The sequence below is a fragment of the Phacochoerus africanus genome, chromosome 9, assembly GCF_016906955.1.
Source record: "Phacochoerus africanus isolate WHEZ1 chromosome 9, ROS_Pafr_v1, whole genome shotgun sequence".
Lineage (NCBI taxonomy): Eukaryota > Metazoa > Chordata > Mammalia > Artiodactyla > Suidae > Phacochoerus > Phacochoerus africanus.
In genome coordinates, this window is record NC_062552.1 from 125,752,477 (window position 1) to 125,975,305 (window position 222,829).

General features: G+C 48.4%; 1 protein-coding gene, 2 long non-coding RNA genes and 1 pseudogene across 4 annotated transcripts; 3 read left to right on the forward strand and 1 right to left on the reverse strand.

The window, feature by feature from the left end:
• The first annotated feature begins 19,583 nt into the window (after positions 1-19,583).
• On the forward strand, positions 19,584-21,629 carry LOC125135714 (uncharacterized). Its single transcript, XR_007137038.1, has 2 exons — positions 19,584-21,013; positions 21,277-21,629. It is a non-coding gene; the product is annotated as an uncharacterized LOC125135714 (long non-coding RNA).
• Positions 21,630-26,058: 4,429 nt separating this feature from the next.
• LOC125136431 (uncharacterized) lies at positions 26,059-31,760 on the forward strand. Its single transcript, XR_007137187.1, has 2 exons — positions 26,059-26,413; positions 31,626-31,760. It is a non-coding gene; the product is annotated as an uncharacterized LOC125136431 (long non-coding RNA).
• Positions 31,761-33,434: 1,674 nt separating this feature from the next.
• Positions 33,435-33,768, reverse strand: LOC125136907 (eukaryotic translation initiation factor 1-like; annotated as a pseudogene).
• A 26,530-nt stretch (positions 33,769-60,298) lies between these two features.
• On the forward strand, positions 60,299-207,819 carry RCOR1 (REST corepressor 1). Of its 2 annotated transcripts, XR_007137233.1 has the most exons (13): positions 60,299-60,854; positions 60,938-60,997; positions 153,141-153,224; positions 178,122-178,174; positions 179,711-179,872; positions 180,504-180,622; positions 183,268-183,346; positions 188,527-188,721; positions 194,020-194,097; positions 194,290-194,347; positions 194,944-195,173; positions 197,768-202,332; positions 202,416-207,819. XR_007137233.1 is itself a non-coding variant. In XM_047797706.1 (12 exons), exons 1-12 carry the CDS (start codon positions 60,551-60,553, stop codon positions 197,807-197,809), a joined length of 1,464 nt encoding a protein of 487 aa, XP_047653662.1. In that variant the 5' UTR covers positions 60,299-60,550; the 3' UTR covers positions 197,810-207,819. The 2 variants fall into 2 exon arrangements, 1 of the variants encoding a protein (XP_047653662.1); XM_047797706.1 differs by having other exon boundaries at positions 197,768-207,819.
• The last annotated feature ends 15,010 nt before the right edge of the window (positions 207,820-222,829 follow it).

Sequence of the window (222,829 nt, forward strand, 5' to 3'; positions counted from 1 at the left end):
GTTCCCAGGCTAGGGGTCTACTGGAACTGTAGCCAACGGCCTACACCACAGCCACAGCAATGCCGGATCCGAGCCGCAAGTGTAACCTTCACCATGGTTCATGGCAACACCGGATCCTTTACCCACTCCGGCCAAGGAGCAAACCCACGTTTTCATGGAAGCTAGATGGTTCACTAACCACTGAGCCACGATGGGAACTCCTGGATTTTTATTTATTTAACAAAAATTAAATAATATAGTTGGGAGTTCCCGCCATATGCCGTATACCTGTGGCCCTGAAAAGCCAAAAAAAAAAAAAATTAAATAATACAGTTTCTCATTAAATAATCCAGTTTTTGGATTAGGCCAGTTGGAGACAGAGGTTTCTCACTTGAAAAGGTCCTGACTCAGAATATTTGCCCAGCACAGTCTCTGTCCTCCAGTCTCATTATAACAGTGTCCCCTTCACCCCGCACAGGTCCTGGTCTAGGAGGTGAATCCACAGCTGCCGCAAGACCATCGTGCGTCCCTGGTATCACGCGGCCACAGGCACGAAATGGCCTGAGCTTGTCAAGTGGAGATAAGAGCTGTGCTGAGAAGTCACTGAGTTCTTGGGGGACACAGCTGTGTCCTCAACAGAGCTGCCCCCAGGAATCTAGCTCCTGGGATTAATTTTCAGCATTGCCACCTAAAAATGTTAAAAGAGAAGTTCCCGTCGTGACGCAGTGGTTAACGAATCTGACTAGGAACCATGAGGTTGCGGGTTCGGTCCCTGCCCTTGCTCAGTGGGTTAACAATCCGGCGTTGCCGTGAGCTGTGGTGTAGGTTGCAGATGCGGCTCGGATCCTGCGTTCCTGTGGCTCTGGCGTAGGCTGGTGGCTACAGCTCCGATTTGACCCCTAGCCTGGGAACCTCCATATGCCGCGGGAGCGGCCCAAGAAATAGCAAAAAGACAACAAACAAACAAACAAACAAATGTTAAAAGAAAGGGAGTTCCCGCTGTGGCACAGTGGTTAAGAAGCCGACTGCAGCAGCTCAGGAGCCTACTGTGGAGTGAGTTTGAAGCCCGGCCCAGCACACTGGGTTAAAGGATCCGGCTCAGGTCACAGCAATGGCTCGGATTCAACCCCTGGCCCAAGAACTTTCCATATACCACAGGTGTGGCCATAAAAAAAAATGTTGGAGTTCCCGTCGTGGCGCAGTGGTTAACGAATCCGACTAGGAACCATGAGGTTGCGGGTTCGGTCCCTGCCCTTGCTCAGTGGGTTAACGATCCGGCGTTGCCGTGAGCTGTGGTGTAGGTTGCAGACGCGGCTCGGATCCCGAATTGCTGTGGCTCTGGCGTAGGCTGGTGGTTACAGCTCCGATTCGACCCCTAGCCTGGGAACCTCCATATGCCGTGGGAACGGCCCAAGAAATAGAAAAAGACAAAAAAAAAAGTTAAAAGGAAAAGCATACATATTGTTTAAAAAACACTTGTCTGTGGACTGCAGGGTCCCCTGAGGAGCGGGCAGGGAGGAGAGGGGAGGGGGAGGGGGAGGGAGATGCTCTTAGTTTTGCTCTCTGTACCTTCTATGTGGTTTGAGTCTTTCACAAGGGGCACATATGCGATATTATTCATATAATTAAGGGATTTTTTTTTTGTCTTTTTAGGGCTGCACCCACGGCATATGGAGGTTCCCAGGCTAGGGGTCAAATCGGAGCTACAGATGCCGGCCTACACCACAGCCACCGCAATGCAGGATCCTTAACCCACCGAGCGAGGCCAGGGGTCGAACCCACAACCTCATGGTTCCTAGTAGGATTCGTTTCCGCTGAGCCACCACGGGAATTCCCATCCAGGTAACTGTTTAAAAAGGCCCGTGAACCGGGCAAAATGCTGCCTCACGGCCATCAGCTCAGGGACTCGCCTGCTGACACAGGCCAGGCTGTCAGCTCAGTTCTAGGCAGGGAACTGGAGCCCGGAGAGGGCCGGGGCTTTGGCCACAGGGTCGGAACGTGTAAGGCGCATTCCATCCCAGGAAGGGAAGGCTTTGGTTTCACGAGTTCCTAACCCCTTTGGGCTGTCAGAAGCCCCTGTGACAGCTGATGAAAGCTCTGCCAGAAGTCCCTCCCACTCGCAAGATGAGGGGGGCCTCAGATGCAGGTGGGGATGGTGGGCTGGGGCTCCCGCATCCCTCCCCAGGGGACTCAGATGGTCAGCCTGAGTGTTAATTAATTCAACCAACAAGTCCCCCGAGCTGTTCTGAGAGGTGAGGGGGCAGGAGAGGCTTCCTGGAGGAGGAGGCTCCCTGAGAGGAGGAGGAGAGCCTGTACCCTTCACACCACAGGCAAGCCCCAGGGGGCTCTGTGTCCAAACACCCTGGCCCCTCCCTCCCCCCTCTTCCCTCCCCCCTCCCAGACCCAGGCTGCCCTGGACTCTCTAGGCTCCAGCTTCAGCCACAGCCTCTTGCAGCCTGAGGCAATCTTGCTGAAACCAAGTCAGCTCAGCCCCTCTTCTGCTCAGAGCCCCCCTGATCAAAGATGCTCCCCATCTGAGTTGAAAACCCCTGCTTTGCCCCAAGGCCGGACCCCTTCCATTCCCCTGAGAACCTCAGCCTTCAGGCCTGCAGACCTCGGGGCCTCAGGGCCCTAGCTCATGCTGTTCCCCCCTCTGCCTGGATGACTGCCAATCCCCAGAAGTCCCCAAGGACTCACTTCAGGTGTCACCTGGCTTAAGGAGCTCCCTCAGCCTCTCTAGGCCCCCACTGCAGTGTCCTGCACTCCTGGGGGTTTCTCCTCTGCTGGCCTCAGGGTGGGGCCTGCCTGTTCCTGTGGGGCACAGTAGGTACCCCATAAATGCTGATGAGTAACTGGAGGGGTTGATGAGGCTGGGTGGGTGGAGTCAAGGCAGGCCTGGAAGTGGGAGAGCAGGCTGGGTGGGAGCCTGGCCAGCCAGTCACCCTGTGGGGAATGTGAGCTAGACCTGACACCTACTGTGTCCCGGAGGGCGGGAGCAGGAAGTTCTTTACTCATGTCTGTGACACCAGGGACTCCTGAGCACAAGGGGACTGAGCCAGGGCACAGCCCAGGTCCCCTCCCGGGCAGTACAGCAGCCCTCAGGCCTGGCCCCTCCTGCTCTGCAGGAGCTTGAAGGGGCCCTTGCCCTGTCTCCAACCCTCCAGTACATAGGGGCTGGATCCCTGCCTGGCTGTGTGCCCTTGAGCACATCTCTGCCCTCTCAGGCCTGGTAAACACCCCGCGGGGCTCTGGCTAGGTCACCTCTAGTGCCCAGGAGTCAGCTGCCCTGGGGAGTGGCAGCACCCAGGACCAGAAGGAGCAGAGCCCAGATGGGCCAGCCCAGGGCAGCCCCCCACTTTGTCTGCACCTCCAGCTTTATTGTCCACGGTCCCCTTGGGCAAATAGCTGCGGTGTGCAGGTCAGAGGGAAACTAAGGCCTAGCCCTGCTCACACATCTTAGATGAGTCCTAATGGTAACAGAGGCCCCTGCCTGACAGCGGCAGGCAGGAAACTCCTTCTTCCCAAGACCCCCGAGACGTCGGGGGTCCCCGCGTCCTCACCATCACTTTCTCTCAGGTCACAGGAGGGGAAACTCAGGTCCAGCGAGGAGGAGCGACTCTGCATCGGGGTGGAGCAGGTGCCTGTGAGTGTGTTGGCGGGGCGGGGAACGACAAGGTTTATGGGACGCCTTGGGTTCAGGGCTTGGGGAGGAAGGCCTTCTTATCGGATCTCGCCGTGTGGCCCCAGCGAAGAGGGGACGAGGCACTGGCCAAAGCCACTGTGGGCCAGCCTCGGTTTCCCCATCCGCTCAGGAAGCAGGGAGGCGGTGGAGTCCCGCCCCAACGGACCCTCAGGGCCCCGCGCGAGCCGACACCGCCCCCTGGCGGCGTCGCGCCTCATCGCAGCCCGCAGCCCGTCACAGGATGCAGCGAGGGAGCCAGGCCGAGACACCCCAGGTCGCCAGGAGACAGCCTTGCCCCGGCGGTGGGTTGACGGGCTTCGGGCTCTACTCGCCATAGAGCCGCCGCAGGCCCCTTCCCACTCTGGGCCTCGGTCTCCGCCCTGAAGCAGCCACAGTCGTGCCCACCCGACGTCCGGCCACTCGGCCGCCCCCTGGGGCTCCCGGAACCCGGCTTTCCCTCCCCACGCCCCAGGATTAGCGGCCCTCCTCCTCCCCCATGGGCGGGGCCGCTTCCCCTATAGGCCAATCAGAAGCCCGGGGCGTGGCAGGGAGGGGCAGGTGGCCCCACCCGGAGGGCGGGGGAAGCTCCCCGAGGGCCCCGCCCCAGGCTCCCCTCCCCTCCCGGGGGCGGTCCCTCCTGCGAGTCCTCCGACCCCTGCAGGGCGCAGGGTGGCGAGCGCCGCTCTCCCGGGCGGAAAGGGCCGAACGGCGCTTCATTTTCCCGTCCTCGAAGTGGGGACAGTCGCTGCCGCCCTGCTCCCGGTTGGAAGACAGCCGCTTCCAACCCCGCCTCTGCCCTCCAGCCCCTGCAGCGGCCTGCGGGTCACAGTGGCCGCCCCCCACCCGACCTGCCAGCCCTTTGCACAGCCGTACCCCTCCCCGAGGGAACAGAACTTCCCGCTGCCTGGAATGCAGTCCACCCAGCCGAGCCTGCTCCTGCAAGCGGCCTCACGGGGAGGGTTCGGCCACATACCCAGGCCCATTTTACAGAATGCTGACACTGAGACCAGAGCGTTCAGAGGAACCCGCCTCAAGGTGCTCAGCTGGAGATGGCCTGGTGGGTACCTACCTGTCCACTGAGACCCACCCCACAGTGTCATTGAGTCCCAAGCCTGTCCTCTGTTCCCACTCCAGGGAGCCTCGGGGAGCCCACTGAGGCCCACTGCCACCTGGATTGGGAGGATCAGGGATCCTCAGGAAGCAGCCCCTCACTCTGCCCTCCCCCACCTTGTCCAGTAGGGAACTGTGGCCCTGGAGAGGCTGGGAGGGCTAAGCTTTCCTGTTGAGCACTGTGGAGGGAGCACAGACTTGGACCAGTGAGGAAACAGGTCAATAAGGCCTGGGAGGGACTTCTTGCCACAAGGAGGAGAAGGATTGGACAAACTGCCCATCTCCAAGGGTAGTGAACAGGAAAGGGGGATGGAGGGTTGGATGGGCTGCAGTTATAATGCCCATAAACCTTGAGACACAAATGAGACTGCCACAGGTGTATGTTACCTGCTGCTATGTAACCAACAATCCCCAAACCATGGCTGGAAACAGCGATTTCTTATTTCTCAGCATTCTCTAGTTGACTGGGCAGTTCTGCTTCATCTTTCGTCTGCTGAGATCACTTATACAGCTGCAACTGGCTGGGGGCTCAGTGAGGGTGAAAGAGTCAAGGCTTCACCCACGTGACTGCAGTTGATGGGAACTATCAGCCTGGCAACTCAGCTGGCTGCCAGCACAGGCTGTCATCTCAGGTACAGTGGCCCTCCAGAGCCACAGGTTCTACATCCCTGGATTTAATCGACCAAGGATGGAAAATATTTGGGGGGAAAAATTCCAGAAAGCTCCAAAATGCAAGATCTGATTTTGCCTGGTGCCAGCAACTATTTACATAGCATTTGCATTGTATTAGGTATTGTAAGTAATCTGGAGATGATTTAACGTTATATGCAAATGCACATTCTACCTCGCTGTACATAAGGGACTTGAGCATTCTTGGCTGTTGGCATTTGTGGGGGTTCTGGACAGCTCCCTGTGAGGACCGCGGGACGACTGCACTTTGGCCCTACCTCGCCTCCACACAGGGCTAACGTGGGCTGCTTCACCCAGCGTGGCACCTGGGTCCCCCTGAGAACTAGCTCAGTATGCAAGCGCCCATCTAACCTCTCCTTCCATCATGTCTGCTACTATTTCGTTGGCCAGAACGAGTGACATGAGGATGCCCAGAGGCAGCGTGAAATGAGACCTCCCCAGGGCAGGGATACCAGGGAGCACATTGTGTGCCACCACAGAGGGACAGGAATGAAGATAGACGGGGGAGGGGGGGGCTGGAGAGCTTTGGGGGCTGGACTATCCAAGGAATGCTGCTAAAGGAGGAAGGCCTTGGCTAAGGAGGGCTCCACCCTGGGTCCTCCCCCATCCCGGGGCCCACGGAGGTGGGAGGGTAACCGTCTACGAAGTAAAGATATAAACTGGTTACGTGTCTGGAGACAAGTGCTCTGTGGACAGTGAAAACTGGGTGGCGTGAGAGTGTGATGGGACGTGGCAGGTGAGACAGCTGCTTCAGACGAGGCGGACAGGGAAGGCTTCTCAGAGGAGGCGGCCTTTAGGCGGAGTTCAGACTGACAAAAGGAGCCGGGCTTGGGGAGTGCAGGAAGCAGTGAATGGCAGGTACAGGAACAGCTAAAGCAAAGGCTCTGAAATGGGAATGAGCTGCACGCCTATGACGATTAGAGAGAAGACGGGCTGGCGGGAGGGGGCAGGGTGGGTATGGTTGGATTGTGTTGGGTCTTGGAGGCCTGGACAGCAAGGTTGGACTTTTCTCCAAGTACAATGTGGCGCCTCCCAAGAAACAACAGGACCCAACCCGATGTGTATCTGTTGAGCACCTTTTGTATGCCAGGCACTTTTCCAGGCACTTGGGACTCACTGATAAACAAAACAAGGGAACATCCCCACCCTTGTGGGGTGTGATCTGATTTGGGGATTTTTTTTTTAAATCCCTGCTGAAGGGGAACAGAAGTGGGGTGCCCGAGTGCAAGGAGAAAAAACTGAGGTGCAACTGTCAGGCCTAGGAAGTGGGCAGTGACAGATAAGGTAAATTCAGGATGAGCGTGGAGGAGCTCCCGTCGTGGCACATGGAAACGAACCTGACTAGTATCCATGTGGATGCAGGTCCGATCCCTGGACTCGCTCAGTGGGTTAAGGAGCCGGTGTCACCGTGAGCTGTGGTGTACCTCGCAGACACGGCTCGGATTCTGCATTGCTGTGGCTGTGGTATAGGCCAGCAGCTACAGCTCTGATTGGACCCCTAGCCTGGGAACCTCCATATGCTGTAGGTGCAGCTCTAAAAATACAAAAAAAAAAAAAAAAAGAGCTTGGGAGATCATCTTCATGATGAGTTAGACAAAGAGGTCTCAGATTTTTTTCCTATAAAACAAAAAAATTGATAAATTGGACCTCATCAAAACTTAAAACATTTGCACTTCAAAAGATACGATTGATAGGGAGTTCCCGTTGTGGCAGCAGAATCCAACTAGTATCCATGAGGATTCGGGTTCGATCCCTGGCCTCGCTCAGTGGGTTAAGGATTCGGCATTGCAGATGAGCAGTGGTGTCGGTCACAGACTCCGCTCAGATCTGGTGTTCCTGGGGCTGTGGTGTAGGCCAGCAGCTGTAGCTCCAATTTGACTGGGAACTTCCATATGCCATAGGTATGGCCCTAAAAAGCAAAAAAAAAAAAAAAAAAGAAAGAAAGAAAGAAAGAAAAAGATACCATTGATAAAATGACAAGATAAGCCTGAGCTAGAATATTTTCAAATCACATATCCAGACTATATCAAGAATTATTTGAACTAATAATTAAGAGCCACAACCCAGTTTTAAAAGGAGCAAAAGATTTGAACAGACACTTCACCAAAGAAGACATACAGATGGCCAATGAATGTATGAAAATATATTCATCATCATTAGTCATCATTAGCAAAATGCAAGGTAAAGCACAAGGAAATACCACTGTACACCTATTAGAGTGTCTAAAATTAAAAAGACCAGAGTTCCTGCTGTGGCACAGTGGGTTAAGGATCAGGTGTTGCTGCAGCTATGGCTTGGATTCAATCTGTGGCCCAGGAACTTCCATGTGCAGTGAATGTGGCCATAAAACAAAACAAAGCAAAACAAAAAACTGTGTAGTGGTGATCATTGCACAATTCTATAAATTTACTAAAAATCATTGAGTTGTGCTCTTAAAACAGAGAATTTCATGGTATACAAGTTATATATCAACTAAGCTCTTAAAAGAACAAGAAAGAAGCCAGGGATAGGCCTTCGGAGAGGGCGGAGGCTCAGCTGAGAGCCCATGTGTTGAAGGTGGCCCAGGTTTCAGACCCCAAACCCTTAGGGGTCTGTGTAGTGTTACGGTGCCCTGGGAGGCCACCTTTGTCCCTTAGGCCAGGACCCCCAGGAGGTGAGAAGATAGGGGGTACCTTTTAAGCTGTTTACAGAAAAACCTCCATGAGGGAAGGAGGCCTGTTTTCAATGATAAATGCTACAACCCAGACGTCACCCCCTCCCCTGTCTGAATTCTCCCGATCTGGGGAAATCAGTTTTTTTCCAATAACAAGCTCTAAGCCCAGGGGAGGCCCCGCCCAGCTGCACAGGTTGAAGTGGCAATTAGCACAGGGCAATTAGGGACGGCTCTTCTGTTGGGGGCAGGGGGGCTGGCCCTCTCGGTAGGCACTTAGGGAGAGGACAGCCGCTGGGAGTAGAGTGTGTGCCTGATGGGGCGTGCGCGCACATTACCCCTCCCCCATACCCCGTGGGGACAGAGTTGCGCTGATTTGAGCCAGGAACCCAAGGGCAGGGATCCCCACAGCCCCCCGTGCTCAGGCCCTCGCTGAAGAGCCGGTGCAGAGGACCCGTCTCCAAACCAAAGATCTGGGTTCTTCCGACCAAGGTCTGAAAAGGCACAGGAGCTTACCGTCGGGGTCCCTTGTGAGAAGAGGGACGCTGGCAGAAGAGCACAGCTGCCCAGGTGGGCAGAGCTGCGTCTGGGGAGCCCCTCGGACCCCTTCCACACACACGCGCGTGCGCACACACACACACACCAGCACCAACCAACTCCCCAAGCACGGAGACCCAGATGCCTCATTAGCAGAGGGGGCAACGGAGGCCTCAGTCCGACCGCAGGCCTCCCCACCGCACCTCCCGCCTGTGGTTATTGGCAGGCGGGTTCAGAGGGTAGGCAGCTCAGACCCTGACCTTCACTCTCTAGGGTGCCTGTCTAGGGTCCTCCAAGCCCCACCCGAAAGGAGCCGGGAGCTGGGCATCTGAGGGCAGCGCAGACCACTGGAACAACCTCAGGCCGGATTGGCACACGCAGCCCGCTCTCCCCACCTCTGATTGGACCAGGCAGGGCACCTGACCAAGGAGAGCTCATCCATAGGCTGACCAGTGGCCTATCAGTGTGACCTGGTGGGAGCACAACCAATCAGATGCCTCCCTGGGACTTGGAGCCAGGACAGACCGGGAGGGACAGGAGGGCACATGGTTGGCCTCTGGCTGCGCTTTATCTGCATTGAGCCGAGGAGGGCGAGGAGGACCAGCAGAGCTGGAGGCTGAGGGCCTTGGAGAGGAATGACAGAGAGAGAAGCCTGTGCCCAGCCTCCACTAGGCGCTGCTTGGACTGTCTCAGAGTCAAGTGGTACCCGGCGCCTGTGGTGCCTTTCACGCATCCACAGTCATCCTTGGATGTTTATCCTTAAATCACCCACATCACTTCGGCTGCCCCATAAGCATTCATGTTTGTGAGGTGTGGTGTACTGGGCATTTGCTCCAATATGTGTTCATGTGAATTTGCCACCATCAAAATAACGTTCCTCATTTGCACACCCATCTTCAGAGCCGCATTATTCACAGTGGCCAATAGGTGGAAAAAGCCCAAGTGTCCAAGGGATGAGTGGATAAACAAAATGAGGCCTATATACATAATGGAGTACTATTCAGCCCTAAAAAGGAAGGAAATTCTGGCACATCTTATGACATAGATTAACCCCGAGGATTTTATGTAGAATCAAAAAAGGACAAACCTGAATTATCCTACTTATATGAGGTACCAAGAGTAGTCAACTTTGGGAGTCCCATCATGGCTCAGCAGTAATGAACCCACCTAATAATCCATGAGGAGGCAGGTTCTAACCCTGGTCTTGATCAGTGGGTCAAGGATCTGGCATTGCCGTGAGCTGTGGTGTAGGTCACAGACGAGGCTCGGACCCAGAATTGCTGTGTCTGTGGTATAGGCCGGCAGCTGCAGCTCCAATTCTACGCCTAGCCTGGGAACGTCCATATGCCTGTGGCGCAGCCCTAAAAAGACAAAACAAAAATAAAAGCAAAAACAATGCCATTTGCAGCAACATGGATGGAACTAGAGATTCTCATACTAAGTGAAGTAAGTCAGAAAAAGACAAATACCATGTGATATCACATACCTGGAACCTAATATATGGCATGAATGAGCCTATCTATAGAGAAGAAACAAACTCATGGACTTGGAGAATAGACTTGTGGTTGCCTGGGGGAGGGGAGGGAGCAGGATGGGTGGGGAGTCTCGGGTTAGTAGATGTAACCTATTGAGTTTGGAGTCGATGAGCACTGAGACCCTGCTGTACCATGCAGGGAACTATGTCCAGGCAGGTGTGATGGAACATGATGGAGGGTAATGCGAGAAAAAGAATATCTATATATAGATAGATAGATATAACTGGGTCACTTTGCGGTACAGCAGGAATTGACAGAACATGGTAAATCAACTATGATTTTTTTATTATTTTTATTTTTGGCTTTTTAGGGCCACACCTGTGGCACATGGAGATTCCCAGACTAGGGGTCAAATCGGAGCTACAGCTGCCAGCCTACACCACAGCCACAGCAACTCGAGATCCGAGCTGTGTCTGTGACCTACACCACAGCTCACGGCAACACCGGATCCTTAACCCACTGAGTGAGGCCAGGGATCAAATCTGCAACCTCATGGTTCCTAGTTGGATTCGTTTCCACTGCACCACAACGGGAACTCCTCAACTATAATTTTAAAAAAATAATAATTTAAAAATAATTTTTAAAAGTTTTAAACTACGGTCATGGGTGCAGCCCTTAAAAAAAGAAAAAGTTAAGGTGGTTAATTTTAGGTAATGTGTATCTCATCACAATTTTAAAAATTGAAATTCAGAGTTCACATCATGGCGCAGCAGAAACGAATCCAACTAGGAATCATTAGGGTTGCAGGTTCGATCCCTGGTGTTGCTCAGTGGGTTAAGGATCCGCCGTTGCTGTGAGCTGTGGTATAAGCCGGCAGCTGTAGCTCGGATTCCACCCCTAGCTTGGGAACCTCCACATGCCACGGGTGTAGCCCAAAAAAGAAAAACAAAGAAAACCCCCAAAACAAATAAAGTTCTTGGGGGCCTGCTCTGTGCCAGAAAACAGCACCCTGACCGTCACTCCACCTCCCCCTATCCCTGCACTGGCCTCAATGGGGAGTGAAAGCAGAGAGGAAATGGAGGCTCAGAGAGGTTAGGTGACATGTCCCAGGTCACACAGCTGGTAGCATCAGAGCCACAACTAGAAAACAGTCACTCTGACCGCAAAACTCATGTTCTCCTAAAACTAGGCATGTGAGAGGGGGAGGCGGGGATAGGCACGATCAGCGTCTAGAATATCAGCTTTACTCAGGCATTTGGGTTGAGAGATGGGAAATTGAGTGAATGCATAAAACCTAACTCTTGTTACTCCAGAATTCCCATGTTAAAGGGGCAAAGCACTACACCCACACGAGTTTTCCATATCAAGAGATTTTGGCTAACAGCAGCTCCCATCATCACGAACCCAGCCAGAAACCAGACTGGGACTTGAACCCATGGTTTTTGACTTCGATTCATTCACTGAAGTTCAGGTTCTTCGTGTCTCAGCATAGAAGGAGTTCAGTGAGTGCAAAGTGATTGATCTTTTTGTCTTTTTAGGGCCACATCCTCGGCATATGGAGGTTCCCAGGTTAGAGGTCAAATTGGAGCTGCAGCGGCTGGCCTACACCACAGCCACAGCAACATGGGATCCAACCCACGTCTGCAACCTATACCACAGCTCACGGCAACACTGGATCCTTAACCCACTGACCGAGGCCAGGGATCAAACCTGCATCTTCATGGATAATAGCTGGGCTTGTTAACCACTGAGCCACGACGGGAATCCCAAAGAATAGCTGTATTACAATAGGACGCTTGTGAGAGATACGCGTGGGCAGGCCAAGAGTCACTAGCTCCTCCTTCATGTCCAGTAAGGGAGTATTTGACCCTATGAGGTCAAACTAGGACCTCATGATGCTTATTCAAATCAGCAGAAGGGCGGTAACATCTGCTAAAACACTCGCATCGTCTCAGCTGTCTGTACCGCGAGGGTCTCCCACTTGGAAATGTCATCTTTCCCTTAAACTCCCGCCTGTGGTCCTAAGGGTCATTGTCTTGCTGAACTTGAATGCAGGCCTCGTTTTGTCTTTCACTTACGGACCTGAGGCCTATCTCGTGCTTCTATGAGTTAAGCAGGCCTACTTGGTTCTGATGGCTTTCTGGAGCCGTTTTTAACTTCCAGTGGTCTCCCAAAGTTCCCCGAGTTTCCCCCTATATCTGTGGTCCCCTCCTGGGACCTCTACAACTCCCTGTGTGCCTATCCTACTCCATCCCTATCAGCAGGACTGTGGTCCAGCTCCTGTGTTCCTTGATTCCTGCTGCCCCAGCCATTGCTGGGCAGCCTTGTGGAGAGGGGACAACTGTTGCTTCTCTCTCCTGTCCCCACAGGAGCCTGGGGTGCAGATGCAGGAGTGGGGGTGACAGAGCCACTGCCCTGGCCTCGAGGGAATGGTTGTTTGTGCCTCCCAGACTGAGTCACTGCAGCCTTCTGTCAGTCTGTCTGTCCGACAACCAGGGACCTGGGTTTGGCCCCGCTCTGGGCTGCCTGGGGGGACAGGCAGGTGCTTCTGAGAACAGAGCCCTAGCAGATGCTGGATGGGCTCAGGGGCTTTTGGGACCCAGGAGGGGAGGCCGAGTGAGGACGGGATTGGGGGTGTCCCACCCGCTTTCTTTCAGCTGGGGCTTCTCAACTTTAAGAAGATTTTATTGCTGTTGTTGGGCGTCTGAGTAAGATCTCCCAACTCTGGGACTGCGCTACTTAAAGAACACTTGGGAGCCCTGCGCTCCCTTAAGGTGTCAAGTCGGGAACCCCAGGGCCTGCTCTGCACCAAGACCTGGTCGTTCCTTGTGGGGGAAGACAAGACCCCCCGGGGAAGCGGGGAGGGGGGAGGCCCTGAGTCAAAGGAACCTAGCTGGAAACCCAATATATCAGTGGCTTTGATGAAATGGAAATTTCGTTTTCTCTCCTACTCAAGATGTTTAGAGGTGGCCAGGGCAGGGTCAGGAGCCTGGACTCTTTCTAATACTGTGATTCCACCATGAGCAGTTTTGTTCAAAAAATACACCTTTCAGTCCAAAGTGGCTGCTGAAGCTCCTGCCATCATATCTGCATTATAGGCAGGAGGAAGGAGAAAGGAGAGTGGGGTTTGCCTGGTCCTTTAAGGACCCTTCTTGAAATTAAACACTCTAATTACATCTAGACCAAAACTCAGTCACAGGCCAACCTATAGGTGTAAGTGGAGTTGGGAAGTGTCTTGATTCCAGGCAGCAGATGCCTAGGTAAACTATCAGGGGTTCTATTTCCTCAGACAATGGAGGTGGTTAGGTTGGGACAGGACCCTGGGGGATGGTGATAGGTCTCTGTCCCAAACAATGACAAGCTGTGTGCCCTTGGGCAAGCTCCTTCCCCTCTCTGTGCCTGTCTCTATGAAGTAGGGATGTAGGAAGATTGACTCCAAGGCCCTTCCCTACCCTGACAGTTGGTGACCCTGCAGCAGGGGAGCCCAGAGAGGCCAAAACCAAGGATAGAACAGCTCTGGTTTAAAACTTAGCAATTCTCAGAGTTCACATCATGGCGCAGCGGAAACGAATCCAACTAGGAACCATGAGGTTGTGGGTTTGATCCCTGGCCTCTCTCAGCGGGTTAAGGATGCGGCGTTGCTGTGAACTATGGTGTAGGTTGCAGACGAGGCTCAGATCTGGCATTGCTGTGGCTGTGGTGTAGGCCGGCAGCTGTAGCTCTGATCAGACCCCTATCCTTGGAACCTCCATATGCCGTGGGAGGTGTCCCCCCCCCCAAGGTTCCAAGGTTTACAGGTATATAACAGCATAAAACTTGATTATTGATTTTCAATCTGCAAACTGATTAACACGGGCTAGGAGGCCATTGATAGGGGAGCCAGGGGAATGAGCCTGGACTCTAACCAGCAAGGAAGAGTTGGTTAGGTACTAAAGATGGGGGCAGGGAGGGGTGGGTGTGTTGGGGGAGGGGCAGGGAAGGCCTCTTAGGGTCACAGATGTGGCAGGGGAAGAGAGGACTGAAACAGGGGGATGGTGCCACGAGGCAGGGACATGGGGGCTGATGGAGAGGGCCGGGGGGAGGGGAGGTCAGCACCGGAGCTGAGTTGGCTTTCTGGGGGTCAGTGGGGAGGAGAGGGGTTGCTTTTCCTCCCAAGTCTTCCGATGGCTCTTCTCTCCTAACTCCGTCCCCTGTGTTACCGTGATGACATATTTAAGAGCTCTGAAAAACACTGAAGTAAGCAAGAGTCCTCTGGCTGGCTGGAATCAGGGAGCTGGGGCTCCGGGACACCCCACTTGCAGTTCTCAGGCCGCAGAGGAGCTGGGAGGCCAGGCTGTGCTGGGCTGGCAGGAAGGGGCCGGTTCCAGGGGAACGTTGGGGTCTGCTAAGACCCAGGCCTGGGGTGGCTGGTCCAGGCAGCCGGTGGCTGGGAGCCGCCCCTCCCTCCTCGCTTCCTGTGCCTTGACCCCCCGCTCCGTGGGGTGGCCCCGGCAGTCAGCGGCCGGAAGCATGTCCGTGTGACACAGCAGATTTCCTGGTCTTTCTCCAAGCCTGAGCGAGGCCCAGGAGCGCCTAGAATTACTGTGGGAGGGGGGAGCTGTCCAAGGGGGCTAGTGGGCCATTCTCCCTGTTTCAGCACTGGGGCTGGGGGTGTTAATGAATTTCATACAAAAGTCATGGGACCGCGGTGCTTAAGGGCAGGATTTCTGGGTTTCCTGAGCCCTACACACACCAGCTGTGTGACCCTGGACAAGTTCCATAGCCTCTCTGTGCCTTACTTTTCTCATCTGCAGAATCAGGGATTGTGAGGTTAAGCGAGAGCCTCCATGCAGCCCTCGGAGCAGCCAAAGAAAGTGCTTGGAGACAGCTGATCGGAGGCTCATGATCCGGATGGCGACGGCGACAGCAAACATGAGGCTTACTGTTGGAGCCCCACCTGCCCTGCCAAAGCTGAGCACACAGCCTTGCAGGTAAGCCTGCCCCCTGCTCCTCCATCTGTGAGGCAGAGCCAGGAATGGGTGAGGAGGTGAGGCTTGTTTAACGGGCTGAGGCCAGGAGTTCTCCAGTGGCCTCGTGGTTAGAGACCTGGCGTTGTCACTGCTGTAGCTCAGGTTCGATCCCTGGTCTGGGAACTTCCACATGCCTCGGGTGCAGCCAAAAATTAAAAAAATTAAAATTAAAGGGATGGAGTTTCTGTCATGGCACAGTGGAAATGAGTCCAACTAGGAACCATGAGGTGATGGGTTTGATCCCTGGCCTTGCTCAGTGGGTTAAGGATTTGGCATTGCCCCAAGCTGTGGTTTAGGTCACAGACACAGCTCGGATCTGATGTTGCTGAGGCTGTGGCGTAGGCTGGCAGCTGCAGCTTTGATTCAACGCCTAGCCTAGGAACCTCCATATGCCACAAGGCACGGACCTAAAAAGCAAAGAAATTAAATTAAACTAAGGGGAAAAAAACAAAATACAATTAAGGAAGTTCCTGTTTTGGCTCAGTGGAAATGAATCCGACTGGTATCCATGAGGACGTGGAGTTTGATCCCTGGCCTAGCTCAGTGGGTTGGGGATCCTGTGTTGCTGTGAGCTGTGGTATAGGTCGCAGACACGGCTTGGACCTGGCGTGGCTGTGGCTGTGGCTGTGGCTGTGGTTGTGGTGTAGGCCAGCAGCTATAGCTCCAATTAGATCCCTAGCCTGGGAACGTCCATATGCTGTGGGTGCGGCCCCAAAGAAAAAAAAAATTAAAATTAAAATAATAAAAATAAAGGGCAGAGGCCAGCCTTCCCATCTCTGGCCTCCTCATCTAGACCCTCTGTTGTATTAACAAGTTCCTGGGCAATGGCAACTCCCGCACAGAAACTCAGGGGACAGCAGGGCTGGCAGAGGGCATCTGGGGTTCCCCGCTGCTGTGGAGAGGTGACTTCCAGGGGAGGCTGCATAAACAGTGGGCACTTCGGTCTCTGCGGTGTGGTGGCTGGAGCAGGAACATCTAAGATGCCCAGCATAGCCCTCCCCTTGGCCTGCAAGGCCTGTGGCCAGCTGCCCAGCCTTGCCCCAGCTAAGCTCCCTGAGCCAGGCCCTGGGGGTCCCAGGCAGGGGCACACCTGCTCTCCCGGCATCTGAGCCCCTCCCTGCATGGGTCCCTGATGTGGACAACTTCCTTCTCAGGCAGGAGAGGAAGCAGGACCCGCTCCCCCTCCCTCCATGGCAAGTCCTGGGGTCTCTCTGTCCCCATATCTGCCGGCCTGACCCTGAGGGCCACAGTGCCTCCACCTACATCTTGTCAGGGCCCCAAGAGGCCTGGTGCTCAAGGCCCACCGACCTGGCTTCAAATCAGCTCTACCACTTCCAGGCTGTGTGGCTTTAGGCAAGCCACCTAACCTCTCTGAGCCCACTTCTTCAGTAAAACGGGAATACGGTGGCATTCCTGTGAGGTTGTGGAGAGTATCTGTTTTTTTTTTTTTTTGTCTTTTTTGCCATTTCTTGGGCCGCTCCTGCAGCATGTGGAGGTTCCCAGGCTAGGGGTCCAATCGGAGCTGTAGCCGCCGGCCTACTCCAGAGCCACAGCAACGCGGGATCCGAGCCGTATCTGCGACCTACACCACAGCTCACGGCAACGCCGGATCCTTAACCCACTGAGCAAGGGCAGGGACCGAACCCGCAACCTCATGGTTCCTAGTCGGATTCGTTAACCACTGCGCCACGACGGGAACTCCGAGAGTATCTGTTGATTTGTGCTCCTGTCCTTCAGACTCTCCTGCTTTCCAGACCTTGCTCAGAGGCTGTGGTGCTGTGTCCTTGGCTCCCAGAGAGGGAGATGCAGGTGTCTGCCCTCAGGGGGTGCCCAGTTCGGTGGGCGAGATGGCAGGTAAATAGGCTGTCATCAGGGCCACAGCTCTGGCTGATGTAAACAGCAAGCGCTGAGATCACGGGGCAGGGGGAGTTAGTGAGTCCGTGCCCACCAAGGAGATGCGGGAAGACCTGCGAGCTGGACAGTCGCACAGACAGCGAGGGAAGGCAGAGGCTTCCTGGCAGGGGCATGGACAAAAGAAAGGCGTGGTGCGAGCCCCCAGGGCTGATGGCAGGGCCACTCAGCAGTGGGCAGAATGAGGGGGAGGCAGGAGGAGGCTGGGCGCGAGGAGGGAGGTGCCATCTGTGGGGAGGGGCTGGCCTGGGTAGGTGATGGGGTTGAGGGGACCTCCAGGCCAGCCAGGCCAGGGGGTGGCCCCCTCCTCCACCGGGGGTGCCTACAGAGAAACCGAAACCGGCCATGGGCAGACTCTGCCCTTGAGTCCAGCCACCGCCCTCCAGGGCCTGACTGCCCGCCCCGCCTTCCAAAACTTCCCCAAACCAGTGCCCAGAAATGGACCTGTATCTTATAGAAGGTTCCAGATGTTTAAACGCCAGCCTCGAGCCCTGCCCGTTTGAAGTTCTTGGCACCACATTTCCAAGGCCCCCAGGCAGGCTGGTGTCAGGGGAGGGCCTGGCAGCCCGTCTGGGGCAGGCCACATACCAGGGTACCAGGCAGGCACTTCCCCAGTGTTATCTGGTCCCTCCGTGGCCCTTGAGAAGGCTGTTCCCATTCCACAGACTGGAGACAGACCCGGGAAGTGTGTAATGCCAGGGCTTTGCCTAGACCTTGGGCACTCAGATCCCCTCCACTAGGCGGCGCCCCAGCCAGGATTTGGGGCCCAGGGAGGCTCTGCGGGGTTTCAAGGATGCAGTCAGGACATCACCTGATGCTCTAGTCCAAAAAACTCCTCCGGGGTCTCCAGGGACACTCGTGCGGCCTCCACACCCAGCGTGGGGTGGGCTCTGGGCATCCCTGTGTGCCCAGGACCGTGATGCTCCCGCGGCGCGGCACGTGCCAGGCCCCGGCTGCCCGGGCCCCAAGGGGTCGGGCAGGCGGGGCCGTCTCGTCAGGTCGCCCTTGCAGCCCTGAGCCAGGGAAGGGCGGGAGCCGAGAGCACACCGGGAACCGGGAACGCGGGAGGCTCCCGAGGCCCCGCCCCTGGGTCTCCGGGCCCCGCCCACCCTGAGCCGCCGTCGGGCCCAGCTCCGCAGCCCGGTTCCTAGAAGGATGATCGGGGTTGCGGGTGGGTGAGCTCCGTGGGGCCCTGCTTTCCTCCTCCGCGGAGGGGGGGGGGGGCGTGCTCCCTCCTGGTGACCCTGCAGGGCCGCGAAGGGAGCCCTCAGCTCGGGGCTGAGCCCCCGAGGCCAGAGTCCCTCACCCAGGCTCGGAGACCGGAGATGCTGGAGAAGCGCCCCGAGGTTGGGCACAAGAGCGCCCTTCCGCCGGCCTCGCTTCTGGGCCTCGGACCTGGAGGCAGGATGAAAGCGCTCAGCGGCGGAAGGGCGCCGAGGGGAGGCGGCCCCCAGCAGCCACGCTCTACAGGACCTCCTGGCCGGGATCTCAGGAACTGGGTTTTGAGGTCCGGGGTTCAAGAATCTGAGCTCCACAGCCCCTCTCACGCCGTGGAGGAGGTACGAGTCGCGGGTCGAAGAGGGAAGCCCCCAAACGCCAGGAGATCTGGGTGCTCAGAGCCCGGCCTTGCCCAGGCAGCTGAATCAGAAGCCTCTCATTTTTATTTATTTGTTTATTTTTAGAGTGCTATAAAGTTTTAACTGGCAAAATGTGGATAGTTAGTTTTACATGCTGGTATTTTACCCTTCATTTGGGGGGGAGGGGTAAAATATCAGCGTATACAACTAAATATCCAATTTTTTTTTTGTTTTTCATTTTTTTGCTTTTTAGGGCCACACCGGTGGCATATGGAGGTTCCCAGGCTATGGGTCTAATCGGAGCTTCAGCTGCCAGCCTACACCACAGCCACAACAATGCCAGATCCAAGCCGCGTCTGCAACCTACACCACAGCTCGCAGCAACGCAGGATCCCTGACCCACTGAGCGGGGCCAGGGATCAAACGCGCAACCTCATGGTTCCTAGTTGGATTCGTTTCCACTGGGCCACGACGGGATCTCCTTAGCCCTCATTTTTAATCAAAAAGAAAAAAAACAACTTTTTTTTTCACTTTTTAAAGTTTTATTGAAGGAGTTCCCACTGTGGTTCAATGGGTTAAGAACCTGACTGCAGGAGGTCCCATCATGGTTCAACGGTAACTACCAGTATCCACGAGGATGTGGGTTCAATCCTTGGCTCTGCTCAGTGGGTTAAGGATCCAGTGTTGCTGTGAGTTGTGGTGTAGGTCGCAGATGCGGCTTGGATCTGGCATTGCTGGGGCTCTGGTGTAGGCCAGCAGCTGCAGTTGTTATTCGACCCCTAGCCTGGGACCCTCCATATGCCCCAGATGTGGCCCTAAAAAAAAAAAAAAGGAATCTGACTATAGTGGTGTGGGGCTCTGCAGAGGCGCGGGTTCGATCCCCATTCCCACCTGGCACGGTGGTCTAAAGAATCCAGTGTATGTGCAGCTGTGGCTGGCATTCAGTCCCTGGGCCATGACTTCCATATGCGGTAGGTGTGGCCATAAGTCAATCAATCAATAAATATTTATTGACATAGTTGGTTTACAAGAAACCCCTCGTTTTTAGAAGCAGAGTACCCTGGTGGCTCAGCAGGCTCTGGTCATGGCTGAGGCTGGAGTTGGATTCCTGGTGGGTATGGCCCAAGAAAATAAGAAATGGAGACTGAGGCCCAGGCTTTTGGAGATGGGCAGGGATCTGTCCCCGAGCACTCCTGGGCCAAGGGTCTTGTGGGGGATGGCTACCCACGACCTGTGACAGCCCCTCCCCTCTCCCATCAGCAGGAGGCCATCACCCTTTGGACGGATGGAGGCCCCTCCTCGGAGGCCCCGCTGCTCCTGCTCCCAGAGCTGGCAGCTTCCCACCCCCGGCCACTCTCCTCCTCCAGAGCCGGGACTGGCTGGCTCCTGCCAAGACCGCCCACAGCCTGGCAGGCCGGGTGGGGGAGCACACACATGCCCCCAGCCCAGCCTCAAGTTTCCTTTAGGTTCTAGGCGGTCTTCCTGGGAGAAACTGAGGTTCGGGGGGAGTCAGGGTCCCCCAGGGCCCCCCCCACCCCACGAGGTTCCGCGGGAGTTTCCAGACACACTTTGGAGGCTGGACCTCAGCGGGGTCTCCCCACCCCCTCTTTTCAGCTGTGAGAGTGGTGAAGGGGGGGCTGCTGGGCCTGGAGCCATGGCTGGGGGTGGGGAAGGGGAGTTGGCAGGGGTCCGGGCAGGAGGCCTGGCTGGAGAGAGACCGGGCCCCTCCTGGTGCTCCCTCCTGCCTGCCTCGCCCCACTCCTCAGCCCCCCATCCATACCCGTGATTGTCCCCGCAGCTCGGAGGGGCCCTGGGGCCCAGAGGGGCTGCCCAGGAGACCCTCTCTACGCCCCCCCTCCCCACCCTGGGATGCACAGAGGAGGGTCTTAAGCTTTGCCCCCTCGGCTTTGCCCTGGGGGCCTGTCTGGGTGGTGTCTGACTTCCGAGTGAGGGAGGCCGCAAGTTTTCGAGGGTGGAGCATTTTGCTGCCCTTGCTAAAGATGGCCTGGGTGGTGTGTGTCACCTCACAGGCTCAAAGTTAGGCCTGTTTGTGGGTTGAGCATGACAACTGCAAAGGGCAGATTCGTGTGTGTGTGTGTGTGTGTGTGTGTGTGTGTGTGTGTGTGGTGGGGGCTGTGGGCTGGGCTGTGTCCCTAGGGGATCGCCCGCTGTCATGGACTTGCACTTAGGCGCTGGGATCGCCAGAGCTGCCCCCCTCGCCCCCCCCACCCCCATCCCAGACGTGCCCCTGCCCCTCCATCAGCTCGTCTGAAATACCTCTGAGCATCTACTGAATAGAGTGTAGGTTCCCCCGATGGACGGGCCACCCCCAAGCCTGGAAAACGGACACCGCTCAACCTGTCCGACGGGCAGCTTCCTCACCTGCAGGGCAGGTGAGTTACCGGCTTCTACCTCTTGGTGGGAGCTTGGCACACGCTGACGCACGACAGGCACTCAGACGCCTGCCCAGGACGCTGGGACTGTGGCTACTGCGGGGGCTCCTGTCTCTCCCCCTGCTCGGCTCCTTGCCTGGGAGTGGCACCCAGCAAGGGCTCCAGCCCGGCCCCGTTTACGCTGCTGCAGGAGGAGGAGGGGGCTTGTGTCCCCCAGGGCCTCCCCGCATCTCGCTGCTCCCTCCGCCCTTCCTTTCTTTCAGACTTTCTGGACCTTGATCCCTTTAAGTCCCGGGAGGCTTGTCAGGCTCTCTCAACTGTGTCCCAAGTGCCAGAGCAGCAGTCAGAGGCCCTGCTGGATGGATGGACGGAGGGCCCCAAGCTCAGGACCCAGGCTCCGTCACTCACTCATCCCCACAGCTCCGACAACTGCACCCGGGCTGGAGGCTGGGAAACTGAGGCTCACCAGCTGAAAACCTTGCCCAGGGCCCAGGGCAACATCTAACTCTCAGACGCCCAAGGGACTTGGCCTCCCTGGACTCCCTCCTCCTTTTAAACAAAAAAAGAAATTCCTATTTTACTGCTACATCAGTATAAAGAAGAATATAGTAAGAAACATTATCTTCACCTTAAAATTCCTCCCCCCCTCTTTTTTTTTCACCGCCCTGAGGCATATGGAGTTCCCAGGCCAGCTGCAGCAATGCCTCCTTAACTCACTGTACTGGGGATCGAACCTGCATCCCAGCATTCCCAAGACCCCACTGATCCCATTTTGCCACAGAGGGAACTCCTAATTTTTTTCTTCTTCTTTTTCCTGTCTTTTTAGGGCCGCACCTGCAGCATATGGAAGTTCCAAAGCTAGGGGTTGGATTGGAGCTGTAGCTGCTGGCCTACACCACAGCCGCAGCAACACCAGATCCTTAACCCACTGAGCAAGGCCGGGGATCGAACCTGTGTCCTCACAGACACTATGTCGGGTTCTGAATCTGCTGAGCCAGAATGGGAACTCCCTTTTTTCCCTTTTTCATTTTAAACAGAATTAAAACTTTCATGGGCACCTAAAAAATAGTGTGGCCCCAGGCACTGTGTTACTGGGTCTGAAGAGGGGAAGTTGGCCTGGCAGTTTCCTCCCATCGGAAGCTGCCTTGAACCCAGGTCTTGAACCTGGATCTTCTGTACCCCCTCCCACTTTCGCCCCTCTGCCTGACACTCTGGGAAAGGACCTGATGGATTTTTGCTGCTTTTTGGCATTTCTTTTTTTGTCTTTTTTTGTCTTTTCTAGGGCCGCACCCATAGCATATGGAGGCTCCCAGGCTAGGGGCCTAGTCGGAGCTGCAGCCACCAGCCGACACCACAGCCACAGCAACGCCAGATCCAAGCTGTGTCTGCGACCTTCACTACAGCTCATGGCAATGCCAGATCCTTAACCCACTGAGCAAGGCCAGGGATCGAACCTGCAACCTCATGGTTCCTAGTCAGATTCGTTCCACTGAGCCATCACGGGAACTTGCCTGCCTTTCTTTCTTTCTTTCTTCCTCCCTTCTTCCTTCCTTCCTTCCTTTCTTTCTTTCTTTCTTTCTTTTCTTTCTTTCTTTCTTTCTTTCTTTCTTTCTTTCTTTCTTTCTTTCTTTCTTTCGTTCTTTCTTCTCTTTCTCTCTCTCCTCTCTCTCTCTCTCTCTCTCTCTTCTCTCTCTCTCTCTCCTCTCTCTCTCTCTCTCCCTCTCTCCCTCTCTCCCTCCTCTCTCTCTTCCTCTCTCTCTCTGTTTCTTTCTCTTTCAGGGCCAAACCCACATCATATGGAGGTCTCCAGGCCAGGGGTTGAATCAGAGCTACAGCCGCTGGCCTACGCCACAGCCACAGCAAGGCCAGATCCGAGCCACATCTGTGACCCACACCACAGCTCATGGCAATGCCAGATCCCTCTAAGCAAGGCCAGGTATAGAACCCACATCCTCATGGATAATAGTTGGGTTCATTTCCACTGTGCCACAACGGGAACTCCAGCATTTCTTTTTTTTTTTCTTTCTTTTTTTTTTTTTTTTGTTGTTGTTGTTGCTATTTCTTGGGCCGCTCCCACGACATATGGAGGTTCCCAGGCTAGGGGTCCAATCGGAGCTGTAGCCGTCGGCCTACGCCAGAGCCACAGCAACGCAGGATCCGAGCCGCGTCTGCAACCTACACCACAGCTCACGGCAACGCCGGATCCTTAATCCACTGAGCAAGGGCAGGGACCGAACCCGCAACCTCATGGTTCCTAGTCGGATTCGTTAACCACTGCGCCACGACGGGAACTCCGCCAGCATTTCTTAATAGCCATCCTGGGCTTGGAATGTGTTGTTTCTGAGTGATTCTAACAACCATTAATAATAATGATGATGACCAGGGAGTTCCCTGGTGGTCTAGTGGTTAGGATTCACTGCTATGGCTCAGGTTCTGTCCCTGGTCTGGAAACTGAGATCCCACATCAAGCTGCTACACACTGCGGCAATAGAGAAATAAAAAAATAAAACAGTGATGATTAGCTGTTCCCTTCGTGGCACAGTGGTTAAGCAGACCCAGCTAGGAACCATGAGGATGCAGGTTTGATCCCTGGCCTCACTCAGCAGGTTAAGAATCCGGTGTTGCTGTGAGCTATGGCGTAGTTCGCAGACATGGCTCACATCCTGTGTTGTTGTAGCTGTGGTGTAGGGCAGCAGCTACAGCTCCAATTTGACCCCTAACCTGGGAACCTCCATATGTCGAGGGTGTGAAAAAAAGAAATACTGTGACAATGACTATGATGTTAGCCCTTCACGAAGTCCCTGACACCTTTCAAGCCCTTTCATCTCTGTGATCTGAGTCCCCCAACAATCTAGGGAAGAGCAAGGACAGGTAAGTGGTCCCAGCTGGGACAGCTAGGACTAGAGGGCAGGTAAGTAGTCCCAGCTGGTAACCACAGCCCCACTGGTATCCACGGTCTGGGTGAGCAGGTGGCAAGAAGGAGCCGGGCTCGGAAATAGACCTGGGTGAGGCAGGAAGGTTGGAATTCAAGGGCAGGAGGGGAGCAGTGAAAGGAGGGCAGGGGGACAGAGGGATGGCTGACGGGCTGGAGTTGGGAGGTGTAAGCAGGGGAGGAAGGGGTACCCAGGGCTGCCCATGGAGAGGAAGAGTCCACTGCAGCCTTCTGGAAGGAGCTGAACTGAAGGCTGTGGGTGTGGTTACCGGGAGGGAGAAAGGGGGGGTATCTGGGAGGCACAACCACTGAGCTTGGTGACACGGGATACAGAGGAGAATGTGGGGGTTGACAGAGAGGTTCCCTAGATTCCAGCACTTAGAAGCCCCAGAAGCTGGAAGTGCCATTGCACTGTAAGTAATCAAACCACAACGATGCAGCAGAAGCTTTCTTAACCCAGCTGCACTTAACCCGCTCACTACGTCAAGCTACTCCACACCCTCTGTAACACACACGGGCAAGTGAAAGCTGGCGTTTGCTACTGACCCTTTCCGAAACCCCCAAACCCCCATCCCTGACAATGAAGTGGGTAGAATTCAAGGAGCTCCTGGAACCTTATTCACACCCTACCCCAGTTAGGAGCCCCTGAGAGGGGCTGCTCCACGCCTGTCCCAAGCTTCTGCCCTGCTCACCTAGAGCCACTGCCTTTGTCCCCAACCTCATCAAACCCATCAAACATTTTTTTTTAATCATTTTATTTTGTCTTTTAGGGCCACACCTGTGGCATATGGAGGTTTCCAGGCTAGGGGTTGAATCAGAGCTACACCAGATCCGAGCTGTGTCTTTGACCTACACCACAGCTCACAGATGGGAACTCCCATCAAACATGTTAATGTGAGTTCTTTTTTTTTTTTTATTGTCTTTTTGCCATTTTTTTGGCCACTCTCGCGGCATATGGAGGTTCCCAGGCTAGGGGTCGAATCGGAGCTGTAGCCACCGGCCTACACAAGAGGCACAGCAACTCGGCATCTGAGCCGTGTCTCCGACCTAAACCACAGCTCAGGGCAACACCGGATCCTTAACCCACTAAGCAAGGCCAGGGATGGAACCTGCAACCTCATGGTTCCTAGTCGGATTTGTTAACCACTGCACCACAGCGGGAACTCAATGAGTTCTTTATTAGAAGAATACACAAACTGCTGAGATGTAAATGCAAAAGCAGTCACTGGGTCTATGAAACTAAATTGACAATTTGGAAAGTCTTGCTCAAAGTAATTTTTGTTGTCTTTTTAGTGCCACACCCGTGGCCTATAGAAGTTCCCAGGCTAGGGGTCGAATTGGAGCTGCAGCTGCCGGCCTACACCACAGCCACAGCAACACAGGATCCAAGCCATGTCTGCAACCTACACCACAGCTCATGGAATACCAGATCCTTGACCCACTGATTGAGGTCAGGAATCTAACCCGAATCCTCTTGGATATTAGTCGGGTTCGTTACTGCTGAGGCATGACGGGAACTCCTCAAAGTAATTTAACTTTTAACTTTTAAAAATTGCTGTTGAATTAGGTATAGATGAGAAAATTGTAAAGATCAGGGGAAAATGTAAAATCTGAGAAAGTTCCCTCATCAGGAGGCTGGTGGCTTCAGGTCCTGGCCATGGTGGTTGGGGGTGGGGAGTCTCGTCACAGGGCTGCTCAGGGCATGGCACCCCCCCCCCACCTCCACTGTAGCAAGAGAGAGAGGGTGAACACCCAAAACAGAAATTTAGATTTTTTAGGAGTTCCTGCTGTAGCTCAGCGGGTTAAGAATTAGACTGCAGGAGTTCCCGTCATGGCACAGTGAAATGAATCCGACTAGGAACCATGAGGTTGTGAGTTGGATCACTGGCCTTGATCAGTGGGTTAAGGATCCAGTGTTGCCATGAGCTGCGGTGTAGGTCGCAGACGTGGCTTGGTTCCCAAGCTGCTGTGGCTCTGGCGGAGGCTGGCAGCTACAGCTCCAATTCGACCCCTAGCCCGGGAACCTCCATATACTGCAGGTGCGGCCCTAGAAAAGACAGGAAAAAAAAAAAAAAAAAGCATCCAATTGCAGCAGCTCCTGTCCCTTTGGAAACACGGGTTTGATCCCTGGCCGGGCAATAGGTTAAAGGGTCCCAGCTGTAGTTCAGATTCAATCCCTGGCTCGAGAACGTTCACAAGCAGCAGGTGGGGCCGTTAAAAAAAAATTAGCTTTTTTAGACCCTAAACTCAGAAGTAATGATCCCATCGTCACTATTTTTCTATTCCCTGGAACAGAAGTACGTCCCTCCCGCACTCAGGGCTGGGGCCATGGCCCCCAGAGTGAGGATTCTTTGGGGCTTGGAGGCTGCCCACCGGCCGCTCCCGTGAGGACCTTTGGAGAGTGGGATGAGGGGTTTCCAGACGCGGATCCAGAACTTCACCCTGACGCTTCACTGCCACCCTGTGAGGTCAGCACTATTATTACTCCCGCTTGTGGGGCGCAGAGAGGGAGGGGGCTGGCTCTCAAGCCCACAGCCTGTAAGAGCTGGAGCTGGCTGGGAGCCCAGGGAGGAAGCTGGGGTGGGTACAGAGCGGAGGAGGCTGCGTGCGAGCCGTGGGCGCTAAGTCCCCCCTGGGAGCCAGTTATTTAGGTCTGAAGTTCAGGAAGAGGCAGGTTGGAACTGGCACTGTGGGCGCCCTCGGGGGAGGGGGGGTTGATGAATCTTGGGGAGGTGCCCCCCCCAGGAAGAGTGGGTACAAACCGGACAGAGGAGGGCTCTGTGTCCCAGGGAACCCCTGAGGCCGTGGTGGGAGGGGGAGCAGACGGCAGAGTGAAGCGGGGGCGGGGAGGAGGGGGACACCTCTAGGGAGCAGCCTGGCTGTGAAAAGGCACAGGGGCGGGACAGTAGCTACCGGGGGTGTGGAGTCCAGAGCTGAGGGGGGGTTCCCGTTTCAGTTCAGTTTGGCCTCGGCCGGGTAGCGGGTGGAGCCGGGTCCTGGCTGTGGCCACGCCCTCTGCACTCTCTAGGGGGCGGTGCTGCCCCGGCCCGTCAAGGGTGACACCCCCGGATGTGGCCTCTCAGGTCAGTGGCCTCCATGCGGAGTGTGTCATGGTTGCCCCACCCAGAGGCTGTGCCCCCTACCCAGCCGGTCCAACCCGTTTGCCGGGCTGTTGGCTGTGCCCCTGCTGCCCCTACCACTGCCCTGGGAGGGAGCTACCGCCTTTCAAGGAGCAACCCACCTCCTCAGACCAGGCTGGCATGTGGCCAGCGGCCGCCTCCTCCAGGGAGCCCACTGGGCCTCCTCCGAGGGATTTGCACAGAGAGCTGCAAGAATCCACCCCCACCCACAGCAAATGCAGATATTCAGTGCTTTCTCCCCAGAGCCAGCTTCCCAGCCCTCCCCAGGTGCCACAGGCCCTGCAAGGCTTGTCCTCCTTCCCAGTGGCTCTTTCTGCCCCCTTCCTGACCGGAGGTAAAATCTCTCCAGCAAACACTGGACAGCCTTTGGCCGATCCCTGATTCCATCTGACTGCCCAGCTCCCCAGATGCCCAGCTAAGCCTCACTGGCCTTGGGGTAGAGGTGTCCCAGTGTGCTGGGCCTTCACCATCTGGCCCGACCTGCGCACTGCTGGCTTCCCCCCGCCTCGCCCCGCCCTTGTACCCCCCCACCTCCGTGCCTTTGCCCAAGCTGCTCCCTTGCCTAATAGGCGGCCCTTATCCAAATGTCAGAACTCTCTCCCACCCAAGGCCTGCTTGCTAACTTCCTAACTTCTCCGGGCCTCTGTTTCCCGGCTGTAAGGCTGTAACAGGAAGGCGCTGGGAGGAGGGGAGAAAAGCGAGGCCCGCAGGGGGCTGGAAGCCGGCCCCCCACCCCACCCCGAGCCTCGCGGCCTTCTGGGCCCATCGCCCAGCCCGCTGTGCTCCTCATCCCGGCCAGGTGCTCGCTAAGCCTTGCCAGGTGGTGACGAAACCACGGGCGGCCCAGCCCCAGCTCCCAAGAACCAGCGCAGGGCCCCTAAAACGCGGCGCGGGCGGCCCAGCGGGAGAACATCTGTGCGGAGCTGCTGGGAACGGGCGGCGGGATGAAATCCGAGAGCCGGGGCTCCGCTCCCCGCCGCGCCACACCCCGGGCTCGCGGAGAAGGGGCGCACGGCCGGATGTTTCGGGCCCTCCGCCCGGCTGAGCTTCGGGAGCCCCCCCCCCCCGCGCCCCGCCGTGGCCTCGGCTTCCGCGTCTGCAAAATGGGGCGAAGACACCGCCTCCAAACCGAGCCCCTAACAGCGGGCCTCACGGGGGGCGGGGTGGGGGGACGGCCTAAAGTTCAGGACCTACGGTAACTCACAGCCACTGCGGGCGACGTCTCTGAATACCTCCCCCTCCCCCAGGACACTTCTGTGACCGAGACTCCACCCCCAGAAATGCCCTGGCGGCAGCCGGAGCCGCTAGGGGCGCGCGACCTCCCGGGGCCGTTTTCACGGCGATCCCCTGCTTCGGGAGAGGAGAGGGAGGCACGGAGGGGCTCAGTGGCCTCCAAGGTCTCAGGAGGGTGAGGTGGGGTCCAAGTTCAAACCCAGACCTGAAGGTCCATGTTCGCCCCTCCCCTCCTCCCCCCAACAAGGGCCGCAGCGTTTTCCTCGGCAGGGAAGAGCCACTGTCGCCGCTCGCCTGGGGGGCAGCACCGCGCGCCACCGCACAGCCCGGGGACCACGCCGCGCGTTTCGACTCCCGCAGGGCTTGCGGGTGGGGGTGTCCGGTGCCGACGCGCAGTCTGCGCACTTGGGGCTCCGCGCCTCCGGGACCCGCGGGCGACCGGCTCCCCCAGGCCAGCGCTCGTGTGTCCCTCGGCCTCCCACCCGAAGAGGGATTAAGTGGGAACTTTGACCCCTGTCCCCGAGCCCTGATGGGGAGAATTAATCCGATTGTTTTCAAACCCCGGCCCTCGCCTTGCAAACTGCCCCCGCAGCCCGGCTGCCCTCTCCCTCTCTCAGGCAGGTCTGCGGGCGTCTCTTCCCTTTAAGGCCCTGTGGCTTTGCGGGGAGGGGCTTGTTGGCCCATTTTAAGGCGGCCCAGGGGGTCGGGCAGTGCCTTGACCAGGGGTTCGAGTCCTGCAGTGCTCTTTCCTGTGCTTGTGGACGCCCCCTCCCCCTTTGGAGGCCCACTTATCCGGGAAGGCTTGCCTCCACTTGGTGACTCATGCCGGGAGTGGGTCCTTTGTTCAGAGCCCTGGGCGCCTGCTGGGGAGGGCGCCCACGTGACTGCTTCTTTCTCCAGATCCCCAGCCCTGCCGCCTGGACTTGACCCCTGCAGGGCCTGGAGAAAGGCCATCCTGCAGCTTCGATTTCCCACCGCCCTCTGCACTGGCTTTGTGACCTGTGACAGCTCTCCCGGGCTGTATCTCCAGGGGCCTGGTTCCCACCCCTTGGGAGCTCATCATGCGGGTTCCTTGGCCCACCTTCCAATGCCTCTTCCTTCAGATAAGGGCGCTCTGATGTTCCAGAAGGAACCCTCCTGAGCCAACTTGGGAGTATGGTATAGTGGGCGGCACCCCACCCTCCTAGCTCCAGGCCTGGCAATCAGCATGCCCCACTGCTTTAGAGAAGGGCACCCAGCCCTGCAGGTGGGCAGGGGGCTGGTGTCCTCAGACAGGGACCTCATCCACGGGAGGGTGAGGGCAGAGAGCAGAGTCTCGGGGTCCCAGGGCCCTGGGTGCAGCTCGGTCTGAGGCTGGGTCCACACTGGACTTGGCCTCTTGGCTTTTTGACTTCAGGCTGCTTAGAGGCTTCCAGTCCCCACCTGACTCTGGATTCCATCTGGACTTGGTTATCAGTTCACGCTAAGCTGTCCAGGGTTCCATTCCTGCATTCAGCACCTGCTCTCCGAGTTGGCCTCAGGATGTGTCCTGAGGGACACAGACACAGGCCTGCCCGGCCTGGGATGTTTGTTACAGGGTGATCCGTGCCACCCAGCTACGGGGAGGCGGATGGAGACACCGAGAGACCTGCAGTTTGAGTTTGGAAGTGACTAGTGAAGGGGCTGGAGTCAGGGAGACAGAAAGTGCTCTGAACAGTTGGCCCTGAGACTGGAGAGGACTCCCAGTCTCCTTTGAAAAATCGGCTGTGGGGGCGGGGAGCCGAGACCGCCCCCCGGAGCCTTGTGGGCCACATGCAGGCCTTTGGATTTTAGCCCGACAGCACTCAGGAGCCGCGCATGGGCTGTACGCGGGGTGAGGTGCGGCCAGTTAGGGTTTTAATAGATCCCTCTGGCCTCGGTGGCTTCCCAGGCTCTGCCAGCTTGGCAGGAAAAGCCCTAGTGGGCTTTGTGGGAGGGTGAGGGGATGGGCGCGATGCCCATTTTGCAGATGTGAGATCCTGCCTGTGATGGGCTGGACCACTTCGGGAAGGCGTCCCAGGCTGCAGATAAGCAGGAATCACAGGAAGATGTGCCAAGAGGCAGATGTGGGTAGAGGAGGGACTGAAAGGGAACAGCATGTGCAAAGCGGAGAGGCAGGAAAGAGCACAGTGTGCCCAGAGAACCCCTAAATTAGAACTCGAGCGTCCGTGTTCCCAGGTGGCTCAGCGGGTTAAGGATCCGGCACTGTCACTGCTGTGGCTCTGGTTACTGCTGTGACACAGGTTTGATCCCTGGCGTGGGAACTCCCGCATGATGCCAGTGTGACCAAAAAAAAAAAAAAAAAAAAAAGAGGAAGAACTTGAGCATAAAATCCTTGAAGTGTGAAGTGTGTCTGCACGTGTGTGTGTCTCTCCGAGGCTGTGAAGGTGAAGGTGCAGGCCAGGAGCAGCGATAGGGTCCACACTGGGTGGGCTGGTGGTTGCGGGAGGTGAGTGGGGGAGGATGAGCAGGGGGCAGGGAAGACCACGTCAAAGGCAAGGCTGTCAGGTGGGGAGGGTTTGCTAGTGGATGGGGGGGGGGAGGTTAAACATGGAGAACAAACCTCAGGCTTATCTCTGCTTCCTCTGGAAACTTTATAAAAACGATGGCAAAAAAGTTTAAAAGGGTATGAACACGAGAGAGGAGCTGACTGCCGATGAAAGCTCCAGCACATTTTAGGAAGATAGAAAGTGACAGGACTCGGCAGAGAAGGGGAACAGCTACCTACCTGCCTCTCTGGGGTGCTACATCCCATAAACCAGCACCCACAGACCAGCAGAAACTGGCGAGGCTAGGTCTGGGCACTGTGGGAGGTGGAGGAGGGTCTGATGGCAGCCCTCGTGGAGGACAGATCCTAAGGTGACCCTGATAATTTCCTGTCCCCTCATGTTCGAACCCCTGTGTAATCCCTCCCCTTTAAGTGCAGGCTGTGACTTCCTGCTGCTGCTGCTTTTCTGGCAGGAGTTCCCTTGTGGCTCAGTAGGTTAAAGATCTGGCATTGTTACTGCTACGGCTCTAGTTATAGCTGTGGCACAGGTTCAGTCCCTGGTTTAGGAACTTTTGCATGCCATGGGCATGGCCAAAAAAAAAAAAAAAGGTGAGGGAGAGAATCTTCTCCTGGGCTAAATGAGGTAAGCAGCCATGCAGAGGAAGCTCATGAGGCAAGGGACTGCGCGTGGCCGCCAGCTGCCAGCCTGCAAGAAGCCGGGGCCTTCAGTCACGTGGCCACAAAGACAGGAATCCTGCCAGCAACCAACCAAGTGAACATGGAGCCCATTTGTTTCCCCAGCTGACCCTACTAATGAGCATGCAGTGGGCGGCACCCTGACTGCAGCCCGGAGGGACCCTGAGCAGAGGACCAGCTCAGCCAGCCCTCCAACCTGCGGGAACTGCGAAAGAATAAATGTGTGGTGTGTTGCTGTAAGCGGTTAAGTCTGTGGCCATTTGTTACCCAGCGTAGAAAACGAATACACACCTAAATCCTCGCACAGCTGCTCATCGTCCACGTCCCTCTGCTTCCACCCAGCCCTTGCAGGAATAAGATGCACAGTCTCTGGAGAGGGATTCCAAAATCAGGGTGTCAGGCCTGGCAGAGGCGGGAAGGAGCATGGGGCTGGAAAAGATGCTTAAGTGACCACAGCTTCCCAATCCTTCCCTGCCCTGCTCCTGGCATGCCAGGAGTCAAGCATGTGTCCCCAGCAGAAGATCGATGGGAGGGGTCTTCCAGGGATAACCAAAGCACCAGCACTGGAAGACGCCCGGTCCCTCACTGCCCCTTGCTGTAAAGGTCATGTGACCTGCTTTGGTGAATGAAGAGAGAATGGAGGTGACATGTTGCACTTTCTGAGACTTTGAAGAGTCATCCAGGGGTCCCACCATTGTTCTTTTCCCTCTGCCACAGAAGAGCGTGTCCTGGAAAGAGGCAGCGCCTTCAGCCCAGATCACAGGATGAAAAGGACGCTCAGAGCAGAGCTGCAGCCCCCTGCAGATGCCATGGACCATCAAGAAATAAACTTTTGCTGTTGTGTGTCCCTGAGATTTGGGGAGTTATTTGTTACTGCAGCATAACTTAGCAAAGCTGACTGATGCACCCAAGAAAGCTGTCTGGATACCTGAAGACCCAAGAGGGAGTCCTTCCACATGGAGAGATTCCAGCTGGCTGGTCCGGGCTCCACGCTATTGTGAGTGGAAGCCAAGGGGCCCCAGGTGTCAGAGAAAACCCTTCAAATAGAAGAACAGAGACCAAAATAGATAGAAAAAAGGAAGTAAGGTGAAAAGAGGCAATTGAGAGAGCAGAAGAAAATGTTAAACCCATTTCTCAGAGAGGACGTTAAGCCAGAACAATGGTATTTGTTTGAAAGGAGCAAAGAGCTTGTAGAATTTTAAAAGATGAGAGTCAAGGCATTCCCTGGTGGCTCGGCAGGTTAAGGACCTGGTGTTGTCACTGCTGTGGCACTGGTTTGATCCCTGGCCCAGGAATTTCCACATGCCATGGGCATGGCTGAAAAAGAAGATAGGTGAAATTAAGGATGGGAGAAAGAGGGAAAGCCCCTAAAGAGTAGCCCTAAATGACAAAGAAATACAAAATAAGCAATAGAAAGAAGACAAAATTAGAGGACGAGCCCAGGAGTGCTAAATCCAAGTACAGGAGTCCCAGAAGGAGGGGCCCGCAGAAGGCCAGTCCCCAGAGTGCAGCGGCCCCCTGTGCCCTCCCCCAGCCCCCAGGCAGAGCTCTCTGCTTTGTGGGGTCTTTTCTAGCTCACTGGGGATAAATCAAAGATCCAGAGAGGAAAAGCATGTCTCCTATAAATGACTGAAGATTGGAGAGGCTTTGGGCTTCTTAATGGCAGAGCTGGGCGATAAGAAGGCCACGGAGAAATGCCTTCAGAATGTGGATGAAGTTTTTTTTTTTTTTTTTTAAATGGTTCTTTCCAGTTTATTGCATGAAGGAGTTGCTTACACTAGTCCAAGTTAAAAGCAGGCCCCAAATGGTTACATTATACAAGCAGTGAGGTTTTGAAACTTGCGACAAGGGACAGAAGGAAATTTTACTCATTGTCAGGAAATCCTCACTTAAGCTTCAGTGAGTCCAGAGCACTTAAAACCCATGAACCTTCAGCTGGTCGTCCTTGGCCCGTCCAACCTCTACAAGGAACTGGCATATGTTCTTGCACTGGTCACCCTGTCGCTCAATGACTTCACATTCTGGATGCTGCCTTACAGTGCCACTGCAGGCAGAGTTCTTCGTAAATGCCTTCGCTAGTCTCTTTTGATCCTAATCATCAGCCATCCCTTGGACAGTACTAAGGTCTTCCTGCCGTTTCTCTGTTGCATTCTTACCTGGACATAATCCTCAGAGCCACAGGAAGACCATCACCCTTACCTGCACTGGCAAAGGGGTGGAAAGAGTGAGGGGTCTGGATAGCGAACATACCATACGATGCCTTTTCCTCGGTGGAAAGGGCCTGCGGAAGGCCGTGGTGGGAGAAGGCCGGCAGGGGGGACAGAGCGTCAGGAAGCAAGGGGGCTCAAGGGGGAGGTTGCTGAGTCCTCGGCGGTGGCGGCGGCTCAGTGACTGGGGGCCCAAGATGGTTTTCAACTTGAAATTCTATACCTAGCCAAGCTATCACCAAGCACGAGGGTGGATGAAGACCTTTTCAAACGTGCAAAAATTATACGACTCAATTTTCCATGCACCTTTGCTCGGGAAGCTGCTGGGGGATCTTCTCTCACAAAGCAAGGAAACCAAGGAAGAGACAGATGAGACCTGCTTTTAACTTGGACTAGTGTAAGCAACTCCTTCATGCAATAAACTGGAAAGAACCATTAAAAAAGTCCCAGTAAAGGGGGACTGAACCCAAGAGAGAGGCAAAGGGGACTCCCTGGGAATCCCAGGTCCACAGTAGCCTCACTGGAGGCCCAGAGAGTGGCTAGCATGGATCCTTGCAGGAGGGGGGCTTCTGGGAGGGAAGCTGTGGGAAAATGGGAGGACAGATTCTGCCATAGGCAAGAAATAGATAGTACAAGACAGAGAAGGATACAAAGTAAGCTATTAGTTATCTATTGCTGCATAACAAATTGCCCCAAATTGATCTTACAGTTCCTGTGGTAGTCTGAGCAGGACTTAGGTGGGTCCTCTGCTCAGGGCTTCACAAGGCTACACTGGAGGTGCTTGCTGGGACTGCAGATTCATCTAAGGCTCCACTGGGGAAGGATACACTTCCAAATTCACTGAAGTTGTTGCTTGAATTCAGTTCCTCGCTGCGTAGGATTGAGGGCTTCAGCTTTTTGCGGCTTTTTTTTTTTTTTTTGGCTGCACCTGTGGCCTATGGAAGTTTCTGGGACAAGGATTGCATCCCAGCTGCAGCTGCAACCTATGCCACAGCTGTGGCAGTGCCGGCTCCTTAACCTGCTTCACCACAGTGGTAATTCCCTGTTTCTTGCTGACTATTGACCAGCACTGCCTTCAGCTCCTAGAGGTCACATATAGCTCCTTACCATGGCCACACGACATGGCAGCTTGCTTCTTCCGGGACAAAGAGGGTGCAAGAGATGCCAGCATGACAGGCTCTGCAATCTTGTCTCACATAAGCAGATATGGCCCATCACTGTTGTCATGCTCCCTTGGTTAGAGGGAGTCACTGGTCATGCTTCTCTCAAGGACAGGGGCTACCAAAGGGTGTGAACACGAGGCGGCAGGGATCTTTGGGAGCCATTTTTGAAGCAGCCTGAAAAAGCTAAGTATTAACTTCATGAAAACTAGAAGTTAAACTGGAAAGGAAATATAATTATCGGGCATTACTTGACTCAGTAACTGGTTATATAATCATTATGATGAAACAACCAAATATCACTTGGATCAAAAATTGTTACATATCGGTAAGGAGAAGTGACACCAGAAAGTACGTTGGTGCTGCAGGGACGGGGCTGAGAAAACTAAACCCTTGTCTTCCGTAAGAGGAAGTCAGTAGATAATGGCTCAAATTGGTAAGTCAAGTAACAGCAGCGCAGGCATGTTATTTATAAACACGGAGATAAAATCCAGAAGCAGCAGCCAAAAAAGTTGATTGTGGTTGCTTCTGGGGAGGATTGGGGGTGGGGCAGTCGGGGAGGGGCTACTGCTTTATATTACAAGGCCTATTTATCTTTCAAGATTCCGTGCGTGTCATGTGCATAGACTCGAAACTATTTCATTTCTTCCATAAAAATACACATTAATTAATAGAGGAAGCGATAAGGTGGGGAGGAGAAACATCCCCTGGAGTGAACGGCGAAGTCCCCAGGGGTCCTGAGCTCCTCCTTATCCTGGGGGAAGGGGCTCCCAGGATCCAGGGGAACTCCATCCGGGCACATACACGAGGGAATACGGTAACCGAAGCATCCACCGGGAGAATACGGTAACAGCCCGGGGACCGGGCTTTACCGGCTGCGAGGGTTTGGGAAGTAGTGGGGGGGGGATCCAGATCCCTCCCCTAGGGTGGGGGGGAGCCTCAGGCCCAAAGTGAGCTGTCCCCACCCTGCAGCCCCTCTCCACAGGCATTTGTTGGGAAAACTCTGAAGGCTATGAGGTTTGGTTTTAGTTTCAATTCAGTAGATTTTGTATAATTTGTTTTTATCTAAGTGATAAATGCTTCGGGTAACCACACTGGGAAGCACAAGATGTCTTGGAAGCGTGGCCCAGCCCTGGTGACTGCTACCAGGCCATCTGGCTTCCTGTCATTCTCTCTGTCTTTCTCTCCAGCTCACACCGGGGTCTCTCACTCTGCACCTGTGGTCTGCACCCCGCCTGAGTCACGTAGCCACCTGTCCAGGCGCTCCTCCCAGGACAAGAGCCCCAGAGAGAGCCATCTTACTCCTTTTCCAGGCCCTGTGCCAGGAGCCCCCGTTTGTGTGCCCAGTCCTGGGTGGTGGCAGGATGGGTGTAGGATTTCCCTTTTGTTAACCCAGCTGCATCTGGGACGCCTCCATGCGGCCTGCCAGGCTTTCTTTTGCCCTGCTGCCCTGGGAGTCAGAGTCTGGCTGGGAACACCTGCCACAGCCCACCGTGGGCAGCAGTGTGGTCTGAAGGTCTGAGGAGACTGGTGCAGAGGAGCTGGGAGGAGAGGAACGATGGGTGGAAGGGTTGGGGGCGAGGGAGTTTCTGGAGGTGTCTGGCAACCACTCAGAGCACAGGGCCTCATCTGGGCTGCCCACCTGCCAGGTGGGGCTGGGACTGGCTGAGCCACCCCCTGCCTGGAGCACAGTAGCTGGAGGGTGACTGGCTTTACCACTGCCTCCCTGCAGGTACTTCACAGTGGTTTCCACAACCTCGTTAACCTCTCTGGGCCTCGGTTTTCTCATCTGCAAAATGCAGATGCCAACAGCACAGCTGTCATAGGCGGGGAGGGCAGGGAGAGGAGTCTGGGGACACTCCCAGAGGAGGGGTGACAGGACTGGGCCATGAAGGCAGGAAAAGCCTCCTGAGTTGAACCTGAAGGCGGTCTGTGTCAGAATTTTGGTCTGGGAGTTCCTGTCGTGGCTCAGTGGTTAACGAATCCGACTAGGAACCATGAGCTTGCGGGTTTGATCCCTGGCCTTGCTCAGTGGGTTAACGATCCAGCACTGCCGTGAGCTGTGGTGTAGGTTGCAGATGCGGCTCAGATCCCACATTGCTGTGGCTGTGGCGTAGGTGGGTGGCTACAGCTCCAATTTGACCCCTAGCCTGGTAACCTCCATGTGCCATGGGTGTGGCCCTAAAAGACAAAAAGCCAAAAAAAAAAAGAATTTTGTTCTGAACTGCCAGCCCCTGTGGCTCTAGCCTCTCGCTTGACAGGGCTGGCACACCTGGCCTCCTGGCCTCAGTTTCCTCAAGGCGATGCAGCAGCCCCACCCTGGAAAGAGGTGGCTGGGAACTAATAGCCCTGCTTCATTCCCAGCCTGCGTGCCCAGGACCCCAGCAGCCCCAGGACGGGCCAAGCCAAGCAGCCCCTCTGCTCTTGCTGGGGGCGGCTGCCCAAGTCCCACTCGCTGTTCTGCTGGGAAGCCCGATTTTGGCACAGGCATATTTCCAGAGACAAGGCATGTCCCCAAGCCCGAGGATCAGGGCCACAGGTCTCCCATAGCATGGACTCCAGTGTGGCTGCAGGAAGGGTCACATTCTCCCTGACACCCGCGCTCACATATTCGATTACGGAAAGGAAAGAAAAGCTTATGGGACTGAGCTTACCCTTACCAAGTACTGTGTCCAGTCTACCTTGTTTAATTTTTTAAAGAAAAGCTTATGGGACTGAGCTTACCCTTACCAAGTACTGTGTCCAGTCTACCTTGTTTAATTTTTTAAAATGCTTTGTTCATCATTGTCCCAAACTAAAAACAACCCAGTTTTCCATCAGCCGGTGAACGGAGGAGAAGCAAATTGGCATATCTGTAAAAAGCAGTGCTGCTTTGTAGTGAAAATGAACGAACTGCTAACATACACAACACCATGGATGAATTTCACAGACGTTACAATGAGTAAAAGAATTCTTTTCTTTTTTTTTTTTTGCTTTTTAGGGCCACACCTGCGGCATACAGAAGTTCCCAGGCTGGGGGGTGGGGGGGACTGGAGCTGTAGCTGCCAGCCTACACCACAGCCACAGCAATACAGCATCTGAGCCGAGTCGGCGAACTACACCCCAGCTCACGGCAACACCAGCTCCTTAACCCACTGAGTGAGGCCAGGGATGGAACCTTCATCCTCAAGGAAACTAGTCAGGTTCGTTACCACCAAGTCACAATGGGGACTCCCGAGTAAAAGGATTCTTGAACAACACCCACATACTTTAGGACTCCATTTCTGTGAAGTTCTTTTTTTTTTTTTTTTGCTTTTTAGGGAAGCACCCACGGTGTATGGAGGTTCCCAGGCTAGGGGTCGAATCAGAGCTACAGCTGCCAGCCTACACCACAGCTGCAGCAACACAGGATCCGAGCCATATCTGCAACCTACACCGCAGCTCATGGCAACACCAGATCCTTAACCCGTTGAGCGTGGCCAGGGATCGAACCCGCATCCCCATGGTTCCTAGTCTGATTCGTTTCTGAGGCGCCACGATGGGAACTCCTCTGTGAAGTTCTTAAGCAGGTCAAGTCAAGGAGCTCAGTGGGTTAAGGATTTGGCATTGTCACTGCTGTGGCTCTGGTTACTGTTGTGGTGCAGGTTCAATCCCTGGCCCCGGGGAACTTACAAATGCCTTGCGCAAGGACATTAAAAAAAAAAAAAAAAAAAAAAAAAAAAAAAAAAAAAAAGGCAGTTCCCGTCATGGCTCAGTGGTTAACGAATTCGACTAGGAACCATGAGGTGGCGGGTTCGATCCCTGGCCTTGCTCAATGGGTTAAAGATCTGGTGTTGCCGTGAGCTGTGGTGTAGGTCGCAGATGTGGCTCGGCTCCTGCGTTGCTGTGGCTGTGCTGCAGGCCGGCAGCTGTAGCTCCGATTTGACCCCTAGCCTGGGAACCTCCACATGCCATGGGTGCGGCCCTAAAAAGCAAAAAAAAAAAAAAAAAAAAGGAAGAGAAGAAGAGGAGGAAAGAAAATGCTGGTTGTTCCATAAACTGATTTCCTGACCCACGGACCCGTCTGTGCAGAAGAGGGGCAGGAAATACAGACGTGCACAGGGCGGAGCCGAGCTCGCCGGGAAGGTGGAGGCAGCGCTTTGCGAAGCTGGACGGGGAGCAAGAGAGAAATAAAGCAAAGAGGCCAGGGAGGCAGGGAAGTCGCAGGCGGTGACAGTCAGTTGCTACCAAGAAGTGTCCCAAACAAGCCCCCCGTGGCTTTCCTCGCAGCGGCCTGGACCCTCACGCAGGTGACGGGGGCCAGAGGGGCGCAAAGGGGGAAGGGCCGCCCCGGGCGGGACCCTCAGGCGGCGGGCAGGCGGCAGGGGGCCTTTCCTCACCCCCAGGAGCCCGGTCAAGGTCCCTGCCTTCTAGCAGCCCATTCGCCGGGTCAGGAAAGTGAGGCCCGGCCTGGAGGGTCCCCAGGGACAGGCCAGGCCAAGGCCCCCGCCCGCCGCCTCCCCGCACCCGGGCCGGGTCCCCGCCGCCGCCGCCGCCGCCGCCGCCGCCGCCGCGCGGAGGAGAAATCCCGCCGGCCGCCCGAGGAGGAGGCGCGGCCGGGAGCCGCCGGGAGCCGTAGTCATGGCGACGGCGGGAGACAAAGGACGCGCGGCGCCCGGGCGGCGGGGGCGGCGGCGGCGCCCGCCGGGCAGAGACCCCCTCCGAGGCCCCGCGGCCCGGGCGCCGCCGCCCAGCCCCGGCCTCCGGGTGGCCTTGGGCCAGTCGCATGCGCTCCGGACCTCAGTTTCCGCGTGTGGACCGCGGGGCCGGGACCCAGGAGCTCGTGTAACGTCTCGCTGGGTTTGACTGCTCTTTCCGCTCACCTCCTCCTCCTCCTCCTCCGGCAAAAATAAAGACATCTGGAAGGTCCTCGCGTGGGGGACCTGGGGACTTCGGCCCGGGCCAGCCCCCTCCCTCCGTCGGATGAGGAGGAGGCTGAGGCCTGGCAGGGGGGAGGGGCCGGTCGCCTGGCACCTGTTGAGGCCGGTTGACCCGGCCCCTCCCAGGGAGCCCCTCTGAGCTTAGCTCTGCCTCAGCAGCTGCCACAACCCAAGGGTCCCAGCAGGGCCAGGCACTATTGCCCTGGTGGCAGAGGCCCAAGTCACTCGACTTTGGAGACCCTTGTCCCCTCCTGGTGGGTAGGCGAGGACTTGCCCTGCCCCCCTCTCCTTTCCAAGAGCCCTGGCAGTCAGCAGGCACAGGCTGGGGGACACTGGTCAAGCCCCTTACCCCAGGCTGGGCCTAGTTCCCCATCTGTAAAAGGGGATGAGCAGAGGTTTAGACTCCAGCCTCTTGCAGGCCTAGCATCGCCAAGGCCTCATTTCAGTCCCCATCCGCTGGTATAAGGGGTGAGAGGGCCCTGGGCCCCTCTGGGATGAGTGTTCCATCCTGGGCATCTGAGGAGTGTCTGCAGGGAGCAGGTGGTCTCCTCACGCCCAGCCCCCTGGGGTAGACTCAAAGCCAGGGCCAGGCCGCAGTGAGGTGGGGGCCAGGGCCCACAGACCCAGGCCAAGCCGAGGAGGCGGGGTGGGGCTCAGTGAGTGTCTCTGCACCTGTGGGGCCCTGAGCTGGAGTCCTCACCTGATACCCTGGGATGAGCCCAGTTCCACCCAGTGTCTGCTGATTCTGACCAGTGGGGCTGGGACGGAGCGGAGGGGCCATCCGAAAGGAGCATGAAGGAGTGACCACCGGTCATGCCAGGGGGTCATCAAGAAGGCCCAGCTGGTTGCACCCTCCCTCAGGGGACAGATGGGCTCAGTGAGGACACCATGACCCTCTGTGGGTGTGACATCCTCCCTGCAGGTGACTAGGGCAGGCCCTGCCCGTGTTCTCTCACTAGGAAGCAGGACCTGGCCGACTGCAGCGGTGCGTGTGTAGATAAGTCGTGTCATTGTCCTGCAAACCCCCACCCCCGCAGCCCTCAGTCCCCCTGGATCCTGAGTCCTGGGCCTGCTGTCCTCTTTTTCTGTTACAGCCTGGCCCTTGAAGCCTGCTTGGAGTGTCTGAGGAGCTGCCTATGGTACCATGGAACCTCATACCATAGGCATCATACCATGCCTGTGATATGACACCCCTACGGCCCCCAGCACCCCTGCCCAGCTGGGAGCAGGAGACATGGGGGCGGGGAGCACTTTGGTGGCAGCTCTGCCAGGAATGAGTCAGCCATTCAACAAACTGCAGCATCACCTAGTACATGGGTTGGGTGTGGGGAGGCAGGCTGGGAGGGTGCTTCCCCTGGCAAGTCCTTCCCCAAGTTTCGAGATCCTCAGCCCAATCTCCCTGGGATGCGGAGTTCCCTTCCCCATCAGGAGCAGCTATTGGCCCCCAAACCCTGCCCCCGGACTAAAGAGTTCCCATTGTGGCTCAGTGGGTTAAGAATCTGACTAGTATCCATGAGGTTCCATCCCTGGCCTCGCTCAGTGAGTTAAGGATCCAGTGCTGCCGTGAGCTGCGGTGTAGTTGGCAGACGTGGCTTGGATCTGGTGTTGCTGTGGCTGTGGTGTAGGCTGCCAGCTGTAGCTCAGAATCAACCCCTAGCCTGGGAACTTCAATATGCCGTGGATGTGGCCCTCAAAAGAAAAAAGAGATTTCATCCTGGCATTGCTTCCATGGAGACTCAGGAAATGCCCAGAATGCAGCCTTGCCCACCTTCTCAGACTATAATGAGAGGGACAGCCTGGGTTACCTGGGCTGTGGGGTCTCTTGGGGAGAGTGACCTCCAGCTTCGCAGAAAACCTAGACCAAGACAGATTAGAAAGAGCAGAGGGCACAGCCTGGGCAAAAGCTCCCTGACCTGTTGACAGCAGAAGGGAGATGGGTCTCCCTGAAACAGAGACTTTTCACCACGTACAGTTAGGGTTGAGGCTGCAGGGCGATGGTGGGTCCTGCAGGGTCTTGAGCAGCCCCTCCTTGCTGCTCAGCCATCGCGTCCCAGAATTTGTTCACAGGGGCAAATGTATACGCTGGATTTTCCTTACGTGTGATCTGTGATTCATACCACTCAGTCTTTCAGAAAGAATTAGCAACAGCCTACAGAAAGTCAGAAACAATTAAACTATAACAATAGCAATACATAATATTGAACAGTCAAGAATGGAGGGAGGTGTTCCCGCTGCAGTTAAGAACCTGACTGGTATCCACGGGTTCGATCCCTGGCCTCACTCAGTGGGTTAAGGATCCAGCGTTGCCGCAAGCTGTGGTGTAGGTTGCAGCTTTGACTGGGATCAGTAACAAATGTGTTGCAGGAGTTTGCATCGTGGCTCAGTGGTTAACGAATCCGACTAGGAACCACGAGGTTGCGGGTTCAATCCCTGGCCTTGCTCAGTGGGTTAAGGATCTGGCATTGCCGTGAGCTGTGGTGTAGGTTGCAGATGTGGCTCAGATCCCATGTTGCTGTGGCTCTGGCATAGGCCGGGCGGCCTCAGCTCAAATTGGACCCCTTGCTTGGGAACCTCCATATGCCGTGGGAGCGGCCCAAGAAATGGCAAAAAAGACAAAAAAAAGTAACAAATGTGTTACTCTGGCTGTGGCGTAGGCTGGCTGCTCCGGCGCCAATTCAACCCCTCGCTTGGGAACTTCTACATGCCGCAGGTGCAGCCCTAAAAAAAAAAAGAAAGAAAAGAAAAGAAAAAGAAGGGAATGTAGGGAGACACTAATTTTTCCAATTCCAGGGTATTAATGCTTGGTGATTGGGCATCCAATGTATCTGTGAGTTTCCTGGCAGGCAAAGCATAAAGGGAAAGAGAATTAGCCATAGGAACTTCACGATTTGATCAAGGGGAGCATATCAGGCAATTAGGAGGCCCACACTTATTCCCAGAAAAGAGCTCTCCAGTGACTTTATACCTCAAACCTCAGGCAGCAGTTGTTTTTGTTGTAGGGCCTCTGGGGACAAACCAGAAATAACTGTGAGCAGGGTAGGCACCCTTGGGGCCCTGCCTGCTGTGTGGCCCCAGGGTGTCCTGTCTTCTCTGGGTGTCAGAGCTCAGGGCCTCAGGGGCAGGTCACTCCGGAGCCTCGCCCCGGCTCCCACGGCACCACCCTGCCCCAGCCTCTCCACACTGCAGCCTGTCCGAGGGCAGAGGCCATGCCCACGCTGGTCCCTCCCCCCACCTCTGCCTTTGTACATCCTATTCCCAGTGCCCCTCGTGCCCTCCCCCGCTTGTCTGCTTGGCAAACCTCGAATTGTTTTTCACCTCTCAGTTCACATGTCCCCTCCGCCAGCCCCTGTGCTGACCCAGTCAGCACCCCTACTCGTCCTGGTGACACAGTCCCTGGACTGGTCTGTGTCCCTGCCAGCCAGGGAGAGGACGCCGCTCGGCGTGGGGACCACATCTCTGCCCCTCCAGATTCCAGTGCTTGTGCGGGGCTGGCACCAGGAGGGCCAGGCCTGGTGTGTTTGCGGAACGACCGGTAGAGCATCCTCTGTGTAGGAAGAGACAGGTTCACCCTCCCCATGGGGCAGGCGGGGAACCCGAGGCCCTGCCTGGGAGAGTACATGACAGGCCTGCAGCTGCCCGTGCGTGGAGCCAGAGCTGGGGCCGCAGCCAGGGTGCCTCCTTTACGTGCGCCAGCGTGGCATTGAGATTCAAGGGCAGCGCTAAGGTCTGGCTCAAGTCCCTGCTCAGCCGCTTTCTCCACGTGGGACACGGAGCAGGTCACTTCTCCCTTCGGGCTTCAGATGACTCCTATGCACAAAAGGGACCATGACCGATAATGGCTTCACAGGCATCAATGGGTTAATCCAGGGAGGCGCTTGGCTGGGTTAACTCTGACTAGTAGAGCCTTGGTTACCAGCTCCTTGACCTCCATACACCCTCCCTCCCCAAGCCCGAGGCAGAGCCAGGGGCCCCCCTCGGCTCCCCCTTCCCCTCCGGCCCATCCTCCGGCGGCAGAGACAGGCTGGGGAAGGGCATTCCAGGTAAGGGATCAGGGATCCCAACGAGCCAAAAGGAAGGATGGGGACAATCTGGGATCAGCTTCCTTTTCCAGGAGCCCCAGGCGCTCATGTGATGGGAGAGGCCAGCAGGGACCAGACTAGGGAGGGCCTCAAATGCCAGGCCAAGGAGCTTGCCTTTTGCCTGGAAGTGGCTGGGAGCCTCAAAAGTTTGGAGGTGGGGTGGGCCACCATCACATAACTGGGGGCTGGACTGGAGGGTCTGGTGGAGGCCCACTGAGTTGGTAGGGCCTCCAGGGCAAGGGGGCGGGCTGATGCAGAGCCGGGTCCAGCACCCAGCTCAGGACTGCGCCGAGAGGCCTTGAGGCATGAGTGAATGAGGCCTGTGCTCAGGATTGGAGCCACGCAGGAGGTGGGCACATCAGTCCTGGGCGTGCAGCAGCCCTGCAGAAATTGCCTGGGAAGGGGCTCTGCGGGTGGCTGTGAGTCCCAGCCCCACGGAGCCCAAGAGGAGGAGCTGGGTGTCCTTGGCAGACACTGGGAAATCATCTCCAATTATATTTGGAGATCCGGCTGCCCCCCAGCAGAGCAGCTGCCTGGCAGTCTCTCTAGGAAGCCACAGCTGTACCCCAGGGTGGGACAGGTGGGATGGGGAGGGGCTGCCCACATAGTCACCCAGGAGCTGTCTCAGACCCCCAGGTGATCCCCAGACCCACCAAGGTCACGGTCTCTGTTCCACAGCCAGATGATTAAGGCAAGTGGCAGATGGGCCAGACAGCAGATTGTGCGTGTGTGTGTGTGTGTGTGCGTGTGCGTGTGCGTGTGTGTGTTTACCTTTTCTAGGGCCGCTCCCGCGGCATATGGAGGTTCCCAGGCTAGGGGGCGAATCGGAGCCATAGCCACCGGCCTACACCAGAGCCACAGCAACTCGGGATCCGAGCCGTGTCTGCAACCTACACCACAGCTCACAGCAACGCCGGATCCTTAACCCACTGAGCAAGGCCAGGGATTGAACCTGCAACCTCATGGTTCCTAGTCGGATTCGTTAACCACTGAGCCATGACGGGAACTCCCTCAGACAGCAGATATTTCAAGGTTTGTGGGCCCTGTGAACCTACTGCTCAGCTCTGCTCTTGCAGTACAAAAGCAGCCACGTGTCACAGGTAAACAAGTGGGCGTGGCTGTGTTCCAATCAGCTGTTACGTACTTGAATTTCTTATTGAATTTCGCATAACTTTCCTGTGTCACAGAAAAGTATTTTCTTTTGATTTTTTTCAAGCGCTTTAAAAAGTAAATCCAGGAGTTCCCTGGTGGCTCTGCAGGTTTAGGATCTAGCGTTGTTACTGCTGTAGCTTGGGTCTGCTGTGGCATGGGATCGATCCCTGGCCTGGGAACCTCTGCATGCTGTGGGCACGGCCAAAAAAAAAAAAGTAAATCCATTCTCAGCTCACGGTCAGTACGAAAACTGGTGGTGGGCTGAATGTGGCCTGTAGGTGGTGGCAGGATCTTCACCTGGCATTCAAGGTCCCTCTTGCTCCCAGGCCTTAGCTGCCACCACATCTCCACATAGAATCCAGGCTTGGAAAAGGTGGGTGATTTTCCAGGAATAGACCCTGTTCTTTCATTCCCGGGGGCCTTCGCACAGGCTGTTCCTCCCACTGGGAATGTCCTTCCAGGCCCTCTCGGTTTGGGACGCTGTGGCCGCTCTGAGCCCGGTGCAATCAGGAGCTGCCATGGCCGTTGGCTCCTTCGTGACGAAGCCGCCCTTGCCTCGTTGTATTCTCATTTTTCACAGACATATTTGCTCCCCCAACCAGGCCATGAGCTTCTGGAAGGAGGGGACCTCGTCCTCCTGAATCCTGATGTCTGGGCCCAGGGACAGGGAGCTGGCGTGGAGTAAGGGAGCTGGAGAGCCAAGGTGACGGGATGAGTTTGGGACCCGGGGGGAACCTGGCGACCCATCTGCTGGAGGGTTTCAAGGCACATGTGGGGCTTTCAGGTGGTGCCAGGGAAGTAGCTCCATGTGGCTCAGCAACAGAAACCATGGAAGGTTCTTGAACAGAGGCGGGGCCAAACGAAATTCATGTTTGTGGTGACTCAGCTCCTGCCTGGGTCTCTGGTCATTCTCCACGGCTCCTGAGCCTGGTGGAGTCTGTGAGCTAAGCTTGAGTCCATCTGTCTGTAACTGGGAAGAGGGCACCCTTCCTAGCTTAGCTTTTTTTTTTTTTTTTTTGCTGTACCCACCGCATGTGGAAGTTCCCAGGCTAGGGATCGAATGTGCGCATAGCAGCGACTGTGCCAGATCCTTAACATGCTGAGCCACCAGGGAGCTCCTTTTCCCAGCTTTTAGGTGCCATCTTGGTGCTTCTTGGAGGAGGCCAGAAGAAAGTCCTGAACCAGCAGTCAGAAGGCTCAAGTCCCAGTTCTGGTCTTGCCCACCCAGCTTCCTGTGGGGTCCAGGACAAGTCAATTCCCCTCTTGGGGCCCCAATTTCCACAGCTGTCAAACAAGAGCAATAACCCCTGTGTTGGTGGCCTGGTGGGGTTGCTGTGAGGGTCAAATAAAACCTGGTCTCAAGGGACTGTGACCAGGAGAGAGCTGACCGTGTGCTGTTGCTGGAATCTTGTCGCTGTGTCCCCAGCCGCCGGCTCGGAGTGGCCCGCAAGGTCTAGGGAGCTGAAGCGTGAAGGAGGCTGAGAGTGGGTTTGCGTGAAAGGGGCTGGGGGCTCTGAGGTTGTTCTGGAGGAACTGCTCAGCTCTCAGCAGCCCCGGCACAGGGGGTGTCATTCCTGCAGCAGGTGACATCAGGACCTGAATCCATTTACAGATGGGGAAACAGAGGCCAGAGGACGGGCTCAGGGGCCCTCAGGCAGCCAGAGGCCGCACCAGTCCTGGCCCAGGCTCACGGTCCGCAGTCCTCTCCCGCAGGGGTCCCCTTGCAGCGGCCGGAGCGGCTGGGCCAGTCTTGGCTCCCGTGCCCTCTCCCTGGAGACGGAAATGCCAGGATGTGTGGGGAGTCGGTGCCGCTAATTAGTCACATCATTTTTGGCATCTCACACAGCCTTGGGGAACTGGAGAATGTCATTGTCAAAGTATTTTTGAATATTTGCCTTCTCAGCAAGAAGATGCTGTGAGAACACTCCGTCTTGCAAACGGGTGCAAACAAAAAGAACAAGCGCCGCCGTGAGCTGGAAGGATCCGGGACCTTGGGAGAGAGGCCTGGAGGAGACCCTGGTGCTACCGCTCACAGCCGCGTCCCTCTGCCGCTCTGGCCCTGTGCCCCTGCCACAAAACAGTTCATTCATTTACCAGATGTTTATGGGAGCCCTCTGTGTGCCGCGCACGGCTCTAGGTTCTGGAGAAACGAGAGTGAACGGAACCACGTAGGAGTTTGCAACCTGAAGGGAGACAGACACTGCAGATCAACAGAACATGCCAGGCGTGCCCTCGCGGCGGAGCAGGTTATGGATCCAGCATTGTCTCTGTAGTGGTTCGGGTCCCTGCTGTGGCATGGTTTCCATCCTTGGTCCAAGAGCTGCTGCGTGCTGCAGGCACAGCCAAAAGGGAAAATTCAATTCAATTCAATGGCAACAATAGAATAAAATATGCTGGCTGGTGACTTGTGCAAGGAAAGAGTAGAAAGCTGGGTGGACGGTGGCTTATTTCCACAGGGTGGTCAGGGAGCTCCCGTCGTGGCACAGCAGAAACAAATCTGACTAGCATCCATGTGGACGCAGGTTCAATCCCTGGCCTCGCTCAGGGGGTTAAGGACCTGGCATTGCCATGAGCTGTGGTGTGGGCCACAGACATAGCTCGGATCTGGCGTTGCTGTGGCTGTGGTGCAGGCCGGCAACTACAGCTCCAGTTGGACTCCGAGCCCGGGAACCTCCATATGCCTCGAGTGCAGCCCTAAAAAGATCAAAAGGGGGCGGGGCGGCGGTGGGATCTGAAGGAAGTGAAGAGTGAGCCAAGGGGGTCTCTAAGGGAAGAACATTCCTGGTCCAGAGGACCGCAGGTACCAAGGCCCTGAGGTCTTTGTGCCCCAGGCTTATTGGAGGACCAGCAGGAAGCCTCGTGGGACTAGACTGCAAAACAGAGTCCAAGAGGTTGCTGGGGGCCTGCTTGGACAGGGCCTTGTAGACACTGGGAAGTAAGGCTGGAGCCACTGGAGGGAAGGACAAGATACGGTTTCTGTTTTGTTTTGTTTTTCTCTTTTTAGGGCCACACTCATGGCATGTGGAGGTTGCCAGGCTAGGGGTCTGATCAGAGCTATAGCCGCCAGCCTACACCACAGCCACAGCAATGCAGGATCCAAGCCGCATCTGCGACCTACGCCACAGCTCACGGCAACACTGGATCCTTAACCCACTGAGCCATGTCAGGGATCGAACCTGTGTCCTCATGGATACCAGTCGGGTTCGTTTCCGCTGTGCCGCAGTGGGAACTCTCCCCGCCCCCGGCCCTTTTTTTTCGGCTTCTGTTTTGACGATATTTTCCTGGCGCCTGTAGGCCAATGGCAGGAGCAGAGAGGCCTGGTAACAATTCATCCAGTGAGGGTGACAGGGCCCCCCCGGGGGGGGGCAGTGCAGGACAAGAGGGGGCTGGATTTGGCTCGAGTCTGGAGCAGAGTGGGACGAAGGGAGTGGAGTCGGGGTAGGAGAGATGCCAGGACAGTGCCTCCAAGGTTGTGACGTGAGCACATGGCTGAAGAGGTGACACATGCCGAGGCGGGGCTCAGTGGTGTGACGCCTGTCCTGCCCATCCGACCACCAGAGCAGGTGGCTGGAGTGGAGGGGGCGCTGGAGGCACCGGAGCTGAGGTGTCATTCAAGACCCCGAGCCGGCCTGAGATCATCGAGGCCTGATCAAGAGGGAAGGTGGGCCGGAGAGCAGCGGCGGTGTCTCCCGCTCTGGGGGACCTGGTGGGTGCTCCGTCCAGGATGCTTATCTCACTCTTCCAGCAGCACAGCCCACAGCCTCCTCTGGGACTTTGGGCAGGATACCCGTCCTCCTAAACCGTCACTCCTGTTCCCTGCTCCCCCGCACCTGACGGCCCAAGTCCTCCTTCTGGCTCTATGGACCTGCCTGTTGTGTATTTCATATACGTGCAGTCAGACACCTCGTGACTTTGGGGCCGGTTTCTCCCACTTAGTGTATTGTTTTCAGGGTCATGCATGCTGGGGCCCTGTCCCTGCACAGTTTGTGCCTTTCTTTGGCTTAATCCCTCCATTCTCGGCAGCTCTGCGACCCTGAGTGGCTCTACCTCCCACCCCACTTCGCTCAGCCACCCTGAGGGTGCTTAAATACGCCAGGAAGGAGTGAACCCACCTCCCTCGGGGCAGAGGGGGCAGGCCTGGTGCCCACGGTGAGGACGGGTGGGCCGAGCAGGGATTCATGGGGGCCTTGGGGTCTGCAGGGTCGGGGATTATTCCTCTGCTTTCCCCACAGCTGGGTTTGGAACCAGTTCTATCTGGCGGGTGAAGTCAGTGACCGCTCACCCATCTGGTTTTCGGCGTTCAGGATTTTGCGGCCTTTGCTTTCGCTCCTTTGTTTTCACTTTGGGGGCCTTGGGACAGGACGGTGAGTGAGCGGCCTCCTCTGACCACCTTTCCGTTCCTTCTCAGAATTTCTGAGATTTTGAAGCAGCCCTTGGGGACGGGCTTCACCCCCTCCACAGATGGGAAGCGGGGAGGCCACATCCAGGCCCACAGCCCGGGCAGGGTCGGGCTGATTCTTCCACTGGCTCTGCAAATGGCAGGCACTTGGAGTTCCTGTTGTGGCGCAGCGGACACAGGTCCGACGAGGAACCATGAGGTTGCGGGTTCGATCCCTGGCCTCGCCCAGTGGGTTAAGGATCCGGCATTGCCGTGAGCTGTGGTGTAGGTCGTAGATGAGGCTCACATCCCACGTTGCTGTGGCTCTGGTGTAGGCTGGAGGCCTCAGCTCCGATTAGACCTGTAGCCTGGGAACCTCTATATGCCACGGGTGTGGCCCTAGAAAGAGAGAAAGAGAGAAAGAGAGAAAGAAAGAAAGAAAGAAAGAAAGAAAGAAAGAAAGAAAGAAAATGTCAGACACTTGCCAGTTGGGCCCCTACATTATTCAAGGGGTCCCCCTGAACCTAGAAATTATGCCTCCCTCTGGCCCCCTGTTCAGAACCCCTAACCTTTAGTGCAGCCCACGTGTTCTAGACCAGTGGGGGACAGACGCCAGCAAGGTGCTTGGGCCGCAGGGGAGGAATGTGGGGTGGGGGCGGGAAGGCCCAGGAGGGGCTTTGGCTGAGCCCTGCCCTTGGGCTGTGGTGCTCCTTCCCACGAGTGGCCACGTGGACTTCACCAGACCTCACCTGTGCCCGCAGCACCCGCAGCACCTCCCCACCCCCTGTGGGCACCACAAGGAGGCCACCGAGGTGGGTTCTCCTGTAGGCCAGCGGCCGGCCAGACTGGAGCGCGCTGTGAGCAGGCACAGGCCTGGTGCCAGGGTGGAATCTAGTGAGTGAGCGATAACAAATGAGAACAAAGGGCCACAACTGTCACTGCGATAAGGCTGAGAGTCCCTGCAGGAGGAGGCGGAGGGCTGCTGGAGGTGGGCTGGGTGTGGCCGAGGAGGAGGCAGGTCCTCCAGGCCAAGAAACGGCCTGTACAAAGCCCTGGAGGCTGGGAGGGAGGTGGCTGTCGTTGGGGGCCCCGAGCTCACAGAGGGGCTTTGACGCCTCAGCAGGAAGCCCCTGGGAGTTGTAAGCTGGAAAGGGCAGGATCCAGTCCAGTTTGAAAGATATTCTCTGGCTGTCCTGTGGGGAGGGGACAGTGCCCAACGTCCTGTCTCTCCTGCCCTGTAGAAGGCCCCCAGGGCTCCCCTGAGCCGGCCACCCATGGCGGTGACGGTCTGCAGCGCTAAGCTGCAACTGACCTCTGGGCACCTGACCCTCACCGGCCAGGCCATTCGCCTCCTGTCTGTGCGTCCGTCTGTCGCAGCGGAGCCGAGCAGGTTTGCCTTTTTCCGACCCAGCATCCTGTGGGGTGAGGGGAGGGGTGCTAGTCCCACTGCCACTCCTGCAGACAAGGGGTGGGTCCTCAGACAGGAAACCACAGGCTGGAAGGCGGTTTCTAGATGAGCACAGAACACCCCTCTCTCAGGGTCCAAAGGCCGGGGCACGGCCAGGAGGCAGCCTGAAGGCCAGCATCTGCCAGCCCCGGGGCCATTTGCGAAGCCAGCGCTCTGCTCAGCCTGTATTTGCCAGCAGTGTGTTTGGGCTCCGACTTGGGTTTTGTTTAAGTGTCCCAGCCTGACCCCACGACAGTCAGCAGTGGTGACCTGGTGAGGGCTGCCGTGTGTTCCCAGACCCCAGGAGCACAGAGCAGCCTCGTGGTGCCTATTTTCCAGTGGGAGAGAAGGACAGCACCACACAGACCATCCCGCTGTCATCAGCATCAGGAAGGAAGGAGACCCCAGCGGCCCTGGGCTGGGGCAGAGGAGTCAGAAGGGCTCCCTGGAGGAGGTGACCTGTGAGCTGAGACGAGAAAGGCGAGTGGGCCATGAGATCTGGTGGGAGCAGCATGCTCGGGGCACCCCCAGGAGGGGAGAGAGTCCCCACATTGGACCTGGGGCCAGAGGACCCCTGGGCTCCAGGGAGGAGCTTTCCCTTGGCCGCCCCAGGCCTGGGGCTGGGTCCCACGTGCCTGTAGCCCTTGAGGAGGAGCCTCCACACTTTGCTCAAGCCTGTGGCCATCCCCCAAATTCTCTAGGGGAGAATTCTTAGATGAAGGGTGAAACAATTTTTTTTTTGCCTTTTTTTTTTAATGCCGCACCGGTGGCATATGGAAGTTCCCAGGCTAGGGGCGGAATTGGAGCTTCAGCTGCTGGCCTACACTGCAGCCACAGCAACACCGGATCCAAGCCATGGCTGCGACCTACATGATAGCTCATGGCAACGCGGATCCTTAACCCACTGAGCCAGGCCAGGGATGGAACCTGCCACCTCATGGTTCCTCGCTGGATTCGCTTCCGCTGCGTCACGACGGGACCTCCCAAGAGTGAAACATTCTTGCAGTGACTCAGACAAAGAGTGGGGTGAACTGGCAGGCCTGATGCTTCCTTCCTCTCCCCGCCCAGCTTGGCCTCTGACTCCCATCTGGAATGGGAGGGCCAAAGACGCCCAGTTTGCCGTGGGGCTGACAGACTGCACGGTGGGGACCTGACCAAGCAGGGCCAGGAGCCTCAGGTGGCCTTTCTGTGGTCAACAAGCCGGTCCTGGCGTCCTGGCAACGTCAGAAGTTCAGCAGCAGCAGCCAGGGAGACCAGCGTGGAGAGCAGACCCGAGGCCTCCGGGCCCAGCAAGGAGGCTTTACTGAAACAGAGTTCATGTGCCATACGACACATGCATTTAAATTGTACAACTCGGAATTCCCGTCCTGGTGCAGCGGAAGTGAATCCGACCAGGATCCATGCGGTTGCGGGTTCGATCCCTGGCCTCACTCAGCGGGCTAAGGATCTGGCATTGCCTGAGCTGTGGTGTAGGTCACAGACGCAGCTCGGTTCCCGTGTCGCTGTGGCTGTGGTGTAGGCCAGCAGCTGCAGCTCCGATTGGACCCCTAGCCTGGGAACCTCCATGTGCCACAAGTGCGGCCCTAAAAAGACAAAAAAAAAAAAATTAAAATGTACAAGTCACTGGTTTTCAGCATATTCACCGAGTTGTGCAGCCATCCCCACAATCAATTTTCTAACATTTCATCACCTCAAAACGATCAGCAGTCACGCCCTAGGGCCCTGGGCTCCCAGCCCCTGGCTACCATCGGTCTTCTTCTGGTCTCTATACTGTTGACGTACTCTGGACGTCTTTCTATAAATAGAACCATGCGGCATTTCCAGACTGGCTTCTTTCATTTAACATATCATTTTCAAGGTTCCTCCAGGTTGTAACCCGTCTTAGTGCTTCATTTCTTTTTATGACGAAATAATGTTCCCCATCTCCTGGAGGGACTGCATTTTGTTCATCCACCCAGCAGCCCGTGGACTCAAGTTGTTTCCACTTTTTGACTATTGTGAATAATGCCGCTGTGAGCATTTGTGCAGGAGTTGTGTTGTGGACATATGATTTCAATTCTTTTGGTTTATCCCTCAGAGTGAGATTGCTGAGTCACATGATGACTCTGCATTTAACTTTTTGAGGAACTGCCAGACTATTTTTCTTTCTTTTTTTTTTGGCCGCATCTGTGACACATGGAAGTTCCTGGGCCGGGGACCGAACCCATGCCAGAGTTGTGACCTATACGCCAGCTGCAGCAATGCTGGATCCTTAACCTGTTTTACCGCACAGGAACTTCCATATCAGAGTAATTTTCAAAGCAGCTGCATCATTTCACATTTCTGCCAGCCGAGTATGAGGAGTTTTTCCATGTCTTTACCAATACTTGCGATTAACCGTTCTTTTTCCTACAGCCACCCCAGTGGGCTAGGATGCCTAGTGATATCTCACGGCAGTTTTTTTGTTTGTTTTTGTCTTTTTAGGGCCTCACCCGGGGCATATGGAGGTCCCCAGGCTAGGGGTCTAATAGGAGCTGTAGCCAAAAGCTTACGCCACAGCCACAGCAATGCTGGATCTTTAACCCACCGAGGGAGGCCAGGGATCGAACCCGAAACCTCGTGGTTCCTAGTCAGATTGTTTCCTCTGCACCATGATGGGAACTCCCTCATTGCAGTTTTGATTTTCATTTCTTTGGGGACTAATGTTCATGTGCTTACTATTAGTAACTTTGGAGAAATGCTTATTCAGATACCTTACGCATTTTAAAATTGGTTTTGTTTTGTTTTGTCTTTTTAGGTCTGCACCCATGTCATATGGCGGTTCCCAGGCTAGGGGTCGAATCAGATCTGTAGCTGCCGGCCTACACCACAGCCACAGCAATGCCAGATCTGAGCTACATCTGTGACCTACCCCACAGCTCACGGCAACGCTGGATCCTTAACCCACTGATCGAGGCCAGGGGTCGAACCTGTGTCCTCATGGATACTAGTCAGATTCATTTCCACTGAGCCAGGATGGGAACTCCTTAAAATTGTTTTATTCCTCTTCTATTATTGACTGTGAGAATTATTTAATATCCTAGATAAAGTCCTTTATCAGGCATGATTTGCAAATGTTATCTCCCATCCTGAGGACTGTCTGTTCACTTTTTCTTTTTTTTGGAGCGAAGTAAAGTGTTTATTGAGAGATAAGAAACATGCAGAGAAAGCATGGGTGGGTGTGGGTGTAGACAGAGAGAGAGAAAAAGCTATTCACCTTCTTCTTTCCTTGCTTTTTAGGACCGCACCTGGGGCACATGAGAGTTTCCAGGCTAGCGGTCGAATAGGAGCTGCAGCAGCTGGCCTACATCACAGCTATAGACATGCCAGATGGGAGCCCCATCTTCATCCGACACCACAGCTCACGGCAACACTGGTTCCTTAACCCACTGAGCGAGGCCAGGGATAGAACCTGCAACCTCACGGATACTAGTTGGATTTGTTACTGCTGAACCACAGTGGGAAATCCTGATGTTCACATTCTTTTTTTTTTTTTCTTTTTAGTGCCGTACCTGCAGCTTATGGAAGTTCCCAGGCTAGAGGTCGAACTGGAGCTACAGCTGCTAGCCTACGCCACAGCCACAGCCACACCAGATCCCCAACCCACTGAGCGAGGCTAGGGATCGAACCCAGCGAGGTTAGTTGGGTTCCTTAACCACTGAGCCTTGAAGGGAAATTCCTGCCATTCTCATTCTTGACGGTATCATTTGCAAAAGAAAAACAATTGAAATTTTGATGAAGTCCAATTTATTAATTTCTTCCTTGTGTTCCTTAGGCTTTTGGAATCGTATTTAAGACTTTGCTTAACCTGAGGTCACTCCTTATGAAGTGAAGATTTACCCCCATATTTTCTCTGAAGAGTTTTATAGTTTTAGCCCTTACAGTTAGGTATATGATCCATTTTGAGGGGTTTTGGGGGGTTATTAACACATTAAATAACAAAATCTGGTGTAGGTCTAATATCTTCTGTGATTGTGGAGCCGAGTGTACATACTGTTCTGAGATCTTGCCAGCATGTAATGTGATGAGACAGTATCATGATTTCTATGGGTGACAGAGTCCCAGCCACTGTTAATACCGCCTACACTCATAATTGAAGAAAATGCTAGATTTTAGTTAAAAGTTTATTTAAATAAGCCTGTAACTATCTTCCTGGGTTCATGGTACCCCATAACTCTATCCACAGATTGCAGACTAAGAACTCCTAGGATGGGAGTTCCCATTGTGGCCCATTGGTTAACGAATCCAACTAGGAACCATGAGGTTGTGGGTTTGATCCCTGGCCTTGCTCAGTGGATTAAGGATCTGGTGTTGCCGTGAGCTGTGGTGTAGGTCGCAGACACGGCTCAGATCTGGCATTGCTATGGCTCTGGCGCAGGCCAGCCTACAGTTCCTATTGGACCCCTAGCCTGGGAACTTCCACATGTCACAGGTGCTGCCCTAGAAAAGATCAAAAAAAAAAAAAAAAGCAAGAAAGAAAAGAACTCCAAGGATGGCTAAAATTCCTACCCAAAGTCTCAGTTTCTGAGTATCTTTTTTGGGTAATCAACCCTCCTGGGACTGGCTTCAGGCTGTACTCCTGCCACCCCACAGTCCAATCCTGACTCTGCCTTCTGCCTGCCTCCAGCTTTGGGGAAGCTATTACAGCCTAGTGGAATTTTCTAAAAAGTCACCTAACAATAATACTAAAACTTTAGAAAAGCAGTAAGAAGGAGTTCCTGTTGTGGTGCAGTGGAAACGAATCCAACTAGGAAATATGAGGATGTGGGTTCAATCCCTGGCCTCACTCAGTGGGCTAAATATCTGGCGTTGAGGTGAGCCATGGTGTAGGTCGCAGACAGGGCTTGGATCCTGCATTGGCTGTGTTGTAGGCTGGCAGCTGAGCTCTGATTTGATCCCTAGCCCGGGAACCTTCACGTGCTGTGGGTGCGGCTCTAAAAAGCCAAAAAAAAAAAAAAAAAAAAGCAGCGTCAGTAGGAATTATACACAGGAATTCCTGTTGTGGCTCAGCCAATTAAGAACCCAACTAGTATCTGTGAGGATGCGGGTTGGATCCCTGGCGTCCCTCAGTTGGTTAGGGATCTAGCGTTGCCCAAAGCTGCGATATAGATCACAGATGCAACTCAGATCGGGAGTTGCTGCGGCTGTGGTGTAGGCTGGCGGCTACGCTCCGATGTGACCTCCTAGTCGGGGAACTTCCATATGCTGCAGGTGCAGCCCTAAGGAAAAAAAAAATTATAAACACTATGGGTGGAATAAGACAAGGCATTTTGCCCACATGCTCATTCCTGTCCCCCCAGCCTTTCTATGTCTCTGGTGAGACTGCACAGCTCTATGGCGGAGACCTGCCCACCAGTGGGGTTGCCTGGTTCACGCGGATGTGCCTCAGTTTCCTTAACTACTACGCGTCATGAGACAGTCATAACTGTGTTCACCGAGTAAATTACCGGGTGCATTAAAAGAGCTCAGGAGTTCCACACACAGAGCAGAGCCAGGCACAGTTACACCCTGAAGATATTAGCTGTTATCTTCAAGCCTTTCACAGAAGGCAAGGAGGGACGGTGCTGTTTCCTCTGCCAGCATATCATTTCCCTCATTCTGCACCAGGTTTAATGCCTAATTGCTTGTATCATTCAGGACTCTCTCCGTTGTAACAGAAACTCAAGCTGCTCAATTTTAAAAGTCAGGATTTCAGATCTGGCGTATGGGATGTGGGTGGTGGGGAGAGGTCAAACGATCCTATCAGGACTCAAGCGGCCTTCTTCCACAGGCTGGTGGACAGGGAGGGGTTCCTGGGACAGGGCCCGACTGGGGCGGGGGGCAGTGAGCCCTCGGCTCGGGCGCCCACGCTGCGCTTCGCACTGCCTGAACGCAAGTGCCTCCACCATCTTTCCGTCCAGGCCTCTCCCGCCTGTCCGCGCCTGGGTCCTGACTCTGTCTTGCAGGTTCTAGACTGTAGAGCCTCAGGTCCTATTTCAGGGAGGCTCCTTCCTCTCTGAGAGTTCCAGAAAAAGTTCTGGAAAGAGTCTTGATTGGCCTGGCTAGGTCATGTGCTCATGCAGAGCCAATCACTGCAGTCAGAGCACTGGGGCCTTCTGATTGGCCAGACCTAGGTCACGTGCTGGTCAGGGATGGGGAAGCCCCAGGCCAACCACCTGGAGGAGGATGTTGCAGATGGGTTTCCTCCAGGGAGACGCTGGGCAGACAAAACCCACGGGCCTCCTGGAAGGGTGTATCTTACGTTGTCCTGGTGAGGCCTCACCTGTACCAGGAGCCCTCTGCTTACTGGGATTGGCTCCTGCTCTGTGCACTCACAACAGCCTGTATTCCTTATCATTAGTTTTCGCTCAACAAATATTTAACGAGTGCCTACTATGCATCCCACACAGGGAAGAGGGTCCGGGAAGGGGCGGGAGCTGCCAGGGGTCTGTGAGGCAGGAGAAGAGCCAGGTGAGGATGGGTCTGGCGAGGTGAGGGATTTCCTGACGGAGGGGGGCTGGACCCAGATGCTGAGAAGTTCCCTGAGACCAGGAAGCGACCGCTGGATTGGGCAGCAGGGAGCGTGTGGGTGACCCGAGCAATACAGCAATCAAGCAATCGTTAAGAGTAGGGCCACAGCCCTGCTGGGGTGGGGTGGGGAGAGACTGGGAAGGGAGGGAGTGGAGAAGGCAGGCATAGACAGGGCTTTGGAGTTTTCAGTGGGGGGAGTAGAGAAACGGGGAGGAGGCAGAGCACGGGCGAGTTTTTCCCTTTTTTTTTTTGGAAGGTCTAACCAAGGGGGAAGAGAGAGGCTGGTGGCCCCGGAGGGCAGCAAGGGGAGGGCAGCAGGAGGTGGGTGCCCAAGATCAAGGGGCGGGAGAAGCCCCGGGAGGGGGTGCGGGGGGGTATGTCAGTTCAGGGACTGGAAGATGAGAGAGATCCTATCTGATGGCTTCAGTTTTTCTCACTGAAGAACGAGGTGAGGTCCCTGGCTGGGAGTGAGGGCAGAGGGGCAGTGGGAGGTGTGAGGAGAGAAGGTGTGAAATCTTAAGTCTCAGAAGGTGGGAGAGGGTGTCACTGGAAAACACGTTAGTGATAGCGCTGCTGCCTGTGGAGTGCCGGTTTGAGGTCTGAGATCACAAATGCCCAATCAGAAGGGTCGTTTGTGGGCCCCCTCTCCCGGAAAACAATAGGCAGGGGCAGGAAGCGGGGTTTCTTCAGGTTGGAGGGTTCCCTATGGTGGAAGGAGAGGGACCCGTCAGATAAAATCTGTAAAAATCCGCCAAGCCAGGAGGTAGGAACTATTATCTGTGTTTTACAGACAAGGAAGCTGAGCGGGTCAAGGCCAATTATAGTGTCTGTGTGGGTTTGGGGTCAAACTAGAACTGGGCTTGGCACGTGTTAAGTGTTAATATTTGTTGAAAAAACGGAATGGTTGGATGATCCAGTGATGCACCCGCAGTCATAACCCAGCCACGAAGTAGCTCCAACTTTTGGGTTTGGTAGGTGGGGCTGGGGACCTTATGTACTGTGCCATCTCTGCTGCTCTAATAAATGACTGAATATCACCTTTGTGCCCTTGTAGGCTAATCTTTCCAGAGTCTGGTGGTATAATTTCATAGACATTGAGGGAGCAGGGCAGAGTGCTCTTAACCTCATTCCTCACACTGTGCTCACCTCCGGATGAGTCACAGCCCTCAGTCAGGTGGTTTAACCCCGGGGAATGCCACCTCTGGTTCCTAACCCTTGGTTTTGCTGTCTGCATCCTACCCAGGCCAGCTGTTGGGGAGTATCCCAGGGCACACACCTGCACTACCTGGGCTCTCCAAGGAGAGGGGTGTCTTTTTAAAGGGAATGGAGCTGCGACCCTGAATTTGGTGGGGGCATGTCTCCCCATACGGAGGGCGGCCGGCGCTTTTTCATACAGCCCATTCAGGCAGAAGTGAACTTGGTCACTTCATTGAAGTAATAATGATGGCTCATGCTGCAGAAAACGTGGAGAACATCCTGCTTATTTATTCAGGCTTTAAAACCATAAAACTCCAGATTTCTCCCTGTAGCTATTTATAGCCAGAGCTGGTGTAAACTGTCCCCATATTAAGCTCAGGTTAGAAGTAACTTAAAAGAAAAATAGCCATCCGCTGCATTAAAAAAAAATTTTTTTTTTCATTTATAGACTTGCTCTCCCCATCTAATTATGCAGCAAGAGCTCGTCGTTTGGGGGGATCGGTGGGGGTGGGGCAGATACAGACCTCTGGGAGTCACACACTTTCCCATCCCCCCCATGTAGCTATAAAAGCAGCCCTTGGGCTGGCCAGTGGTCACTCTCCAGAACAAGGATGTCTCAGGCTGGGTCGAGCTCGCCCTCATCTCACTGGGTGCCCAGGGTGGGAGTGGAGGAGGCAGGGCAGGCAGCAGATCCGGAAAAGTGGCTCTTGCCTCGGAGGAAGTTGACCCTCCTCCTCTACCAAAGGCTTGGGATGAAAATAGCTTCTTCCTCTTTGCCCTTCCTGGACCCCAGTCCATTTCTATGAGTCCCCCTCCATCTTTTTTAAGTGCTTCCCCCCCCACCCCGGGACAGATCGGCCCCCTTTACAGCTCTTTAAAGGGTCATCAGGGATGCAGGGACCCCGCTCCCCGACTCTGCGTCCGGTCCAGGGCCGCCGGAGACCCTCCCCTCAGGCCTCGCAGGCGCGTAACGCCCGGAAACTCAAGCAATTACGGCGACTTCCAACCTCCCCCCACCCAATTAGCAGAAACCCCCCCCACCCCACCCCGAGCTCCCATACTGCTTCCTTTCCTTCCAGGGGAGACTGTCACTTGAGAACCCTGTCCCCTGCACCAGGCCTCCCCTGGCGCTGAGACACCCCTAAATCCCTTGGGAAAGGTGGGGGCACAATTAGTTTCTTCCAATTAGTTTCCCCTCTTTGTATAGAACCCATTCAAACTGTAACACGTAATCCTCCGCGCGAGGGGGAAAGTAGTCCCGACCTTGCATTCAATTTCTGTTCTCGTGTCTCGTATATTTTACTTTTTGAAACCGAGGGGACTCTCAGTGAAGCCCTTCGGGGAAAGCGGGGGCAGAGGCCGCGGGAGGTGCGCGTAGGCGAGGGGGGCCCGGCAGAAGGAGGGGGCGGGGAGGGCAGCTAACTCCTCGCTATTGCCTAGAGAGATGGATCATGGGGCGTAGAGAGATTGCAAACCTCAAACCACGTACAGTGGGCGATACGCGTCAACCGAACCTGACCAACGGAAGCCCGGAGCCTCCCCCGCCCCGCTCTCCCGCCCCGGTGCCTTGGACAGACGGGTGCGCGGAGCCAACCGGGCTGCCGCTCGCCGTCCAAATCCCACAAGAGCCAATGGGAACGCGCGGGGGGCGGTGCCATCCCACGCCGGGTTGGGCTGCGCGCGGCTTCCCCCCGCTCGCCTAGGCCCCGCCCCCCTCCCCTCCCGCTCGCTGCTCCCGGAGTAGTTAGTGCCAGTGAAGTGCGGGCGGCGATGAGAGCGAAAGTTGCGCTCGGCTTGGCGCTGGGGGCTTGAAGCGGCTCCGCGCTCCGCCCGCCAGGGCCGCCCCAGCCCCAACTCGCGCCCGCGGGCTCCTGCCGCGCCCGCCCGGCCCCGCGCCCGCCCGCACCCCCCTCCCCCCGGCCGGGCGCCCCCTCCTCAGGAGCTGAGGGTCCCCGCCACTTTCGCCCGGCCCCGGCCCCCGCTGATGCCGGCCATGGTGGAGAAGGGCCCCGAGGTCTCAGGGAAGCGCAGAGGAAGGAACAACGCGGCCAGCGCGGCCGCCTCGGCTGCCGCCGCTTCGGCCGCCGGCGCCTCGGCCGCCTCGGCCGCCGCCGCCGCCGCCGCCGCCTCCTCGGCCACCGCCTCGGCCGCCGCCGCCTCCGCTTCGGCCGCCGCCGCCCCCAATAATGGGCAGAATAAAAGTTTGGCGGCGGCGGCGCCCAATGGCAACAGCAGCAGCAACTCCTGGGAGGAAGGCAGCTCGGGCTCGTCCAGCGACGAGGAGCACGGTAGGTGGCAGCCGCCCCGCGCCGCCCCCGCGCCCGCCCGCGCGCCCGCCCGCCCGCTGACCGCCCGCTCTGCTTCCCCGCAGGTGGCGGCGGCATGCGGGTCGGACCCCAGTACCAGGCGGTGGTGCCCGACTTCGACCCCGGTGAGTAGCGCCCCGGGCCGGCCGGCCGCGACCCGAGGGGGCGGAGAGCCTCGGACAAGTTTCTTTTTGTGTGTGGCTCCTGCGGTCCGCGGGGAGAACGAGGGGGAAGCTCACGCACGAACGTGTCCCGCGAGCCTGCCTCTGCCCCGGGGGTGGCCCGGGTCGCCCCCGGCGGGTCGGGGCCGCAGGCCCCCCCCCCCGCGCCCCGCGGACTGGAGGCGGCGCCGAGCGGCCACACCTGGCCCGGGGGCTCGGGCGTCCCCGGTCCGCTCGAGCCGCGCCGGGGCCGGGGCAAGGAGCGTCCTGCGAGCGCCGGGACGTGGGACCGTCCCCCCCTCCTGAAGGTGGCCCCCCAAGCCCTTTCCTCCTCCTGCCGGCCCCTGGGCTCCTGCCGCCCCTCCCATGCTCAGGTCCCCCAAACCCCGTTAATGAAAGAAGTGTGCTTCCCAGAGGGCGCCTGCCGGGGGAGGAGAGGCTTGCTGGTGGCAGTTTGATTTTAGGACCTCTTTGTAAATACCCGTGTTATTTCCTTTTTTTTTTCTTCTTTATTTGAAGGAACGGGTTGTTTTGAAAGATGAGAAGCTTCAGGAGCTTTAGCCTGACAAATGATTTCCACCTCCAGGAAATCCCTACACCCTAGAATGGAACATTAGCTACCCTTGCTGCTATTCTGTGTGGAAGCAAATTTAAAGTACTAGGAAAATCCAATCAGACAAAGGAATTCGTCAGTGAGATTTTAGCTTGTTTCTGTATAAGACTATCTTTAACGATTGTTGGCATGGAAAGTGTTGTTGAAAGGACGTGGGTTTTATTTCAGAAATAAAATTCGGAAGAGACTCTAGTGCAACTGGAGGTAACAGTGCTCCTGGTTGGAGGGCTTCAAAACTGGTGGTTCTCTATGTAGGTTATACCACTAGTTTATTTGAGAAAATAAATGCATAAATATTTTTCCTTGGAAACAAGATGCAGAAAATTGCAAGGATCTAGTCCCTGAAAAAGGCGATTGCTCCTAAGCTGTTATTAAGGTGTGAAACTCCGGGTGTTCTTTGACGTGAAAATACATAGGGATCCCTGAGGGAGCTCTTGGGCACTCTGGAAATAAATGACCTTTCCCATTTGCCTTCTACATTTTGGTCTGGTGATGATTTAAATCTCGTAAAGTATATGGAGTCTAACACCCAGGGTTGTATTCCTTTTAAACTTGTGTTCGTCCTTTTGATGGTTCCCCTCCCCCTCCCCATCTTCCTTTTTTGGTAGTCACTTCTCTTTTATAAGAGTGACAGGATGGAACTCAGACCAGGCTCTTTCTCTTCTCTGCACTCCTCCATTCCTTGGTTGGCCACCAGGGGAAGCATACTGTTTTTTGGTTACAGTTGACCCTATCTTCATTTTGTAGGTCAAGTCCATCTTTGTTTTAATATGCAGAACGTAAAGCAAAGCTTGTCGCCAAGTTTCCCCCACATATTTTTAAAAATCAGTTTGTATAAATGTGTTGATTTTAGTAAGTTGGTCAGTTTTTGGTACATTTTGGTTATATTAGTTTTGAAAGCTATAAATTTGCTAGAGACCTGCCATTCTCAGAAATAAAACACTAAATGTTTTGCTCCGTAGTCTTACTGCCAATTAACATTTCCTATTTTGTGTTTGTTTTAATCTGGAAAGGAATCTAACTGGTATGAAGTAATTTCAAACCCTGTTTTACTGCCTAGCAGTGGGACACACTCCTAGATATGGCTGGAAATTGTGGGACTTTACTGTTTTCTCCTGATTTATTTTTTTTAGGTGTATTCTCAATTAACTTAAAATCTAAGGGAAGGTGAGACTTCCATTTTGGAATAGAAGTGATATATCTTTATTTCATGGAAAAAAAATTTTGTTTTTACGTCTTTAGACTTAAGACAGTTTCTTTCCATGAGTACAAATTGGGAGTAATACGAAATTGTGATTGTGATTATCACGGCTTTTTCTTTCTTCCTGCCTGAGTTTTGTGCGCATCTTTATTTCTACCAGAATTTGAACATACTGAAACTCGTTGGGAAAGTGCTTATTTTATTTTTTCTTTTCCTTTACATGATCCCTGTAAATATGTATGCACAGAAAAAGTTGATTTTATTTATTTATTTTTTGGCTATGCCTGAGGCATGTGGAAGTTCCCAGGCCAGGGATCGTACCAGAACCATTGCACCAGAGCCGAAGCAGCGACCCCAGCAGCTGCAGTGATAACACTGGTTGCTTAACCTCCTGAGCCATAAGAACACTCCCCTGGTGTCCCAACTTGACCCTCTTTAGCTTTAAAAGCAAAAGATTGAAACTAGATCTGCCTGATGCTACGCCCTGCGTAGTCTGAGAAAGGTTCATTTGTCATCCCTCAGTGCACGATGGGCATAGAGCACGTCCTTCTAAAATATGCTCTAATGAAGACCTAGACTGGATCCATGGGCTGACAAATTTGTAGTTACAATAGCATCTATGGAAGTTGGGTCGTGGCTCAGCAGTAACAAACCCAACTCTCTCCATGAGGATGTGGGTTCGATCTCTGGCCCCACTCAATGGGTTCAGGATCTGGTGGTGTTGTGAGCTGTGGTGTAGGTCGAAGACAGGGCTTGGATTCCGCGTTGCTGTGGTGTGTGCTGGTAGCTGCAGCACCGATTCGACCCCTAGCCTGGGAGCTTCCACATGCTTCTGGTTCAGCCCTCAAAAGACAAAAAGAAAGCATCTATGTTTATAATGATGGAATAGATTTTATCAATTACATTTAAAGACAAAGACCAGAATGCAGTTTTATACCTTTAACTTAGTCTTCGTTCTTGTGCGGCGTCCAGATTGTCTTTCCTTACTCAAGGCCATAGCGTATGCTGAGTTATCTTTGATTTCTTCTAGAATTTAGTAATCATAAAATAAAGTAAGAGGGAAGAATGCTTATTTTCTCCTACCTCTGGCTAGTTATTTCCTATGCTTGCAAAGCATAATTTTTTTTTTGTTTCGTTTTTTGTCTTTTTGCCTTTTCTTGAGCTGCTCCCGCGGCATAAGGAGGTTCCCAGGCTAGGGGTCAAATCGGAGCTACAGTTGCCGGTCTACACCACAGCCACAGCAACTCGGGATCCGAGCCGTGTCTTTGACCCACACCACAGCTCACGGCAACGCCAGATCCTTAACCCGCTGAGTAAGGCCAGGGACCGAACCTGCAACTTCATGGTTCCTAGTCGGATTCGTTAACCACTGAGCCACGACGGGAACTCCAGCATAATTTATTTGGAAACAAGTAGTCTTTTTCTATACAAAAAGGTAAATGTTTCCAAGATCTTACCAATAAGCAAAGAAAAGCTGTAACCTATATATTTCTTTGATTGTTTGTTTGGTACTCTTTGTTGTCTTTTAGCTAGAGGAACACAATGGCAGGATTTTGAGGTTGACTCAAGTTCTTTGTTTTCTGAAACATGTGTTATTATTGTCAACTTCTGAGTAGGTTTTCAGTGTCATAGTTCACCAACAGTAGAATTAAGACTCTTACAGAAGGGGAAATATTAATGGTAAATATTTTTGAGGTAAGGGCCCTTTAAACATGCAACCTGTATTTGAAACATTGAATCCAATATATTTAATCACATTTGAAAATGTGTGGTTGTCATTGGCTCAACTGTCACTTCAGAGTTGATTTGTATTAAAAAAATGTGTTATGATTTAATGTGGAATTATTTTCCTGAACAGGGTGTCTTGACCTGCTTTTCATTTCTTTTTACTGGTGGTTCTGTGTTCCTCTTTGAACACATAATTTGCTATGCTTTAATTTCTTTGTAAAAATCAGTTTTATAGATACCCTAAAATTCATAAGTTTCGGTGGATGCGTTGTGATGCAGGCCTACTTTGGGGCGGCGTTCACCCAAATGAGAGGTCAGGAGAACGGTAAATGCTGTGTGTGATAACTGCGTGAAGTCATGTGCTGGGAGACACCTAAAGCTGGTGTCAGGAGGTTGAAAGCCCTGTCTCTGTGATTAAGAAGGTTGTTGAAGGTAGAGCTAGTCATTTTATCTCGGGAGCCTCAGTTTCCTCCCTCGTGAATCAGAGTTCTTTTCATCACGTATGGCCTGTGATTATGTCAGTTAGAGTCATCTTTTTAATTTCAGGTTTCTTTCAGAAGCAGTATAGAGGAGACTTGTGAGAGCTTGGTCTGTGAGAATTGTCAAACCTGAGTTCAGATCTTGGCAGTGCTTCCTGACAGCTGTGTTGTCCCTGGGCAAGTTATTTTTGCTTTCATCTGTGAAATAGAGGTAATGGATCTCTCTAAGAGAAGGAGTTAACTGAGCTAATACACGGGAAATGTCCAGCACAGTGCCTGGCACACAGTGAATGCTAAATAAACATTTTTGCTGTTTTATTCTAATTATCATTTGTGGGACTTAGGTTGCCAAGCAGTGGCCCTTGCGTTGCCTGCTTTACTGGATTGTAATGTTTGAATGCAAATCATGCACTGAGATATTTAAAAATGATTGTTTTTAAGTTATATGTACCTGCTGCAATTTTCCTGGAAAAGAGAGAAATAGTCCAAAACATTTATACAGCAGAAAAGTACACTGAGATCCAGAGAGAATAGGTACACCTGTTCAGATCACAGCAGTGACAGTGCTGGATCCTTAACTGCTAGGCTATCAGGGAACTCATTTTTTAAATTTTACTCTCTGCTACATAAATTATTGTAATCTATGTATAATTTAGCCCTCATTTCTGAGCCTTTCTTTAGAGGTCCTGTGCATAATGTAGACCTAAGAAGTAAGGTTTCACTTTGTCCCTTTACTCTAATGGCAAACAGTGATCTTTGCTAAGGAGTGTGTGTTAAGTTGGTATTTATATTTAGGATAGAGAACTTGAAATCATTTTTCCTATAGAGAATCTCTGTAGCAGCACAGTGAAAGTTTGAATAAGGTGGAATTGGGGATTGAATGTTGAGTCAGTGATTTGGACTGAGTTAATTCCTACAGCTTTAATTAGCAGTTGTAGAAAATATTTGTGATCCTAGAAATAAGACATACAAGTTGTAGTTCTACAATTTTTTCTGTTTTGTGTTCTGGAAATTTTATTAATATATATATATCTAACTTCTGGTTGAGTTTTATGTTTTCTGTTGTTGATTTTTTTTTTTTTTTTTAATGGCTGCATCTGCAGCATATGGAAGTTCCCAGGCTATACCACAGCCACAGCCATGCCAGATCTGAGTTGCATCTGCAATCTCTGTTGTTGCAGCCTATGGCAATGCTGGATCCTTAACCCACTGAGCAAGGCCAGGGATTGAACCTGCATCTTTGTGGATACAATGTCAGGTTCTTAACCCACTGAGCCAATGCAGGAACTCTTTTATTGTGATTTTTTTAAAAAGAGTGTTTAAAAAATAGAATGGGAGTTCCTGTCGTGGTGCAGCGGAAACGAATCCGATGAGGAACCATGAGGTTGCGGGTTTGGTCCCTGGCCTCACTCAGTGGGTTAAGGATCCGGCGTGGCTGTGGCTGTGGCTGTGGTGTAGGTTGCAGACGAGGCTCAGATCCTGCGTTGCTGTGGTGTAGGTTGGCAGCTGTAGCTCTGATTGGACCCTAGCCTAGGAACTTCCACATGCTGTGGGTGCAGGCCTAAAAAGCAAAAAAAAAAAAAAAAAAGTGGTTTAAGGTGCCAAAATGTTTGAGAGAAATAAGTAATTTAAAATAACATTAAAATGAAATGACATTAAACCCTAAAAATTCTGTTTTTTTCAAATTGGTCAAATTCTTTAAAGACATGGACTTAGTAAAAATTGCGCAGTAGGGGTGATAATTTGAAATTTCTGTATTTTCCCTCTATTGTAGTATTGAGAGAGAAGGTTGTAGTGTCCATCCAGTCCCGCCTTCCTGAGTTCTCGATGAAGAATGTATGGTCGAGCGAGACAGAGCGACTTGAATTTGTCTTTCAGTTATTGAAAGTATCTCCAGGTAGACTTGAGGCCTCTGGAACCATACTTCCAACTCTTCTTGTTTTAGAGCCTTGTTATTGGTGCAGTGATTGGGAAGAGTCATATGTGTGCATAATTTCAGAACCAGAGGTAAGAGTTACATTTCTAAAATTGAAGTGAGTAGATAGTTTGAATGCTTTTGCAAATTATGATAAGGTAGGATAGAATTGTAAAGATAGAGCTATTAAGAAAACCCATTCGCATAGAAAATAAAATAATACCTATAGTCTTACACCCACCAAGGTGATTAAACACTGTGGTTTGGTTTTTGTGAAAAACGTCAGCGTGTAGTTGATTGACAGTGTTGCATTAGTTTCAGGTGTAAACACTGTTAATATTAGGACATACTTGCTTCAGGTGCAGGGAAGGCTAATTCTTCCACTCCTGCCTCCTGTAATTGGAAGGTGATTGATGTCATTCCTGTGATAGTTTGCTTCCTACCTATAGAGCTAGTTGTGCAGGAGCTCCCTGGGGTACACGCCTATGAGGGATAAAGAGGAGAGGAAGCAGGTCGGGTGGCAGAGTGTTCAGGATGGATGGGGGTGTGGCGCCTATGAAGGAAAACGGGAGGAAGGGTGATGATTGGATCCAGACGCCTGAGATTGCTGTGCGGCTTGGGGTGAAGGTGTCGTTTGTTAGGGTGCATTGGGCAGGAGAGCCCTGTTCTAGAACGCCTGTGGTGTTCAGTCTTGGCCTGGCATTGGTTCGAATGCCGCAGTGGACCGCAGAGGTGCTGGGCAGCTGGGGCTGTCAGCTAATTCCACTCCTCTTGGCTCTTTCTCTCTTGAAGGGAAATCTGAGCGGCCGCTCTCAAGGCCGTCCTGTGCATGCTTTCCTACTTCAGTACATACTTATGCATGATAAGCAGTGTTCTGTTATTGTCAAAGTCCTTTTTGTAAATGGGATTATTTGTGCATATTCATTTGCTTTGATGTTTTCCAGGCAAGTACTTCGCCACTCATAAGGCACAAGTTCCTTTTTTCACCCAGTTTTCACTGTGTGTTAGATTTATTAACTTCTCTTCCCTCCCTTCCCCGCTCCTTCCTTTCCTTTCTTCCTTCCCAGACTGGTGAAAGCACTGAGTCCTAACCACTAGACCACCAGGAAACTCCCAGATTTCTTAACTTTCTGCAGTGATGTCTTTCTGTGGTTTACCTTGGCATTTTTCTAATTACTGGTGAGGTTAAGTGTGTTTTTATATGTTTTTTGGCTACTTGGGTTCTTCCTGTGAATATATCTTTCGCTATTTTTCTGTAACTTTACATAAAGTTCTTTTTCTTAATGACTTGTGTGAGTTCTTTATGTATTTGGACACTGATCCTTTGTTAGGGTTGCATATGTAGAGTTTTTTGTTTTCTCTATAATATGGGGGATTGATTTTCTTTCATCAGGAAGGAATAAAATATACCCCTGGTGGGATATATTTCTGCTCAGAGACTGGTCTTGCTACATAGCTCCTATAATGTTTGTCATCAGAACTCCCAGTTTCTAAGATGAATGTCGCTGATAATTGACACATCTCTTTTCTTAAATTATGTTTCAGCTTTATTTAGTTCATTTGGTGTACTAGTAACCGATTGACCTAAATTACAGTGCCAGATGACTTGAAAAGCTCTGATTTAATTTCTGCCTAGCATGTAGTTATAACAGCATACTAGTGAGGGGTTAAAGTTATATAGCTTTACTTTCCATAACGGTCAGTTAGTTTCCTATACAAGTTGATGTGCTGTATAATAAAACCAAATTTGGCCATCTTATGGATTTGTCACTGATTATGGGGGAGAGGGTGAGTGTGTTGATGGAGAGATACAACTTATCAAAAACAAAACCCTGGAAGGAATGGTCTGTCAGTGTCAGGTCAGTGTAGTGCCTGCTCTGTGCCAGGCTAGCTTGAGCTCTACGCCTATTAATAATTTAACGCTACAGTCACAGTCATATCAGAGCAAGTTGCTACTGCCATTTTCCATGTGAGGAAACAGAGGCCTTGAGGAGCTTATTGTTATTTTTATTAAAAAAATTTTGTTTTGGTTTTTAGGGCCACACCCTCGGCATATGGAAGTTCCCAGGCTAGGAGTCCAATCAGAGCTGTAGCTGCTGGTCTACACCATAGCCACAGCAACGAGGGATCTGAGCTGCATCTGCGACCTACATGATACCTCATGGCAACGCTGGATCCTTAACCCACTGAGCGAGGCCAGGGATCGAACCCATATCCTCACGGATCCTAGTTGGGTTCGTTACCACTGAGCCATGACAGGAACTTGAGAAGCTTATTGTTGTGATTCAACCTAGTAACCTGCCCAAGGTAACCCATTCTGAGATGCCGAGAGTTGTCAGATGCACCGTTGTTTGTATATCACTAAGAAAGGAAAATACCAAGATACCATTAATCAATCGTAGGTTGCAGTCAGACTTCAATCTAGTGTATTTTAAGGAGAGCCAGCCAGAAATCCTCTTTAAGAAAAAACACATAGGAATAGTGCTTTATTGGGTCAATTGATTAGCTGTTTCCCTGTGGTCCCAGGTATTGTGGAGTTTATATATGTTTAGGGTTGCAGAGCCTGCTTCATGTCCAGCTACATTCCTTTGCTTCCTGGCAGTGAGAACATAAATGAAACAGGAGGTGTCCGGCTTGGTTGACTGGGGCAAATTGGAATGAATTGCTTTATTCCTGCACATATGTTGAAATAGTCATCTTCAGAGCTTAAAATACAAGTTGTTTTTTTTGTTTTGTTTTGTTTTGTTTTTTTGAGGGGAGTGATTTCTTGTGATTGGATGATTTAAGGTTACAGGGGACCATGTTGTGTTGATGGCCCTTTAGTTTAACCGTTAAGAGTATATATAACATTTATGGAGTTTCCGTCATGGCTCAGTGGTTAACGAATCCGACTAGGAACCATGAGGTTGCGGGTTCGGTCCCTGCCCTTGCTCAGTGGGCTAAGGATCCGGCATTGCCGTGAACCGTGGTGTAGGTTGCAGATGCGGCTCGGATCCTGTGTTGCTGTGGCTGTGGCATAGGCTTGGCAGCTACAGCTCCGATTCGACCCCTAGCCTGGGAACCTCCGTATGCCACGGGAGTGGCCCTAGAAAAGACAAAAAAAAAAAAAAGTATATATAACATTTAAACATCTATCCCCCTCGCCCTATATGTTTTTCTACAGGTTCACATTGAACTTGAGCTGTGGAATGAATTTTTTTTCTTTTTAGGGCCGCACCTGCGGCATATGGAGGTTCCCAGGCTAGGGGTCAAAAAGGAGCAGCAGCTGCCGGCCTACACCACAGCCACAGCAACTTGGAATCTGAGCTGCTTCTGCAATCTACACCACAGCTCACAGGAACGCCGAATCCTTAACCCACCGAGCATGGCCAGGGGTCGAAACCGCAACCTCATGGATCCTAGTCCAATCCGTTACCTCTGAGCCACGACAGGAACTTCTGTAGGATGAATTTAGGAACCGTGTCTTGAATAAATGATACCCCCCTCCACCCCCCGATTTCACCTGTACAGCTGTCTGGTTAGTACTCTTCAGCAACTAATTTCCCTCCCTTGGATATTATTCCCATCCTTCCGCACCCATCAAAAAGACAAAAACTGGAGTTCCTGTCATGGCTCAGTGGTTAACGAATCCAACTAGGAACCATGAAGTTGCGGGTTCGATCCCTGGCCTTGCTCAGTGGGTTGGGGTCCGGCGTTGCCGTGAGCTGTGGTGCCGATCACAGACGTGGCTTGGATCTGGCGTTGCTGTGGCTCTGGCGTAGGCAGGCAGCTCTGATTCAACCCCTAGCCTGGGAACCTCCATATGCTGTGGGTGCGGCCCTAGAAATGGCAAAAAGACAAAAAACAAAAACAAAAAAACAAAACAAAAGCCAAACTAACCCTGCACCCCCTCAAAGTATATATTTCTTTGTATTATTAGTAGATTTTGTTCATTTTTCAAAGACCAGAGTATACTTAAGAGCAAATTGCAAGCTTTTTCTGAGTGACTCAGATGTGAGGTTTGCCTTGTTTGATTTGGTCCTACTGTAGTTTAACTAAGGGCTAATTTTTGTCTGCCGAGAACCCCAAGGCTTGCTTGACACCTGGGTGAGTCTCTGTTCCTGAACTTTGGCTATTGTTATCCTCTTATAATAGGATACGTTTCATCTAGTGACCAAGAAAATACGACCTGATAGCCTTACTTATGTCTGAAAAGGTTAATTAAAATTTTGGGGTTGATTCAACATTCCGCTTACTTGAATTTAGGGTATTTCTGGGCCATTTTACACATGTCTACACTCACTGAAGGTTACAGGCCCTGCTGTACCTTTGCTGGCCTGGAAGCTTCTGGGCTTGGGGCTCGTGCTGCGCTCAGACTCATTGTGAATCCAAGGGGATTAGGATGTAAGAGGAGTAGAGTAAGTACTTGGCTCATCTGGCCTTGGTTCCAGAACGTCTTCTGGGAGCTCATGGTGTCCTCTGCTTCTGCTTTTTAGTTTTTTGAGCTCCGATTCAATTTAAATATCTAAAAGTTTATCCTCTGCTAACTTGACATAACTGTATGTGCATGGGTTAACTGACTTTCCTTGACTAGGCATTTTGTAATGGACATTTGATAGTTAAGCCCCAAAGTTCAGTTAAGAAATAGAAACCCAAGGAAAAATGAGCTTTAAAATTACATTTAAAAGCTGGTTTTCCCTGTCTTTTTTTTTTTTTTTTTGGCTGTGATGTACAGTGTGGGGTCTCAGTTCTGGTGTGGGGTCTCAGTTCCCAGACCAGGCATTGAACCCGGGCCATAGCCACTAGACCACCAGGGAACTCCCTTAGGTACATTCTTTCATTCTTTTTGTTCTTTTTTTTTTTCTTAGATACATTCGTAAATTTTTTTTTATCAAGGTGAATTTCACATAACTCAAAACTAACCATTTTATTTACCTATTTTTTATTTTTTTGCCTTTATTTATTATTTTTTTTAAGGGCCTAATCAGCAGCATATGGAAGTTCCTGGCCTAGGGGTCAAATCAGATCTGTAGCTGCCAGCCTACACCACAGCCACATTAGCAACAGATATGAGCCACATCTTTGACCTACACCACAGCTCACAGCAACCAATGCCAGATCCTTAACTCACTGAGCAAAGCCAGGAATCAAACTTGCATGGATACTAGTTGGGTTCATTTCTGCTGAGCCACAACAGGAACTCCCAAATTAACCTTTTATTTTTTTTTTTAATTTTTTTATTTAGTTGTTGTTGTTGCTATTTCTTGGGCCGCTCCTGCGGCATATGGAAGTTCCCAGGCTAGGGGTCGAATTGGAGCGACAGCTGCCAGCCTGCACCACAGTCACAGCAACTTGGGATCTGAGCTTCATCTTCAGCATACACCACAGCTCACAGCAACCCACGGAGCGAGGCCAGGGATTGAACCCGCATCTTCGCGGATACAGTTGAATTTGTGCTGTGCCACCATGGAACTTTGGTGTTTATTAATTTAAAAATTGACAAAAAAATAAAAATAAGGAGTTCTCGTCATGGCACAGTGGAAACAAATCCAACTAGGAACTATGAGATTGTGGGTTTGATCCCTGACCTCGAGATCAGTGGGTCAGGGATCCAGGGTTGCCATGAGCTGTTGGTGTAGGTCACAGACCCGGCTTGGATTTGTCATTGCTGTGGCTGTGGTGTAGGCTGGCAGCTACAGCTCCGATTCGACCCCTAGCCTGGGAATCCCCATATGCCGTGGGTGCGGCCCTAAAAAGACAAAAGACAAAAAAAAAAAATTAGTATTATATGATATAAGTTGTAAATGTTAAAAAATTATTTTGAGAAGTCTAATCTTTCTTACAAATTTCAATCTGGATTTTCTTTTAAATTGTCTTGAGCTGTGCTGTCCAATAATGTAGCCATTATTTATTATTTATTTATCTGTTTATTTTGCTCTTTATGGCCACATCCACAGCATATGGAGGTTCCCAGGCTAGGGGTCCAATCAGAGCTGTTGCCGCTGGCCTACACCGCAGCCACAGCAATGCCAGATCTGAGCCTTGTCTTGGACCTACGCTACAGCTCATGGCAACGCCGGATCCTCAGCCCACTGAGCGAGGCCAGGGATGGAACAGGCACCCTCATGGTTCCTAGTCGGATTCTTTAACCACTGCACCACGACAGGAACTCCAGTGTAGCCATTATTTAAATTTAAGTTTATTAAAATCAAATAAATGGAGAGTTCAGTTCGGTCCCATTAGCCACATTTCAGGTGCTCAGTAGATGTCTGTAGACACTGTGCTGGACTGCACAGAATAGAACATCTCCATTTTCCCAGAGGGTACTGCTGGGCAGCTGTGACCTCGAGGTTCTGATGAAGTGAAAGCTTTGTTCTTTTTAATTTCTGTATCTAGTTCTGGATTTTGCTTCTTTAATCAAGGTACCTGGTGAAATGTATATTGGAACAGCTGATAAATATTAAGATGGCTTTGTGCTGAATTCCTCTAGTGGAGTATTTGTGAAAATATTGCTGTTAGGGTATTCAAAGTTAGGCTTCTTGAGAAAGCAGGTAGAAATTGAAAGCATAGAAGAGCTTCGTTTTTTGAGGTGGTTATCTAGTACCTAGTTAACGAAAAGGATGGTGAAGCTGTACAGCTATGTTGAAGATAAGTGTAGGACTTAAAAAATCAACAATATGAAGGCTCAGCATTGTTTCTAAAGATTAGGTTTTTATTTATTATTTTTTTTAAATTTTTTTTTGTCTTTTTTTTTGCTATTTCTTGGGCCGCTCCCGTGGCATGTGGAGGTTCCCAGGCTAGGGGTCGAATCGGAGCTGTAGCCACCGGCCTACGCCAGAGCCACAGCAACGCGGGATCCGAGCCGCTTCTGCAACCTACACCACAGCTCACGGCAACGCCGGATCGTTAACCCACTGAGCAAGGGCAGGGACCGAACCCGCAACCTCATGGTTCCTAGTTGGATTCGTTAACTACTGTGCCACGACGGGAACTCCCAAGATTAGGTTTTTAAAAACAGCCTTATGAGGTATAATTGACTTAAAATAAGCTCTGCATATTTAATGTGTACAATTACACGTCAGTGAGGCTGCTCAAAGCCCTGCTGCTTCCTGCTGCTGCTGTTCAGTCTTTTTTGTTTTGGATGCTTTCTATTGCTTTACCTTTAAGTTTGCTAATATTTTCTTTTGCAATGTTCAGTCTGCTCTTAATACATTGTATGTAGTATATTTTTCATCTCAGATGTTATAGGTTTCATATCTAGAAGTTTGATTTGGATCTTTTTTTAAAATGTATTTTATGTCCCTGCTTAACATAGTCTTTCCTCTGAATTCTCACATTGAAATACAGTTACAGTTGTCTTAATACCTTTGTCCACTAATTATGACATCTCTCTCATTTATTTCTTTTTTCTTTTTTTTCTTTTTAGGGCCACACCCACGACATATGGAGGTTCCCAGGCTAGGGGTCTAAACAGAGCTGTAGCTGCCGGTCTGCACCACAGCCACAGCAACGCCAGACCTGAGCCACATCTGCGACCTACACCATAGTTCACAGCAATGCCAGATCCTTAACCCACTGCGCGAGACCGGGGACCCAACCCACAACCTCATGGTTCCTAGTCGGGTTCGCTAACTGCTGAGCCATGACGGGAACTCTGATTCCTGTAAATATTTTCTTGAGTTTTGTTCTGGAACATGATGCAGTTCCTTAGAAATGGTTTGTTCATTTCAAATCTTGTTAGGTGGGATCAGAGCAGCATTTAGTTTAGGGCTAATTATTTCCCACTACTGAGCCAAAACTCTTCTGAGTACTCTAATAGTTTGTTAATTCTGAGGTTTTCCACTCTGTTGGGAATCAGTCCTCTTCTTGGCCCTGTGTGAGCCTCATGGATCATCCTTGTTATTCTTTTGTTGTTGTTGTTGTTGTCTTTTTGCCATTTTCTTGGGCCGTTCTCGTGGCATATGGAAGTTCCCAGGCTAGGGGTCGAATCGGAGCTATAGCCGCTGGCCTACGCCAGAGCCACAGCAATGTGGGATCCAAGCTGTGTCTGTGACCAACACCACAGCTCACGGCAACGCCGGATCCTTCACCCACTGAGCAAGGCCAGGGATCGAACCCGCCACCTCATGGTTCCTAGTCAGATTCGTTTCCACTGCACCATAACGGGAACTCCTGTCCTTGTTATTCTTTTGGGTAGTTCTCCCTCCCGCTTTGTTGTTGTTTTTTGTTTTTGTTTTTTGCTTTTTAGGGCCAAACCCGCGGCATATGGAAGTTCCCAGGCTTGGGGTCCAATTGGAGCTCTTGCCTTCCACCTTCCACCATAGTCACAGCAACACCAACGTGGGATCTGAGCCTCGTCTTCCACCTACACCATAGCTCACTGCAATGCCAGATCCTTAACCCACTGAGGGAGGCCAGGGATCGAACCTACGTCCTCATGGATACTAGTCAGGTTGCCCCCCCCACCCCCTTTGGATGCCCCTCATCACATGGAGTTCCCAGGCCAAGGATCAGATCCGAGCCGAAGACCTAAGCACTACCTGCGGCAATGCCAGATCCCCAACCCACTGTGCCGGGCTGGGGATCAAACCAGTATCCTGGTGCTCCCAAGACGCTGCTGATCCTGTTGTACCACAGTGGGAACTCCTGGGTGGTTTTTCATATGGAAACCTCAAGTATTTTCTTCACAGGCATCTGCTGGCCAGTACTCTCCTGAGTACGCAAGGAGGAGAGCTCTGGATTCCTCTTTCTGTGCAGCTCTCTCTTTTGTGGATTACCTGCCCTGCAGACTGGAGCTGCCTTGTCCGCCTTGGCCTCAACTTGTCTCTAAGTGTGGGGAAACTGCCTAACTTCCCCTGGATTCCTTCTCCCTGTGCTGCCAGTTGGAAACCCTCCAAGCAGTAAACTGAGGCGGTTGTAGGATTTGCTTCATTCTTTCCTTGTTTCTCAGGGATCACTCTACTTCGTAACTTTGTGTCTTAAAAACTATTGCTTTGTATATTCCAGTTTTCAGTTGTTCACCATGGTGGAGTAAATCTGGTTCATGTCATCCCACCTGCCTGGAAGCAGAAGTGTAAACTTTTTATAAAAAAGGGAAGTAGGTAATTCTCACTGTGGCTCAGCGGAAACGATCCTGCCTAGTATCCATGAGGACACAGGTGCGATCCCTGGCCCTGCTCAGTGGGTTAAGGATATGGTGTTGCCATGAGCTGTGGTGTAGGTCTGGCATTGCTGTGGCTGTGGTGTAGGCTGGGAGCTGCAGCTCCAATTTGACCCCCAAGCCTGGAAACTTCCATATGCCACAGGTGTGGCCCCAAAAAGACAAAAAAAAAAAGGAAAAGTAGAGGAATTGGTTATCTCCCCCCCCCCCCCCCCCCCCGCCCCATTCATTTACAGCTGCACCTTCAGCACATGGAAATTCCTGGGCTAGGGATCAAATTGGAGCTGCAGCCAAAGCCTACACCACAGCCAAGCAATACTGGATCTTAGCTACATCTGTGACCTGTGTGGCACCTTGTGGCAGCACCGGATCCTTAACTCACTGAGTGAGGCCAGGGATCAAATCTGCATCCTCGCAGAGACAATGTCAGATCCTTAATCTTCTGAGCCACAGCGGGACCTCCTACAATCCCCCTGTTAAAGACAGTAGTGCATAGCTGCATGTTGTCTTTTACCCTAATCTATTTTGTTTCTTCAAGTTGTTATGGCTTAAAAAAAATTGAAATGTAGTTGATGTTATGTTAGTTTCAGGTGTACTATATAGTTTGATGTTTGCATGCATTATGTTATGGTCACCAGGAAAAGTCTAGTAGCCATCTGTCCTCATACAGAATTACTACAGTATTATTGACCTTCCTCCTTATGTTGTATATTATATCTCTGTAACTGGAGGTTTGTATCTGTTAATCCTTGTCACCTGTCCCCCACCTTGTCCTTTCTGGCAACCATAATGTATTGCCTATGTTGTATGGTTTTAGGTCTTACATTTAAGTCTTTAATCCATTTCGAGTTTATTTTTGTGTAGGGTGTGAGAAAGTAGTCCAGTTGGATTCTGTTGTATCTAGCGGTCTGATTTTTCCAATACCATTTATTGAAGAGGCTGTCTTTTCCCTATTGTATATTCTTGTCTCCTTTGTTGTGGGTTAATTGACTATATAAATGCAGGTTTATTTCTGAGTTCTTTATTCTGTTCCATTGATCTGGGTGTGCCAGGACCATACTGTCTTGATGACTATAGCTTTGTAATGTAGTTTGAAACCAGGGAGTGTGATACCTCCTGCTTTGTTGTGTTTTTCCAAAGATTGCTTTGGGTTGTTATGGTTTTCATTTAAGTTTGGGTTTTATATTCATGGAAACTTTCTATAAATGGAATAATAATAACACTTTTAGAAACCAGAATATCAAGTTTTCTGGGTTTTTTGGCCACACCCATGGCAGGCAGAAGTTCCCTGTCCACGGATTGAACCCATGCCACAGCTGTAACCAGAGCCATGGCAGTAACAGTGCTTGATCTTCAACCCACTGAGCCATGAGGGAACTCCTCAAATTTTATGTTTTTATGTAGCCATTATTCATTTTAGTGTTTGTGATAAAGTGCTCAGTCTGAATGCCTGCTCATTGAAATCTGATGATTCTAGCTCAGAGTTTTCCAAAGCAGGATAGTTTTTTTTAGAATTTACTATTCTTTATAAAGTAAATCATTTGAAAATTATTACTTCTAACTAATACACTTCAGAGAAAAGTATAGTTTAGGGATATATCATTCTTGGACTGTCTTGGACCTCCATCCTGCTGGAATGTAATAAAATGAGTATTTGTGTGTATTGCTTTGGAACACCTTTTGTTTGTCTTTTTAGGGCCACACCTGCAGCATGTGGAAGTTCCCAGGCCAGGGTTCATATTGGAGCTGTACCTGTCGACCTGTAGCAATGCGGGATCCAAGCCACATCTGCGACCTACATCGCAGCTCACAGCAATGCCGGATCCTTTAACCCACTGAGGGAGGCCAGGAATCGAATCCGAGTCCCCATGGATGCTGGTCAGGTTTGTTACCACTGAGCCACAACAGGAACTCCCTGGAACACTTCTTAGAGAATTTTTATTGTTTCCTAGTCATTTTCAGCCCGATGTCTTTTAGATTTTTGAACATCTGGTGCTTTTCTATGCCCTATATTGATATTCCTAAACTGAATTAGGGTTTTATATAGCTGGTGAACTATCGTTTTGAGTCCTTGCTGGTGTTCTGCTTGCTTGGCAACAGGCCAGTTTCCGTGGCATTGCCTTTTTGGTATGGCTTTATTAGTGGAGCAGAGAGGTTGGGAGTGGGGATGCAGGCCCCTGCCCTCCTAGAGCAGGGTATAAACTGGAACTGGTGAGCTTTTACTTAGTTTTACATTTTAAATTTCTCGATAGTTTTTAAAGGGTGTTCTTTCTATAAAGTTTTAAAACTACACTTTCTGTCTTACTAAGAATAAGTAGCAATAGCAAAGTGAAAGTCTTGATACCAGTGATTTGAAGTCTGAATTCTATCGGCTTCAGTGCAGTTGAGACAGAACATCATTAGGTATATTCCAAAAGCAGGCAGCCTTTACCTCAGACACAGTCATCGGTTGACTGTGTTTAATTGTAAAGGGAAAAAGCAATTTAAGAATATGTATAAAGTTGGAATTACTCTCTTGAAAAGTAAGGTGAGGGAGTTCCCGTGGTGGCTCAGTGGTTAACGAATCCGACTAGGAACCATGAGGTTGCAGGTTCGATCCCTGGCCTTGCTCAGTGGGTTAAGAATCCGGCATTGCCGTGAGCTGTGGTGTAGGTCACAGACATGGCTCTGATCCCGCGTTGCTGCGGCTCTGGCGTAGGCTGGCAGCTACAGCTCCAATTGGACCCCTAGCCTGGGAACTTCCATATGCCGAGGGAGTGGCCCAAGAAATGGCAAAAAGGCAAAAAAAAAAAAAAAAAGAGAGAAGTAAGGTGAGATGTAATTAGGTGATTTTTAGCTTTTTGGGAATGTAATTCACCTATGACATGTCTGTTGCCTTGCTCATTACACATTGCCCTTTTGTACATACTTTTAGGAGCTCTTGATGTGAGAAAGTAATGGGCTGCGTTTGCTTCTGGTAGTCCAAGAACACTAATTTTTCTCTCTGTAGCAGGGTATTACATTTATAGAGTTTTCATAAACATTCATAGTTTGCTTTTTTGCTTATGAAGAACTTGAACATACAGAAAAAGTAGGATATTAATCCTTTATGTCTGCAGCTAGATTTAATAATTGTAAGATTTTGCTGTCTTGGTATATTAGACTTAATCATTTATGTGATACTGGATCCAATAGTCACAAAATGCCTAGTCTGGTGTGTGATAGAGCAGTGCCTGTGCTCTGAGAGCCTGGGGCCAGGGTGGGATGGGGTGGGGTGGTTGAAGTTGGGTTTGGAGTTGGCTTTCCACATGGGTGACACCTAGGTAGGTCTTAAAGGGCAGATGGGGGAAAGCCCTCCAGGCTGAGGGTCCACATGTTTGGATGCTCTGGTTAGAGAGGGTGTGGCATTTTTGAGGAAGTTTGATATAATTGAAGCTTAAGAAAGTAATTCGGAAAGTGGTGGAAAGTGAGACTGCAGATTAGGTACCTGATAGATCACAAGCCGAGAAGCGTATTTTATTTTTAGATGATAGCTGTATTAAAATAAAATTTGTGTACCATAAAATTCACTGTTTTCAAGTGTCCAGTTTAGCAATTTTTAGGGTATTCACGGAGTTGTGCAGCCATTATCACAGTCTAATTTCATTTTCATTACCCTAAAAGAAATGCCGTACTTATTAGCAGTCATTACCCACTTGAAATTTATTTCGTTATCGCTATTATTATATTTTTTGGGGGGGCCACACCCATGGCATATAGAAGTTCCTGACCCAGGGATCGAACCTGTGCCGCAGTATAGACTCATGCTGCTGCAGTGACACTGCTGGATCCTTAGCCCACTGTGCCACAGGAGAACTTCCTAGAATTTATTTTAAATACATGTTTAAATGTTTTTATTTTAATTGAAGTGTAGTTGATTTACAGTATTGTGTTAGTTTCAGGTGTACACAGCATAGTGATTAAATATTTTTGAACATTATACTCTATCGTAGGTTATTATAAGATAATGGATATAAACCTTTGTGCTATAAAGTATAAAAAATATATATATATATTTGTGTGTGTGTGTGTGTGTGGCCACACCTGTGGCTTATGAGAGCTTCCTGGGCCAGGGTTTGTTTTTTTTTTTTGGATGTGAAAACAACATAGACTTGGATTTATTAATTAATTTGTTTATTCAACAGATATATATTAAGTCCCTGCTGTGGGCAAAGTACTATTTCAGGTACGGTGGCTACAGCAGTTAGTAAAGAGGATAAAATTCCTCTCTTTATCAAGTTCCCATTCTGAGAAGAAAGCAGACAGTCCATGTGATAAGTAAAACATGTAATAAGTGAGGATGTGCAGAAATAAAGCAGATGAGAGATGGGGAAGATTGAGAGTCTGTAGTGGTAAGTCATTGGTTAGAGGGGCCTCATGGAGAATATGCAGCTTGGACAGTGACTTGAATTGTTGCGAGCGTGGGACTTGTGGCTGTGTGTGGAAAGAGCTTTTGAGACAGTGTTTGCAAATGCAGACACTCAGGTGAGAGCTGCCTGTCGGTTCAAGCATTTGCAAAGACACCCATGCTGCTGCAGGAGAGAGAGTACAGCAAAGATGATAAGGCAGCGCCTGGGGCTCCGGTCACCTGGAGCTTTCCTTGTCAAGTCATCGAGAGGGTTCCTGTCTACTTTGTTTGAGGTGGGAAGACCATGGCGGGGTTTAAACAGAGAAGGGGACACCACCTAAAGGAGGTCATTTTTTAAAGCCTCTTGGGTTCGTGTTCACATTCTCAATGGGATAGAATCAAGCTGGCATTCAGAAAAATGACTTTAATCTTTTCTCTCTCTCTCTCTCTCTCTCTTTTTTTGTCTTTTTGTCCATTTTTAGGGCCAAATCCGTGGCATATGGAGGTTCGCAGGCTGGGGGTCCGATAGGAGCTACAGCTGCCGGCCTATACCACAGCCACAGCAACATAGGATCCGAGCCGCGTCTGTGACCTACACCACAGCTCTGTCAAAGCCTGATCCTTAACTCGCAGAGCGAGGCCAGGGATTGAACCCGAAACCTCATGGTTCCTAGTGGGATTCGTTTCTGCTGCGCCATGATGGGAACTCCTAATCTCTTCTCTTGATGTGGCCTCCTCTTTGTCTTCTGGAGTAGGATATCTTTTTCAAAGTTTGCAGTCTGCTTGGTTGAAGGTTGTTCAGCATTTGGTTGTAATTTTGTTGTATTTATGAGAGAAGGTGAGCTCCAGTCCTTCTATTCTGCCTTTTTAATCCCTTCTGTTGGGCCAGGGATTGAGCTGAACCACAGCTACAACCTACACTGTAGCTGTGGCAATGCCAGACCTTTAGCCCACTGTGCCAGGCTAGGGGCCAAACCTGTGGGTCTGCAGTGATCCAAGCCACTGCCATCGGATTCTTTTTTTTTTTTTTTTTTTTTGTAAGAAATAGGGAGTTCCTGGGCCAGGGATCAGATCCAAGATATAGTTGAGACCTAAGCCATAGCTGAGGCAATGCTGGATCCTTAACCCACTGTGCTGGACTGGGGATCAAACCTGTGTCCCTGAGCTACAGTAGGAACTCCTGCAGTTGGATTCCTTTTTTTGTTTTGTTTTGTCTTTTTCGGGCCAAACCCGAAGCATGTGGAGGTTCCCAGGCTAGGGGTTGAATCAGAGCTGCAGCCGCTGGTCTAGGCCACAGCCACAACAATGCCATATCCAAGCCTATCTGTGACCTACACCACAGCCCATGGCAACGCCAGATCCTTAACCCACTGAGCGAGGCCAGGGATCAAACCTGCATCCTTAAGGATATTAGATTCACTTCTGCTGAGCCACGATGGGAACTCTGCTGCAGTTGGATTCTTAACAAACTGCGCCCCCGTGGGAACTCTGATTATCTTTTTATATATAGTAGTTTATTTCTGTTAATCCCATACCCCACTTTGTCCCTCCCTCCTTCCTTTTCCTCTTTGATTACCATGAATTTGTTTTATCTGTGCGTCTGTTTCTGTTTTGCATATTTATTCATTTGAATTGTTTTTTCGATTCCATGTATAAAAGTGATACACAGCGTTTGTCTTAATCTGACCTATTTTACTAGCCATGTTATTATCTAGGTCCATCTACGTTGCTGTAAATGGCAGTATTTTCTTTTTTATGGCTGAGTAATATTCTGTTATGTGTGTATATGTATGTATCACATCTTTTTTTTTTTGTCTTTTTGTCTTTTCTAGGGCCACTCCCAAGGCATATGGAGGTTCCCAGGCTAGAGGTCTAATTGGAGCTGTAGCTGCCAGCCTACGCAGAGCCATGGCAATGCCGAATCCTTAACCCACTGAGCAAGACCAGGGATCAAAGCCACAACCTCATGGTTTCTCATCGGATTTGTTAACCACTGAGCCACGATGGAAACCCCTGTATCACATCTTCTTAAATCATAATGTCTGGTGATGGGCTCTTGGGTTGCTTCCGTGTCTTGGTTATTGTAAATAGTGCTGCTGTGAACATTGAGGTGCATGTATCTTTTTGAGTTAGTATTCCCGATTTTTTGGATATATACCAGGAGTGGAATTGCTTGACTTTATGGTAGTTCTGTTTTTAGTTTTTGAGGAACCTCCATACTGTTTTCCATAGTGTCCGCACCACTTTACCTTCCCAGGGTTCCCTTTTCTCTGCATCCTCTCCAGCATTTGTTGTTTGTTATATTTTTTCTTTTTTTTTTTTTTTTTTCATTTTTGGCTACCCTGTGGCCTTCGGAGCTCCCAGGCCAGAGATCAAATCCGAGCTATAGTTGTGACCTAAGCCACAGTTGTGGCAATGCCAGACCCTTAACCCAGTCTGCCAGGCCAGGGATCAAATCCACGTCCCCACGTTCCCAGGGCACTGCTGATCCCACTGCGCCGCAGCAGGCGCTCCTGTGGACTTCCTGATCATGGCCATTTTGACTTGCGTGAGGTGGTACCTTACTGTGGTTTGGATTTGCATTTATCTAAAATTAGTGATGTTGGAGTTCCCGTGACAGTGCATTGGAAATGAATCCGACTAGGAACCATGAGGTTGTGAGTTCAATCCCTGGCCTCATTCAGGGGGTTAAGGATCTGGTGTTGCTGTGAGCTGTGGTATAGGTTGAAGATTCGGCATAGCTGTGGTTGTGGTGTAGGCCGGCAGCTGTAGCTTGGAATCGACCCCTAGCCTGGGAACTTCCCGATGCTGCGGGTGCGGCCCTAAAGAGCAAAAAAAAAAATTGTAGATAAATAAAATTAGTGGCGTTGAGTATCTTTTCATGTGCCTTTTGGCCGTCTATATGTCTTCTTTGGGAAAATGTCTATTCAGGTCTTTTGCCTATTTTTTTGACATTGTTTTTTTTGATATTGTTAAATGAGCTATTTTTTTGTGTGTGTATGTGTGTGTTTTGTTTTTGTTTTTTGTTTTTTAGCTGCACCTGCAGCATGCAGAAATTCCTGAGCCAGGGATCAAACCCATGCCACAGCAGTGACCTGAGCTGCTGCAGTGACGACACTGGATCCTTCACCTGCTTTGCCACAGGGGAACTCCTGTATATTTTGGATATTAACCCCCTTGTTTGGAGTTCCCGCTGTGGTACAGTGGCTTAAGAACCCAACTCCAGTGGCTCAGGTCACTGCAGAGGCCTGGGTTCTACCCCTGGCCTGGGAACTTCTGTATGCCATGGGTGTGGCCTTTAAAAAACAAAACCCTTGTCTGTTGCTTCTTTTTTTTTTTTTGTCTTTTTGCCTTTTCTAGGGCCACTCCCTCGGCATATGGAGGTTCCCAGGCTAGGGTTCCAATCAGAGCTGTAGCCACGGGCCTATGCCAGAGCCACAGCAACGTGGGATCCGAGCTGTGTCTGTGACCTACACCACAGCTCACGGCAACACCAGATCCTTAACCCACTGAGCAAGGTCAGGGATCAAACCCGCAACCTCATGGTTCCTAGTCGGACTCGTTAACCACTGCGCCACAATGGAAACTCCTATCTGTTGCATTATTTGTAAGTATCTTCTCCCATTCCATAAATTGTCCTTTTGTTTTGTCAATGGTTCCCTTTGCTGTGCAAAATTAAATGATATTTAATAATCATTTAAGACTTATGTCTCTTCGATATGTATAAAATAAACACACCTTAATGTTTGTGTTATGAAAGCAATAGTATAATATTGTTGTGAAATAATATATATCATATTGCCCATGTGTTTTTTTCCTTGGCTGTGCCTGTGGCATGTGGAAGTTCCTGGGCAGGGTTTGAACCTGCCCATCGGTGACCTGAGTCACAGCAGTGACAATGCCGGATCCTTAACCTGCTGAGCCACCAGGGAACTCCCTTGACCATGCATTTTATTTTATTTTGTTGTATTTTATTTTTTGCCTAGTACTATTTTATTATAAGAATACATCATATTATTTGACCATGCATTTTATTTTATTTTATTTTTTTTTGTCTTTTGTCTTTTTTGTTGTTGCTATTTCTTGGGCCGCTCCCGCGGCATATGGAGATTCCCAGGCTAGGGGTCCAATCGGAGCTGTAGCCACCGGCCTACGCCAGAGCCACAGCAACGCGGGATCCGAGCCGCGTCTGCAACCTACACCACAGCTCACGGCAACGCCGGATCGTTAACCCACTGAGCAAGGGCAGGGACCGAACCCGCAACCTCATGGTTCCTAGTCGGATTCGTTAACCACTGCGCCACGACGGGAACTCCTGACCATGCATTTTAAAACTACACTGCTCCACTTAAGGAGAATCATTGTTCTTTTTGTGAGTAAGCCTGGAGAGTTTTAAGCCAGAGAGTGCTGTGAATGTACTTGCAATTTGTAAAGATCCTTGGTTGTGATGAGGAGAGCTTGTGAGAATGAATTCACAGAAGGTGGAGAAGACTGCTGGTTCATTCCGAAACCGTAAACGAGCATCTGCTGTGTGCCAGACATCTTGTGGGCCCTGAGTGGACGAGACATCCCCGCCCACCCGCGTGGAGTTAAGTTCTTCTTGCAAGGGGTGCCATGAAGGTAGCAGGTCAGGAGGGCAATGAGGATGCATTTGAAAGCTCTTCAGCTGTGACGGGAGACAGACTTAAATGACAGATTTAAAGTGGGCACAAGGAGGTGACCACTGCTGGGTTTCTGACGCAGGTGACTTGGTGGTTGGTGGTTCTTGCATTGAATAGGGATGTAGCAGTTTTGAGATGGATTGAGACACCCGCACATAGTAATTCAGGCAGCGTTTATTGAGACTAATCATGGCTCTTCTCCCATCTCGCCTCTAAGTTGGGGCCACCTCGTCTGTCCGCCTGTTGAACCTGGTTCCTTACCCATGTTACAGCCCTTCTCTTGTCTTTAGGTGAGGGTTAGCTTTTCCACTGCCCATTGAGGATGAGACTGCCCATCTCCTTTCTGTATCCCTGCTTGGAGAGTATAGATGCTGCTTATTGCCTCCACGGCTGCTGTCCCCCTGTAAGCCATCGTCCTCTGTCCCTTGGATCACTGAGGTTGCCTGCTGGTGGTCTTCTGCTGCCGTATATTCAAACATAAGTTGATAGTTTCTCTGCCCAGAGCCTCCCAGTGGCCCACATCCCACTTAGCGTAAAAGTGAAAGACTTCACAGTGGCTTATAAGACCTGGTTAGGCTGGTTCTTGTATTCCTTCTATGCCTCTTATCCAGCCTTTGCTTCTTTCAAATCTTTGCTTAAATGTTACCTTCTTTCTTTCTTTCCTTCCTTCCTTCTTTCTTTCTTGTCTTTTTGCTATTTCTCAGGCTGCTCCCGTGGCATAAGGAGGTTCCCAGGCTAGGGGTCGAATTGGAGCTGTAGCCCCTGGCCTACACCACAGCCACAGTAACGCGGGATCCGAGCCGCGTCTGCAACCTACACCACAGCTCATGGAAACGCCGGATCGTTAACTCACTGAGCAAGGGCAGGGACCGAACCCGCCACCTGATCGTTCCTAGTCGGATTTGTTAACCACTGCGCCACGACGGGAACTCCTAAATGTTGCCTTCTTAATGAGGCCTGTCTTCAGTTACCTAGCTATGTATCTGGAAGTAGATTATCTCTAAAATACAGACAGTCTAGCCACATACTGTTGTATTCCAATGATATGATATTTAGGAGAAAGCAAAACTGTGCAGACAGTAAAAACGTTCACTGGTTGCCCGGAGTTAGAGTAGGAGGGGAATGACCGACAGAGATGTCTAGGGCAGGGAAAATACCCCGTATGGTGCCGGAGTAACGGGTACATGTCGTCGTACCGTTGTCCACGCTCAGAACGCACGGCACCAAAGTGAATCCTGGTGTACTGTGAACTGTGCGGATTGCGACGTGTCGGAATAGGGTCCTTAGTTATAACAAATGTCCCACCCCGGTGAGGGGCGTTGATAATGGGAGAAGCTGTTCGTGGGTGGGAACAGAGTGTGTGGGGAGTCTCTGTAGCTTCCTCTCAGTTTTGCTGTAAACCCAAAACTGCTCTTAAAAGTTGTCTTTAAAATATAAACAACAACAAAACGAACCACATATATCATAACTAAAATTGATAACTGTTCCTTAGTATAATTAAATCTCTAGTCACCTCTTTTTATTTATTTTTTTGTCTTTTTAGGGCCATACCCACAGCATGTAGAGGTTCCCAGGCTAGGGGTCTAATCGGAGCTGTAGAAGCCGGCCTACGCCAGAGCCACAGCAACGCAGGATCTGAGCTGTGTCTGCAACCTACACCACAGCTCATGGCAATGCCAGATCCTTAACCCACTGAGCAAGGCCAGGGGTCAAACCCGCAACCTCATGGTTCCTCGTCGGATTTGTTTCCACTGCGCCTCAGTGGGAACTCCGGTCACCTTTCTTTAAACAGTTGGTTGAGATCAGCATTCAAACATGATGCACATAGTGCATTAAAAATAGCTTTGTCAGAGTTTCCATTGCGGCTCAGTGGCAACAAGCATGCCTAGGATCCATGAGGATTCGGGTTCGATCCTTTGCCTCGATCAGTGGGTTAAGAATCTGGCGTTGCTCTGAGCTGTGGTGTAGGTCGCAGACGTGGCTTGGATCCCACGTTGCTGTGGCTCTGGCGTAGGCCGGCAGCTGCAAGCTCTGATTCGACTCCTAGCCTGGGAACTTACATATGCCACAAGGTGCAGACCTAAAAGCAAAAAAATAAAAAAAGCTTTATTGTGGTATAATTGACATTCAATAAACTGTTCTATTTAAAGTGTACGGTTTGATTAGTTTTGACGCATGTATCCACCAGTGAGATTATCACCACAGTCAAGATACTGGATATGTTATTACCTCCCATTTCCTCTGGCCTCTTCGTGATTCCTCTTAACTGCCCCTCCTCCCCCAAGCAACCGCTTGTCTGCTTACTGTCGCTGGAGATTAGTTTGTATTTTCTAAAGTTTTCTGTAAATGGGATCTCAAATTATGTACTGTTTCTTAAACATTTATTTATTTTATGGCTGCACCCATGGCGTGTGGAAGTTTCCAGGCCGGGGATTGAATCTGAGCCTCGGCTGTGATCTGCGTCACAGCTGAGCAGTTGGGGATGCTTAACCCACTGTGCTTGGCCCAGGATTGAACCTGAGCCCCTCCAGCCACTCAGGCTGCTGCATTTGGATTTTTAATTCCCTGCGCTACAGCGGGAGCTCCAGTTATGTACTGTTTTGTCTGGCTTCTTTCAACACAGTTATCTTGAGACTCATCCACAGTTGCATGTATCAATTGATTCGTCTTTTTTATTGCTGACTAGTAGTACCTTGTGTGGCTATACCACAGCTTTTTTATTCATTCACCTCTTGGTGGACATTTGAGTTATTTCCATTGTTCGGCTTTGACAACAATAAAGCTGCCATGAATACTTGTGTACAAGTGTGTACACAATAAAGGATTTCTTTTTCTTGTGGGTAAATGCTCAGGAATGAATCATATAGTAGTTGTACACTTAAGTTTTTAAGGAAACAGCAAACTTTTCCAAAGTGGTTGTACAGTTTCACATTCTCACCAGCAGTGTATAGAGTTCCAGTTGCTCTCTAACCTAACATGTGATACGGTTAGACATTCTGCTAGCTGTGTAGTGGCGTTAGCGTATGTTTGTCTACGGACACATATCTCGAGCCCTTTAAAAAGTATGCTTATTTGCCATCCGCATAGTTTCTTTGGTGACATGACAGTTCACTTACTCATCTGGCTGCGTGGCCTGAAAATACCATCAAAGCAGGGGATGGGGACCGCTGTGGGGCTTCTCTCTTCTGTTCCGATCTTTTAGGATCACTGATGTCTGCTGTCCGAAAGGCCAGTGTTCTGTGTATTTTGTTTGTATTTTCAAGGAGGAGGTAAATTTGGTCTCTGTGACGTCCATCTTGGCCAAAGCACCAATGAATTTTATTTTATTTTTATTTTTGGTGTTTTTGTCTTTTCAGGGCTGCACTCAAGGCATATGGAGGTTCCCAGGCTAGGGGTCTAATTGGAACTGTAGCCGCTGGCCTACACCACAGCCACGCCAGATCCGAGCCGTGTCTGCGACCTACACCACAGCTCACGGCAGTGCCGGATCCTTAACCCACTGAGTGTGTGTGTGAACATAGATTTCTTTTTCTTGTGGGTAAATGCCCAGGAATGAATCATATAGTAGTTGTGCACTTAAGTACACTGAGTGAGGTCAGGGATTGAACCTGCAACCTCATGGTTCCTAGTCAGATTCATTTCCACTGTGCCACGATGGGAACCCCTATTTATTTATTCATTTATTTATTTTTGCTTTTCAGGGCCACACCTGTGGCACATGGAAGTTTCCAGGCTAGGGGTCTAAGCAGAACTGTAGCTGGCGGGCTACGCTGCAGCCACAGCAACACCAGATCTGATCCACATCTGTAACCTCCACCACATACAGCTCCAACCTAACACTGCATCCTTAACCCACTGAGTGAGGCCAAGGATTGAATCTGTGTCCTCATGGATACTAGTTGGGTTTGTAATCCTCTGAGCCACAGCAGGAACTCCCTGTGCTGTGGCTCAGTGGCTGATTTGCTCCTTTGTTCTTTATATTTTCTGTAAACTGGTAGTTAAATTTAGAGGATTGATCGTTTTCAGATTAAAATTATTTTTGCAAGAATAATTCATAGGAGATATTTTGCCCATCCTGTTTAAAATGAAAACCCTTGCTGCACTCCAGTTCCCTTACCTGCTATAGTGCTTTTATTTTCACAGGGCCCGGTAGCATAGTACAAGTGTTCATGTTTAATATCTGTTCTAAAATTTAAACTCCATAAAGGCACAGTTCTTTGTTTTCTATATTGCTCTATCTCCAGAAGTCTAGATCATTGTTCAGCACGTGGTTGGCACAAAATAAAAATCTTTTGAATTAATGAGTGAGTGAGATACAAAGGTGCAGAATTGGTAAGCTGTCATTACCCTCATTACCATTTGCGGAAAAGTAACATTTTCTTTTGTTAGAATAATTGTGCTTAATTATTAAAGACAATGTAGGAGTTCCCATCGTGGTGCAGCAGAGTCCGACAAGGAACCATGAGGTTGTGGGTTCGATCCCAGGGCTCGGATCTGGCATTGCTGTGGCTGATGTGTAAGCCAGCATCTGTAGCTCCGATTCAATCCTTAGCCTGGGAACCTCTCCGCATGCCTCTAGTGTGGCCCTTTCTAAAAAGCGGGGGGAAAAAAAAAAAAAGACAATGTAAAATCTTCTGGAGTTTGGGCAGTTAGGAACTCCAGAAGTGGATTTTGGAGGGCTGTGTAACTGGCTCTGCTTCTTCCTCTGAGAATAACCCCCCTTTTGGTTTTTAGCTACCAGAGATTTATTGGTTCTTTAAAATCTGAGTTCAACGTCTCAGCCTTTTTCAGGGTATCAAGAAAGTGTACCTGTGCTTAGAGTGAGACAACGCCTCTGCCAGCCTAGAAGCTTCAACAGAAGTTAAAGGAAGCCCCAGGACTTCCAATGTTCCTGGCGAGGTCCTCACCCCACCCGCTTCCCTTGGTACCTGTAGTGTCTCTGCCACCGATATTGATCTCATTATGTGCTTTTTCCTTAGTACTCAGTTTCACCAAGAAGGCCAGGATTCCTCAGTCATCCCCTCATGCTATGAACTCGAATCTCTAAGACTCTACGTTTTTTTTTTTCTGATCACATCTCGCACCCCTGGCCTTCTCTTGACACCTTTATACTGAGCCTTCTGAAACTCATGGTACCTCAGCAGAAACCCCCAATCCTCAATTTCTTTTGTGAATGTCCTTTACATTCTTGTTCTTCCTGCAAATGGTCTCCTGATGGCGCTGTTTCCCTGCAGCCCTTGCAAGTGGTGCTTTACCATGCGTTCCTGTCTCCCCGGGCCTAGAGGTGGGATGGCGTCACTGTTCTGTGTTGCTGTCTGTACCATTTTTTTCTCTTCCCTAAAACACCCCAGCATGATGCCACCAGAGGATACCACCCACTCCTGCCTTTTACTGCCTCTTTAAGGACCACTCTGGAGGATTGAGTCCCTTATTAGGAAATGCTGCTCTTTGTCTCTGGGGACGTCTCTTGCCTTAATGTCTACTCTTTTAGCCACAGTTGTGCCACTTTCTTTTTGTTAGTGTTTGCATGGCGCCTTTTTTCATCTTTGTGCTTTCAGCCTGTATTTTTTTTATTTTTTATTTTTGCTTGCATTCGTACGCAGCATATGGAAGTTCCCAGGTCAGGGACTGAATCTGAGCTTCATCTGCCAGCCTGCGCCACGGCTGCAGCAATGCAGGACCCTTAACCCACTGCACTGGGCTGGGGATTGAACCCGCAGGGCCTCAGAGTCCGTACCTGATCTTAACCCACTGAGCGGGAACTCCCTCAGTCTTTTTTTTTTTTTTAATTTATTTTTTATTCTTATGTTTTAGATATGTCTGTACATATTTTTATACAAATCTTAACAGCAAAAATTTAGTAACATTTACGGTTCCATTTAAGTATTTACTGATACATTTGTAATTGGATCTACTGATTCAAAACAAAGCTTTCTATTTACTTGACCTACCAGTTCTGTTCCTTTTTTGTTCCTTTCATCATCTTTTGCATTGATTTAGTGTTTATTATTATTCTACCCTCTCTCTTTACTTGGTAGTTATATATTCCTTTTCAAAATACCATTCTCATTTTTTTTGTCACACTTGGCGGTGTGCAGAAGTTCTAGGCCTAGGGATTGAACCTGCGTCATGTCAGTGTCTTCAGCCACAGCAGTGACAATGCCAGATCCTTAATTATTAAGCTACTAGGGAACTCCCAAAATACTGCTCTCTTAATGGTTACTCAAAAGGTTTTATTTTATTTTATTTTAATTAATTATTTTTGTCTTTTGAGGGCTCCTCCCTTGGCATATGGAGGTTCCCAGGCTAGAGGTCCAGTTGGAGCTGCAGCCACTGGCCTACGCCACAGCAACAGCAACGAGGGATCCGAACCATGTCTGAGACCTACACCACACTCAGGGCAACACTGGATCTTTAACCCACTGAGCAAGGCCAGGGATCGAACCCACAGCCTCATGGTTACTAGCCAGGTTCGTTAACCACTCAGCCATGATGGGAACTCCAAAAGGTTTTATTTTAGTTTTCAGTTTTTTTTATTGTGGTAAAATACACAAAAGACTTTAGCATCTTCAGTCATTTATAGTGTTTATTAGTTCATGGATGTGTGTGTGTAACTGGCATATTCATTTGGCTTAATGACAGGATTCATCCGTATCTCAGCATGTGTCAGAATTTCCTTTTTTAGGCTGTTTAAAGAACAGTTTTGGAGTTCAAACAGTGGCACAGATCACTGCTGTGGCACAGGCTCAATCCCTGACTTGGGAACTTCACATGCCATGGGCGTTGCCAGAAAAAAAAAAAAAAAGGACAGTTTTGGCAGTTATGAGATTTTTGGTTGATAGTTTTCTTCCTTTTAGCACTTTGAGTACATTGGCCCACTGTCTTCTGGCCTCCAAAGTTTCTCTTTTGTTTTTTTAAGGAGAAAAATGATAATGAACTTTACTATTTTTTCTTTTTTTAAAATTACTCAGTGGATTTATTACATTTATGCAATGATCATCACAATCCAATTTCACAGGATTTCCATCCCACAACCCCAGTGCATCCCCCCACCCTCTGAACTGTCTCCTTTGGAAACCATAAGTTTTTCAAAGTCTGTGAGTCAATATCTGTTCTGCAAAGAAGTTCATTGTGTCCTTTTTTCAGATTCCACATGTCAGTGAAAGCATTTGATGATGTTGTCTCACCAGCTGACTGACTTCACTTAGCATAATAATTCCTAGGTCCATCCATGTTGCTAAAAATGCTGGTATTTTGGGTATTTTGTTCCTTTTGATGGCTGAGTAATATTCCACTGTGCATATGTACCACATCTTTTTTGATCCACTCCTCTGTTGATGGACATTTAGGTTGTTTCCATGGCTTGGCTATTGCAAATAGTGCTGCAGTGTGTCTTTTCGAGTCATGGTTTTCTCTGGGTAGATGCCCAGGAGCGGGATTGCAGGATCAAACGGTAGTTCTATTTTTAGTTTTCTGAGGCATCTCCATACTGTTTTCCACAGTGGTCGCACCAGTTTGCATTCCCACCAGCAGTGTAATAGGGTTCCTTTTTCTCCACACCTTCTCTAGCACTTATTGTTTGTAGACTTTTTGACGATGGCCGTTCTGGCTGGTGTAAGGTGGTACCTCAGAGTGGCTTTGCTTTGCATCTCTCTAATAATGAGTGATGTTGAACATCTTTTCAGGTGTTTTTTGGCCATCTGTATGTCTTCTTTGGAGAACTGTCTGTTTAGATCTTCTGCCCTTTTTTTTTTTTTGTCTTTTTCTAGAGCTGCTCTTGCGGCCTATGGAGGTTCCCAGGCTAGGGATCCAACCGGAGCTGTAGCCGCCGGCCTACGCCAGAGCCACAGCAACTCGGGATCCGAGCCGCATCTGCGACCTACAGCACAGCTCATGGCAACGCCAGGTTCCTAACCCACTGAGCAAGGGCAGGGATCGAACCCACAACCTCATGGTTCCTAGCCGGATTCGTTAACCACTGCGCCACAACGGGAACTCCTGCCCATTTTTTGGATGGGGTTGTTTGTTTTTTTGGTATTGAGCAGTAGGAGGTGTTTATAAATTTTGGAGATTAATCCCTCATCAGTCGCTTCATTTGCAAAGATTTTCTCCCATTCTGTGGGTTGTTTTTTCGTTTTGTTTAAGGTTTCCTTTGCTGTACAGAAACTTTTAAGTTTAATTAAGTCCCATTTGTTTATTTTTGTTTTTACCGTCATTACTCTAAGAGATGGGTCTGAGAAGATGTTGCTGTCGTTTATGTCGGAGAGTGTTTGCCCTGTGTTTTCCTCTGGCCTCCAAAGTTTCTGATGAGAAATGTACTTATCTTATTGAGGATCCTTAGAATGTTATGAGTCGTTTCTCTCTAGCTTTCAAGCTTCTGTCTTTATCTTTGATTTTCAGTATTTTGAGCCTAATGAGTCTCCATGTAGGTCTTTGATTCATCTTACTTGGAGTTCATTGAATTTCTTGGGTGTTTATATTCATGTCTTTCTTCAGTTTGGGGGATTTTCAACCATTGTTTCTTTAAATACTCTCTCTGATGCTTTCTATCCTGCTAGGATGCCCATGGTGCCACAGGAGAACTCTCAGATGATTTTATTTTTTATTTTATGTTTTGTTTTTTTAGGGCTGTACCCATGGCATATGGAGGTTCCCGGGCCAGGGATCGAAGTGGAGCTGTAGCTGCTGGCCTACATCACAGCCACAGCAGTGTGGGATCTGGGCCACGTCTGTCACCTACACCACAGCCCATGGCAATGCCAAATACCCAACCCACTGGGCGAGGCCAGGGATTGAACCTGTGTCCTCATGGATACTAATCGGATTTGTTACTGCTGAGCCACAATGGGAACTTCTCCCAGATGTTTTTTAAAAGAACAGTTTTTGTTGAAAAGTTTTTCCTTTGAATAGTCATACTTTACAGTTTCTTTTATTCCTTGTATTTTGTTGTTGTTGAAAACTAGACCTTTGAATTTAATAACGTGGTAACTCTTAAAATCAGACTTTCCTCTTTCCCCGGGGTTTACTGTGTGTGTTATGTTTTTGTTGTTCTGATTGTCTCAGGCTGTCTCTGTGACTGGGATCAAGCCGAGGCTTCTCCAAGCTTTTCTGAGCTTGCTCTTTCCCTGGACATGTGCAGTCACTTTCTGGTTTTCCCTGTATTTGCAGTGACCTTTGGATGGCCCAGTTAGTCACCGGTGTCTGCCTCCCAAAAGGAGAAAAAGAGGACTGTGGAGGGGCGAGGGTGCCCGTCTGTGAGAGGAAGGCCTTCCTGCTGCAGGGGAGGAGGGGTAACGGGAATGGCCAGCTGCCTCGCGCCTGCGCCTCCCTGATCAGAAGCAGCAGTCTGCAGTCAGGGCACAGCTTTTCTACATGGAGGGTAGGATCTTTTTTTGTCCATCCTGGTTCCTGCAACCTCGAACACTGGGAGGAACTCATGCACGGCTGTTTGGGGGATGGGCAGTTGCTGTCTTCTTTTTTTTTCCCCTTTTTTTTAAGGCCGCATCTGCCGCATATGGAGATTCCCAGCCTAGGGGTCAAATCGGATCGGAGCTGTAGCTGCCGGCCTACACCACAGCCACAATGACACCGGAACCAAGCAGAGTCTATGACGTACACCACAGCTCATGGCAAGGCCGGATCCTCAACCCACTGAATAAGGCCAGGGATCGAACCCACATCCTCATGGATGCTAGTCAGATTTGTTAACCACTGTGCCACAACGGGAACTCCAAGTTGCTACCTTATTAAGAGCTGAAATTGAAATTAATGCAATTTACCATTCAAGCCATTTTTTGGAAGTTGCACGCTTTCAGCAGACCCTAGAGGTCCGCAGTAGTTACATCAGACAGATTCTAGCCTTGCAGTTGATGTCTCAGTGGGGCGACAGATTTCTGTTGCTTCCTACTCCACCGTCTTCCCAGAACCTTCTCCCTTAGAGGTTATAGTTTATGTCCTTGATAATCAATCTCGTGTAAACTGGATGAAGGGCAGTGCAAGGATCAGAGACAGCTTCAATCACTCCCTCGGGCTCTCTGTGCGTTTTGTTGTTTTTTTTTTTTTTTTAATTTTATATGAAACTTTTATTTATTTATTTTTATTTTTTTCTTTTTTGGCTGCCTTGTGGCATGTGGAGTTCCCCAGACCAGGGGTCAGATCTGAGCTGTAGCTGCGGTCTGTGCCGCAGCTGTGGCAATGCCAGATCCTTAACCTACTGTCCCAGAGCTCCAGAGACATTGCCAGTGTTATGCCACAGTGAAAACTCCTGTTGTATATATTTGAAGCCTTACTTTTTTTTTTTTTGGCTGTACTTGTGGCATGTGGAAATTCCTGGGTCAGGAATTGAACCTGTGCCACAGCAGTGACCCAGGCCACAGCAGCAACAATGCCACATCCTCAGGTGGCTGCTATGGCTCAGGTTCAGTCCCTGGCCCAGGACCTCCCATATGTTGTGGGTGTGGCCAAAAATTTTTTTTCTCTTTGTCTTTATTTCAGCTATTTACTGTGTTGTCTCTCAGTCTGTTTTTTTGTTTGTTTGTTTTTTAAAAGTTCACTATGCTTAGGATTTTTAGGGCTTCTTGAACCTTTGGCCTGCTGTCTTTCATTAATTTTTGAAACTTCTCAGTCATTATTCAGTTACTGCTTCTATTCCATTCTCTTCTTCCTTTTTGGAATTTCAATTTCAAATGTGTTCTATATCTCTATCTCTTAGTCTGTTTGTTTTGTTTTTCAAATTTTAGTATCTTTGGACTTCATTTGACATATTTTATTCTAACTTATTTTCCTCGTTTTGCCTGTGTCTCTGTAAATTCATCTATTAAATTCTTAGTTTCAGTTGTATAGTCTTTTTTTAGTTTTGGAGCTTTTATTTGGTTCTTTTTTATAGTTTCTAGTTTTCTGCTAAAATTGTATATCTTATCTTTTATTTCCTGGGACATTGTAAGTATAGTTATTTTAAAATCTGGTAATTAAAAAAAGTTTTGTTTTTTGTTTTTTGTCTTTTCTAGGGCTGCACCCGTGGCATATGGTCATTCCCAGGCTAGGGGTCTAATTGGAGCTGTAGCCACCAGCCTACGCCTCAGGCAGAGCAATGCTGGATCCTTAACCCACTGAGCGAGGACAGGGATCGAACCTGCAACCTCGTGGTTCCTAGTCAGATTCATTAACCACTGAGCCACGACAGGGACTCCCTAAAAAATTTTTTATTGAAATACAGTTGATTTGCAATACTGTGTTAGTTTCAGGCATACAGTGAAGTGATTCAGTTTTACATATATATATGTGTATATATATATACACATATATTCTTTTTTTTACATTCTCTTCCATTATAGGTTATTACAAGATATTGCGTATAGTCCTGTTCTCGTTGGGTGTCTATTTAACATGTAGTAGTGTGCATGTTTTATCGCAAACTCCTAATTTTTCACTCCCCTCACCTTTCCCCCTTTGGTAACCATGTTTGTTTTCTATGTCAGTGAGTTTGTTACTGTTTTGTAATTAAGGTCATTTTTGATATACTTTAGATCCGCATTAAGTGATACAGTGTTTGTCTGGTTTACTTCACTTCATTTAATAATCTCTAGGTCCATCCAGGTTGCTGCAAATGGCATTATTTAATTCTTTTTTTATGGCTGCAATGCCAGGTCCAAGCCGCATCTGTGTCCTACACCACAGCTCACGGCAATGCCGGATCCTTAACCCACTGAGTGAGGCCAGGGAACGAACCTGCGTCCTCATGGATACCAGTCAGATTCGTTTCCACTGAGCCATGACGGGAACTCCTCATTCTCGTGTTTAGTTCACTTTAAGTTCCATAGTCGGTCGTTATAATAAATGCTGTGCTCCTCACAGACATTGAAAAACTTATGGTCTCCAGAGGAGACAGCTTGGGGGGTGGGGGGATGTGCGTGGGCTGTGGGATGGAAATCCTGTGAAATCAGATTGTTACGACCTTTATACAGCTACAGATGTGATCAATTCATTTGAGTAATACAAATTAAAAAACAAAGTCCTGTGCTTCTGGTCCCTTTTCCTCTGGTTTCATCTCTAGTCTTGGCTGAGCCATAGCCTGAGCCTTGGCCTGCTTTCTCCAGAAAGGAGAGCATAAAGTACAGCTTACGTGCTAATACTTTCCCTGAAGTTAGAGGGAGGGAGGAAGGAGAAAGTGAGGCAGAGGAGGAGAGGAAGCAGAAGGGAGTGGTGTGTTAGCAAGCTGGCTGCAGCTTCACGAGAGCCTCCTCTCGGCGGGCTGCTCAGGGATGCTCGAAGTCTCCCTGAATCATGGCGCCTTTGGGCACTCCCCTGGGGGCAGGTGTGCGGGGGAGGACAGCTGAGAAATGCACTGGCTCCTTGCCGTCTCCTGTCTCTTAGTGGTCAGAGTCGCCCCTCAGGCTCTAACTTACTCTGTGCTTTCAGGTTGGCCCCTCCAGGTACCTGCTGGAGAAGCAGCTGAATTTGAATTTGGGATTGAAGCTGCTGTGGCTTCTGCCACCATGGTAGAAACGCAGCCCATCAAAGCCTGGCCCTACCCCTAGGGGAGGTCGGGGCAGCTGGCAGTGTGAGGAGAGGAGACATCCTTCTGAGGCCCTGGGATGGTGGGGCTCTTTTGAGCTCTTCCTGGACTTGGTGGGCGGCTCTGGCTGGGAAGTGGAGCTGCACGTCTGAGTGGATTTGCAGGGTCGGGGTGGGGGGGACAGGTGTGGGCTGCCTCTGTTACGGCCTGTTCAGTCCTTGCTTACTGGTTTATGTCCTGTATATGGTTCTGTTCTTACTCCAGGACTCTTCTGGGCAGTATTTAAATATCTCACTTTAAATCTTCAGTTCTTTCTTCCCCATCCTTCCTTTATTTGGGAAAAAAATTAAAGCAGTTGGAAGAGAACTTCCACAGGCTCCCACTGCCACTTGTGCCACCTCCCCTCATCTATGCCTGGTCCTTTGCCTTCTGTAACTGCCTATGTCCCTAGCTGAGACCTCCTTCTCTTCATATTCATTAGACTCTGTTGCCTTGATACCTGTTCAGAGACATCTCTCCGGTAATTCATCTTTTATCTGCATCATCAATTTTTTCTTCTCTATTGTATCATCCTCAAGAACACATAAAAGGCTGTTATTTTTCCTTTTTTTTTTTTAAGTTGTACTTGTCTATATTCTCTTCTTTCCTATCCTCTTATTCTTTCTTGAACACGTTCCATTTAGGCCCTGATCCTCTAAATTGCTCGTAACGCTGCTAGTGACGTCCGTGTTGCTAAATCCCATGGTCAGCTTGGCAGTCCTCTCCTTACGTGACTTGTTTACCCCAGGAGGCCCTGTAGATTCCTCCTTATTGAAGCCTAATTAGGCAGGGTTCTCCAGAGAAGCAGAATCAATAGAGAGAGAGAGAGAGAGAGAGAGAGCGCGCGTGTGTGTTGGATTTATTAGAAGGAATCGGCTCATGTGACTCTGGAGACTGAGAAGTTCCGAGATCTGCCATCAGTGAGCTGGAGACCCAGGAGAGACGGCGGAAGTCCTAGTCTGAGGCCAAAGGCCTGAGAACCAGCTCAAGTCCTCGGGTGGGGAGGAGTTCCCTCTTACTCAGCCTTTTTGTTCAGCAGGCCTTCAGCTGATTGGACGAGGGCCGCCCACCTTATGAAGGGCAGCCTGCGTTACTCAGTCTGCCAGTTCAGATGTTGATTTCATTATAAACCCAGAATAAAGTTTGACCAGTACCTGGCACTGTCTGGCCTGGAATCAACCATTTCAGAACCTGTTCTTCCGGGACACGTGGCTCAGGAGGCCCGCGGGTCCCTGCAGGATCTGGCCCTGTTGGCCACCTCGGCTCCCCTACTCTCCCCTTTCCCGCTGCAGTCACAGACGCCTGCTTGCTGAGTCCTGACCGCCGTCAGGAGGCTGCGGCCTCGTAGACTCTGCGCCTGTTTTGACTCGTGCTCCCCTGGACCCTGAATCCATAGGGCCATGGCCTTATTTCTTTCCTTCTGCACTGAAATGGCACATTCTCACAGAAGCTTTTCCGGGTCAGTCTATCTAAACATTTTAGCTGCATCCCTGTTGCTTCCTTGCCCTTTTATTTTTTCCCCTCGTTCACTCTCATTAAATACTTCCTTATTTATTTTATCTCTGATTCTTCCAACTAGAAGGTAAGTTTTGTGAGGTCAGTTTTGTACCTTTTATACCCCAGGCTTCTAGAATAGTGCCTGGTGAGATTTGTCTCAGTAATGACTTTCAGTGTGTTAAAAAAAGAAGCAAACAAACAAACGTGAAACCAGAAACTCTTCCCAAGATGTTTACAAAATAGAGGTTTCTAGCCTGGACCTCACAGCAGCTTTTATTGCCTTATAGATGCCTTATGTCTTTCCTAGACATGCCTTTGATAGTCTAACTGTGGGTGGGCTGCGGGGATTCTGAAGGCACATCACCAGCTTTCTCACCTCTTTTTTTCTAGCCGTGTGTGTGAGTGTGAGTGTGAGAACCAGCACAAGTGGAATCATCACCATTGTACAGATGATGAAACTGAGATTTAGAGCATTTAGCTTGCCTGAGGTCTTAGTTGGTGAGTAGCAGAACCCAACTTGGGGGAACCTGATCTAGATCCTATATTCTTTTTTTTTTTTTTTTTTTTGTCTTTAGAGGACTGCACCTGTGGCATATGGAGGTTCCCAGGCTAGGGGTCCCATCGGAGCTGCAGCTGCTGGCCTAAACCACAGCCACAGCAATGCCAGATCCAAGCCGCGTCTGTGACCTACACCACAGCTCACGGCAATGCCTGGTCCTTATTAACCCACTGAGCAAGGCCAGGGACCGAACCCACCACCTCATGGTTCCTAGTGGGGTTCGTTTCCTCTGCGCCACGACGGGAACTCCAAGATCCTGTATTCTTGACTATTAATTTGTACACTCTGAGGCACCTTCTAGGTATAGCGATGTCATCTTGGTCTGCGGCGTGCAGGGACTTAGAAATCTTGGGCAGGCTGTCTCTCTCCTTTCAGTCGTAATGGTGATAAATATTCAGGGTGCTTTAGCATGCAAGGCAACCACTCAAAGTTGGGAATCCTCTCTAGTCAGTATAAAAACACCTGAATCGCAAGCCCTTCTCAGCTTTGGTCTTCCCAGATCTTCTAGAGTCAGTGTAGCTGTTGGGCTCCTAGACCCTTGTCCAGGAGGTCAGAAGGGTAGTGTGACTGCCATCCCAAGAGGTCTTGCCCTTTCTGGCTCAGGTGATCGGTCAGCTCCGCCTCCCTCTGGGGTATTCCCTGAGGAATTAGAGGAGTCCCCTCTCCCTCACGGGAGAAGGTAACAAATCTCGTGGCCTAAGGTAACTGTTATTTCATGGTCTTTGCTAAGCTGGAGAGCTTTTCTGCTGGGCTTGCTCGCAGAGTCCCATGTGTGCTGTCTAGGAGTATCTGGGGCTGGTGACATCTGGTGGCTTCACGATGCTGGGACAGCTGGACCTGTTTGCTTCTCCTTGTGGTCTCAGGGCCTCTGGGCAAAGTCTCTAGGGATGTAGTCAGATTTCTTTTTCTTTATTTTTCATTTTTTTTTTGCGTTTTTTAGATTACTCAATGAACTTTATGACATTTATAGCTGTACAATGATCATCACAACCCGATTTTACATCATTTCCATCCCAAACCCCCAGCCCATCCCCCCACCCCCACCCTGTCTCCTTTGGAAACCATACGTTTTTCAAAGTCTGTGAGTCAGCATCTGTTCTGCAAAGAGGTTCATTGTGTCCTTTTTTTAGATGTAGTTAGATTTCTTGCGTAGTGGCTCAGGGCTCCCCTTCTAAGAAGCAGGAAGCAGACATTGCCAGTCCTTTTAAAGGGTAGGCCCAGACCCGCCATGTGCTTACTTCTGCCTCATTTCCTTGCTTCATAGGCGTGACATGGTCCAGCCCAGATGCGTTGTGAGAGTTTGCTGTACAAGGTGTGGGACAGGCTGATGGGTGGTAGGCGAGTCCGTACTGCTCTTGAGAGTGAGCAGAGGCCTGTTAAATTGGAACCGGCTAGGACTCGCTTGGATGCATGGTCGTCACAGTGCCTTGGAACACTGTGAATCTTTTTCTTTTTCTTTCTTTTTTTTTTTTTGTCTTTTTGTCTTTTTAGGGCCAAACCCGAGGCATATGGAGGTTCCCAGGCTAGGGGTCCAATCAGAGCTGTAGCTGCCGGCCTACACCAGAGCCACAGCAACGCCAGATCCAAGCCATGTCTGCGACCTACACTACAGCTCACAGCAAGGCCAGATCCTTAACCCACTGAGCGAGGCCAGGGATTGAACCTGCGACCTCATGGTTCCTAACTGGATCCATTTCCTCTGTGCCACAACGGGAATTCCTGGAAGACCATGCATCTTTTCTTGGGATTCTCTCAGTGTGAAGCTGTGATCATGTGGTCTGATTGTTCTCTCATTGTGAAGTGTGAGTCTCATGTTTTAAATTGAACACGACCTCTAAATAACAACCCAGTGACTTTGGGTGCTCAGGGAGTACAGGAGTTCCTCACTGTGAGAATGAAGGGAGCACTGACTTTGAGCTTCCTGAGATGACTTTGTTTTGGTCTCCAGCAGGCAGCTTTTCTGAGGCATTTTTCAAAACTAATTCTGACTGTGTGCCATTCGCATGCAATGTGATAACCTGGAGCCTGATCCTCTCATGAGATAGAGCTCTATCCTGCAGTTAATCAGATGCTCTCAGAAGGTCTCTTCCAGATCTAAAATTCCAATCGTGTAGAAAGTTGTTGCAGGTAGCCAGAGGACAACCTGTGATGAAGGCTTTCACAGTCCGTATGTGGTCTGGGGTCAGGTGGGATCCAGAAAGCTTTATGGGGTAATGTTCTTTTTACTCTAGGCTTTGAGGATTCCATTTGGGATTGCAAACTAATGTTGCAAAGTCTTGAAAAGTTTTGCAATCTTGAAACGTTGACTATAAAAAAAAATTTTAAGATGAAAAATCCTACTTTTCTGTGTAATAGAAAGTGGACTTCTGAGGCACAAGATCCCATTTGATGTGAGGTGCCTCCAGAATGTCGCACACCTACACGCGCGTGTCCCCGTAAGCGTACGTATACATAATCATGCTTTGGGAATGGAAGGTGAGGTCCCCTTTATCTTTGCTGAAATTCGGTGCGAGAAAGGCTACAGTTCCTATGGACTCTTGCCTGAGACAGTTTAGTATTTGGCCCTGCTGGTGAGAGGGAGACAGTGAAAACTCGAGGCTTGAATGAGGTAGAGTAGCCTCTTCATTAACCCTGACTGCAGTATGAAAAACCAGACCCATCTGAGTTTCTGCAGATGTGCATAGTTGGGAGGTCTCTCTTTTGCTGAACAAGTTGCTAATGTGACTCTGGTCAAATGAAGCGCCGTGCTCTCTGCCACTGGGGGCAGAGGGTTTCTGCTGCCCCTGACTTCAGGTGGTCTATACCACATAAATATTTTGTATATTTATGACATCTTTCTCCAGCATGTTTCGTATTACCTTTTTTTTTTTTTTTCCTCTTTTTAGGGCCACACTTGTGGCATATGGATGTTCCCAGGCTACAGGTCCAATTGGAGCTATAGCCTCTGGCCTCCACCACAGCCACAGCAACACCAAATCCGAGCCATGTCTGCGACCTACACCACAGCTCACGGCAACGCTGGATCCTTAACCCACTGAGTGAGGCCAGGGATCGAACCCACAACCTCATGGTTCCTAGTTGGATTCGTTAACCACTGAGCCCCAAGAGGAACTCCTGCAGATTTTGAAGTCCACATCAAGCAGCAGCTCTAACATAGTTACATTTGTAGTAAGGAAGGCTAACTTTATTGCTTTTTGTCTGTTGTCGACTTTTAGAGAAAGGGAGGACGGTAGATCGGTTAAAAGGATGACTAGTGACTTTCTTTGTATTTATTTGGCAGACTCACTGATATATGTACGTATTTACATATATTTATTTTTTATTAAATAAAAATAATATATACGTGTGTGTGTGTGCACACGTATATTTTTTTCTTTTTAGCCACCCCCAAGGCATATGGAAGTTCCCAGGCCAGGGATTGAACCTACACCATAGCAGTGATCCGAGCTTCTGCAGTGACAATGCCAAATCCTTAACCTGTTGAACCACCAGGGAACTCCCACATTTGTATATATTGAGATTCAGGGAAAATGCTAGCTACTTTGCTTACTTTTAAGATGACTTTAGCATAGATAATGCTAATTTTAGAAATCATTAATCATGTTGGAGAGGATTATCCTTTATAGAACGCCTTTTACATGTGCATTTATAGCAGTCTTGTGAAAAACAGTGATATTTTACACATGGGAGACTGAGACTGACTTGTCTGGTGTTATGTGGTTAGTAGTTGTCAGAGCTTGGATTTGACCTCGGGTTTGTTTGACTTAAAAATTCTGATGGGGAATCAACTCTTTTTTTTTTTCTTTTTTTCTTTTTTTGCTATTTCGTGGGCTGCTCCCGCAGCATATGGAGGTTCCCAGGCTAGGGGTCCAATCGGAGCTGTAGCCACCGGCCTACGCCATAGCCACAGCAACGCGGGATCCGAGCCACGTCTGCAACCTACACCACAGCTCACGGCAACACCGGATCCTTAACCCACTGAGCAAGGGCAGGGATCGAACCCACAACCTCATGGTTCCTAGTCGGATTCGTTAACCACTGCGCCACGACGGGAACTCCTCTTTTTTTTTTTTTAATTACTCAATGAATTTATCACATCTGTAGTTGTATAATGATCATCACAATCCATTTTCACAGGGGGAAATCAACTCTTAAAAAAAAATTCTCCGGAGTTCCTGTTGTGGCTCAGTGGTTAATGAATCTGACTAGGAACCATGAGGTTGCAGGTTCGATTCCTGGCCTCGCTCAATAGGTTAAGGATCCGGCATTGCTGTGAGTGGTGGTGTAGGTCACAGATGGGGCTCAGATCCCATGTGGTTGTGGCTGTGGCACAGGTCAACAGCTACAGCTCCAATTCGACCCCTAGCCTGGGAACCTCCATATGCCACAGGGGCGGCCCTAAAAAAAAAAAAGAATGAAAAAAATTCTCATGAGAGTTCCTGTTGTGGCTTAGCAGGTTAAGGACCTGACGTTGTCTCTGTGAGGATGCAGGTTTGATCCCTGGCTCAGTGGGCTAAGGATTCTGTGTTGCTGCAAGCTGTGGCCTAGGACTCAGCTATAGCTTGGATTTGATCCCTAGCTTGGGAACTTCCATATGCTGTGGGTGCGGACCTAAAAAGACAAAAAAGAACCCCACCCCACACCCCCAAAAATTCTGGAGTTTCCGTTGTGGCTCAGCAGTAACGAACCTGACTAGTATCCATGAGGATGTGGGTTTGATCCCTGGTCTCCCTCAGCGGGTTAAGGATCCGGCGTTGCCGTGAGCTGTGGTGTAGGTTGCAGACCGCAGCTCGGATCCCGCGTTGCTGTGGCTGTGGTGTAGGCTGGCAGCTGTAGCTCTGATTGGACCCCCAGCCTGAGAACGCAGGTGCAGCCCTAAAAAACAGAAAATTCTCATGGATCATCCCTCACACCAAATCCTGAGAACTTACGCAAGGATCCTTCCCAGTTATGTATCGTCTATACTTTATCTTCCAGTAAATACATAGATCCAAACTCCCAGGAAAAACTGTTGCATTTGGCTGTATTGCCTCATAGGTTTTCATATGCCTGTGTCTTACCCTGTTGTAAACATGCTGAACTTATCAGGCTTTTAAATCTGGGACCTAGGCACCCTGTGAAGTTGTGTGCAGTGTGCTTGTTGTGTGTGTGTGTGTGTGGAAAATGTCAGGATCGACAGCTTGCATAAAATTCTCAATGTTTTCTGATTCAAATAAAAGAAAAAACCCCAGGAACCACTGCTTTATGCCATTAATATTTCCCTGACACTGTTATTAAATGAATTAATATATAACGTGCTTGGAGCAGTACCTAATATTAGTGTAAATAGTTTCCTGTGAACATAGTCTTCAAAACGTTTTTTCGGCCGTGCCCACGGCACGCTCAAGTTCTCAAGCCAGGGACTGAACCCGTACCATGGCAGCGACCCAAGCTGCTGAGGTGACAATGCCGGGTCCTTAACCTGCTGTGCCCCAAGAGGACTCCAAAGCTTTTTAATAATTGGATAAGAGTCCATGGAATAGAATATTCCCAGACAGACCACTCCTTATTGTTGGCAATATCTGGGCTTAAAATTTTTTTTTCTTAAGCAATTTGAGATGAATCTCCATATATTTAAAACAGTTCCCTATATTTTGGATTATTTCTGGGCTTCCCCAGAATGAAGTTACTAGATCAAAATGTATGAGCATTTTGAACATCTTTCGGGCTGTTGCCAGACTGCTTTCCAGAAGGCGTGTTCTCGTGCATACCAGTGGTGCATTTCAGTCTGTCTGGCTGTGTACACTCTTACTCGCACGGGACAAATAGAGAAACTTAAGCAGAAGATTGATGTGTTTAGTGAAAAAAAGTTCTGCTTCCAGAGGTGGAAAATTTTCTGTGTGCTCTTTCGTGAATTGTCTTATGTCTTTTTCTCATTGAATAGGGCTTTTATAGTTTTCTTATCAGTTTGAGATTGAGTCATCTGTTGCAAATATGTATTCTCAGATTGCTTGTCTTTTAAATATTTAGCTACAGTTTTTTTTCAGTCAAATCTGTGGTATTTTTTTGCATGTGCTTTTTTTTTTTTGGCAACACCTCTGGCATGTGGCACTTCCTGGGCCAGGGATCAAACCTGTGCCACAGCAGTGACAATACCAGATCCTTAACCCCCTGAGCCACCAGGGCACTCCAGCATGTGCTTCTGTTGTTTCTGATTTCTGAGTCCTCCTACCTTGTCCCATTTCTCCTAGGTTTTCTCACCCAAATGTTAAAAATTTCCTCCATGGAGTCCCTGTCGGGGCTCAGTGGTTAACGAACCCGACATGAGGACTTGGTTCCATCCCTGGCCTTGCTCAGTGGGTTAAGGATCCAGTGTTGCCGTGAGCTGTGGTGTGGGTCTCAGATGGGACTCGGATCCCGCATTGCTGTGGCTGTGGTGTAGGCCAGCAGCTACCACTCCAGTCTGACCCCTGGCCTGGGAACCTCCATATGCTGGGGGTGTGACCCTAAAAAGAACCCCCACCCCCCAAATTTCCTCCATATAAATTTCCGAAATCAGCTATATAGAGAAATATTGAAGCAATATGTATTTATTAGACTGTTTCTATACATATGCAGAAATGAGCTCTAAAGCCAGCTGTTTTTCTTCATAGTGGTTGTGTAGAGTATTTCTGTACATTTATTTAGCCGTAATTTGACCCCATTGATGGACATTTTCTTGTTTACGATATTCTCTATTACATCAAATTCTGATTGTCCTTCTGTGTGTAGTAGTCTCTGCTCCATTGAGTTAACCTTTCTGTACAGTAGATGCCTGGAAGTGGAACAATCGGATCAAAATTTAAATATAAACTACCCAGGTGGCTTCTACAAAGGCTGTTTTTCATTTCCTGCAGATTTTGAAAGTGTCTTTGATAGTAATTGTCAGTCCTTTTAACTAGCGAACCTAAGCATCTGTTCATGTACTTGTGGGCCATTTGTTTATTTCTTTTGTGTTCTCTTGGTGACCTTTGCCCATTTTACTTTCTTATTGGTTTAGCATAACTCTTTGTATATTAAAAGAACTAACCTTTTGGTATAAATTTTATAAATGTTTTTATTTTGATGATGTATAGCTAGTTTAGCTCTTAAAGCGTTTTAAACTTTATGTAGACAGATTTGTCATTTTATTTATAACTTCTAGGATTGTTAATCTTTAGTCTTTGTCAGACTGCTAGGAGAAGGATGGTTTACAAAAGAGTATTTCCCTTTTTTGTGCTGTTTGAAGTTTTACAATTTAGGAAAAACTTACTTTGTTCAAATAAATTTGCTGTGAGGGAACATTATTTCTTCTAGTAGTTTGTAGTGTATTTAAATTTAGTTTTAGAAATAGCGCTTATAATGTTTAAACACTGGAAATAAATAATCACATTTAAAATAATTGTCTTTTTCTTAGTTTGGATTATGTACTTCTTTTACTTAAAATGTCAGTATTTTGTTTTATTTTTGCTTTTTAGGGCCACACCCACGGCAGTGGGAGTTCCCGGGCTAGGGGTCCAATCAGAGCTGTAGGTGCTGGCCTGTGCCACAGCCACAGCAACTCGGAGTCCGAGACCCACACCACAGCGAGGGAGCGAGGGAGGCAGCGAGGGATCCTGAACCCACTGAGCGAGTGCAGGGATCAAACCCTCATCCTCATGGATGTCGTAGGATTCATTTCCCCTGGGCCACAACGGAACTCCCACTAATGTCAGTATTTTAGGAAACCAATAAAAACATTCCATTTTTCCAGATTACAAATTTAAAGCACAGAATGGGTTTCCACCTTGTGTTCAAGCCAATTTGACAGATTTGCTGCATTAGAAAGAAGGGTGTGCCAGTCCTGGAAATAGCACATATACCAATAGCCCAGGGTCATTATCGACCCTAAAGTAGAGGTTGTTGCTGCATTCTTATGGACAGTTGTTTTCAGAAGCCCTGGGTGGGGGTGGGTTTAGGAGAGAAATTCTAATAGAAGACTCTTTGGGACTTTGTAGATAATGGAGAGATGAGTTTTGTGGGAAGGGGACTAGACATTATTCTTACCTTTATAGTCTTGTTTTCTGTCCAAGTGTTAAATATGATTCTCTTGGGATTCTTTTGTTGATTTGTACAGCTGCCACTGTACTGTTCATGACTGTATCCATGGGAACGTAAGTAGGAGGACATAAGTTTATAACTTGTTGCTAGGCAGATCTCGCTTGGAATGTAGTAAAATTTCCTCGTTAAAAAGTGTTTGGGGAGGGGGAGGGAGTGGGGTGCTTGGGAGCTCGGGGTTAATAGATGCAAACTATTGCCTTTGGAATGGATTAGCAATGAGATCCTGCTGTGTAGCACTGGGAGCCGTGTCTAGTCACTCACGAGGGAGCATGAGAACGTGCGAAAAAGGATGTGTACATGTATGTGTAACTGGGTCACCATGCTGCGCAGTAGGAAACAAATGTAGTGGGAAATAACTATTAAAAAAAATGTTCGACTGTTTTACCTTCTGTGGGGGAAGGTAACTAATAAGAATAGTTTGTAATTAGGAGTTCCTGTCATGGTTCAGTGATTAACAAATCTGACTAGGAACCATGAGGTTGTGGGTTCAATCCCTGGCCTTGCTCAGTGGGTTAACGATCCGGCGTTGCCATGAGCTGTGGTGTAGGTCGAAGATGCGGCTTGAATTCTGCATTGCTGTGGCTGTGGTGTAGGCTGGTGGCTGCAGCTCTGATTAGCCCCCTAGCCTGGGAACCTACATACGCCGAGGGTGCAGCCCTAGAAAAGACCCCCCCCCAAAAAAGAAAATTTTGTAATTAATAGTGTGAAATTGTATAAACCTTTTATAATGAAAAGGACTGGTCATGTTTTTAGTTAATTGAATATTTGAAATTTAAGAGAATAACTTGAGGTAACGGATTGTGTGCTATAACTTGGCCTTTTAGGTTTAAAAGGCCAGTATTCAGATGCGTAGGGACTAGATGTGGATACTTGATCCATCCTAGAATATATGTCAGATTCCAGAATGATGACAGGTATTTTAGGTAGCTCATCTGACTCTCAGAGACTTGGCGGACTAATGAAGGAGGCCTTATAGAAATCAGGATACCCGTCTCTTATTTTGGTTGAAATTTTCTTTTTTTCTTTTTGCTTTTTAGGGCCATACCTATGGCATATGGAAGTTCCAGGCTAGGTGTCCAACCAGAATTGCAGCTGCCGGCCTACACCACAGCCACAGAAACACCAGATCTGAGCTGCATCTGTGACCTACATCACAGCTCATGGCAAAGCTGAATCCTTGACCCTCTGAGCAAGACCAGGAATTGAACCTGCATCCTCATAGATTCTAATTGAGTTGGTTTCCACTGCTCCACAATGGGAACTCCTGAAATTTTCGGCTTTCTTTGTTGTTGTTGTTTGTTTGTTTTGTCTTTTCTAGGCCTGTACCTGAGGCATATGAGATTCCCAGGCTAGGGGTCTAATCGGAGCTATAGCCGCCAGCCTACACCACAGCCACAGCAACGCGGGATCCGAGCCGTGTCTGCAACCTACACCACAGTTCACGGCAATGCCGGATTCTTAACCCACTGAGCAAGGCCAGGGATCAAACCAGCAACCTCATGGTTCCTAGTCGGATTCGTTAACCACTGAGCCACGACAGGAACTCCAAATTTTCGTTTTTTTAATTAAAAAATTTTGATAGGTAATGTCATTGGTATAAAACCACTAAATTTGAAAAATGTATATAGAGTGAAACATAATTGGTCTCACAGTTCCCCAGAGGCCACCATACTTACTAGCTCCTTGTCTGATGATAATTTGAAGAATTCAGTTGGTAGTTACTTAGTTATAATAGAGATTATATTTATGCATTTTATATTCTAGCCACTGTGATCCATGCATTACAGGACAACTTAGCAAGCGGTTACTATTAACTCCATCCTATAGATACGGAAGCCTTTTCCCAGGCTTAGATAGGTTGATGTCCCCGCTGTGGCACAGTAGGTTAAGGATCTGACTGCAGTGGCTCAGGACACGTGGAGCATGGGTTTGATTCCCTAGTCTGTGAACTTCCATATGCCAGGTGCAGCCATTAAAAAAAAAAAAAAAGTAACTTGCGCCAAGTTTAATCTCTCTTGTATGTAGTATTTCTAGTAAATTGTGTGCGCCAAGGAAGCAGGGCCCATGCTTTTCGTATCCAGTATAGTTCCCGTGGGGTTTGGGTAGCGTGTCAAACACCGTGTGAAGGCTGGTTTTACCAAGGTGCTTGTACTCTCATTTATTAGCTTTGAACTTGTGTCAGAGTTGTGAGTCAGACTTCTCTTTGTGGAAAAGTCACATTGACGATTGGAGCAGCACTGCATCCGAGTGTCTACGCGGGGAGCCTCGTACTTCCAGATTTCACGTTGGGAACGTGTGGGCGAGCCTCCCTGTGGTTGGGTAAGGTCCAGTACTTGAGGATGAGGGGACTTGACGGAGGGATTGGTAGAATTGGTGACTCCACTCCTTTTGGGGGGTTTAGTGTTTACCCCTTTCCTCCACTCCTGCCCCGACTATACCTTGGCTCAGTGTCCTCTTACTTTCGTGATCTAACAGAAAGTTCAGCTGGAAGAAATGAACTCCTTTGTTAAGTGCCAGTATTAATAAGTGTCTGGAAAATCTGTGTTTATTGTAAGTTGTATGTAGTTTCTTACATTTGAATTTTAGAAAATACAGTTTTAGAGGTTGGGTAAGATTAACTGAGATTGGCAAGAGGAAAATGAGGGACAAATCAATTCCATAGGTAATTGTTGAATTACTTTCTTTAAGGGTTTTTTTTTTTTGTCTGTCTGTCTTTTCTAGGGCTGCACCCGCAGCATATGGAGGTTCCCAGGCTAAGGGTCAAATCAGAGCTGCAGCTGCCGGCCTAACCACAGCCACAGCAACGCAGGATCCGAGCCACATCTGCGACCTACACCACAGCCCACAGCAACGCTGGATCCTTAACCCACTGAGCGAGGCCAGGGATCGAACCTACAACCTCACGGTTCCTGGTCAGATTCATTTCTGCTGCGCCACGACAGGAACTCCATGAATCGCTTTCTTAAGTGAGGGTAATGGTTATCTTGCAGGGTCAATATGAGGATTAAGAGATAACCCTTCTGAAGGTCTTGGGCTAGTTATTTAATGATAACACTCATGGTTAAACTCCCCCAGCACTTAGTAGGTGTTAGCATGATGTGAGCAGGGAGGTATTCTGAGACATCATAGGAGGGATGGGAGTACAGGAGAACAGTCGGGAAGGTAATTTAAAAAGATTTTATGGTGTTCTAAACATGATAGCAAGGCTGAACTAAGCATTAGAAATGGAAGAGATTAGGCGTTCCGTCGTGGTTCAGTGGTTAACGAATCCAACTAGGAACCACGAGGTTGCAGGTTCGATTTCTGGCCTCGCTCGGTGGGTTAAGCATCCGGCGTTGCTGTGAACTGTGGTGGAGGTCGCAGATGCGGCTTGGATCTGGCGTTGCTGTGGCTGTGGTGCAGGCTGGCAGCAAGAGCTCCGATTAGATCTCTAGCCTGGGAACCTCCATATGCCGAGGGTGCAGCCCTAGAAAAGATGGAAAGACAGAAAAAAAAAAAGAAAGAAAGAAAAGGAAGAGATTGGATTTGAGAGGATGTGAGCAAAGCACGTAGATAGGGCCGGAAGGGAGGGCAGTACAGACGCCGAGTTTGGTGCCTTTAGGAGTGGGTGCTGTAGACCGTAGAACAGTCTGGACGTGTCATTAGTGTTTTGGAAACTGAGAAACAGGTTAATGTAGAGTCATTACCTCGGCAGAATTTGAAAGCTGAACCAGAGGGAGAGGTGGTGCTGCTGGTGAGAAGCGGGAGTAGAGGTACCAGCAGTCTCTAGAGGCCTAGGGGTGGCAAGTGGGGCTCGCTGGCAGGGCCGACTGGACGCCTGTAGGAAGTCCTCTAGGGTCTGGCTTTACTTCCCTGTCCCAGCAGTGGCACAGTGTATGCTTTGGTAAATAAAGTTTGAACCAAAGGGATGCCAGGTTTGCGGTAGGTGCACAGGTGAGGTGAAAGTTTGCGTATTAAGCGAGAACCTCAGAACATCCCAGAATTCTTGCATTCCAGCAGCAGATTCGAAGATTCTTTTTTGAGAAAGAACTGGCTCAGATGTAAAGGTCTGCAGCCTCTGACAGTTGCCACACTGTACTCCCGTCATTGATGGCATTGCTGTTGCCATTGCTGTGCCTTAAACAACAACACCCGTTTTGTTCTCTCTCCCAGTTTCTGATGGCCAGGATTTAGGAAGGGCGGGGCGGTAGTTTTGGCTTGGATTTCCCTGTAGGTTGTGGTCGTGTGGTGGCTGCAGACAGAACAGCAGGGGTGTCGAGGCAGCTTGGGCTGGCCGGTCGTCTCCCTTCCTGTGGTCTCTCGGGACAGGCAGATAGCAAGAGAACCGAGTGTGAGTCTTTCGCCTTTATGACTCAGCCTCAGGAGCCAGAGCAGCATCTCGGCCGTGGTCGCAAGTCTGTTCAGCTTCGGGGGGAGGCCACGTAGGTTCCGTCTCTCTTTCTTCTTTTTGGCTGGGCCCACAGCATGAGGAGGTTCCCAGGACAGAGATCAAAACCACACGACCGCAGCAACTGGAGGTGCTGCGGTGCCAGTGCCAGGTCCTAACCTGCTGCACCGCTGGGGAACTCCCAGCTTCCGTCTTCTGGTAGCAGTTGAATGAAGCACGCGAAGGATGGCGTTGTAGCCGTCATTGCAGGAGATGGTTTATCACAGTTTACCCTTGGTTGTAAGGCATCTCTCCCACGTGCAAGTTACAGCCACACCCTCTCCCCACACCCACACACACCCTCTCCCCACACACCCGCAGTCTCCTCCTCATGGCATTGGCTTCCATTCAGGATCTCGTCACCCGTGGCCAGATGAACTTCCTCAGGTGTGGGTCTGGATCTGGACACACATGAACCCCAGAGACGAGTAATCTGCCATTACCTCCAACTTAAAATCGGTGTCAGGCTGTGGCGAATTGCTGCAGACACAGCTGTTCAGAAAGGGGGAAGCAGGCACAGCAGCCACTGGGTCCAGAGCTTTCTGAGATCCAGCCAGGCACAAGCTGCGAGTCCTCGATGAGGACTCAGTTCTCTTACCTGGAAATGATTCTCCAGGGCTCTTGGCTCTACTCTGAGGGTTCTGGGTTTGCCTTCTGAGTTATCCTTTTCCTTAAGTAATGTCTGTTTAAAAAAAAATTGTGTTAAGAAAGTTCCCTTTTGGTGCAGAAGGTTAAGGATCCAATGCTGCTGTAGCTGTGGTGTGCAGGTTCTTGGTGCAAGTTCTGTCCCTGGCCCAGGAACTTTCTCATGCTGTGGGTGTAACCCCCTAAAAATTGTGTTAAAATACACAACATAAAATTTACCATGTTGGAGTTCCTATTGTGGCGCAGTGGTTAACAAATCTGACTAGGAGCCATGAGGGGGCGGGTTCGATCCCTGGCCTCGCTCAGTGGGTTAAGGATCCGGTGTTGCCGTGAGCTGTGGTGTAGGTTGCAGACACAGCTCAGATCCCGCGTTGCTGTGGTTCTGGTGTAGGCTGGTGCCTACAGCTCTTATTTGACCCCGAGCCTGGGAACCTCCATGTGCTGTGGGAGCAGCCCTAGAAAAGGCAAAAAGACCAAAAAAAAAATTTACCATGTTAACTTTTTTTTTTTTTTTTTTGGCTGCACCACTGACATGGGGTTTCCAGGCCAGGGATCGAACCCGAGCCACAGCAGTGACCCAAGCCACTTCAGTAACGATGCTGGATCCTTAAGCCTCTATGCCACAAGGAAACTCTCCATCTTAATTATTTTTAAGTGAACAGTTCAGTGACATTAAATACATTCATAATATTGTGCAGTAAAAATCTACCTCCAGAATGCTTTTCATCTTAATGAAATTGAAACTCTCTGCCCATAAACCACTAAGTCCCTGTTCCCACACCCCACCTCCCCTCGGCCCCTGGACTCACCATCCTACTTTGTCTCTGTGGCTTTGCTCTTAGTACCCATGTAAGTGGACTCTGACGTGTTTGTGTTTTTGTATCTGGCTTATTTCACGTAACATCGTGTCCTCAGAGTTCATCCATGCTGTAGTCTGTGTCAGAATTTCCTTCCTTTTCAGGACTGAGTAATATTTTATTGTGTGGATGCACCATGTTTTGCTTATATGTTCTTCCATGGCTAGACACTTGGGTTGCTTTTGTGTTTTGGTTATTGTGAATAATGCTACTGTGAACACAGGTGTACACATACCTCGTGGAGACACAGCTTTTACTTCTTTGGGGTATGTACCCAGAGGTGGGAGTACTGGCTCACATGGCAACGTAGTGTTTTGTAGGAAGTGTCGTGCTGGTTTCCACATTGACCGTGCAGTTTTACTTTCCCATCAGTACCGTGTGAGAGGTCAGATTGTGCCGCATCCTCACTGATGCTTGTCATTGTCTGTCTTTTCGGTAGTAGCCATCCTGAAGGGTGTAGTTTTACTGACATTTGCCTAATGACTAGTGATGCTGCGTATCTTTTCATGTGCTTCTTAACTGTTTGTGTATCTCTTTGAAGAAAGGTCTATTGAAGCCCTTTGTCCTTTTTTTTTTGTCTTTTTTTAGGGTTTCACTGGTGGCATATGGAGGTTCCCAGGCTAGGGGTCTAATTGGAGCTGTAGCTGCTGGCCTACAGCACAGCCACAGCAACGCCAGGTCCGAGCTGTGTCTGTGACCTACACCACAGCTCATAGCAACCCCGGATCCTTAACCTGCTCAGCAAGGCCAGGGATCCAGCCTGCGTCCTCGTGGATGCTAGTCAGATTCGTTCCTCTGAGCCACCATGGGAACTCCCCTTTGTCCATTTTTTAATCTGGTTGTTTCCTTGTGGAGTTTTAGGAGTTCTCCATATATTCTGGATGTTAATTCCTTATCCGATCTATGATCTGTGGATATTTTCTTAAAGAAATGGCTAGTTTTTGTAGCTTAGTAAAGTTTTCTTAGCCTGCTTCAGGCTCATATTTTGGGAGGAAAAAAGGCCTTCATTTTGTATTGTTTTTGTCTCTTTCAGTCCAGACTGGTACAGTACCTTAAAAATTTTGTGGTTTCTCTGTGTGTCAATTTGAAATCCACTCCATTAGACAAAAGCCACACTTTATGATCAGTCCTTAATTTCCTGACTCCTTGTGAGTCTGCTGCGGGACAGCCACTCCTAACAGTCTGAGAAGCTCTGCTGTTTTAATGGAGGGATCTTTAGAGGCAGATCTTAAGACGTTTACAAGACCCTTGGTCTGTTTGAAGGCCAATATGGAGCCTTCTTGGATCTTTCTGAGGTCTTAAAAATATTTTCCACCGTAACCTGGACTTGATCTTTCCTGCGGTGGCCATTTCTTTTTTATTTTTTTATTTTTTGTCTTTTTAGGGCTGCCCCCACGGCGTATGTAAGTTCCCAGGCTAGAGGTTGAGTTGGAGCTGTAGCTGCCAGCCTACACCATAGCCACAGCAATACCAGATCCTTAACCACTGAGCCACAATGGGGACTCGCCCGTAGCCATTTCTTATTTTGAGAATCATTTTGCCGTCAGGAGAGGCTGGGGCTGAGCACAAGCTTTTACTTTTGAACCCGGCAAGTCCTGACTCCTGGGCTCGTTTTCCCCAGCCCACCTCTCTCCCCCTCATCTTGTCACAGGCAGTGCGAAGACGCTGGGTCACTTTCACCACCAGGCCTGGAAGTCTCCTTAGCTGGATCCTGGAGTTTGTTGGTACAGCTCCTCTGCTCCATGTCACTGCAGGTCACACTTCCCACCACTACGTAGCAAGGTCCCCATCCCTCCAGGGTCTACTCATAGCTTTCTCACTTTGCTCTAAGCCTTACTGATAAAACTCCCTAAGACCTTCCTGTTTCTACCTGCCAGCCTGTCTCAAAGCTGCGATTCTGGTTTTGTTTGCAATGGCATCTCAATTCCAGGTGCCGAAGTCTGTTTCCCTTATTTCGCCTGCCTAAAAAGTGACCCCCCCCAAAAAAAAAATTAAATAATATGCAGTAATTGCATGGCTTCTGTGGGTCAGGAATTTGGGGAAGCTTTGCTGGGTGACTCTGATTCTGGCTCAGGTAACTTGTGTGGTGGCGGTCAGTTGGTGGAGCTGGAAGAGGAGTGGGCGCAGGCAGAGAGCCGTGTGCATGGCGGGGGCACAGCTGAGCCCCTCTCTCCATGTGCACGAGTCTCAGAGCCTCTTGATGAGGTCCCTGCCTGTGGACTACTTTGTGCTGCTGCTTCAAGGCGCTCAGATTGCTTATGTGGACATGTGCTTTCCAAAGTTTTATGTCAGGAGAAACAGGCAGAATCGGTTTAGCCTCTCTGACTTGGCCTTGGAGTTGATATCATGTCATTTCTGCTGTAGTCGCAAGTTTGCCCACATTCAAGGAGGAGGGAACAGCTCTTGATGATTTTGAAGAACATACAGTAAATTGAATTTATCCTATGTTTTCTCAGGAATAGATACCAGTTTTTTGTTTTGGGTCGGGATAGCATGCCACACAAGGAATACACCTGTTACTGGCTGTACTGACCTTTATCTCTTGATTTTAGTTGGTGTCTGCCAGGATTCTCCACTGTAAAATTATTTAAGAAGTGTTATTTTTTGGCTGCACCCATTCATGCAGTAGTTTCTGGGCCAGGGATGTAACCCGAGCCATAGCAGTGACAACTACTAGGTTTTCTGGTGGCCTTAACTACTAGGCCACCAGGGAACTCCAAGACATGTTTTTGTACTTATTAATATATAATAAGTTTTTTTTTTTCTTTTTAGGACTGCACCTGAGGCATATGGAGGCTCCCAGGCTAGAGGTCCAATTGGAGCTGTAGCTGCCTGCCTACACCACAGCCACAGCAACGTGGGATACAAACCGTGTCTGTGACCAACACGACAGCTCACGGTGATGCTGGATCCTCAACCCCCTGAGCGAGGCCAGGGATTGAACCTGCGTCCTCATGGATACTAGTCAGATTTGTTTCTGCTGAGCCACGACGGGAACTCCTATAATAAGTATTTTGTGAGGAAATAGTTTGTAGCTTCTAATTCTCTGCCATTTATTCCTTTATTTGCAACCAGTGTGGACTCAAGGTTTTCCTTTTTATTCAAAGTTATAATTCATAACTGTCATTATTTGGTGCTCAGATTATCCCAGATTTGGCCAGTGGGAGCCCCTTCAAGTGGGTTCCTTTGTCCTTTTGACAAACCTCCATTTTTTTTTTTTTGGTCTTTTTGCTATTTCTTGGGCCGCTCCCGCGGCATATGGAGGTTCCCAGGCTAGGGGTTGAATCGGAGCTGTAGCCACCGGCCTACGCCAGAGCCACAGCAACGCGGGATCCGAGCCGCGTCTGCAACCTACACCACAGCTCACGGCAACGCCGGATCCTTAACCCACTGAGCAAGGGCAGGGACCGAACCCGCAACCTCATGGTTCCTAGTCGGATTCGTTAACCACTGCGCCACCACGGGAACTCCTCCATCATTCTTTAAATACTTCTTTGCTTGAAATATCAAGATGTTCCAAGTTCATCTTGTATTTTCTCTGCCTCATGTTGGAGTCAGCTGTTCCTTCAGGGAGCACTGATTTCTTTTAGTGAGGGACAGTGTTGCAGCAGCCAGGGTCTGGTGCTCCGTCTGCTCCGTGCTGCCATGGCTTCTGGGCCTCTGCGTGGACAGAGCTAGGAAGTGAGCTGTGTCTGTCTGCTCCACATCTCTTTCTGTCTCTGTCCCCTACTTTATATGCGAAACTGTGAATCGATACCAAATGCCACTGTTTTTGACCCAGTGCTGTAGGATTCATTTTGGCCACTTTCCTTTTTTGTAACTCCCTTCTTTCACAGTGAGAAGTCCTGGTTCCCAGTATTCTCAGTGTATTTACCCATTTGCTTAATCTTCCTGAAAGCTTGGCTCAGACATGGGGTCCAGGAAGTGGGGAATTCCACAAGGGAGTGAGGCGGAGGGATTTCTAAAGTGGCGGCAAAGATAAATCTTGGGATAAATCTGTGCAGGTACCAGCCAGCCAGTTTGGTGAGGGCGGCGGGGCGCCAAGGGGTGGTTTCAGGAAATAAACAACTGATAGGTTAACTCTTCTAGTGGAGGTTAGGGGTGGGGGTGGGACTGTGAAAAGTAGACAGAAAACAAAGCAACAACACAGCAAAAGCGGCAATTACTTAGTTCCATTTAAACCAAAATATTCGGAAATGGACCTGCAATAATAGCATGAGCATGATGCAGCTGCATAGGATTTGCACAGCCATGCACATAAAATATTGGTTCAATCCAAACATGTTAAGCCTAGTGTAGGATGACTGGGGGAGGGAGAGGCTAGTTGTGTAGGAAATCCACTTGTATGTAAGGTAGTGAATGGATAGTGTTCAAACTTGGGGGGAAATCAGTGGCATGGAAGTATGTTGTTTTGAAATACTGGAAATAGCTGATAGATTTGAGAAGAATTCTGGGCTACAGGATGAGAGGAGAGAGCCCTAACACTGAACTTGAAGGAGCAGTTTAGGGCATAAGCTGAGAAGCAAGCAGGCAAGGCCTTAGGAGGTAAGTAGCTAGTGTGGTATCACATGTGGATATTTGTCATGCTTTTTGGCCCCCAGTACTTTTCGAACACTGTCTTTGGGGGAATTTCCCGCATCATTAGTCCTAAAATAGAAGCTGGTCATAGGCTTTCCCACTGTTCCTTGCAGTTAGCCATATACATGTGACTCCTGCTCTATGAACCAGGGCGAGACTGAGCTTGAGAAGCAGGTCATGTGAAGGAAGCCAGGGTGGCGGAAGACCAGCATCCGAGGAGGCAGGTGGTGGGGTCCGTGGAGCCGCTGTGGTGGTGAGATCTCCACCAAAGCCGTTCTGTGCGAAGTTTGTGTGTCCTGGCTGAGTCTCCGACCCTCCTAGAGACTGCGTGAGCCCCCAGGCGCTTGTCCTGGCTGGAATGAGTTCTGTTGGAGCAGGCGGGTCTGATGATGAAGGAGCTGGGAAAGGGGTGGTTGTCTAGCCTGGTTGTGTAAAAAGGCAGTGAAGCACAGAGAGAGGGGCTGCAAGAGTCATGATGATCTAATGACTAAAATTATTGTGAAGTCAGTGTGTTAATAAAAGTTCCAGGAGGAAGTGAGTGAAAAAAGCATACAAACTTTACAAACCTCACCACACCCATTCACTAAAACAAAACAAACAAAACAGGATTTCCTTGGATAGTGGAAAGGTCCAGACTTCAAAGTGTAGTGGACAGGATTATGCCATTTCATTTGTCTGTTAATGCAATCTAGAGATCATGTGCAGTCCTCTTATTTTATTTTATTTTTTGCTTTTTAGGGCCTCACCTGTGGCATATGGAAGTTCCCAGGCTAGGGGTCCAATTGGAGCTGCAGTTGCCTGCCTACACGATAGCCACAGCAATGCCAGATTGGGGCCACATCTGCAGCCTACACTGCAGCTCACTGCAGTGCTGGATCCTTAACCCACTGAGCGGGGCCAAGGATCGAACCTGCATCCTTAATGAACACTAATCAGGTTTGTAACCAGGTGAGCCACAACAGGCACTCCAAGTCCTCTTACTTTATTGATGGGGAAACTGAGACCCAGATATATCCTGAAATTTCAATTTTTTTTGCAGGAGTTTGGTCATTCTGCAGTTGTTGTATTCCAAGGGAGAAACTTTAGGGCTACGGGGTTCTATTTTTTTCTTCTTGGTATTATGGGTGTTCTTTAAGCCAAGGTAGGAACTGATTTCTCTGAGATATTTTAATAGTATGGAACTCATTTTCGAGTTCTTAATCTCAGTTGTTTAATGTTGGATGGTTTGCCTTGTACTGAATTAACTGTCTTCTCACTAATAACTGCTCTATTGGCAATGAGACTCGGACTCATAATAGAATGGAGGTATCTTTTTTTTTTTTTTTTTGTCTTTTTAGGGCTGCCCCCATGGGCATATGGAGGTTCCCATGCTAGGGGTCCAGTCGGAGCTGTAGCCACCAGCCTACACCACAGACAGCAATGCCAGATCTGAGCTGTGTCTGCAACCTACACCACAGCTCATGGCAACGCCAGATCCTCAACGCACTGAGCGAGGCCAGGGATTGAGCCCGCATCCTCATGGATGCTAGTCAGGTTCGCTAACTGCTGAGCTACAACGGGAACTCCAGAATGGAGATATCTCAATGAGAATGTTCTGTTAAAGTTAACTCCTGATTTCCCAGTAGCTGATAGAACTCCCCACTGTGACATCTTTGTGATTGGATAGAAAAATCTGACAGTGAGTTTTGAGTATTGTCATTAATGAAGGATATAGAATTAAAAATAGTTTGAGCCTGGAGTAGAGACGGGTGACATGAGTACGTGTACTCGTGAGATAAATGAGTTCCCTTATTATCATTATTATTACTCAATGAATTTATTACATTTATAGTTGTGCAATGATCATCACAATCCAATTTCACAGGATTTCCATCCCACAACCCCGGCGCATCCCCCCACTCCCCAAATGGTCTCCTTTGGAAATCGTAAGTTTTTCAAAGTCTATGAGTCAGTATCTCTTCTGCAAAGAAGTTCATTGTGTCCTTTTTTCAGATTCCATGTCAGTGAAAGCATTTGATGTTGGCGTCTCATTGTATGGCTCACTTCACTTAGCATGATAATTTCTAGGTCCATCCATGTTGCTAAAAATGCTGGTGTTTTGTTCCTTTTGATGGCTGAATAATATTCCATTGTGTATATGGACCACATCTTCTTGATCCACTCCTCAGTCAGTGGACATTTAGATTGTTTCCATATCTTGGCTATTGCAAATGGTGCTGCAGTGAACATCGGAGTCCAAGTGTCTTTTCGAGTCATGGTTTTCTCTGGGTAGATGCCCAGGAGTGGGATTGCTGGATCAAATGGTAATTCTATTTTTAGTTTTCTGAGGCATCTCCATACTGTTTTCCACAGTGGTTGCACCAGTTTGCATTCCCACCAGCAGTGTAAGAGGGGTCCCTTTTCTCCACACCCTCTCCAGCACTTTCTGTTTGTAGACTTTTTGATGATGGCCATTCTGGCTGGTGTAAGGTGGTACCTCATAGAGGTTTTGATTTGCATCTCTCTAATAATGAGTGATGTTGAACATCTTTTCAGGTGTTTTTTTGGCCATCCGTATGTCTTCTTTGGAGAACTGTTTAGATCTTCTGCCCATTTTTTGATGGGATTGTTTGTTTTTTTGGTATGGAGCAGTAGGAGGTGTTTATAAATTTTGGAGATTAATCCCTTGTCAATTGGTTGATTTGCAAAGATTTTCTCCCATTCTGTGGGTTGTCTTTTTTTGTTTGTTTGTTTTGTTTTGTTTAAGGTTTCCTTTCCTGTGTAGAAACTTTTAAGTTTAATTAAGTCCCATTTGTTTATTTTTGTTTTTACTGTCATTACTCTAAGAGGTGGATCTGAGAAGATGTTGCTGTCATTTATGTCAGAGAGTGTTTGGCCTATGTTTTCCTCTAAGAGTTTTATAGTGTCTGGTCTTGTATCTAGGTCTTTAATCCATTTTGAGTTTATTTTTGTGTATGGTGTTAGGGAGTGTTCTAATTTCATTCTTTTCCATGTGGCTGTCCAGTTTCCCCAGCACCACTTATTGAACAGGCTGTCTTTTCTCCATTGTATATTCTTGCCTCCTTTGTCATAGATTAGTTGACTGTAGGTGCGTGGGTTTAATTCTGGGCTTTGTATCCTGTTCCACTGATCTATATTTCTGTCTTTGTGCCAGTACCATACGGTTTTGATGATTGTTGCTTTGTAGTATAGTCCGAAGTCAGGGAGCCTGATTCCTCCAGCTCCATTTTTCTTTTTCAGGATGTCTTTGGCTATTCTGGGTCTTTTGTGCTTCCAAACAAACTTTAAAATATTTTGTTCGAGTTCCGTGAAAAATGTCCTTGGTAATTTGATAGGGATTGCATTGAATCTGTAGATTGCCTTGGGTGGTATAGTTATTTTGATAATATTAACTCTTCCTTTTTTTTTTTTGTCTTTTTAGCTATTTCTTGGGCCGCTCCCGCAGCATATGGAGGTTCCCAGGCTAGGGGTCAAATCGGAGATGTAGCCACCGGCCTACGCCAGAGCCACAGCAACGTGGGATCCGAGCCGCGTCTGCAACCTACACCACAGCTCACGGCAACACCGGATCCTTAACCCACTGAGCAGGGGCAGGGGCCAAACCCACAACCTCATGGTTCCTAGTTGGATTCGTTAACCACTGTGCCACGACGGGAACTCCAACTCTTCCAATCCAAGAGCATGGTATATCTTTCCACCTATTTGCATCATCTTTGATTTCTTTCATCAGGGTCTTATAGTTTTCAGAGTGCAGGTCTTTTGTCTCTTTAGGTAGGTTTACTCCTTGGTATTTTATTCTTTTGGATGCGATGGTAAGCGGGATTGCTTCCCTAATTTCTCTTTCTGCTCTTTCATTGTTAGTGTATAGAAATGCCATCAATTTCTGTGTATTAATTTTGTATCCTGCGACTTTGCCAAATTCATGGATGAACTCCAACAGTTTTCTGATAGAGTCTTTAGGATTCTCTAGGTATAGTATCATGTCATCTGCAAATAGGGATAGTTTTACTTCTTCCTTTCCAATTTGGATTCCTTTTATCTCTTTTTCTTCTCTGATTGCTGTGGCTAGGACTTCCAGAACTATGTTGAAGAGTAGTGGTGAGAGTGGGTATCCTTGTCTCTTTCCTGATCTCAACGGGAATTCTTTCAGCTTTTCACCATTGAGAATGATGTTCGCTGTGGGTTTGTCATATACGGCCTTTATGATGTTGAGGTAGGTTCCCTCTATGCCCACTTTCTGAAGGGTTTTCATCAGAAATGGGTGTTGGATCTTGTCAAAGGCTTTTTCCGCGTCTATCGAGAGGATCATATGGTTTTTATTCTTCAGTTTGTTAATGTGGTGTTTCACACTGATGGATTTGCGGATATTGAAGAACCCTTGCATCCCTGGGATAAATCCCACTTGATCATGATGTACAATGCTATTAATGTAGTGTTGGATGCGGTTTGCTAATATTTTGTTGAGGATTTGTGCATCTATGTTCATCAGTGAAATTTGCCTTAATTTTCATTTTTTGTGATATGTTTGGTTTTGGTATCAGGGTGATGGTGGCCTCATAAAATGAGTTTGGGAGTATCCCTTCCTCTGCAATTTTTTGGAATAGTTTCAGAAGGATAGGTGTTAGCTCTTCTCTAAATGTTTGATAGAATTCACCTGTGAAGCCATCTGGTCCTGGACTTTTGTTTATTGAAAGTTTTTTAATCACGGTTTCAATTTCAGTTCTTGTAATGGGTCCGTTCATCTTTTCTATTTCATCTTGGTTTAGTCTTGGAAGATTGTACTTTTCTACGAATTTGTCCATTTCTTCTAGGTTTTCCGTTTTATTGGCATGTAGTTGCGTATAGTAGCCTCTTATGATCCCTTGTATTTCTGTGATGTCCGTTGTTACTTCCCCTTTTTCATTTCTAATTTTATTGATTTGAGTCCTCTCTCTCTTTTTCTTGATAAGTCTGGCTAAGGGTTTATCAATTTTGTTGATCTTTTCGAAGAACCAGCTTTTCATTTCATTGATCTTTTCTATGGTTTTCTTTGTTTCTATTTCATTGATTTTTGCTCTGATGTTTATGATTTCTTTCCTTCTACTAACTTTAGGTCTTGTCTGTTCTTCTCTCTCCAGCTGCTTTAGATGTAAAGTTAAGTTATTTATTTGAGCTTTTTCTTGTTTCATGAGGTGGTTTGTATTGCCAAAAACTTTCCTGTTAGAATGGCTTTTGGTGCATCCCATAGGTTTTGGAGTGTCGTATCTTTGTTGTCATTTGCTTCTAGGTATTTTTTTAAATTTCCTCTTTGATTTCTTCAGTGACCCATTGGTTGTTTAGCAAAAAAAAAAAAAGCAGCATGTTGTTTATCTCCATGTGTTTGTGTTTTTTGCAGTTTTTTTCTTGTTGTTGATTCCCAGTCGTATAGTGTTGTGGTCAGAAAAGATGCTTGATATGATTTCAATTTTCTTAAAGTTATGGAGGTTGGATTTGTAGCCCAGGATGTGATCAGTCTTAGAGAATGTTCCATGTGCACTTGAGAAGAATGTGTATTCTGTTGCTTTTGAATGGAATGTCCTATAAATATCTATTAAGTCCATCTGGTTTAATGTGTCATTCAGGGCCTGTGTTTCCTTATTGATTTTCTGTCTGGTTGATCTGTCCATTGCTGTAAGTGGGGTGTTAAAGTCCCCCACTGTGACTGTGTTACTGTTGATTTCTCCTTTTAAGGTTGTTAGCAGTTGCCTTATATATTGTGGTGAATCTGTGTTGGGTGCGTAGATGTTTAAAATTGTTACATCTTCTTCTTGGATTGATCCTTTGATCATTAGATAGTGACCTTCCTTGTCCCTTAAAATATTCTTCATTTTAAAGTCTATTTTGTCTGATATGAGTATTGCTTCTCCAGCTTTCTTTTGATTCCCCTTTGCATGGAATATTTTCTTCCATGCTCTCACTTTCAATTTGTATGTGTCCCTAGAAGTGAAGTGGGTCTCTTGAAGACAGCATATATATGGGTCTTGTTTTTCTATCCATTCATCTAGTCTGTGTCTTTTGGTTGGGGTGTTTAGTCCATTAACATTTAAGGTAGTTATTGACATGTCTTTTTTCTTCCTTCTTCTCTTGTTCTCTCCTCTTGTGGTTTGATGACTATCTTTAGTGTTGTATTTGAGTTGATTTTTGTTATTTGTGTGTGTATCAATTGTAGATTTTTGGTTTGCAGTTATTCTGAAGTTTTGATGTAAGAATTTATATATATATATATGAAATTGTTTCAAGTTGCTGGTCTCTTAATTGCAAATGCATCTCCAATGTTCTGCATTTGTACCCACCTCTTCTCATGATTTCTGATTTTGGTGGCATAATTGTGCATGGGTGATTTTGTATCTTTACTATATATATACCTTTACTGGTGAGCCTTGTCATTTGTCGTATTTTTGTTTCTTTTCTGTCTAGAGAAGTTCCTTTAGTATTTGTTGTAAAGCTGGTTTAGTGTTGCTGAATTCTCTTAGGCTTTGCTTATCTGTGAAGCTTTTGATTTCTCCTTCAAACCAGAATGAGCACCTTGCTGGGTAAAGTAATCTTAGTTGGAGATTTTTTCCCTTTCATCACATTGAGTATATCATGACACTCCCTTCTGGCCTGCAGAGTTTCTGCTGAAAAATCTGCCAATAACCTTATCGGGTTCCCTTGTATGTTATTTGTTTCTTTTCCCTAGCTGCTTTCAATATTTTCTCTTTGTCTTTAATTTTGGTCAGTTTGATTAGTATGTGTCTCGGGGTAGTCCTCCTTGGGTTTATTTTGTATGGTACTCGTTGTGCTTCCTGGATTTGAGGGAGTGGTTCCTTTCCGACATTAGGGAAATTTTTGGCTGTTATCTCTTGGAATATTTTTTGTCTCTCCTTCTCCCTCTCTTCTCCTTCTGGCACCCCTATAATACGGATGTTGGTGTGTTTCACGTTGTCCCAGAGTTCTCTGAGACTCTCTTCGTTTGTTTTCAATCTTTTTTTCTCTTTTCTGTTCCGCATCCGTGATTTCCGCTAACCTGTCCTCCCCCTCGCTTATTTGTTCTTCTGCCCCCTGTATTCTGCAGTTGGCTGCTTCTAGTGAGTTTTTAATTTCCGTTATTGTATTTTGCATCTCTTCTTGTTTACGTTTTATATCTTGTATCTCTTTGCTCAGTGTTTCCTGTAAGTTATCCATCTTTGCCTCCAGTTTATTTCCAATGTCTTGCATCGTCTTCAGCATCAACAGTCTAAAGTCTTTTTCCTGGAGGCTGAGAATCTCCTGATCACGTAGCTGATTTTCTGGGGTTTTTTCTTTCTCTCTCATCTGAGTTATAGTCCTCTGTCTTCATTTTTGTAGGTTTTTGGTGTGGTGACCTTTTTACAGATAATAGAGTTGTAGCCTCTCTTACTTCTGGTGTCTGCCCCCCTTGTGGCTGAAGTTGGTACGGGGCTTGCTGTAGGCTTCCTGATGGGAGGGAGTGGTGCCTGCTCACTGGCAGGTGGAGCTGATTCTAATCCCTCTGGTGGGTGGGGCTTTGTCTCTGGAAGGGATTGGAGATGGCTGTGTGCCTGGGGGGTCTTTAGGCGCTGGTTTACTGAGGGGCGGGGCTGTGATCCCACCTGGACTGTTGTTTGCCCTGGGGCTTCTCAGTGCTGATGGGTGGGGCCAGATTTTCCCCAAATGGCCACCTCCAGGGAAAGGCACACTGATGACCATTCCCGAGAGCTGTGCTTCCAATGTCCTTCCCCCACAACAAGCCACATTCACCCCTGCTTTCCCAGGAGGTCCTCCAAAGACTGAAGTCAGGTTTGACCCAGATTCCTCTGGAGACTTTGCTTTGCCCTGGGACCCAGTGCATGTGAAAGTCTGTGTGTGCCTTCTAAGAATGGGGTCTCCGTTTCCCCCAGTCCCGTGGAGCTCCTGCGCACAAGCCCCACTGGCCTTCAATGCCAGATGCTCCAGGGGCTCTTTCTCCCAGTGCCAGATCCCCACACGTGGGAGTTTGGTGTGGGGCTTAGAACTCTCACTCCTGTAGGTGAGTCTCTGAACCAGTTACTTTCCTGTCTGTGGGGCTTCCCACCCGGGAGGTAAGGGGTTGCTTATATTGTGTAATCACCCCTCCTGCCTCTTGATGTGGCCTCCTCTTTGTCTTCTGGAGCAGGGTATCTTTTTGAAGGTTTCCGGTCCATTTGGGTGGAGATTGCTCAGCATTTGGTTGTGAATTTTGTTGTTTTTAGGAGAGAAGTTGAGCTCCAGTCCTCCTATCCCGCCGTCTTAATCCCATCCCCCCCCCCCCCATTATTTAGATAGTTGCGTGTGTCTGGTATTTTGTAGCTGAGAGCTGCGTGAGTTGATTATCTGTAGACCTTTAATTAATTAATGAATCCGTTTGGCTGTGGCCTCAGGATGTGGAAATTCTCGGGTCAGACCAGCCACAGCAGTGACCCGAGCTGCTGCGGTAGCAATGCTGGATCCTTGACTGGCTGCACCGCAAGAGAGCTCCTGGCAGGCCTTTCGAATGAGAGGAAACTCATACTTGAGGATCTTCATGCTGACTCGGCCGGAATAAGTAGGAGTCAGTTAGCTCCGTTTCAAATGAGGACATTGGAACCAAGTCTCTAAAAAACTTCCTTATGATTGAATCTGGTCCTGGTACCTGGATTGATTATCTTAAGCTCCTCGTATTAAAAACCTTGCAGCTTGCTTTGATTTTTTTTTTTTTTTTTTTTTGGCCTCACACTCAGCTTGCCTGCCTTCTTATTGCTCTGAACATTTCTCTTCAAGGAGTGTACCGTCCGCCTAATTTGTTTATAAGTATTGTGTCCTTTCACCCTGACTTGGGTGAAAGTTCTCTAGACCGCATTTCTTTCTAGCATATTGTTTCTTTCAACCTAGAACCAGCCTCCTAGCTGAGGTTTTTTGATAGATACGTAACTACCTACTTTTTAACATTTTACCTTCCAGTTGACAGAGGTGTCACTATTTGATAAGTAATGAGTGTACTTAGAATGTGTAACAGTTCATATCAAGTGGAAAGGGTGTGTGTTTGCAGGATTTCAGGGGAATGTGTAAGAAGAAGCTATTTGAAAGTAGCATCTGTTGGATTTTAGAGTGTTAGTCTAATAATTCTAACAAGGCTCATGTTATGTGTGTGTAGCCGTAAAGTAAAATGTGGGTTCATTTTGAGTTGGGCACTTGGGTAAAACTGAAGAGTTTAAATACAAGATTTCGTCTATCCGTCCTTCCTTCCTCTTTCTTTCTCTCTCTTTTCTTTCTTAACTCTCTCTCTCTTCTTTCCTTTTCTTTCTTTCTCTCTCTCTCTTTCTGATTTACAGTGTTGTGCCCATTCTTGCTGTTCAGCAAAGCGACCCAGTCATACGTAAACATCCGTTCCCTCTTCTCATGTTATCTTCCAACGTGGTCTGCCCCGAGAGACCAGCTGAAGTTTGCTGTGCTGTACAGCAGGACCTCATTGCTTATCCATTCGAAATCTAACAGTTTGCACCTACGAACCCCAAACTCCCCGTCCATCCCACTCCCTCCACTGCTCCCTGGCAACCGCACGTCTGTTCTCCATGTCCGTAGACAGGTTCATTTGTGCCGTATTTTACATGCCGCATGTGAGTGCTGTCATGTGTTTGTCTTTCTCTTCCTGACCTACTTCTCTTAGTATGAGAATCTACCTCTAGTTGCATCCGGGTAGCTGCAGGAGGTTTAGTTCTCATTTGACCTAGTCAGACGTGGCCGTGGGGTTCCGACAGCACACCCCCTTTCTGGGATGGGGGGGGCCTCGGACCACGGTGCTCCTGGCTGGGGGAGGCGATTGATTTGAATTGGTGGGTGGGGCCTCTTTTCCTGTAGTTGACTTTTTTCCTTAAATAAAATGTCATTGAATATTTGAATGAGTAATGTGTAGGCATGTGGCACAAAAGTACAAGCTGGGAAAGGATGTACACGATGAACGGGAGACTCTTCCCAGTTCCCAGCCTTCCGTTTCCCTCCCCGGAGACAGCGTTTGTACTGTCTCTGGGGTAGGTGCTGACACTGGCTTCCCGAGGACCTGACCGGCCACACTGTAGAGCAGCCGGAGGCTGAATGGCTCAGTCAGGCTCCTCCTTCAGGGAAACGAGGCTCGTTGGCATTCCGTCTTCTCAGGACCTTTCCTGCCGCAAGTTCTCTCATTTGCTGTTTTCACTTAATCATGACATTTCCTGTGTTTACATGGTCTTTCAATTTTGAAGAACTGACTTTGGTATCTTTTTCAGAGAGTTGTGATGATTACAAGCTAATATTTGTGAAAGTGCCTGTCACATAATAGTTGATCAATAACTTTTTCCTTTTATCATGTCCCTTCTTTCTCTCTCACTGTGAGTATATGTAAAACAAAAAGCAAAATGAAAAAAATTTTGTGAACCAGACAATGCAGTGGATTCTTTTTTTTTTCCTTTTTTTAAGGCCACACTTGTGGCTTATGGAAGTTCCCAGGTTAGGAGTCGAATAGGTGCAGCTGATGGCCTACACCACAGCAACACAGGGATCCTTAACCCATGGAGCGAGGCCAGGGATCGAACCTGAACCCTCATGGATACTAGTTGGGTTTGCAACCTGCTGAGCTATAATAGGAACTCCCAATGTGGTGGATTCTAAAATTAAGGTTAAGCTTGTGTGAGTTATGTTTCTTGGTGACCTGATTCCTTTGAGTAGAAATTATTTTCATTCTTTGAATTTACTTTGCCTCAGCTATTAAGAAAATTCCTCAAGTCTGATCTTGGTTTTTTTCCCCTTATGTACTTTTGTTAGGTTGACTGTAAACCCAAACACACACAGAGTGGAAACTTGTAGAAAAGACTTTCGAACATGTCCTCGCACAGCGTTCCTCGTGGCACTGGTGGACACAGATGTGCGCCCAGTGTCTGGATTTAGGATTTCCTGCTGTTTTGCTTTTAGGGAGCGTCCTCCTAGGTGACCTCACGTCCTCATGTTTATGGCATCACACAGACACATCGGCTTCTTGTTAGCTGCATCAAAACCCGAGTATTGTCATCCTAGTCTAAGACTGGTTTCCTTCCACATGGAGCTAATTTATATTAACCTTTCAGTGGAGGTTGTCTTTGCTTCAGAATAAGATTGATATAACACAGAGGTGTTGTAAGGATTAGTTAACGACTTTTGAAGATGAAAAGAATTTTCATAATTGGTATATAATTAAAATGTCTATCATCCCTCTGGAAAGTTAGTTGGAGTGTAAAACAAAACTTTCAATCTTACCCCATCCTTTTTTTTTTTTTGGCTTTTTAGGGCCATACCCGTGGCTTCTGGAGGTTGCCAGGCTAGGGGCTGAATCAGAGCTACAGCTGCCGGCCTACACCACAGCCACAGCAATGTGGGATCCGAGCTGAGTCTGTGACATACACCGCACCTCACAGCAACGCCAGATCCTTAACCCACTGAGCAAGGTCAGGGATCGAACCCGCAGCCTCATGGAAACTATTTGGATTCGTTTCCGCTGTGCCATGACAGGAATTCTCTCTCTTTTTTTTTCCTGGGCCAGGGATCGAACCCACATCACAGCTGCATCTTGAGCCTCTGCAGTGACAGTGCTGGATCCTTATCCTGCTGTACTGCAGAGGAACTCCCCTACCCCATCTTTTTTTATATTAGAAAATTTGGTTTATTTATCTAGTGGGATTTTAAACATAAATATTTGCCGTAAGATCTGATTATTAAGGATAAAATTTAACTAGGCAGTTTCCCATTGCATTGCTTCTCTAAACAAGTGCAAGGTTTTCCTTTTTGATGAATGGTCTTTTAAAAAAGAGCTGCAAGCTGTAGTTTTGCCTTTTTTTTATGTTTATGGCTCTAATTCTGTGAGTTCTTGGGGTGTTACTTTCTCAGAATCAGAGTGGCTTCCAGTCTTTGTCTTCCCCGTCCTCTTAGCCAAGTTTCTCCTAACATTAGATCTTATGTTACCTTTGCATGATGTCACAGTATCAAAACTGAGAAGCCAACACTGGTATCTGACTGTTAAGCTGGTAGGGTAGTCTTTTTTTTTTAATCTTTTTAGGGCTGCACACGCGCCATATGGAAGTTCCCAGGCCAGGGGTCTAATTGGAGCTGTAGCTGCTGGCCTACACCGTAGCAACTCAGTATATCCGAGCCATGTCTGCGACCTCCACCGCAGCTCATGGCAATGCCGGATCCTTAAACTATGGAGCGAGGCCAGGGATAGAACCCACAACCGCATGGTTCCTAGTCAGATTCGTTAGCCACTGAGCCACGACGGGAACTCCTGAGCTGGTGGTCTTGATTCAGATTTCACTAGTTTCCCATTAATGTGCTTTTTCTGTCTCAGCATCCAGTCCGTGTTTCCAGATTGCAGTAACTGTCCTGTGGCCCCAGTCTCTTCTGGCCTGTGACAGTTTCTCGGTCTTTGCTTGTTATTCATGATCTGAGAGTTTTGTGAAGTTTTAAGTGGGTATTTTTTAGGATATCTCTGAATTTATCTGAGCTTTTTCTTATGATTAGTTTGGCCTCGAGGGTTTGGAAAGAATGTGCCGCGAGTGGAGTGCCCTTCATGTCTCCTCATACTGGAGCAGAGTGGTAGTGGTGCACACGCTAGAATCATGTGATGAAACATGTGATGTTAAAGCCTTGGTCACCTAGCCAAGATAATGTTTACGGGACAGCCCTCCCTCAAACTTACTCCCACCCTCTTTCACGCTCTGTTCCTTGGAGTCAAGGCACTAAGTCCACCAGCCCACACTCAGGTGGTGGGGAATCTAGCACCACCTCCTGGAGAAAGGGAGTATTTACATCAATTTTTTGAAATTCTTCAGGGAGGCCACTTTTTCTGGGAAATATCTTCTTTCCCCATGTTTCTATTGCCTTATTGGGCTTTTTATTTGACTTTTAAAATAAGTGCTTTCCATAGAGTCTCAATGAATATTTGGATGAATTACGGAACTTAGTTACTGAACAAGTAGGTTTGTTGATAGAAGTTGTGAGATCTCTCCTATCAAAACGTGTATCTTCATCTCATCAGCATTTATAAATAGCTAGGTACCAGAATCTTCACAGCCCATAGGTTTTCCGTTTTTATTTTGCTTACTCTGGTGGCGGATAACATAATATTAACAACGACCACCACAAAAATCAGCTGGTTTTACCAGAAATCCCGTTGGCATGCCACAGAATACCAGGACAAGGACCTGTGCTCCTTTCTTAAACAGAAAAGGTCTGGGCTGAATGTGGCCAAGCGTGGTTGAGGGAACTCTGGGCTGAAATGGGGAGCCTGCATCCAGAGACCCGACTTTGAAATTGTATCTCCTTGGGAAGACACTCATGTTGCTGGAATGTGGATTCCTTGTCTGTAAATTAGGCAAACTCTTCTATGAAGCCCTTTGTATTTGCAGTATTATGAGTCAGTTTAGAGGCTGCATGAGTTTTGGAGCTGTTCTTGCAAGGTAATGTGTAGCAGTATTATACAGACAGTACAGGACAGAGATTTCTTGTTGCTGTTTATGGGATAGATTTGCATTTGGATGCAAGGGGAAGAGGCAGAAAGCTTGGTGAGGCTGTTACTGCAACTTGAACAAGCCACCTAGGGCCTAGATCAGTGGCTTGGAATGTAGGAGAAGAGAGCCGTAGCTACGAAGCGCAGAGGAAGTTATGTTCAGCTATTTTCAGGTGGCTTCTTTGTCTTACTGCAAACACTAGCCTTCAAAGTAAGAGTAATCAGTTTTTCAGATGAGAAGATAAAGGCTTCCTTCTAAGGCGCTTTTCCAGGGCTGCTTTGTAGGTGGCAGACCCGTGGTGGTGGTGGTGTGCGTTGGGAGCCCAGCTGTTTAACCGGTTCATCGTAGTGGACTCTCTGTGGATGTGAACCAGAGTTCAGGTGTTCTGGTGAATGGTATTAACATTGTGCTTATTTTTAGTACATTTAGTTCTGTGAATTTGATGTGCAGTATAAGTGATATTTGTTTTAATTTGTGATTTCCTTAACAAATATGAAAATTTGAACAGAGAGTTTTGCATAGGGTACTTTTTGGGCAAATTAGTTTTTTTTTTTTTTGCCGCTCAAGCTGCTGCAGTTTCAGTGCCAGATCCTTAACCTTCTGCTCCACAAGGGAACTCCCTCTTTTCCTATCTTGTATAATAAAATTAACTTTACAATATGTTTTAAATGAGGAAAAAAAGAGATGTGCCATTTCTGTGACTGAATATTAAGAAATTGAGGACATCTCGGAGTTCCCATTGGGGCATAGTGGAAACGAATCTGACTAGGAACCCTGAGATTGCGGGTTCGATCTCTGGCCTTGCTCAGTGGGTTAAGGATCCTGTGTTGCCGTGAGCTGTGGTGTAGGTCTCAGACACAGCTCGGATCCCACGTTGCTGTGGCTGTGGTGTTAGGCCGGCAGCTGTAGCTCCGATTCGACCCCTAGCCTGGGAACCTCCACAAGCCACAGGTGCAGCCCTAAAAGCAAAAAAAAAAAAAAAGAGAGAGAGAGAGAGATTGAGAACATCTGGTTTTCTGATCTTGTGAAAGTGTGATGTTACCAGATTAGTATGCTAATGAGGAGCTCGAATGCTCATTTTCAGCTTCAACTATAATATTAAGGATAGAAGTTTCCTTGCCACCCCCCCCTTTTAGGGCCACTCCTGAGGCATATGGAGATTCCCAGGCCAGGCGTTGAGTTGAAGCTACAGCTGCTGGCATACACCACAGCCACAGCCACGCAGGATCCAAGCCGTGTCTGTGACCTTCACGACAGCTCACAGCAATGTAAGATCCTTAACCCAGTAAGTGGGGCCAGGGGTCGAACCTGTGTCCTCGTGAATTCTAGTCAAGTTCGTTACCACTGACCCATGACAGGAATTCTGAGGTTTCCTTAATCTGGTGTGACTTATATAAATTTCAGTCTTATAAATTGGCTCAGATTTGTTTTTAAAAGGAAACAACCAGTAAAATTGTTTATTGTGGTACTGCTAAACTCATCTGGGATATAATGTGATGTATTTTCATATATATGTTACTATTTGAATTAGAATAGTAATGGTTGTAGCTTCAGGCTCTCTGTCCAGTGTAAGATCATTGCTTACAGGAATGAGATGGTACCCCCTTCCCCCCAAAAAATCTATTAAGTTGTTTGCATATCATTAAATATCAAACAGAGGAATAACTGAATAACCTAATTTCCATTTTAAACCATAGCGAAAAGTCTTTTTTTTTGACTGCACCTGTGGCCTGTGGAAGTTTCTGGACCAGGGATCAAACCTGTGCCACAGCAGCAACCCGAGCCCCTTCAGTGACAGTGCTGGATCCTTAACTCACTGAGCCACAGGGAAGCTCCCTGAAAAGTCTTATTTTTAATTTGGTTTCATGCTTCCTGGAACCTCACATGTTTCAAGTGTGGACATTTAATTTTTGGGGTGCAGAGAGCTCTGACGCTTCCTTGGGTCCGGTTGGTTAATGTCGTTGAAGTCACAGAAGTTACGGCTGCTCCCTACGTATGTCCCAGCACTGGCAGTGCTGTTTCTCAGACTGGGGGGGGGGGACCAGGAATGTCCACTTTTTTTCAAAGGGATAAAGCACTGTAAAGAGATATTGTGGAGGCAGGAAACTAATAAAATCCTCACAAATCTGGATTGGTTAGGGAAAAGTCAGTAATAATTATGAAGGTTTTTAAAACTCTGACCCATAGTGCTGTTTTTTATTCCACCAGCAGTTTGGATATTCATTTCTTTTTCTTTCGTTAAACTAATATCAATGGATTTATACTCTTAGCATCATCCCCTAACCTCTTAAGATATCAGATGGAAGCAAGTAATTTCTTATTAGGAAAAAGTTAGTCAACAGTTTAATCACTTACAAAGTGTTACACTTTGGGGAGAGAGTACAGCATGTCCAAGGGCAGCAGGTGTTCTTGTTGGAAGTAAGCACAGGAGAGGCAGGTAGGATGGGGTAAGGTAATTGGCTACGTCGGGGTTTTAGTATGTAGTTATGTTTATGGAAAGGTAATGTTTTTGTCTTTTTAGGGCCGTACCCATGGCATATGGAGGTTCCAGGCTAGGGGTCGAATTGGAGCTGTAGTGGCTGGCCTACACCATGCCACAGCAACACCATATCCAAGCCATGTCTGCAACCTATATCACAGCACATGGCAATGCTGGATCCTTAACCCACTGAGCAAGGCCAGGGATTGAACCTGCATCCTCACAGATACTAGTCAGATTCGTTTCCGCTGAGCCACAACGGGAACTCCTGGAAAGGTAATTTTAATTGGAGGTGAGTTGCTATACTGGATAATTTTATAAGATGCAGTGCTTCTTGTAGTCTGCTGTCTTTTACTTTATCTACTGTTTCCCCGTGTCATTAAATGTAGTTTGTGTTTGCTTGTTTGTTTGTTTTTGGTCTTTTTGCCTTTTCTAGGGCCGCTTCCCGTGGCATATGGAGGTTCCCAGGCTAGGGGTCTCATTGGAGCTGTAGCCACTGGCCTACGCCAGAGTCACAGCAACGCGGGATCTGAGCCGAGTCTGCGAGCTACACCACAGCAACACCGGATCCTTAACCCACTGAGCAAAGCCAGGGATCGAACCCGAAACTTCATGGTTCCTAGTCGGGTTCATTAACCACTGAGCCAGGACAGGAACTCCTAAATGTACTTTTTAAAAACAACTTCTTTTGGGAGTTCCCATTGTGGCTTAGTAGTAATGGACCTGACTAGTATCCATGAGGAATGCAGGTTGGATCCCTGGCCTCAGCTCAGTGGGTTAAGGATCTGGCGTTGCTGCAAACCTTGGTGTAGGTCACTGACATGGGTCAGATCTGGTGTTGCTGTGCCTGTGGTGTAGGCCAGTAGCTCCAGCTGATTTGACCCCTAGCCTGGGAACTTTCATATGCCTCAGGTGCAACCCTAAAAAGACAAAATAAACAAACACATCATCTTCTTCTTTTAATGTGTGCATAATTTCCACTGTGTAGTATGTAAACTTTTTTTTTTTTCCTTGTGGCTGAACTCATGGCATATGCAGTTCCTAGGCCAAGGACTGAATCCGAGCCGCCGCTGCAACCTGCACCACAGCTGTGGCAATGCCAGGTCCTTAATCTGCTGCACTGCAGCTGGAACTCCCTGTGCCAAACTTTTAAAGTCTCTTGTTGGATATTTGAGTTGTTAAAATTTATTGCCATTTTCACCAGCACTTGATGAATAGTTTTGAAGATGATTTTTTGCTCAGCTTCGTGGTTATTTTTAAGATAAATTGCTAGAGGTTTTGGTAAACATTGCCAAACTGCCCTTCAAAGAGCCTAAACTAATTTATGGTACACTTCTAATTTATGGTACATTTTTGGTGGCTAGTTTTTCCGGACCTCTAACATCCGGCTCTGCCAAACTTCTGGAAGTAATTCCATGTTCTCGTTTTCCTTTGCAACTTTTTGTAAAGAAATTCTAATTAATAACCTGGATATAATTTTAAAGATATGTGCAGCTAGTGGTTCAGAAGTTGACGTCTTCCCTGGGCCCTGGAGCCGTGGTGAAGATGCGGGGGACCATCATGTTACAGGACCACCCGTGCCCTTGGTGTTTCTCCTGATGGTGATGCACCCCACTGGTCTGACGTGCTGGAGGCTTTGGGGGCTCTTGAACTGCTCCAGGCGTGGCGGTGGAACCCGTCGTCTCGCCCATTCGGATTAGTGAGCCTTGCGACATTTCTGGTTAGACTTGCGTGAAGAGAAAAGGGGGACCCTGAGCACACACCATTTCACTGTGAAGGTCACCGGTGTTTGCAGTGTTTTGTCCCGCCTTGCTTTGGTTTAGGTGTTACCCATGGTGGCGTTACATGGGTGTGAAATGAGTTTGCTCAGTGGACAACATGGAAGGAAAGCGTTTGTGTTTTCTCTCAGACGACTGCTTCTAAGCCAAGATAGCTGTGGGTCAGGAAGAATGAGAGGAAGGAGGACGTCTTTTTCTTTTTTCCTTTTTTTGGGGGGTTCTTTTCGCCCTCTCCAGGGCCGCTCCTGTGGCATATGGAGGTTCCCAGGCTAGGGGTTGAATGGGAGCTGTAGCCGCCGGCCTACACCACAGCTCAGGACAACGCCAAATCCTTAACCCACTGAGCGAGGCCAGGGACCGAGCCTGCAACCTCATGGTTCCTAGTTGGATTCGTTAACCACTGCGCCCCGACAGGAACTCCTTCTTATTTTATTTTTGGCTTTGCCCATGGCATGTGGAAATTCCCAGGCCAGGATCAAACTGCACCACAGCAGTGACAACACTGGATCCTTAACTCACTAAGCCACCAGGGAACTCCTCTGATATTTTTAATCAGAAAGAAACTGATTACACAAGTCTGGTTTCTAGTGTAGACAAAGAAGGTTCATTACCATTTGGTTAGAATCTAAATTCCTTCTTGAAGAATTAGAAGAGGGGCATAGATCAGGCATTGGCTGGACCCAGGTTACCGGACAGCAATGCAGCTGGGTCTGAGAGAGAGAGGATTCACCCAGTGCTATCAGCTTGAAGTGCTGTACCTCACGGTGTTTGAAACAGCCTCCCCACAGGGAGAATTTACACCCTCAGAGGGCAGAGTGCCGTCATGCCAAGGGCTGCACACTGAGGGTCAGCTGCAAGCTGCTGCCCCACCTGATTGGTTCTCATGCTTGTCGACTGGACAGTCAGCCTGGACTGCTGAGAGAGAGAGAAAGGGTAGTACCAGGCCCTTTCTACCGCTTTGCCTTAGTTGGCCATCCGATTTGTTACTTTGTGCATATTAATTTATTCAGCTTTTATGAAGCACCTGGAATGTTCCAGACAGTGACGATACAGAGGCTTCAGGGGCTTCGGACTAACAGGGAGACCTGAGAGAGTAATTGCTATTCCTTGTTATCATTGCATGTACCGGGCACTTGACATGGGCCCTTCCTGACCATTTTAAAACAGGCTGCATAAAGCTGGGTTCATCATCACCCAGCAACCAAGGGGCTAAGTGGGGATTCAGTCTCAGGAGCTCAGATAATGGCCACTTTTTGAGAAGATTCAGACATAAAGTAAAACAATTCTTACCTCGTAGGGTTATGTGGTATATGACACATGTAAAATACTTTAGGCCTGTTACTGGCATTTAGTAATAGTTACTAATTATATCTTATTGATCCCAAGCCACTAGTCTTAATTACTACCAACAATAATTGAGTTGTTTGGAGTTCCTGTTGTGGCTCAGTGGTAATGAGCCCGGCTAGTATCCATGATGATGTAGGTTCAATCCCTGGCTCAGCTCAGTGGGTTGGGGATCTGGCATGGCCAGGACCTGTGGTGGAGGTTTCAGACTTGGCTTGGATCTGGTGTTGCTATGGCTGTGGTGTAGGTTGGCAGCTGCAGCTCTGATTCGACCCCTATCCTGGGAACTTCCTTATGTTGCAAGTGGTATGGCCCTAAAAAGACCAAAAAAAAAAAAAATTTTACTCAGATCAATTGATGTCTAAGAGCTTACTGCCTGTATTTTCTTTAGAAATTTTACGGTTTCAGGTCTTATGTTTAGCTGTTTAATACTTTTTTTTTCTTTCTTTTCTTTTTTTTTTTTTGTCTTTTTGCCATTTCTTGGGCCACTCCCGCGGCATATGGAGGTTCCCAGGCTAGGGGTCTAATCCGAGCTGTAGCTGCCAGCCTACGCCAGAGCCACAGCAACGCGGGGATCCAAGCCGCGTCTGCAACCTACACCACAGCTCATGGCAACGCTGGATCGTTAACCCACTGAGCAAGGGCAGGGACCGAAGCCGCAACCTCATGGTTCCTAGTTGGATTCATTAACCACTGCGCCACGACGGGAACTCCAGCTGTTTAATACATTTTGAATTTATTTCTGTGCATCATGTAAGAGAGAAGTCCAGTTTTGTTTCTTTTGCATATAGCTGTCCAGTTTTCCCAATACCATTTATTGAAGAAGCAGTCTTTCCTCCATTGTATATCTTTGCCTTCTTTGTTGTAGATTAATAGCCCATATGAGTGTGGGTTTAATTCTGGGCTCCCTATCCTATCTGTCCTACCCTGTCCTGTCCATCTGTGTGTCTGTTTTACACCAGTAGCATGTGCTGTTTTGACAACTGGCTCTGTCGTGTAGTCTGAAGTCAGGGAGCATGATTTCTCCAGCTCTGTTCTTCTTTCTCAAGATTGTCTTAGAGTTCCTGTTGTGGCTCAGTGGAAATGAACCTGACTGGTATGCCTGAGGATGCAGGTTTGATCCCTGGCTTCACTCAGTGGGTTAAGGATTGGGCATTGCTGTGAGCTGTGGTATAGGTCACAGACGCAGCTCAGATCCTGTGTTGCTGTGGCTGTGGGGTAGGCTGGCAGCTGAAGCTCAGATTTGACCCTTAACCTGGGAATTTCCATATGCTGCACCTTCGGCCCCAAAAAGCAAATAAGTAAATAAATAGTGTTAACTATTTAGGGTCTTTTGTTTCCATACACATTTTTAGAATTATTTGTTCTAGTTCTGTGAAGATTTTGATGGATTGCATTGAATCTGTAGATTGCATTGGGTAGGACGGTCGTCATAACAATATTAAAATGCTGCGGTGCCTGAGCATGGTGTTATCTTATCATAGGTTTGTGTTATCTTCCATTTGTTTCATCTTTCAGTTTTCCATGTTCAAATCTTTTACCTCTTTAGTTAGATTTATTCCTAGGTATTTTATTCTTTCTGATTTGATGGTAAATGGGATTGTTTTCTTAATTTCCCTTTCTGATGGTTGTTAGTATATAGAAATACAACAGATTTCTGTATATAATTTTGTTTCTTTTTCTTTTTTTGGAGTGTGGGGGGGTCATTTTTGGCCACCCCATGGCATATGGAGCTCCTGGGTCAGGGATCAGATCAGAGCCACAGTTGAGATCTTAGCCTAAGCTGTGACAACACCAGATACCTAACCCACTGTGCCGGTCTGGGGATTGAACCCATTTCCCAGAGCCTCCCAAGACGCTGCCAATCCTGTTGTGCCACAGCGGGAGCTCTGTGTATAGTTTCGTAACCTGCAACTTTTCCAAGTTTTTTGCTAAGTTATAGCAGTTTCTGGTGGCATCTTTAGGATAGTCTATGTATAATATGTCATCTTCAAACAGTGACAGTTTTATTTCTTCCTTTCCAGTGTGGATTGCTTTTATTTCTTTTTCTTATCAGATTGCTGTGGCTAGGATTTCTAATGCTACATTGAATAAAAGTGGTGAGAATGGGCGTTCTTGAGTTGTTCCTGATCTTAGAGGAGATGATTTCAGTTTTCATTGTTGAGTATGATGTTAGATATGACTTCTGTTATGTTGAGGTATGTTCCCTCTGTACTCACTTTGTTGACAGTTTTTTGTCTAAATGAGTATTGAATTTGTCCAGAGCCTTTTCTGCATCTATTAAGATAATCATATGATTGTTTTTTGTTTGTTTTTCCATTCTTTTTAGGGCCGCACCCACGGCATATGGAAGTTTCCAGGCTAGGGGTCAAATTCTAACTGCAGCTGCTGGCTACAGCCACAGCCACAGCAATGCCAGATCCGAGCCACATCTGTAACCTGTGCTGCAGCTTGCAGCAACACCAGATCCTTAACCCACTGGTCAAGGCCAGGGATCGAATCCACATCGTCATGGTTCTTAAGCCACTGAGCCACAATGGGAACTCCAGTCATGTGGGTTTTTTTCTTCAATTTGTCACGTAATGTATCATTGAACTCAGTTTGCTAACATTTTGTTGAGGATTTTTGCATTTATGTTCATCGGTGATATTGTTCTGAATTTTCTTTTTGTGTGTGTGATATTGAAACCGACAACACTTAAAACTGAACCTAGCCAGAACCCAGATTGGGGCTTAAACCCATGTTTTTTATTCATTTATTTATTTATTTATTTATTTGTCTTTTAGGGCCACACCAGCGGCATATGTAGGTTCCCAGGTTAGGGGTCGAATCGGAGTTGTAGCCTCCAGCCTACGCCAGAACCACAGCAACACGGGATCTGAGCCGAATCTGCAACCTACACCACAGTTCATGGCAATGCCAGATCTGTAACCCACTGAGGGAGGCCAGGGATTGAACCGGCATCCTCATGGATGCTAGTTGGGTTTGTTAACCACTGAGCCACAACGGGAACTCCGACGGTTTTTAAATTAGAATCACTCACCTGGTGTCTGGACATCCTGAGGTTCAGGTTCTTTGTGCCTCTAGGCAGAAGGAATTCAGTGACAAAGTGATAGGCAAGACAGATTTATTAAGATAAGACGCTTGTGAGAGATGCAAGCAGGCAGGCAAGGAGGCTCTTCCCCCGAGGATTAGGTGGGCTACATTTTCATAACCCAAGGGAAGTGAGGAGTGAGAAAAGACCCGCCTCTTCCTCTTTCTTAGAATAAACCTCAGGCTTAGTTCACTAGCTCCTCCTTCGTGTCCAGTAAGGGAGTATTTGACCCCATGAGGTCAAACTAGGACCTCATGATGCTTATTCAAATCAGCAGAAGGGCGGTAACATCTGCTAAAACACTCGCATCGTCTCAGCTGTCTGTACCGCGAGGGTCTCCCACTTGGAAATGTCATCTTTCCCTTAAACTCCCGCCTGTGGTCCTAAGGGTCATTGTCTTGCTGAACTTGAATGCAGGCCTCGTTTTGTCTTTCACTTACGGACCCCTGAGGCCTATCTCGTGCTTCTATGAGTTAAGCAGGCCTACTTGGTTCTGATGGCTTTCTGGAGCCGTTTTTAACTTCCAGTGGTCTCCCAAAGTTCCCCGAGTTTCCCCCTATATCTGTGGTCCCCTATCAGGACTTCTACAACTACTTGTGTAGCTATTTCGCTTCATCCAATATTTTGTCTGGTTTGGTATTGGTATATTGTTGGCCTCATAGAATTGAGCTAGAAAATGTTCCTTTTTTCTGCAGTTTTGGGAATAGTTTGAGATGGATGGGAGTTAACTCTTCTCTAAATGTTTGGTAGAATTCGCATGTGAAGGAAGCCTCTGGTCCTGGACTTTGATTCGGAAGTTTAAAAATCACAGATTGAGTTTCATTACTGGCAATTGGTCTGCTCATGTTTTCTGTTTCTTTCTGATTCAATCTTAGGAGATTGTGCTTTTCTACAAATTTGTCCATTTCTTCTAGGTTGTCCCTTGTATTGGTGTATAATTGTAGTATTGACACTTTGTATTTCTGTAGTGTCGGTTGTATTTTCTTTTTTGGGGGGGTGGGGGGTCTTTTTTAGGGCCACACCCAGGCATCTGAAGGTTCCTGGGCTAGGGGTCTAATCAGAGCTGTAGCCGCTGGCCTACACCACAGCCACAGCAACGCCAGATCTGAGCTGTGTCTGTGACCCACAGCGCAACTCATGGCAACACCTGCTGGATCCTTAACCCACTGAGCGAGGCCAGGGATTGAACTCCCAACCTCATGGTTCCAAGTCAGATTCATTTCCACTTTGCCACGACGGGAACTCCTCCTTTTTCATTTCTGAGTTTATTGATTTGGGGACTCTTTTTCCCTTGACGAATCTTGCCTAAAGTTTTATCAGTTTATTTTCAAGAACAGCTTTAGTTTTCATTGATCTTTTCTATTTTTTTTGGTCTCTATTTCATTTATTTCTATGCTGATCTTTATGATTTCTCTCCCTTTATTAATTTTGGTTTTGTTTGTTTTTGTTTCTTTAGGTGTAAGGTTAAGCTGTTTGAGATTTTTGTTTCCTAAGGTAGGCTTGTGTCATGATAAACGTCATTCTTAGAACTGCCTTTGCGCTGTCCCATAGATTTTTGTATTGTGTTTTTGTTTTCATTTTTCACCAAGTTTTTGTTTTTTAAATTTATTTGATTTTTTTTTTGTCTTTTGTCTTTTTTGTTGTTGTTGTTGCTATTTCTTGGGCCGCTCCCGCGGCATATGGAGGTTCCCAGGCTAGGGGTTGAATCGGAGCTGTAGCCACCGGCCTACGCCAGAGCCACAGCAACGCGGGATCCGAGCCGCGTCTGCAACCTACACCACAGCTCACGGCAACGCCGGATCGTTAACCCACTGAGCAAGGGCAGGGACCGAACCCGCAACCTCATGGTTCCTAGTCGGATTCATTAACCACTGCGCCATGACGGGAACTCCCCTATTTGATTTCTTAAGTAATCCATTGGTTGTTTAGTTGCTGTTTTGTTTTTTAAGGAGTCTTTGATTTTTCTGCCTTTCTGGTTTGGAAACTTATATATACCAACTTTTTAGTAACTTTTCATGAAATTTTATTGTGCACACTTAATTTAACATCTGAAGTTAATCCCATCATCTTTAGAACCATTTAGGTATGATCCTCTACCCTTGACTTACCTGTTATTGTTTAGAATTTTAATTTTGTTCTTTTCTCAAAACTGCTTAAGTTGGACATGCTTTTGGCTTTTTATAAGCAATGTTTACAAAGTAATAGTTTTCTTATCATTTCTCTTATCACCTTTTCTTTCAGGATTTTTTTTTTCCTGAGCAAATTCTTCAGTGTAGGTAAAACCTCCCAAAGTTTTTGTTTATGTGAAAACATTTTTATTTTGTCCATGCTCCAGGGAGTTTAGCAGGATACAGTCTAAGATTTCCTCTTAGCACTTTAAAGATTTTATTCCAATATCTCTGGCTTCCATTGCTATTGGGAATTTTACTGTCAGTCTGTCATTTATTTGTAGATGATCTTTTTCTCTGAGGCTTTTAACATTTTTACCAACCTTCACTAAAGGTCTTTTTTTTTTAAAGGCACAATTAACATAAAATGCACAGTTCCTAAGTGTTGTGACTTGACAGTTGTATATCTACCATCCCAGATGAGGGAAGGGACAGTTTCATCCCTACCCTAGACAGCTCTCGTGCCCCCTTTTCATTTCCGTCTTCTCGCTCATCCAGGCTCTGATCTTAGTCACCACACATTTTACTGTCCCTGGATGTCATACCGATAGAATCATGCAGAATGTACTTTTTGGTATCTTGGGGGGTTTTTTGCTCTTTGTTTTCTTTTGTTTTTTGAAATTAATTGATGTTTGTATCAGTAGTTTGTTCCTTTTTATTTCTGTATGGCATTCCTTTACGTGAAAATGCTTCTGTTTATACTTTCTCCTGTTTGTGGACACCTGGATTGTTTTTAGTTTTTGGCTGTTATGAATGTGGCTGCTAATAACATCCTTTTTTTTTTTTTTGTATAATTGGTACATAGCACTGTATCAGTTTCAGATGTACAGCATTATGATTCTATATTTGTATACATTGCAAAATGACTGCCACAATAGTCTAACATCTGTTACCATACGTAGTTACAGAAAATTTCATTTCTTGTGATAAGGACTTTTAAGATTTCCTCTCTCAGCAACTTTCAAGTATGCAATACCGTTTTTTTAAAATTGAAGGTAATTTACAGTATTGTTCGTTTCAGATGTACAGTGAAATGATCCAATTACATTTTTTCAAGATAATTTTCCATTATAGGTTATTAGAAGATAACTGACAGTAAATTGTTGTTCCTTATCTATTTTATGTGTAGCAAACTGTATTTCTTAATCCCATACCTAATCTATCACCCTCCCCCTTTCCCTTTTACTAAGTTTGTTTTCTGTGTCTGAGTCTGTTTCTATTTTATATATAGAACCATTTGTGTTATTTTTTTAGATTCCACATATAAGCGATGGCATCTAACGTTTGTCTTTGGCTTACTTCACTAAAAATAACATTCTCTAGGTCTATCCATGTTCCTGCAAATGGCAATATTTAATTTTTTTATGGCTAATATTCCATTGTGTAAACATTTATTGTGTGTATATAATATTATTATGTATATATAAGCCAGTCATCTGTTGATGGGCACTTAGGTTGTTCCCATGTCTTGGCTGTTGGGATGCATGTGTCTTTTCTTTTCTTTTCTTTTCTTTTTTTTTTTTTTGTCTTTTTAGGGCCACATCTGCGGCATAAGGAAGTTCCCAGTCTAGAGGTCCAATGGGAGGTGTAGCTGCCGGCCTATGCCACACGGCCACAGCAATGCAGGATCTGAGCTGTGTTTGCGACCTATACCACAGCTCACGGCAACGCTCATGGCAATGCCAGATCCTTAACCCACTAGTCGAGGCCAGGGATCGAACCCACATCTTCATGGATGCTAGTCAGATTTGTTAACTGCTGAGCCACGACAGGAACTCTGCATGTATCTTTTAGAATTAGAGTTTTTGCTTTTCTGGATATATATTGAGTAATGGGATGGTGGGATCATATGTAGCTCTGTTTTTCGTTTTTTAAGGAACCTCCATACGGCTTTTCATAGCAGCTGCATCAGTTTACATTCCCACCAGCAATGTCTGCAGGTTCTCTTTTCTCTTCATCTTCAGCATCTATTATTTTTAGACTTTTGGATGATGGTCATTCTTACCATTGTGAGGTGATGTCTCATTGTGTTTTGATTTGAATTCTCTAATAATTATTGATGTTGAGCATCTTTTCATGTACTTGTTGGCCATCTGCATGTCTTTTTTGGAGAAATGTATACTTAGGTCTTCTGCCCATTTTTTGATTGGGTTGGGTTTTATTTTATTGAACTGTATGAGCTCTTAGTGTATTTTGAATGTTAACCCCTTGTCAGTTGCATTGTTTGCAAATATTTTTTCCCATTCTGTTGGTTGTCTTTTTGGTTTGTTGATGGTTTTCTTTGCTATGTAGAAGCTTTTAAGTTTAATTAGGTCCCATTTGTTTATTTTTGCTTTTATTTCTTTTGCCTTGGGAAAGCGATCTAAGAAAATATTGATACGATTTATGTCAGAGAATGTTTTGTCTGTGTTCTCTTCTAGGAGTTTTATGATCATATCTTTTTTTTTTCTTTTTAGGGCCGCAAGCGCAGCATATGCAAGTTCTCAGGCTAGGGGTCAAATCGGAGCTAGTGTTGTCGGCCTACACCACAGCCATGGCAACTTGAGATCCCTGACCCACTGAGCAAGGCCAGAGATCGAACCCGTGTCCTCATGGGTACTAGTCGGATTCATTTCGCTGCTCCACAAAGGGAGCTCCACGTGTCGTATCTTACATTTAGGTCTTTAAACCGTTTTGAATTTCTTTCTGCAGCACAGTGTTCACATAGTCGCCATGCGTTCGTCACATCCCCGTGGTTTATTATTTTAGGGCTGGAAGTTTGGGTCTTTTAATCCCCCTTCACCCTTTTCACTCCCTCCACTCCGCACAGTCTGTTTTCTCTGTCCATGGACTTGTTTTTGTTTTGTCTTAAGAGTCCACGTATTAGTGCAGTCATAAGGTGTTTGTTTTTCTCTGCCTTATTTTCCTTAACATAATGCACTCAGGGTCCATCCATGTTAATGCAAAGGGCAAAATTTCATTTTTCATGGCTGAATAGGGTTCCATTGTGTGTGTGTGTCTATTTATCCATTGATGGACACTTAGGTTGTTTCCCATGTTGGCTACTATAAATAGTGCTGCCGTGAACACTGGGGTGTATATATCTTTCCAAATTATTATTTTCAGATAAATACCCAAAAGTAGAATGGCTGGATCATATAGTAGTTCTCTCTCTTTTTTTTGGCTGTGCCCATGGCACGTGAAAGTTCCCAGTCCCAGCCCAGGGGTTGGACCTGAGCCCTTGCAGTGACAACGCCAGATCCTTAACCTGTTGAGCCACAAGAGGAGTCCTGGTAGTTCTATTTTTAATTTTTTGAGCAACCTCCATACTGTTTTCCACAGCAGCTGCACCTACCTTCCTACCAACAGTGGGCAAGGGTTCCCTTTTCTCCACATTGTTGCCAACAATTGTTGTCTCTTAGCTTTATGGTAACAGCCAGTGCCTTTCCCTGGTGGTCACTGATGTCAGGCAGCTTTTCATGTACCTGTTGGCCGTCTGTATGTCTTCTTTGGGAAAAGGTCTGTTGAGATCTTCTGCCCATTTTTAAATGGTTTTTTTTTTTTTTTTGCTATTGAGTTGTATGAGTTCTTTATATATTTTGGATATTAGTCCCTTATTAGATACATGGTTTGCAAACATTTTCTCCAATGCAGTAGGTGGCCTTTTCATTTTGCTGATGGTTTCCTTTACTGTGCAGAAGTGTTTTACTTTGATATAGTCTCACTTATTTGTTTTTGCTTTTGTTGCTTTTGGTTTGGGTTTAATGTAATATATACGTGTCTTTTTGCGAATAAGTATTTCATTTCTCTTGAGTAAACATATGGTTGAATTGCTAGCTGATGAGTTAGTTTTAAGCCTAGCTTTATAAGAAATTATCTCTGCTGTTTTGTCTCTGGCACTGTCCAGTTTTACATTCATGGATCTAGGTGTGGTTTTCATTTTATTCATCCTGCTCAGTGGAGGTACTTCCTGTCTCTGGATTCATGTCTTTCATTATATTTGTAAGATTATTAGGTTTTATTGCTTCAGATGTTACCTCTTCAAATCTATTCTTTTTCTGGGGACCTTGATTAGATGTGCGTAGCCTATCTTTTTTTTCTAATCTCTGATGTTACATTGTGAGTGGTATTTGAGATGTATAGCTCTTAAACTGCATCTCATCTGATGCTTTATTTTTTCATTGAGCTTTCTATTTGGATAATCATTTATATACATACATATTTTTTAAATTAAGTACTACCTGGGTTTTTTTCAAAGTTTTTTGGTAATTTTTTGTGCTATTTTGTTGCTTACTCATTTCTGTGATTCCAACTTCTATTTCTTTAAACATTTTATATGTAGTTATAATTCTGTTTTATTAACTACAATATCTGAAATCCAGCATCTGCTAACTCTTGCTGATAGTGTTTTGTTAAGTATTTGTCATCTTCGAATGTGAGCTCACATTTGATTTTTTTTTTTTTTTTTTTGGCCACACCTGCAACATGTGGAAGTTCCCGGGCCAGGGATTAAATCCAAGTCACAGCTGTAACCAGAGCCACAGCCTGATCCAGGGATTGAACCTGAGCCATGGCAATGACAATGCTAGATCCTTAACCCACTGAGCTGTGAAGGAACTCCACATTCAGTGATCTTATTGCGGCTCTCTGAGAACCTAATCCTCAAGGAAAGTCATCTTAAAATTTTTTTTCTCCTTCTAGGCCAAGGAGAATAAAAAGGAACGCAACTGTGGGTTTTTAAAGTTACTTGTTTGTTGCCCAGATGTTTGTGGGCACTAGATCTATGGTGAAGTGCCTCCTGCGACTATACTATGCAATTCTAAGTGTAAGATCAAGTTTACTGAAGCTGAGCCTGATCTTGTTTTCCTTACTTCATCTCCAGTCAGTGGGTGTCACTGTCAGAGCTCAGAGTTCTTTAATTCTGAAGATGTATTTAGTTTACTTTTTGTAAGTAATCTGTGCAGGTTTCCCAGTTTTTAGGAAATGAGCAACATATGAGATAAAAATTATAATGATGAAATAATTCTTTATAAGTTTTAAATGAGTTCCCTTAGTGTTTTTCTTTAAAAGAAAATGCAGTGCTTCAGTATTATTTGAATGCATTCTTATGAAGAAAATCCAAACAAGAAGGAAGTATATGGAGCAAAAATCACAAACTCCACTTTTCCCTCTCACTCTAGTGCCTCCACTTCTTTGCACTATTTTCCACTATTTAAATTTACTGTGTGGTTTATCTTACCTGCAGTTTCATATTTTGCTTTGTAATTCATTTACTCATAAAGAAATACATATGCTAGAAGCAGTTAGAATATGTACTCTCACTTCTTTTTATAGTGGCTCTATTGAGGTATAATTCACAAAATGTACAGTTCACTTGTTTAAAATGTAGTTCAGTGGGTTTCACTATATTCACAGACTTGTGCAGCCATCACTACAGTCAATTTTAGAACCTTCATATGATCCCATAAAGAAACCCTACCCCTGTACCCGTTGACAGTCACTCTTATTTTTTCCAAACCCCCCACACCCTCCAGCAACCACTAATTTACTTTCTGCGTCTATAGAATTGCCTGTTCTGGACATTCTGTATAAGTGGAGTTGTGTGGTAGGTCTTTTTTTGGTGTGTGTGACTGGCTGCTTTCACTTAGCATGATGTTTTCAGGTTTTATCCATACTGAGCATGGATTAATACCGCATTCCTTTTTATTGCAGTATAATATTTCATCATATGGACCCACTACGTTTTTCTTATTCATTCATCATGTACATTTGGATTTTTTCCACCTCTTGATATGAATAAGGCTGTGAACATTTTTTTTAACAGGTTTTTATTATATGGATTGTGCTTTTGGTGTTGTATTTAGGAAGGTCTTGATCCAAAAATTTTTTCTCGTGTTTTCTTCTAGAAGTTTTACAATTTGGGGTTCTGTGCTTAGTCCTGTCATTCTTGACTAAATTTTTATATGTGACATGTATGGATCTACATTAATTTTTTAAAGTATGAAATATAATATTTGTTCTGGTATCATTTCTTGAAAAGATTACTTTTTCTCCCTTGACCTTTGCCTTTGGACTTTGTGGAAAATCCGTTGACCCTCTGGGTGGTTCTGTGCTGGACTCTGCTGCCTTCCCTGTCCTTCCGTGTGTGCTGATAGCACATTGTCTGCATCTGCATCTGTGTTTTGATTCAGGTAGTATATGTCTTGCAGCTTTGTCTGTTCAAGGTTATTTTGACTCTTTTGGGTACTTTGCATTCCTGTATGAATTTTAGAATGTTTGTCAATTCCTGCAAAGTAGTGGTGTACTGGAATTTTCCTGAAATTGTGTTGAATCTCTAGAGCAATTGGGGGAGAATGCTGTCTTGGTAGTATTGAGTCTTTTGATCCATAACGTAGTATTTCTGGATTTACTTAGATCTTTAGTGTCTCTCAGGTGTTTTAGAGTTGTCAGTGTGTGTGTCACATCAAATCTATCCCTTTAAATAGGCAAATTCTTTTTTTTTTTTTGTCTTTTAGGGCCGCACTGTTGGCATATGGAGGTTCCTAGGCTAGGGGTTCAAATAGGAGCTGTGGCCGCTGGCCTACACCAGGGCCACAGCAACTCGGGATCTGAGCCACGTCTGCGACCTATACCAACAGCTCACAGCAACGCCAGATCCTTAGCCCACCGCGCGAGGCCAGGGATCAAACGCACATCTCCATGGATGCTAGTTGGGTTCGTTAACCACTGAGCCACGATGGGAACTCCATCGAATTCTTTAACTTTGACTTTTGATTAATCGTTTGTATGTAGAAAAAAATCAACTCAGACTTTTTTTTTTTTTTTAATGGCCGTAAGGATGTTCTCGGACCAGGGATTGAATCTGAGACACAGCTTCGATTTATGGCACAGCTAGATCAATGCCAAATCCTTTTAACCCACTGCACCAGGCCAGGGATGGAAACCACACCTCCGCAGCTACCTGAGCTGCTGCAGTCGGATTCTTAATCCACTGTACCCACAGCAGTACAGCCAAGTGACCCAGTCATACATATATATATATATATATATATATATATATATATATATATATATGTTCTTTCTCTCACATTATCCTCTATCATATCCCATCACAAGTGACTAGATATAGTTCCCTGTGCTATACAGCAGGATCTCATTGCTTGTCCACTCCAAATGCAATAGTTAGCATCTGCTAACCCCAAACTCCCAGTCCTTCCCACTCCCGCCCCTGAGCAACCACAAGTTCACAAGTTTCTTTTCTGTGGAAAGTTTCATTTGTGCATATATTAGATTTCATATATAAGTGATATCATATGATATTTTTCTTTCTCAAGTTGCTGCAAATGGCATTATTTTGTTCTTTTTATGGGCTGAGTAGTATTCCATTGTGTGTATGTACCACATCTTCTTAATCCCTTCATCTGTTGATGGACATTTAGGTTGTTTCCACGTCTTGGCTGTTGCGAATAGGGCTGCAGTGAACATAGGGGTGCATGTATCTTTTTCAGTGAAAGTTTTGTCTGAATATATGCCCAAGAGTATTGCTGGGTCATATGGTAGTTCTATATTTAGTTTTCTGAGGAACCTCCATACTGTTTTCCGTAGTGGTTGTACCAGTTTACATTCCCAGCAACAGGTTAGGAGGGTACCCTGTTCTCCACACCCTCTCCAGCAGTTGTTATTTGTTGACTTGTTAATGATGGCCATTCTGGCCCATGTGAGGTGGCACCTCATTGTAGTTTTGATTTGCATGTCTCTAATAATTAGTGATTTTGAACATTTTTTTCATGTGTTTGTTGGTCATCTGTATGTGTTCTTTGGGGAAATGTCTATTTGGGTCTTCGGCCCATTTTTCAGTTGGGTTGTTGGGTTTTGTTTTGTTTTGTTTTTTCTGTTGAGTTGTATAGGTTGTTGTAAATTTTAGAGAGTAAGTCCTTTTCAGTTATATTGTTTGAAACTATTTTCTCCTGTTCTTTTTTTTTTTTTTTGTGGTTTCCTTTGCCCAGAGCAGGAATTCTTGAATTGATTTTCTACCGTTGATCTTGTCTCCTGCAACTTTGCTGAACTCATTTATTCTAGCAACTTTTTGTAGGTTCTCGAGGTTTTCTACACAGATGATCGTGTCTTCTGTGAACAGACAGTGTGAATTCTACTTTTCCAGTGTGTGTTCCGTTTATTTCTGTTCTGACTTTTGCTTTTCATTTGAAGTACTGCAAGGCCATTTTCCATGTGGGATCCCTCCTGCTGCACTCATTTGTTGACTCTGTCGCGCTTTTAGATTATGGGTAGCATCAACATTGTTCTAAAACTCAGAACCACATAAAAAGGTTTGGACTCAGGAGTTCCCGCTGTGGCGCAGTGGTTAACGAATCCGACTAGGAACCATGAGGTTGCGGGTTCGGTCCCTGCCCTTGCTCAGTGGGTTAACGATCCGGCGTTGCCGTGAGCTGTGGTGTAGGTTGCAGACGCGGCTCGGATCCCGCGTTGCTGTGGCTGTGGTGTAGGCCGGTGGCTACAGCTCCGATTCAACCCCTAGCCTGGGAACCTCCATATGCCGCGGGAGCGGCCCAAGAAATAACAACAACAACAACGACAAAAAAAGACAAAAAAATAAAATAAAATAAAAAAATAAAAAGGTTTGGACTCAAAAATAGTAACTCCTGGGAGTTCCCATGGTGGCTCAGCGGTTATGAACCCGACTAGTATCCATGAGGTGCAAATTCGATTCCTGGCCTCACTAAGTAGGTTAAGGATCCAGCATTGCCATGAACTGTGGTAGAGGTCGCAGATGTGGCTGGAATCCCATGTTGCTGTGGCTGTGGTGTAGGCCAGTGGCTGCAGCTCTGATTCAATCCCTGGCCTGGGAACTTTCATGTGCCACAGGTGTGGCCCTGAAAAGCAAAAAAAAAAAGCCACTGGCCTCTTTTTGTCATGTTTCCTTCTCCTCATTCTTTACACTCTGTTCCCACCCAGCATAGAAATTCAACCTTTAAGCTGCCTGATTCATAGCATTCACCCTCTGGATCTTTCCCTCCCACCATTCCACCATTTTTCTTTAAAGTAGCTGTCCCCTAGATTTTTGCAAAAGTTGTAGAAGTTCTTTCTAAAAATCTGGAACATATTGATAGGTAAAATTAAAGATAAGATTAAATAAAAGATCTGACAGTTTCATAAAAACAAGAATTCTTAAACCAGGCTTTATGTATTTTCTAAAACTGTGATTGTAATGGCGTGTGTGTGTGTGTGTGTGTGTGTGTGTGTGTGTGTTTAGTTGAATCCTTTTCCTGGAGTTAGATTCCATAACTTTCATCAGGTTTCAGAGGAATTTATTTAATGAAAAGAAAGGCAAGATAAGATAAGAGAAAGCTTTAGAATGAATGAGTTTGTCTAACCAGTATCAAGGCTGATTCTTGAGCCTCTTGTCTCTTGAGTCTTTTATACCTTTTGAAGATAATGTTTTGTTTCTTGGAGTAAATGACTGTTGTTTGCGATTAATCCAGTTACACGTGTCAGCTCAACACCTGGTACTTGACCTACTGTTTTGTATCACAGATTTTTAAGAATTTGAATGCACTTCAGAAATTTCCTTTCGGGTTAAATCTTTTTTATGTTTGTTTTTATTAAAGTTGTTAAAATAATCTTTGGATTCCTGTTGTTAAGTCACTAAACCCCGAGTCACTAATGGTAGTGAAGAGTGAGGCTGTTCAAAGCAACACTGGAAGAATTCATATTTTACAAGAACTCTTTGGAGTTCCCGTCGTAGCTCAGCGGTTAATGAATCTGACTGGCATCCATGAAGATGCAGGTTTGCTCCCTGGCCTCACTCAGTGGGTTAAGGATCCGGTGTTGCCGTGAGCTGTGGTATAGGTTGCAGATGCCACTTGGATCCTGCGTTGCTGTGGCTGTGGTGTAGGCCGGCGGCTGCAGCTCCGAGCAAACCCCTAGCCTGGGAACCTCCATATGCCACAGGTGTGGCCCTAAAAAACAAAAAATAAAATAAAAATGAATTTATTATTGCCACATGTGGCTTCCTTTTTATGGGTCCCCGGTCTGAGAATGGAGCGTCGTGGTACATGCTGCGTGAACCCTTGGGCAGTGTGGCCACTGCCTCCTATCAGCTGAGTGACTGGTTTAGTTTCCTCACCTAGCAAATCCGAGCATTAGTGATACCTGCCCCCTGTGTATCTGTTTGTTAAATGAGTAGCAGTTAAGTAGAAAACGACTTGGAAGTAGAAATGTTTTAGCAAACTTGAGAGCCTCCTCCACCCCCATCCTCCCTCCGTGATGTCAGGTGCACAGGTCCCCTCGGGGTAGGTTTCAGCTTCAGCACAGGGCGGATGGTGTCGTACGTTCTGAGGTTTAAAAAAGACCGACATGGTGTCGTCGCTAATTGTCGCCTGTTATGTCTGCTAAATTATAATAAGAATTTTCTTTTTCATTTCTACCAAGCCAAACTAGCAAGACGCAGTCAAGAACGAGACAATCTTGGCATGTTGGTCTGGTCGCCTAATCAGAATCTATCAGAAGCAAAATGTAAGTTTAAGAGCACTTTTATTTTTCACCTTTCTTTCTTACTGCTAACTTTTAAAGTTACCTTTGTAGCTGAAAGTCTCCATGTATATTACATTTCTCTTATGTTTTTAAAGTCAATATTCTGTAGAGTTTGAAAGTGTGCTTTTTATTGTCTGTCGTAATGATTTTAAAATTCTTAAATTCTGGTTTCATAATCTACTTTTTATTCAATATGATGTACTAGCTAATATTCCGAAGTAAGTAGGAGGAAGGGTTCAGAATGGAAAGAAAATTATAATGCAGTGTATAACTCCCTCAGCTGGGAATTAATAGATTTATAAAGATGAAGAGTTTAACAGATTTCTAATTTGAGGGATTGCCAAGGTCAAATGTATGTTATTGGAAACAGATTTTATAATGTAAGGCTTCAGCCTAGCTAGAGGTAGAACCTTTGAATTGGCTGTTTGTCTTGGGTTAGCATTGTTAATTAGAATGAATATTTGCAGCTACTTAGGGTTTTCTTTGGGTGGGGAGTTGGGGTCCTAGATCTGGAAATAAGATTAATTTTATTTCCAGAGTTTACTTTTTCAGCTTTTCTGTCCCCTCTGCTCAGATGATACCATGCAAGAATAACTTTTTTTTGGGCCACTCCCATAGCTTGCGGAAGTTCCCAGGCCCGGGATCAAGCCCAGCAGCAGCAGTGACCTGAGCCACAGCAGTGACCATGCCTGACCCTTAACTTCCGGACCACCAGGAGCTCCAAGAACAACTTTATATCAATATATTGCCAGAAGTCTTTGCCACTCAAAGTTTTTGTTTTCTTCATAACTTAAAAGAGAGAAGAAAAACTAAATCCCTTCTTTTGAGGGTATTTCAGTGTGTGGGGGTGTCTATGGATGGAATACATGGGGATTTGTGAACTCGAAAGTCACATACAAAATTTTTTGGTGTATGTACATTTTCCTGGAGAAAATTGGCTCTTTAGAGGGCTCTTCGACGTAAAAATAGGATAAGCATCAATGCCCTCCAGCATGGTGGGGCCTAGGGAGCTGTCAGGGGCAAAGGTTGGTCAGAAAACTTCAATTGTGAGTAGAGGCTGGAACTCAGTATTTCCCAGATTGTGTTCTGCAGTATTAAACGAGGTGTTAACAGGTTTCCACTGCACGTACGTGTTGGAGATGATGCATATTAAATATCCCCTTGTATATTTCTTGTCGTGTTTGCACATTTAAGGTGCAAAGAGGTCATATGGTAAAGAAACATGTTTAATTTTGACCAAGAAGGATTCTTTTTAAAAATGCAATACCCTCAGAGTTCCCGTTGTGGCTCAGTGGTTAATGAGTCCGACTAGGAACCACGAGGTTGCAGTTTCGATCCCTGGCCTTGCTCAGTGGGTTAAGGATCTGGCGTTGCTGTGAGCTGTGGTGTAGGTTGCGGACAAGACTCAGATCCCGCATTGCTGTGGCTCTGGTGTAGGCCAGCGGCTACAGCTCCAATTCGAGCCCTAGCCTAGGAACCTCCATATGCCGTGGGAGCGGCCCAAGAAATAGCAAAAAAGACCAAAAAAAAAATACGATACCCTCTATGGAATACAGGAAATTCAGCTACTCTGAGTAATGCTAAATTTATCAATGATAAGATAGTCTCAGCCTAATGTGATTTTTCAGAGTATCTTAATTTTGCCTGCAACAGGCTGGTTGATGAGCTTATAATGAACAGAATAGCAGAAGGAAGTGGCATTTCTCATGCCTTTGCTGTGCTGGGCATTTTAGATATTTCTGTTCGTTTTTTCCCTTTGAGCACATGAAGTATCTTACAAAAGCAATCTATTCCATTTTTGAACATGTTGTTCTTTCTAACGAAGAACCAAAAATCTGCCTCTGTGTAATTTTTGAATCCTTGTTTTCCTGCGCTCTGCTGTAAAAGTCACCTTCTGAGGGAGTCTTTCAGATGCTCAGGCATCAGCCAAACCTCCCTTACTGTCTCTGTCTCTGTCAAACTGCCTGGTCGCCTCAAGTATTTCTCAGGTGGTTTGATTTTGGGGTCTCTCTTCATCTCTAGTGCACTCCTGACTATGTTTCATTTGGTCAGCGTCCATCTTAAATATGGTGCACAGAACTGAATATTAAAAATCGTGAGCTTGTTGAACACTGGACTGAAATACCTCTGTGTTCCTGTGTCATTCAGTCTTCACTGTAGCCCAAGAGGCAGGTTTTGTTCCCATTTTACAGATGGCGTTCCACGATTCAAAGCGGGTGTGAAACTAACAGAGGGTCGGGGCGGGGCCAGCGGTGTCTGGGTTTGCTGGCTCTTCCCCGCTTCACGCTCTAACGCGTCCCGAGGTCAGGGTCGTCAGGCCTCGGCCCCCTTCATTTCTGTCCCTTCCTTCTGTTGCTGCAGTTCGAGTGTGTTAGTACCTCCTGCTGTTACTCAGTTGCCTGATGGAATCCTGGGAGTCAGGATTTAGTTTTAATATTATCTTCTTTTTCTCAGACCTAGAAGGAAAGAGCAGACTATGAAAAGTTAGTAGGTTTTTGTGTTTTTGTTTGTTTTCACTGTGCCTGTGGTACGTGGAAGTGCCCAGGCCAGGGGTCAAACCACCCTGAGCTGCTGCGGTGACATTGCCAGATCCTCAACCCACTTTGTCACATGGGAACTGCAAAAAGTTGATAGATTTTTAAGCAGTGGCATTACCTAAAATAAATTTGCAGTTTTAATGTAAGTCTTGCCAGTATTAATTAAAACTTTAAACCAGTCTTAAAGTGACATTTACATATTGTTAAAATTCAGAAGACGCGAAAGTATGGAGAAGAAACAGTTCATCCTTTGTTTCATTACCCAGAGAGATAACTGTTGGTAAACACTAGGGGATGTTTTTCTAATGCTGTGTGTGCACGTGCGCGTGTTTAAATAAGTGAGATGATGGTATCTCTGTGTGTGGGTGTGTATTGTCTTTTCGAACTTTGATCTAAGCCTTTCTTACTTTGCATAAACCCCTTGAAAACATATAAAATAACTAGTATTCTATCATATGGATATATCATTTTTCTATTGAAAGTATAGCTTGTTTCTAATTTGTTCCTATTGTAAAAGAAGGCAGTGGTGAAAACTTGAATCTCGGGGCTTTGTTCCCTCCCTCCGTCCCTCCGTCCCTCCGTCTATCCTTCCCACCTTTTTTGCCTTCGAGAAGTAGAATGGAATTGTGGATTGATGAGAAACTGCTAAAGTGTGAGGATGTGAACATGGGTTCCATTTGTGGAACTTTGGGAATCATACTCTTTGGCGAGTCATCTAGTCAGGTCAAGCGTTAAGCTGTAATTCATTACAGTGCTAATGCAAACGAGCACACATAATTTGTTCTCTTTGCTGTCATTTCCCCCCCAACTTCCCTTCCTCCCACTATATAGGCAAAAAGAAGTGTTTTTTACTTGCCTTCTGAGTTGTTTTGAAAGACAGTGGAGGAGTTCCCATCGTGGGTCAGTGGTTAACGAATCTGACGAGGAACCATGAGGTTGCGGGTTCGATCCCTGGCCTCGCTCAGTGGGTTAAGGATCCGGCGTGGCCGTGAGCTGTGGTGTAGGTTGCAGACGCGGCTCGGATCCCGCGTTGCTGTGGCTCTGGCGTAGGCTGGCAGCTACAGCTCCGATTCGACCCCTAGCCTGGGAACCTCCATATGCTGCGGGAGCGGCCCAAAGAAATAGCAAAAAAAGACAAAAAACAAACAAACAAAAAACCTTTGCAGTTCTTCACAAAAGAAAGAGAAAGAAAGCAGAAAGAAAGAAGGAAGGAAGGAAAGGAAGAATAAAAAAGAAAATGGTGGAGGGAAGGAGCTACACAGGTAAAATAGAGCATATAACTAACCAAGAAATTAAAAGGCTAAAAAAAAAAGACAGTGGAAGTTCTGATTATACAGCCTTGATTCTGACTTGAGGTAGAAATTAGCGATTTGAGACATTTGTAGACTTCTCGTAGATACCCCAAAGCTGGCGTAGACTCTTGGCTTGTCCTCTGCTGGGTTCGTTCTTCTCAAGTACCTGTTTTAGAGTTCTGCCTCTTAGGATTACTGCAAGTTTACAAAATTGTTTTATGGTTATAAAATAAATACTGTGGTAGAAATTTCAAACAACACAGAATATGTAATGGAGACAGAGCCTTCCTGTAGTCACTATTTATAATATATATGCGTTTTCTAATATTTTTATAGGTATTAATAAGTACGAGATGTTTGTCACGTATATGAGCTGTTTAGCAATTTTCTCTTAATAATGTATCGGGGACTTTGTTCTATTTATTTACAGTTACTTGGTTTTAAACCAACAAGTATGAGGTACCATCATTTCGTCTATTGTTTTAAAAAAATTCTCTATTGACGATATTTGAAATCTGTTTTTTTTTTTTAAGCTTAAAAAAATAAAGCCGTAGTGATCTTATTTCCTTAGGGTAAATCCCTAGAAATAGAATTCCTAGGTCAAAGGGAAAAATGTATTATTTTTATTTTTTTATTTTCTTTTTAAAAAACACGTAATTTTTAAAGCAGTGTTAGGTTCGTAGACAAATTGAGGAGAAAGTAGAGCGATTTACCATATACACCCACATATGCACGTCCACCCCCGTGTGCCCCTCGCCAGGGCACGTGGCACGTTTGTCACCATCAGTGAACCAGCACAGGCACAGCGTGATCACTGTCATTCTCATCGGGGTTCACTCTTGTGTCGTACTTCTGTAGGTTTTGACAAATGACAAATCTGTATATAACGACCGTACCCGCCATGGTAGTATCACACCAAATCGTTTTCCCTGCCCTAAACACCCTCTGTGCTCGGCCCGTGCGTCTCCCTCAGCCCCTAACTCTTGGAAACTACTCCTCCGTTTTGCCCTTTCCACAATGTCACCTAGTTGGAATCATTCAGATTGGTTTCTTTGACTTAGTGATGACACACACTTGAGGTTCCGCCGTGTCTTTGATGGCTTGTACTGCTGAATAATACTTCACTGTCTGGCTGGTCCACGGTTTACCCATTCACCATCTAAAGGGCATTTTGGATGCTTCCATGTTTTGGCAGTTGTGAGTAAAGCTGCTATAAACATCTGTGTGTAGGTTTTTGTGTAGATGTAAGTTATCACCTCCTTTGGATAAATACCAGGGAGTGGGGTTGTTGGGTCATATGGTGAGAGTACATCTAGTTCCGTAAGAACTCACAACACTGGGGGGAAGGGCTGCCCCATCTCGCACTCCCACCAGCAAAGAATGAGAGCTCCTGTTGCTCCACTTCCTTGTCAGCATTTGGTGGTGTCGGTGTTGTGGATTTGGGCCTCTATAGTTGGCTTAGCTTATTTTCTTTTAGAGAAAAGACTGAGGAGTTCCTGCTGTGGCGCAGTGGGGTCGGCAGCACCTTGGGGGCACTGGGACATGGGTTTGATGGCTGGCCTGGCACAGTGGGGTAGGGATCCGGTCTCGCTGCAGCTGAGGCTTGGTTTGCAGCTGCCGCTCAGGTCTGATCCCTGCCTGGGAGCTCCATTTGCGGAGTGGTCAAAAACAAAAGCAAAAACAAAAAAAAAAACCCAGCAACAACAGATACCTATGCACTAAATAAAATAGTGAAAAATATCCTATGTCTCTTAAGTTAATCGCTATTATGTTAATTTTCTGGGTGTCCTTTAGACCTTATAAACTTACTTGTTTGTTTTTTAATAGTCTTATTATATGGATGTTTCATGTAATTTAAGTTTTCATATAATAGTTTAAGCATTTCTAAACAGTGCTGCAGAGAACATCATTGAAGTGGATTTGCGAGGTCACATGGCACCTAGATTTTTCCATCTTTCATCTAGAGTTGTATGAGGGTGTCTGTTTTCCAAAACCTCCCTAGCACTTGGGTATATATATTTTTTCTTTAAAATTAAAAAATATATATATATTTTTGTCTTTTTTTGCTATTTCTTGGGCCGCTCCCGCGGCATATGGAGGTTCCCAGGCTAGGGGTCGAATCAGAGCTGTAGCCACCGGCCTACGCCAGAGCCACAGCAACGCAGGATCCGAGCCGCGTCTGCAACCTACACCACAGCTCACGGCCACGCCGGATCGTTAACCCACTGATTGAGGCCAGGGATCAAACCCGCAACCTCCTGGTTCCTAGTCGGATTCGTTAACCACTGCCCCACGACGGGAACTCCTAAAAATTATTTTTATTATTATTTTTTGCTTGTGACCATGGCATGTAGATGTTCCTGGGGCAGGGATCAAACCCAAACCACAGCAGTGACACTGCTCGATCCTTAACCCACTGTGACAAAGGGAACTCCTCCAAAGTCAATTGCGGTAAATGTAACGAAGTTTTACCATCTTAACCACTTCGAAGCGTGTAGGTGTCTGCTCTGAGTACGGTCACATTGTTGCACAGCCAGCCTCCAGAACTTTTCATCTAGCAAAATTGAAGCTCTGTCCCCTTAAACAACAATTCAGCATTTCCCTCCCCAGCCCCTGGCACTCGCCATTCTACTTTCTGATTCAATGAATTTGACTACACTAGGTACTTCCTATAAGTGGGGTTGTATAGTATTTGTTTTTTGGTGACTGACTGGCTTTGTTTGACTTAGCAGCATGTCCTCAAGATTGAATCCATGTTGTAGCATGTATCAGAATCCCCCTCAAAAAAGGAGTTCCTGTCCTGGTGCAGTGGAAATGAATCCAACTAGGAACCGTGAGGTTGTGGGTTTGATCCCTGGCCTCGCTCAGTGGGTTAAGGATCCGGCGTTGCTCTGAGCTATGGTGTAGGTCGCAGATGTGGCTCAGATCCCATGTCCAGTTCGACACCTAGCCTGGGAACCTCCATGTGCCACAGGTATGGCCCTTAAAAGACAAAAGATAAAATAAATAAATAAATAAATAAATAAATAAATAAAAATCCCCTCATTCTTATGGTTGAATAGGAATTCCGTTGTATGGGTGAGACCACATTTGGGGGCGTTCCCGTTGTGGCTCAGCGGAAATGAATCCCATTGGTATCCCTGAGGATGCGGGCTTGATCCCTGGCCTCGCCTAGCGGGTTAAGAATCTGGTGTTGCCATGAGCTGTGGTGTAGGTCACAGACGCAGCTTGGATTCTGCATTGCTGTGGCTGTAGTGTAGGCCGACGGCTGTAACTCTGATTGGACCCCTAGCCTCAGAATATGCCCCAGTTGTGGCCCTAAAACAAACAAAAAAAGACCGCAATTTGGCTATTGTGAATAATGCTGCTCTGAACATGGTTATGCAAATATCTTTTTGAGCCCCTGCTGTCAATTCTTTTAGAAAATACGTACTAGAAGTAAGTGCCTTTGCGCTGAATTTGGTGGTTCTGTTATTTAACTTTTCAAAGAACTACCATACTGTTTTCCACAGAAACTGTATCATTTTATATTCTTACCAGAAGTGCACTAGGTTCCAGTATCTCCACATCCTTGTCAATATTTGTTTTTTTCTTTTTACAGCCGCACCTGCAACATACGAAAGTTCTCGGGCTAGGGATGGAATCAGAGCTGCAGCTACTGGCCTATACCACAGCTACAGCAATCTGGGTCCGAGCCACATCTGCAACCTACACAGTAGCTCATGGCAACACCAGATCCTTAACCCACTGAGTGAGGCCAGGGATCAAACCTGCAGACTCATGGAGACCAGTTGGGTTTTTAACCCGTTGAGCCGCAATGGGAACTCCCAGTATTTGTTATTGTCTGTTCTCTTTTGATTGTAGCCTTCCTAATGGGTATGAAATGTTTTAGGCATCTTGTTTAGAAACAGACTTTGCTGATCTGATAGGAAAAGATTTCATTAATTTTTACAAGGTTAAGCACCTTTGTATTTCAACCTTTGAATTCTTCTACAAATAGCATTCAAACCTTACCTTATTTTTTGTTTTTAAATTACATTTGGTTAAATGTGTTAATCTTACTTGCTGTGTCTGGAACACTGTTGCTCTGAAGCCAGGTTATTAGAGACCCGTAAGTCTGTGTCCTCTCTGCCCTGCTCCTCATTTGCGTCTTGTTCTATCTGCAGTTACTCAGTCACTTCTCCCTTCCCTCGTGTTCAGCCTTTGTATGTGCTTCAGTCTGCATCTGGACTCTTGGGTTTGTTTCATTGGTCTATCTGTTGATTCTTGATTTGGTGCCACTTTAATTCTTTTTCATGTTCCTGGCTCATGTATTTATTTATTCGTCTAGGTAGATCTTGGAGTCGTGGTATCAAGTTCTCTATATAAGTATCTCAGTTGGGTTATATTTAATTTGCATTTATTTAGTGAACATCAGTTTCATTTACATTTTTATTGAGCAGTTTTGTGTGCCTGGTAGTGTATCAGGAGCGAGGGATTCAGGAAGCTTATATTCTAATGGGGAAATTATATAAAAGGTAATTTATATGTACTTTCTTCAGTCCACTTCTTTCTTTTTAGCTGCTGTCTAGAGAAGTTAGGTCAGATGCTTATGGTCCCTCAGCTGGTTAGCAGCCACATTTAGGCTAAATATCTGGTTCCCAGACTGTGCTTATTATACATCTGCCTTCCTATACTGTTTCACTTAAAAAACTGTAGTTAAAGGCTTAGAGCATTGCTGATACGACACAAGCTGCTTTGCGGTATGTCCAAGTAAAACCTCTTTAAGGAAAGATGCAGCCTTTGGAGTATGCGTAGAAAGTGTTCCTGGGGAGACCAGTTCGTGTAGAGGAAATGTAAATAATTCCCAGTGGTAGAGATGAGAACAATAGCATTTAGATAGTATTATATTAAATTATTGCATTAATTGATGATACATTTAAATGACAAAGGAGTGCCTGAGGGTGGAAGCTGGAGGTTGGGCGGAGAGTGAGAAACTAAAAAATACTCACTCATTGGGGGAGAGGACAGTGAATTATTTCAGCATCAAGCCTCTCCTCCCATGGACTCTGAGTGTTCTGATGCGCCCCTTGGCACCCAGCAGAGAGCACCGTCTTTTCCTGAGTAGAAACAGCATTGGGAAAAGATGACATCTGAGTAGAATGTTGAGGAAGGAGTCAGTTCCCTGGCTGGACGAGGGCACATATGCAGTCTGGGAAGAAGAGAGGGTAGCACTTACATGTGCACAGGTGTGCGTGCCGGGCCTGGCTGGCCAGGGCACACGGTGTCCTTGGGCAAGTGAGAAGAAGCAGTGAAGCCGGAAGGGCAGGCCCGTTTCTTGCAGGGATGAGGATTTTTGAGGAATTTTTAGCCAGGAGCAGTATGATCCCTGCTCGAAAGCTGTTGACAGCCTGTGGTTTAGAGAGGAGCGGGAGTTAGAGGCAGCAGGTGCTGATGCAGTTGCAGGTAAGGAAGATCACGCCCTTGCTAGGCCACTGCTGTGAAAGGAAGGCTGGTGGAGATGCGGGAAGTCCACACAGCCCTGTCAGGAGTGTTGGAACTTGCTCCAAGGAAATGGAGATCAGAGGAGGGTGGGGCTGGGGGAGGGGGTGTCCAAGTGGCCTCTCACATGCCTTTGAGGCAGGATGCTCTTTGGGGGGAGGGGCACACTTGACACGCGGGAGGTTCCCAGAATCAAACCCGCGGCACCTCAGTGGCAGCGCCAGATCCTTACCTTGCTGCATCACCAGGGAACTCTCCTGTTTTGCTTTTTACTTCCCCCCTTGCTCAGTGTGTCTTATATTCATTCATTCTTTTAAACATAAGACAATTTTATTTTGTTAAGTTATAATTTATTTATCCTTTCTGAAAACAATGGACATTTCCATCTTTTTACTACTGGGAACATTCTTTGACTTTTTTCGGATACTATTTGCAATATAGACATTCAGGTCAGTGCCACACCAAATTGGTCAAGTAGTTTATACTGCTACCAATAAAGCACAGAGTTTATTTGCTCAATGCCCTCTCCAGTGTTTGCTGTTGTTGGGCTTCTACATTTTAGATGGTCCTGGGAGTATGGCTTTGTTTCTCATACCAGGGAATTTTGCTATTTTTGTTAGGTGTGAATGCCATTGTGGTTCTGCAAAAAATAGGTCCACATTTTAAAAAAAGATGTGTATATATATATGTGTGTGTGTGTGGATATATATGAAATAACTGGGATTTACTGTAAAATTCTTCAGCAAATATGAAGCACATTTTGGGTCTGTTGGCCAGATTGGAATACAAATAGAGACTAAGGTGTTTCAATGTTAAATTTACTGTTCTGTCATTATGGAAGATAACATACCCACTCCTAGAAAATATATGCTGAGTATTTCAGAGTTCAGGGCCATAATGTGTGACAGTCTCAAATGTTTCAGAAAAGTAATTACATATATACATACAAGCTTTTTTTATTGTTCAAACTAGCCTATAATTCCATGTCACGTGGGATATAACCACTATTAAAATTTTGCTTTCATGTTTTTTCTTTTCTTTTTTTTTTGTCTTTTTGCCTTTTCTAGGGCTGCTAGGGCTGCTCCCAAGGCATATGGAGATTTCCAGGCTAGGGGTCGAATCGGAGCTGTAGCCACTGGCCAACACCAGGACCACAGCAACGCGGGATCTGAGCCACGTCTGCGACCTACAACCGCAGCTCACGGCAATGTCTGATCCTTAACCCACTGAGCAAGGCCAGGGATCCAACCCGCAACCTCACGGTTCCTAGTCAGATTCATGAACCATTGCACCACGACGGGAACTCCTATTTCATGTTTTTTCTGTCTGCCTGTGTATTCTCTGATTTTAAGCACAAATGGATCATGACGTATATAGAGTTTTTCAGTTTAATTTTCCTGTGATTAAAAACTAAACTGAGGAGTTTCCGTCATGGCTCAGTGGTTAACGAATCCGACTAGGAACCATGAGGTTGCGGGTTCGGTCCCTGCCCTTGCTCAGTGGGTTAAGGATCCGGCGTTGCTGTGAGCTGGGGTGTGGGTTGCAGACGCGGCTCGGATCCCGCATTGCTGTGACTCTGGTGTAGGCCGGCTTCTATAGCTCCGGTTCGACCCCTAGCCTGGGAACCTCCATATGCCTCGAGAGCAGCCCTGGCAGCCCTAGACAAGGCAAAAAGACAAAAAAAAAAAAAACCAAAAAACCACTAAACTGAGTTTTGGACCCGAATAATGTTTTCCCATATAGCTTAATTTATTCAGCCACGTCCCCGTTCATGGACATACTTGTTTCTCAGGTTTTCCTTACTGTAAACAACATAGACACAAGCAGGACTTATAATGTCCTTTTCTAGTAGAAAAGAAAGCCATCCCTGATTCTGCAGGTCAGGTTTCCCAGTTAAGTGCATTCATAGTTCTTTTTCTCCGGCACATATGAGCGTTGGAAGTAATTGCTTGTGTAATTATTTCTCTCTCTGGCCAGAGTGTGAGTTCTTTGAAGGCGGATCCTCTTTTTTGTTTATTTTGCTTTTTATTTTTGGCCACGCCCACAACATGTGGACGTTCTGGTACCAGGGATCAAACCCATGCCACAGCAGTGACCCGAGCTGCTGCAGCGACAACACCCAGATCCTTAACCTGGTAAATCAAGGAAGTCTTTGACCCTCTTTTAAATCACGGCTATATAAGCAGTATGGCACACAGTAGGCCTAAAAACTTTATTGAATCAGTGGAGAATAATTAAATGTAAAACTTACTAGTTTCCTATAAAATATCACTCTTTGGTGACCTGGTTTTTTTTGTTTGTTTGTTTGTTTGTTTTGCCTGGTTTTGTTTGTTTGTTTGTTTTTGTCTTTTTGCCTTTTCTAGGGCCACTCCCGCGGCATGTGGAGTTCTAAACTGGGGTCTAAACTGTAGCCAGAGGCCTACACCAGAGCCACAGCAACTCGGGATCCAAGCCGCGTCTACACCCTACACCACAGCTCACAGCGCGATTCTTAACCCACTGAGCAAGGCCAGGGATCGAACCTGCTACCTCATGGTTCCTAGTCGGATTCGTTAACCACTGCGCCATGACAGGAACTCCTGGCGACCTGTTTTGAAAGTTCAAATTTCTTTACTAGCTAAAGAAACTCCCTCTCCCCCAACATGATTCGAGCATCAGCAATGGGAAAACCAGCCTCCTCCCAACCAAGCCCTCCCCCGTGTTCTCCCAGCGAGTCCTTTGGTGCTCCCTTTCAGAGCTCGAGAAGCCAGGCCTTCAGAGAAGTGACTTACCTGAAGCTTGTGGTGGGCAGAGCCTTGTGTCAGCTCCCTGTGACCGGCCTCCCCCTGCTTCGATTGGGTCTCCGAGTCTCTCTCAGGACCTCTCTCCTGTGTCTCTGTGGACAGTGGATCGTGCTGAAGGAGGGCCCTTGTGTACGCAGGTTGGAAGAGGCAGGGTAAAGCACCAGTGTCCCGTGAAGTGACATTTGTATACCAGCTGTAAGGGGTCACTGGGATTTGCAGGCTCTTACATCCTTGCTGCTGGCCACCTCCTTCCTCCCCTGCCGCACCTCCTCGGCAGGAGGCCGGCCGGGAATTGGTTCATTCAAAACAGAGCCTCCTCCCCAGAGGAAATTTTTTTGCTTGGTTGAAATTCACTGCTCACACTTTGACAAACCCCATTTTCTATAGCAGTGACAGAAAAGCAGTTTTCTTCTGCTTCATGGTTCTGACAGTGTCGTAATCTTTCTAATGCCAAACCTTAACTTGTGGGCTTGTTGAGGTGGCTTTTACCGCCTGGAAACGGGTGGATACTCTTCACACACGAACAGGACGCTCTAGTCCACTGATTCTCAAAACGGGTCCAGCATACTCACCTGGAGTGCGCGATAAAAACAAACCCAAAACATCAAAAGTGCATTGCATTTTTTCCCTTGATCTGAGTGTATTTGTTTTCTGAAAATTCACCAAGATGTACCCTCATATATGCGCTTTTCTCTGTGCTTGTCACACTTTGTAAGAACTACACACATGCATTAATGTGTACGTAACATCATGCATACACTATGCACACACATAAACATGAACATGCACGTGTGTGTATGCATACATTTGCACAACAGGGTAGAGCCCAAGAGTGAGTCTTGTGAAGTCAGTATTTATCAGGAGGTTCCTTTCACTCAGGATTGGGAACTACTGAATTGGAGCACAGCTCTGATGGAGTTCAAGGATTCGCTAAGCTAATTCTGTGATTGTAAACTGCTGCTCCTCTTCCTTCGGGTTGACGCTCACAAGTGTTTACAAAGGAATGAATTTTAATAATACTTTTCGTTTCTGTAGTTTGACTCTTCTATTTTATATTTTTATACCAAAGTATGCAAAGCTTTTATATATGTATTTTTTATATGTGTTTATATATGTCTGTGTTTTGGGGGGTTTTGGGGGGGTTTTTTTGGTCTTTTTAAGGGCCACACCCGATATGGAGGTTCCCAGGCTAGGGGTCCAATCAGAGCTGTAGTCTGCGGCCTACGCCACAGCCACAGCAACGCCAGATCCTTAACCCACTGAGCAAGGCCAGGGATCGAACCTCCATCCTCATGGATGCTAGTTGGGTTCTTTAACCACTGAACCACGATGGGGACTCCTGTCTGTGTATTTATATATGTGTATTTTAAAATAAATTTTATTGGATATAGTTAACTTACAAAGTTGTGTTAGTTTCAGGTGCACAGCAAAGTAAAATTAGTTAGGCATATATCCGTTCTTTTCCCGATTCTTTTCCCATATAGGTTATTACAAGTAGTGAACAGATTACCCTGTGCTGTACAGTAGCTCCTTGTTACCCATCTGTTTATGTAGGAGTGCGTAGATGTCAGTCTCAACCTCTCATTTATCCATCCCTCCCCATGTTTCCCTTTGGCAGCCATACATTTGGTTTCAAAATCTTTGAGTCTGTTTTTGTTTTGTAAGTTCTTTTTTATTGGATTCCACATATTAGTGATCTCATGATGTTTGTCTTTCTCTGTCCGCCTTACTTCAGTTAGTATGATAATTCATAGGTCCATCCACGTTGGACCTAGAAATGGCAAATGGCATTATTTCAGTCTTTTTACAGTTGGGTAATACTCCATTTTGTGTTTGTGTGTGTTTGTACAGAGTATTTATAAAATGTTTCTTATTTTATAAGTGGTGACATGGGTTTAGTGTGCAAGTTCCTGATAGAAACTACAGACGTGGACTCATGGTCCAGGGCTCTTTCTACTATAATTGGCCAGGAGGTTATAGGAATCAAGTGTTAGTCATTTTTTTCTTGCTCTTTTAATGTCAAGGAGTGTTGCTTTTGTTGAAGGAGGTGCAGACCTTGTCTTGAGCGTGTTTCTTGCTGCAGCTCAGATTCATGGAGCAGAACGTTAACCTGAGTGCACCCTTGCCTGCTGGAGGTCTGGTCATCGCAGGAGCCGGCTTGTGAGAAATGCAGGAGGAGGCATGTGTCACCGTGGGTCTTCCTCTTCACCCTAGACCTGGGCGTTTTTTAAGAAAAAAGGTGGTGGTGGTTTTGATGAGTCACAACCGAGTATCATTCAAGGAGTTTCCATTGTGGCTTAGCAGTGACGAACCTGACTGGTATCCATGAGGACACAGGTTCAGTTCCTGGCCTCGCTCAGTGGGTTAAGGATCCAGCATTTCTGTGAGCTGTGGTGGAGGTCATAGACGTGGCCCCAATCTGGCGTTGCTGTGGCTGTGGTGTAGGCCGGCAGCTGCAGCTCTGATTCGACCCCTGGGAACTTCCATATGCTGCGGGTGTGGCCTTAAAAAAGCAAAAATAGGAGTTCCCGTCGTGGCGCAGTGGTTAACGAATCCGACTAGGAACCATGAGGTTGCGGGTTCGGTCCCTGCCCTTGCTCAGTGGGTTAAGGATCCGGTGTTGCTGTGAGCTGTGGTGTGGGTTACAGACGCGGCTCGGATCCCGCGTTGCCGTGGCTCTGGCGTAGGCCGGTGGCTACAGCTCCGATTCAACCCCTAGCCTGGGAACCTCCATATGCTGCGGGAGCGGCCCAAGAAATAGCAACAACAACAACAAAAGCAAAAATAAGTAAATGTCATCTTAGTGATGCTCAGTTTTTACATGTGGAGATTCTACATATGCTTTTCTGGAGACTACACAAATGTATGAATGCTAAAGGAAGCAGAATGCTCTTTTCTTATTGGAAAAAAATTTAATATAGCACACACAAAATGTTTAAATCTAACGTTTAAATGTTGTTGTTGTTGTTTTTTTAATCTTTTTGCCATTTCTTGGGCTACTCCCGTGGCATATGGAGTTTCCCAGGCTGGGGGTCGAATGGGAGCTGTAGCCACCAGCCTACGCCAGAGCCACAGCAACACGGGATCCAAGAAGCCATGTCTTCGACCTACACTACAGCTCACGGCAATGCCAGATCCTTAACCCACTGAGCAAGGCCAGGGATCGAACCCTCAACCTCATGGTTCCTAGTCGGATTCGTTAACCACTGCGCCACGATAGGAACTCCAACGTTTAAACGTTGTAAAAATTATTCTTGAAATGTTAGCCCTGGAAGACACTTTTAAGTGTCTTAGACTGAAAAGGAAGCTGAGGCAGAGAGAGGCAGGGTTAACTTAGCCAAGGTCACGGACGTTGATTCTGGGTGGAGCAGGTGTAGAGGAGCAGCTTAGGTAGGAAGAGGTGCCAGAAGCCGTGATCAGATTGTCTTGAGCTTGGGCTGGGTTTGGTAGTACTTACTGAGGTGCCAGAAGGTGGGAGAAGCTTTTTCTATAAAGTGGGATTTTAACAAACTACATTAAGAAATAGTGGCGTCGTAAAGAAAGTGTGCTTTGTACTAAGAAGGACTGGCTCATTACATTGTGCTCTGGCGGAATCTCTGTGCTCATGTTCCTTAAGCCCCCCCCATACTTTCGAGATCATTGAAATGTTAACCATGGTCGCGTTTGTGCCCACCAGGTGGCACTGTCGCTTTACCGAAAAGATTTAAGCTCATTTTGATTCTTAGTGAGTCATGGCAATAACTTATTTTAATAATAAAAGGATGGGGATGGAAATGCTACAAAATTGGGTTGTGACGATCTTTGTACAACTATAAATGTAATAAAATTCATTGAGTTAAAAAAAAAAGAGGAAGAGGCAGCAGAGCGTTTTCTCCACCACAAGAGGACACAGTGAGAAGGAGCCACCTTGACGCCAGAAAAGAGCTCTCTCGGGAACCAGATTGGCAGCACCTTGAATTTGGATTTCTCAGTTTCCAGAACCATGAGGAATACATGTATATTGTTGGAAAAATAATAATAGTAAAAGGAGATGCCATGATATTTGTTGCGTATTCTTTTTTTTTAAGGGCCACACCTGCGGCATTTAGAAATTCCCAGCTAGGGATCAAATGAGAGCTCCAGCTGCCAGCCACAGCCACAGCCACCGCCACAGCCACACCAGAGTACAAGCAGCATCTGCAACCTACTCCGAAGCTCATGGCAGCACTGGATCCTAGTTGGGTTTGTAACCGCTGAGCCGCAGTGGGAGCTCCCCGTTACCGTGTTCTTGAGAAACGTGGCACACTCAGTCCTGAGAGGCAACTCAGTGCCATGTCTCCTTCGCAGTACCTGAGGCCCTGTGACGGCTATGATGACACAAGTTCTTGAAGCCGTTTTAAGGCTATAGCTTTGCCAACCCACCTAATGGTGTCAACCTGTTGCCCTGCATAGACTTCAGGTGTTCTGAGCCCCTTTGCCAACCAGCGGTGAGGTGACGTCACTGTGGTGATTTTCATCTGCACTCTTCCCCTTCCTGACTTGAGCCTGGGACTCTTACCAATGGCCCTGGGGCAGTTAGATCCTTGGATTAAACATGAGCAGAGGCCCAAGCGAGGCCTGGCCCAGGGCACCCGTTTGCCTGCTCGCCTCACTCTTGCCGACGTCCTTCGTCTGCCTCAGCTCTTGGCTTCCCTCCCTCCCACTGAGTGCCCAGTGCTGATGGCCTGGCTCAGCCCTCCGGAGAGACTGTTTCTGTCTCAAGTGCTGTCTCCTCCTGTCCCCCTTACTCTGAAGATAGGATGGTGCCTGGAGCCTCAACATCATGGGTGGTCCTGGGCCCGGGCACCGAGTGGGTGAACGTGCTCTTTCTGCTACTTGCCAGCTCTGTGACCCTGGCCAGTCGAGCTCGCTTCTCTGGGCTTCAGTTCCTTATCTGTGAGTAGGGGTGATCCTCGACTTACTGGAGCAGATCAAAAAGATAATCCTGGTGAAGAGTTTGAATAGCAGCCTGCACAGTGGAAATTCTCAACAGTTTTTAAAAATTACTCAGTGAATTTTATTACATTTATGATTGTACATTTATGATCACAACCCAGTTTTATAGCATTTCCATCCCAAACTCCAAGCCCCCCTCCCCCCAAGTTGTCTCCTTTGGAAACCATAAGTTTTGTTTGTTTGTTTGTTTTGTGTGTGTGTGTGTCTTTTTTGCCATTTCTTGGGCCGCTCCCGTGGCATATGGAGGTTCTCAGGCTAGGGGTCGAATTGGAGCTGTAGCCACTGGCCTACGCCACAGCAACGTGGGATCCGAGCCACGTCTTCGACCTACACCACAGCTCACGGCAATGCCAGATCATTAACCCACTGAGCAAGGGCAGGGATCGAACCTGCAACCTCATGGTTCCCAGTCGGATTCGTTAACCACTGAGCCACGATGGGAACGCCCAGCTTTTTTTTTTTTTTTTTTAATAATGACTTTTATTTTTCCCATTATAGCTGACTTGCAGTGTTGTGTTAGTTTTCTGCTGCACAGCAAAGTGCCCCAGTCACACATACATGTATACATTCTTTTTTCTCACATTATCATGTTCCATCACGAGTGACCAGATATATAGTTCCCAGTGCTGTACAGCAGGCTCTCTTTGCTTATCCATTCCAAAGGCAATAGTCTGCATTTATTAACCCCAGATTGCCAGTCCATCCCACTCCTTCCCCCTCCCTCTCGGTGACCACAAGTCTTTTCTCCAATCTATGGTTTTCTCTTCTGTGGAAAGGTTCGTTTGTGCCCTATATGAGATTCCAGATATAAGTGAAACATACGGTATTTGTCTTTCTCTTTCTGACTCACTCCACTAGAGTCTCTAGTTCCATTCGTGCTGCTGCAAATGGCATTCTTTTGTTCTTTTTTATAGCTGAGTAGTATTCCATTGTGTATACATACCACATCTTCTTAATCCAGTCGTCTTTCGATAGGCATTTAGGTTGTTTCCATGTCTTGGCTACTGTGAATAGTGCTGCAGTGCACATGCGGGTGCATGTGTCTTTCTCAAGGAAAGTTTTGTCCGGGTATATGCCCAAGAGTGGATTGCTGGGTCATATGGTAGTTCTACGTATAGTTTTCTGAGGTACCTCCATACTGTTTTCCATAGTGGTTGTGCCAGTTTCCACTTGCTCCAACAGTGCAGGGGGTTCCGTTTTCTCCACATCCTCTGCAGCATGTGTTACTTGTGGACTTACTAATGGTGGCCATTCTGACCTGTGTGAGGTGGTATCTCACAGTAGTTTTGATTTGCATGTCTCTAATAATGAGTGATGTTGAGCATTTTCTCATGTGTTTATTGGCCATCCGTATATCTTCTTTAGAGAAATGTCTGTTCAGGGCTTTTGCTGTTGAGTTATTTAAGTTGTTTGTATATTTTAGAGATTAAGCAATTGTCAGTTGCATCGTTTGAAATTATTTTCCCCCATTCCATAAGTTGTCTTTTGGTTTTTTTATGGTTTCCTTTGCTGTGCAAAAGCTTGCAAATTTGATTAGGTCGCATAAGTTTTTTAAAGTTCGTGAGTCAGTATCTGTTCTGCAAAGAAGTTCATCGTGTCCTTTTTGTAGATTCCACCTGTAAGTGAAAGCAGCATATGATGTCGGTGTCTCACTGTCTGACTTGGAGATTCTCAGATGATGGCTACAGTTAGTTATTAGTGTACCTGTTGAATCTTTAGGAAACATTTCTTGATTTATCGTCATTAGTGTCATCATTATTTACTGATTGTTGTGCATCCCAACGCTGTCCTCCACCCCCAGTGTTATTTTATGTATTTATGTTCTCTTCTGTCACCTGGGTGTTGTTTCAAGCTACTGCAAAAAATCCTCTTTCTTTTGTGTGTTGACTTGCAGTGCTCTGTACATAGTAAGGGCAGAAAAACATAACTCATTTACCTGAACTTTCCATAATGGTAAGTTCTTATCAAAAAAAGCCGTGAATAGTCCGTGTGCTTCTTAAAGGCTCGGAGTGATGCATTTTTCTTTATCCGTCATAACTCGAGACGAGTTTTTGAGTTTTCTAAAATACTGCATATTATGCAACGATAGAATTGTTCTTGGAGCAGAGTACACTGAACCCCGTGTCTGATTCTTCTGCTTCTGAGGGCAGATTAGAATGTTAGCCAAGCTGCCCAAGGCAACCCTGCTTCTGCCTCGCAGATGATGCCCTGGACTGTCCACGTGCCCTGAGGAAGGCTGGTGGTACAGATGCCCAGGCCCGGCAGGGAGTGTCCTGGCATCTCCTTGAGCCATGTGGACTCTGCTCCCTGTCCCGAGCTCAGCGCACTGAATGACTGCCGCAGCGGCTTCTCGCCCCAGGTTGGGATGGTCTCTGGTTAACCTTTAATCTGCTGGTCATTGTTGCCAGATAGAAGAGAGCGTTGGAAATGTCCCCACTGACCTGGCTTGCTTTTTTTTTTTTTTTTTTGTCCTTTTGCCATTTCTAGGGCCGCTCCCGTGGCATATGGAGGTTCCCAGGCTAGGGGTCCACTCAGAGCTGTAGCCACCGGCCTACGCCAGAGCCTCAGCAACGTGGGATCCGAGCCACGTCTGCGACCTATACCACAGCTCACGGCAACGCTGGATCCCCAACCCACTGAGCAAGGCCAGGGATCAAACCCGCAACCTCCTGGTTCCTAGTCGGATTCATTAACCACTGAGCCACGATGGGAACTCCTGACCTGGCTTTCTTTGTCTGGGTCAGCTTGTGTTTTTTGCTTCCCTTCCTGTTTGATCTTCTGTCCACCACCTCAAGCATCTGGTCATCCTTTGTTTTTCATAAGAGCAGTTGGGAGTGGTTTTGCTTTCTTGGGTTGAAAGCTCACTTTTGCTTAAGGAGACCATGTGGGAGGTTTTGAAAAACCTAGACTTTCCATTTTCTTCCGGACCTACCAGCAGGTCCTGGCAGCCTGTGTGAAGGAGGCAGGCAGGCGGGGAGGGCACTGGGAGTCCAGAACCCGTGGTGAGCAGCTGTCCCTCTGGGGAAGGGAGCGAGGGCTGGGCTCTACGGACTAGAAAGGTGGCGAGACAAGGCCTGTCCGCAGCGACATTTGTCCAATGGCTCTGTTCCGAATGCCCAAGACACTGAGCGTGGAGCAGGGAGGGAGTTCCTGCCACAGTGGGGTTCTCCGTCAGGGTCACCCAGCTCCTTCCTGGGAGCTGCCAGAGGCAGCACAGCCATAGTGCGGTGCTTGCCCTGTGTCAGGCACCGCTGGTAGTTCATGTCCCGTAGTTTGTATCTGTTAATCTGTTCATACCCGACTTTCTTCCCTCCCCCACCCCCTCTGATAACCATGCTTTTTTCTGGGTCTGTGAGTCTGTTTCTGTTTTGCATATAGATCGATTTGTATTATTTTTTAGATCGCACGTGTAAGTGACACCGTATAACATTGGTCTTACTCTGCCTTGTTTCTCATTCTCTTACTCTGCCGTGATCTCTGGGTCCATCTGTGTTGCTGCAGATGGCATTGCTTCACTCTTGATCATGGCTGAGTATGATCACACATCACATCTTCTTTATCCATTCGTCTCTTGATAGGCACGCAGGGTGTGTCCACATCTTGGGTGTTGTAAATAGTGCCGCTGTGAACCTTGGGGTGTGTGTATCTTTTCAAATTAGAGTTTTCGTCTTCTCCAGATGATACACCAAGGAATGGGATTGCTGAATCATTTTGTAGCTCTATTTTAGTGTCTTTAAGGAAACTCCATACTGATCTGCGTAGTGGCTGCACCAGTTTACGTTCCCACCAGCAGTGTAGGAGGATTCCCTTTTCTCCACATCCTCTCCAGCATGTGTTATTTGTCGACTTTTTGATATGTGCTGCCTTTCAACTTGCTAGAAAAAGGACCTAAAATGTTGACATTGTACATATCACAGCTCCTCCCGCATTCATTGAGCAAACGTTTATCTGTTTAACCTTTGTTGGACATTGGGGGCAACAAAAAGAGTGAAAGATCGGAATTCCCATTGTGGCTCAGTGGGTTAAGAACCTGACATACTGTCAGTGAGGATGTGGGTTCGACCCCTGGCCTCAATCAGTGGATTAAGGATCCGGCGTTGCCCTGAGCTGTGGTGTGGGCTCGGATCCAGTGTGGCTGTGGCTGTGGCATATAGGCTTGCAGCTGCAGCTCTGATTCACCCCCTAGCCTGGGAACTTCCATATACCATGTGCTTGGCCATAAAAATCAACAAAGGAAAATAATGCAAAACTCTCTTTTTGCTAGTGGGTATCAGATGGTAATTCTTTTGCAAGCTGCAAGACTCCCCATATTTTAACTTATTTCATTGCACGTTCAAGGTGCATGGCAGCTACACCAGGTAACTTCATTTAAATAGCTCTGCTGGAGTTCTCTCCCCTTTGCTGTTATTTTGCTTTCTCCTCAGGGTGGTCTGCAAGAAAATCAAGAAGGCATATGATTTGAAAAGCCCCCTTAGTAAGAATGCCTGGTTGTTTACAGCAGATGCTCTATCCACCCTTAGCTGCAGCAGTTGGAATCCACTGTTTTAATCTGGTTTACTGTTCCTACCACTAGGAACATAACTAATTTTTATGTTAAATAACAAAAGAACAGATGAAAATAGAAAAAGCTTTCGGAGTTCCCGTCGTGGCGCAGTGGTTAACGAATCCGACTAGGAACCATGAGGTTGCGGGTTCGGTCCCTGCCCTTGCTCAGTGGGTTAAGGATCCGGCGTTTGCCGTGAGCTGTGGTGTAGGTTGCAGACCACGGTTCGGATCCTGAGTTGCTGTGGCTCTGGCGTAGGCCGGTGGCTACAGCTCCGATTCGACCCCGAGCCTGGGAACCTCCATATGCCGCGGGAGCGGCCCAAGAAATAGCAACAACAACAACAACAAAAAGACAAAAGACAAAAAAAAAAAAAAAGAAAAAGCTTTCAAAGAATGCTTTTGTTTCCCTTGTAATTTTTTTTTTTTTTTTTGTCTTTTTGCAATTTCTTGGGCGGCTCCCGCTGCATATGGAGGTTCCCAGGCTAGGGGTCGAATTGGAGCTATAGAAGCCGGCCTACACCAGAGCCACAGCAACGAGGGATCTGAGCCGCATCTGCAACCTACACCACAGCTCACGGCAACGCGGGATCATTAACCCACTGAGCAAGGGCAGGGACCGAACCCCCAACCTCATGGTTCCTAGTCGGATTCGTTAACCACTGCGCCACGACGGGAACTCCCTCCCTTGTAATTTTTTTAGGTAAATCTGGTTAGAGACACTAGGGACCCTGGAACTGATGTAGCAGGTTCTGCCTGGGGAGTAAACAAGTGTCTGCCCTGGGAACCGTGGGCAGGAAGGCCCAAGGGAGCCTGAGTGGGCCTCCCTCATTGCCCACCCAGCCTCTGTGTGGGTGTGCTTAAAGATCACGTGACTGACTGGTACCTGCACACATTGCGCGGTCCTTACGCAGCCAAGGTAAATAATAGCGCCTGGAAACCTGGATGCTCACAGAGCTGAGGATATATAGCGGAAGTTCGAGGTTCCTATATTGTTTGTTCACCAAATATTTATTAAAAGAAGGAACCCTTAAAGCAGACCTCAGGGTTGACCCTCAGTTCACTGTACATTGTTCTTTCTTGATCTTAATGTGTTCTTGGTGTGAGCACATCTCATTACCTGGCTTTCATCCTCTGACCCGCAGTCCATCCCCAGGGCCCAGCTGCTCATCTCTGCAGTGCGAGCCTCACCAGCACCTCCCAGAACAGCTCTGTCCAGCCAGGTTTGCACAGCCACCTTCCGGTGCAGCCTTACCTTTTGTTGCCTTTTTTTTTTTTTTTTTTAAAATAAAGAACCTTAGAGGACTTTTATTTGGCATAATCTCCCTTATTGGAAAGTAATAATAAGCAAGAGACACACTTTGGAATATTTCCTCCCCCATGTAAAAAAATGACCAGTTTCAGAGTTCCCGCTGTGGTGCAGTGGGATCAATGGCGTCTTGTGAGTGTTGGGCCACAGGTTCTATCCCAGGCCCAGCACAGTGGGTTAAGGATCCGATGCCTCAGCTGTGGCGTAGGTCAGGACTTTGGCTCGGGTCTGATCCGTGGCCCGGGAGCTCCAGATGCTGCAGGGTGGCTGAAAGAGAGAGGAAAGATCACCAGTTTCAACTTTTGTGACAAACAAGGGCCTTTAGTTTATCATTCACTGACTCTCAGGTAAATTGGAATTTTACTGTGTTCTGAGTGGAGTAACCAGCACTTTAGCTGTAAAAAAAGAAAAACACTGCCTTAATATTGACATGCATTATATGTAGTCACTGTTGAACTAAATTGACCCTTTTGTCAGTGGAAAAAAACTTCTAGTAATAGAATATACACCCTAATAAGAGTTTGATTTCTTTTCCAGAATTGATTTCTTTTTCTTAAATTGGCTGTCAGTTATACCACAATTAGGAAGGGTGACTGAAATAACTGAATAGTTTACTGAAACTTAAAGCTCTGACTTGTATCACCTTTCTCCTGCTCGCTGTGTTAACACTCTGAGCCTCTTTTCTCAATTCTACGCTTGGTTTGTGCCTGGAAAGTAAGATTTGGGAGAAAAGGCAGCGGGGGCTACTAGGATTTAGCGTTTCATACATTTCTGTGCTGCTCACTTTTTTCCTTTCTGAACTTATTTATTTTTGTGATTTATAAAGAAGAGTCATACATGGACATAAGGAAGTGATATTATTAGTCTTATTTTTCTGAAAGAGTAGGCTGTGTAGAGAGGAAGTAGGTCTGTTGCTGGGTGTGGCAACTTCTGGAGTTTGAGTCCATCAGTTTTCCTTGGTGTTTCCTTAGGGCTTGAAAGCTGACCCTTGCCATCTTGGATTGGAGTTTGAAAGCAAATACTAGCCATTGGTTCATGTAGTTTATCTCTTACATTTTTTTTTAACATAAAAGTAGATTGCTTGTTCTCCAGCCTCAACTAAGACTAAAAGCAGTTCCCCATTTAACATTCCTTTTTATTTCTAAATAATAATTATTATTTTTTAAGAACTGCACCCACAGCATATGGAAGTTCCCAGGTTGGGGTCGAATCGGAGCCACAGCCACAACCACAGCAATGTGGGATCCAAGCCACATCTGTAACCTACACCACAGCTCATGGTAACACCAGGTCCTTAACCCACTGATCGAGGCCAGCGATCGAACCTGCATCCTCGTGGATACTAGTTGGGTTCATTAGTGCTGAGCCACAATGGGAACTCCCTAAATAATTACTTTTCAAAGTACCAAAGTAATGCTTGTTTACTACAGAAAATTTGAGTAGAACGAAGTTAAAAAAAATCCTCTCGGAGTTCCCATTGTGGCACAGTGGAAGCAAATCTGACTAGTAACCATGAGGATGCAGGTTCAGCCTCTGACCTCGCTCAGTGGGTTAAGGATCTGGTGTTGCCATGAGCTGTGGTGTAGGTCGCAGACATGGCTTGGATGCTGTGTTGCTGTGGCTGTGGTGTAGGCCGGCAGCTGCAGCTCCGATTTGACCCCTAGCCTGGGAACTTCCATACGCCACAAGGTGCGGACCTAAAAAAAAAAAAAATCGTCTCACCATCCAGAAATAAGATAAGTACTGTTAATATCTGAGTGTATTTGCCTCCATTTCTCTGTGGGATTTATATATGTAAGCTCTGTAATGGGATCATGGGACGTAGTTCTGCTTGGTCCTGTCTGTTCTTCAGTTTTACTCTTGCACGTGGCAGGCCTGGACTCTATACCCCAGTGGCAGGCTTGGTGCCCGTCGATGCACTGCCCTCGGTTTGCTTACTGGCCTCTTGTCTTGTTTTGCAGTGGATGAGTACATTGCCATCGCTAAGGAGAAGCATGGGTACAACATGGAACAGGTAATGGCATGGTTCCATTTTTTGTTCTGAGTGTTGGGGAGCATCTTGTCCTCATTAGCGATGTTTTGGTGGTCACGAGCAGCGTCATACAAAGCCCCTGCTCTCCTTCTTACTGAGGGGAGAGGCGGAGGACCCTTTGATGTGAAAGGCGTCTGGGTTTTCCTGCAGGTCTGCACTGTTCAGGAAGGCAGTGGCGCTTAGGTGCTGAGCACAGTGCTTTCTTACTTAAATATGTGCCTTGTCATCCTTGTGGTTGTGCGGTGGGATTTCCTGACTCTTGTTGTCACACTCAGATCTACAGTGTTTTAATACTAATTTTTTTTTTTTTTTAAGGGCCGCATGTGCAGCGTATGGAAGTTCCCAGGCCAGGGGTTGAATCAGAGCTGCAGCTGCCGGCCTACAGCACAGCCACAGCAACACAGGATCCCCACAGCTCACAGCAACGCTGGATCCTTAACCCACTGAGCAAGGCCAAGGATGACCCAAATCCTCATGGTTACTAGGCAGGTTCATTACCACTGAGCCACAAAGGGAACTCACAATACTAATTGTTTTGAATCACTTTGAAGCTGTAAATTTTGACTAAGGTTTCCTTTTAAAAATTGTTTGGAGGCAACTAATGAGACATCCACAAGATGTTTCTCCAAAAGCATGATGTCTTATTCAGCCTTATTTGTCATTATAACTTTTAAAGTAATCACGTTAAGTGGTTAGTGCTCTCCTTTTCATTGCTGTAGATTCAACAGCCTGTAATCAAAACTTCCCATTGACCCCAGTGCCCAAGTAGGTTATGTAGACCCGGCCCCCTTACTTCTGGGTGTTCTGCTGTAGAACTCTTAGGAACTACGGTGAGGAAGTTCCCAAACCTTTCAAAGCAAGAAATGTGTACTCCTCTGTCTCCAAACCCTGCTCATAAACTTCACAAAGCTGCTCAGAAAATCATCAGTTTTCTATTCTGTTTAGAAAGTATAAATATTATTGGGTGATTGCTAAATGCACTCGTGTGAATTTTTAAGGATTTTGGTCTTCAAACGTGAGCATTTCCACTTTAAAATTGAAATACAGGAAGTTTTCTCAGGAAAGTATTCCTAAATTCTCTTATTTCTAATTTGTTTTTCATCCATTTGTTTTTCTTTTTTTGCTTTTCTGAGCTGAAAAAAATTCATTTACATTTTTTGGGGGGAGGGAGAAAGACTAGCAAATGGTTGCATGCTTTGTGGAGCACTTCCTCCGTCATTCGCAGGGGCTTTCAAGGGACCTTGACCAGCGCGGACGCAGAGCTGTGCTGTTCCTGCAGTTCCCTCGCTACGACCAGGGGCCCGTTGCTCAGTGTCTCAGGACCTCCGCGTCCCAGTTTGAAAAGTGAGATTAGCGAGTGTGTGCCAAAGGGCACCTGTCAGCGCCTGCCGCTTAGCGGCGCCTCTGAGTTCGTTGGTGGGTGGGAAGAGGTACACCCGCCCCTCTCGCCAGCCTCATTTCCACGTCAGTGTTCCTCCCGTTGTGGGTCTAAAAATTTCCTTGATACTGTTTTTCTAGGCTCTTGGGATGCTCTTTTGGCATAAGCATAATATTGAAAAATCATTGGCTGATTTGCCCAACTTCACCCCCTTCCCAGATGAGTGGACTGTGGAAGATAAAGTCTTGTTTGAGCAGGCCTTCAGTTTTCACGGGAAGACGTTCCATCGGATCCAGCAAATGGTGAGTAGGCGCACCCTGCGTGTCGTCCCCACCCCACCGCAGCCCCGAGTGCCTGGGAGGAGGGACTGTCATCCAGCCGCTGGTAGTAGAGCTCCCTTTAGAAAAAGCAGCTCACCAGAGAGCTGGGGGTGGGAGTGAAGCACTTCCAGCGCCTCCCAGCTCCCAGCTGGAGCGCAGCCCTTCCCGCCCCCGCCCCAGTCCCCCCGTTGGGGCTCCTCAGAGCGTCTCTCGGGCGGGGGTCGTGGTGGCACTCGAAGAGGGCGAGTGTCAGGGCCCCTGTCTCCCTGGGGAGTTTGCTCATCTCTTACCTTCTACCATGAAAGCTTCTCGAAGTTACATTAGTGCTAAAATGAACTTTTTAAAAATTACCTGGAAGTTACGTTAGAAACTTTAGTTGTGTGAAAACTGACTCATCTCACACTGACTTTGCAGTCTTTCATGAGCTGAGTTCAGTTCAAACTTCAGTCATTTTAAAATGTATTGATGAAAGCTTTGTTATGAATTCAGAGAAAAATGCCTGTGACTTAAGACATTTCTGAATATGCAGAGTGGTCCTTATTAAATATGTCTAAACGCATTTGATTTTTAAAGATTAGTTTTAGATCTAAACCAACTCATTTTTTATGTTGAGCTTCCTGATAAGTCTATAGCAAGTCTGGTGAAATTTTACTACTCCTGGAAGAAGACGAGGACTAAAACCAGCGTGATGGATCGCCACGCTCGCAAGCAGAAACGAGAGCGGGAGGAAAGGTCGGTACCACACGTGGCGGGGTCTCGCCATGGAGGGGACCTTGAGGTCACGGGAACGGCTCAGAGCCCGTGGGTACACGAGGAAAAGTGCAGGGACCCTCCCGGTGGAACCCAAACGCACACACGTGTTCCCCAGCCTCGGCGTGCCGCTCTCCCTGCAGGCGGCCCAGTCCCGATCAGAGGGAGCCTTCCCACGCTGCCTCTGCAGCGTCTCCTTCGAGTAGAAACCTACCCATTATTTCCTAGGTTGAAATTTACTTGGTAGGTTTGTGTAGAATCAGTTGGCATATGTTCATGTTTTGTTTGTTAAAATCTACAGCTTAGATGCATCCGTCTTGAGTATGTGAGTGAGAGGGGGATTTAGGACTTCCTGAGCAGCAGGTCAGTTTAAGGAGAGCTTGTAGTCCTCGCCCTCACGCACACGTACGTGCGGCACAGAGCTCACCCACAGAGGGAGCGCCAGGCTCCCCCGGGAGGGTCTGCTGATGGGCTCTGGGCGCATGGGCTCGGGGCAGTCCTTCCCAGGCCTCTGTCCTCAGCTCCAGAGTGAGGATGCCTAAGTCTTGAAGGCGGTCGCCAACATAATCCATGGGTTTGGCTTTCGTGGAAATACAGGTGGCTTTTAAAATTGTCTTTCCTAAGGTATGTTATTTTATCAGTTAACAGTACAGAGCAACATGAAGGAGGCTAGACTGTGTTGGCCCCACGGCCCCGTCTCAGGACAGTGCTCTATGGTTCCAAATGAAAGGGAACACAACGTGGCAATGAATTGAGTACCACTTTGGGAGAATTTAAAAATCTGGGCACAGGAGTTCCCGTTGTGGCGCAGCAGATACAAATCTGACCGGGAACATGAGGTTGTGGGTTCGATCCCTGGCCTCACTCAGTGGGTTATGGGTCTGACATTGCCATGACATTGCTGTGGTGTAGGTCGCAGACGCAGCTCGGATCCCGTGTTGCTGTGGCTCTGGTATAGGCTGGTGGCTACAGCTCCAATTAGACCCCTAGCCTGGGAACCTCCATATGCCGTGGGTATGGCCCAAAAAGACAAAAAATAAATGAAAATCTGGGTGCAAGTATAAAATGAGAGTCATGCTGAGACATCCTCAAAGCTCTTTCCAACTGTAAGATTTCCATAAACTTGTTGACCTTGACACACCTGCATGTTTTTTGGTCTGCAGCATATGTAACCAGTGAGTTTACTTATGGATCAGTACCCGTTGTAACCAGAGAAAAGTAGCAGATGCTACTGAGTTTGTTAGGTTGGTTGGTTGGTTTTGGCTGTATCCTCGGCATATGGAAACTCCCAGGCCGTGGACTGAACCTCATACATAGCCACGGCAACACCAATCCTTAACCCGTTGTACCACAAGCAGGGACTCCTCCTGAGTTTGTTTCTAGAGTTACAGCAACTTTTTCTTTTCTATTTTTTTTTTTTTTTTTTTGCTTTTTAGGGCTGCACTCGTGGCATATGGAGGTTCCCAAGCTAAGGGTTTTGTTGTTGTTGTTGTTTTTATGGCCGCACCCACAACATATGGAAGTTCCTAGGCCAGGTATTGACTCTGAGCCCCAGCTGAGACCTGAGGTGTAGCTGCAGCTGTGGTGATGCCAGATCCTTTTAACCCGCTACACTGGGCTGGGAATTGAACCCTAGACTCTGCAGTGACCTGAGCTATTGCAGTTATATTCTTTTTTTTTTTTTTTTTTGGCTACCCCTTGGCATATGGAGTTCTGGAACCAGGGAACGGATTGCAACCTAAGCTGCGGCTGTGGCAATGCCAGACCCTTAATCCACTATGCCAGGCCAGGGATCGAACCTGTGTTCCGGTACTTTTAAGACACTGCCCCCATTGTGCCTACAGTTGGGTTCTTAAGCCACGGCGCCAACCCTAAGGTCCAGTTTGCTGTTTACAAAGTTTATTACTACACACAAGTGCAGTCTACTAGGCTGAAATCAGAATTACATTGGAAACAAAGCTTGGGCTTTGTCACCCTCAGGAGGAAATGAAGAGGGCACTGGCGGGCCCAGCTCCATCCTACTTTGCAGCCTCTCCCTGCACCTCCACCTCTCTGGGTGCATGTGGGAGAGGGGCACCCCGGCAGGCTGGCTGGCTGCAGTAGGAGCACCTGAGAGGTTGTTGCCTTTCTGTCGGGACCTGCCTGTGAAACATAGGGGCAGGCCTGGGGGGACTCCCTCCTCCGGGCTCATTCTCCCCTCCGCTGGACGCGGACACGCTCTCCTCAGCCAGCACTTCTCACCTCCATAGCCCCTGGGGGCGAGGGGGGGGCACCATGGGTGTATCAGCTGGGGTGCTTCCCTGAGACGTTGACTTTTGAAACCCTGAGTTGTTCTGCTGCCACCACGGCTGGTTTCAGCTGTGGGCAGCCTGGGGCAGGCCGCCTGACCTCCGCGAGCCTTCGCTTCCTCATTTTTTGTCTTTTCCAATAAAGGTCCTGTCTCCCACAGAACTTCTCTTGCTCTCTGTCTTTTTTTTTTAGTGAGAAATACTACATAGGAAGGATATAAACAAAAACATGCTCTAACTTTATGTTAAATCTATCATGAAATCAATTTATTGCTTACATTTATGTATGAAATAGAGTTAATACCAAATGATCTTCGACTAACTTGTCTTGTCTTCCAGTGAGGATGAGCTAGAAGACCCAAACGGAAATAACCCAGTTGACGCTGAGATTGATCAAAACAAGGAAAGCAAGAAGGAGGTATTTTTCCCCTCATATTGTTACGGCAAATCAATTTTATTACTGATTTCATAAGTAAAACATTCCTCTTTCTTATTCTGCCTCATATATCAAGTGCCATGTGTGAGGCATCATGATGTGGCTTTTTTTTTTTTTTCCTTTTCTTTTTAGGGTCCCACCCAGGGCATATGGAAGTTCCCAAACTAGGGGTCAAATCAGAGCTGCAGCTGCCAGCCTATAGCAGTGCCACATCCGAGCCACGTCTGTGACCTACACCACAGGTCACGGCAACGCCGGATCCTTGACCCACTGAGCAAGGCCAGGGATCGAACCTATGTCTTTATGGATCCAAGTCTGGTTCGTTTCCACTGAGCCACAACATGAACTCTTATGATGTGGCTTTTAAACTTTACTAACTTTGCCTTTTAGAATTTAAGTTTTTGTTCGCCAAGAAATATGAGTAAAGGAAGCCTTAAGGAAAAGACAGTGTTAACGAGGAAAGATGAACGGCAGCAGTCCTCACGCCTCCGCTCCTGAGCCGTCCGCTCCGTGGGTTAGGAAGCGGCCTGCTGAGGCCCAGGCTTCAGCTCAGCCCCTGCTCTCCTGTAGCCGCCAGGGCCTGCACTCTCTGGTAAAGGCTGCCCTGAGAACAGTGGGGTGTCTGGATGGTCTCAGCCTTTTGCGGGGGGCGGGGGGGGGGTGCAGTCTTGGATCCCTGAGGCCCTCTGAGGAGATGCAGCACCCTGACATCCATTCAGAAGCCACCCCTGCCTGCCGCAGGTCCCTGATGGGATGGCTGCCCCTGCCAGTCCTGGAGGAGGGCTCTCTGCCCACCAGTGCCTGTCAGCCCCTCGGTTCAGGCTGGAGCCCTGGATCCCGGTATGGGTATGAGGAAAGACAAAAAGGCTAAACTTGATTGACTGATTCCATGCCCACAGCATGCAGAAGTTCTGGGGCCGGGGATTGAACCCAGGCCACAGGAGCAGCAGCAGCAACGCCAGATCCTTAACCGCCAGGCCACCAGAGAGCTCCTAGACATACCTAGACTTTAAAATCACACACTAACCCACGCCTTTTTGTGGACACGTAGGAAATAGAGCAAAACAAAAAGGAAACAAGGAAAATGACGTGCAGTGTCATCGCCCGTCACCATTGTTGGGGACCCTTTCTAGACCACCTCCTCTGCACGGTGTATGTGCCCGCACACGTAATTCTGAATCTATACTCGTAAAAAATGTAAAGAGGAATCTGTGTAATTTGTATAGCCTGTGAAATTTACTTTGAACGTGTTTTTATGTCACATGTATCTGTGTGCATAACTGTGTGCTGCTCTAGCATGCACGTCTTTTGTAATTGAGTTAATTAGTCTTACACGGGTTTTTAGTCTTTTTCATTCTGCCTTTGGCTATTTATATGCGGAAGTGCTGATCTCATAACTGCGTATATGTGCACTTAATTTTTTCCATTAGAATTAATGTCTGGCAGTTGAGTTACTGAGTCAAAGTGTTCTAGATACATTCTTAAGACTTCTTTTGGGGTAATATACATCACCCCATAGGAAACTGGTAATTCACTCGGGATGGCACTCTTAGCAGTGATTTATGTGACGGCCCAAATAGCAAGATCACTCGAAAGATTAGCTGCATTACATTGTTCGGGGAAATCAAATTGTATTTGAAGTCTTTAGTAAGCTTTGTTTTGATGCATTGTTATTTATTAGGTTCTTTAATGGAACGTTTTAAATGAAAGAGCGCCTTGATTTTATATTACTTTCTGTAATTTTTATTTGTATGGCATGGTTTCTGATTTAAAAAGAAAATGGTTAAATCTTAGTTTCTTTATGCACTAAGATGTTGCTAAACAGACACAGTGGGCAGCCTTTACTGGCGAGCACACAACGTAGGCTGTTGCCTGCTAATATTTTTACATATTGTTTATTACCGCATGTTCAAGAGCTGTTGCTGCCATCATAGTTTTCGTGGTCTTTTTATCTCAGTTTTTAATATGAAGGAAGAAGCCTCAGTGTATTTTCAGGTTTATCAGCAAGTGTTAATATACTAACAGGATAAGTTGATGAACAGCTGACCAAATATTACCAATAAGATGCTATCCTTTCCTTGCTGAGATTTTACCGCATTTCATTTCCAAAGGGTTTGATTTTAGAGACGGCACTTTAAAAAACTACAAGCAATCATGCTTTTTTATTTTCTTTTCCTTTTTGCTTTTTAGGGCCACACCTGTGGCATATGGAAGTTCCCGGGCTAGGGGTCAAATCAGAACTGTAGCTGCTGGCCTGCACCACAGATACAGCACTGCGGGATCCGAGCCGAGTCTGTGACCTACACCACGGCAACGCCAGATCCCCAACATGGTAACGGTGATGACGGGTGATGATACTCACATCAATTTCATTTTTTCTTCTTTGTTTTTAGCTCTGTTTCCTACGTGTCTACCATTGAGTGAGGTCAGGGATCAAACCCGAATCCTCATGGATCCTAGTTGGATTTGTTTCCACTGAGCCACAGTGTGAACTCCCAATCATGCATTTTTAAATGACAGCATGTAGTTTTTGGTTTTTGGTTTTGTTTTTTTTTGTCTTTTCTAGGGCCGCTCCCTCGGCATATGGAGGTTCCCAGGCTAGGGGTCGAATAGGAGCTGTAGCTGCCAGCCTGCGCCAGAGCCACAGCAAAGCAGGATCCGAGCCGCGTCTGCGACCTGCACCATCGCTCACGGCCACGCCGGATCCTTAACCCACTCAGCGCAGCCAGGGATCGAACCCACAACCTCATGGTTCCTAGTCAGATTTGTTAACCACTGCGCCACGACGGGAACTCCAGCATGTAGTTTTTGAAGGCACTTATGCAGTTGCCCTACAAGTTGTGTCATCAAAAAAAGTGTATAGGAGTTCCCGTCGTGGCTCAGTGGTTAACGAATCCGACTAGGAACCATGGGGTTGCAGGATTGATCCCTGGCCTTGCTCAGTGGGTTGACGATCCGGCGTTGCCAAGAGCTGTGGTGTAGGTCGCAGACAAGGCTCAGATCTCGCGTTGCTGTGGCTGTGGTGTAGGCCGGCAGCTACAGCCTGGGAACCTCCCTATGCCGTGGGAGCGGCCCAAGAAATGGCAAAAAGACCAAAAAAAAAAGTGTATAAAAATGTTATAGTTTCATATTGAAGTTTATGTTTATATAGACTTCTGTAAGGATTTAAAGAACTGAAACGTCGTTATACATATATGCACTGAGTCTGTCTTTTTTTCTTTTTCTTTCTGTGGCCATATGTCCATCTCTCTTGCTGGGGACTGTCAGGATAAAATAACTCCTGCGTCTATACCAAGCTCACCAGAAGGGAATACAGATTATTATTATTTTTTTTTTTCCCACTGTACAGCAAGGGAGTCAGGTTATCCTTACATGTATACATTACAATTACATTTTTTCCCCCACCCTTTCTTCTGTTGCAACATGAGTATCTAGACAAAGTTCTCAATGCTATTCAGCAGGATCTCCTTGTAAATCTATTCTAAGTTGTGTCTGATAAGCCCAAGCTCCCGATCCCTCCCCCTCCCTCCCCCTCCCATCAGGCAGCCACAAGTCTCTTCTCCAAGTCCATGATTTTCTTTTCTGAGGAGATGTTCATTTGTGCTGGATATTAGATTCCAGTTATAAGTGATATCATATGGTTTTTGTCTTTGTCTTTCTGGCTCATTTCACTCAGGATGAGATTCTCTAGTTCCATCCATGTTGCTGCAAATGGCATTATGTCATTCTTTTTTATGGCTGAGTAGTATTTCATTGTGTATATATACCACTTCTTCCAAATCCAATAATCTGTCGATGGACATTTGGGTTGTTTCCATGTCCTGGCTATTGTGAATAGTGCTGCAATGAACATGCGGGTGCACGTGTCTCTTTTAAGTAGAGTTTTGTCCGGATAGATGCCCAAGAGTGGGATTGCGGGGTCATATGGAAGTTCTATGTATAGATTTCTTTTTTTTTTTTTTCTTTTCTAGGGCCGCTCCCGTGGCATATGGAGGTTCCCAGGCTAGGGGTCTAATCGGAGCTGTAGCCACCAGCCCACGCCAGAGCCACAGCAACGCGGGATCCGAGCCGCGTCTGCAACCTACACCACAGCTCACGGCAATGCCGGATCGTTAACCCACTGAGCAAGGGCAGGGACCGAACCCGCAACCTCATGGTTCCTAGTCGGATTCGTTAACCACTGCGCCACGACGGGAACTCCCTATGTATAGATTTCTAAGGTATCTCCAAACTGTTCTCCATAGTGGCTGTACCAGTTGACATTCCCACCAACAGTGCAGGAGGGTTCCCTTTTCTCCACAGCCCCTCCAGCACTTGTTGTTATTTGTGGATTTATTAATGCTGGCCATTCTGACTGGTGTGAGGTGATATCTCATGGTAGTTTTGATTTGCATTTCTCTTATAATCAGCGATGTTGAGCATTTTTTCATGTGTTTGTTGGCCATCTGTTTATCTTTGGGGAATAGTCTATTCAGGTCTTTTGCCCATTTTTCCATTGATTGATTGGTTTTGTTGCTGTTGGGTTGTATAAGTTGTTTATATATTCTAGAGATTAAGTCCTTGTCAGTTGCATCATTTGAAACTGTTTTCTCCCATTCTGTAAGTTGTCTTTTTCTTTTCTTTTGGGTTTCCTTTGCTGTGCAAAAGCTTTTCAGTTTGATGAGGTCCCATGGGTTTATTTTTGCTCTAATTTCTATTGCTTTGGGAGACTGACCTCAGAAAATATTCATGATGTTGATGTCAGAGAGTGTTTTGCCTATGTTTTCTTCTAGGAGTTTGATGGTGTCCTGTCGTATCTTTAAGTCTTTCAGCCATTTGGAGTTTATTTTTGTGCATGGTGTGAGGGTGTGGGAATACAGATTATTTTTCTTTCCTCTTTTACTGCAGGAAGCTGGGCATGCTTATTGTCAGAGGTTTGTAGAGTAAGAGGCTGTATCTGCACAGGAAGGAAGTGGAGTCTACTTTGAAGTGTTTATTCAGTCAGAGTTCAGTAGCCACTGTTTTTGTCTGTTAACTGTGTATGAGAATTTGTAGAAATTAGTTTTGATATGGCATGGTGTCTGTCTTAGTTTGGAGCCATGCTAAGAAAATATCCTGTTACGACTGTTCATTTGGCATTTTAATTTTTATTTTCTCATTTATCAAATATGTGTATCACGCAGGTTCCCCCTACTGAGACAATTCCTCAGATCAAAAAAGAAAAACACAGTACACAAGCTAAGAACAGAGCAAAAAGGAAACCTCCGAAAGGAATGTTTCTCTCTCAAGAAGACGTCGAGGCCGTTTCCGCCAATGCCACTGCTGCTACCACGGTGCTGAGACAGCTGGACATGGAGCTGGTTTCGATCAAACGTCAGGTACCCGAGGCCCACCAGGTCAAAGCTTGGGTGATAGCTGTCAGTCTCCGTGACTTCTCGTAGTGTGAGCACACCCACGTGGCCTCTGTTTGGCTCAGGACGTGGAATGATGCCTCCAGTGCTCCCTTCATTTCCCGGCAGCCACTGCTCCCCTCCAGAAACGCATCTGCCTCAGAGGCCCCACGAACCCCCTCACTCGTTACCCCGCTTCTCCCAGTAGGTGGCCCCTGTTCGGACTTCTTTTTATCTTTTTTTGGATTTTATGTACACAAAATGATGGGTAGGGGGGTGTGTATGTGCACATGCGTGCATTTTAGGTGTGGCTTTTGTTCCACAGGTGACATGTACTCAAGTAGTTACAGAGCTCATTGCCATAGAACCCCCCAACAGGTGCTTCATTTTGCTTTGAGGAGACCTCTGGGTCATTTCCCATTTTTGAATCTTCCACACAATACTGTGGAAGGAAGCTTCCTTTCTGTGGTCCTTGGTGCTGTGTGTGTCTTTGCTGGATCTACGCAGAAGGGTGCGTTGCTGGTGACAGAGTGCGCATACGTCCAGCGTGTACTGGACAGAGCCAGACGGTGTCCCATGGTGGTTTCATCGATTTCCGGAGTTGTGGTTGCATCACATCAGAGTCTCCTAATTGTCGCACTGTTGACGCTTGGGCTGGATGAGGAGGCCATGCCTTGTGGCATCTCTAGCCTCTACCCACCAGATGCCAGTAGCACCCTCCCCCCACCATTCTGTTGTGACAACACTGTGGAGTTATGGGGGCGGCGGGGGAATTGTCTTCTCTGTCTTGTTTGGAGGGCTTCCTTTTCATTCTCTTGGTGTATCTTTTGATGAAGAGGAATTCTTTGTTGGAGGGCAGTCCAGTTTCTCATTCTTTTACGGTTAGCACTCTGAGTTCTGTAAGAACCTTTCTGAGGTCAAGCAAACACGCCCACATACTATCTTGATATTGTTGCTTTGGAGTTCCCATTGTGGCTCAGGGGGTTAAGGACCCAACATAGTGTCTATGAGAATGAGGATTTGACCTCTGACCTTGCTCAGTGGGTTAAGGATCCAGGGTTGTACAATCTGTAGTGTAGGTCACAAAATGTACCTCGGATCTGTTGCTAATGTGGCTGTGGTGTAGGCTGGCAGCTGCAGCTCCATTCAACCCCTGGCCTGGAACTTCCCCGTGCCACAGGTGCAGCTGTGACAAAATAAATAAGTAAGTAAATCACCGTCCTTTCCCTGTTGTAAAGCCTTGGGACCTTTGTTTTCCTCGTGTGTGTGGTCAGAGTTGGTGTCCTCTGTAGGCTCCTTTGGTCTGCTTGTCCATTCTTCACCCATACTCTGTGCTTTTTAGTGTACACAGGGCATAAATCTTGATGGCTGGTATTGTGCGTCCTCCAAGATGCTCTTGGCTGTTCCTGGCCCTTGTGTTTCCATAACCTCAGTTTCCAGAAGAATAAACTCTGCTGGAATTGGATTGGATTGGATTGACTCCATAGGTCGCAGTGGTGAATTAACAGCTCCTGATCCAGGAACATGGTCCATCCCCGCACAGACACAGACCTTCAGTTTCTCCCAGTATTTTGTCATTTTCTATGAACAAATCTTGTAATTTCCTTTATTAAAATTATTCCTGCGTGTTTGGTACTTTTGTGGTGCTCTTGTAAGAATATTGTTTTTAAAATTAATCCTTTCAGGAGTTCCCATTGTGGCTCAGCAGGTTAAGAACCCAGCATAAGGTCTGTGAGGATGTGTGTTCGATCCCTGGCCCTGCTCAGTGGGTTAAGGATCTGGCATTGCCATGAGCTCTAGTGTAGGTCACAGAGGTGGCCCAGAGCTGGTGTGTCTGTGACATAGGCTGTGGCTGTGGTTGTGCTGTGGCTGTAGATTCGACCCCTAGCCTGGGAACTTCCATATGCCACAGGTGTGGTCCTAAAAAGAATAAAAATAAATTAATCAAATTAATTCTTTCAGAGTTCCCTGGTAGCTCAGTGGTTAAGGATCCAGCATTTTCACTGCTCTGGTTTGGGTTCCATCCCTGGCCCAGGAATTTCTGCATGGACAGCTGTTAAAAAAAAAAAAAAAAAAGTTAAACTAAATCTTTTCCTGATTATTATTTGTGTCTGGTATGAGAAATGGTTCATCCTTTTAATCTGATTTTGCATAGTGCATTTCAAGTGCAGATTCAGTGCCATAGCCCCATATTATCCTCTCATTGGTCACCTCACTCCACTCTGAATTAGGTTTTGCTACTTTTTTTTTTGTCTTTTTGTCTTTTGTTGTTGTTGTTATTGTTGTTGCTATTTCTTGGGCCGCTCCCACGGCATATGGAGGTTCCCAGGCTAGGGGTTGAATCGGAGCTGTAGCCACCGGCCTACGCCAGAGCCACAGCAACGCGGGATCCGAGCCTCGTCTGCAACCTACACCACAGCTCACGGCAACGCCGGATCGTTAACCCACTGAGCAAGGGCAGGGACCGAACCCGCAACCTCATGGTTCCCAGTCGGATTCGTTAACCACTGCGCCATGACGGGAAGTCCAGGTTTTGCTACTTTTTATTTGTTAATCTCGATGGCTCCCTTGGGGGGTCTGTGGTCCCGTCTGTCTTCTGGTGAAGGAGGAAGTGAGTCGGGGACCAAGCACGCCCCAGGGTCACAGGACTGGCCTCCGTCTTGGCTGCTGTCACAGCTGCCTTAGGATCTTTGGAGAATCAGTTAATCTCTCTGGCCTCTTTCCAGGTGAGGCGATGGGTCCTTGCCCGCCCGTTGCCCAGATGTGGGGGCTGCCTGGGCCTGCATGCCCTCCTCTCGAGGGACCCGGGCCCCCTGCTGGCTGAGTTCCTGGTGCTTGCTCTTGGGTCTCCGCGTGTCCAAGAAGGAAGGACCCTTTGCTCCACGGAGGTGGTGTTGGCTCAGCGTGATCGAGGCAGCGTTTGGTTTCGGAGCTGGGTCAAGAGCAGGGCTTCTTTATTTGAAGAGAACTGCTCAGGGTTCATGGGCTGGAGACAGGAGGCTCACCCGCCGTGGCCTTTGAGGGCTGCTGCCAGCGGCACCGCCAGGCTCGGGGCCGCAGGCATTCTCACCAGGCACGCCGTACTCTGGTGCCCCCACGTTTGACGGTAAGAGAAAACCTGAGTGACCTAACAGTTAAGGGTTTCTTTCTATCAGTGAGCCGGAAGTTCCGGCGTCAGTGGTTTCTCAGGGACTCAGAGACTTTAGTTTCTGGGCTTCTGCTCCTGCTTGTTGCCGCACACTGGAAGCTGCAGAAGCCAGTCTGTAACCTTAGAATCTGCACTCAGAGCAGTAAGAAGAGGAGGGGGAGGGGAGCTGACCCTTCTGTCCCTTTTAGCAAGAAAAGCTTTTGCCTCAGCAGAACCTGCTAGACTTTCTGTGGGGCTGCTGCCAGATTAGCCAGAACACAGGTCTTTCCGGGTGGCGGGGAGGAAGCGGGTCCGAGTTAGAGAAGGGTCACTGAGTGCCCAGTGGAGTACGAAAGAAAGTTGTGTTCAACCAGGAGCTCCAGGTGAGGCAGGAGGCTTTTTGTTTGTTTTTTTCTTTGAATACTGGTTACTTTTGTATCCTTTTTCTTATCCAGCTTGTTGCCACCCTGATTTGCTTTCAGGTTGGCGTGATGCTGGCACGTAGCCCTTATTCTTATGCAGATTAGTAAACACTGGACATTTCTCATTTGGAAAGTGATTAGAAGCAGACGTGTAGGTAATGAGAATTTAGAGCTAACTTCTAGTTCAGAATGGGTGGATACTTTACCCTGTAGCCACTCATTTAATCTCTGTGCTTCTTTATCCATGGATTTGAGAGAGAAAATGCGTGTGTTAAACAGGTGGTCTCCTTGCAGAGTGCATGCTGCTTAATCGCCAGGCAGTGTACACACTGCGTACTGTGCACACCCACAGACACACAGCCTGTAAAGGAAGTGAGACAGGAGGAGAGGGCCTGTGAGCCTAGAAATCTATGGAATGTGAGAGGTTGAAAGTAGAATTTTCTTTTTTTTTTTTTTTTTAATGAGAGTTGCACCATTTATTTCAGGTTCTCGTTTGGTTTGGGTGTTTTGTTTTCTTTTTCTTTTTTTTTTCCTTTTTGCCACACAGGCAGTACGTGGAAGTTCCTGGGCTAGGATGGAGCCTACACCACCCAGCAGCAACCAGAGACACAGGAGTGAGAATGCAGGAGCCTCGCCCTGATAGGCCATCAGAGAGCTCCTGAAAGTAAATTTAAAACAAACAAACCTGTTAAAGAGGAGAGGGAAGGATTAAAAAGTGCGCCTCGGGCGGTGTCCTTCACCCCCCCCCCACCCCGCCGCCCGCTCTCCTCTGCCCCTTCCGCCTCCGCCGTCCCGCGGGTCTTCATTTTTGCCGCAGTAAAAGTTGCGCCTTTGAGGGCGCCCTCTGCTCCTGGGTGTCTTTGATGTTTTGCTTGGGAACGTGAACCTTCTCCTCTGCTGGCTTTTGCTTATTTGCTCAAGTGGTATTTCCAAGGTGAACCCCCGTGGGGGTGAGGGGGTTCCACTGCCCAGCGCTTGGCTCAGCAGCGCCCTCTGCTGAGAGTGGAGTCTGTGCGGAAGGAAGGAGCCGCCGGAGTTGATTGGTTCCTATCGTCTGTGTCTCTCTTTTAAGTCGGCAGGGGCCCTGAAAGAGTAGGTTGTTCACTGAATCAAAGCCAGAATGTGGAAAAGATAATTTGGGAGAAAATGAAGAAGTTACAGACGCTCAAAATTAGGCCTGTGGACAAGCAAACTATTGCTTTCTCCTCCCTCCCCCCCCCTTTAAGACATCCGCATGCGGGCTCCTGCCCGTGTGGAATTGGTGTGGTGCTCGGGGCTCTGTGAGGCCCTGCAGCCCTTGCCTCTTCTGCCTTTGCTCTGTGCCTTCTCTCCACCTGTGCCCAGGCACAGCCTCTGTCTTGTGTGTCAGATGCCAGGCATGTGACCTGCTGCTCTGGGGACCCGCTGCCCTGAAGGGGTGGACTAGGGGTACACACGGGACTTCCTGTCACCATCCCTCCTGCTGCCCTAAGCGAGTCAATTCAAGAGCCTCGTTTGACGCTCTCCAAGGACACTAGGCCACCACACACACCCTCCTGGTTTGGGTTTCGTTTTTGTTGGTTTGGCGGCACTCACAGCACGCAGAAGTGCCGGGGCGAGAGATTGACCATGCCATGGTAGTGACGACGTCAGGTGCTTAACCCGCTGAGCCACCAGGGAACTCCATTTCCTTTTGCCTTCTTTTCCTACCTCTAAAAATGTCTTTTGTTTTTAAAGTGAAAATCTTCTCTCTCTTAGATTCAGAATATTAAACAGACAAACAGTGCTCTCAAAGAAAAACTTGATGGCGGAATAGAACCGTATCGGCTTCCAGAGGTAGGATTGCGTAAACATCATCTTTGAAGTTGCACCCAAGTTTTATGTGTAATAAATAATACATCTCTTAGAAGGAAAGGTAGAGACATACTTTTGTAAACCTAGTTGAGGTTAAAATTCTGGTAGGAGACAGAGACTCGTCAGTCCCCGCAGGGGAACACAGTTGCTGACGGGACCTGTTTGATTACCCAGGTCATTCAGAAGTGTAACGCACGCTGGACCACAGAGGAGCAGCTTCTCGCCGTGCAAGGTAGGAGGAAGGCCCCCTTACAGAGAGCTTGGGAATGGTGGTCGCTTTTAGGAAACAGTCATGCCCCATCCTGCTCCTGGCACGTGCTTGAGGCTGAAGCACCTTCTCAGGGGATGGCACTCTTCCAGGGCACATCCCCTCCGCCGGACAGCGGCATTCCCTTTGGGCCTGATGTGTTTCCTTTCCCCTGTCTCCCAAGATGTAAAAACTAACCCAGAAACCTCCGTGTCTGAAGGTCTTTCATTTTAGCAGCTACTTTTTGGGTTCTGAATAGTCAGAAAGTACAGATTGAGCGTTAGGGCTGTAAGATCGAAGGTCCTGGGGACGCTGCAAGCCACCCAGGGTGATTGCTGGGTGACCCTAGTTACCATGTGGCATGTGATGGGAGACAGGGACTCCTGGGTGACAGAGTCACCCTGAGCTTTGCTGATCAGCACCAGCACGGGGCCGCTTCTCTCATCCGTGGGGCCAGTGCACTGGGGCGGTGCCTGCTAGCGAAGCCTCTGTGTCCTTATCTGGGGAAGGGTAAACCTCAATTGTGTGTGTGTCTTCTTGGTTTTCTCTTGTGCTGAAAAACTGCTTTCTCACACGCTTAGCCATCAGGAAATATGGCCGAGACTTCCAGGCCATCTCAGACGTGATCGGGAACAAATCAGTGGTACAAGTGAAAAACTTTTTTGTGAATTATCGACGCCGCTTCAACATAGATGAAGTTTTACAAGAATGGGAGGCAGAACATGGGAAGGAGGAAACCAATGGTCCCAGCAACCAGAGGCCTGTCACGTCCCCCGAGAACCCTCTCAAGATGCCCGACGAGGAGGACGAGGTAACTCGGGAGATCTCGGCCCTCTGCTCACCCTCCTCCTTGGGAGCGTTGTCAGCCAGAGAAAGACGTGGAGGCTTCCGCTGCGACAGTCGCTCCACCTGCCTGTTACTGTGGCTGCCCTAATGTGTGTGTGGACTCCACCTCCTTGTGGCACCTTGTGTGTTATTCCCGTCGTCAGAGTCCACCCTGGTGTCCACCAGCCGCAGGGCATTCCAGCCGCACAGCGGTCCCCTTTGCCAGTATTCCCTTGAGTACAGTCACAGCTCTGCCCTGAACAGTAAGTGTGAAATGCCTTGAGGCTCCGTAGAGCTTAGTCCTGTAAAGTGGGTTGCCTCTGAACTTCCCGGGGCGTCGGCATAGCCAGTCCCCAGGCTCCTGGTCTGCCTCGCGCGTCCAGACCTCCTAGGCTTTGCTGCTGTCCGCGGCTAAGGGGCTTAAGTATCCACGGGAATCACGCTGGGTCCTGTGGCTACTGGAATTTCCAGGGTGTGGTGGCCGATGTTCTTGTCCTCAGGGGAGGTTACGGAAGACGATTGAGGCCGCCTGTCGCGGCCCTACCCGCCTGACCTGTGCTTCTGCCCATTGGCACCCCTCCCCCCGCACACACCCCCCTCCCCCGGAGGGTGAGCAGGGCTGGGAGGAGGTCATTGCCATTCACTGTGCATTTGAACCTGTTCCCTGGGTGACGTAAGGATTACCGTCCTGTTCACTGTCTCAGCTCACTTCCCAGACGGGCAGGGAGAGTTGAAGCCCCGTCTTTTACGCTGCCTGTGCTGCCTGTGCTCTCACAGCCCGGCCGTGGCAGCAGCAGCCCAGCCCTGCCGGCCCGCACGCGCGTGCGCCCGCGAGGAAGAGAACTTGGCTCGGCCCGTCCCCATGGTGCCTCTGTGCCAGTTTGACGGATACTACATCTGTCAGTATCTAATTTTGTTAGAATTAGACTTTTTAGAGTCTTCTAGCAGAAAATCTTTGTAATAAGTGTTTAAAGTCTGGAGTGTTGGCAGTGTGAGTGGCTGCCCGAGTCACCCCCAGGCATGGCCCGCCCGCCCTCCGGCCCATGAACGGGGGCGCACAGGACCCAAACAAAGGTGTCGATATCTTTCTCCGCAGTGATTTTGGTCTGAGGTCCTGATTGCCCCTTTAGCAACAAATTGACTTCCTTAAAGACCTGGGTTCACTGTAGGAAGGGGTGCAGAGATGAGGATTCCTGGGGAAGGAACATTAGACTTGGCAGGAGTGACATTTTTCCTCGTTGTGTATGTTTTCCAACAGAAGACCAGCCCCTTCTGCTCCACCGTCCTGGTCTTCTGCTTTCCGTACGTCAGTTTGCAGACGGAAATTGGTCTCTAAGGACCAGCTGCTTCTCTTTGTCCGCAGGGGGCCAAGGGAACTGGTTAATTGTCTGTCCAATCAGTGCTCAGAGCTCAGTGTCCTAGTAATTCCCTATTCTGCTTTATCCTGTGGAGGCCCCAGTTCAGAAAGGCGCCCGCTGGGGTCCTGCCTGCCCTCAGCTTTCAGGTAGTATGAGCATGAACAGTGAGGAGGCCTCCGAATTGCAGAAGTTCTGGTAACGTGGCAGTCTGTTTTCCTTTAGCGCTAAGGAGAGAGCATACCCAAGGGAGTGAGCTTTTGGGACTTGTCTGGGTGGCCAAGGACGAAGCTCAGGGAGGGGTCGGAAAAGCACAGAAGAGAGTCCCCCTTGTGGCTCAGCTGGTTAAGAACCCGAGTAGTATCCATGAGGATGTGGGTTCGCTCCCTGGGCTCGCTCAGCAGGTTAAGGATCCAGTGTTGCCATTGCTGTGGCTGTGGTGTAGGCTGGCAGCTGTGCTCTGATTCGACCCCTAGCCTGGGAACGTCCATGTGCTGCAGGTGTGGCAAAAGAAAAAAAAACAGGGACGCCAGCAGCCGCTGGATTGGAGATAGTGAGTCTCATTTAAAATTCTAGAGCGATTGGGTGGATGTGTTACTGGTTAGGGGAACCTCCAATTTCACCAACACCGGTTCTCTTAGGTTTATAGTTCACCCGAAGGTGCCACTGTTTTCAGGTTTAGGGCTCTTTAGCTTAGTTCTTTCCTTAACAGTAAGACACCGTGGGCATAGAGTGACACCTTTAGGTTTGGGTCTGAGAGCCAGTCTTAGAAAAATGAGTACAGAGTTACGGACTGTCTTTGAAGCTTATCAGGAAGATCCTGCGGGATCAGATGTCTTCCCGTATCCCGGCAGCAGGTGCTCTGGGGCCGTGTGTGGGACGGGGTGGGTACCACATTGTCCTCTCCAGCCGATGCTAAGACACCTGAGCACGGTAGTTTGCCAGGTACTGTGCCGATATGCCCAGTTCAGGTATTTTTATTTAATCCTGTGAAGCAGACCTCGTTATGTATATTCAGCTGATGAGGAAACCGAAGCTTGTCCAAGAAGGCCCAGCTGGAACGTGCGGAGCCAGGAGCTGAGTGCGGCCCGTGGCGGCAGAGGCTGCACTCCGGCCCTGCTCTTGGGAGCGGCCGTGTTTACAGCACAGGGCGGGTGCCCTAGGCCAGAGCGGGCAGTCTGTGTTGTTTAGCTGCTCTTTGGCTCAGTTTTCTCTCTCTCCTCAGGCTGCTTCTGTTCTTGACGTCAGATTCGCATCTGCCTCATGAGCAGCTCTGAGGCCTTGAGCACTCGGTGTGGACGACTGTGTTTCCCAGGATTCAGGTGTACCAGGCATCACCTAGCCATCCGCATCACATCTCTGTGGACAAGCAGCTATTACCAAAAAAGGCATACACTTCCAGTCCTGTGCTGCATCTGCCTTAATTCCTCGCTCGTTCCTCTGTGCTGGCGCCACTCCCCGGAGAGCTCCGTGGCGTCTCTCCCTCCGCCTCCGTGCTGGGCCAGCCCCGTGGCCCGCGCGCCTCCTGCGGCTCGGGGCTGCCTAAGCCCGGGCCCCGGGCCCGCCGACGGCAGCTCTTCCCGTCAGCAGCTTCAGAACAGGTAGCCGGCTCGGAAGGGGCGACTCTGTTCCTGCATGGCCTGCAATCTCTACCTTGTGCATCATGTAATTTTCAGAGTACCGGGGACCCTGTTGGCCTTCTAGGAAGCTTCCTTTGTCCTTCTCTGAGGCACCCACCTAAGTGACATCATGCTCTGTGGAAATCACAGTACACTGCAGCTGCATCATCACCCGTCTCCCTGGACGCAGGTGTAGTGATGGTTCGCAAGTCGAGGCAGCGTCAGTCTCCCCCGTCCCTTCTCCCTTTCCGCCAGGCCCGAGGCTCACTCACAGCAGCTGCCCTTGGACCCTGTAGCTAAGGGAACGGGGCCCTCCACACTTTCTGCCTTCAGCTTTCAGCGCTGGAATCCCAGGACGGGCGCCGCCCTGTCTTTCCTGACCGCCCCCCCCTCCCGCCCGCCCCCCCAGCTCCAAGAGATTTGGTCCACACCACTGTACCTGGTGCTTGTACATTTGGAATTGGTGCCTTCTCCTTTTGGCAACCACGTTATCAACCCTTTTTCTGTTTTAGTGTCTTATTTCTTCTTTGAAGTTTATTGCTTGCCAAAGATGACATCACTGAGGTTAGGAGACAGGGGAGGACGCGCTGCAGATTCTTGACGGAGTGCAGATTGTAAACGTCAGGGCAGGGCAATAACAAAGGCCTTAGAATAGCTGGCGATGGTTTTGTAAGAGCTACGTGGTGTTTGTTCCCTGACCTCTTGGTGTGCCTGTCACTCCACGTAGCCTCTGTGTCCTTGGTGTGCATGAGACACGCCAGCACCATCCTCTCAGTGTGACTCACTGTGCAGGACAGGAGGTGACGGTTACTGGTTCTCGTGAGACCAAGATGGAAAGAAAAGTCTACAAAAGCGGTGTGTGATACCTTTTGGTTGGACTGGGAACAAGTACAGATGTTTAATCATTGTTTTAAAACTTCCAGAATCACTTTTGTTCTCTTGCCAGACCGTGGGCCTGCTGAGGGGTCGAGGGCAGACTGTTGCACCGCGTTCTAGCATCCCCTGTTTCCCAGCCCCACGGTCTGTTCAGCCTGCACTAAATATGTTGAAGGAGCTTGTTTTTGTTACTGGTTTTTGCATCATTTCGATATTTTTTCTTGCTTTCAATACCAAAAAGGAAAAAAAAATGCAGATGCTTTAAGGCATAAACAAAATTGTTAAAATTTTGAAATATGCAATTAAAATTTGATGTTATGGCTCCCAAGCACCTTGGCTTTTTTTTCTTTTTTCTTTTTAAGTCAGCTGACTTCCTCTTTAGGAGGAGGCTCAGCGAGAAACCTGGATTGTTTTGTGAAACCGGGAGAAAGGTCATTCAAAAGGGGAGTAAAACGGGACCTGTCCCTTCGCCAGGTGCCCCCGTCGGTGCAGGAAGAGCTCAGCGGAGAGGAGGGCAGTCCCAGCTGACCGCTGCTGCCCGACAGGCGCTGCACGGTAACACTAGCCACACGCGGGCTCCGCTGTGGTTTGTATCACGAGCCTGCTGCGTAACTGGAACTCGGCAGGAAGAGCACGGGGAGGAGGCGACGTATGCTTTGCACGTCGCTTCAAGGGGCACCAAGCCTGATGGAAGCTTTAGCTTCTCCCTGCTTCTTCTCACCACCTCCTGCCTCTTAGCAGAAGCGGTAGGCAGTTTGCAGCGGGGGCTTCTCTCGCGCCTGTGGCGCCGTTCCTCTCTTCCCCCCAGACTCTTTTCCTTAAGAATGGATCCTGGTGGGCAGCGCTTTGAAGGCTCGATGCTGGATCCTGTGTGGCACGGCCAGCACATGGGCAGCGCCAGGCCTCCGGCTCTGCTGGGCACCCCCCTTACCTGGTTCCTGGCCCCAGCGGTCTCCAGCAGAGTCCCTGTGCTGGTGTCCTGGCGATGAGTGAGAGCGGCGGAAAGTTTGGCTTTCTGTCCAAGGCGAAGGGCCGTGTCATTTTCATTTGCCCGCAGGAAGAATGATAGTTGTCTCTGCCGGACTGCCTTCGTTGTCGCTTCGCGCACGAGACAGCACTGTGTTTTCAGCTGGTTGGTCGCTGTCTTTGCAGTGATGTTCTAAGTGCAAGAAGTCACTTCGCTTTAGAGGCCGAGTGACCTGGTCTCATTCATGGGAAGACCCGTTAGCAGAGCAAGGCCTCAGAGCATCGGCACGTTCTGCTTGGATGCGTGAGGGTCCTTAGGGACAGCGCTGCGGTGCAGCGTTCACTTAAGCTTTGTCTTCTTAAAAGTGGTCAATGTGAATGTCATAACTATATATATATTTTTTTTGTGGAAATTTTCTCCTAAGTATAAGTTATTGTACAAAATATAGTACCATTGAAACAAATGATAGTTTAACTTTTAGTTTAGAAATCCTAAAAGATATAAATTGTATTGCATATGCATTAAAAGTTTGTTTTATTTAATTTTATGTAGATGTGTAAAGTGTTAGGTAAAATTTTTTTCGCTTACTCATTTACACACCTCGTTACTTGAATCTCGTGGGGACAAGCCTGCAGCAGCGACGGGGACTGTAACACAGCCCTTTAACCGCGAGGCCCCGGGCCTCCGCTGGGCTGGCGCACAGGCGGTGCCCGTGCCGGTGCCAGTGGGCGCCGGAGGCTGGTGCGACGCCCACCCCACCCCCACCCGGACGCCGGCTCCTCAAGCCGGCTTCTGATAGCTTTTAACCTATCAGATCCTTCCTTTGGTCGTCACAAACCTCTGATCAGAACATGGAAAAGAAGAAATCGTTGCGTTTTCAAAGCTCACGTGGTAGGCTGACTAAGCAGTTGTCGCGTGCATCTAAGGTTTGCTCGTTCTCACGCACCCCTCTGAGTGCTCCTCGTCACTTTAAATTGCAGCTACGCCCTATTTTTGTCTTTCTGAACATCAGATGTACTATTGGTATAATTGCCTACCAAAAATAAGCCAAATAGTGCATTACACTAGCTGGATCCCTGCTTCCGTGACAAAGGGCAGATGGCAGCACCTCGAGCGAGAGCCTCGTTTCTCTTGTCCAGCCTGTGTCTGATCGAGTGACCCAGGACTCAGGCTCTCAATATCAAGGGAGACTCTGCCTCGTGCTGACTCACGGTAGTTAGCTAATGGGAATCTGGTGACCGCGTGCAGTGCTCGGAAACAAACCCCCTTGCTGCCACTCCCAGCGTTTCCTAGTTCTGGCAAAGCACAATTGCAGTGAGGTCGCAGTTGGGAAGACGGAGGGGCGGGACAGTCTATGCATGTTGTATGATAATGAGTGCTCACGGCCGCCTTCTCCGAAAACTAAACCTAAACCCGATACCGCAGCGGCTCGCATTCCATTGTGTAGACTTATCAACTTTGCTAAGTGCTTTTTAGATTGCTTAAAAATTTTTCAAGATTTTAAAAGATGTATAAGGTTAAGTTTGCAAATATAATGGAAATGCTGTATATCTTTTGAAGTGATAAAAATCCATGTTGGAATTTTAAAGAAACTATGTTGTAATAATGCTGTTGTAAGTAATATTTTAATGTCTCTTTTTGCCTGTTTTCTATTTCAGCACATTCATTGTGGTGAATGTCCATAGCATTATAATTGCTTAGCCATCGAATGATAACATTTGTTAGTAGAGATTTAAAAATTTATTTGTGAAATTCTGCAGAATTCATTTTTCTATTCCCAATATTTGCTGAAGTTAAATAAAAATTTTCAAGCCATTGATGTAATAAAATATGAAACGGAAAGAATGCCCTGACCCTCCGCTCTCCCTCAAAGCAGCACCCTCCCTGCCTCCCTGGTCCCAGGCGGGTTTCCCTGCCTTGGGCAGTGGCCCTGAGATTGCTGAGAGGGACCGTCCCCCAGCGCTGCGCACCCTGTCTTTAGCCTCTAGCTCTACCCGCACTATGTTTTTATTTATAACCTATAATCGTATGGTTGGGAGCCGATTGAGGAACATGAGTTTGTAGAGTTTGCAGGAGTTGAGTGCTTATAGGTCAAAGAGAGGAATTTTTTCCCATCAGTGGTTTTGCTCCTTTCGGCCTGAGCGGGCTTTGGCGTGAGGATGCTGGCCCTGCCCAGCCCCTGCGCTGTGGCAGCAGAGAGGCACGGCTGGGACACTACTGCTGTTAAACACCGGACTTCCAGGGGCCTCCCTGGTCTGGCAGCGGGCTAAGGCCCTGGCGTTGTCACTGCTGTAGTGCGGATTTGATCCCTGGCTGGGGAACTTCTGTGTGTTGAGGGCATGGCAAAAAAAAAAAAAAAAAAAAAAAGCCAAGAAAAAACCCCACCCCAGGTACCTGACTTCCACATCCAGCGTTGCCTCCCGCAGCAGTGAAAATGAACGCTGTGCGGCGGTGACTCTGCCTGGTGTGGGAGGCGTTCCCATGGTGCTTCTCTGAGTTCCTCGCCTGGTAGCCTCGGTCACAGCGCCAAGTGTCACGGCAGAGCATGCCCGGTGCTGCCCAGAGACGGCACCGAAGAGGAGGAGGAGACCTGAGGGAGGCCCCAGTGTGACTCCGGCTTCAGAGCGCGGGGAGCGCGTGCCAGGCCCGAGCCCGGGCTTTCCGCCCGGAGATGGAGCCGGCGAGCCCGAGGGGGTGCGGGCAGGAGCGCAGGGCCTCAGGGCTCTGGAGGCGGCCTCCCGGGGCGAGGGTGGGCTCCAGAAGGGGCCCTTTGGGCTTTGCCTGCCTCTCGCGCTCTCGCCCTCCCTTCACCACACCCATGGGCCTAATAAGGAAGTTCCCAGGCTGGGGATCGGGTCCCAGCCGCAGCCGCAGCTGCAGCAACGCCGGATCCTTAGCCCAGGGCTCTGGGCCGGGGTGGAGGCTGTGTGGGCTCGGCCTTGTCTGACTTGGAAGAACAGCCAAGGCAAAAACGGGGTTCGGAGGGAGCTGGGGGAAAGACTTCCAGGATCGGCGCAGACGGCCGCGGGCGTCCAGGCAGGTGAGGGCAGGTGAGGGCCCAGGCCCGGGCCCCCCTCTCCTGGAGGGGAGGACCCTGCACACAGGGGCGCCTTGCGGCCCGCTGCCTGCCGGGCGGGTGGACAGGCCCCGCCCCCTGCTCCCGAGGTGGGGTCCCCAGCCCCCCGGTTCCCTGCTGGCAGAGGCTCGCGCTTGCTTCCGCGTGCCCGGGGAACCAGGACCGTGCTCGGTGCCGACGCGGGAAGTCAGGCGAACAAGGTCTCTCCTCCCGGCGGACGTAGAGCCAGGCTCCTTCGTCTCTGCGGCCGCTTCGAGCCTGGGCCTCAGTGGGGCCTGGACAGGCGCACGGAGGGTCCCCACTTACTCTCTGGTCCTGGGCCGCGTGGAGCCCGTCTCCCGGGACGGCCTGCCGAGGACACGTGGCCCTGTTGCGGCCTTAAGCCGACCACCAGCCTTACCCTCCTTCTGCTCGCCCTTCCTGGACCAGGTAACCCCCGAACCGGGGCTCCGGTCACCTGTGGGCCCCCGGCACGCCCCGGAGCTGAGCTCTGCGCCACCCCTGCGCCCATCGGAACCGCGGAACAGCGTGTCCGAGACGCGGGTGTCTGCCCATCCCTTCTCCTCCTTGGTGGACGGCGCTGCTGTCTCTGCTCCTCAGATGAGAAGCACGGCTGTTCTGAAGTTCCCCAAGTTTCTTCCTCTGTCGCCACTGCCAGTGAGGGTGCAGGGCCTCCCAGTCACCTGAGCTAGTGCTCCAGCTTTCCCATTCTCAGGGCCCTTGCCTGCAGAGAATGCTCCATTTACCTTCTAGAAAAACAGAGCCTTGCATCTTGTCTTAAGCCTCCTGGCATTGCTGTGGGCTTTGCTCTGCCGCAGGGCAGGGATGGCTGTTCTGCACGTGCTCATCACACCTCGCTTTGCGCTTGACACGCCCTCATCTTATCCTGGTCTTTCCACATTGGCACATGGCTGTAAAGTTGCCTCGCTCCAGAGCTCCCAGCTGGCCCCGCTTAGGGACTCAGCGTTGTCACAGCCGCGACTTGGGCCACGTGGGTTCAAGCCCTGTCCGGGGAACTTCTGCAGACAGCAGGCGGGGCCAAAAAAAGTTGCTTCACTGCTCTGTGCTGGTTTCATGATGTCCTGGTTATGGTACTCTGGTTATGACTCCAAGTTTATTGAGCTGATGGTCACTGAAGTGTCATCTGTATTAACGGCAGACTGGAACTAACCTATGTCCTTTTACCTACCTGCAAGGGTAGTGGTAGAATGAGCACCTAGGATTGCGATTTGCATGGGTTCATACTGCCATCCATCCTCCAGAGAGGCTGTGCCAGTTCCTCCTCCGTCAGCTGTGAGGGAGGTGGCGTGTTGCCCTCTGCCCTTCCAGCCCTGTGGTAAGTTAGGTGTTGGATGAGCGTCTCATGGGCTCAGGACTGTCCCAGGCATCTGGTCGCCACGGCTGGTGGAAATGGCACCCAGATGCTTGTTACAGACGTCGTGGGGACGCCAGGTGCCCTGAGGAGAAAAGGCAAAAGCCCGCTGCCCTTGCTGTTGAGGGAGGAGCCCTGTATGGCTCATGATCGACTCCCAGGGTACGGGACTGCAGCTGCCAGTCCTGAGCATCCAGAGGCGGGCGAACTGAAATTGGCAGTTTTCTGGGCTCTTTGCTTGTTTCTTGAGTCTTCTGCTATTTATTTATTTACTTATTGCCACAGCCTCGAGGGGAAGAATGAATTCAGCCAGAGGCCTGTGGTTGTACGTTTGAAGCGGGGTTGCAGCGTGATTGGTGGACTCTGGTTTTCAGCTGCTCCGTTCCCATCCGGTGCTCGCTGCCCTCGCCCCTTCCCGGGGCGCTGCCCGGCTAAGATGCACGCTGGCTGGCAGGGTTCCGGCCTGGCTAAGCCGCGCAGACACCATCTAGTGTTTCAGATCGCAGGGAGACGTGGGGAGGGTCGTCTTGCCTGGGGCATCCTGGCGGAAGGTGTCCCCGAGGAGGTGGCAGCTGGAGAAGGAGTGACAGCCAGCCCTGAGGTTTACGTGGGACGAGCCAGCCCCCTTCTCTAAGTTGGGGCTCCATTTCTCACCATCCACTGGAGGGTGTCAGAGGTTCATATGGTTCCCCGGTGACCCTAACACCAACCCGGCTTCCTGCCCTTGGCCGATGCCGCTCGGACGTTCCTTGCTGCCGCGTTCCCAGCAGCGCCGCGCAGCGGCTGCTCCACAGGCTCCTTTCCAGGCCGCCCTTGGCTGTCGGGGGAGGGTGTGCAGGCGCAGTAGTCCCACGTGAACTTCCGGCGGTCGTGTTCCTTAGGGACCCCCTGGCCTCAGGTCTGGGCCGGCCCCGGTGCCCCGGATGTCTTGCCAGCTTTCGGCCCGAGGGGAAGCTCTGCTGCAAAGACTCTGTCAGTTACTTTGTGTACGGTGGCTCCTGGCACTTAATTGACTGAAAAGAGATTCAGCAACAATTAAGTTTTACGCTGTGGATAATCATATGGAGCATGTTGTTTGTGGCTTTTAGTAATAGTCACTTACCCTACTGAAGACCGCCTCGCCCCCGGAGGACCAAGCACGCACAGCTGCACGTCCTGCTCGTAGTAGCCTGTGAGAACGCGGTGGCGCCCGGTTGTGTAGACGAGGAAACCAAGATGAAGAGGAGCACCCCTCGCCCGAGATGGACGGGAGAAGATGCCTGAGTTGGGGCTGGACGTCCCGGAGGCCCGACTCGGCCCTGCGGCCTCTCCTCTTAGGCCTGGGATGCAGACCTGACTCTCGCTCGGTGGAGGGATCTGGGGGGATCTTGCTCGTTCCCTTAGCCCCCCAGGCCTGTTTCCCCTTCTGTGCGGCGAGGACAGTGGCCACGTAGCATAACCGAGGTAGTGCCTGGATGCCCCTCGGTCCAGCCCAGGGGCCTTGCGCAGAAGGGGCGCTGCGTAAGCGGCTCATCTCATCCTTCTCCAAGGACCAGGCTGGGGATGTGCTTGTGGCTGGCATCTCCCGGGTCAGGGGAAGAGCCAAGCCTTCCACAGCTCCTGGGCCTTCGGACAGAACCTTCACCTCTCTTGGGAGAGCCCCACCTCTTGTGTCACCTCCGGACCAGTGACACTCGAGTGGCCTTGGTGTCAAACTCTATCAAGAAGGAACTTCATGCGTGTGTGTTGTTTATAACGTACGTGTGGCCAGTAACTTGCAGTTCGTATGTTCAAAACTAGAGAGACCCAAGAAGCAGTTTTCTTGCCGTCGCCACCCCTCTGGACAGCGGACTCCCGCGGTCCCTTGCCAGCGCTGCGCTGAGGCTTGGGAGTAGCCCGTGCTGTTGAACAGGTGGCCCCACTTACCCGAGGAGATGGAGGCCGGAGCACTGAGGTGACTTGCTTCGCTTAAGGTCACTCTGCTGGCTGCCTTGGGGCAGCCTCTCTCTCTGGTCCTCCTGCCCAGGCTGTGGCTAGGCAGATGGCCAGCGTGGGGAGGATGAGGTGGGGCCTCTCGGGTTGGCGACAGCCCGTGGCTGGGTGCAGCCTAAGCCTCCCCACGGCCAGTGGTGGCGGCGAGCACGGCCCCATTTCCTGCCTTGGATCCAGGCCCAGGGCCAGTGCGGTGGGTGGTCTCTCTTCCTGCAAGGGCACTTGGTCTCCAGGGCCTGCTCGGTGCCTCGTACAGGGCTTGACTTCCTCACCAAGAGTTCCAGGAGCTGTGGGCCAGCTGCCCTGCTGGTAGCAGAGCACCAGCCCCACCCCTGCTGGCCCCCGGGGCCGACTCGGCCTGGTCATCCCGCCACCGGCTCCCCCACCTCTCCACCCATGGTGCAGGGCTCTCCGGAGTGGACATTTGCCCTCCTTGTCCCTTTCCAGGCCTGTCTCAAGATGCTGTCCAGCCATCAAGGTCAGTCCCACGGGTCCCTGGCTCCTCGACAGCCCCAGGACACTGGCCCGGTACCTACCGGGGGGCCCAGTGCTTCCCACCCATCAGCACAGTGAGGCCCCCACCAGCCCTCCAGGCCTTCGGAGCAGGGTTAGGACAGAACCGTGCCCTCACCTGCTCCCGATTGCAGAGGTGGCCTGATGACCTCTTCTCTCTGACAGCCCTGGTGGGAAAGACTGTTAGCGGAGCGGCCTCAGGGAGCCCTTGCCTTGCGCCGCCTCTGGGCTTTGCTTAGGGGTGTCTTTGCTGCCTGGAACCTTAGCAAGCGTGACACGAGCATCAGGGCTTGCTTGCTGAAAACTCTGCCACCCTGTAAAGAAGTTTGGGACAACCTTCTGGACACAGGTGGCCCAAGTGACAGCACAAACCACCAGGCCTGCGGGAGCGAGTGTTGAGCCCAGGTGGGGTAACCAGGCGAGCAGCCCAGAGAGAGCAGTCTGCGTGCAGAGCAGCGGCATCACGAGCAGGAAAATGACGGCCGTGCCCCTGCACTGAGTTTGGGAGTGCGTTTCCACACAGTACCCGGGAGCAGGTGCCTGGGAAGAGGCTGAGCCCTGGGACTCTGGGGCCCGGGGCCTGCCTGTATCCATGGCAGTGTCCCTTCTTGGAGGAAGCTGCAGACTGGAGGAGAGGAGAGCATGAGCGCCTGGCAGCGTCGAGTCCCGGTGGAACCCTCAAGGCAGAGAAACACCTGCAGCACCGTGGACCTGTTCCCTGGCGACAGGCCCAGGACTGCAGCACAGGAAGGACTGGGTGTGTGGTTGGGGGCAGGGGGCTGCTGGGCCTCTCTTGACAGCCGCTCTGAGCGGCCTCCCAAGCTAACAAGCCTGGGGCTTGTTGGTTGGCTGCTGCTTTTATAAAGGAGACTCAGAGTTGAAATGCTTTTCCCTGCTTCTCTCTCTTCCCCATGGTTTCATCTCACATTCTCCTCGTCTTCCCGCTCCAGCCTGTTTGTCTGGAGCGTCTCCCAGCCGTGTAACGCCAAAGTGCCTCGCCAGGAATTGGGGGCTTGGATTCTGTCTCTGAATCACTGTGACCTTAGGCAAGATTTTTCACCCCTCAGCATTCCAAAGTTTTTTATTTTTTTGTCTTTTTACCTTTTCTGGGGCCGCTTTTGCGGCATATGGAGGTTCCTAGGCTAAGAGTTGAATCGGAGCTGGAGCCACCAGCCTACACCACAGCCACAGCAACGCGGGATCCGAGCCGTGTCTGCAACCTACACTACAGCTTGCGGCAACGCCGAATCCTTAACCCACTGAGCAAGGCCAGGGATCAAACCTGCAACCTCATGGTTCCTAGTTGGATTCGTTAACCACTGAGCCACAACAGGAACTCCTTTTTTTTTTTTTTTTTTTTTTCAAGGTCTATTGAAGCCTTGTACCTTCCGGGGCAGGTTTTGGAAAGTAAATTGTACAGTGGACTCTTGAACAACAGAGGGGTTGGGGCACTGACCTCCTACACAGTTGAGAATCCGCAGGCAACTTTACAGTTGCCTCTCCGTGTGTACCCGTATTTTGGCATCTGCAGATTCAGTCAACTGCAGCTCGTTCAGTACCATAGGACGTACTTACTGAAAAATATTTGGATGTAAGTGGACTTGTGCAGTTTAAACCCATGTTGATCAAGCGTGAACTGTACTCCCCATCGATTCTGGCTCACAGCGTGATAGCAGCTGCCCAGGGCCGTGGGCGGCTGGCACACAGCGTGTGGGAACAAAGGCCGTGTTCTCCACGTCGGTGATGAGGGGCTGCGTTCCAGTCCCTGGTGACGGCTTCTGAGCCTGAAGGTGCAGACACAGGGGCCTGCGGTCTGTATCACACACCCCACCATTGTTGCAAAAGCTTCTTCCCCTCAACTGAAGCAACACTGGGGGCTTTAAAGGGCCAACATCTTTTTTTACCCAACACCCCCCCCAATACACACACATACACACACCCCTCGTTTTCTTTCACCCCTTTCGGGAGCCAGACCCTGGCGACTAGGACATTCAAGAGCAATCGCATAAACAGAGAAAAGGAGCCTGGGAAGGCACAGGCTCAAAAGTTCTGAGCAAACCTTAAGTTCACACCTCACACTAATCCTTCACATGCAGGTAGCTCTAACAAGCAAAACAAACAGTAGGAGCTCTCGCCGTGGCTCTGTGGTTAACGAGTCCGACTAGGAACCATGAGGTTGAGGGTTCAATCCCTGGCCTTGCTCGGTGGGTTAAGGACCCAGCATTGCCGTGAGCTGTGGTGTAGGTCGCAGGTGCGGCTCAGATCCCATGTTGCTGTGACTCTGGCTTAGGCCAGTGGCTCCAGCTCCGATTCAACCTCTAGCCTGGGAACTTCCATATGCCGTAGGTGTGACCCTAGAAAAGACAAAAAAAAAAAAATTAATTCAAAACAAAACAAGACAGCAAACACTGAGGAAGGGGGAGAATCTGATTTCCGGAATTAGCACATCATAGTGTGCATTGGTGGCAAAGTGAAGAGCAAAGCTGCCTTCCAGAATTACCACATCATTGGATTCAGATATTGGTTTCAACAATAACAGAATCACAAGGCATAGCAAGGAATGGTTTGTTCAAAGAGGGGGGAAAAAAAACTATCCCTGTGAAAGGCTAGATGGCAGACCTACTAGACAAAGAGTTTAACTTGTAAAGATGCTCAAAGAACTTGACTTTTCTTCAAGTTAAGAAAACAATCTGAATTAAATGGAACTAGCAATAAAGTGATAGGAAACCTAAAAGGAAACTTTAAAAAAAAAATTCTAGAGCTGAAAAAGGACAGTAATAGAAATGAAAAATTCACTGAAGAGATTCAGCAGCAGATTGGAGCAGCAGATTTATCCTCATTAAATCTTGAAGATAGACTAATAGAAATTATCTGAAGAACAGAAAGAAAAAAGATTGATGAAAAGTAAGCAGAGACTAAGGGGCCAAGGGGACACTGTCAAGCAGATAAATATACGCATTGTGGGAATCCCAGAGGAGGCAGAGAGAACATTTAAAGAAATAATGGTCAAAGTTACCAAGTTTTATGAAAAACATAAACATCCATGAAGCTCAACAAATGCCAAGGAAGATGAACTGAGAGACCCACAAGATACACCATAATGAAAGTGTCAGAATCCCAAGAGAATCTTGAAAACAGCCAGAGAGATGCTACTCAGCACATGTAAAGGATCCTCAATAAGAAAATGAGCAGAGTTCTCATCAGAAACATTGGTGTCCTGAAGTTTCCATTGTAGCTCAGTGGGTTGCAAACCTGACTGGCATCCATGGGGATGTGGGTTCAATCCCTGGCCTTGCTCAGTGGGTTAAGGATGGGGCATTTCTGTGAGCTGTGGTGTAGTTCAGACACAGCTCAGATCCCCAGTGGCTGTGGCTTTGGTGTAGGCCAGTAGCTGCAGCTCCCATTCGACTCTTAGCCTGGGAACCTCCGTATGCTGCGAGTGTGGCCCTAAAAAGCAAAAAAGAAAGAAAGAAAAGCCAAGAGAAGGAAGGAAGACACATTGGCAGTGGGTTGATGCAGTCAAAGAAAAACCCACAGGACTTGCCTATCTGACAAAACTACCCTTCGAAAGCAAGGGGGAAACTAAGGTAAAGAAAAGCTGATGGAGGTTGTCACCGTGAGAACTGATCTGCAAGAGATGCTCAAGGGAGTCCCTCCGAGTGAAATGGAAGGAAACTAGGCAGTAACTGGAGGCCGAAGGGAGGAATAAAGTAACCCCAGCAAAGGTCCGTTGTACACGAGCAACTGCAAAAGCTGTTGCTGCGACAATGGTTTCCGATTCCGCTTTTTGCTGAGACTAGTGTGTTTAAAGCAAACGACAGTTGACCCTCCGGCGACTCGGCTGGGGACTGTACAGGGCCGCTGGTGTGCACATCTTGTTCAGTAAGACATCCTGCATGGCCCACAGTTGACTGAAGCCACAGAGGCGGAACCTTGGGTACAGGGACACATGGATTTTTGTCTGCATGGGGTCAGTGCCCCACCCTCATGTTGTTCAAGCGTCAACTCTCATCTAGAGGCAGTATTACTGAATCCTTGAGTTGTATCTCCACATTCTGTTTTCTACATAATTTCAAAGACCAATGCATTAAAAAAAAAAAAAGCATTATTAAAGTCTTTGGGCACAGAATATATAAAGCTGTAATTCTGTGCCATCAAGAACTGAAAGGGGAGTTCCCGTCATGGCATAGCGGAAATAATCCGACAAGGAACTGTGAGGTTGAGGGTTTGATCCCTGGCCTTGCTCAGTGGGTTAAGGATCTGGCGTTGGGGTGAGCTGTGGTCTAGGTTGCAGAAAAGGCTTAGATCCTGCTTGGCTGTGGCTCTGGCGTAGGCTGGCAGCTGTATCTCCAATGAGACCCCTAGCCTGGGAACCTCCATATGCCGCGGGTGCGGCCCTAAAAAGCAAAAAAAAAAAAAAAAAGAATTGAAAGAGGAGGTGAAGCTGTAAAGGAGCAGAGCGTTTGCATGTTACTAGAGTTAAGCTGGTATAAATTCAGGCTAGAGTTTTATAACTTTAGGATGTTAAATGAGATGCCCAGAGTAGCCACAAAGAAAACAGTGGTCGAAGAGACACTAAAGCGAACAAGAGGAGAATGCATTTCACTACGAAAAATCAACTAAGGTAAGCACTGTATCAGCATTCGACATAAAAGGATTGAACTCTGCAATCAAAAAGAGAGATCAGGAGTTCCCGTCGTGGCGCAGTGGTTAACGAATCCGACTGGGAACCATGAGGTTGCGGGTTCGGTCCCTGCCCTTGCTCAGTGGGTTAACGATCCGGCGTTGCCGTGAGCTGTGGTGTAGGTTGCAGACGCGGCTCGGATCCCACTTTGCTGTGGCTCTGGCGTAGGCCAGTGGCTACAGCTCCGATTCGACCCCTAGCCTGGGAACCTCCATATGCCGCGGGAGCGGCCCAAGAAATAGCAACAACAACAACAACAAAAAGACAAAAGACAAAAAAAAAAAAAAAAGATCAGCGGTATGAATTTAAAAACATCACGGCCCGACTACATGCTGTACCCACGACCAGAAAGACTCACTTTTGATCAGAGGACGTGAACAGGTTGAAAGTGAAAGGATGGAGGCAGATACCCCGCGCAAAAGCCAAAAGGACGCATGTTATCAAAATGGTCAAATACAGCAGGAAAATGATTATAAGCATTTGCACATCTGATGACAGACCATCGCTATATATATGAAGCGAGAGTAGATAGTTCTACAGCACTCGTTGGTGACTCCCTTCCCGTCTTGGTGGATGCGTCAACCAGACAACTGAGTAAGAATGTAGAGGGTTTGACCAACACCATAAACCAACCGTGTCTGCAGAGCGACAGCATTCGCGTTCTCAAGTGCACAGGGGGCATTTTCCAGGACAGACCATCTGCTAGGCCACAGATTAAGTGTTAATAGGTTTAAGAAGAGAGAGATACAAATAACTTCTCCAACCACAATGGGATAAAAGCAGGAATTGATAACAGAAGGAAAACTTGAAAATACACAGATTTGTGGAAATTAACAACACATTCCTTTTTTTTTCCCCCCCGCGCCCGTAGCGTGCAGACTTGCCCTGGCCAGGGATCAAATGCAAGCTGTAGCAGTGGCAAAGCTGAGTCTTTAAACACTAGGCCACCAGGGAACTCCAAGGAACACATTTTTTTTTCCCCCAGCTTTTCAGGGCCGCACCCAAGGCATGTGGAAGTTGCCAGGCTAGGAGCAGAATCAGAGCTGCAGCTGCCGGCCTACATCACAGCTCACAACAATTCCAGATCCTTAACCCACTGATCGAGGCCAGGGATTGAACCCAAATCCTGAGAGATACTAGTTGGGTTCATTTCCACTGAACCACAACAGGGCCGCCAAAGAACACATTCTTAACTAATGGATCAAAGAAGAAATCACAAAGGAAATTAGAAAATACTTAGAGATGAATGGAAATAAAAATATAACAAAACTGTGGGTTACATGAAAAGCAGTGCTAATGTTGAATATTTACAACAATAAAAGCTGACGTTAAAAAACAAAGATCTCAGGAGTTCCTGACATGGCTCAGTGGAATGAGGACTCAAGTTCGATTTCTGGCCTTGCTCGGCAGGTTAAGGATCTGGCATTGCCGTAAGCTGTGGTGTAGGTCACAGACGCAGCTCGGATCCTGTGTGGCCGTGGCTGTGGCCGGTAGCTACAGCTAGGATTCAACCCCTCGCCTGGGAACCTACATATGCCATGGGTGCAGCCCTCAAAAGACAAAAAAATATATATATATATAGGGGAGTTCCTGTTGTGGCTCAGTGAGTTAAGAACTTGGCATAGTGTCCATGGGGATGTGGGTTCAAACCTTTGCTTCAGTGGGCTAAGGATCCGGCATTGCTACGAGTTGCAGAGTGGGTCACAGATGTGGCTAGGATGCAAAATTCAGGAGGGAGCACGTCCTGACCCATTTTATGAGACCGAGGTTACTCTGATAAAGACACTATGAGGAGAAAAACACAACTGTGGACCAATATCTCTTGTGGACATTGATGCAAAAATCCTCAACAGAATATTAGCAAACAATTCAGCAGCGTATTAAAAAGAATTGTACACTCTGACCAAGTGGAAATGCGAAGCTGGTTCAACATAGAAAAGGCAATCACTGTAACATCATGACGTTAACAGAAGGAAGGGAGAAAAACACGGTCATTCTTCACTGATGCAGAAAACGCATGTGACAAAATCCAACACCCTCTCATGATAGAAGCACACGACAAACTAGGAACAGAAGGAATCTAAATCAACATGATAAAAGCCATATATGAAGACCTCACAGTGAACAGCATATTCAATAGTGAAAGTGTGAAAGCTGTTCCTTTAAGATCAGAAAGAAGGTAAGGACGCCTGATGTCACCACGAATGTTCACTATAGTCCTGGACGTCCTACCAGAGCCGTTAGGCAAGAAAAAGAAACAAAAGGCATCCAAATTGGAAAAGAAGAAGTAAAATTATCTCTGTTCATGGATGATCTTATATGTAGACAATCCCAAAGAGCCTACCAAAAAAAAAAAAAAAAACCTTAAAACTAGGAGTTCCCATTGTGGCACAGTGAAAATGAAACCGACTAGGACCCATGAGGTTGCTGGTTTGATCCCTGGCCTCACGCAGTGGGTTAAGGATCTGGCGTTGCCATGGGCTGTGGTGTAGGTTGCAGACATGGCTCAGATCCTGTGTGGCTATGGCTGTGGGATAGGCTGGCAGCTGTAGCTCTGATTCAACCCCTAGCCTGGGAACCTCCATATGCCACAAGTGTGGCCCTAAAAAGCAAAACAACAACACTTAAAACTAATAAATTCAGCAAAGTAATAGCACACAAAGTCAGCACACAAAATCAGTTTAGTTTTTATACACTAGCAATGAACAATCTGAAAAGGGAATTAAGGAAACAATTCCATTTACAATGGCATTAAAAAGAATAAGATACTTAGGAATAAACTTAACCAAGGAGGGAATAGACTTTACACACGAAAGTATAAAGTGTTGCTGCAAGAAATTAAAGAAGACAAATGGCAAGACATCCCATGTTCATGGATTGGAAGACTGTTAAGATGTGTGGTGAGAACATTTAAGATCTACTCTCAACACATTTCAAGTATACAATACAGTATTATAGACGCCATGCTATGCTTTAGATCTCAGAATTTATTTTTATTTTAATTTTTATTTTTTGTCTTTTTGCTATTTCTTGGGCCGAACCCGCGGCATATGGAGGTTCCCAGGCTAGGGGTCGAATCGGAGCTGTAGCCACCGGCCTACACCAGAGCCACAGCAACGCGGGATCCGAGCCGCGTCTGCAACCTACACCACAGCTTACGGCAACGCCGGATCCTTAACCCACTGAGCAAGGGCAGGGACCGAACCCGCAACCTCATGGTTCCTAGTCGGATTCGTTAACCACTGCGCCACGACGGGAACTCCCAGATCTCGGAATTTATTAATCTTACAACTGAGTACTTGTACCCTCTGATCCACGTCTCCCCATTTCCTCCACCCCCCATGTTACATATGTTTCACACATCACCCCAGACCTGCCCGAAATGTGCCCTGCTTTCTGGTCCTTGCAACCTCTTTTTTTTTTTTTTTTAATCTTCTCTTTTTCTTTCTTTCTTTTTTTTTTTAATGGCCGCACCCAAGGCATATGGAAGCTCCCAGGCCCTGGATTGCATCCAAGCCACAACTGCAGCAATTCTGGATTCTTAACCCACTGTGCCCCCGCAGGACCTCCTGGTCCTTGCATCTTTGCATTGGCTTCTTTGCTACCACGATCGAGAACCCAGCTGTGCTGCAGGAACAGCTGCTCCTGGACACCTGCTGCTCAAGACCCACTCTGGCAGCACTTCACCTCACAGCCCACTGGGCACCCTTGCCTGCAGGCCCAGGTCCTCCCTACCGCTGCTGAAACCAGGACATGGCAGGATCTCTCAACACCCACAAACATGCTACGTGGCACTGCAATGAGTGCTGAAGCCCTCCATGAACTCCAGTCATAGGGATGAGAATCAACCTTTTCTTTTTTTTTTTTTTTTTAGGGCTCAACCTGTGGCATATAGAAGTTCCCAGACTAGGGGTGGAATCAGAGCTACAGCAATGGTAGATCTGAGCCAACTACAACCTACACCACAGCCCATGGCAACGCCAGATCCTTGACCCACTGAGTGAGGCCAGGGATCAAACCCACATCCTCACGGCTACTGTTTGGGGACCTGCTGAGTCACAGTGGGAACCCCCGGGAATCAGCCTATTAATTCTCCCACACACCCTGGACTCCAGGTTTGCAGTAGCTTCATACAGCATCTCTGAAAATGTACCATGAGATTGAACAAAACAGTTGGAACAACCACTATGGAAAACAGTATGGAGGTACCTCAGAATACTAAATATAGTTTAGGAAACAACTTAAATGTCCATTGACAGAGGAATGGATTAAGAAGATGTGGTACATACACCCAATGGTATACTACTCGGCCATAAAAAAAAGAACAAAATTATGCCATTTGCAGCAACATGGATGGAACTAAAGACTCTCATACTAAGTGAAGTAAGTCAGAAAGAGAAAGACAAATACCATATGATAACACTTATACCTGGAATCTAATATATGGCACAAATAAACCTTTTCACAGGAAAGAAACACATGGACTTGGAGAACAGACTTGTGGTTGCCAAGGGAGAGGGAATCTGGGGTTAATAGATGCAAACTATTGCCTTTGGAATAGATAAGCAATGAGATCCAGCTGTATAGCACTGGGAACTATTATCTAGTCACTTATGGAGCAGGATGGAGGATAATGTGAGAAAATAATGTATATATGCATGTGTGACGGGGTCACTTTGCTGTACAGCAGAAAATTGACAGAACACTGTAAAGCAGGGATAATGGATAAATAAAAATCTTTAAAAAAAAAAAAAGAAAGGAGTTCCCGTCATGGCGCAGTGGTTAACGAATCCGACTAGGAACCATGAGGTTGAGGGTTCAGTCCCTGCCCTTGCTCAGTGGGTTAAGGATCCGGCGTTGCCGTGAGCTGTGGTGTAGGTTGCAGACGCGGCTCGGATCCCGCGTTGCTGTGGCTCTGGCGTAGGCCGGTGGCTACAGCTCCGATTCGACCCCTAGCCTGGGAACCTCCATATGCCGCGGGAGCGGCCCAAGAAATGGCAAAAAGACAAAAAAAAAAAAAAAGAGAGAGAGAAAGAGATTGAACAAATCATTTTGTCCTAAAGCTGTGGCTGGTTCAGTAACTCACCCACCACTTTCCTTTTCTCTCCCTTCCTCCTTTATTCCTCACCTCAGCTTCTTGGCATCGCGCTGCCCGATAAGCAGCTTCTGTCTCTGGCTCCGTTTTCCAGGCAGGCTGGCAGCTCACGGTCCCCTGACTTGCTGGGGTCGGAGGTGGTGGTGGGGGTGCATCTGCAGGACTCGCCTTGGTTGGGGCACGAAACAAACTCTGGTGGCCAATTTAAGCAAAAAAGGGGACTTATTTGAAGGGTACTGGGTTTTTCAAAGTTAAAAATAGAATTACCATATGACCCAGTCATTCCACTTCTGGGTATATATCCAAAGAACTGAAAACAAGGTCTAGAGAAATATCTGTGCAGCCGTATTTATAACAGCCGTATTCACAGTAGCCACAAGGTGGAAACAACCTGATGACCGTGGACAGAGGAAGGAGTCAACGGAATGTGGCCTCTGCGTGCAGAGTGGCCACTACTCAGTCTCCGAAGAAAGAGACGCTGACACGCGCCCCATCACGGACACTCCTCGGGGACTGTCCACGGGGCTTGCGATGGCAACATACCAGCAACTAGGCGGCCTATAAACAAAAGAACTTTATTTCTCACAGCTCTGGAAGTTGGGAAGTCCAGGCACAGCAAATCTGGGGGTTGGTGAAGGCCTGCCTCCTTGTTTCCAGACAGCTTTGTTGGCTATTCCTCACATGACACGTGGGACAAAGGACCTCTCTGAAGTGTCCTCCCCACCTGCACACGCACAGCCTGCAGAAGTTCCCAGGCCAGGGGTTAAACCTGAGATGCAGCAGTGACAGCGCCAGGTCCTTAACTGCTAGGCCACCAGGGAGCTCCTTGGAAGTATCTTTTATAGGAGCACTAATGAAATATGAGTGTTGGGGGGGGCACAAAGATTCTATAACAAGGCCTTTCTGCTGAGTGGGATAAGCCACAAAAAGACAAATGCTGTCTGATTCCACTACTGTGAGGTGGGAGTTCCTGTGGTGGCTCAGTGCATTCCCAACCAACAAAGGCTGGCAGCTGCAGCTCTGATTCAGCCCCTAGCCTAGGAACTTCCGTGTGCCACAGGTGTGGTGGTAAAAGCAAAAACCAAAACCAAAACCAACCAAACAAACAAAACCAACAACACTTAGATGTAGAAAGGAGGCAAATTCAGAGATGGAAGGTGGAATGGTGGCTGCCAGGTGCTGGAGGGAGGGGACAGTTGTTGTTTCTTGGGTACAGTGTTTCAGACTTTGAAGATGAAGAGAGTTCTGGAGAGGATTGGCCGTGATGGTTATTGTGACGGTACCCAATACCACTGGCCGCTTAAAAGTGGCGAAGAGGGTAAATAAAATTATATGGTAAAATCCACTGGAAGAACTGAAGACTTCCGGTCGTGGTGGTGGCATGGATAACAGATAACAGAGAAAATCTGAGCAAAATACTAAAACAATTCCAACTACTTAAAAGAATTGGGGGGAGTTCCCTGGTGTTCTAATGGTTAGGACTCAGCCCTTTCACTGTGGTGGCCCAGGTTCCATCCCTGGACTGGGAACTGAGATGCCACATCAAGCCACTGCACACCGCAGCCAAAAAAAAATTTTTAATTGAAAAGAAAAGAATTGGAAAGCATCCCAAAACACAGAGAAACCAGAGGCGTATTCTTCCTGAAAAAATGGCAACGGAGAGGAGGAAGCATTGAGATTTACGTCTTCTTCCCCGAGGATGCCGCCCAGTGCCCTTTGCCTGGTGGAGGAAGACCGCAGTGGAGCGCCAGGCGTGTGTCATCTGGAAGTGGCAGAGAACAGAGAGCAGTGCGGAAAGAAAATCTGGGCAAACCTCTGGAAGTGGGAGAACCACAGACGGGAGGGCAGCCCACGTCTAAGTCAACCCTCTGCTCAAATCCCTGGCTGATCACAGAGCCGGGCATGTGCTGCAGACGCGGTGAAAAGCAGGAGTCCCCGCTTGAAAGACAGTGACGCCAGCTGAGATGGGGAGTTCACTGCTTCGGAGCTGCGAGCAGCCCTCCGCTGTGTACAGCTCGGGGGGTCGGAAGCTATGAATTTAGGAGGCATCTGCCGAAGCAGGGAAGCCACAAAGAGGACGCACTTGTAAATATAAAGGTTACTGAGGCCCTTGACCTAGCGCCAAACGACGCAGGCAGAGGGGAGAACGCCCAAGGAGCAGGGGAGCAGAAGCTGAGGGGACGAGCAGAGATCCAGCTGTTGCACCTGCAGCGGGAGACAGGGTTCGTGGATCCTCTCCCGCTACAGCAGTAACAACACGAAACAGTCATCCTGGGAACACAACAGTATCCCGACGCACTATGGTGTGTTACCTTTTTTTTTTTTTTTCTTGTTAGGGCTGCACCTGCAGCATATGGAGGTTCCCAGGCTACGGGTCGAATTGGAACTGCAGCCTATGCCACAGCCACAGCCACGCCAGATCCGAGCCACGTCTACCACCTACATTGCTGCTCCCAGCAATACCAGCTCCTGAGCCCACTGAGCAGGGCCAGGGATCAAACCCACATCCTCATGGATACTAGTCGGGTTCTTAACCTGCTGAGCCACAGCAGGAATTCGCACAATATGTTATCTAAAATGTCCAATTTTGGGGAGTTCCCGTCGTGGCCCAGTGGTTAAGGAATCCAACTAGGAACCATGACGTTGCGGGTTCGATTCCTGGCTATACTCAGTGGGTTGAGGATCCGGCGTTGCCACGAGCTGTGGTGTAGTTTGCAGATGCAGTTCAGATCCCGCGTTGCTGTGGCTCTGGTGTAGGCCAGTGGCTGCATCTCTGATTTGACCCCTAGCCTGGGAGCGGCGGCTCAAGAAAAGGCAAAAAAAAAAAAAAGAAGTCTAATTTTCAACCAACAATTAGGAGACATGCGAAGAATTGGGAAAATATGGTTCATGACCAGTTTTTTTTCTTTAAGTCCATAGAAACTGACTCCTAGTGGATACGGATGTTGAATTTAGCAAAGACTTCAAAGCACCTATTATCAATATGTATTAATAATTAGGTGTAATTATTTTAATGAGTAGACAAATGAGGAAACTCAAACATTAAAAACAGCTAAAAATGGGATTTCTAGAGCTGAACAGTCTGAAAACTGAAGTGAAAAATTTGTGGGGGTTTTTTAGATGGTTTGAACAGCAGATTTAGAGAATTAGTGAACTTCAGGAGTTCCCATCGTGGCTCAGTGGTTAATGAGTCCAACTAGGAACGATGAGGTTGCGGGATCCCTGCCCTTGCTCAGTGGGTTAAGGATCCGGTGTTGCCGTGAGCTGTGGTGTAGGTCACAGACGTGGCTCAGATCCCACGTTGCTGTGGCTGTGGTGTAGGCTGGTGGCTACAGCTTCAATTAGACCCCTAACCTGGGAACCTCCATATGCCACAGGAGCGGCCCTAGAAAAGGCAAAAAAAAAAAGACAAAAAAAAAAAGATAGAATTAGTGGACTTCAAGATAGAGAGCAGAAATCAAATTGCCCCAAAAAGTGGAGAGGAAAAGACCTTGGAGAAATGAGCAGCCTCAGCTCCGTGGAGCAGTGAAGCAGCCAATGGTTATGTGACTGTCCCCAAAGGGGAGGGAACCGAGAAAGGGATAGGGGACATATTTGAAGAAATGATGGTAAAACCACCTCGAATTTTGTGGGAAGCATTAAAGAGCCAAGATCTCAGGGAAGCTAAAGCAGGATGAAAACAATGCAATCCACTCCCAGGAACATCGTAACCCACCTGAAAGCCGAAGAGAAGGTGGGAGCCTTGAAGGCAGGGAGGGAGAACCGGGTTATGTGGACCGCGGGCGGCCAACTGCTCAACAGAAACCAGAAGGCAGAAGACTTGGGAACACGTCTCCAAAGCGCTGAAATTAAAACTGTCAAACAAGAACTCTAGATCCAGCAAATCCTCAAAGCCAAGGCAAAATAAAAATTCGTTCTTTCTTTCGCTTTCCTTCTGTCTTTTTCTTTCTTTTTTTTTTTCTTTCATTTTTAAGGCCACGCTTGTGACTATGGAAACTCCCAGGCTAAGGGTCAAATCGGAGCTGCAGCTGCTGGCCACAGCCACGGCCACAGCCACAGCCACGCCAGATCCGAGCCGCATCTGCGACCTACACCACAGTTTGCAGCAATGCTGGATCCTTAACCCAGGGCGCAAAGCCAGGGATCAAACCTGCATCCTTGTGAATACTTGTCGGGTTCTTAACCCCCTGAACCACAGCAGGAACTCCAAAGATATTTTCCATAAGCGACAATTGAGAAAATGTGTTGCAAGCGGCTCTCAGCCTAGGGAGTGCTAAGGTAAGTTGCTTAAGGTGAGGAGAAATGACCTCAGATGACACCTCGGATCTGCAGGTAGGCACGGATGGCCAAAGAAGTGGCAAACGCGATGAAAGGCTAAACTTGGAGTTCCCGTTGTGGCTCAGTGGGTTAAGGATCCGGCATTGCCATGAGCTGTGGTGTAGGTCACAGACGCGGCTTGGATCTGGCGTGGCTGTGGCTGTGGTGTAGGCCAGCAGCTGCAGCTCCGATTCAACCCCTAGTCTGGGAACCTCTATGTGCGGAGGGTGCGGCCCTAAAAAAACAAACAAAAAAAAAAAACAAAACCAAAAAAGCCTAAAATGTATCATTTGAGGTCAAGTCAGAAAACAGAAACCACTCAAATTTGACCAGAAATTTTAACAAGTATAAACTGGTAATTGATGGTTAACTACTAAAATAGGTAAAAGGGAACTTTAAGGATTACAGAACTACCAAATGCAAAAAACAGCTGCTTCGTCTAGTCCTCAAGGAATAGATTAAAATTATAGGATGTCTCTGCCCCACGAGGCTGAAATTCAGCCCTCATGGAATATGCAGCCTGGCAATGGTGAAGAAACAGACAGAGGAGTGCCAGCTGCAGCGGGTTCATGGGGAGTGACCCACTGGTCACCCAAGAAACTCGTTGGAGAATGAGCCCCAGTGGGCCTTCTGCGAGCTGCTGGTAGCTGTGCCACGGGGGACGGGGGACACCGGAAGCAGGTGGGAGCCGAGAAGAGCAGCTGTGGCTCAGCTACGGTCTTGCAATAGCCCTCTAGTGCCCTCTATTGACCAAACCTAGCATTGCTCCAGCCGGCAGCAAATATTTCCACGGTCCAGCTCGTTTCACAAAGCAGGGCAGAGAAGCGTAGACTTGGAGCCGAGGGGGAATAAAGTGGCACGCTGTAGGTTTACTTCTAGTTTTCTTTTTCTTTTCTTTTTTGGCTACCCTGCAGCAATGCCAGATCCTTAGCCCACTGCACCCAGCCAGGGGTGGAACCTGAGCCTCTACGGCAACCCAAGCAGTTAGGTTCTTCACCTGCTGCGCCACAGAAGAAACTCTGATTTCTACTTTTCTTAATTTCTTTAAAAGACGTTACTGTTTAAAGCAAAAGTACACTGTTGTGTTGTGTTTATAACAGATACAGGTTTTTTGGGGTTTTTTTTTTTTTTGGCTGCACTTGATCTGAGTCACGTGATCTTTAACCTGCTGCACAAGGGAACGCCTAAAATGCATATTTTAATCTCTACATCAATCCCTGGAGAACAGTATATGCAAAGACAAATAGCTGGCAACCCAATAGGAAAATTATGGAATTCTAAGAACTATTGTATTAACACAGAAGAAGGCAGGCAAAGAGGAACCTCAAACCTAACCTAATCGCAACCCAAATTAAATTTTATTGAGATGGACTAAACACTGCAACTAAAGGGTAAATATTGACAGACTAGATAACAAGCAAGATCCAAGTCCCTGCCATCTTCAAGAGACACACCGACACGCAGCACAGATGGGTTTTAAGGAAAAGTGTAGACATTGCGAGAGAGGCAGACCTCAGAGGTCCTGCAGGTTTGGTTCCGGACCAACTGCAAAAAAAAAAAAGTCAGAATTCCCCTGTGGTGCAGCGGGTAGAGGATCTGGCGTTGTCACTGCAGCAGCTTGGGTCGCTGCTGTGGTATGGGTTCGATACCTGGCCAGGGGGACGTCCCCTGGCCCGTGGCTGAGGCCAAAAAACACCAGTCCTGTGAGTTCTTTGGCTTCCCGGTGCGTATAAAAGTTAGATTTACACTGTGCCACCGTCCACTACGTGTGCAGTAGCACTAAAGCTGAAAAAACAG

Excerpts from the sequence above, each read along its gene's own strand:
- RCOR1 (XM_047797706.1), top strand. The coding sequence starts at position 60,551 with ATGCCGGCCATGGTGGAGAAGGGCCCCGAGGTCTCAGGGAAGCGCAGA. Across the intron at positions 153,225-178,121 it reads GAATCTATCAGAAGCAAAAT|TGGATGAGTACATTGCCATC; the intron begins GTAAGTTTAAGA and ends CTTGTTTTGCAG. Across the intron at positions 179,873-180,503 it reads TCCATCGGATCCAGCAAATG|CTTCCTGATAAGTCTATAGC; the intron begins GTGAGTAGGCGC and ends TTTTATGTTGAG.